The sequence below is a fragment of the Panthera pardus genome, unplaced genomic scaffold, assembly GCF_024362965.1.
Source record: "Panthera pardus isolate Hobbes unplaced genomic scaffold, ASM2436296v1 HiC_scaffold_27, whole genome shotgun sequence".
In the NCBI taxonomy this organism is placed as follows: domain Eukaryota; kingdom Metazoa; phylum Chordata; class Mammalia; order Carnivora; family Felidae; genus Panthera; species Panthera pardus.
This window is the reverse complement of record NW_026526843.1, coordinates 126,377,081-126,665,438: the sequence shown is the minus strand read 5'-3', so window position 1 is coordinate 126,665,438 and position 288,358 is coordinate 126,377,081. Positions and strand designations below refer to the sequence as shown.

Below are 288,358 nucleotides of genomic sequence, written 5' to 3'. Positions count from 1 at the left end.
TGCTAAGTCTCACTCATTCTTAGACATTCAGTTCATATTTGCTTTTTCTAGTCAGCACTTTTATTTGTGTGTGTGTGGTTTGGGGCGGGAAATATCTCTTCTCTTTTGGTGATATCAATACAACTGTTAATGTAATTATTTTTAAGTTGTATTAGGAGTATAGGTCTTGTTTATACAAATTTAAATATATTCTTCCAGAACCCTCCCCAATAGGTATGACCTTTGTGGACTTCTTCTCCCAAACTCTATAGGTGGCCTAGTCAGCTTTGGCTCCCAGGGTAACTTCTAATCCCTTCTATTGGATTGCATTCCAGAATCATGCTTAAGACAGTCCTTCACCCACTGATGAATTCTTTCACCAAAAATTCATTGGGTATCTTTCACATGCAAAGTGCCACCAAAACATTTAACCAAGAGCCTTGATGATACCGAGTATATAAGACTTCTACCTTCTACTTGTGCTGCTTGGTTGCTAATAGGATTCACACTCTTCAAATGTTTAAATGACCTCAATTAAACTAAATGAATGACTGAAAAAATAAGGTTTTAATAGGTTAAACATTAAAATGAAAGTGACATACTCACTTTAGTCTAAAGCGACAGTCTATGGCCCACGCAAAATTCACAGAAGAGAAATCAGAGGGCTAACATGGAATGTCCTTCTTTCCAAAGAATATTTAAGTCTTTGACGGCATAGTGTTTGAACTTTTTTCCCCGTGGTAACATAAGTCTATCAGCTGTTTAAATATATTTTCCAAAAACACTGCCTGTAGACCCAAGCGGGCTGAGTGCTCTGGTAGAATGTTAAACAGGCACTTTGCCTTTAGGCTTTGTATTACGGTTTCTGGGCAACAAATTCTTCCTCTTGATGCAGATTTTGGAAAAAAAACAAAAACATTTTTTTAATGTTTAGCAGAGACGGAGAGAGAGAGAGAGACAGAGAGACAGAGAGAGAGAGAGAGAAACAGAGTTCAAGCTGAGGAGGGGCAGAGAGAGAGAGAGAAAGACACAGAATCTGAAGTAGGCTCCAGGCCCTGAGATGTCACAGAGCCTGGCATGGGGCTCAAGCTCACAAACCACAAGGTCATGACCTGAGCAAAAGACTTACTTATGCTTAACCAACTGAGCCACGCAGTCACCCCTGAGATTTTGTAAAATTCTAATAGCATTCTAATATTTTTCTGCTGACCGTTACTTACATGACACCCTTAGCTCTCAAGTAGTGGGCAATGGGAGAAAATCCCATCCTTTTCCTTTAGTTAAAGAGTTCCTGGCTCCCTTCCCACGTCTTTGAAAAGACATGATGGCAAGTCTGAGGCCCATTCAGACTTTCAGGGTGGCCTAGGCCTGAGTCCCACATATTCTCCAGGAAACTGTAATGGCTTGTACAGCGGCTTCCGGGTAAACATCACGTTTCCCCCAACGAAACCTTCCACCGTAATAAGTCTAATTAAGGCCAACTTCACAGATAGGGGCTTCTAAAGCGGAGTTGTGTAAATTAAGAGGATCCATGCCGCAGGTTACTTGGAAAACATAAGGTTGTAGAAGACATGCTTATGAGAAAAGGCTGCCTCAACCCACTTCTCTCACAGGAGACGGTGACCACCAACAGAGTGACACACCTGCCACCTGTTGGTCACAGGGGAGTGGCTGAATTGCCTTTGGTGGGTGTTTGGTGGGTGTTTGAAGCTCTTTTGCCTGCAGTCTCAAGAGAGAACAACCCAGTGGATCATAAGGACTTTAGATACATAAAGCAAGGGGATCGCCATGGCTGGGTTTGCCTTGGGGGAGATGGGTAAAAGAAGAAAAGGAGAAAAATGAGTTTCAAGACCTCCCAAATTACCTCTTGGAATGATTATTTTTTACAAGAATAAGCAAAAAGAATATATCCTGTGTATTAGACATGGGAATGTATCTAGCACTGACTTAGGTACCAGAGGATGCTATGAGGGCTGGGGGCATTTCTTACATTCTTTCTCCCTCATGGATATCCTTCCAAGGTAATCAGGAGCAAGAGGGATTCCATATGGCATTTGGGCTGGAGATGAAATCGAAAGTGCCAGAATATTTGTTGTTGAGACTGGGAAATAGGGAGCCACATAAGAGTGACAGCACTCCCTGACCAAGGCAGGGAAGGTAGCACAGGCTAATGCTGGCAACTCCTCATCCTCTCCAGTAGTCCCAGCTCAGGTTCCGAGGAAACACCAGGAGGTGACAGTTATCATAATGCCCAGTGACTTGATGTTTCATGGTTCATGAATTACTTTTACCTTTCTCTGTCTGGTAGCCCTGGAGAATGTGCTTGATTGCCTAAGCACCGGGAAGCACAGAGTTCCTGTGGCACAGAAAGGATGTGGGGCAGGTGGCTCCCATCCTCCACATGAGGGATCAAAATATAGAGATTCTAAGTGGCTTGTCACTGGTCACAGGATGAGCTGGGATGAAATCTGAGGTCTTTTGACGGTCCTCCAACATAGTAGTCGACACAATAATAGAATTATCTGCGGGGGAGTAATTTTTATGCTCCAAAAGCTATTATTCACATGACTCAGTGTGCTATCAGAGACTCCACACCCCAACTCAATGCCCTCTGCATATTTCTCTAGGATATATGCTTTTTCTCTGCAAGAATGACACAAGTCTTGTGGAGAATACAAGTTTCCATCCACCTGTCTTTCCTGGCTTTCTCCTCTTCTAAAAGCCTCCCCCCAAACAGGGGAGCAGCAAATAGTGTGTGGGTTGTCTGTGAAGTGTTAAAAGTCCGTCTAGATTCCTGACTTGCCACATTTCTTTAGAAAACTAACTCTACAGGGGCGCCTGGGTGGCGCAGTCGGTTAAGCGTCCGACTTCAGCCAGGTCACGATCTCGCGGTCTGTGAGTTCGAGCCCCGCGTCAGGCTCTGGGCTGATGGCTCGGAGCCTGGAGCCTGTTTCCGATTCTGTGTCCTCCTCTCTCTCTGCCCCTCCCCCGTTCATGCTTTGTCTCTCTCTCTCTCTCTGTCCCAAAAATAAATAAAAAACGTTGAAAAAAAAATTAAAAAAAAAAAAAAAAACTAACTCTACAGGCATGGGCAGCTAGCTGATTCAGTTGGTTGAGCATCTGACTTTGTCTCAGTTCAGGATCAGATCTCAAGGTTCGTGAGTTTGAGTCCTGCATCAGGCCTGTTGCTGTCAGCACAGACCTGCTTTGGATCCTCTACCACTCACTCTCTACACGTCCACAGCTCACACTAGCTCCCTCTTTCTCCCTCTCTCTCCCTCTCAAAAAAAAAATCTAATTCTACAAAACACAGATTTCCTAACTGCTGCTTGAGCAAATGAGTTGACTTATAAAGGAAATATATGCTTTATTTTTAAAATATTAATAAACTCCTCCCCATAGTAGCCCCAAACTGGAGACAACCCAGATATTCATCTACAGAAGAATGGGTACACAAATTGGGTATGGCCAAAAAACGGAATACTATGCAACAATAAAAATGAACAAAGTGATGATGCATTCGACAGCACAGGTGAATCTCACAAACAGTATGCCAAACAAAAGAAAGCTGACAGCGAAGATATGTTACATTCCGTGTGTTTCCATATATGTGAAGTTTAAGAATACGAAAACAGGAGCACTTGGGTGGCTCAGTCCGTTAAGCGTTCAACTTCAGCTCAGCTCATGATATCATGGTTGGTGGGTTGGAGGCCCACACTGGGGTCTGTGCTGACGACTCAGAGCCTGGAACCTGCTTTGGATTCTGTGTCTTCCTCTCTCTCTGACACTCCCCTGCTCACGCTCTGTGTGTGTCTCTCTCAAAAATAAATATACATTAAAAATTTAAAAATAATATGCAAACACATTTATGGTAGAGGAAACTAGATTAGTTGTTTACACATGGGTGGGGGGGAGCAGGCCTACGTGACTATTGACTAGCAAGAGTCAAGAAAAAGGTTTGGGGGACTGGAATATTCTTTTCCTTTAAATGGAAGTTACTGTGGGAAATAGGTAAATCTTCCCTGAGCTGTACATTTAAGGTGAGTATTTTTTACTCTCTGTAAATTACACTGCAGCTAAAGTATGAAACAAAAAGAAATAAAAAATGATAGTGTAAGTTTCCCTGTACTCTCCCTATTTGCTATAAACCTTTCTACCCTTGTGTCTCCTCTCTGCACAGTTCTGGCTCTGGTTCAATTAACATCATGCTTACTGTGCGAGTTTTGATAATTTTGAAACAAAACAGAAAGAGGCCACATATGAGACCTACGTCAATATCTATCCATGCATCCCTGTCCACGGAAGCTTAAGGAAGGTGCATTCCTGTTGGCCCTAACTTTGGCTCCTGTCATGTCACATCTTTCTTCCAATTCAATATGGACCTTCTTATAGTTTTCTGACTTAAGACTCTCATGAAGTACAGTGATTATTTGATGTAGGTCCTCCAAAAATAAATTTCTCTTCTAGAAACACCTCTCCAAAGGGTGTTTCACTGCTCTGGTGCTCTATAGCATCTCTTGGAATGTACCTGCCACTCATAATTCACAGATCCGCACTTGTAGTCATGGAAAAAGAAGGACATTTGTTTGTTTGGTAAATCACCTGTAGGCCCAATGTGGGGCTGGAACTCACAACCCTAGATCAAGAGTCACAGGCTCTGACAGCTGAGCAAGCCAGGCACCCCAAGAATAATTTGACTTATTTCCCTTACAGTTTGGCAGCTACTACTACTCTGTGTCCTTAGAAAGGCTTTTTTTTTTCCCATAGTAGGGAAACTACTGTGCTTTATCTTTTTCCCTGGTCAAGGAGAGCCTTGAGACATCTTGGGGGTCATTTTAGTTTAATCATTTCATCTCATCTGTGAAGAGCTTACATGTCATTCACTGGATGGTCCAACAAAGAAAGTTAAGTCCAGGCCCCTGTTGTTCTGACATAACCCAGCATCTTCACATTTTTACCATGGCCTACTAGTCTCTATGCCGTCGGCTTTTAAAACTGAGTTTATTTCAGTATCACTTTGATTATGAATGAAAACTCACAATATGGGGTAATGGCTCCCCGCCATCATACCTGTCTTTCCATGCCACAGTGATATGACTGTGTGTTTGTGGGAAAACAAACTTGTAAACGTTACTGCTTGTAACTTAGAAATTCAGGGACAGTGTTGCCAAACCACAGGGTGTCATTTCTTTGATAGATTGAACACAACTTTGTTGTTTGTTTGTTTTTTTATAAAATACCTGCTTTTTGTGTCACTTTTTTATGGTAATAAAATATCTATCACAAAGAATTTTTCATTTAACCATTTTGAAGCGTTCTGCAGCATTGGCGACATTCACATTGTTGTGCAACCCTCACAACCATCCATCTCCAGAATTTTTTCATGTTCCAAAACAAACTCAGTACCCATTGAACACTAAGTCCCCTTCCCATCCACTATTGAACTTTCTGTCTTTATGAGTTTGATTAGGTTACTCATAGAAGTAGAACCATAGAGTATTTGTTCTTTTTGTCTGACTTATTTCCCTCGTTATAATGCCCTTGAGGTTCACCCATGTTGTAGCAGGTGTCAGAATGTCCTTCTTGTAGAAGCCTGAATATCATTCCAGATATGGATAGACCGCATTAGTTTATCCATTCATCCACTGACGGGCATCTGCGTTGTTTCCACATAAGCTCTTATGAATAATGTTGCTACGGACATGAGTGGGCAAATATCTATTTGAGTTCCTGCTTTCTCTTCTTTTGGTTATACATATCCAGAAGTGGAAGGGCTGCACCACATGGCAATCCTAAGTTTCAATTTTTGAGGAATCTCTGTACTGTTTTCCACAGTGGCTGTGCTATTTAACATTCCCACCAGCAATGCACACTGTTGACTAAACTTGTAATTTATTTTCTGATATGTTGCTGTCCTTCAAGATTCAGCTTCATTCTTTATGGGACATAAAATATGGGCCACTATTATAATTGACATAGAAATTGTCTATTTTTTTTAAGTTTACTTATTTGTTTTGAGACAGAAAAAATAGAGGCGAGGCAGAGACAGGGAGAGAGAGGGAATCACAAGCAGTCTCTGCACTGCCAGCACAGAGCTCCATGTGGGGCTTGAACTCACAAACTGTGAGATCATGTATGACCTGAGATGAATCCAGAGTCAGACGCTTAAGGGATTGAGCTGTCTAGGCACTTGTATTTTTTATTCTCTTTGGATGTGAATAAATGCCATCTGGTATCAGGAGAGCCATGAATAACTCTGTCAACACCAAGAGCTCTAGAGTCTGGCTTTGCCATTTATGTCTGTGTGACCTAGAGTAAGTTACTCAACCTCTCGGAGCTCAAGCCCCTCGTTTCAAAAATGGGGGTCATAACTCTATATCTATCATTGGGCTGCTATGAGAATTGAAATGTGTTAATGTGAATTATCTGGAATAGGCAATGACCTTTACAAAATGCAAGCTATGTATAATAAACATTTGGTAAGAGGCAGGGTATGTTGGGCTTTCTTCGGAGCCCCAAACTCTACATTAATTGTATCTTTTTTTTTTTTTTTTTTTTACTATAGGTCATTTGTCTCTCCTTGTGGATCTTTGAATGTTGGCTTGACATTTTCCCCTTCCAGGTTAAAATTTCCTGCTGCTACGAAGAATATTTACCATTCTTTAAGCTTCTGCACACTGGAGTCCTTCTACATGGCATATGGGTAATATGTTAACATAAGATACAGGGAGTGTTTAAAATTTGATCATCAGGAAAAACATGTTCTCATTCCACTGGTTCCACACACAGATGCACCCAAACTTCCTTGAACTGGCATACTTTTCTGCATTTGTAACATTCTTCGTCCTGATTCTTCATGCTGTCAAAACTCCTTGGTCTTATGGACCATTCGCTCAGACCTCTATGGGCAAGGAAATATCATTCCTGGAGAGTGAGGTCATCAAACTGGCCGTCAGCTCCAAACTCATCTTTCTAATTTTACTAAAACTGCTGCTTTCATGCAATGAGGAAGTGCATTCCCCAGAAGATTATGGAACAGAGAGGATACAGTGTTGGGGATATCAGGCTTCATAGCAAGGAGATGTAGTTTGGAGGGTCCTAAAACTCTTCTACGTGGGTGGTTGTTTATGTTTCCCACTCACCATTCCACTCTGAGCATTCCTCTCTGTCTCATTCTTTCTGCTAATCAGCAGAGGGAGAAGCCCTAGGAGTATCATTTTCTGATTATCCTTGCCACGAACTCCAAGGATTAAAACTGAAACAGATGCAAACAGGTTGGGCCACAATCTAGATTTTGCTTTGTAAGAGATATTTGCTTCATGCAAAACACACCAAGCTATTTTTAAGTTGTACCCTTAAAAGAAGCCAACGTCTAAAGGGAGAGTTTTAAGCAAGGGATGGATTAAGAAAAAGTAAATAGGCATGAATTTTTTTAAGTAGGCTCTGTGCCCAGTGGAGGAGCCATGTGGGGCTTCATCTCATGACCCTGAGATCAAGACCTAAGCTGGGATCACAAGTCCGACAACTGACTCTGCCACTCAGGCACCCTTAGCCTGATTTGTTGTGTGCAACATGTTACAGATCATCAAGGTTATGTTTATTCTGTTTTCCATTTAAAACTATGCACCATACAGATTATAGAAAATATGAAAATAAGAAGGAAATTCTCTACTTCTGTCAGTTGATCAGGGTTCCTCTTTTTGTGTGCATCCTTCTAAACTTTCAAAAATGTATGCACATATCTATACTTGTAGATATATAAAGAAAGTTGTGTGTTTTCTTTTGACGCAGATTGTCATACCATATGGATTATTTTTCATTTTGCTTTCCCATGGAGGTTTCTTCAGGTCATTTACATGGATTCACTCCTTCTTAGTAATGGTCGTGTAATATTTCACTATAATCCTTGATGTACTATAGTTTAGTTAATGATTCCTCTATTAGCAGACATTTACTTAATTCCAATTTTTCTCCCTGATAAACAGTGCTGGGAAAAAAAAAAACATCTATGTATATTTTTGCAAACTCTTAGCAATAACTTGGCAAAAGTCCTGGAATTGGAGTTGCTAGACAAGAGATATTGAACAGTTTGGTGGTTGAGAGATATGTCACACTGTGTTCCCAGAATGGCATGTAAATTTATACCGTCACCGGGGTCATTTTATCCTTACATAAACATTTAGAACACTAATTGAAAGCGAATACATATATGAGACTATTAAATATGATGCTTAGACCAGAAGGACAAGACATAAATATTGAGCACTTTCGGAACTGTGACTCATTCATTCTGATTCTTTTTTCTCTTTGGTGTGTTCCTGGTTTGATTTCATGATGCCTCTACCCTGTCATCCATCAACTGGAATTGAAGCACCTGTACCTCAAACTGATGGGCCTGTTTTTCAGTTATCTGGCCTGGGCTTTTGGCATCAGTCTAGCCAACAGCAGATCCTGGCGCGTGTGGGAGTTTAACAGCAACATTGTTTCCATTGTGTACATTGGACTTTGGGAAGCTTTCTACTTTCAAAAATGTAGCATCTCTGGTGCAATTCTTGAGTGGCCTATGTATGGCAGGATCAATGGAAGCTGGGTGATTTCAGATGAAATCTGGTATGGGCAGGGCCTGATATTGTTGGCAAATTCTTTGAATTCTGTAGTCCTGATTTTTGGTTCAGTGGCACTTGTGGTCCACTGGATCCATGCCCCATACCCAGATTTCCTTCGATTGTGTTACAACATCTCTGCCTTCTTTCTCATCTGTAGCTGTAGTTGTACTGCAATTACAGCGAGCTGGAATTTTGCTGTGGATTTTTATGGCCAAACCACCCGTGATTTCCCACTTAGTTTTCCCATTGAAAAAGAAATGCTGATAAGGAAATGCTTCTTCTATGTATTCCCACGAGGAATCACAGCTACCTCGCTCTTGCTAATAAGTGCCACAATGTTCTTCTGTGAAACATTTTCCATAAAACAGTGGAGTAAAATGAAACCCGTGACTGTGGTCAGTTGTCTCAAACAAAAGGTCTCAATGAAAGCCCTACTGTTTGGAATGGCTGTCAATAATTCTCTTGAAGAAATGTCCTACACATACATCATATTGTAATCATCTAAAATAAAACAGATTTGGTTTTTAGGGTGTGTCTGAAGCTTTTATTCTCCTTTTCTACTTTTTTCTGCAAACATCTTCCTTTCTTTAAGAATTTCAGTTCCTAAACTGTGTAGGCAAACATGTTGTGTGCATACACTATCAAAAATCAAAAGCAGGAAAAAATACTTGGATTCTGTAAGCACACAGGTGCAAGCATCAATGCATACAACCAACTCTAACTTGAAGCAGAGGTTTTACATACGCTCATACAGAAATATAGTCATGTTAAGAGCCTAGAGATCTTTAAGGCATTATAATTGGTTGGATTAGAACAGGGTTTACCCAAGGGCTCCTGGGTGGCTCAGTCGGTTGAGCGTCCAACTTCGGCTCAGGTCATGATCTTGCGGTCCGTGAGTTCAAGCCCCGTGTCGGGCTCTGTGCTAACAGCTCAGAGCCTGGAGCCTGTTTCAGATTCTGTGTCTCCTTCTCTCTCTGACCCTCCCCCATTCATGCTCTGTCTCTCTGTGTCCCAAAAATAAATAAACTTAAAAAAAAAAAAAAGAACAGGGTTTCTCCAAGTCAGCACAATTGACATTTTGGGCTAGGTTTTATTGGGGGTGGGGGACTATGTTGTACACTGTAGGATGTTTATCAGCCTCTACCCACTAGGTGTGAGGGGTCCTTCCTCCCCACTTCTGTTGAGATAAAAAAAATCTCCAGACATTTCCCAATATCCTCAGGAGCAAAATTGCTCCCCATTGAGAACCTTGGGGTTACAGGTAGCCAAAGACCCTGGCTAAAGAAGGCTATGGCACATTGGGAGGATTTTGAGGAAAGCTATTGAATATAATTGTATTGGCTCAGTGCATGATAACATCCTGGGTCTTTGACTACCCTTAACTCAAGGGTTTGCTGGGGGTGATTTTGTGCCTTCCACCATGGAACATTTGGCAATATCAAAAAATATAATTTTGAAGTATAGAACTCTATAGTAGTCTTAGGTAGCCTACCTAGATAGGGGGTAAATCTAAAGAAATTGCCTGAAACACAGCCTGGAAGATAAAGAAATTGACAACATGGAAGAGCACTTACAAGACCTTGAAAACAGAGTGAGAAGTCTCTGTGTATGTCTCCAGGCATTTTAGTGCAATACACACTATGGAAAAGTTGACATTTGAAGTGACATTGAAATTTTTCCAGAATTAATGAAATAGCTGAATCCTCAGATTGAGAAAGTACACTCAGTCTTGAGTAGGATATATAAAAAGAGATTCACACCTACCCTAGTGAAAATGCAGGGACTTCAGATACAAGGAGAAAGTCTTTTTTTTTTTTTATTTTTTTTTTAATGTTTATTTATTTTTGAGACAGAGACAGAGCATGAACGGGGGAGGGTCAGAGAGAGGAAGACACAGAATCTGAAACAGGCTCCAGGCTCTGAGCTGTCAGCACAGAGCCCGATGCGGGGCTCGAACTCACGGACTGCGAGATCATGACCTGAGCTGAAGTCAGATACTCAACCGACTGAGCCACCCAGACGCCCCCAAAGACATTTTTAGATAAAGAACTTACAAAAGGGGCCATTTGTGAAAAAAGTAATTGAGCCCAGAATGAAGGAGTTGAATCAAGAAGCAATCATAAACAAAGAAATTGGTAAACATATGGGCATATCTAAATTAGAACTTATTGTAATTTTTAAATGTCAATATTATGGAGTTCACAGATGGCATGTAAAACAAAGGAGGAATAATTAGGACATATGCTTTTTAATTGTTTGTTTATTCTGAGTCATTAATTAACTTGAGATTTTAAGTGAGTATATATGAGTATACAAGGACTGGAAAGGAGGAAACAAAATTGTGATTTTTCCAAGGCAACATGGTTATGTAGGAAATCCAAGACTGAATAATCATGATTTCATTTATATGAACTTTCTAAGGTAAGTTAAGATGGCAGAGGAATAGGAGGACCTTAAGCTTGTGTTCACCCTCAAATACAGCTAGGTAAATATCAAATCATCCTGAACACCCAAGAAATCAATTTGGGAACTGAAAGAACAAAACTGCAAGTTGACAAGTAGAAAAATGTCCACCTCATGGAAGATAGGAGCTGTGGAGAGTTGATTTGGGTCAGATAAGAATTGTTGATACTGTGGATGTAGCCCTGCTTACAGAGATTACAAGTTCTTATAAATAGCAAAGCACAAAATCTGAAATTTTAGAAGTCTGCCATCATCAGGGTTGTGCCCAACTAACTTTGCTACTGTGGGGAAGGAGGGCAGAGACCCAGGAGCAGACAGCATGTTCTGATGATTCCTTGTGTCCCACAGGGAGGAAGGGTTCCCATTCTTGCAGTGAATTTGGGAACAGCAGAGAGGCCTCTCTGAAGACAAAAACACTCATGGCTCCAACATGCTGCACTGTTCTTAGGCATAGGAACAGGGACAATGGCTGAGGGTGGCAAGCTTTGGTGCTGGCTTTCTGCTGCACTTTGCCATAAACTCCAAACAACTGTGTGGCTGTGCAATCTCTTTCCTGGGATGAACTGGCAAATGGCAAAAATGTGAGATTCAGTTGCGGTCTTTGGTGTGGGACTCCATAAAATTTGGAATTTAGAAATCTAGCTGACCCCTGAGGTAAAACACAGGGATACTATGTTGCTTGGCAGGCAAATGACTCAGGCACAGAGTGAGGGTAAGGATCTGACGGAAGTCAGGTACACAGGAGGGTGATTGTTTGCTCTTCTGAGAAGGCTCCCTGAAGAGTGGCGGGAGCAAAGTCTCCATTCCAGGGATGAGAGAGCAGGGAGATGCCATTTCCTGCCCCCATCCATCATCAGTGACTGACCTCAGTGAGCTAAACAGTGACAACATGTGGAGACTAAAGCTGCTTACACCAAACCTCACCCCTGTGCACCTCACAGATGCATCTCTACTAAGGCATGAGAATCAGCTCAACACGACCTCTCACCCTGCCCCCACCCAGAACACCAGCACAAAACCCTCACTCACACCAAGTATACTGATCAAGAAGCTGAATCCTGCAAGAGCCTTGAAAGAAAGAGCAGGAAGAAGTAATGACCAGGGATTTAATCAATACAGATATAAGATACCTTTACTAGAATTTGAAACAACAGTCAGTTGTCAACACTCAGTCAGTTGAGTGTCTGATTCTTGATTTTGGATCAGATGATGATCCTAGGGTCATAGGATCAAACCCCATGTTGGCTCCACACTGAGTATTGAGGCTGCTAAAGATTCATTCCCTCTCTTTCTTCCCCTTCCCCCACTTGTGCATGCTCTCTCTCTAAAATCATCATCACCATCATCATCATCATTATCATCATCATCTCAGAAGTTTTAAAAACAAAACAACAAGCATGACGATATCAGCTGGTCTTGAAAAAAGCACAGAAGACACCAGAGAATCCTTGTTGCAGAGATAAAAGAACTAAAGTCGAGTCAGGCTGAAATTTAAACAGCTGTAACTGAGATGCAAACCTGAATGGATGCCATGGCAATGATGATAGATGAAACAGAGGAATGAATCAGTGATACAGACAATAATATTATGGAAAATAATGAAGCTGAAAAGACGAGAGAAAGAAAGTCATTGAATCATTAATGTAGACTTGTGGAATTCTGTGACTCCTTAAAGAAATAACATTCATATCATCAGAGTCCCAGAAGATGAGAAGAGAGCAAAAAGAGGAGAAGGTTTATTTTATCAAATTATAGCCAAAAACTTCCCTGATCTGGGGAAAGACACATATAGAAATCCAAGAAGCACAGAGAACTCTCATTAAATTCAACCAAAGCCAGCCATCACCAAGACATATCAGGGTCAAATTCACAAAATATAGACAAGGAAAGAATCCTGAAAGCAGCAAGGGGGAAAAAAAAATCCTTAACCCACAAAGGAAGACAGATCATATTCACAGCAAATCTGTCTACAGAAATTTGGCTGGCCTTAAATGAGTTGCAGGATATATTCAACTACTAAATGGGAAAAATATGCTCTATTCAAGAATAGAAGGAGAGATAAGAGATAGAGTTTCCCTAACAAAAACTAAAGGAATTTGTGACCACTAAACCAGACGTGCAAGAAATATTAAAGGAGACTCTTTGAGTGAGGAAACAAAGACCAAAATCAACAAAGTCTAGAAAGGATCAAAAAACACCTCCAGAACCACTCATTTTACAGGTAACACAATGGCATTAAAGTCATATCTATAAATAAGCACTCTAACTATAAATGGACTAAATGCTCCAAAAGACATAAAATATCAGAATGGGTTTAAAAACAAGAACTATCCATATTCTGCTTACAAGAGATTCATTTTAGACCTAAACACACCAGCAGATTGTAAATGATGAGATGTAGAACAATCTATAAAGCTAATGCACCTCAAAAGAAATCTAGAGTAGCCATACTTTTAGCAGACAAACTAGATTTTAAAACAAAGACTGTAACAAGAATGGAGAAGGTATTATATCATAATTAAGTGGTCTATCTATCAAGAATATCTAACAATTGTAAATACTTATACCCCCAATTTGAAAGAACCCAAATATATAAATAAATAATCACAAACATAAAGGAACTCACTGATAATAATACAATAATAGTAGGGGACTTTCACAACCCACTTACAGCAATGGGCAGATCATCTAAGGAGAAAATCAAGGAAACAATGGCTTTGACACATGGACCAGATGGACTCAATAGATATGTTCACAATATTTCTTCCTAAAGTAGGAGAGTACAACTGCTTTTCAACTGCACATGGAACATTCTCTAAAATAGATCACAATCACATCAGCCCTCAACAGATACAGAAAGATCAAGATCATATCATGCATATCTTCAGATCATAACACTATGAAACTTAAAATCAACTACAAGAAAATTTTGCAAAGCCCTCAAATACATGGAGGGTAAAGAACATCCTATTAAAGAATGACTGGGTTAATAAGGAAGTTAAAGAAGAAATTAAAACTTACATGGAAGAAAATGAAAATGAAAAAATAACAGTCCAAAGCCTCTGGGATGCAGCAAAGGCAGACTTAAGAAGGAAGTACACTGCAATTCAGGTCTATCTCAAGACACAAGAAAGGTACCAAATACATAACCTAAACTACACTTAAACGAAGTAGAAAAGGAGCCACGAATAAAGCCTAAATCCAGCAGAAGGAAAATAATAAAGATTAGAGTAGAAATAAATGACACAGAAACAAAAAAAAGCAGTAGAACAGATCAATGAAACTAAAAACTGCTTTTTGAAAGAATAAACAAAATTGCTAACCCCCTAGCCAACAAACTCGGCAAATCTGGAAGAAAGGGACAAATTCCTAGAAACATAGAAACTGCCAAAACTGAAACAGGAAGAAATTGAAATTTAAACAGACCCATAACCAGCAAAGAAATTGAATAAGTTAGCAAAAATTCTTGACAAACAAAAGTCCTGGGCCAGATGGCTTCCCAGGGAAATTCTACCAGACATTCAAAGAAGAGTTAATCCTTACTCTTCTCAAATTGTTCCAAAAAATTAGAAATGGAAGGAAAACTTCCAAATTAATTATAAGAGGCCAGCATTACACTGATCCAAAAACAGGGAAAGACACTACAAAAGAAAATTACAGACCAATGTCCATTATGAACATAAATACAAAATCTCAAAATATTAGCAAAAAGAATTTAATGATGCATTAAAATAATTATTTAGCACCAAGTGCAAGAATGGTTCCCTATCTGCAAATCAAACCAGTTATACCACGTGAACAAAAGAAAGGCTAAAAGTCATATAATAATCTCAATAGCTACAAAAAAACATTTGACACATTTCAATATTCATTATAAAAACTCTCATCAAAGTGGCAAACAGAACATACTTCAGCATATCAAAGGCCATATATGAAAAACCCAGCTCACATCATAATTAATAGAAAATTGGGACATTTTCCCTCTACCACCAGGTAGAAAACAAGAATGTCCACTCTTGCCACTTTTCTTCAACATAGTACTCTTACCAAGGAGGCTAACCTGGATGGTGATGGAAACCTGGGCTTCATGGACTTTGAGGACATGACTAACAAGGCCCCAACTTCCTCAGCACCTTCCACATGGAGATCTGAGGACAGCGCTGAAGGCACAGTGACCCAGAAGCTGACCATCGTGTTCTGCTGCCATCTACATAAGAGTGACCTCCAAGCTGCTCAGGAAAGAAGCTGTGGCCTCTGGGGTTACTCCCACCAATATTTCCTTGGACCCTTTCAGAAAAAGACCCTTAACCAGAGAAGAGGGTGTGTGAGGAGCAGGGAACTTCCCAGACCCCAGAGCCTCCACAGGCCTTCCATCTGTCCCCCACTTCCCCTCTCCAGCTCCCCAGACCTCCATCCTCTCCCTGTCAAAAATAGCCCATTGGGAGGGGAAGGCAGAGACCTCATGAGACAGGGGATACACCCATGAGTCCAAGGACTGGGCAGGCATCCTAATTCACCCAGGGGGAAGTAAAAAATGAAGGAGGACAAGGTTTTATGAGCTATGCAGTCTTTCTCCAAAACCCACAACTGGACTGCACTCCAGTCCATCTGGTCCTCTTCTCCCCCAGCTCCCACCATGTGAAACTGTGAGGACAATGGGCCAAGGTCTCTGACTCTGTCCCTAGCTCTGAGTCCTGGGCACCACCCCCATCCTCTTCCCTCTCCAAGACCTGGAATTCTCACTGGTGTGTGCTGTCCACACATTCATGAACTTCTGGTAGTAAAGCACTTTCACGTCCCTGTGGAAAAGAAAGAAAAGGGGAGTGAGGAAAGAGGAGGGAAGAGGAAAAAAGAAAGAACAGAAAATTTACAACCTAAAAATGAAGTAACCAAATCTAAAAATGGAATGAATAACTCAACAGCAAAATGGAATAAGTAACTGGAACAGAGTCACTATAAATATAGAAAAAAAGCAACGGAAATTTCCCATCTGAAAAACAGAAAAACAACAACAGCAGCAAAAACAACAACAAAACAGCCTGAAAAGCAATAAACAGAACATTGTGGAGAAAGAAAAAAAAAGTTGTAATATTTGTGTCATTAAAATTCTGAAAGCAAGGAGAAAGAGAAAAACTAAAATATTTAGAAAAATACTGAGCAAAAGTAGTCAAGTTTGATGAAAGATATAAATGTACATACTTAAAAAGCTCAACAATACTTAAAAGCATAAACTCACAGATATCCATGCCCCTAAAATCACAAACTTCCAGTTTAAATCCAAACTTCCAGTTTCATATCTGACATGTTAGGACTGTGAAAGTTTTGACTCAGACTCTCACATGAAAACAAAACAAAACAAAACAAAACAGGACAACACCTGAACAGGACAAAAATCAATATCTTTTCTTTAGATACCATAAAATTGAGGTATAGGACTAACTTCCATCTCAAATACTGTATATGCATGTTAATATAGAGAATCACAACTGAAATTAATTTATATGGAGAAGAAGCCACTAGAGCAATAAACAACTTGAACACTAACGCCATATTAAAGAATTGTTGGAGGCTCAGGGTGAACTATCTTCAGCGTTAGAAAATCCTGGGGCCTAGACTTTGAGAACTCTAAATCTTTTGGGATTTGTGCCATGAGGAGATCAAACAGATCCTCACAGAGAGGAATAGAGAATAGTCCATTCATGCTTCATACAAGGGGAAGATATATATTGAGAAACTTAAGGAGCACCTGGGTGGCTCATTCAGTTAAGCGTCCGACTTCGGCTGGGTCATGATCTCGCGGTTGGTCAGTTCGAGCCCCGCGTTGGGCCCTGTGCTGACAACTCGGAGCCTGGAGCCTGTTTCGGATTCTGTGTCTCCCTCTCTCTGACCCTCCCCCATTCACGCTCTGTCTCTCTCTGTCTCAAAAATAAATAAACGTTAAAAAAAATTTTTTTTAAGAAACATAAAAGAATGTAAAGAATATATACATATCACAAAATATTTTCTTAGGCCTTCATGAAGTTAAATTAGAATTCAACAAGAGGATAGCAGAGAATAACAGACAATTTCCCAACAACTGGGAAATGCCAAAATATTTGGAGATGAAACAACACACTTGTTAGCAGTACATGCATCCATCAAAGATGTCTTGAGAGAAATTAAAAATTATTGAGAATAAGTTAAAAAAAAACATACTTGGGGGGCGCCTGGGTGGCTTAGTCGGTTGAGTGTCTGACTTCGGTTCAGGTCATGATCTCACAGTTTGTGAGTTCGAGCCCTGCGTCGGGGTCTGTGCTGACAGCTCGGAGCCTGGAGCCTGCAGCCTGCTTCAGATTCTGTGTCTCCTTCTCTCTCTCTGTCCCTCCCCCCACTTGTGTTCTGTCTCTGTCTCTCAAAAATAAATAAATGTAAAAAATAAAAAATAAAAAAAAAAACATACTCGGGAAAAGTTGTGGTATGCAGTAAAAGCAATGCTTAGAAGAAAATTTATGTAGTGAATTAAATATATTGGGTTGAATTGAATTGAACACATATGTTATGAATGAGTAAATATCTAACATCAATATCCTGAATTTCACCTGTGTTAGACAAAAAAGCACATAAAGCTGAAGTAAACAAGAATAAAAATTTAAAAAGACTAAACAAAATTTAAAACAGTAAAACAATTTTTAAAAGTCGATGATATGTAAACCAGTTCTTTAAAAATATAAGTAACATTGACAATTTTCTAGTTAGACAAACTAACAACAAAAAGAGAAACAAAATACCACCATCACAAATAAAAATCGTCATCAATACTGATCTCATAGATATTTGAATAGTAACGTTATATAAACAACTCTACTACCACAAAGCTGAAAACATGAAATCAATCAATTACATGAAAAACGTGGCCTACCAAAACTTACTGAGAGAAAAATACATAATAGAATTAGACCTATACGTAGTTAATAATTAAATCAGTAACTTGTAAACAAAAAAAAGTGCCGAGACCAAATGAGTTCACGGACTTCTGCAAAACAGTTCAAGTAGAAATGATACCAATTCTTCACAAATTCCCAGAAAATAAAAGCAGAGGTAGCAGTTCCTAATTCCTTCTACAACGCGAGCCTTGTTCTAGTACCAAAACCAAACAGAAATTAGAAGGGAAGAAAACTACAGACCAATATTTCTCACAAAGGGAAATGCAAAAAAAAAAAAAAAAAAAACCAAACAAACAAACAAAAAAAACCAAAAAACAAAAAACCAAAAATGCTGAACAAAGAATTTAACAAATTAAATGTAGCAATGTATAAAAAGAAGTACACACCAAGACCAAGTGAAATTTATTCTACTTATGCAGGTTGGTTAAATATTGAAAAATTAACTAATTAATCCATCATAATGACAGCCTACAAAAGAAAAATCATATGATCACATTAACAGATGCAACAAATACATATGAGATATTGATCTAAATAGACAATTAAGAAGCACTGGGATGAGGTGCCTGGGTGGCTCAGTCGGTTGAGCAATGAACTTTGGCTCAGGTCATGATCTTGCGGTTTTAGTTCGATCCCCACGTCAGGCTCTGTGCTGACAGCTCAGAACCTGGAGCCTGCTTCAGATTCTGTGTCTTCCTCTCTCTCTCACTCCTTCCCCACTCATGCTCTGTCTCTCTCTGTCTCAGAAATAAACATTAAAAAATTAAAAAGAAAGAAAAAGAAGCACTGGGTAGCTCAGTCGGTTAAAAGGCCAACTCTGATTTTGACTCAGGTCATGATCTCTTGGTGTGTGAGTTTGAGCCCCACATAGGGCCCTGCCCTAACAGCCCAGAGCCTGTGTGGTATTCTGTGTCCCTCTATCTCTCTGTACCTACCCCACTTGTTCTGTATATCTCTCTCAAAAGAAATAAAAATAAAATTTTAAAAAAGCAGAGGGGCACGTAGGTGGCTCAGTAGGCTAAGCATTGGCTTTGGCTCAGGTGTGTGATTTCAAGACCTGTACTGAGCTCTGTGCTGACAGCTCAGAGCTTGGATCCTGCTTTGGATCCTGTGACTCCCTCTCCTCTGCCCCTCCCCCACTCATGGTATGTCTTTCTCTCTCTCAAAAATAAATAAAAATTTTTTTAAAAAAATTTTTAGATATATAATTAGGGGCACCTGGGTGGCTCAGTCGGTTGAGCGTCCGACTTTGGCTCAGGTCATGATCTCACAGTCTGTGAGTTTGAACCCCACATCAGGCTCTGTGCTGATGGCTCAGAGCCTGGAGCCTGCTTCCAATTCTGTGTCTCCCTCTCTCTCTGCCCCTTCCCTGCTCACGCTCTGTCTCTCTCTGTCTCAAAAATAAATAAAAGCATTAAGAAAAAAATATATATATATTTAATACACTGGATTAATAAATATTAACAATTTTTAAAGAGTTAGAATCTTACAATGTGCATTCCTTAATCATAATGGAATAAAATTAGGTGAAAAAATGCAGAAAGATGTTAAAAAGTTATCTTTAGACCCTTAAAATTAAAACAAAAATTAAAAATGGGTTAAATAGAAAGTTTAAAGAAAATTAGAAGTGATTTTGAGAGAAAATGAAATGAAATCAATATTTGTGCCACGAATTTAAAGTATTGTTTAAAAAGTTTTATTTTTAAGAAGTCACAACACCCAATGTGGGGCTCAAATTTAAATCCCCAACTCTTGATGCCTGAGTCAGCCAGGCATCCCTAAAGTATTGTTTATACAACAATTACAGCATTAAATTCATACATTAGAATAGAAGAAAAATTATAAATTATTTAAAACATCCAGAAACCAGGATTAATAGAGAAAATTAAGGCCAAGTAAGCAAAAGGACCACAAAAAGATCAGAGCAGAAATAAATGAAATTAAAAAGCCCAAACATGTTTCAAAGATAAAGTAAAATTGATAGAAAGGTCAATAAAAATAATAAATTCTATCAAAATATAAGTGTTTACAAGTTATTAGCAGCCAAAATTGAAGAGGGATTATAAATGCCAATAAGGCATTAAAAGGATAGGAAGATGATAATATAAACACTTTACTCAAGAATTTGACTACTTAGATGAGATGGACTAATTTTTTTTTTGAAAATCACATTTTAGCCAGCTTATCTAAGATAAAATACATAATTTTAATAGTCACATAAATATTAAAGAATTTGAATTAGTACTTAAAAATATTTGAAGAAGAGATGTCAGACTCAGATATCAATGTTGAATTCTACCAAATATTTCACGTAACAATAATACCAATTCTATGGAGTCATTTCCAGAAAATAGAAAACTTTTTAACTAATTTTATGATGTGAAAACCAAAGATTGTTTAAAAAAAAAAAAGAGATAAGATAAAAACACCAAAAAACAAAAATCCTGTACATGAATATCCTTCTGGAATATAGACACAAAATCTTTGAAATTTTCAAAGTTTTGAAAATTGAATTAAAAAGTATAAAAATAAAAATAGATTATGACCTGGTATGGTTTACCTTAAGAATACAAGACTATGTTAATATTCAAAACTCATCCAATGTAATCAATTAATAGTCTAATAAAAATAAACGATTATATCAATTGAAGAAAAATTATAAAACTGCAATATCTCTCATGATAAAAACTCTCAGAACACAAGAATAGAAATTATATTCATGTACCTCAAAGGAAACTATCAAAAAAATAAAAAGACAACCTACCAAATGGGAGAAATTATTTTCAAATTATATATCTAGTAAGAGGTTAAGAACTCATTAAGCTCCAGAGCAAAAAGATATATATATATGTATCTATATCTATATCTATATCTATATCTATATCTATATCTATATCTATATCTATATCTATATCTATATCTATCTATCTATCTATCTATCTATCTATCTATCTATCTATCTATCTGATTAAAAAACTGGCAGAGGATGTGAAGAGACATTTTTCTTAAGACATATGGCCAACATGTACATGAAAAGATCTCAACATCATTAATCATCAGAGAAATGCAATACAAAACCACAAAGAGATATCATCTCACACCTGTCAGAATTGCTAGTATCAAAAAAGACTAAAAATAGGGTACTTAGCTGGTTCAGTGGAGCATGTGACTCTTGATTCTCAAGGTCATGAGCTGAAGAACCAACTTGGATGTAGAGATTACTTAAAAAAAAAAGAATAGAAATAACAAGTGTTGTTGAAAATATGGAAAAAGTGAACTTTTGTGCACTGTTGATGGGAATGTAAATTGTTGCAGCCACTATGGAAAATAATATGGAGGCTCCTCAAAAAAATTAATAGTGGAACTATTAGATGAGCCAGTTATCCACTTCTGGATATTTATGTGAAGAAAATTAATCTAGGTATTAAAAAGATACCTGCAGCTATGTACATTATGTATATAATACTATGTATATTGCAGTGCTATTTATAAAAGCAAGATATGGAAATAGCCAAAGTGTCTATAAATGAATAAATGAGTAAATAATTTGTGTAAAGTAAAAGAATATTTATATATATTAATAAATTAGTTAATATAATAAATATAATATTATTGAGCTTCAAAAAAATAAAAATAATGAAAGCTTGCATTTCTGACAACATGAATGGACCTCAATGACTTATTCTAGTGAAATAAGACAGGCAAAGACAAATACTGTATGATCTCTCTTGTATGTGAAATCTACAACAAAAACAAAAACAAAAACAAAAATCCCCCAAGATTCTCATAGATACAGGGATGGGAAAATGAGTGAAAGGGGTCAAAAGGTCAAATAAACAAACAAAAACCTAATATCTACTGTTATTATAATTTTAATGACAGTATTTAAATTTAAATACACACACAACAAAAATATTTAAAAAATTCTCCTTAAGATTATGAGTAAGTCAAAGATGTTCCACTCTCCACCATTATTCAGCATAATACTGGAAGTCCTAGCCAATGCAAAAAACCAAGAAAAGGAAAGACATAGAAATTGATAATACAGAAAAAAAACTATTCGTTTTGTAGATGATGTGATTTTTTTATCTAGAATATCTGAAGGAATCTACCAGAGAATGCCTAGTACTATTAAGTAAATTTAGCAGTGCTGAGCTATGAGTTCAACACATGAAATAATATTTATAATAAAAATGTTCAATAAGAAGCCTCAAATCTTTAAAAAGTGGCAATTATAATGGTGTCAAAAAATATTTTCACAAAATTTTTTACAAGGTATGAAATCTCAAAATGCTAAAAACTTTGAAATATTGATGGAAACAATGAAACATACTCTAAATGAAAGGTGAGACTATTCATGGATTGAAAGCTATAACATAATAAAGATGTAAATTCTCCCCACATCAATGATATGCCAATCACAGCCCCAACAAAAGTTTTATAGATATACATTTGGTGATTTTCACATTTATATGGAAATGCTAAATAACTATTCTAGTAAAAACAATTTTTATTTACAACCACACATGTATAACTGACTTTACCATAAGTGACATTTAATGCAATCACAATGTTATGTAACAATCACCATACCTAATTCTAGAATATTTTCATTACCTCAAAAGGAACTCCATACTTACAAAGCCATTAATTCTTTCATTTCCTCGCTGCAAGCTCCAAGGAACTCATAATCTGCTTTCTGTCTCTATGGAGTTAGCTATTCTGGACATTTCATGTAAATTGAATCATATAATATGTGACCGTTTTTGCCTGGCTTCTTTCACTTAGCGAAATGTTTTCAAAGTTCATCCAAATTTTAGCATGTTTTAGAATTTCATTCCTTGAGGCACGTGGGTGGCTCAGTTAGTTAAGCATCTAATTTAATTTCAGTTCAGGTCATAATCTCACTGTTTATGGGTATAAACCCTGAAAGCTCGGCATTTTATCTTTCTCTCTCTCTCTCTCTCCCTCACTTGCTCTCTCTCTCACTCTCTCAAAAATAAGCGCCTGGGTGGCTCAGTTGGTTAAGTGTCTGACTTCGTCTCAGGTCATGATCTTGCAGTTTGTGAGTTCCAGTCCCACGTCAGGCCCTGTTTTGACAGCTCAGAGCCTGGAGCCTGCTTCTGATTCTGTGTCTCCTTCTCTCTCTGCCCCTCCCCTGTTCACACTCTGTCTCTTAATAATAAATAAACATTAAAAAATTTTTAAAAAATGGGCATTTGTAAAAATTTTTTCATTCCTTTTTAAATGCTGAAATACTTCATTGTATGATATAACATTTATCCTTCCATCAAATGATGGAAATTTAGATTGTTGCTACATTTTGGCTACTGTAAAAAATGCTGCTATAAAAATTTGTATATAATTTTTTGGAAAATGTGTTCTAAATTTTTCAGTGTTTATAACCAAGAATGAAATTGCTGACTCATATGGTATTTCTACATTACCTTATTAAGGAGGCTGGCCAACTAATTTTTTTTTTTAGTTTATTTATTTATTTTGAGGCAAAGAGAGACAGAGGGAGAGAGAGAAGTGAAAGAAAGAGAGAGAGAAGGGGAAGGGCAGAGAGAATGGGAAAGAGAAGAGAGAGAATCCCAAGCAGGCTCCATACTGTCAGTGCAGAGCATACATGGGGACCAAACTCGTGGAACTGTGAGATCATGACCTGACCTGAAATCTAGAGTCTGACACTTAACCAACTGAGCCACTCAGGCACCCCTGGTCAATTAATTTTTAACAAAGATTAAAAGCAATTCAATGAGAAAGGATAGTCTTTTCAACAAATGGTTTCAGAACAACTGAACACCCAAAGGCAAAAGAATGAGTCAGACTAAACTTTACACTTTTTACAATAAGTCCCCAAATGGATCAAAGGTCCATACAAGTTTTTCAAGAATACATATGAGAAAATCTTTGTGATACAGGACCTTAGATATAACACATATAAGAGAATTAAAAAATTTTTTTTCAATGTTTATTTATTTTTGAGAGAGACAAAGACAGAATGCGACTGGGCTTGGGGCAGAGAGAGGGAGACACAGAATCTGAAGCAGGCTCCAGGTTCCAAACTGTCAGCACAGAGCCCAACGCAGGGCTTGAACTCGTAAGTCGCAAGATCATGACCTGAACTGAAGTCGGACAGTCAACTGACTGAGCCATCCAGGCACCCCTAAAAGGGAAAAAATTTTTGATAAATTAGACTTCAGCAAAAAACTTTCCTATGCAAAAGATTTTTCTTTAATTTTAATTTTATTTTATTTTGAGAAAGAAAGAGAGAGAGAAGGTCTGGAGGAGATGAGCAGAAGGAGAGAGAGAGAATATTAAGTATTCTCTATGCTCAATGCAGAGCTTGATGAAGGGCTCAATCCACCAGTCCTGGGATCATGACCTGAGCTGAAATCAAAAGTTGAGGGCTCAACCAACTGAGCCACTCATGTAGCCTGCAAAAGATATTCTTCATGAATGAAAAGATAAGTTAATAGGGTGGGAATAAGATACTTACAAACAACATATGTTGATGAAGGACTTGTATCCAGGGTATATAAAGAACATTTAAATGCAATCTTGCCAAACAGATATTCAACAAATGGTGATTTTAAGATGGCAAATAAACACATAATATTTTCAACAATCATCAGGAAAATATTAAAACTCTATTGACATACCATTAATGGGGCACTTGTTTGACTTGCTCAGTCTGTTAAGTCTGACTCTTGATTTTGGTTCCGATCATAATCTCATGGTCTGTGAGTTTGAGTCCCACATCAGGCTCTGCTCCTGCTTGGGATTCTCTCTCTCCCCTTCTCCTGCTATCACTCTCTCAAAATAAATAATGTTTTCTAAAGATACCACTAGCAAGTGAAGACTAAGTGGGACTAAGTGAAGACTTCAATAGGCAAAGAAGGAAAGTATCATATAAAATTTTAGAAAGCACTCGTTAATGCCTGACATGCTAATTATTCTTTACTTTGAGAATCTCCTTAAATATTTTGCCCTAGTTATCTCACTTTACTTAACACCAGTCCTAGCCCTGACCACTGAATACATTTTTAGAAAGACTGAAAAGCAAAACCAAAAAAAAAAAAAAAAGTAACAATATCAAATGCTGTTAAGACTGCAGAAAAACTGGAATTCTCATAAATTACCAGTGGGATTAAAAAAAATGTCCATTCTGAAAATCACATTTGAAGTTTCTTATATAGTTATCTATACACATATCCTAAGAGATGATAATCTTATACCTGGGTAGTGACCTTAAGTAAGTGAAATTGGGAAACAAAAGCAAAAATGAACTACAGGGACCTCATCAAAATAAAAAGCTTCTGCACAGTGAAGGAAGCAATCAGCAAAACTAAAAGGCAATGGAAAGAATGGGAGAAGATATTTGCAAATGATATATCAGATAAAGGGTTAGTATCCAAAATCTATAAAGAACTTATGAAACTCAACACCCAAAAAAAACAAATAATCCAATGAAGAAATGGGCCAAAGACATGAATAGACACTTCTCCAAAGAAGACATCCAGATGGCCAACTGACACATGAAAAAATGCTCAACATCACCCATCATCAGGGAAATACAAATCAAAACCACAATGAGATACCACCTTAAACCTGTCAGAATGGCTAACATTAACAAGTCAGGCAACAACAGATGTCGGCTAGGATGCAGAGAAAGAGGATCTCTTTTGCATTGTTGGTGGGAATGCAAGCTGGTGCAGTCACTCTGGAAAAGAGTATAGAGGTTCCTCAAAAAACTAAAAATAGAACTACTCTATGACCCAGCAATTGCACTACTAGGCATGTATCCGTGGGATACAGGTGTGCTGTTTCAAAGGGACACATGTACCCCCATGTTTATAGCAGCACTTTCAACAATAGCCAAAGTATGGAAAGAGCCCAAATGTCCATAGATGAATGAATGGATAAAGAAGATGTGGTATATATATATACAATGAAGTATTACTCGGCAATCAAAAAGAATGAAATCTTGCCATTTGCAACTACATGGATGGAACTAGAGGGTATTATGCTAAGTGAAATTAGTCACTCAGAGACAAAAATCATGACTTCACTCATATGAGGACTTTAAGAGACAAAACAGATGAACATAAGGGAAGGGAAACAAAAAGGGAAGGGAGGGGGACAAAACAGAAGAGACTCATAAATATGGAGAACAAAATGAGGGTTACTGGAAGGGTTGTGGGAGGAGGGATGGGCTAAATGGGCAAGGGGCACTAAGGAATCTACTCCTGAAATCATTGTTGCACTATATGCTAACTAATTTGGATGTATATTAAGAAAAAAAGTGAAATTATATGTTTATACACAAAGAGGAATGTTTATAGCAGCTGCAGTCCCAAATGTCAAATGTTATATCAATACAAATGCCCTTTAAGAATGGAAAAACAATCTGTAGTGAATCATACACTAGATATTGTTGTTGTATGTTGAAATCATACTATTCAACATTAAAAAGAAAAAAGTTGGGGTGCCTGGGTGTCTCAGTCGGTTAAGCATGTGACTTTGGCTCAGGTCATGATCTCACAGCTCTTGAGTTCGAGCCCTGCATTGCGCTGTGTTGACAGCTCAGAGCCTGGAGTCTGTTTCTGCTTCTATGTCTCCCTCTCTCTCTGCCCTGAACCCACTCGCATTCTGTCTCTGTCTCTCTCAAAAATAAATAAACATTAATAAAAGAAAAAAAGAAAAGAAAAAACCCACTGTGGTGTATAACAACTTGATGGATTTCAAAGCCACGAATGCTGATTGAAAGAAACCAATCTCCAAAGGTTACATACAATGGATAAATACATTCCATTTATATGACACTCTCAAAAACACAAAGCCATAGTAATTGAGAATGAGTAGTTGTCATGGGTTGTGGGAAACAGTATGGAATTTTGTACTGATGAAACTTTTCTGTATTCTCATTAGGGTAATGGGTACATAAGTTTATTTATGTTAAATTCAAAGAACTGTACACTAGAAAAAATAATAATCTTAAAGTTCAATAATTTTTTATTTATTTAATTTAATTGTTATTTATTTTGAGAAAGAGAAAATGCATTCAAGTTACGGGAGGGGCAGAGAGAGCAAGAATCCCAAGCAGGCACTGCACTGTCAGTAGAGAGCCAGATGTGGGGCCCAAACCCCCAAACAACCATGAGATCATGACCTGAGCCAATGTCAAAACTTGGATACCCAACCAACTGAGACACACAGGTCTCCCATATCTAATAACATTTTAAATTTAAACTCACAAAATGAATGTCTATTCATCAATATAAGAGAGGGGAGGCTTTTTAATTTTTTTTAATGTTTGTATATTTTTGAGAGTGTGAATGAGGAAGGAGCAGAAAGAGAGAGAGACACACAGAATCTGAAACAGGCTCCAGGCTTTGAGCTGTGAGCACAGAGCCATGCAGGCCTCAAACTTGGGATCAGCAAGATCATGACCTGAGCTGAAGTCAGATGCTTAACCAACTAAGTCCCCAACATTGGTTATTTCCTGAGTTGTTCATTTTAGCCATACTTACTGGTGTGAGGTCGCATCTCATTGTGGTTTTAATTTGTATTTCCCTGATGATGAGTGATGTTGAGCATTTTTTCATGTGCTTGGTAGCCATCTGTATTTCTTCTTTGGTAAGGTGTCTATTCATGTCTTTCACTCATTTCTTTACTGGATTGTTTTTGGGGTGTTGAGTTTGATAAGTTCATTATAGATTTTGGATCTATCTTGATCTGATATGTCATTTGCAAATATCTTCTCCCAGTCCATAGGTTGTCTTTTAGTTTTGTTAATTATTTCCTTCATCATACAGAAGCTTTTTATCTTGATAAGACCCAATAGTTCATTTTTTGCTTTTGTTTTCCTTGACTCCGGAGACATGTTGAGTAAGAAGTTGCTGCAACTGAGGTCAGTTGCTTTCTCCTATAGGGTTTTGATGGCTTCCTGTCTTATGTTTAGGTCTTTCATCCATTTTAAGTTCATTTTTGTGTATGGTACAGAAAGTGGTCCAGGTTCATTTTTCTGCATATTTCTGTCCAGTTTTCCCAGCACCATTTGCTGAAGAGACTGTCTTTATTCCATTAGGTATTCTTTCTTGCTTTGTCAAAGATTGGTTGGCCATACATTTGTAAGTCCATTTCTGGGTTCTCTTTTCTGTTCCATTGATCTATGTGTCTGTTTTTGTGCCATACTGTCTTGATGATTACAGCTTTGTAATACAGCTTGAAGTCCTGGATTGTGATGCTTCCAGCTTCAGTTTTCTTTTTCAGGATTGCTTTGGCTATTTGGGGTCTTTTCTGGTTCCATATTAAATCACTTTCTTAATTTCAATAGTATGTCAATATCCAATTCAGAAACTATCTAGATGCTTCTAGAACTATCTAGTTCTTTTAATTATAAGGTAATTTAACATAGGATTGACTTAATAAGTACTAAAAAGTTAAATAGGAGATGATGAGAAAACGAAGAGAGAAGCAACAGAAAATAAATTCTTCCACCACCAGAGAGAGACATTTGGTAATTTTACCAGAACTCAGATTTAAGGATTCATCTGGAGTAAACTGGAACCATAGAAATGTATTCCTGGTAGAACTTTCTAGCATAAATTAAGACCAGAAGTATGGTTAGTATAATAAAAGTTGGAGCCATGAAAAAGATGCTGCAAGAAATCTAATGATAAGATTAGAGATACTAAGTAAACTATAACTGTTATCTTTCCTTTTTTTATTGTCTAATATTCCATCAGTGTTCCCATTACCCAAAACTACTGAGAAGCCAGAAATGAATGGAACCTGGGTAAGTTATTTTATTTTAAAGCCTATATAGTTAGCATACAGTGCTATACTAGTTTCAGGTGTGCAATATACTGATTCAATAATTTTTTTTTTTACTTAAAAAAATTTTTTTAAATGTTTACTTATTTACTTTTGAGAAAGAGGGAGAGCACATGTAGAGGAGGGGCAGAGGGAGAGAAGCAGAATCCAAAGCAAGCTCCAGGCTCCAACCTGTCAGCCCAGAGCCCACTGTAGGGCTCGAACCCAAAAACTGCAGATCGTGACTTGAGGAGAAGTTGGATGCTCAATTGACTGAGCTTCCCAGGCACCCCTGATTCAGCAGTTCTACACTTTATCTAGTGCTCATGATGGTAAGTGTATTCTTAAACTTCTTCAGCTGTTTGACCCATCTCCCACCCACCACCACTTGTGGTAACCACCAGTTTATTCTCTATAATTGTCTATTTGGGGGGTTCTCTTTCTTTTTTTATTTTGTTCATTACTTTTGTTTCTTAAATTCCATATATGAATGAAATCATATGGTATTTGTCTTTCTTTGACTGACTTACTTCATTCAGCATAATACTCTACTTCCGCCGATCTTGCAAATGGCTAAGACTTCACCCTTTTTATGGCTGAATAATATTCCATTGTATATACATACCACATCTTTATCTAGTCATCTATCAGGGAACACTTAGTTTGCTTCCATAATTTGGGTATTGTAAATATTGCTGCAACAAAACATTGGCATCCATATACCTTTTTGAATTAGTGTTTTCATATTATTTGGTTAAATATCTGGTGATATACTTACTGGATCATATAGTAGTTCTATTTTTAATTTTTGAGGAAACTCCATTATATTTTCCACAGTGACAGCTCCAGTTTTCATTCCCGCCAGCAGTGCACAAAGGTTCCTTTTTTCCCATATTTTTGCAAACACATGTTGTGTTTTTTATTTCAGCCACTCCAACAGGTGTGAGGTGATATCTCATCATGGTTTTGGTTTGATTTCTCTGATGATGAGTGATGTTAAGCATCTTTTCATGTGTCTGTTGGCCATCTGTATGTTTTCTTTGGAGAAATGTCTGTTCATGTCTCCTGCCCATTTTTAATTGGTGTCCCCACACCTTCTGCTTGTGCTCTGCCTCTCTGTCTCCCAAAAATAAATAAATTATTTGGTTTTTTGGTGTTGAGTTATACAGGCTCTTCATATAAGGACTGTCATTTGCAAATATTTTTTTCCATTTAGTGGGTTGTGTTTTAGTTTGTTTGTGTTGTGTTGTTGTTGTTGTTGTTTCCTTTCCTGTGAAGAACATTTTATTTTGATGAAGTCTCAATAGCTCATTTTTGCTTTTGCTTCTCTTGCCTCAGGACACATAGGATTTGGGAAATTTTCTCCCATGAACAGAGAAAAGCAAAATAAAGCAAGTGGATGACTTGACAGAAAATTGGCTAGTAGTGAATGAATAAGCAGTACTGTGTTATCATTATACATGTTACTCTTATAGACTAGCAGACTGTATATTTTGGTAGTTCAGAGTAGGTATGCAGTAGCTATAGGACTTCCAAAATTGAAGAGTGAAGGCCTTGGCAAATTCCTTCCCTGTGAAAGCAATAATAAAACTGGCAGTGTTATTAAAACAATTCCATAATTCTAGAAACTAAGCAAAAACATACAAGAAGTTAAGAAATCATATATGAAGGGGCACCTGGGTGGCTCAGTCAGTTGAGCATCTGACTTTGGCTCAGGTCACGATCTTGCACTGAGCTTAGTGCCAACAGCTCAGAGCCTGGAACCTGCTTCCAATTCTGTGTCTCCCCCTCTCTTTGCCCCTCCCTGGATCACGCTGTCTCTCCATCTCTCCCAAAAATAAATAAATATTTAAAAATTATTAAAAATCTTTAAAAATCATATATTAATAAAAATATTTTAACCAAATTAACAACAGTGAGACTATAGAAGTAGATCCATAAACACAGAGAGCAAACTAAGTGTAGTTGCTGGGTAGGGAGGGGTGATAGATGAAAGGAGTAGGGGGTACAGGCTTCCGATCATGGAATGATAAAGTCATAGGGATGAAAGTTAAAGCATAGGAAATATAGTCAGTGGTACTGTAATAGCATATATGCATATAGTGACAGATGGTAGCTACACATATGGTGAGCGTAGCATAACTTGTTGATGCACTGTGTTGCACACCTAAAATTAATGGAACATTGTGTATTAACTACAATTCAATAACAAATTTTTTTAAAAATTCAGAAAAACTAAAATATGTTATTTAAAAATTCAGAAAAACTAAAATATGCCAGTTTTCACACTGGCAACATACTTAACAGAGAAACACTGTAAGATATCCTCCTATCTAGAATGAGATGGAGAGATCTACTGTTTTTTTTTAAGACCTCTGCTTTCACACCTTGTATTCAGCATTATATTGGAGCTTCTAGATGTGCCAAAGAATTAATAAGGAGAAAATAAAAAAAACAAAACAAAAAAACACTTGTATTAGAAGAAGTAAGATGACTTCATACTGCATTTGCAGATGAGGTAATTTTATAAATAAAATCTGGGTGTCTTGATTACACCCGACTTAGGCCCAGGTCATGATCCTGTGCTTCGTGGGTTCAAGCCCCGTGTTGGGCTCTGTGCTGACAGCTCAGAGCCTGGAGCCTGCTTCAGATTCTGTGTCTCCCTCCCTCTCTGTCCCCACACCTTCTGCTTGTGCTCTGCCTCTCTGTCTCCCAAAAATAAATAAATATTTAAAATTTTTTAAATAAATAAATAAGCTAATATAAAACTTCAGAAAGATGTAGGATCGAAATTAAAAACCAATTGCATTTATATAAACTAGCCAAATCCAAATACACATTTAAGAAACGTTTATTTACTATGGCATTAAAAATAGTAAGATATTTAGGATTGACAGAAGTATAAAATTTATTCTCTGAAAAAAAATCATTGAAAGAACTAAAGAAGACTGAAATGACTGGAAAGACATCTCATAACCATAAATTAGAAGACTTAATATTGTTAATATGTTAATACTTTTCAAATCAATGTACAGATTTAACAAAGTCACTACCAGAATGTCAGTTGGTTTTTGGAAAAATTGGCAAGTTGAAACTAACATTCATATAGAGTTGGAAGGGACCCAAAATAGTCAAAACAATTTTAAAACAAAACAAAGATGAAAGACTCACACTTCCAGATTTCAAACTTTACAACAAAGCAGTGGGAATCAGGACAGTGTGTCCTAGCACAAGGATAGAGATATATATCATTGGAATGTAATTCAGAATAGAAGCAAACCCATACATTTATGGCAATAGATTTTTGACAAGAGTGCCGAGGCAGTTCAAAGGGGGAAAAATCCTTTTAAGTGATAGTGCTGGGACATGAGATGATCACATGCAAAAGAATGGAGTTGGAATCCAACTCACATGATATACAAAACTTACCAAAAAATCAGAGAAGAGACTGCATATGTGGGGGCAAAGAGTATATGAGAAACCTCTGTACCTCTACTCATTATTCAATACTGCTCCAAAAAATAGTGTATTAAAAAACATGGATTAGGGTTGCCTGGGTGGCTCAATCAGTTTAGCATCCAACTCTTGATTTTGGTTCATATCATGATCTCACAGTTCATGAGATCAAGCCCCTTTTGGGATTGTCTTTCTGTGTCTCTCTGCCCCTGCCCTGAGAATGTATGTTCTCACTCTCTCACAATAAATAAACTTAAAACAAAACAAAACAAAACAAAAAACAAAACAGAATCATGTGTCAGACCTAAATTTAAGAGCTAAGACTTTGAAAACTTTAGAAGAGAGCAGATGAAGATAGCACATGTTTAATAGAATAGATATAAAGTTTATGACTGGTTTAGGCACTGTATTCCTTACAACGACAACAAAAGAACAGGCAAGACAATATTCTTATATTGACTTTTATCAAAATTAAAAATGTTTGTGTGTGAAAGCACATTTTAAGATAGCAAGACTACCTTTAGCATAGCAGCAAGTATTTGCAAATGACTTATCTGACTAGCGTCAAGAACAAAGAATATGTAGGGGTACCTGGCTGACTCAGCACAGTATGTAATTCTTGATGGTCGGGTCATGAGTGCAAGCCCAACATTGGGCTTACTTTGAAAAAAAAAACTTCAAAAAAGAGAATATATAAAGAATACTAAAACTTTAACAATAAAATAGCCAAACTATGGAGAGAGCCTAAATGTCCATCAACTGATGAATGTATAAAAAAGATGAAATATTAAACACACACACAACAGAATATTACCCTTCCATCAAAAAGAATGAAGTCTTGGGGTGCCTGGGTGACTCAGTTGCTTAAGCGTCCGACTTCAACTCAGGCCATGATCTCACAGTCTGTGAGTTCAAGCCCCATGTCGGTTGATGTGCTGACAGCATGGAGCCTGGAGCCTGCTTCAGATTCTGTATTTCCCTCTCTCTCTGCCCCTCCCCTGCTCATGCTCTCTTTCTGTCTCAAAAATAAATAAAAACATTAAAAAAAATTTTTTTTAATATTAAAAAAAAAGAATGAAGTCTTGCCATTTGCAACGATGTAGACAGAGTTAGAATGTATTATGTTAAGGAAAATAAGTTACACAGAGGAAGAAAAATACTGGAATTTAAGAAACAAAACAGACAAACATATGGGAAAGGTGGTGGTAAAAAAGAAGAGAAGGAGGGGTGCCTGGGTGGCTCAGTCCGACCTTGGCTCAGGTCATGACCTTGCAGTCCGTGAGTTCGAGCCCCACATCGGGCTCTGTGCTGACAGCTCAGAGCCTGGACTGCTTCAAATTCTGTGTCTCCCTCTCTCTCTGCTGCACCCCCACTCATGCTCTGTTTGTCTCTCTCTCTTTCAAAAATAAATAAACATTAAAAAAATAATAAAAAAGAGAAGGAAACAATCCACAAGAGACTCTTAATGACACAACAAACTATGGGTTGATGGAGGGAGGTGGGTAGCAGATGGTCTAGATTGGTAATAATGGGTATTAGGTACTTGCTGGAATGAGCACTGGGTGTTGCATGTAAGTGATGCATTCTACTACTGAAACCAATACTACACTGTATGTTACGTAAAAAAAAAAATTAAGATAAATAAATGTATTTGGTAAAAAGAGAAATAGCCCAATTTTAACCCTTTAATATGAGCATATAATTTGAGTAGACATTTCTCTAAAACATAGATAAGTGACAAAAAAGCAGGTGGAAAATGTTCGATATCATAGTCATTAGAGAAATATGCAAGTCAAAACCACAATGTGATTCCACTTCACATGCAGTAAATACATAGCTATAATAGAAAAAGACAGACCATAACAGTAGTTGTTAGGAATTGTAGACATAAAAACCCTCATACACTGTTAGGAGAAATGTGTAATGCTGCAGCCAGCATGGAAAGTAGATGGATGTTTCCTCAAAATATTATGCTTCCTCAAAAGCAGAGAGTTAACATATGACCCAGCAATTCACTTCCTAGGCATGTGGCCAACAGAAATTAAATCATATGTCCATACAAAACTTGTACATAAATTTTCATAGTAGCATTATTCACTATAGTCCAAAGTCAAAAGAACACAAGTGTCCATCAAATGAAGAAGGAAGGCATATGGCACATCTATATAACTGACTGCTACTTAGTCACTAACAGCAATGAAATATGGTACATGATACAGCATGAATGAACTTGCTAAGGTAATTTGAGCATTATGCAAAGGTGAAAGAAGTCAAATATTCAAGCCCCTATAACATGTGATTCTATTTATATGAAATATTTTTAAAGACAAGACCATATAGAAAGAAAGTAAGTTAGTGGTTACTAGGGCTGGAGAGGGGCAGGAATATATAATGATTGCTAGTGGATATAGATTTCATTTTTGTGATAATGGCAGTATTCTTTAATTAGATAGTGATGATGTTGTGCAACCTGCAAATATACTGAAAACCACTGAAATACATGCATTTAAAGAACGAATTGATATATAATTTCTATGTCAATAAAATATATTAAATGTTTTTTAAATGTCCGGTTTTCAAGACAAATTATGATACATGCAAATAAATGAAATATGTGACCCATAAGAAGTAAAAAAAAAAAAAAAAAAAAAAAAAAAAAAGTCAGTACAAACTGTCTCAGAAGGGATCCAAATATGGGAGATACTGAAGAAGACTTCAAAACCCACTATTGTATGGGGCGCCTAGGTGGCTCGGTTAATTGGGCAACTGACTTCAGCTCAGTCATGATCTCACAGTTCATGGGTTCCAGCCCCTTGTCGGACTCTGTGCTGACAGCTCAGAGCCTGGAGCCTACTTCAGATCTGTGTCTCCCCCTCTCTCTGCCCCTTCCCTGCTCACACTGTGTGTCTGTCTCTCAATAATAAATAAGTGTTAAAAAAATTTAAAAAAACAACAACACACTATTGTAGGTAAATTCAGTCACATAAAGTTAACCGTTTTATTTACTTGTTTTTAATTTTTATTGTTATTTTTTTAACTTTTATTTTTGAGAGTGAGAGTGTGTCTGGGGTGGAAAGTGCAGAGAGAAAGGGGGCAGAGGGGCAGAAAATGAGAGAATCTTAAGCATGGAGCCCATCACCCCGCTCCATTCCACTACCCTGGGATCATGATCTGAGTCAAATTCAAGAGACAGAGGCTTAATCCACCAAACTACCCAGGTGCCCCTTGTGTTATTTATTTTTTTAAGCAAGCTCTACACCCAGCGTGGGAATTGAACTCATGACCTTGATGTCAAGAGATGCATACTGTACTGACTGAGCCATCCTGGCACCCCAAAATTAATCATTTTAAAGTGAACAATGCAGTGACATTTAGTGATATTAACACGGTTGTGCACTCACTATCACGTATACCAAAACATTGTCATCTTCCAGGGAAAGTCTATACCCACTAAGCACTTTCTTTCTACTTTGCCAACACCACATTGGATTGTTTTCATGAATTTGCCTAATTTGTATTCTCCCACATTGTATCTATCAATACAAATCATTTTCATGGCTGAATAGTATTTTAATATATACCTTAATGTTTTAATACATTCACCTGTTAATAGAGTTCAATTGTTTCCACATTTTGACTATAAGTGAATAGTGCTGGTAACTATAAATCTACTTGTTTGAGATCCTCTTTTCAATTCTTTTGGGTATGTAACTACAAAGAATATCTGCTGACTCATATGGTAATTGTATGTTTAGCTTTTTGAGGAACCACTGAACTCTCACACTATTGAACCATTTAAATTCCTACTAGCTATATGAGTTCTGATTTTTCTGTACGTTTACAGCTTTAGTCCATTTTGAGTTAGCTTTTATATGTGGTACATGGTTAAAGTCCAACTGGATCCTTTCCACTGTTTAAGTAGCTTGCCAAAACACTTATTACAGAAAGTGTCCTTTCTCATAAAGTGGTGTTGTTACACTTACCAAAAATCATTTGATCATAAGGGTGCCTGGCTAGCTCAGTGAGTAGAGTGCAGGAATTTTTATTTCCTGGTGGTGAGTTTGAGCCCTGCGTTGGGACACAGAATTTACTTGAATTTACTTAAAAGAAATCATTTGACCATATATATGAGTGTTGATTCTTGGAATGTCTATTCTGTTCCAATGGTCTGCCTACATGTCTGTCTTTAGACTACTATCATGCTTTTTATTTTGTAATTTGTTTTGAAATAGGGAAGGGCAAAGCCTCTAACTTTGCTCTCCTTTTACAATGTATTTTTTACTTAGTATCTTGTGTCTATAAATTAATTTTTTCCTATTTCTGAAAAAAATTATATTGGAATCTAGATGAGAACACATTGAATTTATAGACAGCTTTGAGTGGTACTGACATTTTAATAATTCTTCTGGGGTGCCTGGGTGACTCAGTCAGTTAAGCATCTGACTTAGGCTCAGGTTATGGTCTCACTCCTTGTGAGTTTGAACCCCATGGTGGGTTCTGTACTGACAGCTGAGCCTGTAGTCTGTTTCAGATTCTTTCTCAATCTCTCTGCCCTCCTCTTTTTGCACTCTGTCTCTGACTCTCAAATATAAAATAAAACATAAAAAAAAATTTTTTAAATGTCTTCCAATTCATGAATTCAAAATGTCTTTTTCAAATTTTACACCAATGGTTTTGTAGCTTTCAATATACACGTTTGGTGTTGTTAGTGAAGTTTAAGTATTTTTTTTTTTCTTTTTGTTGCTATTGTGTTTGTTTTTACTGAGAAGTTTTTAATTTTTTAAAAAGTCTTATTTAATGAAGTAATCTATGCCCAACGTGGGGCCTGAAGTCACTACCCGAAGTTTCATGCTCTTCCTAATGAGTCAGCCAGGTATCCCTTGAATTTTTAATTTTAATTCCAGGATAGTCAACACACAGTCTTATATTAGTTTCAAGTGTTTGATGCTATTGTTAATGGACTTATTTTAATTTCCTTTTCAGATTTATTTTTAGTGTATAGAAATACTATTGATTCTTGTGTATTGATTTTGTATGCTGTAACTTGGCTATGTTCATTTATTAATCCTAACGGTATTTTTTGTGGAAACTTTTGAATTTTCTACATATGTCTTCTCCAAACAGAAATAATTTTCTTTCTTTCTCATTTGGGTGACTTTGTTATTATTATTATTACTATTATTATTGTTTTACCAAATTAATCTGGTTAGGACTTCCAGTACTATGTTTACTAGATGTGGCCGAAATGGGTATCTGAGTTTTGTTTCTGATTTTAGGGTTAAAGTTTTAGCTCTTCAATTTTGAATAGGATGTTAGCTGTAGGCTTTTAATACATGGTCTTGTTACGCTTAGGTAGTGTTCTTCTCCTAGTTTGTTAAGGGTGTTTTTCAGTGGTGGCAATGTGTTGAATTTTCTCCAATTAAAATTTGCACCTGTTGAGGTAATTGTGTGACCTTTGTCCTTCATTTGAATAATGTGGTCTATTACTCTTCATGGTTTCCTATATTGAACATTTTTACATCCCAGAGATAAATCTCACTTGGTCATTATGTGTAACTCTTTTATTGTGCTGTTAACTTTGGTTTACAGGTATCAACTGAGGATTTTTGCATCAACATTTGTCAGAGATGTTAGACTCTAGTTCTCTTTTCTTGTTATTATTTTTTTTTTAATTTTTTTTTTTCAACGTTTTTTATTTATTTTTGGGACAGAGAGAGACAGAGCATGAACGGGGGAGGGGCAGAGAGAGAGGGAGACACAGAATCGGAAACAGGCTCCAGGCTCCGAGCCATCAGCCCAGAGCCTGACGCGGGGCTCGAACTCATGGGCCGCGAGATCGTGACCTGGCTGAAGTCGGACGCTTAACCGACTGCGCCACCCAGGCGCCCCACTTTTCTTGTTATTTTATGTTGCTTTAGTAATTTTAATTTAGGCCTGGTAAACTGTTTCAGGGATACTTGGCTGGCTCAGTTGGTGGAACAAGTGACTAAATCTGAGGTTCCTGAGTTTAAGCCCCAGGTTGGATGTAGAGATTATTTAAAAAGGAAAACAAAACTGAGTTCCAGCATATTCCCTAAAGTTAAAATTTTGGGAATAGATTAGGTTTTTGTTCGTTTGTTTTTGTGTTTTAAGATTTTATTTCGATGTATTCTCTACACCCAACATGGGCTTCAAACTCACAATCCCAAGATCATGAGTTACATGTTCTACCTACTGAGCCAACCCAAGAACAGTGTGAGGTTTAAAAACATTTTTTTTTTAATGTTCACTTATTTTTGAGAGAGAGACAGCACAAGCAGGGGAGGGGCAGAGAGAGAGAGAGAGGAGACACAGAATCCAAAGAAGTTTCCAGGATTGAGGTGTCCGCACAGAGCCCGACTCGGGGCTGGAGCCCATGGACTAGGAGATCATGACCTAAGCACAAGTCAGACACTTAACTGACTGTGCCCCCCGGGTGACCCTACAGTTTGAGGTTTGCTGTTAACTCTTTAAATATTTGGTAAAATTCCCCCAGTGAAATCACCTGGTCCTGGGCTTTTCTTTGTTAGAAGTTTCTTAAATTTTTTTATTACACATTCAGTCTGGCCTGCATGTACCCTTAGATGTGAAATGAGCTTGTTGTAGACAGTGAATCATTAGATCCTGTTTCGTATCCATTCAGCTACTACATGTTGTCTAACTGAAAACTTTAAACCATTTACACTTAAGGATTTATGATAGGAAAGGATTTACTATGATCATTTAGGAAATTTTTCCTATGTTTTCTAGCTATTTGGTCTCTCTTTCCTCTTGTTCCGCTTTCTTTTTTTGCTTTATTATGTTTGTTTGTAGTTACACCCTTGATTCAATCTCCTTTCATTATTAATTTTTTAATGTTTATTTATTTTTCATGGACAGATTCATAAACTCACAAAACTGTGAGATCAAGAACGAAGTCAGATGCTTAACTGACTGAACCAGCCAGCTGCCCCCCTTATAAGTATTTTCTTTGTGGCTACGATGAATATTGCATAAAACATCATTAAATGTAATATGTACCAATCTCTTTTAAGCAGAGAACATATTAACTTTATTACGCAAAAGCTCTCTCTACTCCTTTACATCTGTATACTTCCCCCTCCCCCAATGATTGCTGATGCCACAAATGAGATCTTTTTATATTTTATATCCATTAACATTTATATAGCTATTTCTATGCTTTTGATTTTTAAATTCTATGAGAAAATTCAGTATAATACATCAATTCAAAAGGATTCTATATTTGTCTATGTGTTTATCTTCACTAGAATGCTTTCTATTTTCAATATGACTTCATTTTACTAATATTTTGTTTCAACTTGAAATACTTCTTTAGCATTTTTTTTTTTTTTTTTTTTTTTTGGTAGGGAATGTCTAGTGGTGATAAACTCATCTTTCTGTGTTTTGGGAAGTTTTAATTTCTTCTTTTTTTTTTTTTATTTTTATTTATTTTTTTTTTTTTAATTTTTTTTTCAACGTTTTTTATTTATTTTTGGGACAGAGAGAGACAGAGCATGAAGGGGGGAGGGGCAGAGAGAGAGGGAGACACAGAATCGGAAACAGGCTCCAGGCTCCGAGCCATCAGCCCAGAGCCTGACGCGGGGCTCGAACTCACGGACCGCGAGATCGTGACCTGGCTGAAGTCGGACGCTTAACCGACTGCGCCACCCAGGCGCCCCTTAATTTCTTCTTAAATTTGAAGGGCATTGGCACAAGATATAACCTAGTTTGGTGTGGTTTGTTGTTGTTTTTTTCTTTTTCTTTTTTTTCTTTTTTTTTTTTTGCTATTAGCAGTTTTTTTTTTTTTTTAATTTTTTTTTTAACATTTTTATTTATTTTTGAGACAGAGAGAGACAGAGCATGAACGGGGGAGGGGCAGAGAGAGAGGGAGACACAGAATCGGAAGCAGGCTCCAGGCTCTGAGCCATCAGCCCAGAGCCTGACGCGGGGCTCGAACTCACGGACCGCGAGATCGTGACCTGAGCCGAAGTCGGACGCTCAACCGACTGAGCCACCCAGGCGCCCCTATTAGCAGTTTTAACATATTAGCTGGCCTGCAAATTTTCTGAGAAATCCAATAATAATGTTAGAGAGGATCTCTTATATGTAACAAGTAACTTTTCTCTTGCTACTTTCAAGATTCTCTTTTTCTGTTCCTTTTGACCGTTTGCTAATGTATCTCATTGTGGGGTTTGAACTTACTGTAGTTAAGGGTTTATTGAACCTTGTGAACTTATTTCTTTCCTCAGTATGGGGGAGTTCTGACCACTACGTCTTCATATAGGCACTGTTTCTTTCTGTTACTCTTTCTCTTGCTGCGCATAAAAATATTTGGTGTATGTCTGTCATCTGTTATGTGTCTACTATCAGACCAAGTTATTGTTAATGTAAAATCAATGGTTACTGATTTTGTCTGGGCAACTTATCTGTTTAGTGTGATATTAAGATCACCTATTATTACTTTATTAATTTTTCCTTTCAGTTTTGTATTTCCTTTATATATGTAAATTCTCTGATGTTACACCTAACACTTATTTACACTTTTTTTTTTTTTTTAAGTTTAGTCATTTATTTTGAGAAAGAGTAGAGAGCAAGAGCACAGGAATGGCAGAGACAGAGAATCCCAAGCAAGTTCCATGTTGTTAGCGCAGAGCCTACCATGGAGCTGTTTTACAAATTGTGAGATCAAGACCTGAGCTGAAAGCAGGAGTTGAATACTTAACTGTGACTAAACCACCAGGCTTCCCTATTTACAACTGCTTTATTTTCTTGATGAATCTATCCCTCTCCATTATTATTGTGATCATTTTAACTTCAAGTCTGATACAATAGACATACCAGCTCTTTTTCAGTTAAATTTGCATGGAATATCTTTTTCTCTTCCTTTTGCTTTCAACCATTCTTTGCTCTTTAGCTAAAATGGGTCTCTTGCAGGTGGCATATTGTAAGATCTTATCTATTCCCTCCAGAGTATCAATCTTTAAAGAATGGAGAATTTAATCACTTTGGGTTAAAGCAATAATTGATAAATAAGGAATTATTTTTACTAATTTATTATTTCTGGCTCTTTTGATGTTCCTTTGTTGCTTTTTCTCTTATTTTCCTTTGTTGAGTTGATGGTAATACTGAATTCTTTCCTCTTAATCATTGGTGTATCTAATACAGGTTTTGCCTTTAGGTATACCATAGTACTCATAAAATATCTTTGTTATAACATCCTGTTTTGTGCTAATAACTGAGTATCAAAATACAAAACACAAATTCTTGCCCCTCACATTTCAGATATTTATATATCTGATACCACACATATTATATTTTTGATACTTTTTATTTTTTTTTATTTAAACATTTAAAAAATATTTTGAGAGAGAGGGAATGCATGTGAGTTGGACAGGGACAGAGGGAGAAAAGGACAGAATCTTGACTCAGTGGAAATCAAGAGTTGGATGCTTAACTAACAGAGCCACCCAGTGCCCCTAAAACTTTTATTAAAAAAGCAATTAATGTGACATATATTGTTTTAAGTGTACATGATTCAATATTTGTATGCTACATAAATCAACATGTCTAGTTCACAGCCATAATTACATATAGTGACAATTTCTACTCTTACCAACTTTCAAATACACAATAGAATATTATAGTCACTGCTGTACATTCTATCTCCATGATTTAATTCATTTTATAACTGAAAGTATGTAACTTGTGTTCACCTCCACCCATTTTACTCACCCCGAGGCCCTACCTCCAACAACTACCAATCTGTTTCACTAAGTTTTGTTTATTTTTAGGTTCCACATATAAGTGAAATCATACAGCCTTCGTCTTTCTCTGCTTATTTCATTTATCATAATACTTTCAATGTCTATTCACATTACCAAAAATGGCAGAATTCCATTTTTTATGGTTGAATAATATTCCACTGTACACATATACCACACTTTTTTTTTCAAATTTTTATTTTTGAGAAAGAGTGAGTGGGGTATGGGGTAGAGAGACAAAATCCCAAGCCCAACATGGGCTCAAACCCACAAACCATGAGATCATAACCTGAGCTGAAATCAAGAATCAGAAACTTAGCTGAGCCACAAAGGTGCCCACACATGTTCTTTATTCTTTTTTTGATGGACGCTTAACTTGTTTCCATATCTTGGCTATTCTATTTACTGTTGCAATGTACACTGGGGTAGAGATTCTTTTTAAGACAATGATTTCATTTCCTTTAAATGCTGGTTGCAGTATTACTAGGTGATACAATTACTATTTTAAACTTTTTTAGAACGTCCGTTCTGTTTTCCCTAGTGTCTGCACCAATTTATATCCACCAGTGTCCAAGGGTCCCCTTTAATCCACATCCTCAGTAGAATGGTATCTTTGTCTGTTTGATAATAGATATTCTAATAGGTGTTGTGAAGTGGTATCTCATTGCAGTTTTGATATAGATTTACCTCATTAGTAACAATGAGTTATTTGGGAAAATGTCTATTCAGATCCTCGGCCATTTTTAAATCAGATCTTTTCTTTTGAGTTGTATGAATTTTTTATATACATGTTTTGTTTTTTTTTTCAGATAATTTGCAAATATTTCCTCCCATTTAGCACATTGCCTTTTTGTTTGATTGTTTCCTATCCTTAGCAGAGGTTCCCACTGATTATTTTTGGCTTTGTTGATGTTACTTAGCTGTCAGATCTAAAGAATCATCACCAAGACTGTTTTCAGTAAGGAGTTTATCATTTGAGGTCTAATTTTCAAGTCTTTATCCATTTTGAGTTAATTTTTGTGTGAGATAAGGTACAGTTTCCCCATCACCATTTATTGAAAAGACCATCACATGCGGCACCAAGGTGGCTCAGCCAGTAAAGTGTCTGACTCTTGATTTCAGCTGAGGTCATGATCCCAGAGTTGTGGTATCCAGCCCCACATTGGGTTTCATGCTGGATGTAAAGCCTGCTTAAGATTCTCTCTCCTTGGAAGTTAAGATGGCAGAGAAACAGGGGGATTGGAATTTCTCTCCTCCCTCAAACACAGCCCTACTGTGGTCAGAACACTTGGAACACTAAGGTGGAAAGAGACAGCTTGGTGAAACAAAGGTGCGTGTCTGCAAATTGGGAGAGATAAAACGGGCAGCACAGGCTTAGAGGAGAGGGGAACCCTTCCATGGAGAGACAAAAGAAGAGAAGAGAGGCTGTGGAAGTGTGGGACAGTATTTGGACAAGAGAAAAAACTTGTCTGGACCATGGACTGGGGAACAAAGAATACAAAGAAAGCCAGTTTCTACGTTGAAAACGGCCTTAGGAGTGAAGATTATGGAGTTTTCAGACTTGTGTGACTTTCTCACAGGACAGAGCTGACATGGGTTGAGACTGGGGTGGAGGCAGGAGCCACTGAGCACGTAGCAATCTCAAGGGCACACTGGGATAGAACAGTCCTCTCCCTCCAGTACTGCGGGAAGAGTGGGAAATGGAAATATTGCCCCCTCCCCTCCTCAAGGACCAAAGACCCTGCCAGAGGCCCTTTGTCAGCTGGGCAGAGTGGCACTATTTCAGAACCAGGTTTGCACCAAGCGGAATCCTTTAGGACATTGGGTTTTGAATGTCAGCTGAGTGCCTAAGACAGGAGCAGGACAAACCAGCCACCTGTTCTACTCTGTGAGGGCTGCCTGAACAGCCTGGCTTGGGTCACCCAGTCCGGGAGGGGAGGAGACAGCAGGGTGTCTCCATTTTTCCCCCCATCACCAACACACTGGTGCTTCAGGGAAAGTGACAGTGGCCCCCGTGGAGGCGGGACATGCTTACACCAAACCTGACCCTCTGTGCCTGACAACTGCATATGTACGGGAGTAGGACTGACACTGACCAAACCAGACAGTCTCTGCTCCAGACCAGCATGGCCACCGGCCTCAGGCAGCAACAGACAACTGTACTGTGGTTTTGCACTTTCTGATTTGAATTTTTGAATTTTAGTCAATTCTTATTTTACACACACACACACACACACACACACACACACACACACAATTTTTTTTTTTCTTCTTGCTTTTGTTTTTTTAGTCAGGCATTTTTACTCTATTCTTTTTACACCTTTTCCATATCTCTTTCTTCTTTATTTTCCTCTCTGTCTTATGGTTTCTTTGATTCTCTGCCTGATCTTTTTCCCCACCCTGTCATTTCTCTCTTTGTAGAGGATAAGGCTTCTACCACCCCCACCCCCACCCCCACCTTATTCATTTTTTTCCAGGGTTACTTCAGTGAACAAATCAAAGTCCACTTCGTCAAAGGTCCAAACACTCCACCACGACAAGTAAGGAGGAGCTTTGCAGAGGACTGACTAGTGGGATAGAGCAGTCAAATACATAACAACAGAGTGTATGCAACACACTCTGAAAACACTTCCTGAACTGCCAGGCCCTGGACAGTCTATGCCCCTTTTAAATATAGTAGTACTAGCAGGTGCAGAACACATAACAAGTTATTAAAATATGTAAAAGACAGAAAACTGTCAAGAAGACACAGAAAACTACCTTCAAAATCAACGGAAACAGATCAACACCACAACATATTATAATGAAACAGGCAAACTACAAAGATAAAGCGAGAATTCCAAAAGTAGCTAGGGACAAATGAACCTTAACGTACAAGGGTAGACACAGAAGTATAGTAGCAGACCTGTCCACTGAAATTTGGCAGGCCAGAAGGGAATGACAGGAAATATTAAATGTGCTGAAAGGGAAAAATATGCAGCCAACAATCTTTTATCTGGCAAGACTATCATTCAGAATAGAAGGAGACAAAGGCTTTCCCAGCAAACAAAAACTAAAGGTGTTCATCACCACTAAACCAGCCCTGCAAGAGATCCTAAGGGGGACTCTGTGAGTACAGAGCAGCAAAGACTACAAAGGACCAGAGACATCACCACAAGCATGAAACCTACAGATAACACAATGACATTAAATCTCTATCTTTCCATAATCACTCTGTTAATGGACTAAATGCCCCAATCAAGAGACACAGGGTATCAGACTGGATAAAAAAACAAGATTCATCTATCTATATGCTGCCTACAAGAGACTCATTTTCAACTTGAGGACAGCTACAGATTAAAAATAAAGGATTGAGGCGCCTGGGTAGCTCAGTCAGTTAAGTGTCCAACTTCAGCTCAGGTCACGATCTCACAGTCCGTGAGTTCAAGCCCCGCGTCGGGCTCTGGGCTGATAGCTCAGAGCCTGGAGCCTACTTCCGGTTCTGTGTCTCCCTCTCTCTGCCCCTCCCCCGTTCATGCTCTGTCTCTGTCTCAAAATAAATAAACATTAAAAATAAATAAATAAAAGTAAAGGATGGAGATCCATCTATCATGCTACTGGATGTCAGAAGAAAGCTGGAGTAGCCATCCTTATTATCAGACAAACTAGATTTTAAACAAAGACTGTAAGAAGGACATTACATACTGCATGATTAAGGGGTCTATCCAGCGAGAAGGTCTAACAATTGTAAATGTTTATGCGCCCAACATGGAGTGCCCAAATATACACATCAATTAATCACAAATATAAATAAATGTATAGATAACAATACCATGATCTAGGGGACTTTAAAGCCCAATTACAGCAATAGATAGATCACTTAGGCAGAAAATCAGTAAGGATACAATGGCTCTAAATGACACATTGGACCAGATGGACAGAATGGTTATATTCAGACCTTTCGGGACACCTGAATGGCTCACTGGCTAAGTGTCCGACTCTAGACATCAGCTCAGGTCATGATCTCATAGCTGGTGAGTTTGAGCCCCACAACAGGCTCTGTGCTGACAGTGCAGAGCCTGCTTCGGAATCTTTCTCCCTCTATCTCTGCCCCCACTCCCCCTACACTCTGCTTGTTATCTCTCTTTCAAACTAAATAAAACTAAACTCAAAAAAAAAAAAAAACCAAAACCCCAAAAACAAAAACTTTTCATTCTAAAGCAGAATACACATTCTTCTCGAGTACACATGGAACATTCTCCAAAACAGATCACATACTGGGTCACAAAACAGTCCTCAATAAATATAAGAGGACAGAGTTCATACCATGCTTATTTTCAGATCACAATGCTATGAAACTTGAAATCAACCATCAAGAAAAAATTTGGGAAGCCTCCAAATACAAGGTTGTTAAACATCATCCTATCACAAAATGAACGGGTCAACCAGGAAATTAAAGAAGAAATTTAAAAATATATGGAACCAAATGAAAATGAAAATATGACAGTCCAAACCCTTTGGGATGCAGCAAATTTTCTTCTTAGGACTGTCTTTGCTCCATTGCAATCCAGGCTTATCTCAAGAAATAAGAAAATCCCAAATACACCTCAAGAAACTAGAAACACAGCAGTAAAGAAAGCCCAATGTCAGCAAAAGGAGAGATATAATAAAGATGAGAGCAGAAATAAATAATATAAAATCCAGAAAAACAGAACAGATAAATGAAAATCTTAAGAGCTAGTCTTTTTAAAGAATGAATATTGATAAATCCCTAGTCAGAGTTCTCAAAAATTAAAAAAGAGAGGACCCACATAGATAAAAATCATGGATGAAAGAGGACAGATCCCAACCAACACCACAGAAATACAAACAACTATTAGTGAATACTATGAAAAGTTATATGTCAACAAACTGGACAACCTGGAGGAAATGGACAAATTACTAGGCACCCACATGCTACCAGAACTCAAACATGAAGAAATATAAAGTTTGAACAGACCCATAACCAGCAAAGAAATGAAATCAGTTATCAAAACTCTCCCAGCAAATAAGAATCTTGGGTCAAATGGCTTCCAGGGAAATTCTATCAGACTTAAAATTTAAAGCAGAGTTAATACCTATTCTTCTCAATCTGTTCCAAAAAACAGAAATGGAAAGAAAGCTCCTGGACTCATTCTATGAAGCTGGCATCACCTTGGATCCCCAAATCAGACAAAGACCCTGCCAAAAATGAGAATTACAGGCCAATATCCCTGACAAACATGGATGCAAAAATTCTCAACAAGATATTAGCAAATCAAATTCAACAGCATATAAAAAGAACTATCCACCATGATCAAGTGGGATTCATTCCTGGACTGCAGGACTAGTCCAATATTTGCAAATCAAACAGTGTCATACATCACATTGACAGAAGACAGAGTAAGAACCATATGACCCTGTCAATAGATGCAGAAAAAGCATTTAAGAAAATACATCATCACTTCTTGATAAAAATCCTCAAGAAAGTTGGGGATAGAAGGAATGTACTTTAACACCATAGAAGTCATATATGAAGTTATCAAATTCACTTTTCACAGCTGACATGATAGTCTACATGAAAACCCAAAAGACTCCACCAAAAGTCTGCTAGAACTGATACATGAATTCAGCAAAGGCGCAGGACACAAAATCAACGTACAGAAATCAGTTGCATTTCTAAACACCAATAATGAAGCAACAGAAAGAGATATCATGGAACTGATCTCATTTGCATTTGTACCAAGAGGCATAAAGTACTTAGGAATAAACCGAACCAAAGAGATAAAATTCCTGTATGCTGAATACTACAGAAAGCTTATTAAAGAAATTGAAGAAGACACAAAGAAATGGAAAACACATTCCATGCTCATGGATTGGAAGAACAAATATTATTAAAATGTCCATACTACCTAAAACAATCTACAAATCCAATGCAATCCCTATCAAAATAGCACCAACAATTCATGGGGCGCCCGTGGGTCAGTTAGTTAAGTGTCTACTTCAGCTCAGGTCATGGTCTCGTGGTTGATGTGTTCAAGCCCCGCGTCGGGCTCTGTCCTGATAGCTCAGGGCCCGGAGCCTGTTTCAGATTCTGTCTCCTTCTCTCTCTGCCCTTCCCCCACTCGAACTCTATCTCTTTCTCAGAAATAAACACTTAAAATTTAAACAAAAAGCACCAGCATTCTTCACAGAGCTAGAGCAAAGAATCCTAAAATTTGTATGGAACAACAAAAAACCTCAAGGAACCAAAGTAATATTGAAAAAGAAAAACAAATCTGGAGGCATCACAATCCTGGACTTTAGCTTGCACTACAAAGCTGTAATCATCAACACAGTATGGTATTGGCACAAAAACAGACACATGGACCAATGGAATGGAAAATAGAAATGGACCCGAAGTGTATGGCCAGCTAGTCTTTGACAAAGCAGCAAAAAGTACCCAACGGAAAAAGACAAGTCTCTTTAGCAAATGGTGCTCAGAGAATTGGAGCAGAAGAATGAAATTGGACCACTTTCTTACACTGTACACAAAAATAAACTCAACATGAAGGATCTAAATGGATGAAGGACCTAAGTGTGAGAAAAGAAATGATCAAAATCCTAGAGGAGAAAACAGGCAACAACCTCTTTTGACCTCAGTTGCAGCAACTTCTTACTGGACATGTATCTGAAAGTAAGGGAAACGAAAGCAAAAATGAACTAGTGAGACATCATTAAGATAAAAGCCTTCTGCACAAGAAAGGAAACAACCAAACCAAAAGGCAACCAACAGAATGTAAGATATTTGCAAATAATATATTTGATAAAGGGTTAGTATCCAAAATCTTAAAGAACTTTATACCCCAAAACCCTGGGGCTTTATCAATAAAGAACTCAACGGGAGGATCCTGGGAAGATGGCGGTGTAGGAGGACACTGGGCTCACCGTGCGCCCTGCTGATCACTTAGATTCCACCTACACCTGCCTAAATAACCCAGAAAACCACCAGAAGACTAGCAGAACGGAGTCTCCAGAGCCAAGCGCAGACGAGAGGCCCATGGAAGAGGGTAGGAAGGGCAGAGAGGCGGTACGCACTACACGGACTGGCGGGAGGGAGCCGGGGCGGAGGGGCGGCCCGCCGGCCAAGCAGAGCCCCAGAGTCTGGCTTGCAAAAGCGGAGGGGCTGGAAGGAGTGTGTTCCAACAGTAAGCAGGACTTGACATCTGGAAGATTATAAGCTAACAGCTCTGCTCAGAGAATGGGAGGGCTGGAGGACAATGGGAGGGAGAGTTGTTGAGCCCCAGACAACAGAGCTCAGCTTGGCAGGGAACAAAGGCGCTGGCTAGCACCATCTCCCTCGTCCATCCCCCAGCCAAAATCCCAAAGGGAACCAGTTCCTGCCAGGGAATTTGCTTGCACCGCGCAAACACCCAACGCTGTGCTTCTGTGGATCCATCCCTCTGGCGGGTCTGACTCCCTCCCAGTGCCGCATGGCCCCTCCTGAAGCGGATCTCTGAAAGAAAAGCGAGCTGAGCCTGCCTCTCCCACCCCTGTGCACCTTGCTGATCCACCCCAGCTAATACACCAGATCCCCAGCACCACAAGCCTGGCAGTGTGCAAGTAGCCCAGAAGGGCCACACCACCCCACAGTGAATCCCGCACCTAGGAGAGGGGAAGAGAAGGCACACACCAGTCTGACTGTGGCCCCACCCACCAACGCAAGTTATTCAAGACAGCACAGGAGAAGTGCCCCCACAGTCCCACACCACTCCAGGGACTATCCAAAGTGATGAAACGGAAGAATTCCCCTCAGAAAAATGTCCAGGAAATAACAACAGCTAATGAACTGATCAAAAATGATTTAAACAATATAACAGAAAGTGAATTTAGAATAATAGTCATGAAAGTAATCGCTGGGCTTGAAAACAGTATAAAGGACAGCAGAGAATCTCTTGCTACAGAGATCAAGGGACTAAGGAACAGCCAGGAGGAGCTAAAAAATGCTATCAATGAACTGCAAAATAAAATGGAGACAACTACGGCTCGGATTGAAGAGGCAGAGGAGAGAATAGGTGAACTAGAAGATAAAATTATGGAAAAAGAAGCTGAGAAAAAGAGAGATAAAAAAATCCAGGAGTATGAGGGGAAAATTAGAGAACTAAGTGACGCACTAAAGAGAAATAATATACGTATAATTGGTATTCCAGAGGAGGAAGAGAGAGGGAAAGGTGCTGAAGGTGTACTTGAAGAAATAATAGCTGAGAACTTCCCAGATCTGGGGAAGGAAAAAGGCATTGAAATCCAAGAGGCACAGAGAACTCCCTTCAGACGTAACTTGAATAGATCTTCTGCATGACATATCATAGTGAAACTGGCAAAATACAAGGATAAAGAGAAAATTCTGAAAGCAGCTAGAGATAAACGTGCTCTAACATGTAAAGGGAGACCTATAAGACTCGTGACTGATCTCTCTACTGAAATTTGGCAGGCCAGAAAGGAATGGCAGGAAATCTTCAATGTGATGAACAGAAAAAAATATGCAGCCGAGAATCCTTTATCCAGCAAGTCTGTCATTTAGAATAGAAGGAGAGATAAAGGTCTTCCCAAACAAACAAAAACTGAAGGAATTCATCACCACTAAACCAGCCCTTACAAGAGATCCTAAGGGGGATCCTGTGAGACAAAGTACCAGAGACATCGCTAAAAGCAAGAAACCTATGGACATCATAATGACTCTAAACCCATATCTATCAATAACAACACTGAATGTAAATGGACTAAATGCACGAACCAAAAGACATAGGGTATCAGAATGGATAAAAAAACAAGACCCATCTATTTGCTGTCTACAAGAGACTCATTTTAGACCTGAGGACACCTTTAGATTGAAAGTGAGGGGATGGAGAACTATTTATCGTGCCACTGGAAGTCAAAAGAAAGCTGGAGTAGCCATACTTATATCAGACAAACTAGACTTTAAATTAAAGGCTGTAACAAGAGATGAAGAAGGGCATTATATAATCATTACAGGGTCTATCCATCAGGAAGAGCTAACACGTATAAATGTCTATGCGCCAAATACCGGAGCCCCCAAATATATAAAACAATTACTCACAAATATAAGCAACCTTATTGATAAGAATGTGGTAATTGCAGGGGGCTTTAACACTCCACTTACAGAAATGGATAGATCATCTAGACACATGGTCAATAAAGAAACAAGGGCCCTGAATGATATATTGGATCAGATGGACTTGACAGATATATTTAGAACTCTGCATCCCAAAGCAACACTATATACTTTCTTCTCGAGTGCACATGGAACATTCTCCAAGATAGATCACATACTGGGTCACAAAACAGCCCTTCATAAGTATACAAGAATTGAAATCATACCATGCATACTTTCAGACCACAATGCTATGAAGCTTGAAATCAACCACAGGAAAAAGTCTGGAAAACCTCCAAAAGCATGGAGGTTAAAGAACACCCTACTAAAGAATGAATGGGTCAACCAGGCAGTTAGAGAAGAAATTAAAAAATATATGGAAACAAATGAAAATGAAAATACAACAATCCAAACGCTTTGGGATGCAGCGAAGGCAGTCCTGAGAGGAAAATACATTGCAATTCAGGCCTATCTTAAGAAACAAGAAAAATCCCAAATACAAAATCTAACAGCACACCTAAAGGAAATAGAAACAGAACAGCAAAGACAGCCTAAATCCAGCAGAAGAGAAATAATAAAGATCAGAGCAGAAGTAAACAATATAGAATCTAAAAAAACTGTAGAGCAGATCAACGAAACCAAGAGTTGGTTTTTTGAAAAATAAACAAAATTGATAAGCCTCTAGCCAGGCTTCTCAAAAAGAAAAGGGAGATGACCCAAATAGATAAAATCATGAACAAAAATGGAATTATTACAACCAATCCCTCAGAGATACAAGCAATTATCAAGAAATACTATGAAAAATTATATGCCAACAAACTGGACAACCTGGAAGAAATGGACAAATTCCTAAACACCCACACACTTCCAAAACTCAATCAGGAGGAAATAGAAAGCTTGAACAGACCCATAACCAGCAAAGAAATTGAATAAGTCATCAAAAATCTCCCAACAAATAAGCGTCCAGGACCAAATGGCTTCCCTGGGGAGTTCTACCAGAGGTTTAAAGCAGAGATAATACCTATCCTTCTCAAGCTATTCCAAAAAATAGAAAGGGAAGGAAAACTTCCTATGAAGCCAGTATTACTTTGATTCCTAAACCAGACAGAGACCCAGTAAAAAAAGAGAACTACAGGCCAATATCCCTGAAGAATATGGATGCAAAAATTCTCAGTAAGATACTAGCAAATCGAATTCAACAGCATATAAAAACAATTATTCACCACGATCAAGTGGGATTCATTCCTGGGATGCAGGGCTGGTTCAACATTCGCAAATCAATCAGTGTGATACATCACATTAATAAAAGAAAAGATAAGAACCATATGATCCTGTCAATCGATGCATAAAAGGCCTGTGACAAAATTCGGCAACTTTCTTAATAAAAACCCTCGAGAAAGTCGGGATAGAAGGAACATACTTCAACATTATAAAAGCCATTTATGAAAAGCCCACAGCTAACATCATCCTCAATGGGGAAAAACTGAGAGCTTTTTCCCTGAGATTAGGAACATGACAGTGATGTCCACTCTCACTGCTGTTGTTTACCATAGTGTTGGAAGTTCTAGCATCAGCAATCAGACAACAAAAGGAAATCAAAGGCATCAAAATTGGCAAAGATAAAGTTAAGCTTTCACTTTTTGCAAATGACATGATATTATACATGGAAAATCCGACAGACTCCACCAGAAGTCTGCTAGAAATGATACATGAATTCAGCAAAGTTGCAGGATAGAAAATCAATGTACAGAAATCAGTTGCATTCTTATACATCAATAATGAAGCAACAGAAAGACAAATAAAGAAACTGATCCCATTCACAATTGCACCAAGAAGCATAAAATACCTAGGAATAAATCTAACCAAGATGTACAAGATCTGTATGCTGAAAACTATAGAAAGCTTATGAAGGAAATTGAAGAAGATATAAAGAAATGGAAAAACATTCCGTGCTCATGGATTGGAAGAACAAATATTGTCAAAATGTCAATACTACCCAAAGCTATCTACACATTCAATGCAATCCCAACCAAAATGCACTAGCATTCTTCTCAAAACTAGAACAAGCAATCCTAAAATTCATATGGAAACACAAAAGGCCCCAAACAGCCAAAGTAATTTTGAAGAAGAAGACCAAAGCAGGAGGCATCACAATCCCAGACTTTAGCCTCTACTACAAAGCTGTAGTCATCAAGACAGCACGGTACTGGCACAAAAACAGACACGTAGACCAATGGAATAGAATTGAAACCCCAGAACTAGACCCACAAATGTATGGCCAACTAATCTTTGACAAAGCAGGAAAGAACATCCAATGGAAAAAAGACAGTCTCTTTAACAAATGGTGCTGGGAGAACTGGACAGCAACATGCAGAAGGTTGAAACTAGACCACTTTCTCACACCATTCACAAAAATAAACTCAAAATGGATAAAGGACCTGAATGTGAGACAGGAAACCCTCAAAACCCTAGAGGAGAAAGCAGGAAAAGACCTCTTTGACGTCAGCCGTAGCAATTTCTTACTTGACACATCCTCAAAGGCAAGGGAATTAAAAGCAAAAATGAACTACTGGGACCTTATGAAGATAAAAAGCTTCTGCACAGCAAAGGAAACAACCAACAAAACTAAAAGGCAACCAACGGAATGGGAAAAGATATTTACAAATGACATATTGGACAAAGGGCTAGTATCCAAAATCTATAAAGAGCTCACCAAACTCCACACCTGAAAAACAAATAATCCAGTGAAAAAATGGGCAGAAAACATGAATAGACACTTTGCTAAAGAAGACATCCAGATGGCCAACAGGCACATGAAAAGATGCTCAACGTCGCTCCACATCAGGGAAATACAAATCAAAACCACACTCAGATATCACCTCACGCCAGTCAGAGTGGCCAAAATGAACACATCAGGAGACTATAGATGCTGGAGAGGATGTGGAGAAACGGGAACCCTCTTGCACTGTTGGTGGGAATGCAAATTGGTGCAGCCACTCTGGAAAAGTGTGGAGGTTCCTCGAAAAATTAAAAATAGACCTACCCTATGACCCAGCAATAGCACTGCTAGGAATTTACCCAAGAGATACAGGAGTACTGATGCATAGGAGTACTTGTGCCCAATGTTTATAGCAGCATTCTCAACAATAGCCAAATTATGGAAAAAGCCTAAATGTCCATCAAGTGATGAATGGATAAAGAAATTGTGGTTTATATACACAATGGAATACTACGTGGCAATGAGAAAGAATGAAATATGGCCTTTTGTAGCAACATGGATGGAACTGGAGAGTGTGATGCTAGGTGAAATGAGCCATACAGAGAAAGACAGATACCATATGGTTGCACTCTTATGTGGATCCTGAGAAACTTAACAGAAACCCAGAAGAAAAAAAAAAAAGAGGTTAGAGTGGGAGAGAGCCAAGGCATAAGAGACTCTTAAAAACAGAACAAACTGAGGGTTGATGGGGGGTGGGAGATGGGTATTGAGGGCACCTTTTGGGATGAGCACTGGGTGTTGTATGGAAACCAATTTGACAATAAACTTCATATATTGAAAAAATAAATAAAGAACTCAACTCCCCAAAAACAAATAATCCAGTAAAGAAATGAGCAGAAGACATGAATGCACACTTTTGCAAAGATATCCAGATGGCTAACAGGCATATGAAAAAATGCTCAACATCACTCTCAGGGAAATACAAATCAAAACCACATTGAGATATCACCTCATACCAGTCAGAGTGGCTAAAATCAACACGGCAGGAAACAAAAAGTGTTGGTAAGGATGTGCAGGAAAAACCCTCTTGCACTGTTGGTGGGGATGCAACTGGTGCAGCCACTCTGGAAAAGTGTGGAGGTTCCTCAAACAATTGAAAATGGAATTACAACCCAGCAATTGCACTACTAGGAATGTATCAAAAGGATATAGGACTGCTGATTCAACGGGGCACATATATTCCAATGTTTATAGCAGCAGTATCAACAATAGCGAAATTATAGAAAGAGCCCAAATGTCAATTAACTTTTGAATGGATAAAGATATGCTGTGTGTGTGCGTGTGTGTATGATGGACTACTACTTGGCAGTGAAAAAGAAATCTTGTCATTTTCAACAACGTGGATGGAACTGTAGAGTATTATCCTTAGTGAAGTCAGTAAGAGATAGATACCATATGATCTTGTGGTCTGTGTGTTTGAGCCCCATGAGCTGTGGTGACAGCTCAGAGTCTGGAGCCTGCTCCAGATTCTGTCTTCCTCTCTCTGCCCCTCCCCTGCTCGTGTTCTCTCTTCCACTCAAAGATAAACATGGAAAAAAAAAAAAAATTAGACTACCCTTTCCCGGTTGTTATCATTAATCACATATGCATGGGTTTACTTTTGGGCTATGATGTTCCATTGGTTATGCATCTGGTTTTATGCCAATACAGTTTTGATTACTACAGTTTTGTAACATGGTTTCAAATCATGAAGTGTGATGCCTCTACTTTTGTTCTTCTAGATTGCTTTGCCTATATGGGATCCTTTGCTATTTAGTACAAATTTTAGGACTGTTTTCTGTATTTGTTACAAGAAGCCCTTCAAATTTTGATAGAGATTACACTGGATCTATAAATCATTTTGGGATGTAGGGATATTTTAATACTTTTAATTCTTCCAACCCATGAACACAATATTTTCCAGTTTCTCTTTTTCAATTTCTTTCATTAAAGTCTTATATTTTCAGTGTACATACATTCGTGCGTTAAATAGTATTTCAGTGTTAAAAATGCAAATGATATTATTTTCCTAATATCTTGATAGATTGCTGTTAGTGTAAAGACATTCTACTGATTTTTACATATTGATTTTGTATTCTGTGACACTACTAAGTTTGTTTGTATATGTATGTCCGTGTGTGTGTAGGTTACAGTTTTCTACATATTTAAGATTATGCCATCTACAACAGAGATAATTTTTCTTCCTTTCTGATTCTGATGACTTATTTTTCTTGCTTAAATGCTCTTGCTATTACTTCCAATACTGTGTAGAATTAAAAATGAAAAGAGATATCCTCATCTTTTTCCTCATCTTGAGGAAAAGTTCTCATCTTTTCAGTATTGAACATGATGTTGGACCTGTCATTTATAGCTTTATTATATTGAGGCATGGCCCATTAGTCCTCGTTTCTCAAGAGCTTTTATAAGAGAGATGTTGACATTTGGTAAATGTTTATTCTGCATCCAATGAGATAACTTTGTGAGGCCAGCATTATCCTGGATGCCACCAGAAAAAAAAAAATTACAGGCCAATATACATGATGAACATACATAAAAAAAAAATCCATAAAATATGGCAGACCAAATTCAAAAGTATGTTAAAAGAAAGCATTCACTGGGGCGCCTGGGTGGCTCAGTCGGTTGAGCATCCGACTTTGGCTCAGGTCACGATCTCGCATGATCTCGCGTGATCTCGCGTGAGTTCGAGCCCTGCGTTGGGCTCTGGGCTGATGGCTCAGAGCCTGGAGCCTGCTTCCGATTCTGTGTCTCCCTCTCTCTCTGCCCCTGCCCTGTTCATGCTCTGTCTCTGTCTCAAAAATAAATAAACGTTTAAAAAAAAAAAAAAAAAAAAAAAAAGCATTCACTGTGATAACTGGATTTATTCCAGGGATTGCTTCAATACCAACAAATCAGTGTTGGTTTTGATCAGTGTGATGCACCACATTAACAGTGTGATGCACCACATTAACAACATAAAGTATAAAACCATATGATCATTCCAATAGATGCAAAAAAGATAAAGTTCAACATGTATTTATGATAAAAACTCTCAACTATGTGTACATGGAGGAAATGTACCTCCACGTACTAAAGGTCGTATGTCTCAAGCTCACAGCTAACATCATACTCAATGGTGAGTTTTTCTTTAAAGATCAGGAACAAGACAGGTACCAGTATACATACTCATTTGGCACTATCAACACAGAACTGGAGGTCCTAGCCAGAGCAATTAGGCAGGAAATAAAAGGCATCAAATCTGAAAGTAAATTAAACTATTTGTAGATGAAATAAAATTACATATAGAAAACTCTGAAAGTTCCACCAGAAAACTTGTAACTAATAAACGAATTCAATAAATTGGCAGGATACAAAATCAATATAGAGAAATCAGCTGCATTTCTATACACTAATGATAAACTAACACACACAGTAATTAAGTGAATATCATTCACAATTGCATAAAAAATAACCCTAGAAATAAATTTAACCAAGGAGGTGAAAGACCTGTACCATGAAAACTATAAAACAGTGATGAAAGAAACCAGACAGTAAGTGTAAAAGTCTAGAAGAAAATATAGGAAATCTTGGTAATGATTTTTTAATTTGCTAATAAAAACAAAGACAAAAACAAAAATAAACAAGTGAACCACATGAAACTAAAAACCTTTCGCCCAGAAATAGAAGCAATCCAATAAATGAAAATGCAATCTACTTTAGGAGAAAATATTTGCAGATCATATACGATATGGTATTAATATCTAAAGTATATGAAGAAGCCATACAACTCAACAGGAAAAAAACCCAAACCACCTGATTAAAAAATGAGAATTGATAGTAGATATATAAATGGGCAATAGGTACATGAAAAGGTGATCAGAATCACTAATTAGGGGAATGCAAATCAAAATCACAATGACATTTTATCTCCCACATGTTAAAATGGCTAGTAGCAAGACAAAAGACATGATGGTGAAAACCCTTCTGTACTATTGTTAGGAATGTAAATTGGTGGACACACTATGAAAAAGGGTAAATTCCTCAAGCAATTAGAAATAGAATTACCTTATGATTCAGGAATCATACTTGGTTTATACCCAAAGAAAATTAAAATAGGACATTGAGGAGGTATCACCACTGTCATATACATTTCCACATATTCAAGACATGAAACAATCTGATGTCCATCCATGGATAAGTGGACAAAGAAACATGTATCACACTTTATATATACACAGTGAAATAAGTCAAGAGAGAAAGGCAAATATATGTTATCACTTACACAGGAATTTAAAAGGTGGTAAACTCCGAGAAACACAGGCTAGAGTGATGGCTATTTGGGGTAGTAAGAGTGGAAAAATAGGGAAATACGGGTCACAGAGCACAAACTTAGTTATGAGTTAAGTTCTGGGAATAATGTTGAGTATTGTGATTACAATACTACTACTTATTTAGTATTTAAAATAATTGAAATATATCTGAAAGTTGCTAACAGAAAAAAGGTTTTCACTGCAAAGAAGAAATAGTAATTATGTGAAGGGATGGAGTTATTATATAACCCTCCTGTGGTAATCATTTTATCACAAAGGAGTGTATCCCTGAACTTACACAATGTTATGTCAATTACAGCTGGGAAATAACTGTCATGTCAGTAACTCTGCAGGGAAAAGGTAGAATCAGATTATAAACAAATGTCAAAAATCCAAAGAATCTAAACAGTGGGCAAATACACGCTATCTCTAAATGACTTACAGAAATGAACAGTTAGCACATGAAAAGATATTCAACATCGCTCACTAACCACTAAGAAAATGCAAATCAAAATAGTAATAAAGTACCACTCCATATCTATGATAATGGTTATTATGGGACAAAAAACAAACAAACACAAAATCACTTTTGGTAAGGGTGTGAGAAGTTGGAACACTTAGGTATTATTGGGGAGAATGCAAAATGGTACAGCTGCTATGAAAACCAGTTATGACAATTCCTCAATAAGTAAAATACAGAAATAATGTTAAGACTCAGTGATTCTAATACTAGGTATACACCTCCAAGAATTAATAGCAGCAACTTCAACAGGTAATTGCACATCAGTGTTCCCAGCAGTATTATTCATAACATCCGAAACATGGATATTACCCACAGACCATCCAGGGATGAATGAATAAACAAAATACATATAATGGAATATTATTCAACTTTAAAAAGGAGAAAACCCTGGTATAAACTACAACATAAATGAACTTTGAACTTCATTCAAAGTTCAGGGTTTCAGGAGAAAACCCTGGTATAAACTACAACATAAATGAACTTCTAAGTGTACTTACAACATAATGAACTTCTAATTGGTTTTCAGGAGAAAACCCTGGTATAAACTACAACATAAATGAACTTCTAAGTGTAACAAAGGGACAAATCTGGGGCGCCTGGGTGGCTCAATGGATTAAGCATCCAACTTCGGCTCAGGTCACGATCTAGCAGTTCATGGGTTCGAGCACTACATTGGGCTCTCTGCTGACAGCCTGGAGCCTGGACCCTGTTTCAGATTTTGTGTCTCCCTCTCCTGTTGCCCCTCTCCTGCTAGTGCTCTCTCTTGAAAATAAATAAAAAAAATTTTTTAAACAGGACAAATCTTGTATATTCCCACTTAGTAAGGTATCTAACATAGGCAATTTAGGGACAAAGTATAACAGGGAAAAGAGAGAAATGAGTAATTACTGTTTAATGGGTAGCTTCTATGAGATGATGAAAAGGTTCTTGAACAGAGGATAATTCTAAAGCACTGTGAATGTTAATGCCATTAAATTGCACACTTGATTAACATGGTGTATTGTTACGTGTATTTTGCCACAAAAATAATTCATATGCTGTTTTGCATTTATAACATTTTCAAGATGACACAGAAATTGACATTTGTTAGTATTTAAATTCATAAGTAGTTTCTTGGGGTAACTAGGTGGCTGAGCCAATTAAGCATAGGACTTCAGCTCAGGCCATGATCTCATGTTCATTGGTTCAAGTCCTGCGTCGGGGTCTGTGCTGACAGCTCAGAGCCTGGACTCTGCTTGGGACTCTGCTTGTCTCCTTCTCTCTCTGCCCTTCCTCCATTTGTGCTCTCTTGGTCTCTCAAAAATAAATGAATATTAAAAAAATCTTTTTTAATTAAAAAAATAAATTTGTATGTTGTTTCCAAGGTACAGTCATGGAAAAGATATAATATTTACAAAGGGTAGCATCAGGATATTACACTGATCTGATGAAACAATTCTGTACCTTAACTAGGATGGTAGTTGCACAAATATACTTGAATCAAATTCCACAGAATTACAAGCACATACAAGAAATGTGTGCTTGTAAAACTTGTAAAAACTGAATAAGACTAAATTAAAAGAAAAACCCTGAATAAGGTTTGTAGTATTATAGTTAAAAATACTACATCGTGCACTGGAAAATTGCCTTGTTTTACATTATTCTGTAGTTATATGTCCTATTGCATTAAGCTACTTGAAAGCTCATGAACTTTATAAATTCATTCTTCACCTCCTTATAAAAGATCACTTCAAATAAAAGATTATCAAATCTAATGCAACACCACATAAAAAGACAAGACTGGCACCTGGTTGGCTCAGTCAGAACAGCATACAACTCTTGATCTGGTGGTTTTAAGTTGGGGACCCATGCTAGACGTAGAGATCACTAAAACAAATTAAATAAAGTAACTAACTAAATAAATATAAAAAAATAGCCAATATCAAGTCAAATTTATTCCCAAAAGTGAAATTGTTTCATTATTAGGAAATTTATCATATTCCATATTAATCAATCCATGGAAAGAAAGACCATATGGCTAAAAATGCTGGGGGCAGGGGCGGGTACGGGTGTGTGTGTAAGAACTTTGACAAAACTCAACTACCACTCATGACTGAAAACACTACAGAAAACAGAACCCTAGAGCTTTCGTTCCTGTTGAGGAGTTCCTTTATTTCACACAGAAGCTGTTAATGGCAGAATCATAACAGGTGCAGATGATGCTGAGTGTCAGACTGTGCTAAAAATGGCAGAGGGAACACAGCAGAAGTGTCTGGAGGGCCTGCCAAACTGGTGAAATGATTCAGTTTGGATAAGCCTATGAAATTTGGTTGGAAGCCATACCAGAACACAGACTGTGATCCTGTGGTGTGGCACTGGGTCCTATAGGAAAAACTGTATGTTCTGGGAGCCAGGTAAGCACTGTGTTCCATTTCGAGTGGCATGCTATTTAGATGCAATTTACTGTCACTTTTGACCTATGGCAAGGTGAGGTCCTGCTGGGTGCAAGTTATTCAATAATGGTACATTTGCAATGATGGTGCACCTAAGGAGAAACTGTCCTATAGGCCAGAAAGCTTTCAAAAACTCACAAAAATGGGTAGTGGACTATATATGAAATGGGAATTTTCTCTCCTTCTGACATTAGTTTAAAATTTCCCTTGGCAGTTAAAAACAGCTTTTTACCCTGTATTTTGGTTAAACCATCTGAGGTGGCTTCAATTTCCTCACATAGCATTTCAAATTCCTTATTATATCATGGATACCTTTTCTGCATTTTCATTCCAAGTCAGGCTATTTTGACTTTACTCAATAAACTGATTTTGAAGTTGGTGGTATTATTTGCCTTAGCAAAATCTGCATCTGTGAGGGTCTCTCATTTCAGGATTTGGGTATGCCAAGCAGTTGCATTTTCCTCAACTTTTCTTGCCTGATAGGACATTCTCTCTGGATGTTGCACTTCCACTAGTCCTTGCAATTGGAATTTAACTCAGGAACAGCCAATTGGATGAGGTGCAGAAAAATAGGGGTGTGGGAAGGGATGTAGTTACCTCGCTCTCTGACCCACGTCATCCGACCTGAAAATGTGTTCTCATAGGAACTTGAAGTTCCTATGGCTACTTACAATCATAAATACATACTAGCTGAAAACTTACCTCTTTATGGAAATAACAGAAATGTTTGCGTATGATGGGAATGCTGGCCACTGTACTATCAAACACTGTACTAAAGATACCACACAGTCAAACCAGACATTAGAATAAAAATTTAACAGTGAGGGGAAAAGTACAATCACTACTATTTGTGGATCACATGATTGTCTAGAATACTCCAGAAAATCAAATCTAAAATTAATGCAACAAGGGTGCCTGGGTGGCTCAGTCAGTTGAGTTGGACTCTCAGTTTCAGCTCAGGTCATGATCTCACAGTTTTGTGTTTGAGCCCTGCACTGGGCTCTATGCTGGCAGTGCGGAGCCTGCTTGGGGATCTCTCTTTTTCTGCCCCTCCCCTACTTATGTCTCTCTCAAAATAAATAAGCTTACAATTTTTTTTTTTTAAATTAGTGCAAAAGTAATTCAACAAGAGAACACAAAACTAGTATGTTAAAAGCCATATCCAGTATGTAACATAAAGCAACAAGGAAGATAAAACCCTCATTTAAATAGAAAGAAAAAAAAGAGGGGTGCCTGCATGGCTCAGGTAGGGATCTGATTTCAGTTTAGCTCACGATCTCATGGTTTGTGAGTTCAGACACCTCAGGCTCTGTGCTGAAAACTGAAAAGTGTGGAGCCTGCTTCATATTTTGGGTCTCCCTTGCTCTCTCAAAAATAAACACTAAAAAATTTATTAAAAAAAAGAACTGAGTGTAAATTTAATAAGAAAACTGCAGAGCCTGTATAAAGATAATTTTAAAATACCTATTTGTGAAAGACAGATCTAAATAAATGCAAAAATAACCTGGTAAAATAGTAATACTTAAAAGGATGGTGTCTTTTAGATTTTGAAAACACACAAATTAGGAAATGGTATAAGCCGCAGAAAAACTAATCTTTGATTTGTAAAGAATTCAAAAATTATAGAATAAGGGACAAAACCTAGTAGAAAAAGGGGAAATTTCATGACCAGAAAATTCACAATCGGAGACTAAAATACTGACCCTGAGACATATTAAAACATGTTAAAAATGTAACATAAAAATCTAGCTAAAATGAGATATCATTTATTATTTATAAAGTATGACTGCATGTCTTCTGGTGAAGTGATGGGCAAAAGAACTCACTTGCACTGATAGTAGGGATGCAAATTGGCAAAACATTTCTGGAGAAAAAGTTAGCTATGATATGAATATGAATTTGGTAATAATTTGAATCTGGTAGTAATTCCACTACTAAAAGTTATGCTGACATAAAGTTTAAGCCTACAACAATAAGAAAACACATGATGACAAGGTTATAGTTAATGCAGCATTATTTGTATAACTGTGAAATACTGAAAACTCCTTAATGTCCATTTGGACAGTTTAAACAAATTATGGAACTTGGACACAGTGCAGTACTGTGCAGTTAAAAAAATGATATTTAATAACTAACTTGGAATGATCACAACCACATAGTTAAATGAACAAAGTAAGTAGTATGCAACCTTACACGAATTAGGAGGATGAAAGAAAATACACATATGTGTTCATCTGTGCAAAATATAAGAATAACCAAAAAGTAAAGGGATCAGTTAATTTCAGGAAAAGTATGAATCAACAGAGACTGACACTCATTTGTCTAGTAATCACTCTTAGAAGCATAATGTTTCACCTATGTCCCTCCCCCAAATAAAAAATTAAGATATACATTAATTTTTGGGACCAAAAATAGAATGTAAACAATAACCAGTAAATCTAAATATAGATAAATCACATGATGACATTAAATGGATAGAGAAAAAGGGATGATTTAAGTAAAATGGAAAACACTGTAAAGAAACAAAAAACGTACGCTATGGTCTGCTTTTTACAAGGGTACAGGATACAATTTTGTAAATATGTAAATGTATATAGTATGAATGTATAGAATTGAGAACATGTTATAGGTATTTTCAACCAAGTTTTCAGCCAGATTTAAGCTGTTTACTGAGAGGGCCTATAAGAAGTGAAACTCCAGAGGGGCGCCTGGGTGGCTTAGTCAGTTGAGCGTCCGACTTCAGCTCAGGTCATGATCTCATGGTTCATGAGTTCGAGCCCCGCGTCGGGCTCTGTGCTGATGGCTCAGAGCCTGGAGCCTGCTTCGGATTCTGTGTCTCCCTCTCTCTCTGCCCCTCTCCCACTTGTGCTCTGTCTCTCTGTCTCTCAGATATAAATAAATGTAAAAAAAAAAAAAAAAAAAAAAAAGAAGTGAAACCCCAGAAGTAATGAACACCCCTAAGCCCATGCCTTGGTTTCTAAATATCCTTTTAGTTTTTTTTATTAAAAAAAATTTTTTTTAACATTTATTTATTTTTGAAACAGAGAGAGACACAGCATGAGCAGGGGAGGGTCAGAGAGAGAGGGAGACACAGAATCTGAAGCAGGCTCCAGGCTCTGAGCTGTCAGCCCACAGCCCAATGCAGGGCTCGAACTCACGGACTGTGAGATCATGACCTGAGCCAAAGTCGGACGCCCAACCGACTGAGCCACCCAGGCGCCCCAGTTTCTAAATATTCTTTAACAAAACTGTGTGTATGGATGGTTCAGTTGGTTAAGCACACCACTCTTGATTTCAGGTCATGATCTCACAGTTAACGAGATGAAGTTCCAAGTTGGGTTCTATGCTTAGCGCAGATTGGAATTCTTTCTCCCTTCTCCCTGCCCTTCCCCCACCATCTCAAAATAAACTTAAAACACACACAAGAATATGCAGTTCACTGGAGAAATGGCTGATTCAGCAGAGGAGGGGGAAAACAGAATGAAACAGGATCACCTGCTTACTGGAAGTGCTATAACTAAAAGGGAAGAAGGTATGAAGAAAGTAAAGAATGTTGTATGTAAAAAAGAAAGATATGAGGAGGGAAGAAATGAGAAGGAAAGGAGAAGAGGGAGGCCTAAAAAATGTAAGAAAAAGTGATTGTAAGTTTCAGGCGGCTCAATACCAACATTATGTGAGTTGAAATAGATTCTCACTTTTAATGAGATAAATGGTTAGATAGGCCAAAGTTTACCAAATGCAAAACAATATATTTAGCATATTCGATTTTCAAATTTTCTTTTCAATTTACTGAGGTACCATTATTTGATTTTAAGGTGGGCACAACACAGCAGATCTCTTCCTGTTTATTGTTATCTCTGTATTCAGTTGTGGGGCTTGAACTCACAGCCCCAAGATCAAGAGTCACATGCTCTACCAATGGGACAGGTGTCTCATGCTCTACCAATGAGACCAATGTCTAGCCAGGTGACCTAGACATCTATTAATATTTAAAAACAGAAGTATTTCCCCCATCACATCCTTCTTCACTGCATGCATCTTCACATTATTTACCATTGCAATATTTTAACAATTATGGATTCTAATGCAACTTCATCACATTCATTTCCATTCCAGGGGTGAAAAAAATCTAGTAATACAAGGCCTGCCTAAAATAAACAACGTTCTTGTTCCCCATTCTATATAATTTGGTATCCAACTGCGGTACAGGGCTCAGGAAGGAGCTGAATTTTGTCCCAAGAATGCAGTGTGAAAGCCCCTCTTTTGTGGGGGTGGTGCCAGAGAGACTTTGCAGGAAGCTGAACATACACACTCAAATGACCCTCAGACTACATCTCAATAGGACTGTCTGAAATATGATTAAACAGGATCCAGAGCCTGATAATACAACAACAAACATCTAGGATATAACAGAAAATAATTTGCCATATGAAATCCTACACAATCATGAAATGAAGGAAATACTCAACAGATAACACCAAGATTCATCAGACGATGAAAGTATCTGAGATCAAGTTTAAATAAATGATCATACAAATACTTCAGTAAGAAATGACAAATCTCTTGAAACCACAAATAGAAAAATCTCAGCACAGAAGATTCTTTAACAATAAAGAATCCGTGAGTTCGAGCGGATTTATTTAAAGAATAAATTCTTTAACAATAAAGAATCTAAATGTAAAGCACAGAACTCAAAAAAATACATGAATCAAATATAAAACACAATGGACTGGCATGGTAATACATTGCAAAAGACAGAACAATAACTGAATGAACAAGAGCAGATTATCAGAGTACTGCAGCTGAACACAAGTAAACAGGCTGAAAAACTGAACAGAAGAGTCATAAGGGCCAATGGACTTAAAACAAAGAGCTAACATTCTCCAAAGTACCAGAAAAGGGAGTGGGACTGAGAAAACTATCAAAAAAATTATGTCTTACACTTCCTGTATTTGTCAAAGATCTGTATCTACAGCAAAAGAAGCCAAATGAATGAATATCAAATAGGTAAAATCCAAAGTAATCCCCATTAAACATAAACTTCTAAAAACTAAGGACAAAGAAAAAAATGTTGAAAGCAAGCTAGAGACAAAGAAAAGTTATTTATAAGAGCTCAAAGAATTTGAACAATACTGGATTTCTCATCTGAAATCACAGGCTGGAATGAAATGACACAGAATAAACTCAAGTTCTGAAAAACAACAGCAACGTCATCAATCAAGAATTGCACAGCTGGTATAATTCTCCTTCAGAAATTAAGGAGAAATAACATTCTCAGATGGAAGAAAACTCAATATTAGTTGCTAAAAAAGTCCAAGAGAAAGACCAGATCAAGTTCTCTAAGCAAAAAAAGAAATGACAACAAAAGGGTTAAAATTTCAAGCATGGAGGATCACCAAAAACAGGTAAAAATCAGGGTGAATACAGTAAATTCTTTCAGTAATTTCTTAACTGTAACATCATCTAATATGATGCTCACCGAATAGAAAGAAAACAATTATATTTAAAAAGGAAAAAGGATAAGGAAGTAAAGTGTCCACACTTCAAACACTTCCACACTTTCTACTGCCTGTGTTTGTAGACACAGGTAGACAGGGATTAAGTTTCAAATGTATGTTTTGATAACTTAAAGCAATTCCTAAGGAAACTAGTTAAAAGAACATACTAAAATAAACATCATATGGGGGCTCCTGGGTGGCTCAGCCCATTAAGCATCTGACATCGACTAAGGTCACGATCTTGTAGTTTGTTGGGTTCGAGTCCTGCATTGGGCTCTGTGCTGACAGCTCAGAGCCTGGAGCTGCTTAGGATTCTGTGTCTCCCTCTCTCTCTGCCCCTCCCTGGTTCATGGTCTCTGTGTCTCTCAGTAATAAATAAATGTTAAAAAAAACACCCCAAAACACCATTATGTAGATTACTATGGAACCCCAAAATATTTTCAAGTAAGTCATAGAAGAAAATTAAATATGACAAATGAAAAAAAACCTAAAAACCTAATAAAATAGCAATGGCAACCCCTAAAATAACAATACTATATTTATTTAAAAAAAAATTTTTTTTAACGTTTATTTATTTTTGAGACACAGAGAGGCAGAGCATGAACGGGGGAGGGGCAGAGAGAGAGGGAGACACAGAATCGGAAATAGGCTCCAGGCTCTGAGCCATCAGCCCAGAGCCTGACGCGGGGCTCGAACTCACGGACCGCGAGATCGTGACCTGAGCCGAAGTCGGACGCTTAACCGACTGAGCCACCCAGGCGCCCCAACAATACTATCTTTAATGTAAACAGTCTATATACAGACTACTCAAGATCCAGAGACTGGCAAAGTGATTTAAAAGACAACTACACATGGCTTAAATACAATTACTTCAAATTTAAGGACTCAGATCAGATATAACAAAACAAAAAAATTTTTAAGAGGGAGGAGTGACACTAGTACCTGATAAAGCAGGCTTCAGGATGAAGAAAAATTTTAAGAAGCAAAAAGAGATGTTACATAACAATAAAGATCAAATCACTGAGGGAGCCTGAGTGGCTCAGTCGGTTAACCGCCCCCCCCCCCCCTTCCCGACTTCGGCTCAGGTTGTGATCTCAGGGTTCACAGGTTCAACTCCTGTGTCGGGCTCTGTGCTGACAGCTGCTTCAGATTCTGTGTCTCCCTCTCTCTGCACTTACCCACTTCCACTCTCTCAAAAACAAACTTTGAAAAATTCTTAAAAAAAAAAAAAAAAATCAAACCACCATCGTATTTTCCTAATGCATAGGTAGCAAAAGAGAATCGAGAATCTGAAAAGAAAGTAAACAACAGGAAACAACTCAGAAGAGAACAGACAAATCCCAAACTTGAGGTTGAGTATTTTAAAACTTGTGACACAGCAAATGATGATAAAATTATGAGATAGAGATTAGCAGGTGTACAAAAAACTTGGACCCAATTTATAATCAAGTATAAATAAACCCAATGAACGAATTAAAATATATGCAACGGTCCTACTGGAATCAGAATACACAAATTTTTCAACCCCCCCTCCCCCCTCCCCCCCGCCCCCCCCCCCCCGCCCCACCATGAAACATTCAGAAAGAAAAACTACATCTTGCAACTTGTAACACAAACATAAACATATTTAAAAATATTATATACAATGTGCTCTCACCAAAATGGAATCAAGGTAGAAATCATTAGCACAGGAAAACAATAACCAGGAAAATTTCCAAACAAACAGAAATAAACACAATTCTAAATACTCTTTAAGTCAAAGAGGAAAAGTTCATAGGAATTTTCATAAAACTGAACAAAAAAATAAATTACAAACTATAAAATGTGAGATACAACATAGCTAAAGCACTGAAAAAAGAATTTATTGTACTGATTATAGTAAAAGAAGACTTCTAAAACATAAGTTCCTACCTTTACAAAACCAAACACATTAAAGCAAACCCAAAGTAATGCGTAGAATATAGTAACAACAAAGAGAAATCAACAAAATGGGCAAAACAGAAGAAATCAGTAAAACAAAATTCTGGTTCTTCAAAACAAAGAAGGAAATATTGGTAAACATCTAACAAGGCTGACAAGTATGTGCAAAATCACAAACGCTATTCAGAATTAGGATAAGACAGCACTACAGATCCTGTACCAAATAACAGGATAATGAAAAATATGAGAAATTTTCATTACTTGAAAAAAATTCCTCAAAATTTAAAGGAGTGTAAAATGGTAAAATCACTCTAGAAAAAAATGTTTAAACTGTATGTGCAACCTAGCAGCTGTCCTCTTAGCCATTTGTCCCACATAAAATCTCTATCCACCCAAAAGCCTCTCATATACATAAAGAAAATAACGCAAAAAGCCAAAGGGATGTTCTTCAGTGAATGAATGGCTACATAAATTGTGGTATATCCATACCATGACTGCTACTCAGCAATAAAATCAGAAAGCTGATACTTAAAACAATTGAGACATCTCCAGGGATTATACTATGTGTAAAGAAGCCCTTATCGAAAAAAGTGACATCTTTATGGTTCCCTTTAGAAAATTCTTGAAATGGCTACCTTAGAGAGAGAATGTAACGATGCTGCCATGTTCAAGGACAGGTAAAGGCAAGAAATGGCAGTGGGTCTGAATATTAGAAGACAACATGAGAGATCCAAGTGGTGAAAAGCAAAATTCTGTACACTGACTATATCAATGTCCGTATCTTGGCTAAGATACTATACTATAGTTTTGCAGTATGGTGCCTTTGGGGAAAGTGACTAAAATGTATACAAGACCACTGTATTACTTCTTTGCCATTACATGTGAATGTACATTTATGGGAAAATAAATATGGAATTAAGAAACAAAACATACATGGCCGGTCTGCAGACTATCAAATTCAAAGATAGTATAATGAAAAGATTCCTCTAACACAAAGATTTGTAAGCATTTTACAATTCCAACTTTCCTGTTGTGGGACCGAATAAGCACTTAAATCTGTAGTCATTACAGACAGAATTTAAACCTTTATCTTTTCATCCCTTGTCCCCTTACCTGTAGGGTAAAGATAAATGAGTGCCTTCCTCAAAGGATCACTGTGAGAATTAAAATAGTCAAAATAATTAAAATAGAATTAGTGCATGATAGTATGGTATAATTATGTCATACTAAAAATAAACAGGCATGCAGTGCTTACTTCCAAAGCAAAACATTATCTGGGTGTTTCAAATATTGAAACAGAACAATAGTATAAACCGCTCTAGGTCAACAGGTACAAAAATGTTGCTTGAAGATGGTAACCTGGGGGGTGCCTTGCTAGCTCAAATGAAAAGCATGCAAATTTTTATCTCAGGGTCATGAGTTCAAGCCCCATGTGGGTACACAGATAACAAACAAACAAGCAAAAAAAAACTAATAATAAAGAAATAAAATAAATGAAATTAGTAATCTGTCTTGTATAAACTGAACAACAGTAATTTCCTATCTGGGGGGTTTCTGGATGCAACCTGAATCTTACAATCATAATCTTACCCTTACCACGGCAATCCATCTTTACTCCCATTACTTTACTAAAGCTGCTCAGTCTAATGTCACTTGTTGTACTAACACTGTTTTGGTTTATTATCTTTTCAGGATTCGTGACACAGGTTTTTCCAAAAGCTTTTTATGTAACCAACATTACCTCCTTGTCTCAGCTTTCTTCTTTGCTCTACTTTCACTTCCTTGTAATGTCCTTTTCTGGTTTGCTGGCTTTTTAGCGTCCAGCCTGCTTTGAGTATGACTGACATACATATACAGAGGTCCTAATTTTCAATTTATTTCTTTGGATAATGTAGAAGTTAGGATTTTGGTATATAATAGATTAAGCAAGTTAAATTGCATATTCATGGCACAAATGCAAATTGGTAAATTATATGCCACAAAGAAAACCTACTTAAACTATAACAGAAGGATTATGACCAAGTTCACTCTTTCTGGATTAATATCTGGTATTTCATATAATTTGTGGATTAGAGTCTTTTTCTCAATAATATGTGTGCCATGATACAAATTTCTTTAATTGAGAGGAGCATGTGTGGCTCAAATTGGTTAAGTGTCTGACTTCAGCTCAGGTCATGATCTCATAGCCTGTGAGTTTGAGCCCTGCATCGGGCTCTGTGCTGACAGCTCAGAGCCTGGAGCCTGTTTCGGATTCTGTTCCTCCCCCTCTCTCTCTGCACCTTCTGCACTCACACTGTCTCTCTCTCAAACATAAATACACATTTCAAAAGTTAAAAACAAAAAAAAAAGACTGTGAACTCCTGCAAAGTAGAATTCTTAACATATAGTACACATATACATTTATGAAGAAACACAATTAAGTCATTTTCATATCTAGGTCAATTCAACAAATTCAATTTATCTTAATTTGGGCAGTATCTCAAAAAGAGAGGAGATAATGTTTTGTAACTAATACAAAAAAGAAATGGTTATGAAAAATTCACTTATGGTACTAGTACCTTATAATCATTGTTTCCTGATGGTTGATTTTGTAACTCTTGTTTAGAAGGAAAAATGTATGTCTTAGACTCTTATTATTAATGCCTGCTGGATAAGAGCATTTACAAGAGAATCACAAAAATAATAGCAGATAAAATATCTGAGCAGCATGTAGTACTTAATTAAAAAATAACTGTAATTATTTTCCTCTGAAATTATTTACACATGACAAATGCTGTTAAGATTTTAAATCCTGAGGCGGCAACTGGGTGGCTCAACTGGTTAAATGTCAGACTCTTGATTTCAGCTCAGGTCACAATCTCACAGTTTGGTTTGTGAGATGGGGCTCTACACTGACAGTCCAGAACCTGCTTGGCATTCTCCCTCTCCCTTGCTCTCTTTCCCTGCTCACTTGTGCTTTCTCTCTGTTAAAAATAAATAAATAAATAAAAGATTTTAGGGGTGCATCTCACTCGGCTCAGGTTATGATCTCATAGTCATGGGATCGACCTTGTGTTGGGCTCTGTACCTAATGTGGAGCCTGCTTAGGATTCTCTTTCTCTCTGTCTGCTCCACCCTGCTCACACAGGCACATGTGCACACTGTCTCAAATAAAAATAACTTTTAAAAATATTTTAAAACTTGAAAAATTATTACCCAGCTTAATAAAATATTCCAAGTTTTTCTCTGAACTATTTCTAGGAGGCCAGAATACTTGAAAATTGGAAAAAAGGTATTCCATTAATACAATCATCAAGGCATTTCAGCAGGTAAGATTATAAATTCTCTTTAGACATTTGCATAACTTCATTTATACAACTCCACCAAAGCACCCTTGAAAACTCTTAGTATATACTGTGTTAAAAATGAGAACATAAGCCAAATTTTTCAGAAAACAGGAGAAGAAACCAGGTATTACTATAAAATGAGATACTAAGGTTAGTACAAGTCATTTGTTCAGATAAAATAAAAGCCTTTATAGAATTTAACATTTACTAGTGTTACAGAATTTTAACATCTCCCCTCCTTCCTTGTTCAGACATACTCAACAAACAGAAAGCACAGAATTTTGAAGTTACCTAACTTTAAAAAATAATTAATTTAACATATGTGTCCTTTAAAGCAGAAGCCATCCTCCTCATTCTGAATCTCTTTTCTATAACAAAGTGATAAGTAAGATTTAACAAATTTCTATAATGTTCCTTTTAAAACCCCAAATCCTTTTCTTTTCTAATATACATTTTGCCAGCTATTATTGACTTAACTGTAATTTACTAAACCAGACTAAAAGTCTTTTACTTTAAAAATAAGCATATTTTTGTAAGCAATACTTTACAGTAGGCACCTCAAAAACTATCACAGATGTGAAAATTTTTAAATCTGTCTATACAATTATATATTTTTATTTCTATATGTTATACATATGTGTGAATATATATGTATATATAAAATACATATAATCAGATCTGAAAATGAACATAGGCTATGACTTTACACAAAGTCTTTTTTAAAACTCAAACAGTGGAAAACCCTTTAAACATTAAACAATTTTAATAAAAGTTTCTGTACAATGCTAAGTAGTTTTATTTACACATAGAAAATGTAAAAGGAGTAGTGCCTAAAATTACAGAACCCCTTAATATTAATGGCAGGTAAATCTCAGGTAAAATAACAACATTCCATTCACAAATATTTTCAAGCAATAAATATGTATTCATAAATAGTGTAAATCTGTATCAAGATTAGAAACAAAAGTCACAAATCTGAAGTTTACTCCTTAGTCTATGTGCAATCCATCTTTGTGTCTTGGCTATTAGATAGTAAGTCTTTTCTTAAAGTTTTATGTTAGAACCAGAAGTGTAATCACTCTGGCCTCAAACAATAGAGAAAAAAATAAAATGGTAAAAAACAAAAATTCCAAAAAACAAACCCCAAAAACCTTCTCTTCTAATATTTCACATTAAAAAAAAAGTTGATTAAAGATTTGAATTTGTTAACTATCTTACCAAATACTGAGCTAGAACCGTATTTTTCTCTCAGGAAAATTCTCAAAGGGCAAAATAAATGAGAAAACTAAGTTAGCAGTTCAGAAATACAGAAACACAGAAAAAGGTTATCTTCAAGTCAGTAGTCTGACATTGCCAATTCTCGTCAGGTATCATAATACATTTGATTATTAATTATAGTGGGATATAGGCGGTGCTCTCCTATATCCAGATGGTTGATACTCTATTCTTGGAAGGTTGCATAGACATAGCTTTTAGTCAGCAGTCTTATGAAAACAGCTACAAAACCAGTGGTGCAGACCTTTCCTGAAGAGTAGAAAAGGTGTCACTTAATATTCATGGGACAATTATCAGGAGGATGATGACAATGAAGGAGCCTAAAATTAAAAATAAGGTATGTTAATTATTTTGGTATATAATCCTTAATAGTATTCTTAGCCCATGGCTACTAACATACAGCCTGTGTTGTGGAAGTATTACAGGGAAGTATTAGAGGGAGTTAGAAACATCAAAGCCCCAAAAGGTCCAACAGACTGCTCAATGATGTGCTCCTTACTGTCTCCATTAAGGCCAATTTCCTTAGTTCTGAATGATTACCTGACTTTTCTGTGCTTCAAATTTTAGTACAAAAAAACCCCACAAAACTTATGGAATATGTAGGCCAACATTTTAGACTGCTAAAGAAAGAGTATTATGGAAAATAATTTGGAAATTTAACATTTCACTAGTGACTGTCTTACGAACAATTCTCAGGTAGAGTACATATTTCACAACTCATTTTTTTTTTCTCTTCAAGCAATTCTGAGAACAATGCAATTAAAAATACTTGAAACAAAATTTCAGAATTTAGAACAAAGACACTGGAAAAATACCAAAAGCTCATGAATAACTGTTTCCATTCATACTGCCATTCAAATCCAGAAATAAATGATACTGAAATTAGAAAAATGGCAGTTCTATGATACTGAGAATTTGATATCATGTATCTTATATATCATACCATCAAGTCAAGAACCATAAAATATTTCCATGAGTTTAACATTCAAGACAAGCGCTAGGTTTTAAATAAATCAAATGAACTCTGAAAGCACAAGTACATTAAAAAAAAAATACAGATTTCTTTATGGATCATCCCTATAGATTTAAGTAAACTCTCTTTTATCAGTAAAATCAAGTAGCATAAAGACTGTGATAATACTATAAATAAAACAAGAATTTTTAAATGTAATTATTGCGATTATTATTTAAGCCATTCCTTCCACACTCTCAGCACACAATCTGCTTGGGATATTCTATCTTCCTCTGTCTCTGCCCCTTCCTCTGTCTCAAAACAAATAAATCTGTATTTGTACTTAGGCCATTCTTATTGAAAAGAAAAAATAGTAAGGTGTATCAACTGGACATTTATTAGGGGTATCTATTAAGCCAATGGAAAATGTTAATATCTTATTACTTTGGATTTACCAGATAGAAAAAACAAACACTGCTGCTTCAACAACCCAGCTAACTATGTACTCACATGTTGAATTCACTTACTAATGTAAACTGGTCATAGACTTGTATCAGGTCCTCCATTTTGTACTGCTCTAGCACCACAAAATTGTCCAGAGTTCCACTTGTTTTTCGTGCACAGTCTTGGCAATGTACTATGTAAGTCTTTTGAGATTTGCTTTCATTAGTGACAAAAAGGAGATCAAAAACCTCCACCTATTTTATATAAGAGAAAAAGCACCGAATGGAGATTTGTTGAATTTATTGCATCACTTAGTAAAACTATGAAATTCTACTTTACATGAAATTATGGACAGTGATTTTTATAAACATAAGTAGTTAAAATTAAAAGTTTAATTCAAAGATTCATAAAGGTGAGTCTATTTTTATTTTACTCAAAATATCAGTATACAATCAGGTAAAGATAATGATTTTTTTTTTTTTTTTACTTCTCTATGATAGCATTAATAGTATTTTTGTATTTCCCTCCCCTCACAGAATGGTTCTATAACGGTGGTGACTATATTTTACTCATATCTAGACCTTTATAGCAGATTACAAACTAATACTAAGATGAAAGCTAAAAATAAAAGGAGAACACTGAAATATACATAACCAGCTTATTTTTAAGAGGTAGAAACTGACAAGTAAAAAACTGTTCAGTTTTAAGCCTGTATATTAAGGAAAAGAAGTATAGTGTATTCATGAGCATTAACAAACCAGAAGATAATAAGGACATTTTTAATACAGAAACCACAATGAGTTGTAAGACTCCAACAGGATAATGGATAGTAGTGACAACAGTTGTTTTCAAATACTGTAAAGATATATATTTAAGTTTAACACTGAAAGGAATATGGTGGATTATATATAATAACACATTTTGATGAGGTTATACAATAAGAAAATAGCCAAGGGATTTCATCAGTCTATCTCAGAACCACACAAATTCAAGGTTTAATTTGGACTGGGACAACTTCCCAGTCAAGTGGTTCTGTGACTATTGCTTGATTTGAGTGACAAAAACTCATCACCTAAAGTCATATTTGAACTGGTCTTTTAAAATGCCATTTTATAAGGTTTTTAAAATCAATGTCAATAGTAACAATTTAGTGAGCCCAGTTTAAAAATTGAGGTTTTTCAACATGTCATTCCCCATGTGGTCAACTACCTTGTTGATCCAAACACTTTTTTTAAAAAGATTTTTTATTTTTAAGTAATCTGTACACCCAATGTGTGCTTGACCTCACACCCTGAGATCAAAACTTGCTTGCTCTACCAATTGAGCCAGACAGACACTTCCTGTTCTAAACATTTTTAAACTCCTTTTCTTTTTATATTCTTAACACAATACACTAGTTTAAACCCTTGTTAGCCCTGTTTAATTACAATAGCCTCCAAACTAGTATGTTTGCTTTCTGGATGGATGCATTCTCTCCAATTATCAACTACCACTCTCTGAAACACAGATCTTGACTTAGTGCCTTGCTCAAAACCTTTTATTGCTTCAGAATAAACATCAAATTCCTTAAACTGAATTCAAAATGCTCTGTAAACTATACACCATCTCCTTGTACAGACTTTTAGGAATTTTTAAACTCTATTTTCTTGCCTCATTGAATTACTCACTCTTTGTTACATATGTTATTCATTTTCGCATCCCTTTACTGTTCCTAAAACCTAATGATGTTTATAAACTTCCAATTCTAGCCATTTTTTGGCTTGTTCAGATCAAACTCATTCTTTAAGGAAGGACTCAAATGTTATAATATGCCTTTAAGTTCTAAACCCAATTAGAAGAACAATTATTTTCCCTACTGGTTCTCTAATAGTCTATACATTTCCAGCTTCATATTCATCATACTGTCATGTGCATCAGTAACTAGTTGTTTCCAGTCTGTCTTTTCCAAGTGGAAGTAAGCTCCTCCAGAGGAGGTACCACATCTTTATTTTTGCACTTCTTCCAAGCCTTGGCCAGAAGAGGGCATCAACTGTATTATTAGATGAAAAAGGACTTAATACTATATGCCTCTGTGTGTGTGTGTGTGTGTGTGTGCGTGTGTGTGTGTGTTACCTGTATATATATATACACTTGTGTGTATATATACATATGTATATATATATATATTTCTATATATATGTGTAGAAAGAGACGCCATCTGTGTATCTACTACAAACTGTCTCAGTTTAAAATCTGGGATAATTATCAACTGGTAAGAAAGTATTACATGAATGTCTCAGTAGTCAATAATTACAAATTAAAACTTAATTATTACACTAGCAGATAAAATAAAACTTAATAAAATCGCTGAACTAGTCAATTAAAAAAGCATTATATAATAAAACACACAAATCAGTATTTAAAAAAAACACACCAAAGCTAGAGAACCTATACCAAAAAAATGGTCAGTAAGAACAGTTACCTCACAAATGCTACAATAATGTGCTGGTTCATCATTTGTCCGTCCATGCCATATAACCTCTTTTCCTGCAGTAATAAGAGCTTCTCTCAATGTCTGACATTGTTTTAGAATTTTCAGAAGACAATACCTATTGTGGAAAAATTATTTGTTACAATTGAATACTGAATATTTGCAGCATAAAAGATATAGCAATTATAAATGAGTATCTTGGGTCTACGGTTTACTGATACGGTTTTTCTTTTGTCAATTTTTTCACATATAACTGGCCTAACAGCAATACTAATACTAAAGCACTGCCAATTTGAGAATATCTGAAAAAAAAAAATAAAATGATTTCATCTACAAAAGACTCCCCTCTTATTCAAAAACAATGTTCTTAATTTTTGCTGTGGTTTGAGCAAGTGAAGAGAATTTTTGAAGAGGTAAATTTATAATAAAGAGTCAATTCCTTCATCTCTGAAATCAGTATGAATTCCATGCTGAAACTTTTTTGAATACAGTAAGACAAGAAGGCATAGGTCTCTACCTAGACCCTTCAAAAGTATCATTTATATAACTGATTTTTTTATTATTTTTATTAAAAAAAATTTTTTTTTAATGTTTATTTATTTTTGAGACAGAGAGAGACAGAGCATAAATGGGGGAGGGGCAGAGAGAGAGGGAGACACAGAATCGGAAGCAGGCTCCAGGCTCTGAGCCATCAGCCCAGAGCCTGACGCGAGGCTCGAACTCACGAGCCATGAGATCGTGACCTGGCTGAAGTCGGACGCTCAACCGACTGAGCCACCCAGGTGCCCCTATATAACTGATTTTAAAACTCTGAGACCAAAGCAGAAAATTATTATAGATTTACACATTCGAGAACACAAAATTAGTATAAATTGCAGCAGTGAAGGAAAAAGAATGTTACTGGTTCAATTTTAAACCTAAGGTTGTAAAATGCAATCTTTATATTAATAAACTTTTCTTGTAGTTTATATTTCCTTTACACTCATACTTCTAATGCTAGCAATAGAGCAAATCCTCATGAATAATACTGATTTTTCCTCTGCTGTTACTGGTTAGAACTGTCTGCTAACATTGCCACAAATTTAAATGCTTGAAGTTCTCCTTTGAAAGCAGACTTGTACTACATGACCTTTCCACGTATTACATTTCAGTTCTAAAAGTATTCTAAAAAGCGTCACTGGTTCAACAAGAGTGATGTTACCACTCTGTGATGTAACACAGAGGGTATCTGTGAACAACAGTATAATGCCCTGGGATAAGAATCAAACTAACTTGGCAGTTCTTTGATAGACTGTATTGCTAATTGTTAATGACTCAGAATTTAGACTAGTCAATATAATTACATAAGTTATTATTTGAAAGAACGAACATCATGATATTTAAAACTATCTTCCGTAAGTGTTTTACATGCTTCTACTTTCTTTCCCGTAAGAATGGAGGATTCGTGAGAGCAAAGGATTTTGTCTATTTTATTACATTGGTGTTAAGACTGTGCCTGCCATACAGTAAGTGCTTAACAAACACCTGACTGTTAAACAAGTAATTAAGTTTTATAATATGGTAAGAGGCATCAGATTTAATCTCTCTTAATTTTACATTCTGTGCGAGATTAAAAAACTGTACCCAAACTCATACAAATAAACCTCTGGTGAAATGATTTTAAGAATACATAGATGTTAACTGATCAAAAAATATAAAATAAGTATAATAATCTCAAGTGTAAACTTGCATGAAAAATTTCTTGAAGTATATAAAATAGTAATACTTTCACTTTGCCTATAGCAATTCTTCATGTTTAACTTACTGGAAATAAGTTCATGCCTTACTATATTTGTATCTCAAAATAAGAAAAACTTTGCGAGTGTGTGTGTGTGTGTGTGTGTGTGTGTGTGTGTGTGCACTTAAAAGAAGTGCTAGAGGAGGCAAGAAGTAAAAATCCAATTCAGAAAAGAAAATATATGGGAATGTAAACTGGTGCAGCCACTCTGGAAAACGGCATGGAGGTTCCTCAAAAAACTAAAAATAGAACTACCCTACGACCCAGCAATTGCACTACTAGGCATTTATCCAAGGGATACAGGTGTGCTGTTTCAAAGGGACACAGGCACCCCCATGTTTATAGCAGCACTATCAACAATAGCCAAAGTACGGAAAGAGCCCAAATGGCCATCGATGGATGAATGGATAAAGATGATGTGGTACATATATACAATGGAGTATTACTCGGCAATCAAAAAGAATGAAATCTTGCCATTTGCAACTACGTGGATGGAACTGGAGGGTATTATGCTAAGTGAAATGAGTCAATCAGAGAACACAAATATCCTATGACTTCACTCACATGAGGACTTTAAGAGACAAAACAGATGAACGTAAGGGAAGGGAAACAAAAATAATATAAAAACAGGTAGGGGGACGGAAGAGACTCTTAAATATGGAGAACAAACTGAAGGTTACGGGAGGGGGTGTGCGAGGGGGGATGGGCTCAATGGGGAAGGGGCACTAAGGAATCTACTCCTGAAGTCATTGTTGCACCATATGCTAACTAATTTGGATGAAAATTTTAAAAAATTAAAAAAAATGCAAATGCTCTGAAGAAATAAAAAAAAAATATATATATATATAAATCACACTAGATGTAAAGCACTTACTGAGATCTTCTTCCTACCCCTCTCCAATCTGATTTCACCTCTGAACTTTATAAATATGAAAGTACTGCTTCAAAATATTTATTTCACAGGAAAATAATGCCTAAAACTCTGCAAAATATTATCTGCAGATGCAACACTGCTTGTAAACTAAAAAATGCTGCCATGTAGGAAAATAAATTGTTAATAAGAAGTAGCATTAATAAACGCTTCATAGGAGAAAAAACACAGAATTAGATAGTTTACATACATTAAGCCACTTAAGTCTTGTGTACTTAAGCTCAGTGCAAGAAGCTCTACTATTCAACTCTTTTACAATGAGGGAAATGGAATTTAGAACAGCAAAATTTAGCAATAATATTTTCTTCTATCTTCTCTAAACTCTCTTTTCTTCACTTTCTGCCTATTCGTCTATTATTCTCACCTACTTTTCTTCCTTTTTTTTTTTCTTTTATGAAAATAAGATTCTTGGGGCTATGGAATCACACTGTATTTCCTAAAACCCTTACCAGTAGTATTAGGAAATTGGCTTAGTATTATTCTACCCCCCTTTTAAGTATTATTCTATTCCTTCAAAAAGACACTTTCATTTACAAGACTAGTGATTATTTTGGCAACTGGATCACAGTTCTTATTGTATGACTTCATAGGCAGTTTCAAAGTTCCATATAAAACAAAGCAATATACTGCAAAGATATATAGCTTGGTTTGCTAGAAGTGAACATTAGGCATGAGTAGTTCTGCTTCTGCAATCAGGTGCAGAATTACTTGCCCAGATGGTGGAATCTTAAAACTGCTAACTGCTGTCAGTCACATAATGAATAACCAAATAAGGTCACTCCATATTATGTTTTCTCCATTCATCTGAAATTTTTAGTCCTTCTCATTTTCAGAAAGCTTTATATGAACAAAAGAATAAAGGACAGCAATTTATAGGTAGAGAAACTTACGAGTAAAAAATCAGTAAGAATCTTATTTTTAAAAAGCAGCAGCAGGCATAAATAGAAAATAAAGACAAAAAATAATGTTTACAACTTAACAAACTGCTTTTGTTCAGCCTAGATACTGATTTAATCTGAAGAGGACTTTCCAAAGTATTGGATGGCTACAAAATACTGGCTGAAAAAAATGTAGTTTTATTTCTTCCTCAAATTTTAATTTTTTGCTGGGTTTTAATTTTTTTAAGTTTATTTATGTATAAAACTGTGCACCCTTGTGTGAGTGGGAGAGGGACAGAGGGAGAAAAAAATCCCAAGCAGGCTCTGTGCTCTCAATGCAGAGCCCTATACAGGGCTCAATCCCACAACCATGAGATCATGACCTGAGTCAAAATCAAGAGTCAGACACTTAACAGACTGAGACACAGAGGTGCCCTTACCAATGAAGTTTACCTTTTAACAATACAATATAAATGGATAGGAAACGAACAAGTATACTGTGGTCCTTAATGTATAATACTAGAACAGAGACTCCTAAAAAAGGCACACAGGAGTCCGATAAATCATTCATTAAATGTGGCAATCCATTTTACAATGTTCTATCTACTCTGAAAGAACAGGAAAAGAGGGAAAAGATGGAAAATGCTTTCACTGCCCAACCATACTCTAGGAACATGAAAAAAACAACTCAGAAAGTACAGAAGTAACTTTAGTGACTTCTGAAAATTAATCTTATTCCAGAATACAAAGACTCTGTTTCTGTTACTTGTATAAAAGAGTACATCTCAACAGGCAGGATGTAAAGAAGACTTCTAAACTGAAAGAAAAAAGTAAAGAAGATTTCATTTATTTGGATTATTTGTAGATGTATTTGAGGTTTTACAGAGCAGATTTTTTTTTTTTAATTTTTTTTTTCAACATTTTTTATTTATTTTTGGGACAGAGAGAGACAGAGCATGAACAGGGGAGGGGCAGAGAGAGAGGGAGACACAGAATCTGAAACAGGCTCCAGGCTCCGAGCCATCAGCCCAGAGCCCGACGCGGGGCTCGAACTCACGGACCGCGAGATCGTGACCTGGCTGAAGTCGGACGCTTACCGACTGCGCCACCCAGGTGCCCCTACAGAGCAGATTTTAACCATACTAAAAACTATCTGGACACAGATACTTAAGACAGTGAAGACTAGAGATGGCATCTGGACAGTTAGAAAAATGAAGAGAGCATCTGAAGAGGGACATTTCAGAGCATGATTTCACTCATGTTTAAGATGAAATATACTTGAACTATCTGAAAAAGAAAATTGAGAAATAACCTTAAAAAAAATATGGACAATGACTAAGAGTTTTTATTTTTCTGACTTCTAGCTTTTAATTTATGTCTTAAGATTCTGTGTTTCATTAATATAGCCAGCAGCAAATCTGGAGGTATGGCAACAGTGAAGCCTTAATAATACAATTAAGTGAAATTCCAGACAACATTCGTTTTTATCTTCACGTTCTGATAATCTAAATTACCAAAATAAGTTCCCAATGTCAGTGTGGCGATGCATTTTTGAATGGATGAAATTTAAGCTGACTCAGTATTAACTCTTCATGACAATAATCTCAACCTTTTACCCAAATCTTACTAGGTAGTGTGGAAATGAAGAAATATCAAGAGATGCCTTGCCCTTGCCAGCCCATCTTACTGACAAAGTCGTGCAAAACAAAACACAAAAAACATGATACACAGTAGTAACTATGATCACACTAAGATCTTCTGTCACTTATTACTCCCGGGTTGTATATACACTAAAGGCAACAAGGAAATTTTGCATTAACTGACAATTATATGTAAATCAATCAAAAAGCTGAGAAAATTTAAAAGTTTGTTTTATTTTTAATTTTTTAAACATTTATTTATTTTTTTAGGGAGAGACAGAGTGCAAGCAGGGGAGGGACAGAGTGAGAGGGAGTGACAGAATCTGAGGCAGGCTCCAGGCTCTGAGCTGTCAGCACATAACTCGACCAAGGGCTCGAACTCACAAACTGCAAAATCATGAACTGAGCCAAAGTCAGAGGCTTAACCAACTGTGCCACCCAGGTGCCCAAGTCTGTTTTATTTTTAAAAACTACTTTTTATAGTACAAATGTCTGTGAGCTCCCCCAGATTCCTATGTTGAAATTCTAACTCCCAATGGGATGGCATTTGGAGGTGGGTCATCTGGGAGGGGATTATAGGGTCATGAGAATGGAGGTCTTGGGAATGGAATTAGGGCCCTAAAAGTCAACCTCGAAGTGTTCCTTTATAACTTCTACCACATGAGGACACAACAAAAAGATGTGCATTATGAACCAGGAAGCGGGCCCTCACTATTCACTAAATCTGCTGGCATTTATGTTGAACCTCTTCCTTTTCACACTCTCTCTGCAACTATGAGACACAATGTTGTTAATAAGCCATTCAATCTATGGATTTTGTTATACTAGCCTGAAGAGACTAAGATAGAATTTATTCACTCTCTTTTCATATATAGAGCCAGAGGAAATGAGTCAATTATAAGACAAAGGATAAAAGCACAGAGATTATAGCCAGATCGCTTAGATTTAAACCTCAGCTTCTTTTACTGTATGCTTCAGTTTCCTCATTGGTAAAAAGGACATAATGTCCCACATCACTGAAGGACACCCACATCTTAATCCCTGGGACCTGTGCTATGCTACGTTACATGGCAAGGGAATAAAAATTGCACATGGAATTAAGGTTGCTAATCAGCTAATCTTGAGATACAGAGATTATCCTGATTATCTGGCTGTGCTCAATGAAAGCAGCCTTAAAAGTAGAAAACGGAGGCAGAAGAGTTAGTGTTAGAGAGATGCAGCAGGAAAAAGACATAACCAGCAACTGTTAGCTTTAAAGATGTTAGGGGACCCAAAAGCCAAGATATATTGGCAGCCTGAAGAAGGAGCCTAAAAAAAGCTCAAGGGAATAGATTCTCTTCTAGTGCCTCTAAAAAGGGACACAGATCTGCCAAGTCCTTTATTTTAGCCCTGTGAGACCTATTTCAGACTAATTTGTAGCACTTTGTTATGGTAACAATAGAAAACTGATATAATGTATGAAAAGTTTAGAAATTAGTTGCTTAGTAAACAATAAAGAATGTATCATTTTAAACTAATATACTAAATTCTTCAGTTCAATTACTAATACTTAATTGAAGTTTAGTTTGAAATTTCTTTTGCACGAATGCCAAATCAAACCTACTTCATACACTGAAACATGTGTTTAGACTATATGTTTTGATGCTAAAATGCACAAAATTCCCACAAAATCATATATGATATTATTACATTGTTTGTCTTTTAATGAAAAGGAAACAGACTGATAAAGTTTGGTAATTTTCCCTGTGTCCAGACTAGCAAATGGAGGAACCAGGATTAAAGGCAGATTTCACATTAGAGGTTAGACTCCTTACCACAATGCTCTGCTGTCCTCTCTTTAACATTTTCCTGTGTGATTAAATAATCTCCCCCAAAGTACATAAGTTTTAAAAAGGCAAATAATGGGGCACCTGGGTGGCTAAGTCAGTTAAGAGTCCAACTTCTGCTTGGGTCATGAGCTGTCAGTTCAGGAGCTCAAGCCCTGTGCACAGTGCTCTGTGCTGACAGCTCAGAGCCTGGAGCCTGCTTCAGATTCTGTGTCTTCCTTTCTCTCTGCCCCCTCCCATGCTCATGCTCTCTCTCAAAAATAAATAAACATTAAAAGTTTTTTTTAATAAAAAGGCAAATAATAACAATTCATACATATATAAAAACATAATGATCAGCATGGCTAACATTAACAAGTCAGGCAACAACAGATATTGGCAAGACTGCAACAAAGAGGATTTCTTTTGCACTGCTGGTGGGAATATAAACGTGTAAGAGACTCTGGAAAACAATACGGAGGTTCCTCAAAAAATCAAAAAGAGAACTACCCTACGACCCAGCAACTCCACTGTGAGGCATTTATCCAAGGGATACAGGTATGCTGTTTCAACGGGACACATGTACCCCAAGTGTTTATATACCAGCACTATCAACAATAGCAAAAGTATGGAAAGAGCCCAAATGGCCATCGATGGATGAATGGATAAAGAAGATGTGGTATATACATATACAATGGAGTATTACTTCACAATCAAAAAGAATGAAATTTTGCCATTGCAACTACGTGGGTGGAACGGGAGGGTATTATGCTAAGTGAAATTAGTCAGAGGAAGACAAATATATGAGGACTTTAAGAGACAGAACAGATAAACATAAGGGAAGGGAAGCAAAATAACACAAAAACAGGGAGGGGGACAAAACAGAAGAGACTCATAAATATGGAGAACAAACTGAGGGTTACTGGAGTGGTTGTGGGAGGGGGGATGGGCTACACGGGTAAGGGGCTTAAGGAATCTACTTCTGAATCATTGTTGCACTATATGCTAACTAATTTGGATGTAAATCTAAACAAACAAATAATAATTAATAAAAAATAGAAATAAAATTAAAAAATAAAATAAAATAAAATAAAATAAAATAAAATAAAATAAAATAAAATAGAAAACATAATGAAAAACATAATGAAAGTACACAGAACTGCTCAGTCAGTTAAGTGTCTAACTCTTGGTTTTGGCCCAGGTCGTAATCTCCTGGGAGTGTGAGCCCCAGACTGGATTCAGTGCTGACAGTGTGGAGCCTGCTTGGGAACTCTCTCTGTCCCTTCTCTGCTCATGGTCTCTCATCTTTTTCTCTCTCTCAAAACTAATAAACTTTAAAAAAAAAGTACATGTGCAGATAAAAGCAAAATTTTAAAGTGAAATATAAGCATTTCCTCTAATGACAGTCAACTAAATGACAAAATGGTATGTAAAAAATAAAACTTGTGATTTCACTTCTATAATGCTGTTTAAATTTTAGAGAATCACTTTTCATCTATGTACTTGCTTATATGTTGTTCTTTTTAAAATGCTTATTTATTCTGAGAGAGAGAGAGTGCATTAGCAGGGAAAGGGCAGAAACAGAGAGAGAGAGAGAGAGAGAGAGAGAGAGAGAGAGAGAGAGAGAGAGAGGGAGAGAGAGAGAATCCCAACTAGGCTCTGCACTGACAGCTCAGATGTTACAAACCTTGAGATCATGACCTGAGCTGAAATCAAGAGTTGGACACTTAAACTACTGAGGAACACAGCTGCCCCAATTGTTACATTTTTAAATCTATACCTGTGAATCCCTGCTCTAATGTTTTTAAATACAACTATGTTTTACCCCCCCTACCTGTGCTGTCTCTCTCCAACTCCCTACTGGAAAAATACGTGAAACCAGAAATTTGTATAGAATATTTATAAATCTCCAGAGCTTAGGCCAGGTCCTCCATTTAATCAGTACTCAAATACCGATTACATGAAAGCTATACAAATAAGCACTGTTGGCTGGTAAGAATACATTTTCAGAGTAAAAGACTCTGGTTAACATTCTCAATCAGAGTGATCACAGTAAGATGTGCCATTAAACATCAGACTAAGCCCGAAGTAGAATTCTGAAATTATAATAAATGATCAACACTAAAAATGATTATGTTAAATGTATTTTTAAGAAACTTGGAGCACCTAGGTGGCTCAGTAGATTACATGTGGGACTTCTGATTTTGGCTCAGGTCATGCATGATCTCATTGTCCTGGGATCAAGCCCTTCATGCAGCTCCATGCTGAGTGTTAAGCCTGCTTAAGCTTTTCTCTCTCCCACTCCCTGTCCATAACCCTGCATTCTAAATAAACAAACAAATAAATGGACTCCCCAAATCCCAAAACTCCAAGTGAAATAGAGCACAAATATATACATGCACTTAGTTTTTTAAAAAAAATAACGTCTGTGTGGTTGGGTGGGGGGGAGGGGGCGGTTCAGGGACTTGAGGGGGGATGGGTGCCTGAATGGCTCAGGTCATGATCTCAGTTTGTGACTTTGAAGCCTGAGCTGGGTTTGTACTGACAGCTCAGAACCTGGACCCTGCTTCAGATTCTGTGTCTCCCCCTCTCTCTGCCCCTCCCTTGCTCGTGCTCTGTCTCGCTCTCTCTAAAAATGACACGTTAAAAAGAAGTATATGGGGGAAAAAAAAGAAATGGGTGAAAATGGTTTTTCAGTAAGTTAAGCTGGAATACCTCAGTTTGTATGAACAAATTCAACATTGAAAGCTACCAGAACTCAGACCATGCAATTTAAACTGCGACCACAGAAAATGGGAATACGTGTCAAGGAAGTCTCGCTGTCCCCTTATTTGAAATATTGACAGACATATGACAAACTGGAAGGGGTCTAGAAGGATATTAAAGTTAGTAGATATTTTAAAATAATGAACAATAGTGAAGAACAGGAAAGATAATGAACTTTTCTTGATTCCTTTTTCCTTCTTATCTGACAATCCAATCAATGTAAGTCTTTCAGCTTCAGTTTCACAACTGTTTGTAGTGTTATCTCTTCTCTCCACATTCACTGCTACAAATCAGTCTATAATTTAGTACCTGATCATTTATAGGTACACTCATCACCACAACTATTCTGTCACTTACACTGCCTTTTTGTCCATAAACATACCAACTTGTTCTCACTTAAGTCTTTTTGACTTCTTATCTCTTTTTTATTATTCAGTTCCAACCAGAAATCATATTCTTAGAAGTCATTTCAGCAAAAGAAGCATTCTCTCCCTCATAACCAAAAATTAGTTGTCCTATTTTATTTTACTTACATTACTTAACAGTAATTTATTTATCTGATTGAGAATTTGCCTGTCTGGCTCCATTAAATTTTAACCACATGAACTCAGAAAGTCTTTCTTAAATGTATCTATCCTCATTGCCAAAAACACTGTTTGTCATAAAGTTTGTAGTTCTCAAACAGTGATTCCTTTTACATAAATCCTGAAAAGAAAAAAAATCTAAGGCACTGTGAGCAAACAGTTCATTTTGGACGAGTCAGTGTACATCTTCAAGAAATAGATTTAAAGCAGTGACCTTGATAAAAAAGTTACTAAATGAGCACTAAGTGTGGATTTTTAACAGGAATTACTATATTACAAATGAGTTTTGACTAAATGTTCTTTCAGATCTTTCTAATGTAAAATTTTAAACATATATATAAAATGGAATGAGTCACTATATAAAATAGTAGATAGACATGCTACCATGGTCTCATACTTTTGTTTGGATAACTGTCTGGATAATTTATTACAACAAAAATTTCAATATATAGTTCAAATTGTTTATAATAAACCAGCACAGTTTTGAAGACACTGGCCTAATAAGTTTGGAAGACACAATAAATTTTCTCTTCTGTTTAGAATACATATATATAACATATATATCCTAAATGTATATGTATACTTACATATATACATATATATTAGAATGAAAAAGAAACAGCAGCTTGTTTAATCTGTAACATCTCACATTTCTCTGACCAGAATTATTTTTCACTGCTGATAGTGAAGGGAGAGGGAAAGAAAAGCATTTAAACTGCAATTTGGAGAAATACAATTAAGTGACACTATCTAAAAATATGCAGTATAAATACAACTAAAAAATAACTGGAATGGAAATTAGTCTAAAAATTGAGAAGTTACTAAAATATATGTTTTCAAACTGGTATTCTATTAACTCTCTAAGTTGAAAGAAGCTAAAAAAGATGATTTAGACAGAACAATCAGAAAATTTAACTGTTTTAGTTACACTGCTATTTTAAATGCTAATTTCTTGTTGGACATTTATAATATAGAATTCTCACTCCCTTTTGCTACATGCAAACTTCAATATTAAAACTAAAACTGTACTACTGGAAAATTAGTTTGGTGAGAGGGCAAGAAAAAACACAGATCACGAATTTACTGGTGTATATATGCCTTTATTCCTCTCTGTACCAGAATAATGTGTGTATTTGTAATAATGTGTATTTGTAAAGGAAGAACGTATTTTTAACATGTGAATTCTCTTTTGTCATGACTTCCGGACCATTTCATTGTTTGATGTCAACCAACATAATGATTTGGGGAAATAAATATGGATTTTTAACACTCCCAGCACAGTCCCACACCCAACAAAAAGATTTATGGTGATTTTGGAAATACTTACTTAATCATTTCAAAAAGTTTAGGATCTGAGACTTTGATATTCCGTGCCATATTCCAAGAAAGATGCACCATGGGTACTACTGACTTCACACTTTGCAATTTATTCCATTCATATCGTTCCACTGCCAATTTATACTGGCAGGCTAAGGAGAAAGCAAGTATTTGTTGTGGATATGCACTTGTAAACTTGAATATACTATCTATACTAACAAGACTTTTCTTAGGAGATACGATTTTTGAATATTTAGTCAATTATTTTCTAATAGAAAAATAATACCAATTAGAAATAATCCTTTAAAATGTAAAATCTGTTAATTATTAAAATACCTGTAAGTGGACCAACATTCCAGGCAATATTGTTGCACCAACCAACAGCCTGAACCCAATGAACAGTGCCTGCATTTATCCAGACCAAATCTCCAGGTCTTTGAATAAACCTGTAAACAGGCACATTTGCTTCATAAAGATCTTCAAGGTTCGGCCACCAAGAACTCATAAGGAAATTCAAATTATTTCTGGGGGGGAAAAGGAGTAAATAACATATGAATTAAGTTTTTTAATGTCTCATAAAAGTTGGGGAGAGAATTTCCAAATGTTAGAAGATGCTCTTAGTATTTCATTAAAACAGCACTGTAACAAGAACTACATCTTTCAAAACTAAGGGCTTGAAGATATTAAGGGATAATCCTGAAAATAAAGAAACAAAAACAAAAAACAGCAGATGACTCTGTAGATTAATTCAGAGATGTGTACTATATGCTTAACTTCACTTTTCAGAAGTCCAAAAGTTAAAGTTCCAAACTACACTTGAGACAATTTTTAATTTTCTTTTAAGGAAACATCTTTCATTTACCTGTTTTTTGTTTTTTTTTTAAGAGTATGTATTTTGAGAAAGACCACAATCACCACATGAGCAGGGGAGGGACAGAGACAGGGAGGGAGAGAATCCCAAGCAGGCTTCACACGTCAACACACAGAGCCCAACTCAGGGCTTGACCACACGAACCATGAGATCATGACCTGAGCCCAGAAGAGTTGGACACGTAACTAACTGAGACACCCAGCAGCCCCTGATTTATCTTTTCTTAAAGAACTTCTTAGTATCAAGGAATCTCCAAAAAGGAAATTGAGAGGAGGTACTGTAAAAAGCCACTTCAGTTCTTAACCAGAAGCACTGTGGCAAATTTAGCAGTGGTGGAAGAGTTCTGTTTTTCATTTTCACCCAGAAATTGAAGTCCTTTTTTTTTTTTTTTTTTTTTTACAAGAATCACCACCACTGTTACTGCAGCACCAATGCAAAGAGACCAAATTATTAACTTTTTATTTTGAATTCTGATTTTTTTATTACTCTCTGCCATCACAATGTTAAGTATTATAAGGTAACTAAAATATCAGTTCTTACTAATATATACTTTATTTCAATTATTTAATTTTTTCAAGAAGAGAAAATTCACATCATAGAATTGTTCATCACCAAATTTTTCCTTATTTGTTTTCTCTTAACAAGTATGATAAAGGGTGCCTTGGAGTTGTCTCTATGGAACCTATTTCTCTTCCTTTTTACTCCTAAAATGCAAGGCTTTTCTTGAGATAAATCTAGCATATACTGATAAATCAAGGGATAAAAACTGTATGTTTCCTGTAAATTTTGAAATGTTGCCAGAAAAATACAAAGAAGGATGGCAGGGGCGGGGAGACTGGGAAAGGGAGGGAGGAAGGGAGGGAAAAGAAAAAAGAAACAAGCTACAAGTACAGAACAAAACTAATTTTTAGCTAAACACTGCCAAACAGAAAACTGGGAAAAATTATCCATTAAAAAAAAAGGGGGGGGGGGGGAACCCAAAGGTGAATAGATCATGCATTTTTTAAAAAACAATAATTGATTTAAAGATATATGTTAAGTGTAGTCATAAAACAAATGCTAAAAGATTTCAGTATTAGAAGCAATAGACTATGCAAAATAAAATTTTGTGAAAAATTGAAAGGATTAAGTATTATTTCTTCAACTTAAGATGAATTAATCATTTTAACTTGATACTGAAAGTTTGGTTATCACTTGGCTTTTCTATTTTAGACCTAAGTATACATGTGTTATTTGAAAGCAGACAGTGAAACCTGCAAATAGTTCCTACTCAGATTACTAAGAATTTTGGTACTATATGTGTAACAGTTACAATATACCTCCTAATAACTTTAAGAAATAGCAATTAAGGGTGGCTGGGTGGCTCAGTTCATTAAAGCATCTAACTCTGGATTTTGGCTTGGGTCATGATCTCACGGTTTGTTGGACAGAAGTCCACATTGGCCTCTGTGCTGAGAGCTCGGAGTCTGCTTGGGATTCTTTCTGCCCTTCCTTTGCTGCACATGCGCACGCGCGCGCGCGCACACACACACACACACACACACACACACACACACACACACTCTCTCTCTCAAAATAAATAAATAAATGTTAAAAATTAAGAAAAGAGTTATTAAGCACACTGGAGATTTCTCATTAGACCCATTAAGCTACCAGTTTGCTGATAAATAAAAGGTCAGAAAGGAGCATTTTATACCACTTTCCTGATAAACTTTAAAGTTTTAGAAATCTGACCTTTCTTAGATTCTAAGAAAAAATTACAAGAGAATAAAAAGTGATCACACCCTGCCAATAAGAAAACTCTAAAGTACTGTTTAAAACTACCGTGAAATTTTTACTAAATCAAATATACTGACTGAAAACCCTCCAAAATTGGCATATGATAATGTGTACCGATTTAAAAATAATTACATATGTGAGTTATTATAATTTCACTCAATTTTTCATATGTCATAAACACAGCATTTACCAGTATAGTATCATTACCAATTCTGAAAATAGGAGGGAATTCATTTGCTGCTGAACATTTACAATTTTTGGCTCACCATAAAGATACAAAAGCTTGACTTATTACCAAGGTATAAGGACACTTAATTTTAGAATTCATACCATTTCTGACTTAAATTTTAAGTCAAATTTTTCTGTAAAGTACATTTGAAAACAAATGTGCATTCACTCACCAATTTAAAAAAAAAATTTTTTTTTAACGTTTATTTACTTTTGAGACAGAGAGAGACAGAGCATGAACGGGGGAGGGTCAGAGAGAGAGGGAGACACAGAATCCGAAACAGGCTCCAGGCTCTGAGCAGTCAGCACAGAGCCCGACGTGGGGCTCGAACTCACATACCGCGAGATCGTGACCTGAGCCGAAGTCGGAGGCTCAACCAACTGAGCCACCCAGGCACCCCCAACCAATTTTTAAAATTAAGTTAAAAAACAATTACTCCCTATCCTTCGAATTTGAACCTCTTCTTACTGCATAGACTATAATTTCATAGCATCTTGCATTCACTGTTATTTCACATGCATAACAGATTTCAAATAACACCGTTTAAAATCAGGTTTCTAGATAATAATTAGAAATTTAGCATCATACTCTGTCCTTTATAGTAAACACCTTCTCATAATTACTTTAAAAGCAAATTTGTTCAGACACTTACTTTTCACAAAAGTCATTGAGAACACCCCAATAATCTTCAGGAACAACAAACCATTCACAATCACCTGGACCAATATTTATATTAACAGAACAGAAGTTGTTATTCTCTTGGTGACCTGAAAAGGAAAAGGGAAAAAAAAGTCATTATTACACTGTAAATTCAATGGGAGAAATGTGCCTTTAAATAACTGGGTTGTTTCAAGAGTGAAAAGTAAGTGGTTATAAAGCAGTGTATATCACACGATAAGCAATAAATACTACATATGATATTAATACTACTTTCTCCTCCATAAAGAACTCCCAATTCTTACAAAGAGAATAAAAAAATTATTGAAGAGATAGGGTTTTCAAAATTTAACTGGGTCACTTAGCAACGTGCAACACCTCTATAGCTCTCATAAACATACCAATTTCATATTGACATATATTATAAATGTTTCTGTCCACAGGTAGGTAAATATTATTCAGGCATGGAGATTTAAAATCTGAAAATTTGGGACACCATATAAACCAAAAAAAAATTAACAATTTTTTAACAAAAGATGTGTGAACAATCTTAATTTTTCAGAACACGTTTAAAGATCATGTCAGGATATAAACACTCTTATAGCAAGGTACCATATGTATGTCACAACAGGAACAAAATCTGTACCAAACAAAGAGAAATTAAAAAAAAAAATGTTATGTTGAATTATTCTGAGCAAACTAAAACATACTGCACATTTCCTTTAAAATATTTCACACGGAGGGCTCATTCAGTTAAGCATCCGACTTCAGCTCAGGCCATGGTTATCGTGGTTCGTGGGTCTGAACCCCATCTAGGCTGACAGCTTGGAGCCTGGAGCCTGCTTCAGATTCTGTCTCTATCCTCTCTATCCTCCCCTGCTCACACTTTCTCTTGAAAATTAATAAGCGTTAAAAAGAAAAAAAAAAAAAGGGGGGGAATTTGACACAGTTCTACAGGATAATGCTATATAAATAAATAAAAAGTCTGAAGGAGTTATAGGCACATATGACAAAGAGATAATCTATTAAGTTTGGTTCTCTCTCATAGATTTTAAGAGAAAAAAGATACTTCATTTCCTTTAACTTACTTCATTTTCCTACAGAATTTACTTTTATAAAATATCCCAAACTGGATAATTGTCAAATTGAAATGAATCTGAATAGATTCTAATACCATATACACAAGAAAAAAAACAAAAAACAAAAAACGGACCTTCAGATGTGAAACTGCTTAGTATTACAAAGATATTAGTGACAAAAGAGGACCAAGATCCTTGTCTTGTTTCATTAATTACAATTCTCTTTTATCTCTTTCAAATTTATTCCCACTCATGATAAAGTATCACATAAATGAATTTCCAATAATGGGCTGGGAATAAAAATTCCAACCAATGGGTTCCATCTATATCAAAATCTCTGAGGAGATTTTAAAAATACATGGAGATCTAGTCCTCAAAGGAGAGCCTGATTCAGCATTTCTTCCAAAAAAGTTTTTAGCAGATTTCAATGACCAAAGAAACTCGGGACCATAAGTCATTTATAAATAGGTAAGAACCTATTTCTTAAAAAGTTATTTGGGGCACCTGGATGACTCAGTAGGTTAAAAGTCCGACTGTTGACTGAAGCTCAGGCCATGATCCCAAGGTCAAGAGATGGAGCCTGTATGCTTAAGATTCTCTTTCTTCCTCTGCCTTTCCCCCGGTAATGCATGTGTTTTTGTTCTCTAATTAATAAAAATAAAATTAGGGGATGCCAAACTATAGCGCATGGGCCAAACATCTGTTCCTGTGAGTAAAATTTTCATGGAACATATATATGCCATTGGTTTGCATTTTCTCTATGGGTGTTTTCATTCTACAAAATCAGAATTAAACAGCTGTTAACAGAAATCTTACACACTCTCATTAGTTCACACTGCTTCTTGGTAAAGTACTGTATTAAGACAGTTATAACCCAAAACCATTTCAACTGACATATGAGTATGGAGACAGCTTGGTGGGACAAATGTGCGTGTCTGCAAATTGGGAGAGATAAAATGGGTAGCACAGGCTTGGAGGAGAGGGGAACCCTTCCATGGAGAGACAAAAGAAGAGAAGAGAGGCTGTGGAAGTGTGGGACAGTATTTGGACAAGAGAAAAAACTTGTCTGGACCATGGACTGGGGAACAAAGAATACAAAGAAAGCCAGTTTCTACTTTGAAAACGGCCTTAGGGGCGCCTGGGTGGCTCAGTCGGTTTAGCGTCCTACTTCAACTCAGGTCACCATCTCGCGGTCTGTGGGTTCGAGCCCTGCATCGGGCTCTGGGCTGATGGCTCGGAGCCTGGAGCCTGTTTCCGATTCTGTGTCTCCCTCTCTCTCTGCCCCTCCCCCGTTCATGCTCTGTCTCTCTCTGTCTCAAAAATAAATAAACGTTAAAAAAAAAAATTTTTTTAAATAAAAAAAAAAAAAAGAAAACGGCCTTAGGAGTGAAGATTGTGGAGTTTTCAGACTTGTGTGACTTTCTCACAGGACAGAGCTGACATGGGTTGAGACTGGGGTGGAGGCAGCAGCCACTGAGCACGTAGCAATCTCAAGGGCACACTGGGATAGAACAGTCCTCTCCCTCCAGTACTGCAGGAAGAGTGGGAAAAGGAAATATTGCCCCCTCCCCTCCTCAAGGACCAAAGACCCTGCCAGAGGCCCTTTGTCAGCTGGGCAGAGTGGCACTATTTCAGAACCAGGTTTGCACCAAGCGGAATCCTTTAGGACACTGGGTTTTGAATGTCAGCTGAGTGCCTAAGACAGGAGCAGGACAAACCAGCCACCTGTTCTACTCTGTGAGGGCTGCCTGAACAGCCTGGCTTGGGTCACCCAGTCCGGGAGGGGAGGAGACAGCAGGGTGTCTCCATTTTTCCCCCCATCACCAACACACTGGTGCTTCAGGGAAAATGACAGTGGCCCCCGTGGAGGCGGGACATGCTTACACCAAACCTGACCCTCTGTGCCTGACAACTGCATATGTACGGGAGTAGGACTGACACTGACCAAACCAGACAGCCTCTGCTCCAGACCAGCATGGCCACCGGCCTCAGGCAGCAACAGACAACTGTACTGTGGTTTTGCACTTTCTGATTTGAATTTTTGAATTTTAGTCAATTCTTATTTTACACACACACACACATTTTTTTTTTCTTCTTGCTTTTGTTTTTTTAGTCAGGCATTTTTACTCTATTCTTTTTACACCTTTTCCATATCTCTTTCTTCTTTATTTTCCTCTCTGTCTTATGGTTTCTTTGATTCTCTGCCTGATCTTTTTCCCCACCCTGTCATTTCTCTCTTTGTAGGGGATAAGGCTTCTACCACCCCCACTTATTCATTTTTTTTCCAGGGTTACTTCAGTGAAGAAATGAAAGTTAACTTGGTCAAAGGTCCAAAACAATCCACCATGAGTACAGAGATAAAGCAACCACAGAGGTGACAACAGAGTGCATGCAACAGACACATGAAAAGACGCTCAATGTCACTCATCATTAGGGAAATACAAATCAAAACCACACTGGATACCACCTAACACCAATCAGAGTAGCTGAAATTAACAAATGAGGAAACAACGGATGTTGGCAAGGATGTGGAGAAATGGGAACCCTCTTGCACTCTTGGTGGGAACGCAAACTGGTGCAGCCACTTTGGAAAGCAGTGTGGAAGTTCATCAAAGATTTAAAAATAGATCTACCCTATGACCCAGCAATAGAACTGCTAGGAATTTACCCAAGGGATACAGGAGTGCTGATGCATAGGCACACATGCACCCCAATATTTACAGCAGCACTTTCAACAATAACCGTATTATGGAAGGAGCCTAAATGCCCATCAACTGATGAATGGATAAAGAAGATGTGGTTTATATATACAATGGAATACTACTTGGCTATGACAAAGAATCAAATCTTGCCATTTGCAATGATGTGGATGGAACTGGAGGTATTATGTTAAGTGAAATAAGTCAACTAGAGGAAGACAGGTATCATATGTTTTCACTCATATGTGGAATTTGAGAAACTTAACAAAACACCATGGGGGAAGGAAAGGGGAAAAAATAGTTAAAAACCGACAGGGAGGCAAACCATAAGAGACTCTTAAATAAAGAGAACAAACTGAGGTTTGCTGGAAGGGAGGTGAGTGGGAGATCTAGACTGGTGATGATGACCACTGAGGAGGACACTTGTTGGGATGAGAATTGGGTGTTGTGTAAGTGATGAATCCTGGCAATCTACTCCTGAAGCTAAGAGTACACTGTATACACTGTATGTTAGCTAACCTGACAATAAATTATATTGAAATAAATAGACTTAAAAAATAAAAATTAACATATGTATCACATACTTCAACACTACATTAAAAAATGACAAATGTATATCCATCATATTAAAGCAAGGAAAGTGAAGTGCAAGTGGTAATGCAAATGTTTTTCTCCATTTCATAGGATAGCACTGTATTTACTAAAGGATGTTCTTGCTGCACTAAAAAATTACTGTACACTGAAATTATCAAAGTGATCACTACAAATTTATCTATCTCACAGGAAAACAATGGGCAGAATAATTAGAAAATGTAAAAATGCAGTATGTCATAAAACTTTTCATAAATACTTTAAAAAAAAAAAGAAAAAAAAATAGAGAACAAAATCAAAGTCAGTCTCTGGCCAAACAAAAGTGGTGTATAGACAGTTGAGTTACTAAATTGTGTTTCACTACAGCAATTAACTACTTCTAGAGAAAATAAAATGGTTCCAGACTATTAAGACTTTTGTTGAGAACAGCTAACTCAATGAAGATGTTGAAAGCAGTACCAACAGTCAATTTTTTAAAAAGGTAAATAATTTTAGGTAGTTTTTCTTGCCCGTTAACAGGTGAACAGACTTTACTAAATGGCATTTGCTAAGTCGTATTTTAACTAACTGATCTTGATGCATCAACACCAAATGTACTTAAGTACTGAAGGATTAGTTTTTTATAAGTAATCTTTCCAGGACAAACTAGAGTGCGAATATTTTCAAAGAAGTTGAAAAACATTAAATCCTCCAAGAATGGAATCCAATCAGATGTATTTACAAATAATGGTGGAGAAAATGTACAAAGGCAGACAAGCATTTACATGGACATACTAACAAAGTCTGTTAAGACATAAAGTGCTTAGTGTCTATTGTTATTCACTGTGTTATTTACTGGGAGATACTTGATTGTGTGCCACTCTTCAGTCTTAAAGACTGAATGAATATTAGCTATATGAATTTTTCTCGGAAACAGAAGCCAAACACTGTGACCTGCTATGATATGGCAGTAGTGAAGAAATAGTAGTGAAGTCATTATTATAATCTTTAGAGCTGTCAGGGTTGGGCCTCAACACTTTCTGCGTAAGAACCAACCATCAGCTACTGTAAGTGAATAGTGACAGGTCATGAAAAGTTTGTTTAAGTCTTCAAAATGTGTCTTTAAAAAGTCAACCTAAAATTACAAAGGAAAACCTGTATTACAATAAAGTCATTTGCAAAACAGTATTTTTCGAATATGAAGTATTAGCAAGGTGTTTTATACATTTTCTGTGCTTTTAAAACCTGAACAATAGGGGTCCCTGGGTGACTCAGTTAAGCCTCTGGCTTCAACTCAGGTCATGATCTCATATCTCAGTCTGTGGGTTGAGCCCCACGTCGGGCTCTGGGCTGACAGCGTGGAACCTGGAGACTGCTTCGGATTCTATGTTTCCCTCTCTCTCTGCTCCTCCCCTGCTCATGCTGTGTCTCTGGGTCTCTCGAAAATAAATAAACAAATAACTGAACAGAAGCTAACGACGTTTTCAAGTATCAATCAATGCAGTGTAAAAAACATTCCCATCTGCAAAAGTCCACTTACAAATGAGAAGATTCTAGCTGACTTTCAATTAGAAAGGATTAATTCTAATGCAATAAAACATATAAGTAAGATGTCAAGTAAAAGAACCATAACAGAATTCAGTAAATGCCTTACACCCAAGTAAGATACTCAATAAAACATGCTTACACATTGACAACAGTATTTGGCAATACCTATTTTATGTGAAAATATATTATTTTAAGGATGAAATACATAAGATCTAATTACAGCATAGCTTTTATAGATACACACTTGTAGTTCATTCTGATGACAAGGAATGGTAATTTTAAGCCCCTATAAGGTGAAATTTTATTCTCCCATCAGAAGAAAAAAACCTCCTGTACTCATTATATATTTTCACTCTTGTCAAAAAAAAAAAAAATCACAGAAACATTTTTTTCTATTATACGAGTACTTACGAAATATCCTCTATTATACCTCGGGGCTTAGAGCCTAAAATACTACCATCTTAAAGAAGTTTCATGGCTCCTGCATTAGCAAATTTCTGAATTACATTTTAAAAAAAAAAATTTTTTTTTTAAACGTTTTATTTATTTTTGAGACAGGGAGAGACACAGCATGAACGGGGGGAGGGTCAGAGAGAGGGAGACACAGAATCCGAAACAGGCTCCAGGCTCTGAGCTGTCAGCACAGAGCCCGATGTGGGGCTCGAACTCATGGACCATGAGATCATGACCCGAGCCAAAGTCGGCTGCTCAACCGACTGAGCCACCCAGGCGCCCCTGAATTACATTTTTAAACAATGTAACATAATTGTATAGAACAGAAAATATCGGTGCATTATATATTTTAAGTATTTTCAATGAAATTTATATTATATATAGTAAGAATAATAATTGATTATGATATAACTCTTAGTTGTAATTGTAGTGAAAACAATTTGGCAAACTCTGAGCTTGTAACCAATGGGATAAAGACAAAGCCTTTACTGCTTTAAGCTCCTTTACTCACTTAAGTGATTAACTGCCTTCTTCCCCGGATAAATTTTTTGGATTATTCTCGTGTTTACATACTAAATAGATTAAAAAAAAAAACCCACAAAAACAACAACACATAGAAGAAACTACTCTCAGTTCAATAATTACAAATATTTTGAACTATGAGAAATCTTTAAAATATCCTTTGGCTTTATTTAATTATACATGGGAATAAACTGGTTTTATGTGTGTTTCATATTTGACTCTTTTTTAATTATGCAAGATGTATTAGTTCACAAAAATAACCTGGTGTTCGACTCCCTGGAACTTTCATGTATAGCTGAACTGTATTCATGCCCAGCACAGTATGACCAAGGTGGCTTAGAAGGTTTCCTGCTGATACCACACGCACAAAAGCAGGAAGTTTAGTTAGCTCATGTAGCTGCAATTTCCACCTGAAATAAAGTAATAGATCAAAAGTGTCACCTAGTGAGAATTAACCAGATATTTGAAAATACTTGTTCTAATCAGAAACACATTTAAATCTCTAAGTATTATCCTTAAGGTTAGAATTAGTAATGTATAAACTATACCAAAGAAAAGTTTCCAAAATAAGTGACGATTGTTAAAAAATTAAATCATAAAATTTGTAAGTTTAGTAATGAAACAATTTTTATTTTCTAATTTTTAAATTTAACGTTTCAACAGTCCTCAGTAACAAAAATCTAATCGTAAAACTTAGCAAAAATCATTTCAGAATGCTATTATTTTTAACTAAGAGTTATATGCTAGCATAAATAACAAAAAGAATGATGCTAAACAACGAATAAAAGACAAATGTAAAACCAGGGAATTTCCAAACTTGTTATCTTAGCTGTACTTCATAAAAATAGAACTGGTAAACTTACTTTTTGTCATCGGAGAGGTCAATATTGGTTCCAAATTTTATGGTTTTAAAAGGTCCTTTCCTTCTTCTTCCAGAACTTTAAAAAAAAAAATTTTTTTTAAAGAATATTAAATTCCTGAATTTTGGACAGAAATACTGAATGAACACTAAAAGCTACTTACGAATCTGAAGATACGGATTCAGTATCTGAATAATCTTTATGTTGCATTCTTTTTTCATTTTCTTCCTATAGATAAGAAAAACATTCTTAGTACCTATTTCAGGCTAGTATTTCCATTACGTAAGTTAATAAAATATTTTTTCTACATGAGCACCACAGTTTCAAACTAAGCTCCTAGAGGCATACTTCACCAAAAAAATCTTGCATGTCCACACTAAATAAAATGCCAATAGCATGATACTCAACCTCCTCCATCATTTATGAAATTAATACTATAAATGTCAGTCAGGTATTACATAAATAAGAAAAACATATACCAATTCTAATTTTATTGTGGACCATCAGAGGTCTCTTAAAAATAGCAAATGAATTTTATTTTAAGCGATCTCAAGGAAATTTTGGAGAGAACAGAAAAACAAAACAAAAATAATATTAAAAATGTGGCATTTTTTTAGGAAAAAAAAAAAATTCCGGAAGCACATGCTTAGCCCTAAACAACAAGACTTTATTCCCTATTTCAAAAGCAAAAAGTAAAATTTATTTCCCTATGACACTTTTCTGAAATGAAATTTATAGTTGTTTTTAAAGTTGCCACAAATTCTAAGAGATAATGGAAATAACACAAAAAACAAAATTAGGGTACAAGATATTAAACTTTTTTATAAGTGTCAAGGAGCAAAACACATCCCAACGCAGAAATGTGTGTTTTCATACAAGTACAAATATTCTATAGGTATACATGGTAAGAAAAAATAAGATTTACCATTTTTTAAAAGATTTACCATATTATATTATGATTTTGTGTAGACATCCTGACCTAGCCTGTGTGGATTATAGTAGCAAAATAAAGGGCATATATAGAAATTGTTTATAGTCTAATTTTTTGAGACAACACATGTACCTAAACAATAAAACACGGAGCACTAAGAAGGAACTTAAAAGCTGAATAAAGGGGCGCCTGGGTGGCGCAGTCGGTTAAGCGTCCGACTTCAGCCAGGTCACGATCTTGCGGTCTGTGAGTTCGAGCCCCACATCAGGCTCTGGGCTGATGGCTCGGAGCCTGGAGCCTGTTTCCGATTCTGTGTCTCCCTCTCTCTCTGCCCCTCCCCTGTTCATGCTCTGTCTCTCTCTGTCCCAAAAATAAGTAAAAAACGTTGAAAAAAAAAAAAAAAAAAGCTGAATAAAAATTCATGATGCTTTTCGGACAAAGGTTGCTATATAAATCAATACAGAAATGATGGTGAGACAAGTAGAAATGCACACTGAAAAGAATGAAATTGGATCCCTACTTTTTACCATATAAAAAAATTAATCCAGAATAGATCAATGACATAAAATTCTTACTATAAAATTCTAAAAATAAAACCCAAGAGAACTCTGTACAAGCACAAACTGGCCAATGATTTCTTACCTATGTTAACAAAGATAAAGGAATCAAAGTAAGTAATAATTCATCAAAAATAAATCATGTTCTTCAAAGGAGACCATTAAAAAAGTGAAAGATAACCAGTGAACAGGGGAAGTTTCTGCAAATTAAATACTTGTGAAAGTATTTGGATAAGCCTGTAAGAAGTTCAAAAGGAGCCACTCTGTCCTAATAACTTACTAAAAAGGTGAACAAACCTAAAAATCAACTATTGTCAGATGAGAAAATGAAGTGAGGACACTTCCAACCCTGGAGTCAGGTGAATAACAAAAATCTTAACAGCAGAACAGACCTCCACAGATAACAATGCTGTGCCAGTAAAAACTTAATGTAATTGGAAATTTGGCAAACACTCAATGTTGACATGTCTCAGAATTAAAAACTCCAATAAACCGTACTAACCAAAATGGGAGTAGGAGTGAGAAGAGGTGGCGTGCTCCATGCTGTCAACAGCTAAACATTAAGAACAGGACACACTGAAGAGGGTGGGAAGGGTGGGGTGGAGGTAGGATGGAGAGCCAAACAAACACACAGGGTTGTCTATGGGACAGTGGGACACTTTAGTCACAAAGACGAGAGAGGGAGAGTCTACACCTCCATACCAGGCACAGGGAACCCACAGGTGGAACGAGTAGCTCCAGATATTTGGGTTTAAAAAACCAGAGGAGCTTAACACTGGGTGAAGTAACACCTGGAATTTTAAAAGTGAGTGATGGGGCGCCTGGGTGGCTCAGTCGGCTGAGTGTCCGACTTCACCTCAGGTCACGATCTCGCGGTTCGTGAGTTCAAGCCCCGCGTCAGGCTCTGGGCTGATGGCTCAGAGCCTGGAGCCTGCTTCCAATTCTGTGTCTCCCTCTCTCTCTGACCCTCCCCCGTTCATGCTCTGTCTCTCTTTGTCTCAAAAATGAATAAACATTAAAAAAAAAATAAAAAAATAAAAGTAAGTGGGCTGGGCTCTGGGAGAGCTGACACAGTGATGGAAAACTGGGAACCAACCTATCCTTAAAGACAGGACAACAAAAGCTCTTATAGCACAAAAGCAGCAGTTTTAAAAGTTCCTGTGGTATACTAGAGGGAGATCTGTTTACTAATCAGAGAAGTGTGCTGGAGGGGCAGTGATCTTTAGAGGATATCCCCAGTACAGAAGAGAGCTGGAAAGCCTCATTTACCTCCCTCATCCAGGTACACAGACACCTCTGGGAACTAGCACAGTGTGAACAAACACTCCACCTAGCTTGCTAAAGGTGTGACCTGCCCCCAGGGCTTTCTGTGGACATGCATACTTCAACCCTGACAGCCTAAGTAGGAGACTCCTCAGCACTCTCACACCATACAGGTACAAACCTTGCTATTACTGTGTGCCCCGTCCCTGTATTATTTTGTGAACTTGACCTCTGCAGGAATCCATCCCAAGTGGTACCCCAAGCCTGGCAGTGAGCAAAGAGACCCAAATGGCGCCAACACCATCCTAAACGGACTCCTGCCCTAGGGAGAAGGAAAGATAACCAATCACACAGGCCAGTCTTGCTGCCCCAGCAGTGGGCTTGGGGCAGATATCAGGTCTGACTACAAGTCTTGCCTATCAACTAAAGCTTCTTAGGCCACAGCAAAAACAGTGCCCTATAGTTCAGTGGTATTGCATCTCTGGTAGATGCTTGGTCTGACTCAACTCACAGCCAAGGCAGCCCCAGATGAGCCCACCAATAACAAAGGGACTAAAGCCAGCCCACAAGAGGCAAACAGAGCCATTGCAGACACCTGGACTGAAGGCAAATGCAGCTCAGCTACAAGAGTACAGGAGATTCTCCAGGTGCCAGATTCTGGGGAACAGGTGACAGTGCAATGCAGGACACTACAGAACTATTCTGATGAGGACACCACTTTCAAGAGCATGAGATGTAGCTGACGTTCCTAACACAGAGAAACAGACATGGAGAGGCAGACAAAATGAGGACATAGAGAAATATATCCCAAGTGAAAGATGATGACAAATATCACAGCAAGAGAGCTAAACAAAACAAAGATAAGAATTTTTGTCTGATAGAGAATTTAAAGTAATGGTCATAAAGATACTCATTGCATTTGAGAAAAGAGTGGAGGATCTCACTGGGACCTTCAACAAAGAGACAGAAAACATAAAAAGGAACCAATCAATAACTGAATATTAAATATATAACTCAATTACTGAACTTAAAAATATTATGAGACTGAATGAACAGTTGACTGGTGGAAGGAGAGGAACAGATCAGAACTGGAGGACACAGTAATCAGAAGGAATCAAGCTGAACAGGAGAGTGAAAATGAATAATACAAAATGAGAATAGATCAAAGCAACTCAGTGACATCATCAAGCATAAAAACATTAGCATTGTAGGGATCCCCAAGTGACAAGATAGAAAAGGGGACAGAAAATTTATTTGAAGAAACATTAGCTGAAAACTTCCCTAAGTTTCCACCCAGATCCAGGAGGCACTGAAAACTCCCATCAGAATAACCCGAAGAAGTCCAAACCAAGACACACAGAAATGAAAATGCAAAAAGTGATAAAGAAAGAATTTTAGAAGCAACAAGAGAAAAGGAAGCAGTTACATACAAGGGAAACCCCAAAAAGCTACACGGTGATCTCTATAAGCCAGAAGGGAGTGCTGTGATATATTCAAAGTGCTAAAGAAAAAACCTGCAGCCAAAAATACTCTATCCAACAAGGCTGTGATTCAGAACAGAAGCAGAGATGAAGGTTTTCCAGACAAACAAAAGTTAAAGGAATTCATAAACGTTGCCTTAGCAACGTTACACGAAACATTAAAGGGGATTCTTTGAGTGGAAAAGAAAGATCACAGGCAGGAGTAAAAAAAGAAGGAAACACAAAAACAGTAAAATTAAGTATTATCTGTAAAAATCAGTTGAAGAGATTTACAAAATACAAAGATGAAATATATGACACTACATACCTAAATAAAATGTGGAAGAGAGAGGAGTAAAAATTTAAAAATTTTAACATTTATTTATTTTTTAAAGAGTGAGAGAGAGAAAGAGTGCGAATAGGGGAGGGGCAGAGAGAAAGGAATACACAGAATCTGAAGCAGCCTCCAGGCTCTGAGCTGTCAGCACAAAGCCTGACACGGGCTTGAACTCAGAATGGCAACATCATGACCTGAGCTGAAGTTGGATGGTCAACTGACTGAGCCACCTATGTGCCCCAAAATTAGTGCTTTTAGAATGGGTTGAAACTTAAGTCATCATCAAAAAAGAAAAAAAAAACAAAACAGATAAACTCAATTCTCCAAAACCAACTGATGGTTACCCAGAGGGGAGGCTGGCTGGAATAGATGATGGAGGTTAAGAGTACACTTAGCATGAGGAGTACTAACTAATGTACAGAATTGTTAACCCACTATAGTGTACACCCAAACTAATGTAACTTTATGTTTATTACACTGGAATGTGAAAAACCTACTTCTTAGTAACTTTCAAACAGGCAATACAGTATTATTAATCATAATAACCATAACATATAATACACCCTTAGAACTCACTTATGACCTAAAGTTTGTACCTTCTCATCATCTTCACCTATTTTCCCTATCTCTTGATCAATCCTGTTTTTTGTAAGGTTTTCTTTCTTTTCAGATTTCACAGAAGTGGCATCATACACTATTAATGATTTTCTGTCTTACTCCACTTACATAATGCCATAAAGATCCACTCTAGTTTTTGCAAATGGCAGGCTTTCTTTCATAGTTTTAATGTTTTATTTTTGACAGAGAGAGAGTGCAAGCAGGGGAGGGGCTAAGACAGAAAGACACAAGAATCTGAAGCAGGCTACAGGTTCTGAGCTGTCAGCAAAGAGCCCTATGCAGGGCTCAAACTTGTGAACCATGAGATCATGACCTCCACTGAAGTCAGATGTTTAACCAACTGAGCCACCCAGGTGCCCCTTTCCTATTTTATTTTATTTTATTTTATTTTATTTTATTTTATTTTATTGTATTTATTGTATTTATTTTATTTTATTTTATTTTATTTATTTCACATTTTATTTGTATTTTATTTAATTTTAATTTAATTTTTATTTTGTCATTTATTTTTTATTTAATTTTAATTTTATTTTATTATTTTAATTTCTTTTATTATTTCATTTCATCTCATTTATTTCATCTCATTTTTTAATGTTTACTTATTTTTGAGAAAGACAGAGACAGAGCGTGAGTGGTGGAGGAACAGATAGAGAGAGAAGGGAGAGACAAAATCTGAAGCAGGCTCAAGGCTCTAAGCTGTCAGCACAGAGCCCAATGTAGCGTTCAAACATGGGAATGGTGAGATCATGACCTGAGCCGAGGTCGGATGCTTAACTGACTGAGCCACCTAGGCGCCCCTCCTTTTTAAAATTTTAAATGCCTGAATAATATTCCATCTCTCTTTGTCTCTCTCTCGCTCACACACACACACACACACACACACACACACACACACACACAATCTTTATCTGTTCATTTGTGATAGACACTTAGGTTGTTTCCTTGTCTTGGTTATTATATAAGCTGTAACAAACAAGTGAGTATAGATACCTTTTCCCAAGACTGGTTTCACTTTCTTCAAATATAAACCGAGAAATGGAATTACTAGATCATATAGTAGACCTATTTTTAATATTTTGAGGAAACTCAATAGAGTTTTCATAGTGGCTACACCAGTTTTTCCCAACAACAGTGCACAAGGCTTCACATTATCCCATATCCAACTTATCTTTTTGATAAAAGTCATTCTATTGCCTATTAAAGTGATACATCACTGTGGTTTTGATTGGAATATCCTTAAAGATTTATAATGTTGAGCCTCATTTTCCTGTTTCTATCTACTCTATTGTTTTTCTTTAAAGTTTTTATTTAAATTCTGGTTGTTTTTGTTGTTGTTGTTTTTGTTTTTTTAACTTACAGTGTATCATCAGTTTCAGGAGTAAAATTTGGTGATTCATCACTTACATCTAACACTCAGTGTGAGCCTCTTTTCAAATGCCTGTTAGCTAATTCAATGTCTTTGAAAAAAATGTCTTTTGGAATATTTTGTTCATTTTGTATTTAAAATAGTTTTTAAATTTTTATTTATTTTTGAGAGAAAGAATGCACATGAGCAGGGGAGGGGCAGACAGAGTTGGGGATAGAGGATCTGAAGCAGGCTCTGCACCAGTAGCAGAGAGCCCAATGTGGAGCTTGACTCAGGAACTATGAAATCATGACCTGAGCCAAAGTTGGATGCTGAAGTGACTGAGCCAACCAGGAACCCCTATTTTGTTCATTTTAAACTGGATTGTTTCTTTTTCTCATGAGTGAACAGCTTCTCTCTATATTTCACATACTATTGAATGTAAGATTTGCAAACATTTTTTCTCATTCAGAAGGCTGCCTTTTGACTCTGTTGATGGTTCCCTTATATGCTTTCTTAGAAGCTTCTTAGGGGCACCTGGGTGGCTCAGCTGTTAAAAATCCAGCTCCTCCCTTCAACTTGAACTCCACATCAAACTATGCGCTAGCAGCACAGCGTCTGCTTAGAATTCGCTCTCCCTCTTTCTGTGCCCCTCCCCTGCTGGCACACTTTAAGTAAATAAACTTAAAAAGAAAAAAAAAAGAAGAAGCACCCTTTTAGTTTGATGTGGTTCCACCTGTTTACTTTTGCTTAATTTTGCAATAAATCCTTGCCAAGACTGATGTCAAGGAGCTTTCTCCTATGTTTTCTAAGAGCAGTTTTATGGTTTCCAATTTTACATTCAGCTCTTTAGTCCATTCAGTTATTTTTATGTATGGTGTAAGACACATCTAATAATTTACTTATCCCTAACTGATATAATAATCATTTATTCCAAATAATAACAGCAATAAGTTGTTTGATTATATGTGTGCATGTTTGTAACTATATATATATATTATATACAGACATATATATATGTGTATACCTGCTTATGTGTAAATGAAATGAGTAATAACAAGATTCAAAAAGCAAGAACGAACAATCAGGAATAATGTGGAGTTAATAAAGCACATGACTACTCCTGCAGCAATACAGTGTTATTTGGAAGTGGACCTGGATCAGCTGTTAGTGTATAGGGCAAATCTAGAGTAACCACTAAAATACAATCTCAAAAAGACTTATAACTGATAGTATAAGAAACAAGATAAAAAGGAATGCTATAAGATGATCAGTAACAAACAGTAACTACAACTAATAAAAAGAAGTAACAAAATAGTAGATATAACCAACTACATTAAGACTCACTTTGAATGCAAATGAAACCTGGAGATTATCAGAGTAAAAATTTAAGACCCAGATACATGTGGTCTATAAAAAAAAAACAAACCACACACAATATACATAAAAATACATACACCTTCAAAAATAAATGGATGGAGAAAGATATACCATGCTAACACTAGTCAAAAGAAAGCAGAAGAAGTTAATACTAATTTCCGACAGGTCACACAATAGAACAAGAGAGCGATCTCTCTCAAAAATAAACATTAAAAAAATACTATGGATAACTATATGTTCACAAATTTTATAACCTGGAAGAGATGAACCAATAACAACAGAAGAGATAACCTGAATGAACCAGTAACTATTAAACAAATTGCATCAATAATTAGTAACTCTGTAACAGAAAACACCACCATGCCCAGATGAATTTACTGTTGAGTTTCACCAAATATTTAGGAAAATTATGCTAATGAGCTACAATCTGATCCAGAAAACAGAAGCAGAGGGAACATTCTGTAACTATATTATGAGGTCAACAGAATGATTACCCTAATACCAAAAAACATCACCAAGACACTATAAAAAACCCCACAAGAAAAGAAAACTTCAGACCAATGTGTCTCACAAACACATGCAAAAATCCTCACAAAATGTTAGCGAGTTGAATCCAACTATGTATAAAAAAATAATTTTACACTATGGCCAAGTGGGATTTATCCCAAGTATGCAAAGCTGATTTAAGACTAGAAAATCAATTGCTGTAATGCATCATATTAAAGGACTGAAAAAGAAAAATCACATGATCATAACAAGTGATGCAGAAAAGCAAACTCAAACATTCATGCATGATAAAATTACTCTCAGTGAACCTGGAATACTTAGGAACTTGCTCCACATAAGATACCTACAAAAAAAACTATACCAAACATGATAATGTACAGGTGAGAAACCCAAAGCATTCCCCAAGCCCAGGAACAAGGCAAGGCTGGTTCCATCAAATGATAGTTTGATTTTTTTCTTTCACCTTCAGTAGGTGAATAAATAAATGAACTGTGGTATGTCTAGAAAATTGAATGTTATTCAGAAATCAACAAGATACAACAAGACATACAGAAAACTTAAATGTGAAATGTGAAAAGGCTACTTTTGTATTCCAACCATACGACATTTTGGAAAAAGGGAAAACTAGAGACATAAAACATCAATGGTTTCCTGGGGCTGGTGGAAGGAAGTTATAAACAGGCAAAGGACATATAATTTTCATTAAAAAAATAATTTTGGGATTCTGGGGTGGCTCAGGTCATGATCTCATGGTTCATGAGTTCAAGCCCCATGTCGGGCTCTGTGCAGACAGCTCAGAGCCTGGAGTCTGCTTCGAATTGTGTGTCTGCACCTCCCCTGTTCACATTTTGTCTCTCTCTCTCTCTCTCAAAAATAAACATTTAAAAAAATAAAAATAAATAAAAATTTATTTAAAAGTAACAATTTTTGAAAATAAAAAATTTTTAATGTTTAGTTTTGAGAGACAGAGAAAGACAGAGCACGAGCAGGTGAGGGAGACACTGAATCTGAAGTAAGGCTCCAGGTTCCAGGCTGTCAGCCCAGAGCCCGATGTGGGGCTGAAACTCACAAACCATGAGATCATGACCTGAGCTGAAGTAGGATGCTTAACTGAATGAGCCACCCAGGCACTCTATGAACACAGAATTTTTAGGGAAATGAAATTCTCTGTATGATACTATAGTGGCAGATACTTATAACTGATATATTTGTCCAAACCCACAGAAAGTACAAGAGCGATCCCTTAAGGTAAACTACAAACACTAGGTGATAATGATGTGTTAATTGCAGACTCACTGATTGTAACAAATATACCATTCTCGAATGTGATGTGATAATGGGGGGAGAGAAGAGGGATATATCTGTACCAATTAAAAAAGAATTTTTTTTTTTTTACATTTATTTATTTTTTGAGAGACAGAGCACAAGTGGGGGAGGAGCAGAGAGAGAGGGAGACACAGCATCCAAAGCAAGTTCCAGGCTCTGAGCTGTCAGCACAGAGCCTGACAGAGGGCTCGAACTCATGAACTGTGAGATCATGACCTGAACTGAAGTCAGATGCTTAACCGAATGAGCTACCCAGGTTCCCCTCTGTACCGTCCAATTTTGTTGTGTCCCTAAAACTTTAAATATAAGACCTATTTTATAACTGAAATTTATATAAAAACTTATAAATAAATAAAACTAATTAAAAAATAAGAACATTTTATATTCAATACCAAAGACAACAGTCCAACTTAACAATGCACAAAGAAACTTGATACACATCTAAAGAAGGTATATGTGAAGACAATTTTATACTAGTTTCAGGTATACAATATAATGTGCAAAAATAACTCCACACCCTATGCAATGCCCATCACAACTATAGATATTATCCTTCAAATTCATAGTTTAAATTAAAAGAGAAATGTGAAAAACAAACTTAATTCAAAGAAGCGTTTGAGAAATGCATTTAGTGATCTGAACACCAATTTATTTATTTTTTGAAAGAATCCACAAAATTCTATCTTAATAACTGCTAGAGGATTCCACTGCTGACTCCCTTTCTAGTAGGCCTATTAGCAACCATTCTTTGTTATGTTTTTTAAACTTCTCATATATTTTGAGACCTTATAGATTTCTACTTCTGCAGTTTAAAGACTACAAATGAATGCTCATACTGGCAGCACATATATTAAAACTGGATCGATATAGAGAAGATCAGCGTGGCCCCTGCAAAAGGATGACACACAAATTCATGAAGCATTCCATATTTTTAGATATTTAAAAATTTGGCCACGATGATCCATGATCAAGGTGATCTAACAGTACAGAAGCCAATGTGCAAAGCTCAGAAGTACATTGATCAGTTATGTAAGCTGCTTACTATCAGAAAAAAATCTTGTAAGAAGATCCGTATCCTGGTGCTTTTTAATGTTTATTTTTGAAAGACAGACAAGAGTGTGATCTGGCAAGGGGTAGAGAGGGAGACACAGAATCCGAAGGAGGCTTCAGCCTCTGAGCTATCAGCACAGAGCATGATGCGGCGCTCGAACTCATGAACTGTAAGATCATGACCTGAGCCAAAGTCAGATGCTTAACTGACTGAGCCACCCAGGTGCCCCTAAAAGTTTACGTTATTATTTGCTAATGTCATCCACAACAGTTCATCTGTACACGTACTAAACCATCTCGTTCACTTTTTTAAGAGGTTAATTAACATTACTATGTTTTCTGGGGTCCCTCTCCCCAGAGAGGGACCTGTTTGTACACAAAGGGAGATTAGAGAAAACATGCTTTTGGAAAGCAAATAGGAATGGTTTCAAATGATTTAAACTTTTCATTGCTGTCCACATGTCGTTCTACATTCCTGGTGAATGATGAATGTTGCTGTCAAAATGCTGCCCCTTACCCATAAGGGTTGCTGGGCATTTGATGGCAGGAAGATTTTAAAAGCTAGACCAAAGTTGTTTTAGAATTTAGTTCTGTGAACCTGGTGATAAAGCAAAGAAAAGGTTCATTTTTGTAAAAATACTAGTTTGGAATAGTGATGTTAGACTTATCCCAATTTAAGAATATGAAATTAATCCCCAAGGATAGTTTTAGACCAAAAAAAAAAAAGTTTCAAAAGATTGCTGACTTATAATACAAATGTTGTCTACTTCCCTTTTCCACACAGGTCCAGAGCAATTAAAGAGAATGTAATTTCTGCAGGCTCTCAAATAAATGTTGTATTAAGCCAACTTCAGTTCATCCTTTAATGAATTAGAAGACTGGGTTACCCTCGATACATTTATATTCATTTCTTCCACTCCCCTTAATGTTTCTTAATCTCCTTTTACCAAAGATAAGTGAATAGTAGGGAACAAGGGTCCAAATGGTTAAGTTTCTTTGTACCCTTGCACTCCTAATACAAATAAACATGTTTTTAAAAACCAAAAAAGAAACATATAAAAATAAACACTACAAATGACACAGAGTATTAATGCTTCCTCTAGTGCCTTTCATATAAACCAAATGAAAACACCTTTTCATTGAAATGAGTATGAGAGCCATCCAATGAGTTTTCTTAATTAAAACTCATTTCCACAAGTATTAAGGAGACTTACTTTATCATTCTAATTAGAAATATTTTGGGGGCGACTATGTGGGTCAGTTAAGTGCTGGACTTTTGACGTCGGCTCAGGTCATGATCTCAGGGTTTTGAGTTAGATGCCAGTGGTACTGGGCAAGGAACCTGCTTAAGACTCTCCCCAACTCCACTCCCTCCCTCTGCTCATGCTGATGTGCTTTCTCAAAAAAACAATCTTTCAAAAATGGGGGATAGGAGACAGTCATTTTGTTTTTCTATTAACAAAATATATCTTATCAACTCCACCTCTGCTAAGTTGTTAACAGTTCAGTAACTTCTAAGTTGCGGCATTTATAAATCATAATTATACAAACTAACCAGGTTGTTTTAAGAGTAATGTGCATTTAGCAAAATAATCTCCAGGAAATAAATACTCACTCTCAATGATTCTTGGAAGGAGGAGGCTTGGTATTGTGCATACTTTGCAATTGTAGTATGAGATCTATTACTTTCACAACGCCAGATTTTCTTGGTTCCAGTAGGATCCCAGTTTTCATCTGCCGGTTGCAACAACTGTGTTCTCACTTCCACAGTATGCTCATTGTTAGCTTCTACCAAAGTTTTGGTAGAGAAAAGTCCAAGATCTTCATAAAGAAATAACTAGTGTTAATAAATAAAACTGCATTTAATACACTAAACATTTAAAGGTACCTAGAAAAAGTTTTATGGAACTCCAATTTCCTAAAGATTGCTCAAGCCATTAGGTGCCAGATTTGCACAGCAACTCCTTGAAACATTAGATACAAAACATCATGACTAGCAGATGGAGTGCTTACAAAAAGGATACAATTTTACCTACATTTTATAGCTTAAAAAGTATTCTATTATCTAACCTTAATAACTAATGTATAGTAACACCAAATTAAAAACTAAGTAAAAATCCATTCTAAGTGGGCCAATGTTGGTATCATCTATTAAAGATGTGCTAGAGACAGAAAAAGAGAAGAATCCTAAACTGAAGCTCAGAGGAAAATAAAGTTTCTGCCAGTGTTTTAAAATACTAAAATGTTGGGTTGGGTGCGTGGCTCTATAGGTTAAATGTCTGGCTTCAATTCCAGTCATGATCTCGCAGTTCGTGGGTTTGAGCCTGTGTCAGGTTCTGTGCTGACAGCTCAGAGCCTGGAGTCTGCTTCAGATTTTGTGTCTCCCCCACCCCTCTCTCTCTCTCAGACCCTCCCCCACTTATGCTGTTTCTTTTTCTCTCTCAAAAAAAAAACTTTAAAAAAAATACTAAAAATAGTAAAAGGATGTTCAAACTTTCTTTTTTTAATCTTACCTAATTTAAGAGCTCCAGCAAGGCCACGTATTACTGTAACAGGGTTTTTGGGATTTGTACAAAACTGATGTAATGGAGGAAAGAAAGCATCACGCTTGTTTTCCAACTGCAAAATTAAAATGTTTTGTTAGATCTCATAAATAATGATTAAGTATTACACTGCAAATTTGTACTCACTTTTGCATCAGTCATTTTTACATCTGATATATATTAACTGTTAATACCGTCTTGCTCACATTGCAGTACTTTACCATTAGTTTTTTTCAGGAAATTATTAGGAGTTAGTAACTCCTAATTTTCCTAATAACTCCCAAATTTCTTTTAAAAAACACATTTTAATTTGATACAGTTTGAATATTATCAGTATTACACTATTCCAGCACATTACTCTAAAATTGATATTGATGATATTTAAGTATTTTAATAGTTAAATAATCTAAGTGTACTTTTCAAGTGTACTTCCAACTTCTTGTTTGAAAGATGTGGAATAAGTGAAACTTAAATCTCAACATCAAAGCATTTTAAAAACTAAAAGCAAAATTAGAAAATTTTTCAATAAGACCTCAAAAAGATAAATATTCACTTTGCTTTTTATTCCCTCAGTTTAGTTTGAAAGGTTTATTTTCATGTTTATCTCACAACTGCCCTTCACAATAAGATATGCATACATGGTAGTTGATATAGGATTAATATAACATTTGTAAAAGAAAAGGACAAATTTCTAAAATGATTTTAGAAATAAATAAATAAGTAAATAAATAAATAAATATTTATTTCTATTATTTAGAAATAATAGATCGCTATTATCTACATATTATCTATAAAATTATTCTTAATTCTTGTTCTTCAATATTCAGGTCAAAACATCTTTTGCGTATGTCTTAGGAAATATAGTAAGGATGGTAACAAACTCTGGGGGAAGTGAATTAGAAATTATTGTGATAGGGGCGCCTGGGTGGCTCAGTCGGTTAAGCGTCCGACTTCAGCTCAGGTCACGATCTCGCGGTCCGTGGGTTCGAGCCCCGCATCGGGCTCTGGGCTGATGGCTCAGAGCCTGGAGCATGCTTCCGATTCTGTGTCTCCCTCTCTCTCTGCCCCTCCCCCGTTCATGCTCTGTCTCTCTCTGTCTCAAAAATAAATAAACGTTAAAAAAAAAAAAATTAAAAAAAAAATTATTGTGATATACATTAAGTTCTACAGCAAATGCTGAAATTTATGAAATGCAAAAAAGGCACTTTAGCTTCAAAGTGAAATTTAAAAATATCTACTGTACTTATATTTACTTTAACCTTTATAATAACATGCTCTTACTGCTTTTATATTTGCAACCACTTTTTATGAAGATAGAAAAATTTTTCTAATTGAAGCAAAAATTCAAATGAATTTCAAGGTTAATAAAAGTAGCAGGTGGTAGAATGTACATTTAGAACAATGTTAACAAAAAAAGGACACAAAACAATTTTCTTTTGCTACTCTCATATAATCCTAGTCCATCTGTGAGATATGTACATGTAAATATTAGCTTCAACAAATCTTTTGGAATAAACCAGTGTGTCAATACCCTTTTCCACAAAGGACAGGCTGTAAATATTTTTGGTTTTAATGGACTACATATTGTTTTGGAACTACTTAAGTCTGTCAATCTAATGACAAACTTAAAAGCAATCAGAGACCACAAAAATAAAAGGCATGGCTGTGTAGCCATCTGTTTACAAAAATAGGTGGTGGACAATATTTAAACTGAGAAATGTTACTGAGAAATGTTATCATCCTCTGGTATAAAAATTATGTTTTTTCAGAATCATCAACTTGTGAGAAAAAAGTTAATTTTCCCCAAAAGGGCATGTGCATGGCTTAATAATATATCTTCAAAAGAGAGGTAAGTTCAGACACTTGATATACTTCTATTTTGTCAGTGAGACTCACATAAATACTAGGTGTGGGTGGATTCAACTTGTCTTTTGGCAAGGGAGGATATGGTGAAGTTGGTGGTCTTGGAGGCGGACATTTATCCAACAAAATATGACTATTAGACAATCCATTTTTACCTAGATTCCTGGAAAATAAAAAGTAAAAAAAAAAATCAGGCATACGTTAATTTTGAAATAGAAAGCAAAAAAAGGAAACTGAAATTAAGTTTTAAGTATATAACATTTACAAAAATAAAATCATGCTAAGTTACTGGTATCCATTCAATAAAATAAAGAATTGTTAATTGTGGCAGACAATTCACTTTGATTTCTTGTATATTTAAGAAAAACTGAAGAAAATATACTATATAACCACAAAACATGAATTATTGACAAAACTTTTCTCCTAATTTTCCTATTTATTTTCTGGTTTGAACAATACAATGTTTTTAATATGTTTCACCCTGAGATATACTTAATAGTAATTTGTGGATTTTTTGGTTTTTATTTTTAAGTTAAATTTTAATAGTTAATATACAGTGCAATACCGGTTTCAGGAGTAGAATTCAGTGATTCATCACTTATACAACAACATCCAGTGGTCATCACAACAATGTTAACAGTAATTTGAACCACCACCAACAAAAAAGGATTAGATAACAATTTCATAGTAAGATTTGTTTCTTTTCTCAAATGTCTTATTTCCAGAATAACTTTTGACAACTTTGAAATCTACAAGACATTTATTTTGTTTTCAAAATGGATTTTTTGTGTATTCAGGAAGATACCACTTTACTATAAACTTATACTTTATTACAATAATTTTTATAGTGGTATGTATAGTTGCAAACTACAAATTGTTACTATGTAGGAAAATTAATCTCAAATGCAAACTTTTTTTTTTAACATAAGAACACTGGAGAAGTATTTCTCAATCTTTAAAACTTAAAAAAAAAAACACTCAGAAAACTGTGAAAAAAAGTCTTTGAAATCAGATTGTCCTATTCAATTATTAAATTAAAAAATAAGCAACACATATATAAGGGAAAAGCTCTTAAAAATACCAAAATTTCAAAGTCTGTGAAAACTATTTCAGAGAATAAAATATATATCAATAACTGTGTTAACTTCAGAACAAAGTAGGTTTTTAAAATTTAAGTTCATGTAATAAAACAAACTGAAAGCAAATTACCATTTATTAATTAGCTTTATTTTAGCTAAAGAAAAGAATAACTTTCAGTTCTTTAGGCTAAGGAGAAATAGAGCTTCAAGTGCAATACCTCCCAACTTTTCAGATGCTATTATTAAATATCCTTGAGGATATAAAGCCTATTTTTTTTTCACTATAACAAAAAGCTTTTGGGGTGCCAGGGTGACTCAGCACAGCATGCAACTCTTTTATCTATGGGTCATGATCTTTATCAAGTCCCATAATGGGCATGGAGTCTACTTAAAATAAGAAAATAAAATACAACAAAGAACTTCTGAAAGTTAGGAAACAGGTTTAAAATTACTGAGTTCTTTTATTTATTTATTTTTTAAAAAATTTAGTGTTTATTTTTGAGAGAGAGAGAGAGACAGATTCAGTGCAATGGGGGAGGGACAGAGAGGGGAGAGAGAATCCAAAGCAGGCTCCAGGCTCTGAACTGTCAGCACAGAGCCTGATGCAGGGCTCAAACTCATGAGTTGTAAGATCATGACCTGAGCCAAAGTCGGACATTTAAACCAACTGAGCCACCCGGGTGCCCTGACTTCTTTTTTCTAAATAAAAGAATGTGCAAACATATATTAAACTAAACTTTTATTACACTTAACTACTGATTAAGGTTAAATGTTAAAACAATAGGTCCAAGTATCTGTTTACAAAACACAATGGCCCATTATGTTTACCTTAAACCCATTTAAGGTTTTAAAAATACAGAATTGAGTCTAATTTATAAACTTCACAGAATATTTTTCTTTTTTTCCAAGTTTACTTATTTTGAGAGGGGGTACACACACGTGCACATTGGAGGGGAAGAGACAGACAGAGGGAAAGGGTGAGAATCCCAAGTTTGCCCCAGCTGTCAGATCAGAGCCCGACCATGGGACTCAATCTCACAAATCATGAGATCATGATTGAGCCAAAATCAAGAAGCACACACTTAACTGACTAAGCTACCCAAGCACCCCAGAATATTTGTTTACAAGTAAAAAAATTCTGTTTGAAGCTGATAAAGGAAAAATTCAAGCATCTTCATTAGGCCAATGCATTAAAACTCAATAGCATCTCGCATACATGAGAGTCAAAACTAATTCAATCACTTGATATCTAAAATTATAAAATTAAAACTCTTGGGGGCATATGGGTAGCTCAGTTAGTTAGGCATTGACTCGATTTTGATTCAGGCTATGATCTATTTGTAGTGAGATCATGCCTTGCATTGAAGCTGCTTAGGATTTTCTCTCTGCTCTATTCCCCACTCTTGCACTCTCTCTCAAAAAATAAAAATAAAAATTAAAAAATTAAATTAAAACTCTTAAAAAGAGGCAATTACTATAAGTGCAACCAAGATGAACCAAACAATAGTAATTTCAAAGTAACTATGACTCTAAAACTTTATGAAGAACAGACATGTGAGAAAACGCAGAACAAGTAATATAATGAAATCACATTACTAATTGCTTAATATAGTTCTGCCTATAATCATCAAGTCAGAAACTACAGTTTACCTCACAGAACAAATACATGTTTGTAGTAAGAAAGGAACCACAAGTTCTCTCTGCTAAAATACATAATACTGGGGTGCCTAGGTGGCTCAGTCGATTAATTGTCTGACTTCTGATCTCAGCTCAAGTCTTGTGTCTCAGGGTCCTGAGTTTAGACCCTCAAGTTGGTCTCCACACTGGGCTTATAGCCTACTTGAAAAACAAAACCAGGGGTGCCTGGGTGGCTTAGTCAGTTAAGGGTGCAACTTCGGCTCAGGTCATGATCTCATGGTTTGTGGGTTTGAACCCCACATTGGGCTCTGTGCCAGCCTAGAGCCTGCTTCACATTCTGTGTTTCCCTTTCTCTCTACTCCTCCACCACTCATGCTCTGTCTCTCTCTCTTTCAAAATTAAACATTAAAAAAAATTAACAAACAAAACACCCAAAATACAGTATCAACCTCAGGGAAAAAAGTATAGAGATGTAGACAATAAAAATGTAGAATTTTCTAAATAATAATTTAGAAAAATATATAATTCTTCAGAGGAAACTTTACTATAAAAACCCAACATGTTAAAGAAAAGAAATTGGGGGAAAAAAGAGTAGATGTAGGAAAGATTAAGAGTTTATTTCATTTTGAAAGATTCTTCTTAAATGTAGTTAACTTCCTATTAGGGAAATTTTTACTAAGTAAAAAATATTTTTAAGACACCTTATTTAAATTTACTTTCAAACATTATCATTTAGAACAAAAAGTGAACGGTATTCTACAGATGAAATCATATACAATTTAAGTTTCTTTCCTCCAGAAGTTTCTTAACCAGGTAAAGACTCTCTCACACTGATGGTTACTTTGCAGTAATATGAATTCAGAGTCCTGTGCAGAAAACATCAATATTACTTAACAGAACTGGTCAAAGACCGTTATCACTTGCCAACATGGCTCTATCTGAAAGCCTCAGAATACTAACCCTCATACTTAACCTCAACTTTTCAGAACCTGTTCGGTTATTCTCTTTCCTCTGTCCTATTCTTTGTTTTTCCCCTCTGTTCTCTGAAGGAAGTAGGGGGTGGTGGTGGCTAATATACCTTCAATAATAAATTAATAGCTACATTAACTGAAAAAAACATGAAATCACAGGTTCCTAGTGGTATTTTAAATAAAGATACCTTCAACTTTATTATTATTATTTTGAAGATTTTGTTTTTAAAGTAATCTCCATAACCAGTGGGGTGGGGGGAGCCTGGAACTCACAACCCTGAGATCAAGAGTCACATGCTCTTCCAACTAAGCTACCCAGGTGCACCAATACTTGTGACTTCAAAAAATAAAACTACACATCTGGGGTAAGGCAAAAGTCCTTTTAGTACTTTCCAAGTCAAAATTGAATCTCAAAAAAATATTTTACTGAGAAGTGAATGTTTCCATACATTTCAAAAAATGAGATGAAGATTACAATCTACTAAAAATATGGAAAATACCAATTATACTTAATTATAACTTTACACAAAATATTAATTCTTTACATTAGTCCCATTACTTCACACTAGGTGGCTGCAAGCACAAGTTACATATGAATTTTAAAATGTGCTTTAATGTAGAACTTTCTTAGTGACCCACAATTAATGGCTGACTTGCTATCTATTAAATAAGCGACTCAACATCTGAAGAAATTTTATTTATTTATTTATTTATTTATTTTTAATTTTTAATGTTGATTTATTGTGGAGAGTGAAAAAGAGAGACAGAGCGTGAGTGGGGGAGGAACAGAGAGAAAGAGGGAGACACAGAATCTGAAGCAGGCTCCAGGCTTTGAGCTGTCAGCACAGAGCCGACGCGGGGCTTGAACTCACAGACTACGAGATCATGACCTGAGCCGAAGTCAGACACTTAACTGACTGAGCCACCCAAACGCTCCTGAAGAAATTTTAGACAAAGAATACCTAAAAACTGCCAGTTTCAGGGTCATTACCTGGAATTATTTTCACCTTTTAAACTGTAGTAAACAAAACAGTCAAGGTAGTTCAAAAATTTTTACTTTCTATATTACTTAATTTTAACCTCAATTAGAAAAAAACTAAAATCCAATTATCAGTATTCAAATTTCAAATGTTATGTACTAAGTTTACTGCAGCCCTTTAACTGAGTTCATCTAAGTTTTACATTGCTTCTTTTAAGGGATATCCATGAGTAAATGCAAGAAAGGAAACTGATAATCTATTATTTCATTTAGGATTTGATTTCATTGTGTTTAGTACTAACAGAATAAAAACACTGAATTAAAAACTTGATGTCAGGTTTTTGAGGTGCTACAACTGCTATAAAACTGACTGTGGTGGGGCGCCTGGGTGGCTTGGTCGGTTAAGCGTCCGACTTCGGCTCAGGTCACGATCTCACAGTCCGTGAGTTCGAGCCCCGCATCGGGCTCTGTGCTGACAGCTCAGAGCCTGGAGCGTGTTTCAGATTCTGTGTCTCCCTCTCTCTCTGCTCCTCCCCTGTTCATGCTCGGTCTCTCTCTGTCTCAAAAATAAATTAAAAAAACGTTTAAAAAAAAATTAAAACTGACTGTGGTGGTAGGTGCACATATCTGGGAGTATACTAAAATCCAATAAAATATATTTTAAATGAGCAAACTATAAGGCATGTGAATCATATCTCAATAAGACTTTTTTATAAAGGTAAAATTAAGACACATAGGAGGGGGAAATCTATATAGTTTCACAAAGAAAGTCTTCCTTATTCTTGATTTTTTTTCTTTTTTTTTTTGGAGGGGAAAGGCACTGCACCATTAAGAAATTTCTCAGAATAGCAGAATATGGCTGCCCTCAACAGAGTGACTGACAGTCTGTTATATTTTCAAATTCCTCCTATACACTTTACAATCCCTTCATAGTCAGAAAAAATTGTTACTAAAAAGAAATCACAGTTATAGTTTTCTAGTCTTTTTTTTTTTTTTTTCTGTTTTCTATCAAGTATGACTTAAACTCATTCTCAGGTCTCAATTCCCAGAATAAGGTTAATCATGGAAAAATAGAGAACTCTAATAACCAGAAGACACTTTTAGATAAGAAACATGCCTCTCATATAAGGGAGGTATAAGAAAATGCTTTTCACATTGGATACACTTATAAGGTATGACCATAACACCAACACATAACAAAGAACCTTAGGAAACGAGTATTTTACATAAGTGACTGTATCACTTTTTACATAGTTGTTTCTTTGTTACATAATTGCTATTACTTATAAAATCAAAATATTATTTCAGTTTTCTGATGTCAACAGTAGTCAACCATTCTCATTTTGTGACAAATTTTCCCATACTAACCTGCATGCCTTCAGAACTTCTGAGGAACTGGAATATATGGACACAGACATTGATGGTATAACATGAGGACCAGGTTTTTGGCTAATTATAGGCAGGTCTGTTTTTACAGAGCTCTGTGAGTTCTCTAGCCCTTCTCCATTAAGTGTATTTGACCTGTGAGGACTGTTAAGGCTGGGAACAATGTGTGTAGTTGTCTGTTCAATGGATTTTGGAGAAGGAGTTGCAGTAGAAATGACTGAAGAGGGTGACGAGGCAACAGAATTATTATTCTTTGTATCAACAGTGGGGTGAAAATTATTAACTTTGTCACAGGCTCCAGTCCCCTCACTGTCACTGGCTTTTCCAATCAACAAGGCAGACATCTGAGGATTATCTGAAATTTGTACATTTGGTGATAGGGAATCTCCATTGTTAGGATTGCAAACAGGTTCTGCCATCAACTGCTGAACATGATTAGAAAGTCCTTTGACACCAGCACAGCCATTAGGTGTGTCTCCAAATTGCCTGCTTGTTTCAGGCACCAAAGATCGATTTCCTGAAGGTTTGCTCTCTTTGGTAAAGGTAATGCCTTGTTGTCCACCTGAGGTAGCAATATGAGAGGAGAGGTGATTGAGAGCAGCTCCCTGTGTTACTGAATTGCTAGGCAGAGTTTGATGTCCAGTCTGTTTCTGAATAGCAGTGCTAGCTGCCTGGAGATACTGGGCAGGCCCAGTGTGAAAAGGAGGTTGTTCATCATGAGATCCTGCCAAATGTGAACTCTGACCTTTGTGAAGCCCCTTGAAAAACAGAAAAGAAATTACCAAAATTTGTTTAAATCTATTATGCAAACTGAGAATATGAATGCAGAATAATAGGATTATAAATGTTTAAAGAGCCACCAAAAACAATGTGCAATATACTTTAACTCAAACCCTAAAAATTGTTTTAAAAAGTTCCTAAAATCCACTGATTAAATGTAGCTAATATTCTTAGCAAAAATTATGTAACGAGGCTGCATAATTTTACTCTGTTCATTAGTGTGCAACAATATTTCTTCACATAAGGCTTTAAGAATTTTTAGAGTTCAATTCTGATAGACACATTTTCACGTTAAGAGAAACATATCTGTAAATTTATTACACACAGCCATTGCCAAGTCATAACACAGACTAAATAACACAAGTCATTTATCTAAAAAGTATTATAAATTTCATACAGGAAGTATACTTACACAACCATTAAAATTACCAGTGACCCTATAACATAAATTTAGCAGGTATCCTTCATCAAAAATGCAAAACTATTAATCGATGAAAATATTTCAAGGTATTACTTACATGGAATTCTATGCTCTTAACCACACCCCTCACAGCCCAAGAGGACATTTTAAGCGCAGTGTCCCCACTAATTAAGAATTGAAGACATTTTTCTCCCAAATTGACATCAAAAGAATATAGGGATAATGTTAAAGCATTTTTATAGAATAATTTATTGAAATAAAAACAAGTTTTAAATCAAACAGAAATTACTTAATGGAATTAAAATACTATAAGCGATGAATTAAATTAATATTACCTGAAATTTCTCTTTAGTATTGTAAACTGCTCTAAAAAGAACTCATTTACCAACAGTAATTTAGCAACACTGATTAAAGTAATAAGTAATATATAACTTCTTTAGAATTACAAATATAATTATACATTGACATATTGTTAATACAAAACTCTACATGTAGTTAAAAACCTCAAAACCCTAGAGAAAATCTTACAGTAGCTTCTTTCTGAGTTGGTAATTAATTCAATGTAGTGACAAGGCAAAAGTCTTCTGTTTTCATATGAAATGGAATTAAGTTGTATATACATAAAAGTCAATTTTAATTAATTAAAATCTGTCAGCATGCTGTTGACATTAAGTTTTGCTGTCTAAGATACCCTAAAAACAATGTTTTATATAAGAAATATTTATATTTAATCTACCTTAATACTGGAAATGTTAAAAATGACACAAATTAAGAGTAAAAAAGAACAATTCAGTATTAAATAATTAAGCAAAAGAACAATCGTGGAGTAATTCAGATAAAATCCTTGTTATACAAAATCAGTTTTCATAAAACAAAAGTAGCAAATATTGTTATTAAAAAAATTTTTTTAATGTTTATTTTTGAAAGAGAGAGAGACAATGTGAGTAAGGGAGGGGCAGAGACAGAGGGATACACAGAATCTGAAGCAGGCTTCAGTTCTGAGCTGTCACCACAGAACCTGACCGGGCCTCAAACGCAAAACCTATGAGATCATGACCTCAGCCACACACCCCCAAATATTGTAGTCTAATAGAATCAACATTCAAAATATTCCAAAGTAGGCAAATAAAAACTTCATTCACCGTAGTCAAAACTGACCCAGAGACATTAAAAATTAGTACTTTTATTACTTCTCTAGCTATGAATCAGAGTATTTTGAATTTATTAATTCCTTCAAAGGAAATCCATGGTATAGTGAAAATAAAGAAGGACTGGAGAACTGACTGCAACTTTCACTGTATTCCTCAACCGAACCCAATAAATAGACAGCTGATAGAAGCCTGAACGACTGTGAACACATGTTGGCCATAATACATTAGTTGACCATTAACCTTTTATGTACAAAGGAAAAACTCTTAGAAAACCAAGTTAAAAATTAAAACTAGAGGTTAAAGACAAGATAATGGCTGCAAACAAACAAAATTCAGAGACTTATCAATGAGCAACTTACTAAGGTAAAAAACAAATTCAGAAAAAACATTAAACACAGTAATTACAATACAGACTTTAAGTGAGTAATGTCCAATATAAGAAACTGCTGACCATAAAGATACAGACCACCAAAATCCATACTTAAAAATGTCAAGGCCAAACACTGTATTAATGAAAAACTTTAGGTGACAAATCCAAGGTCAGAAAACCCTAACTAAAACACAAAAAAACTGCACCTAAAACATCATAAAAAACAAGAGACATTAATTTCTTTGATGTTTATTTTCCTAAATATGTCTCCCATGGCAAGGGGAACAAAAGCACAAATGAACCACAGGGACTTCATTAAAATAAAAAGCATCTGCCAGTGAATGAAACCATCAACAAAACAAACAACCTATCAAATGGGAGAAGATATCTATAAATGATATATCCATTAAGTGCTCAGTATCCAAAATCTATAAAGAAGTCAATACCGGGTCACCTGGGTGGCTCAGTCGGTTAAGTGGCCAACATTGGCTCAGGTCATGATCTTGCTGTCTGTGAGTGTGAGCACCGCATCAGGCTCTGTGCTGACAGGTCAGAGTCTGGAGCCTGCTTTGGGTTCTATGTAACCCCCTTTCTCTGCCCCTCCCCCACTTGTGCTCTGTCTTGCTCGGCCTCTCAAAAATAAATAAATGTTATAAAAAAAAAAAAAAAAAAAAAAAGAAGTCAATACCAAAAACCTGAAGAGTCCAATTAAAAAATAGAGGACCTGAATAGATATTTCTCCAAAGACAGAGATGGCCAAAGACGCAAGAAAAGATGCAACATCTTTTGAGATGATGATCATTCATCATTAGAGAAATGCAAATGAAAACTACAATGAGATACTACCTTAAACCTGTTCACAATGACTAAAATCAAAAAATTACAAAATTACTAAGTGTTGAAGAAGACATACAGAAAAAGGAACTTTGCAGACTACTGGTAGGAATGTAAATTGGTACAAATGCTATGGAAAATGGTATGAAGGTTCTAAAAATTAAAATGGAAATTAAAAAATTAAAAATAGAAATATGTGATTCAACACTTCCAGTACTGGATGCTTACCCACAGAATACAAAACTTCTAATTCAAAAAAATATATGCAATTCTATGTTTATTACTTATACAATAGCCAAATTAGGAAAGCAACCCAAAGGGCCAGTATATAGATGAATAATGAAAATGTGATTTAAAAATACACAATGAAAAACTGCTACTAAGTCGCAAAAAGACGAAATCTTGTCATTGGTGATAACATGAATGGACCCAAAGAATATGATGTTAAATGAAATAACTGAGAGAAAGGCAAATACTTCATGGTTTCACATATATGTGGAAAAATAAAAGCAAAATAAATGAACAAATAAACAGAAACAGACTCAAATACAGAGAATAAATTGGTAGTTACCAGAGGGGAGGGTTGTAGGAAGACATGCAAAATAAATGAACAGGATTAAGAGGTACAAACTTCAGTTATAAAATATATTACAGGAAGAAAAGCACAGCACAGGAAATATAGTAAAGAACATCATGGGGGCACCTGAGTGGCTCAGTCAGTTAAAGCATCGAATTCGGCTCAGGTCATGATCTCACCATTCACGAGTCTGAGCCCAATATTGGGCTCTGTGCTGACACACGAGCACTCTAACACAGGGCTCAAACTCATGAACCATGAAATCATGACCTGAGCCAAAGTCGGACACTTAACCAACTGAGCCATCCAAGTGACCCAAAAAAGTCTCTTTAGTAAATGGTGTTGGGAAAACTGGACATCAATATGCAGAAGAATGAAAGTGGACCACTTTCTTACACCACTTACAAAAATAAATTCAAAATGGTTGAAAAACGTAAATGGGAGCAGGAAACCATCAAAATCCTACAGGAGAAAATAGGAAGAAACCACTCTGACCTCAGCCACAGTAACTTCTTACTCCACATGTCTCTGGAGGCAAGGGAAACAAAAGCAAAAATGAACTCTTGGACCTCATCAAGATAGAAAGCTTCTGCACACCAAAGGAAACAACTAAACTAAAACACAATGATGGAATGTGAGAATATATCTGCAAATGACGTATCAGATAAAGAGTTAGTATCCAAAATCTGAAAAGAATAAACCAAATTCAACACACACACACAAAAATAACCCAGTGAAGAAAAGGGCAAAAGACACGAGTAGACATTTTTCCAAAGAAGAGATACACATGGCAAACTGACAAATGAAAAGATGCTCAACATCTCTCATCATCAGGGAAACACTAACCTAAACCACAATGAGATACCACCTTAAACCTGTCAGAATGGCTAGAATTAACAAATCAGGCAACAACAGTTGGTAGTGAGAATATAGTTAAAGGGGAACTCTTTTGCACTGTTGGTGGGAATGTAAACTGGTGCAACCACTCTGGAAAACAGTGTGGAGGTTCCTCAAAAAAACTGAAAATAGAACTACCCTATAAACCAGCAACTACACCACTAGGAATTTATCCAAAGGATACAAAAATGCTGATTTGAAGCAGCATATGTACCCCCAAGTTTTACAGTGGTGCCATCAACATTAGCCAAATCATGGGAAGATCCCAAATGTCCATCAACTGATGACTGGATAGAAAAGATGTGGTACATATATAGAATGGAATACTATCTGGCGAGGAAAAAGACCAAAATCTTGCCGGTTTCAACAACGTGGATGGAACTGGAGGGTATTATGCTAAACAAAATAAATTAGAGAAAGACATAAATCATACGTTTTCACTCACACATGGAAGTTGAGAAATTCAATAGATGAACATAGGAAAGGGAAGGAAAAATACGATAAAACCAGAGAGGGAGGCAAACCATAAGAATCTTACATACAGAAAACAAACTGAGGGTTGTTGTAGAGGGAGGCAGGGTATGGAGGAGTTTAGATTAAATAAGTGATGGACATCAAGGAAGCACTTTTCCAGATGAACACTGGGTGTCATAAATCACTGGGTTCTTCTCCTGAAGTCAAGACTACACTGTATGTTAAAACTTGAATATTGATAAAGAAAAACAAATTTTTAAAAAGTGTTAGATGTGCTGCCAACTAAGCCAGCCATGTGCCCCTCATACTTTGATATTTTAAGATGTCAATTCTTACAAACTTCATCTACAGATTCAAAGCATCCAAATAAAATTCCCAGCAGTATTTTTATGAAAGCTGACAGAGTGATTCAGAAGTTTATACTGAAAAACAAAACATCCAAAAGAGCCGACACAATATTGCAGGAAAGAACTGCATTACTTGATTTCTGGATTTAGTATCACGCTACATTAATCAAAGCATCAAGGAATAAACAAACGGATTAAGAAAACATATTATAGGGCTGAGAAACAGATTCACATAAATCAATCAACAGCTATTTGATAAAAGAGCAAAAGCATTACTGTAATGGAGCAGAGTACCTCTTTTCAATTAATGGTGCTGGAACAACTAAACATCCACATTAAGAAAAAAAATGAACCTTGACAAAGATCTTACACCCTCCATACAACAAAACTGAAAGTGGGTCACTGACCTAAATGTACAATGTGAAAATATGAAACTATGATTAACATAGGGGAAAATCTAGATACCTCAGCCATGGAGAAGATTTGTCAAATATAAGTTGTAAGGCATGATCATGAAAGAATTGGTATGCTGGACTTTCATTAAAATTAAAAACTTATGCTCTGGGAAAGACACTGTCAGAGAATGGGAAGAGAAGCAGAAATTGGGAGAAATTTGTTAAGAGTCACATGTGATTAAGGACCATTAAACAGTATACAGAAGGGAAAAATGCTTAAAACCCAACATAAGAAAATAGTCGAATTAAAAACTGGTCAAAAGATCTGAATACATACCTCACAAAGCTAATACACAGATGGCATGAAATGATGCTCCAGAATGCCTTAGAGAATTATAAAACTAAAACAATGAGATACCACCATATCCCTATTCGAGTTACTGACGTCCAAACTACTAAGACCATAAAAGCAATTGTACTCCTAAAATCTGTATGTTGAAAGTTAATACATAATATGATGGTATCCGGATATGGGACATTTTAGAAATGATCGGGTCATCCTTCAAGTGAGGAATTGGTGCCTTTATAAGAAGGACCCAAGAGAGTTCCCTTATTTCTCCTGCCATTTGATGACAGTAGAAGAAAGGTGATTATGAGCCAAAAGAGGGCCTTCAACAGATACCAAACCTACCAGTACCCCGATCATGAATTTCTAGCCTCCAGAACTGTGAGAAAGAAATTTCTGTTATTTAAAAACTATCCACTGTATGGTACTTTGTTTATACTCCCCAAACTTAGAACCCTTTTACCATCAAATGACAAGAAAAGTTGGAATAAAAAGTCTTAGTCATTGCAGGTGGGAATGCAAAATGGTATGCTTTATAAGATGCTTTATAAGCTCATTTGTTAAGTTTTACATAAAACTAAACACTGTTATCAGCAATCATGCTCTTTTCACACAAAGATGCTGAAAAGTTTATGTCCACAGAACTGCACGTATATGTTTATAGGTAGCTTTATTCATAATTGCAAAAATTTACAAATAACCAAGAAGTCCTTCAGTAAACAAAAGGAAAACTAAACTGTAGTTAATTAAAACTATGGAATATGATTCAGTGATGAAAAAGAAAATGGTTATCATGTCAAGGAAAAGACATGGAAGAACCTAAAATGCAAACTAGCAAATGAAAGAAACCATTCTAAAAGGGTAACATACTATACTGATTTCAGCTATGTGACCCATGGAAAAGGCAACAATATAAAAACTATAAAAATACATGTTATTGAGGGACAAGCGACTCGATATCAGCTTGGGTAATGATTTCACAGTCATGAGACTGAGACCCAGACAGCAAGCTTGGACGTTTCTGTCTCCCACTCTCTCTCTGCCCCTCTCCTGCTAGTGCTCTCTCAAAATAAACAAACTTAAAAAAGATAGTTTACTGGCATAGTTTCAGGGATGTGAAGGAAGAATAAATAGATGGAAGTACAGGGTATGTTTAGGACAGTGAAATCTATTTTGTATGATACTATAAAGGTGAACATGTATTATTACCATTTTGTCAGTACTGTATAAAGTATGACACCAAGAAAAAATGTAAATTATGTGCTTAAAGTTAATAATAGTGTATTAATAATATAACTTATCAGAGGAACCTGGGTGGCTTAGTCGAGAAAATGTCTGACTTTGGATCAGGTCATGATCTCACGGTATGTGGGTTTGAGCGCTATGTCGGGCTCTGTGCTGACAGCTCAGAGTCTGGAGCCTGCTTCAGATTCTGTTTCCATCTCTCTGCCCCGCCCCCACTCACATGCCCTCTCTCTCTCTCTCTCAAAAATAAATACACATTAAATAAAAATAATACCTTATTTGTAATTATCACACCACACTATTACAAGACATAAATTTTTTATACTTTCTGCTCCATTTTCCATAAACCTAGAAGTGCTCTACAATACAGTCTTTCTTTTTTTTTCAGTTTACTGATTTTGAGAGATAAAGTGCACATGTGCAAATAGGTTGGGGGCAGAGAGAGAAGAAAAGAGAGAATCCCAAACAGGAGGCAGGGCTTGAATTCACAAACCATGAGATCATGACCTAAGCCAAAATCAAGAGCCAGATGCTTAATCGCCTGAGTCACCCAGTCGCCCCTACCTACCATATAGTCTTTCAATTGATACATTTCTAAAATACTTAAAATTCTCATATACTTATGATTAAAATTAATTTTTATAGACAAAAACTCATTAAATTTTATCTCTCTTCTCAAAATATACTTAAGTCAAAGAAAAATTATTTAAGAGCAAACAAAGCAGCTAATCTTTTACCTGAGTGGAGTCAGACAGCTGTTTTCTCCATGGCTCTTCTGTGCTGGTCAGGTTTGTGCAGGTATGAGGTAGTATGAGTGTGTTTTGCTGCAGGTAAGGCACATTTCCATTACTTCCACTTCCTGTTACATAATTATTGCCTACCAAAATATTGTCTGTACTCCCTAGTGATTTTGATGTGCCAAAAGGAGCACAGCCTCCAGCAAATGGTCCATTGGACAAAGGCTTTTCAAAACAAGCAGAGCGAACTTCAGGCTGAGAGACACTAGATTGTCTAGGCAGAGTAGAATGTGGTTGCTGGCTACAGATAAAGTTTGTAGGCAGTGATGAGTTAGCTATTGGCCCATTAGGAATTCCAGTAGTTTGTCCTGTCTGTCCCATCTTCAAAAACAAAAAAGAAAACTTGCTTGTGTGACTTTGAAAATGTGTAATCAATACATCCCTAATATTATTATAATATTTACTATCTCTATGTTAACAAACATATATTTTAAATTTGAAACATGGGTAAAGCAAAAATCTTTTCATTATATACTTAAAGAAAATTCTTAGTGTTATAAAGGAAAAGAAAGCACTTTAAAGTTATGATTAGTCAGTCATTTATAGGCCTTGTTTTATATCATGAATATCACGAAATTTCAAATTTCTACTCTATTCCATTTATGCCAAATCCCTGAAATCAAGGAATCCTTAAAACATCTCCACCTCAATATGGCTACTTTAATTCTAAAATAATGAAAATAAGCCCAGAGAACACAACTGAAAGAATATGCAAAAAAAAAAAAAAAAAAAGTATAATATGAATGGTTTTGTTCTACATTAAATCATAGCTATTAAGAAATCAAAAGGCACCCACTGGTGGTATTTAAGGATCACATACATAAATGCTATTGGATTCATGTAGAAAATAGAAATCAGAATTAATATACTCTCAAATGACATTGTAGTCAAGACAAATATTTAACACGAAGATAAATATTAGGATAAAAATAATATACATACTTGTATTAAGACAAACTGATTTTCCAACTGTTCCAGCATCAGTTTCTGTGCTGCATTTAAATTATCTCTATTTGCCCGCAGCTGTTCCAAGTGCTAAAAAAATAAAAAGAATACACAGTTAAACTTAAGAAATAAGAGCCAATCAGACAACCTGTCAATGAAAAGACTGCAAACTCAGAACCTTTGTTTAGTCAAATATGGTGATTTCTAAGCTCAAGTAATCAATTCTAAAATGCAATCTTTCCAGAAATCTAAGAAAAGACGGTTAAAAACAAAAATTCACCAGAAGGTTATTTTTATGTTTTAAAATAAATACAGTAAAAGGAGAGAAAATTAGAATCTTCATGGAGAAAACTAGTTAAAATAACAAAAATGTGGTATAACAAAAGTCAAAAGTGCTTATAAGCAACACTGTAACAAATGGACATGACCTGAAAAGTCCAACAATGGGAATATGGTTAAAGAATGGGTGGCCTCCATGCAGTTTTAAAACATGATTTTATACCCATAAAAAAACAAAAATAAGAAAGTGACACATAAGCATGAAAAGGTTTTGAAGATCCATATGTAAAAGAAACAAACACCAAGATTCTGAATATTTATACACGGCACTGTACCTACATTAAAAAAATTTTTTTAAATGTTTTATTTATTTTTGAGAGAGAGAGAGAGAGAGATTGAGAGAAAGAGAAAGAGAGAGAGAGAGAGAGAGACAGCAAGCACGAGTAGGGGAGGAGCAGAGAGAGATGGAGACACAAATCTGAAGCAGGCTCCAGGCTCTGAGCTGTCAGCACAGAGCCTGATACAGCTGGAACCTATGAACCACGAGATCATGACCTGAGCCAAAGTTGGATATTTAACTGACTGAGCCACCACCCAGGAGCCCCTACCTACATTTGTTTAAAAAAAAGTAAGGAATCTATGAGACAAATATATATTCTTCTACATGTACAACATATCTCTATATCCTTTGCATCAAAAAATGCAAAGGAAGCAACTAACATCGGTTATTTGCAGAAAAAGAAAATTAACTGGCTACAGTAAGGAACCAGAATAAGCCTTTAACCTGTATACCCTGTATCTTTCAATAACTCTTGTATTTCAAACACATGAACGTATTACTTCTTAAAGAAAAATGTTAAAATGAAGTATAATCCGTTACTCCAGAAAATGTGAGCTCATTATACTTATGTACTAATTCATTTGGTTTACTGTCATTCAATTTTAAGAATGAATGCCTAAGAAAACTTACTACTACCTCTTGCTTTAAAATAGGGGAGAAAATCTGTCAAAAGAAAATTTTAACCCACAACTACAGGGTCAATTAATCTAGACAAAGGACAGTCTCTTCAACAGATAGTGTTGGGGAAACTGGGAGAGCAACATGCAAAAGATTTCTGTCTGGACCACTTTCTTAGACCATATGCAAAAATAAACTGAAAATGGATGAAAGACTTAAGTGTAACATTGGAAACCATAACAATCTTACAAGACGGCACACAATAACCCTTTGACATCAACTGTAGGAACTTCTTAATATACGTATCTTGTAAGGCCAGATGAAAGCAGAAATCAACCATTGCAACCTCAGAATAAAAAGCTTCTGCACAAAACTAAATGGCAACCTACAAAATGGGAGAAGGTATTTGCAAATGACATATGCAATAAAAGACTAGGTCCAAAATATATAAAGAATTTATGTAACTCCACACCCCCCAAAACTATTAATCCAATTAAAAATGGGCTGAAGCCATGAACAGACATTTCTTCAAAGAAGACATCCAGATGGCCAACAGACACATAAAAAGATGATCATCATTCATCATCAGGAAAATGCAAATCAAAACTACACCTCACACCTTGAGAGACTGACTAAAGCCAACAACACAAGGAAACAAGTTCGGGGGAGGATGTGGACAAAAAGAAACCTTTCTCCACTACTGGAATGCAAACTGGTGCAGCCACTCTGAACAGTACGGAGGTTCCTCAAAAACCTAACAATAGAACTACCCAATGTGTTAGCAACTGCATTCGATCATATATACAATGGAATATTACTCAGTCATCAAAAAGAATGAACTCTTGCTATTTGCCAAGACATGGATGGAGCTACAGATTATAATGCCAAGTGAAATAAACTCAGTCAGAGAAAGGCAAATACCATATGATTTCACTCACAAGTGGAATTTACGAAACAAAACAAATGAGCAAAGGGGAAAAAGACACAGAGACAAATTAAGAAACAGACTCTTAATTATACAGAAAAAGCGGTTACCAGTGGGCAGGCAGGGAGGGATGTGTTAAATAGATGACAGAGATTAAGAAGTATAGTTGTGATGAACACAGACTATTGTATGGAACTGCTAAATTACCACATTGTATACCTGAAACTATTACTATATGGTATGTTAACTGATTGGAATAAAAAAAAAATTTTCATACCTGTAATTTCTGTGGTGTCAAATACAATGAATGAACTTGCTGTGGTACTGGAGTATGTGAAACAGTTCTATTCCAGTTCTCAGAACTATTCTGAGGAAAATTTATTTTGTAAAATTAAAGAATATTTGGTTACATTCAAACACTAGCAGTTATGAAAACTAATACACAAAGGACTAAGAACTGGAGCATTTACAAACACATAGGACTTATCTATTTCAATTATTTAAAAAATAACTTAAAAAGCACAATCGATTTGGAAGTTTACAAATTTGAAATATACATTTATTCTTCAATTCCAGAACATAAGAGGTCCCTTATCTAAATATGTCAAACAGCTAACAGCCTGTTCATGGTACACAACATTCAACTTACTTCAGTGTAAGCAGAAGGTGGTAACATTAAGTGTCATAAAACCAATGAACAGAATAAAACTATTGAAGTTATCCCTAACTTCTATATTTAAATGATGGTTACAAATCTGGGTTAGGAATTACTGCTTGGATAATACTAAAACAAGTGAAAAACTTTTCATTCCCTGATGTAGATAGTTGAAAATACATGAAGGGCAAAATTTCAGAAGACACAGATCTTCCTTTTTGATTGGGATTTTCCATTTCTCTATATGTATATATACCTTTGTTGGACTAGATGTTCTTTTCTTCTTGGCAGGGCTGGATGAGCCATCTACTTGGCTGGAAGTAATCATATGTACTGGCAAGGACTGCTGTGAAAGTGGTATTTGACTGAGGCCTAATACAGGTTCAGTATTTGGATGATGACCTTTGTAAGCCTAAGATCACAGAAGTAAGACAAGAGTATGGTTCCATATAGTCTTAATTCATTCCTTCAAAATATAAAAAATTTACAAGCTGCATACTTTTTAAAGCTATGTGGACATCATGGACTGCAATTAATGAAAATCAAAACTGAATGAATCATTAATGGAGGAATGTGTACCTTCTTTTGAAGAACTTTTTTTTTTTTTTTAATACAGCACTGTATAATAGTCCCTTAAAAAAACCCTTTGAAATTAATGAGAACATATTTTTAATTTAACCAATTTTAAATTGGTAACCCAAGTTCTTTCCCATATCGGAGGTAATCTCTACACCCAATTTGGGCCTTCACCTCATGATCCCAAGAGTCACATGCTCTTCTGACTGAGCCAGACTGGCACCCCAAAGTAAGTTTTATCTTGATCTAAAATCCCTCACAATTAAATTAGAAGGCTATGTAAAAAAAAAAAAAAAAAAAAGTCAATCCTGCACTGAGTAATATAAGTTTGATCACTGCAGATTGGAAAGAACCCTTAAAGCTGGGCACCTACAGAAGATAACCCAACTTCTCACCTGCTGTGCTGTGTTCATGGCACCCTGCCTGGAGGTAAGCTCTGCGGGTATTGGTAGGCTCCACGCCTCCTCAATACTAGGAAGTAATTTAGTTTTATTCTGTAGACTACCTTGTGGAAGGTTACACAACTGAGCCTAGGAAAAATTATGTAAAAAGCAAATTTAACACAGGCCTACTTGAGTTAGAGCAAGTCCACTAAATCCTCCTCAATGTTACAGATATTTATTTTTTAATAGATTCTAAATTTGGGGATTTAAGTATATATGCTAAATATAAAGAGGGCAACTAGAATACACGTGTGTTGAGTCAGAACAAAGCTAATTTGTTTTTCAAAAATTTCACAGATCTCATGAAATTTCAAACAAGAGTGGAAAACAATGGTTGTGTTCTTTTCACTAAATGCTGTAACTTAAAAATGTAGATAACAGAAAAATCATGCAAATTAATGTGTACTAACTAAATATGCAAAAAATCACTGCAAATACTGTATCTCTTACTTCAAATGAAAAGTAAAATATCACAAAATGTTAACAATTATGGGAAAAAGTTAGACATGAAAACAAAAAACAGACATACTTTCTAGCCACCCTCCTCATGCCAATTATCATATGGAAAGGCGTTTTAAAGAAAGCTCCTTCAAATTTTTACCTGTAAAAATTTAATTCTTCCCGCAAGTGTAGAGGTATTATTACAACTTTTGCTTCTAGTTGCATTTAAGTAGCATTTAATGGCATCCTGAGGTTGGTTGCAGGATTCATAGAGAGTACCTAGGTCCATCCAAGCTGCTGCATGCCCATGATCCAATTGTACGGCACAAATATAGGCCTGTAGAGCATCCATAGGTTGATTTTGCTGCTGATAGAGCACGCTAAAAAGAGAAAGAAAAAGTTGTCTGAAACAGAATATAATACCAATACTCAGTATATTACATGTGTTTCAAAGAAGTCATGTATCTATTAAAATACTACTAATTTTATATACAGAAGTCTTACCCTATTGAACACCATGTGTCTGCACTGGCTTCTGATTTATCAATAGATTGCCTGTAAGATATAAAGGCATCCTGAACTTTCCCAATACTTGAGTAACACCTGAAAGGGAGGAAAAAATTGTATGTATTTGGGTACGGGTATACAGAGAGAAGCACATATATACATATATGTAAACTATTCCATTAATACTTAACTGTACTCATTTGCCAAAATGACATCCACAGAAAGGAAATAAACCCAAAGAGCTAACATGTATATGTACGTGTGCATTTGAATTTACAGATACAAATATATAGTAATTTGTATTACTATATAGTAAATTGCTATATAGTAATTTGTAATACAAATATGTAGTAAATTGCTATTAAATGAGCTTTCTTATATTCTTATAAGTGGTAACACATTACATTAATGAACAGCATTGAAATCATACAACCCAAATTTGCTCAATGCCATAATCTGTAGTTGAGCACAGAGGTATTTCTATATGTATCCATAGTTTGTATTCATGTTTCCTTCAGGACAAGAATAACTCTAAAAAACAAAAAAAACCCCTACATGTTCATAATTTCAGGGGTGCATCTAAACTTTCCTTTATAAATGTACAACAGAAACACCATTCCTTAATTCATGAAAAGTTCAACTGAAATATAGTTATTATCAAACGGAGTATGAAAAACATCAAAAAAAGATCTTAAACAACTAATTTAATAGGTATTTTTAATAATTTACATTTAAATCCTCTGTTTTAAAAATCTGTAATTTTGAGATATTAAGAGCAAAGGCAGTATATGGACTTTGTGTTAGCTGCTGGGAAAGGAAAACTCAACGCATTACAGAAATCACAACAAAAAAGAGAGAGAGAGAAGAAAAAAAGCAATCATCAACAAGTACTTTTATTTTAAAATTTGTTTTCTTCAGAGGCTGGAGTATGTGTTTTCAGTGTGTGTTTCCATGAAACAATTTGTTTAATTTTACTTGCCACTGGATAATACAAAATAGCAAAAAAAAAAAATGTTCTAATATCTTTAATTGTACATTCACTCTAAATTGAGAACTACCATTCCTGATCGAAACTGTGTTAATCCACGTAATCTTAATGGCTGGGAACCACAGATTACAGTAGAAAAGATGACAGATGACATTTCATATAAGAAAAAAAATTACTCTGTGTTCAGATGAAAAATTAAAACACAACTGTGATCAACCTGAATTTGTCCTTTTAAAAAAGGCAAGTGTCATGCCAAAATCACTTCATAGAAATATTAATTTTCTAATAATGTTTAAACCAAAAAATTAAAGACTGCAATGAAAATAAATTTGAAACAGAAAACCATGAGTCTAGGACACACACCTGAGCCAGAATTATACTTAAAATAATGAAAACTGTATAAAAGAGTAACATGAAATGATTGATATATCAAAGACTCAGTGATTTCACACCAGGTACTAAAGGAGATATAACTGTTTCTAAAACTTATTCAGTTTAATACAAAGGGTAAATTCATGCAAAAAAGAATAAAGTACTAGTTTGAGAAAGGATAAATGACCTTTTTTAAAAGATGGTGATTTAGAGGTTTAGTGAATATCTTTGTAATGTTCAGTAAACACAAGTGGATACGAAACAAGTTCAGAACTCTTATAGTCAGAAATCTTCATTTGGATTTCATCCATATGAAAGAGAAGTTTAAGAACACTGGGTGCACATAAGCAGCTGGAAGAAATAAACTTGAAGAATGACTAAAATGTGGTGCGAGAAACAGAAGAAACACCAGTAAAAGAGGCAGAAAAGCAATTTCAGGGAATGCATAAACCAGTGTTGGACAGAAAATTAAAAAGAGCAGTAATTGCAAACAGGTAATGTTAATAGTAGTAGAAAAGTTTTTTGGTTTTTGTTTTTTTTTTTTTAACAAAACTGAATTTCAGATTATCAGATGCCTAAATGCCAGGAGAAATCAGAAGTATTTTCTGAAACCTGCATTCTTCATATTGGATTTTTAAAAGTCAAAAAACAAAGACAATGTGCCAAAGAACCAATGTCTGGATGCCATCACCAAGAACTTTTCCCCTAATACAATTTGTTTAGGTTCCTTTAAGGTAGGCTGACATTAACAAGTAGTACCAAGTAAATGCACTGTTTCTGTGATGCTAATCAGCCCTAAGGAAAATGAGTCTCTAAAAAATGAGTCCAGCAACTCTAGACTTATTTTCTCCATGTGTAAATTGAGAGGATAAATGAAGTTGGCTGCCTAATCATCTGAACTCTTAAGTTAACAGTTCTGTTACTATGGGAGATTACTAACAAAATCATTAACCAGGGTGAATAAAATTGAATTAACTTATTTCCATCTCACTTTATATACACATTCCAAACAACAAGCAACACAGCCTCGAATACAGAGGTAACAAATAAAAATCTCCCAAAATACTAGTGTCATCAACTCCCCATGAATTTTAACTAACAATGAGATCCTCACTCAGAGCTTTCATAAATTTTAAAATATAAATTTTGAAAAACTTAACTTTCTGTAGCAATAAAGTCAACTAAAAATAATACATTGGAAAATAGTAGCTGAGAGCAAAAGAAGCAAATTTACAGAAAAAATTCAACAGACTAAAAATAATTACAGTCTAAAATGATAATCCTGAACCCCAAAAAAGGTTAATATCTTCTGAGAATTCGAAAAAGTATTCTGTACATTCACATAATCTTATCCAAAAAAGGTAAAAACAAAGCACATGCTGTGGTGCCTGGGTGGCTCAGGCAGTTAAGCATCCAACTTTGGCTCAGGTCATGATGTCAAGCCCCGCATCGGGTTCTATGCTGACAGCTCAGAGCCTGGAGTGTGCTATGTCTCCCTCTCGCTCTCTGTCCCTCCCCTGCTCACGCTCTTTTTCTCTCTCATAAATAAATAAATGTTAAAATAACTTTTAATAAAAACTAAAAAAAATAAAGCCCCTGCCAAATATTTCAAAGGTAACTATGGATAAAGCCCTATGTGGAATACTGCTCTCAAAGAGATGGAAAAGTATGTCATTATTTAAACGGTATTTTGACATATTTCATTATATCCTCTTAACATATTAACTGTGATTAAAAAATAATTCTTTATGTTAAAAAGATCAACATAAGGGCTCACAATGGCTCAGATGATTAAGTGTCCAACTCTTGATTTCGGCTCTGATCATGATTTTACATTTCATGGCATCAAGGCCCACAGTGGGCTCTGCATTAAAAGCCTGGAGCCTGCTTGGCATTCTCTCTCTCCCTCTATCTCTGCCTGTCCCCCACTCAATTATGCACATATTCTCTCAGTCTCCAAATAAACATTAAAAAAAAAAAAAGAAACAGTAACTTTTTTAAAAACAGGTATACAAAGCGGTGTCTCGTAGCTCAGTTGGTTAAGCATCCAACTGTGGTTCGGGTCATGATCTTGAGGTTTGTCAGTTCAAGCCCTGCATCCAGCTCTGTGCTAAAAGCTCAGAGCCTGGAGGCAGACGGCTTCAGATTCTGTCTCCTTCTTTCTCTGCCCCTCCCCCACTCAAGCTCTGTCTCCCTTTCTAAATAAATGTTAAATAAAACTAAAAATACAAAATAAAAAGATATACATAGTGCATGTTATGCTGCAATTTTATTTTGTATCAAAAAAGTAGTAAGAATATAATACAGAAAACAATTTTAGAAGTCAATGTTTATAGTAATAAGCCTCTTTTACAGACACTATTAAGATATTCACTGTGCAAAGTAATAATTGTTAGCTCCAAATCCATATGTATGTTAGTTTACTTATTCCATTTATTACATACCCAGTTTTTTCAACGCACAACACTAGAAAACACAGACAGAAAAGATACAGATTCTTTCGGAGAACTCCTAGTGGACAAGAGGGACTAAGCTTGGACATAAAATTCTATCTTGCAAACAATTCAAACTAGACTCTTTTATAACCCTTAGGGATATTAGAAAAAAAGTATTTTAAAAAAGGGACTTATCCATTAATTGTTATACATGATCTATACAGATAATCAAATATTAAAGAAAAAAACTAACCTAATAATAATCTCACTCAGACATAAATATACTTCACAAAAGTTGTAAAAATTTTATGTTTTGAGGGATGCCTGTGTAGCTCAGTAGGTTAAGTGTCTAATTCTTGATTTCAGCTCAGGTCATGATCTCAGTTTGTGAGTTTGAGCCCAGCAATGGGCTCTGCACTGACAGTGCAGAGTCTGCTTGGGATTCACTCTCTTCCCCCTCTCCCTGCCCCAATCCTGCTCATGCTCTCAAAATCAACAAACAAATAAATAAGTCAAAAAATTTTTTGATTATATATTTAAAAATAATACATTATATAAAAACTAAAGTTAACATAAAAATGAAATTTGAATTAGACTTCATGACAAAGTTCCTCAAAATAAAGTACTCCTTGTGAAAAAAGAATCAGGTCAAATTTATAATTAAAGCAAAATACGACAATTAAATTAAGTTTATAAATTTGAGAAAAGGAACCTGACAGACCTAATGTAATACTTTCATTCATGTGAAATAAATTGAGACCTCAAACTATTCTGATAACTTTTTTATAGGTCATCAGTGAGAATAAAATTAAACCCTATTAAATACATTAAAAAGTAGTGAAACAACAAAAGGAACACAATTTAAATACTGAATTAAAAAATAATACTAGTGATTAATACCTGATGTCTCTTGAAAATCCTTCAAAACTTCAAAAACCAGCAATAATGCAAGTACCATGAAGATAAGGTAAAAAATAAAAACTGTGATAAGTGAAATAAAAATTTCTTACTAAAAGCACTAAATTTAGATTTTACCTCTCAAGACTCTACTATAATGTATTTATAATAAAAAGTCACTGAGCACATATTGCATAGTTTAACATTTAAGATTATAAATTAACTCTAGGCATCAGAACCCAAGTGTCCGGTCTCACCTCCCAAGAAAATACCAAGACTGGCCAGAATTAGGATCTGCCTCCAAAGACTTTTGGAGATACTGAATAGCATAGCTTTCCTTGGTGGCTTTGTCTCCCAGCAGATCCACATTATGATGCATCCATCCTATAATTAAAAGATTATAAGCATTTACCCATGATTCAACTATTCTTCCAGTTTTTAGTGTATCATGAACACAAATAAAATATCTTTTTTGTATATCCATTCATCCTGGATGAGACTTCTCCCAAATTTCAAACTATAAGGGACGTAGCTACAGGTTAAAAAAACCAAAACCAAAACCAAACCAAACAAAAAAGCAATCAAAGCTACCAAGCCTCCTTAGGAACTGAGAGATATTTAAATGATTTTGGGCACTGCACTGAAACTTATTAGATTAGGAATATGGACTTTTCTAAATTTAATTCAAAATCAAAATCCAATTTATAATAAAAATATATGAAGATCATTAATTTACTTTTCCTTTGAAGGGTAAAACAATCCAGTAAGCCAATTTTTATTTTTAAGGAATAAATAAAAGCTTATCAAAGATAAAACTGTTAAATAAATTTTAACAACCTTACCAACACTCGTTATTGTCATTAACATCCTAAATATAACAATGTTTGACCAAGAACAAAAACAACAAACTAAAACCCTCCAAGGCTGTAGACATTGAAAACAAAATGAAAACGGGGTTCAAAGAGCATTAAGAACAGTTATAGACTGCTTGATGAATAAACAGGTGTAGAACTACAGTTACAGAGACAATGGAAAAACTGGAACATAATAAGATATGTTAAACATTTAAGTTGACAGAAATAAGCATTTCAGTTTTAGTCAATTCAAGTGTATAAAATGAACTTTGCAAAAATATCACCTAGGTAAAACTATGTTTAAGTGCTTCTGACACAAATAAAATAATGACAGTATGAAGGTATACATATTGTCAATAAACTGATTATAATTTGGAATCACTTGCTCCAAACCAAACAAACAGTAAAAACAAATACAAACTCCACCCCAAATATCAAATACAGACATGACAGATAACTAACAATACAAACCATTAGGGAATATACCTTTCTATCCTCTATAAAATAACATTAACTTATATTACCTTTGAACACTAGATTTTATTAAAAACATAAGATTATAAGAAATGCTGGGGAAAATATAGAATCTGTAATTTTTATGTGAGATATTTCCATTAATTCATACTATGAAAGAGCTTGTGAAAGCAGGCTCAAAAACCACTCACTAGCTGTGTGCAAGATGTCAATATAATTAACTTTATAATGTGCTAATAATAATAAGCACATGGAAGTACTCCCAATTTTTTTCAAAAAATCAAGTACAAGAGAACTTAAAAGGACTAGCTGCACTGAAGTATTCTATTTAGTTGGACTGAGATGGATCATGTTAGATTCTGGGTTTCAATATATCAATTCTGGACATAAGAAAAAAAGGAATACAGTTATGCAGAAACATTTACAAAATAAAGTATGTATTTATTTTAAATAAAATCACATAATAATGAACATCATCATTAATCTTTATATATAATTCTAAATATAAAGGGACTGCTAGGCCAAAGGGTGCCAATTGCTGCCACCAACCAACCCAAAATTTGGAATTACTGCAATCTATAATAGATTTATAAACAAATTTATAAATAATAAATCTATTACAATAGATTTATAAATAAATGTATAAATAAATTTTTATATACCTAACTGTTGTAAAACAATTGCTTTTACTTGTGCTGGTAGGTTTTCTGTCTGCAACAATTGTTCATAGGCTTCCTTTGCAGAATGGTATTTCCTCTAAAGTAGAAAACAAGATGTTGAGAAGAATAAAATGATAAATCTTTAATAAACAAAAATAAGGATTTTAATAAGGAATTGATGACATGATTTAATTAACTATTCAAGTAATGAAAGAATATGAACACTAAAATGCATGCTGTAAAGAATTAGTGCATGAAGATTTAGATAATATAAAGTTTCTATAATGAAAAAATAACTGAATGTAAAAAAGCTCTAATTTATTAATGGAGTATTTCTTTAACCCTGGACAGCTATGTTGTAAAATAACTAACAGCTAATAAAAGTAATCTTGAACATTACAGAGTGTCAACAAAATATGTTTTAAAAAATCTGCTATATTTCAAAAGGTACAAATAGAATAAATTCAACCTTGTATATAACAAAACAACATTCACAAAGCTTTAAGAGTATTCTACTAGCAAATGTATTATTAGATGGAAAGAATTTCAAAGATACAGACAACTTAGGAGGCAAAAACATTAAGTGCTACTATCTTTTACAAAGTCTAAGAGAAAAAGTTAACATTTTAATCTTACAGTATTGTTTCTTATAGGAAATACTCTTAAAATTTCTTATTAAGATATGTTTTAAAAAACATAATTATTTCCCACAGTTTTGATCTAAACAAAGTTCATGATATTCAAGGTACACCCAAATTCCTAAATGAGTCCACGGTCCACAGTTGTCCCTCAAAAAATACTAGTCAGACTAAATTATTAATGCCTCCAAACAACAAAATAACTTTTTAAGAAGACAAAACTTCCAAGCATTATCTTTTTAATGTACTTGAAAAAGCAATTACTTAAGTCATTTTTTATGTATAACAACAGGATGAAAATGTCATTTCAAGGTTATTTGTATTTAAATGAGCAGCACAACATGAATAATTCAAATAAATGTATACACTGTAACTAGTAAATTTGAGTTTTTTCTCTAACTAAAGGTAACCAAAACCTCAGGAGAGAAAAAAAACCCTCAGTTTTTATTTCTGTCATATATGCACATACAGATACATAAGCACACCAAATTTAAAAATACACACCACAAAGATGTCCATACATACATACAAAGATACATACTTCCTCAAGCATACACACAAATTCAGCAAAGTTAGATAGAAAATTAATAATCAAATTGTATTTTATGCACTAGTAAAACACAGCAAAGATGAATTCTAGAAAATTTAACTTAAAACAGCACTAAATAGAAAAAATATATTTAGAATAAATTTACCAACAGTGTAAAAGACTTGTATAAAACACCACATTGGTGTCAATGCACTATCTATAAAGAGGTCAATAGTTGTTTCCCTATCTTAGTATACCCTATTGTAGAGCTCTACTCCTAACTGTTAAAGGAATCTTCATCCTGTTTTTCACAGCATCTGCAACATTTTTGACTTCTGATGAAGAGTACCAGGGTTCCAATTTCTCTACATCCTTGGCGACACTTTCTATCTTTTGTTTCCTGATAACAGCTGTCTAGAGAGGTTTAAGTGATACCTTACTGTGGTTCTGATTTAAATTTCCCTCAGGATTTGTGACATTAAGCATTGTTTTATAAACCTGCTGGCCATTTACATGTCTTCCTCAGAGCAATTTCTCTTCAAACCCTTAAGCCATTTTGAAATTGAGTTATAGATTTTTTGCTGTTGAGTTAAAGGAGTTCTTTATATATTTGCAAGATTAATCCCTTATTAGATTAGATTAATGAATGGTTTGCAAATATTTTCTTCCATTATGTAGGCTGTCTTTTCACTGTGTGGGTTGTTTCTTTTGCTGTTTAGAAGCTTTTAACTCGATGTGGTCCTAACCGTTGATTCTGGGGGGGTGGGGGGTGGGGGGGGTGGTTTCCTGTGCTTTTGGTGTCATATGCATGAAATCACTGGCAAGACCAGTATCGCTATTCCTTTATTCTTTAAATGTTCTACAAATTTAACTCTTCCATTTAAGTCTTTAATCCCCCTTTTGTTGACTTCTGTGTAAAGGATATGGGTTCAATTCCATTCTTCTACATACGGATATTCAGTTTTCCTAACACCAACTGTTGAAGACTCCTCTCTTTGTTGTGTATTCTGGGCACTCATTAAACACCCATTGACCATATCCACATAGATTTATCTCTAAGCTCTCTATCCCATTCCAACAGTCTAACTATGTTTGTCTTTACACTGATACACATTGTTTTCAGTAATTTAGCTTGTTATCTGATCAGGAACTGTGATACTTCAGCTCTACTCTTCTTTCTGAAGAATGGGCTTTTTGTGATCTTTAGAAGTTCCACTAGAATTAGAAAGTCATTCTTCTGAGGCACCTGCGTGGCTCAGTCGATTAAGTGTCCAACGTCGGCTCATGTCATGATCTCATGGTTGTGAGTCTAAGCCCCTCATCAGGCTCTGCACTGACTGTGGAGCCTGCTTAAGATTTTCTCTCTCCCTCTCTCTCTGCCCCTCCCTTGGTTGTGCTTTCCTACCCAAAAATAAATAAACACTTAAAAATTAATTTAAAAAAAGAATCATTCTTTCTATACCTGTAAAAAAAATTCTATTGGGATTTTTACAAAAATTGCAAGGAATCAGTAGGCCAATCTGGAATTTCTAATTAAAAAACCCACCAGAATTCTCTGGGGCGCCTGGGTGGCTTAGCCAGTTGAGCAGCCGACTTCAGCTCAGGTCATGATCTTGCAGTCTGTGAGTTCGAGCCCTGCGTTGGGCTCTGTGCTGACAGCTCAGAGCCTGGAGCCTGTTTCAGATTCTGTGTCTCACTCTCTCTGACCCTCCCCCATTCATGCTCTATCTCCCTCTGTCTCAAAAATAAATAAAGGTTCAAAAAATAAAAAACAAAAACACCAGAAGGGACTGAGAATATATGCAGAGAAACCGGACTTTATTTACAAAATTAAGGGGCTCCTGGATGACTCAATTAAGCATCTGACTTCAGCTCAGGTCATGATCTCATGGCTCCCCAGTTTGAGCCCTGTATCAGGCTCTGTGCTCACAGATCGGAGCCTGGAGCCTGCTTTGGATTCTGTGTCTCCCTCTCCTTCAAACCCACCCTGCTCATGCCTGCTGTCTCTCTCTCTCCTCTCTCTCTCTCAAAAATAAATAATAAAACATTAAAAATTTTTTTAAAAGACCAAAACTTTTGTACATGAAAAGACACTATTGAAGACAATTAAAATCCACAGAAGAAACTGAAAACACAAAGAATGGGAAAAAATATTTGCAAATGATATCTCATAGTTAATATTCAGTAGACATAAAAAAAACTCCTAACAAGTCAATAACAATATCAAACAACCCACTGACAAATGATCAGAGGACCTGAATAAATATTTCACCAACAAGGTATGCACATGTCCAATAAGCACATGGAAAAAAAAAAAAAAAACCCATCAAAACCACTAGTTAACAGGGAAATGCACATCAGTATCATAATAAAATGCAATTTCACAACCATTATGAAGGGCAAAAATATAGAAAATAACCAGCGTTGGCAAGATGTGGAGAAATGTGAACCCTGTGTGTTGTATGTTTTGTGTGTAGACAATGGTGCAGTCACCGTGGCTCCTCAAAAAGATTAAACATAAATTTACCATAAGACCCAGCAATTCTTATAGGTATATACATCTGAACACTGAAAACAGGGTCTCATATATTTGTACACAAATCTTTATAGCAGCTTTACTATTCACAATTGCTACTAGATAGAAATAACCTAAATGTCCACCCAAAGAAGAATGAAAACAAAATATATTATTCAGTCATAAATAGTAATGAAGTTCTGATACATGCTACAACATGGATGAATCTTGAGGGTAATGATAACTGAAACAAGTAAAACACAAAAGGACAAATACTGCATGACTCTATTTATAGAAGGTATCTAGAATCCATATTCAAAGATATAAAGGTAGAATAAAGGGTCAAGGAATAAACTTAAAAGGAATACATGAGGAGCTCTACGAGCAGGAGACGAATTTAAAAATTCAGTACTTTTAAACAAAATTCAAAACTGTTTCACAATATTCTGTACCTTTTCATGATAAAAACCATTTAAAAAATTAGGAATATAAGGGAACTACTTTAAAACTGATAAAGGGTAGCAGCACTCTCAAAAATAGCCAAATTATGGAAAGAGCCTAAATGTCCATCAACTCATGAATGGATAAAGAAATTGTGGTTTATATACACAATGGAGTATTACGTGGCAATGAGAAAGAATGAAATATGGCCCTTTGTAGCAACGTGGATGGAACTGGAGAGTGTGATGCTAAGTGAAATAAGCCATACAGAGAAAGACAGGTACCATATGTTTTCACTCTTATGTGGATCCTGACAAAACTTAACAGAAACTCATGGGGGAGGGGAAGGAAAAAAAAAAAAAGGAGGTTAGAGTGGGAGAGAGCCAAAGCATAAGAGACTCTTAAAAACTGAGAACAAACTGAGTGTTGATGGGGGGTGGGAGGGAGGGGAGGGGAGGTGATGGGCACTGAAGAGGGCATCTTTTGGGATGAGCACTGGGTGTTGTATGGAAACCAATTTGACAATAAATTTCATATACTGAAAAAAGTAAAAATAAAAAATAAAACTGATAAAGGGCATTTATGAGAAGCCAAAGTGATTATAGCAACTTCATTAATATTGGCAACTATGATGTCCTTCACAGGGTGAATGTACAAGTAACTGTAATACATCCACACAATGAAATATTACTCATTGCTAAATATAAATGAGTTATCCAGTCATGAAATCATGAAGAAAAGTTAAATGCACATTACTCAAGGAAAGAAGCCAACTGGAAAGGAAACACTATGAAATACTACAGTTACATAATTAAAATTATGGAATAGAAACACATGCCAATTACTATAAATGGGTCAAGAAAAAAACAATATTATCTTTATTTGGAGATTTGACAGAGTATGCATTTAAGAACTTTAAAAACTACTAAAAAATTCAGTGAGTGTGCCTACAAGACCAATAACCACTTAAAAATACAAAAAGAAAAGGACTAGACGACAATGCCATTATAAATACATTTAACAAAATGGGCATTGGAGGTCAGCACTGTCTCCATTCTGCCTTTCTTTTGATTTTCATGTTTCAAACTTATAGTTTATCAGTGCTTCCAGTTGCTGACATCTAACTGGAATATGGCTACACACACTCACCCACACAAACTTAAATATACTCTATTGTGAAAGAGCTCAAAAGTCATCAGATGAATAAAGAAGATGTGAAGATGTGTGTATTGTGTGTGTGTATATATTGTATATATATATACATACAAATATATATATATTGTATATATATACATACATATATGTGTGTGCATATATATTACACACACACACACACACACACACACACACACACACACACAATGGAGTATTACTCAGCAATCAAAAAGAATAAAAGCTTGCCATTTGAAACAACATGGATGGAACTAGAGGATATTATGCTAAACAAAAGTAATCACTGAGAAAGTCAGGTATACGACTTCACTCATGTGAAACTGAAGACACAAAACAGATGAACATAAGGAAAGGGAAGCAAAAATAATATAAAAATAGGAAGAGGGACAAAACATAAGAGACTCTTAAATAGAGAGGACAAACAGGGTTGCTGGAGGGGCTATAAGGGGCATTAAGGAAGACCCTTGACAGGATGAGCACTGAGTGTTATACATAGGGGATGAATCACTGGAATTGACTCCTGAAAACATTGCATTATATGCTAACTGATTTGGATGTAAATTAAAAATTAAATTAAAATACATATACATGTACACACACACACACACACACACACACACCATTCTCTTATGTTTATTCTCCCTATGTTTATTCAAGCATATTTCAAATAGGTCCTGCTCAGAGAAGCCTTAACTAATCATAGTACACAATTTAGTAAAAGATATAGTCTAATTTTAAAAGATTCAAATGGTAAAATTCTGTAACTTTACTGATTACTCAGGATTAAAATTCATGTGTTTCATCTTTGAAAACTGCAATGAAATAAATATAACTTTAATATCCTAATATGCACGAATGATTATAAGAGACTTTCCATATATCAAAGGATTAAAAAATGTGTTTTCAAAAGCCAATGCACGGGGTGGCTCAGTTGGTTGAGAGTCCAGCTTCACCCTAGGTCATGATCTTGTCATTCCTGAGTTCGAGCCCCATGTCACACTCCATGCTGACAGCTCAGAGCCTGGAGCCTGCTTCAGATTCTATGTCTCCCTGTCTCTCTCTCTCTCTGCCCCTCCCCTACTCATTCTCTCTCCATCTTTCTCAAAAATAAACATTAAAAAGAAAACCTAAGCCAATGAAGAAAAACTATTTACACCAAAGGTTCAGTTGAGAAGTAAACATTTTCATCTATGACACTCATATATGATGGCTGCCTATTCTCAACATACATCTTACCAAACAAAAGAAATTTGAGATTAGCAGTATATTCTACCTCTGAAGGTGATTCAACTCTGGTTCAGTAAATATTGAAACTTGCGGTATGTGTGTGTGGTGGGGTCAGGAAGAGGTAGAGTACGAGATACAGAGACCTGATGCTAATTTTCTTAAAATCCCTTATACCATGATTGTTACTCCACAAGCTGGGTAAAAATATCTTAAAGTATCTTACTACATCCATTTTATAATATGAATAATCAAAGATGCCAGCAGCTTTCCTGTTTTGAGAATAATTCTGCATAATCCCTGTCTTCATTCCATTATTTTATACTTGGCCTAAAAACAAAAGGAAAGACTTTTACACAATTTTACTCTATGAAGTGTTTTATTTTCTCCTTCCTGAAAAGCTATTATATGTGCACTGTATCTCACAACTGAAATGCAATCACTATTATTCCACTGCTCATATTCTGGATATAGTCTGTATTTTTTCAGGCTCCTCTCAACGTCCTGATATTCTACCACAGACTGTAAATTTGTATGTTCTCCAACCACCAAACAAAATCTGACACACACAAAATATTCTAAAATTAGACTGAAACAGATTAAAATACCCACCTTGAAGTAATGGTAATAACATCAGTGTGACTATAGGGTGTATTACAAATAATAAGACCTTTAAAAGGTATTTCAATATTATAGAAAAACAGAGGAAACTATTCTAAGAAAATAGTTACAATTATCCACAAGTATTTTGAAAAGTAAATTAGATATTAATATCAGAATGGCATTCTTAAGTATAGTCATTTCACAGCATGCAAATGATTGAAGTTTAGACGCAAATCATATTAAAGGACAGTTTCTAGTATACAGCAAGCAGAGTGTTTGGGGAAATTTATTAAATTATAGTGAGTTGAAGGTAGTAACAAACACTATACACATATTGAATACAAACCTCAAATACCTTCATTTCTCTTGTATTATTTTTTCACTGAGCAAAATTGCAAACACAGGTAATGAGTATAAATACATATATATAAAATATATGCAGGAGTATATACTCAGAACTCGACTAACATTTCATTTAAAGCATGGTTTATAGAATTCACTTCACTTAAAGCATGAAGAAGATTGTTATTAGATCTGGTTCCTTTTTTAAATATAGTACGTTAAAGCACTTACCTGGATTTCATACAAGTGGGCAATATGAAATTGAACTACAAAGGATCATGGAAAAGAATTAATTATAATACAGTTGATTTCAGGTAATAAACAAAAATATAGAAAATTATCAAATACAAGGAAACGCTAAAACTAAAGATTAGAAATCTGATTTAGATTATCTTTTGTGTTTACTTTAACAACACGCAAATTAATCTGCTAAAAATCATAAGAATGTCAAGAAAATATTAGTCATTATTAAAACTCCAGAAAAACTTTTACATTATGAACATGAAAATTCAACAATAAATACTACATGAAGCTCAAATCAATAGTATGTAAATTTAAGATTTTAAATGTATATATCATCCATGCAATATTCTCAAATTTTTACCTTAAAAACAGTCATTTAATTAAGACATGTTTTCCAAAATATACAAGTTACTCTTTAACAGAAAATCTCATTAACAATTTTTCCTTTTAAGTATTGGTCAGGGCAATATTAGCAAAATAGGAGGAAAATATTAAAAATAGGGGAAATGAGTTTTCAGTTTTTCAGAATTAGGTAGTTTTTATTTAAAGAAGAAAAAAAAGTCGAATCATCTAAAAAGCAAGGTTAGAAAATAAAAATAGCTGAAAAATCAAAAAAGGTAGAACACCATTTTTGCTTCCCTTTATTAGAGTTCTTCCAGTTGCCTAATTCCCACTCACCAGAGCATTAAATAACTTAGTGAGGGTCATGAATCAATAAAACAAAACTATAAAAATTACATACAAAATTTAGATTTTTGTATTCATGGTTTTTATTTTTCTGATGGAAAATGTCTTTTTTTGTTGTTGTTTAGATTCTAAGCAGGATAGTCTTTCAAAGTTATATACAAAATATTTATGTATGTGAATTTTAAGAAAAGTCTCACAGATGACATTTGCCTTAGGAAAAAAAGTACTAAGACATCTCTTTTTCTCTCCTTTCCTTCTGCTTCCCTTCCTTTTCTCTCATGGAATAGGAAAAAGGTAAAATTCTTTCTAGGAAGCATTAAAAAATTAAAAATTCTTAAAGTTGGCTTTAAAGATTGTTTCAGTTAGTTTTGAAGGTATGGAAAATTCTCAGTTAATAAGTCCCCAGCTATCTAGTACTGGAGAACATTCCATGAGAGATAATTAAAATCAAACAACATTTTGGTACAAAGTTACTGGTCTACATGTGAGGTTACATATTACATCTTAATCACCATCCAGGTAGAATAAAAACATCTTCCTAGAGAAGATAAAAATACTATTGCCAAGATAACAACAGAACAAAATAAAGAAAAAAATCTAATGACAATAACAAACAATATTTATTTTATAAGTTATATTATTCTGTAAAGAGATCTTTTGTTTTATAGATTTACCTTATAGGCTAAGGCATTTCACAGGGGAAGATATTTTATAAGCTAAAATCTTTATTTTATATGTTCAGAGATTTTTTTTCCTCTTTGATGACCTTTCCTAAGGTAGCTCTCCTTACAATGCCATGTCCAGTTACCACTAATCACATCGCACTGCATGATTGGAGGGAACCAGGATTAAGAGTAAAAAATAAGGTAAAGACATGGAAAATCTGTTTCTCAATTTCCCAATCTTCATTCTATCTAATAAAAGGTAAGGGAAGAAAAGTTCAAGCTAACTTGTACCCTACCTAATACCATCTAAACTTTTCCCAGATTTTAGTCTCAGATCCTCACAACTGCACAAGGTATAACATTATCCTCTACAACATATTTCATTCTTAAATGTACTTTGAAGGAGGAACATAAACAAAAATTGCAAATGCTCCTGGCATTTCTCAATTATACAGACTAAAATTTGGACAAGTGTCAAATGGTCTTGAAATTTAAACTCAAATTTTTGGAATACCAGAAGAACTATATCTCAAAGAACAATCATATATGAAACTTCTGTATCCCCTAATTCTTTTTGAAATACTAATTGTACACATCCATTCACTATTTCTAAAACCAATATGTAGTATATACCCATTCAAAGAAACTATACATTTCTGATTTAAAATAGAATATTTGTTTTCTTTTTTAACTTTCCTTTGAAAACTTAAGACATTCCCAATTTTACAGGCACAAGTAACAGTGTCAAATAGTCATGGCCTGTGGAGTATTCAAACCCACAAAAATATTAAAAGGAAGAGAAATCATTTTTCCATTTAAATAATGCAAGACCACTACTAATGATCCCTAGCACAACACCAGCAATCACCATATAACACTATTTGTTCAACAAGAACCACCTACCTAAATCACCTGTCTCAATGTCTTTGACACAGGCTTGTGCTCCTCCATTTTATTCTCAGTAACCCACAAAAACAAAAATATAGATTTGAAAAAGTATTTAGGGTCATAATTTGAAAGTTCCTATGAATATCAGATTCCTAAAAAAGACAAAAGAACTACTGTACTTACAAATACTTACTTTCAACACTGGACAAAGTACAGGGATTACAGTCAATCAAAGCTAACTGAAAATGCTGTGAGAGGAAGGCAAAAAATATTAATGGACTATACTTAGAATTGCATAATATCAATTTTTATAGTTTGGGCATTTTAAGGTTTTTTAACATATAGTAATTAGAAGATGTTACAAACCTAAAACATAACAGCCAACCAAAAAGAAAAAATTACTGTCATTCAAAACCTGTTATGAAAAGGAAAGTGTTATCAAGTTATTTATTCCCAACAGATATTTAAAAATGAAAAATGTGGGGGCGCCTGGGTGGCGCAGTCGGTTAAGCATCCGACTTCAGCCAGGTCACGATCTCGCGGTCCGTGAGTTCGAGCCCCGCGTCAGGCTCTGGGCTGATGGCTCTGAGCCTGGAGCCTGTTTCCGATTCTGTGTCTCCCTCTCTCTCTGCCCCTCCCCCGTTCATGCTCTGTCTCTCTCTGTCCCAAAAATAAAAAATAAAAAACGTTGAAAAAAAAAAAATTAAAAAAAAAAAAAAAATGAAAAATGTGTCGGCAAAAAAAGAACTTGGTCTACATATTCTGTGTCAGTCTTTATTAGATGAAAAAAAAAACTATTTCAGTATTCAAGTAAAAAAAACTGTTACAGACATGCTTAAATAAAAATGTGGGTTTTTTTTTTTTTTTAATGTTTTATTCATTTTTGAAAGAGACAGCAGGGAAAGGGGCAGACAGGGAGACTAAGGAATCTGAAGTGGGCTCTATGCAGTTACAGCAGCAAGCCCTCTGTGGAGCTCAAACTCAAGAGCTGTGAGATCATGACCTGAGCAGAATTCAGACGTTTAACCTTCTGAGCCACCCAGGTGTTCCTACATATAAAACATGTTTTTCAATTCATTATATAAAAATCTGAAAACTATTAACAACATAAAAGATTTTAAAATATTACTTCAAAACAAAACTTGAGGGCACCTGCGTGGCTCAGTCAGTTAAGTATTCAACTCTTGATTTCAGCTCATGTCACACTCTCATGGTAATAAAACCATGCCCTGTACGTCGAGCTCTGCTCTGAGTGTGAAGCCAGCTTGAGATTCTCTTTCTGCCCCACCTACCCTCTCTCTTAAAAAGAAAAAAACTAATTAAAAAAACATAAAAATGAAACAAAATTTAGAAATCAGAAAATTCTGAGAATTATCTTGAAAAACAAAATACATCTGCCTTTATATCTGTATTTCAACAAATTATAAGAGTAACACAACATACATTGAACAACCCATGTTGAAATTAATCTGTGAATTATATTACTAACCTTTTAAACAACATGTAAATTGTGTGTAAATATGTATAATCATTCATTATACATTAAAAATGTAACATGACATACAGCTCTATTTCTCATTATATCAAGTAAGGGTAACACATAATGTAAATACAATTGTAACTCTATTGTAGACACATTTGTAAGTTGGGCTAGGTACAGATCTAATATATACTGTTATTAGATCTATAAAATAATCTTATTAAAACATTAGTTTACTAATATTAGCTAACACTCTATAACACAATAATGTATAAATGATATATGGTATATAATAGTATTAGATATCATATACAAATCATTCATCTATATGCAAATACTAAATACACAGGTAACATTAAACATGACAAAATTAATTATTACTAAAACACTAAGTAATATAAGACACTTAATACTTATTGCTATAAACATCACATATACAAACTACTTAATAGAAAATAGTAAAACACTTGAATTTTTTGAAGTTAAAAGAAAAACAGACCCCATTTTGACCATCCTAGCAACTATTACCACAAACGTACATTCATTTTTCACAACGTTCATTAATTTTTCAACATTAAAATAAACAGCTAAATAATCAATTAAAATAATCAGCCATTAAATAACCTAAGGACAAGTTATTTTTAAAAATCAACTATAAAAATGCCATTCATACTTAAAATGCATGTATCTAAAATTATGAGACATACTGATTACTTCAAGTTTCAAATGCCAAGCTGTACATGCAGTTCAAACTATTATCTTCTGTGTGAAAAAATATTTAGCAAGTTTTAAGAACTACACTTCTATGTAGAATCAATGTGGAATCATTGGAATTCTTCAACCAGCCCCATTTATGCATAAAAACAATATTTGCTATCTGATAGTGTAACCAAATAATACATAGCATCAATGATAGAAACACTATGGTATTATAGGCCTATTAGGCTTCTAAACGGTATGTAGACAAACCTTTCCACAAATAGCGCTTGGTAAATGGGCTATCTACATAAAGAAAAAAGAAGTTGAACCCTATCTTCTACCATACACAAAAATTAACATGAAATACATTAGAGATGTTAATTTAACAACTATAAAAATGTTAGAAGATATATAGAAAAACAGTGGATATGGTAATTTCTCAACTATCACATCAAAAGCATAGACAACAATAGAAAAAAATAAATTGGCCTTCTTGAAAATTAAAGAACTTCTATGCTTGAAAAGACAGTGAAAAGAAAACCCACAGAAAGGGAGACACTATCTGCAAATCATAGATCTGATAAGTGATTAATATCCATATTTTATTTTAAAAAACCCAAAAACTACTCAACAAGAAAACAAAGGACCCAATTTAAAAATAAGCCAAAAATTTGAGTAGACATTACTATAAAGATAAACAAATGGTCAATAAACACAAGATGCTTGACATTAGTCATTACAGATGTGCAAAATCAGTTATCCTTATCAAAATAACACCAGCATTCTTCAGAGCTAAGACAATCCTAAAATTTGTATGGAACTACAAAACACCACAAAAAGCCAAAGCAATGTTGAAAAAGAAAATCAAAGCTGGAGGCATCACAATCCCACACCTTCACCTGTATTACTAAAGCTATAATGATCAAGACAGTATGACACTGGCACAAAAACAGACACACAGATCAACGGAATAGAACAGAGAACCCAAAAAGGACCCACAAATATATGGCCAACTAATCTTTGACAAAACATAAAGAGTACCAGGGAGAAAAAGGGTTCTTTAAATCTTTCCTTTAAAAAAAAACACAAAACCTTTTTTAAATGTTTATTTATGAGAGGGGAGAGAGAGGGAAGAAGGGAGGGAGGAAGGGAGAGAGAAACAAGGTACAAGCAGGAGAGGGGCAGAGAGAGAGAAAGAGAAAGAGAGAGAATCCTTAGCAGGCTCCAGGCCTGTCAGCACAGACTCCTATGCAGAGCTCAAACTCACGAACTATGCAATCATGACCTGAGTCGAAGTCGGACACTTAACCAACTGAGCCACCCAGGTGCCCCAAAAAGACAGTCTCTTAAGCAAAAGATGCTAAGAGAAATGGACAGGATCATGTGGAAGAATGAAAGTAGACCACATTCACAAAAATAAATTCAAAATGGTTCGAGGACCCAATTTGGGGGGTGGGAGGCAGGGGGCAGGAAACCATCAAAATCCTACAGGAATAAACAGGAAGCAACTACTCTGACCTCAGCCATGGTAACTTCTTACTCCACATGTCTCCAGAGGCAAGGGAAACAAAAGCAAAAATGAACTACTGGAACCTCATCAAAATAAAAAGCTTCTGCACAGCAAAGGAACAACCAACCAAATTGAAAGGCAACAAGAGAATGGGAGAAGACACTTGCAAATAACATATCAGATAAAGGGTTAATACCCAAAATCTATCTATAAAGAACTTCCCAAACTCAACACACACAAAATATAATACAATGCAGAAATGGGCAAAAGATATGAACAAGCACTTTTCCAAAGAAGACATCAAGATGGCTAACAGACACATGAAAAGATGCTTAACGTCATTCATTACCAAGGAAACAGAAATCAAAACCACAATGAGGTATTACCTCAAACCCGTCAGAATGGTTACAATGAACAACTCAGGCAACAATACATGTTGGCAAAGATGCAGAGAAACAGGAATCCTTTTTGCAGTTGGTGGGAATGCAAAATGGTGCAGTCCCTCTGGAAAACTGTATGGAGGTTCCTCAAAAAATAATAAATAGAACTGCCCTATGGCCCAGAAATTGCACTATTAGGTATTTATCCAAAGGATACAGCTGTACTGTTCCAAAGGGGCACATGCACCCCAGTGTTTATAGCAGTGCTACCAACAATAGCCAAAGTATGGAAATATCCCAAATGTCTACCAACTGATTAACAGATGAAGAACATGTGGTGTGTGTATATATACACAAAGGAATATTACTCAGCAATTAAAAAAAAAAACTGAAATCTTGCCATTTGCAACAACGTGAATGGAACTGGAGGGTATTTTGGTAAGCGAAATAAGTCAGTCAGAGAAAGAGAAGTATCACATGATTTCACTCATACGTGGAATTTAAGACACAAAACAGATGAACACAAGGGAAGGGAAGCAAAAATAATGTAAAACAGAGAGGGAGATAAACCATAAAAGGCCCTTAAATACAGACAACAAATTGAGGGTTACTGGAGGGGTGCTGGGTGGGCAGATGGACTAAATGAGCAAGGGACATTAAGGAGGACACTTGTTGGTTAGATAAGCACTAGGTGTTAAATGTAAGTGATGAATCACTGAATTCATTTCCTGAAATCATTATCACACTCTATGTTAACTAACTTGGATTTAAATTTACAAAATAATAATAAATAAAAGTTAATAAAATTTAAATTACAAAAAAGAGGAGGAGGAGGAGAAACCAGCATCTGGGGGAAAAAGTAATGAGCAGATATAGTTTAATGGGTGCAGAATTTTCTACGGTATGCTGAAAACCTTGGATAACACACAGATAAGAGTTATATATATAACATCATAAATATAAATGCTACACACTTAAATTTCTAAAATAATCAATATTATGTATAATTTATCACAATAAAAAGGAATACTTAAATAATTCAAGACAATACTTGAAAAAAATTAGGCTAGCCTATAAGGTACTGCATTTCATACATTTAAAGGCTTAAAATGGCATAAATTATTAACATGAATATGGCCCTTAAGTAACAAAAACTTTGTTCAATGAACAAACTCTGAGAATCAATAATGCATAAAACTATGCAGATACTCGAGATATTTTATCAATATCCTATTTTGGTTGTGATATACTGCATACTACAGTCAGGCAAGATGTCACCCTGAAGGAAACTCTGATGGCATATATGAACACACTGTACTCTTTCTTACATGTACATTTACTATAATCAGAAAATAAAAAGTAAATAATAATAACCAAAATGGGGGCAAAGGGAGGGGGGTAGTTTACTCAAGAAATATCCAACAGCTGTACAGTTTAAGTTGCTTTTATTTTCCAATTATGCAAAGCTGACTGTGTGTCCTTAATGTGATACCAGAGCAAGGCTTATTTAATAAATTGTTTCTTCTACAGAGAAAGACCAGCGTAACACTCACACATCATTCAGAAGCCTTACACTCACACATCATTCAGAAGTCTTATCATGAATTACAATGTAATGTGATAAAATAGATCTTTCCTAAATGACTCATCAAACAACTCATCTTAAAAGAAATAATTTTCAAGATGACAGTACTTCAGTACTATTATCACAGTAAAACCCCCAAATTAAAGAGATGTGTATAACCTAAGTCATGCTACATTTAATCTGTGAGTATTCCATATCCTATGATGAAACTGGTTTTGCAGAAGGAAAAATCTTGAAAGCAGCAGAAAAATTACTGCTTTAGTGTGCCAAACCCAAGAAAACATAAAATAATAAACACTTTCAAACAACATAAACCTTGCAAACCTTTACACAATAAGCAAAGGCAACAAAGCCACAACAAGTAGGACTATATCAAACTAAAAAGCTTCTGCACAGCGCAGGAAACCATCAGCAAAATTAAATGGCAATATACTAAAAAGAAAATGTCTACAGATCACTATCTGACAAGAGGTTAACTTCCAAAATACAAACGAACTCATTAAACTCAAAAGGGAAAGGGAGAGGGAGAGGGAGGGGGGAGGGGGGGGAGAAGGGAGGGGGAGGAAGGAGGGGAGGGGGAGGGGGAGGAGTGGAGAGGAAAAACCCCCATAAATAGTCTGATTAAAAATGGGGAGAGGTAGCACAAAAACAGACACTCAGATCAATGGAACAGAATAAAGAACTCAGAAATGGCCAACTGATCTTTCACAAATATATGGTCAACTAATCTTTGACAAAGCAGGAAAGAACATCCAATGGAATAAAGACAGTCTCTTCAGCAAGTGGTGCTGGGAAAACTGAACAGCGACATGCAGAAGAATGAACCTGGACCACTTTCTTACACCATACACAAAAATAAACTCAAAATTGATGAAAGACCGAAACATAACACAGGAAGCCATAAAAATCCTAGAGGAGAAAGCAGGCAAAAACCTCTTTGATCCTGCCCACAACAACTTCTTACTCAATTACGTCTTCAGAGCCAAGGTAAACAAAAGCAAAAATGAACTATTGGGACCTCATCAAAATAAAAAGCTTCTGTCCAGCGAAGGAAACAATCAGCAAAACTAAAAGGTGACAGAATGGGAGACGATTATGTGCAAATGACATATCAGATACAGGGTTAGTATCCAAAATCTATAAAGAACTTCTCAAACTCAACACCCAAAAAGCAAATAATCCAGTGAAGAAATGGGCAAAAGACATGAATAGACACTTCACCAAAGAAGACATCCAGATGGCCAACCGACACATGAAAAAATGCTCAACATCTCTCATCATCAGGGAAATACAAATCAAAACCACAATGGATATGACCTCACACCTGTCAGAATGGCTAATATGAACAACTCATGCAACAACAGATTATGGCAATGATGCAGAGAAAGAGGATCTCTTTTGCATTGTTGGTGGGAATGCAAACTAGAGCAACCACTCTGGAAAACAGAACGGAGGTTCCTCAAAAAACTAAAAATAGAACTATCTTACGACCCAGGAATTGCACCACTAGGTATTTATCCAAGGGATACAGGTATGCTGTTTCGAAGGGGCACATGCACCCCAATGTTTATAGTAGCACTACCCACAATAGCCAAAGTATGGAAAGAGCCCAAATGTCCATCGATGGATAAATGGATAAAGAAGATGTGGTGTATATATAGACAATGGAGTATTCCTTGGCAATCAAAAAGAATAACATCTTGCCATTTGCAACTACGTGGATGGAACCAGAGGGTATTCCGCTAAGCGAAATTAGCCAGAAAAAACAAATATCATATGACTTCACTCATATGAGGTCTTTAAGACACAGAACAGATGAACAGAAGGGAAGGGAAGCAAAAATAATATAAAAACAGGGAGGGGGACAAAAACATAAGAGAGTCTTAAATATGCAGAACAGAGGGTTACTGGAGGGGTTGTGGGAGCGGGTATAGGCTAAATGGGTAAGGGGCATTAAGGAATCTACCCCTGAAATCATTGTTGCACTGTATGCTAACTAATTAGGATGCAAATTTTAAAAAATAAAACTAAAATTAATTTTTTAAAAATGGGCAGAGGATCTGAAGTGACAGCTTTTTACGGAAGACCTATACCTTTATTCAGGTGAATGAAAAGATGTGCAACTTCACTCACCGTTGCAAAACAAAACTATAATGAGATACCACCTGACACCAGTCACAATGGCTAGTATCAAAAATAACAAGAAATAACAAGTATTGAGAAAGATGTGGAGAAAATAGAACCCTCCTACACTCTTGGTAGTATTTTGTGAAATACAACATAGAAAGGAAATACTGTATGATCTCACGCATATGTAGAATATGAAAATTTCAAGAGGTGCCTGGGTGGTTCAGTCGGTTGGGCAGCCGACTCTGGTTTCGGCTTGGATTATGATCCCGTGTTTCATGGGTTCCACCCCTGCATCACGCTCTGCACGGTCGTGGTGCAGAGCCTGCCTGGGATTCTATCTCTCCCTCTCTCTCTGCCTCTCCTCTGCTTGTGTGCAAAGAAGTAAATAAACAAACAAACAAATATTTTTTACGGTGAGAATTTAAAAATTAAAAACCAACTGGAAAAAGTCTTTCTCTTTAATAAGTGGGTGCTGGGAACTTTCACCACTTTCTTATCCCACACACTATAAACTCAAAATGAATTAAAGACTTATATGTGAGATATCAAACCATAAAAACCCTAGAAGAGACCACAGGAAGTGGCAATAACCTCTTAGACACTGACCATAGCAACATTTTTCTTGGTATGTCTCCAGCAAGAGAAATAAAAGCAAAATTAAACTATTGGGACTACATCAAAATCAGAAGGCTTTTGCACAGCAAAAGAAACGATCCACCAAACTAAAAGGCAACCTACTGAATGGGAAAAGATATTTGCAAATGACATATCAGACAAATGGTTATGCTCCAAATTCTAGAAAGAACTTGTATACAACTCAACACTCCCAAAAATGATCCAATGAAAAAATGGACAAAAGACATGAACCGACATTTCTCCAAAGACAACACCCAGATTAGCAAACAGGCACATCATGCTCAACATCACTCATTACAGGTAAAATACAAATCAAAATTACAATGAGATACCACCTCACCCCTGTTGGAATGGCTAAAATCAACAACAGGAAACAATAAGTATTGGTGAGGATGTGGTGAAGAGTAATCCTCATGCACTGTTGGTAGGAATACAAACTGGTTCCATTACCACAGAAAACAGTATGGAGGATCCTAAGAAAGTTAAAAGTACATCTACTCTATGATCCAGCAATCAATCAGTATACTGGGTATTCACCCAAAGAATACAAAACACTAGGGCACCTGAGTGGCTCAGTCATTTAAACATCCAACTCTTGATTCCAGCTCAAGTCATGATCTCATGGTTTATGAGTTTATGAATTCAAGCTTGCCACTGTCTCACATAGCTGCCTGCGAGTTTCTGTCTCACTTTCTCACCCTCTCCCCTGCTCATGTTTGCTCTCACTCTCAGAAATAAATAAACATTAAAAAAAAGAATTCAGAACACTAATTCAAAGGAGTATGTGCCCCTATGTTTATAGCAGCATTATTTATAACAGCCAAATTATGGAAGCAGCCCAAATATCCATCGACTGAGGAATGGATAAAGAAGTGGTAGACAGACAGATAGATAAGACATTAGATTAGATTAGATAGATAGATAGATAGATAGATAGATAGATAGATAGATAGATAGATAGATAGACAGACAGATAGATAGATAGATAGATAGATAGATAGATAGATAGGTGGGTGGGTGGGTGGGTGGGGGTGTGTGGGCAGACGGACAGACGGACGGACAGAGATAAAGAGATCTCAATGGAATACACCAGCCATAAAAAAGAAGGGAATCTTGGGGTGCCTGGTGGCTTAGTCGGTTGAGCCTTTGACTTTGACTTGGGTCATGAATTCAAGGTTCATGGTTTCTGGTCCCGCACTGGGCTCTGTGCTGACAACTTGGAGCCTGGAGCCTGCTTTGGATTCTGTGTCTCCCTCGTTCTCTGCCCTTCCCCAACTCATGAAGCGCGCGTGCGCGTGCGTGTGTCTCAAAAATAAACATTAAAAAAAGATTTTTTTTTTAATGCATGGAGCCAAAGTGTACTACGCCACGTGAAATGAAGTCAGAGGACACAAATACCAAATGATTTTGCTCGTATGTGGAATTTAAGGAAAAAACAAACAAAAAAACAAGGGAAGGGGGGACTGATAGAAAAGAGACAGACAAACCAAGAAACAAACTCCTAACTCTAGAGAACAAACACAGTTAGGGGGATAGCAGATGGGTGAAGAGGTGAGAGGATTAAGGATTTTACTTGTTGTGATAAACACTGGGTAATGTGTAGAATTGTTGTATCACTATACTGTATACCTGAAACTAACAAAACACTGTATGTTAACTATATTGGAATTAAAATACAACTTAATTTTAAAAATTAACAAAAATAAGTCAAACACAAACATCTCCTAGCTACAGAGAACAAATTGGTGATTGCCAGAGGTGAAGGGGGTGGGGGGTAAGTAAAATGAGTGAAGTTGGTCAAAAGGTACTAACTTCCAGTAGGTAAAGTAACTAAGTCCTGACATACAGCATATAGCACAGCAAAAGTAGTAAACCATGCTGTAATTTGTATTTAAAGTTGCCTTAAAAAGTAGAACTTGGGGCGCCTGGGGGACTGAGTCAGTTAAGTATCTGACTTTATTCAACTAAAGTTGTGATCTGGTAGTTTGGGAGTTCAAGTCCCACATCAGGCTCCATTCTGACAGCTCAGAGCCTGGAGCTGCTTTTGATTCTGTGTCTCCCTCTCTCTGCTCCACCCCACTTATGCTTTGTTCTTCTCTCTCTCTCAGAAAAAAAACATTAAAAAAAATTTTTTTATTGTTATGACAGCTTTCAAAATTTAATAATGAAACTGACGAGCATATTTTATATCTGTAAAATATTTTCAACAAACCTCATCAATTTTAAATTCTATTACCATCAAAAAATATTCATAAGGAATTTATGATCATTTCTTCACTGAAAGATAATTTAATTACAGGGTGGATGGAGAGTTTGAGCCCCCATTGGGCTATGTGCTGACAGCTCAGAGCCTGGAGCCTGCTTCAGATTCTGTCTCCCTCTCTCTCTGCTCTTCCCACTCACATTCTACCTATCTCTCTGAAAAGTAAATAAACATTAAAAAAAAACTGGAGCACCTGGGTGGCTCAGTCAGTTAAGCATCTGACTTCAGCTCAGGTTGTGATCTGCAGGTTGGTGGGTTCAAGCCTTGCGTTGGGCTCTGTACTAACAGCTCACAGCCTGAAGCCTGTTTCGGATTCAGTGTCTGCCCCTCCCATGCTCACCCTCTGTCTCTCTCTGTCTCTCAATAATAAATAAACGTTAAAAAAAAAAAAAGATAATTTAATTATAGCTTTACAGAGTAAGCAATAATAGTTTGTTTATTATTTACAATAATAATTGGAAACTGCTACTAAGAAAGCATCTGGAAAAAAACCAACATCATTTGCTTTATAAAAGTTGAATGCTTTACAATATCTTCATTTCAATCCACCACTTTGTCAAGACTAGTTTCTACTATAAAATGTTTGACTAAACATTATATACTGTAAGTAGTACTGTGAATTATAACTGCTAAACAAAAGTTATGTGGGTAAAAAGAGGGGTATATATTAGTTGCCTCAGTATGAACCTACAAATTTTATTTTTAATTTTCAATGTTCAATTTTTTCCATTATATGTATTAAAATGTAACTCTGCCACTGAATTTAAGAAGTTGGGCTTATACTGGGGCACCTGAATGGCTCAGTCAGCTGAGCATCTGACTCTTGGTTTGGGTTCAGGTAATGATCTTGCAGCTTCATGGCTTTAATCCTCCTATCAGGGTCTGTGGGCTGGTGCCAGCCTACTCCAGATTCTCTCTCTCCCTGTGCCTTTCTCCCACTTGTACAGTCTCTGTCCCTCTCAAAATACATAAATAAACAAACTTTAAAAAATAATAATAATAAAATCTTTTGCAAAAAATTGGGCTTGGAGAACCTGGGTGCCTCAGTCCGTTAAGTATCTGACTTCAGCCCTGTCATTATCTCGGGGTTCGTGAGTTTGGGCCCCACAAGTGGCTCTGTGTTGACAGCTTGGTCCCTGAAGCCTGCTTCGGATTCTGTGTGTCTCTCTCTGCCCCTTCCCTTCTCACACTGCCTCTCTGTCTCTTAAAAGTAAATACAACATCGAAACACGTTTTCAAAAGTTGGGCTTATACTCTGTAAATTTAAATTTTTCATTTTATTTTTTTTCTAGGAATTTATGTCTATTTTATGTTGTAATACAAGGAAGGAGAGACAGACCACTAACTGAAGCATGAAAAAAACTAGTACTGGAAGCCATCTAATCAGTGTAAGTCAAAAAAAAAAAGAGAGAGAATAAGTTTTCTTATATTCAATGTTCTTTCCACCTCTTATGTAATCTGTAATTGATATATGTATGTAGTATGTTGTCCATAGTGGGCCAAAGTATCTTGTCAATGAAGATAAGATAAACAGTCATTCAAAGAAACAGAACTTGGCTTTTCTCAACAATAACACAGTAAAGGCCCAGAGAGTAAATATTTTCTATTTTGTAGGATATGCAGTCTCTGACATACCTCTGACACTGTAACCCAAAAGCACCCAAAAATAATTTGTAAACTAACAAGTGCAGCTGTAAAACCATTGTAGAATAAAAAGTAATTTACCAACCCCTATCTTAAATTATCCCAGAATAATGCTCTAAAACTCCTGGCATATGATATGCCCAGTGAACAATGCAAAATGAATTACTAAAAGATATACTGTGAAAGTACTGGTATACTAGATAAAACAGTAAAATAAAACCCATGAATACACTCTTCTGTCTTGGCTGCAACTAGTAATGCTAAATGATGTGTTAATGCTCATGTTTATTACTCCTTTTATATTTGCCTCTTAAGTCAGTATTTCTTATTTTCAACTAGCAAATTATAAGGAGACAATACGTTTATAAGTATGCCAGGAAAAGATCCCAAAGTACATACACAAATACACACAAACATACAATCCTATAAAAATCCAACAGCTCTGCTATTAGTATATATTTAAGGAAATTAGCATTATACACATAAGCAAAGTATCAGGGGAGAACCCTATATAATTCCATGAAATTAAGATGGTTTCTGAAAAACATGAATCCTGTACCAATATTCTTATACTGTACTCATTTCAAAGAATCCATTTTAACAGTTTAATAGTAAATAGAAGTTACTAGTATTATAAAAATGTATTTGTCAAAATGTCTTTTATTGAAGCAATGATTATGCTTTAAACATATTGTTATAGAGTACATCAGTATCACTTAAATTAAGAAGTAATGAAGTAAAATCTTACTATCACCCAAGTAAGGAAACAACAAAATGTACCCAGGAAACTATATAAGAAAGGAAAAGTGAAAACAACAAAATCTGAAGTGATGTTATTATTCTGGAGTAGAATAGTTCATATACAGGTTTAGCCCACAAATGGAGTACGTTTTTTTTTTCTTCAATATATGAAGTTTATTGTCAAATTGGTTTCCATACAACACCCAGTGCTCATCCCAAAAGGTGCCCTCCTCAATACCCATCACCCACCCTCCTCTCCCTCCCACCCCCCATCAACCCTCAGTTTGTTCTCAGTTTTTAACAGTCTCTTATGCTTTGGCTCTCTCCCACTCTAACCTCTTTTTTTTTTCCCCCCCTTCCCCTCCCCCATGGGTTCCTGTTAAGTTTCTCAGGATCCACATAAGAGTGAACACATATGGTATCTGTCTTTCTCTGTATGGCTTATTGCACTTTGCATAAAACTCTCCAGTTCCATCCATGTTGCTACAAAGGGCCATATTTCATTCTTTCTCATTGCCACGTAGTACTCCATTGTGTATATAAACCACAATTTGTCCATTCATCAGTTGATGGACGTTTAGGCTCTTTCCATAATTTGGCTATCGTTGAGAGTGCTGCTATAAACATTGGGCTACAAGTGCCCCTATGCATCAGTACTCCTGTATCCCTTGGGTAAATTCCCAGCAGAGAACTGCCATTTCTAACACTCACTGAGCACATTAAAATTCTGTTTGTCATTTAATTTAATAATAAGACCATATAACTGAAAATAGTGTAAATATCACTTTTTTGAGGATAGATGAAATTCTATGAATGGAAAATGGAACTGGAATTCAGAATGGCTACACATAGTATCTCCCAATTAGAAGGTATCTTATGGTTGGTGGGTTTGACCATGAGCCCTGCTTCAGGCTCTGTGCTGACAGCATGGAGACTGCTTAGGATTCTCTCTCTCCCTTTTCTGCCCCTCCCCACACTTGCACTCCCTCTGTCAAAATAAATAAATCTTAACACCTTAAATCACCTTAGCAAGATGAAGATATTTTGAGGCAGTGTCAAGTTTTAAAATGAAACTTACTCCCTCAATGGCTCTTTACACTACACTAAAAGTGAATCACTCCGCTTCAGAGACACATCTGGCTATTTTCAGGAAGAGAAATGAAAAAAGAAGGGCTGATAATGTATGGATGTGCAGAAAAAAAGTATAGGAATCTTTCATAACTTAGGAAAAAGGAGCACCTGGCTGGCTCAGTTGGTTGAGCATCTGACTTTGGCTCTGGTCATGATCTCAAGGTTTATAGGTTCAAGCCCCATGTTGGGCTCTGTGCTGACAGTTAGAGCCCGGAGCCTGCTTTGGATTCTGTGTCTCCCTCTCTCTCTCACCCTCCCCCGCCTCAAAAATAAATAAACATGAAGTAACTTTTTAAACAACTTAGTAACTAGAACATGCAAAATATACCATGTCTCTCATGGAGTTAAGGGGAAAAAACAAGGTAGGTTCAGAAAGACCTGAAATGTATGTGACTTAAACTTGGCTTTGTTCTCTAAGAGCAACACCCATTCTACATTACCTCTTGGACAATCAGATCTTCCTCAATAATGGATCTACCAGTAATTCCATCCCTTCCGACAGAAAATCACCCAACCTACATCTGACAAGTGAGAAACAAGGGCAAGTCCCTTGCAGATTTTTAAAAAGTTATTTCAAGGGGCAACTGGGTGCCTTACTTGGTTGAGCGTCTGACTTTTGATTTTGGCTGAGGTCATGGTCTCATGTTTGCTGAGATAAAGCCCTGCATTGGCTCTGCACTGACAGTACAGAGTCTGCTTACGATTCTCTCTCCACCCCCCACCCCCCTCTATTCTCTCTATGCCCCTCCCTTGCTCATGCTCTATCTCTCTCTCTCAAAAATAAACAAACATTTAAAAGTAAATAAGTAAAAAGTTATTTCAATATTTCTAAGTCTTCAAGATACTAAGAAGAAGCTACATTCTATTCTGCCACATCATAGGAAGATGAGAATGATGATGATACCTTTGCCAAGCACCTACTGTGGGTCTGGATTACAGTAAGTCACAAACTAATGAATATAAACAGAATGAGAAAGAAGGTACTTCTTTCACATATGGTAACTATGCTATACGAAAGATGGAAAAAGCAACAGATAAGAAAAAATATGAATCTTCATGACATATCTAAAACAACTAAATCAATTAATCTTGAAGCCTGGAATTCCTAGGACAAGAGCTATTGCATTTTTACTGTTATCTGAACCAACCTGAGTTAAGATTTAAGTGTCTACACTAATACACTGCACCAGGAAATACCATGGTATAGTACAGAGGTTTTTATACCTGGCAAGACTAATTACTACAGTCCAACCTAGGAATGAGTCATAGTTTCATTCATGTAATTTTTTTAAACATTTTTATTTTTGAGAGACAGAGACAGAGCACAAGCAGGGGAGGGGCAGAGAGAGAGGGAGACACAGAATCTGAAGCAGGGTCCAGGCTCTGAGCTGTCAATACAGAGCCTGGCATGGGGCTCAAACCCACAAATTTTGAGATCATGACCTGAGCTGAAATCAGATGCTCAACTGACTGAGCCACCCAGATGGCCCCTAGTTTCATTCATTTTAAATGCTAAGTAATTATATCACAATATATGATAATTTCTCATCCTGCAGCACCTGGGTGACTCAGTGGTTAAGCATCTGACCCTTGGTTTTAGCTCAAGTCATGATCTTGTAGTTCATGAGTTCAAGCCTCATGTCAGACTCTGCACTGACAGCATGGAGCCTGCTTGGGATTCTGCCTCCCTGCTCTCTCTTCCCCACCCCTGGTTGCGCTCGCGCTCTCTCTCTCTCTCTCTTTCTCTCTCTCTCTTTCAAACAGACAGGCATATTTCTATTAACAGAGAACTTAAAAAGCAAATGCTGGGATCAAATAAAAATCAAATGACCTAAAAACTAACAGAAAGATAAGTGTCAAAAACATCCCAATATCCTATTTTATTTATTTATTTTTTTTATTGTTTATTTTTTTGAGAAAGAGAGAGAAGAGGAAAGGGCAGAGAGAGAAGGAGAAACAAAATCCCAAGCAGGCTCCAGGCTCTGAGCTGCCAGTACAGAGCCCAATGCAGGGCTTGAACTCAAGAAAGGTGGACATCATGACCTGAGCAGAAGTCTGATGTCTAACCAACTAAGCTACCCAGGAGACCCTATCCTTTCCATACAAACGAGATTAGCCTCACAAAGCTGTCAGAAGTAAAAGAAAGCAGTGCACAGAAAAAGCTACATGTATGTACGTAAGATATTTTTATTAAAATCAAAATCATCTGAAGGTTTGGAACTTTCTACCTAAGCCTAAGGAGTACAAATATATAGAAGACTGTTTTTCTTATGTATCAGTTAAGTAAATCACTTTCACTTAGCTAGTGAATATTTAATTCTGTTCTGCCTAAATAAAGGATATTGTAAACACTTCCAAATCAGTACCTGCAGCTTAGCATCCACAGACTTTACTAATACTAACCACTGTATAATTATTCAGTTAATCTTTTCTCCACTAATTGTATATACACATTCCATATTTAAGAGAAAAAATGTTTTGCTGTTTTTCTTTTGCCCTTCAGTGTTTCCACAGAATACCCATCAAACAAAAACAAAAAAAAAACTAAAAACAAAACTCAACAAAAAACCTGCAGTAGGATAACATATGTTCCTAGAAAATTATACCAGATTTAATTTACTTCCTGATATAAGACTTATTAGCATCTCTGATGGGTTAATATATATTGTGGATGTCAGGAAGGGTTAAAATCTGCAAGGTGTCATAGCTATACTTACTTTACATTTCAGTTCCACTAAAGTCCCACAGTATACAGTTTGATAAATGATATGCTAAACAGTAAACTGATAAATCTGATTCCATTCTCTACACAAGCTGCATTTAACCTTGGACTTACTCCTTAGCTACACTTCTTTCTGTGGCCTCTATGTAATCTAAATTCTTTACTCTATCTGCAATGGTTTTAATGTGCTTGACTGAATACTTGTGCAGTAAGTATCATTCTTTTATAAACCCATAAAATTCAGGGACAATTACATTCAATACTTTGTTTAAGGCAGTGCATGAATACACAGCACAGGAAGAGATTAACTCAGCAGGTCTCAGTTGTCCAAACCCTGCACATTTAAAGAAATGTCTGGCCCTTGACCAACTCCTGAGGATGATCTCTACATCGTTGGAATATTCTGCCTTACAAGTGTGCCTTTCTATACCCAGAACTTTGAGTCATCTATATAGTTTATGCTTACATTATTTGTGCTGGGGGCCTGAGGCTACAGTGTATCAGTCTGATATCAAAGGGGCTACTGATGACTAGGTAACTAAGGTTGGCTAGGTATGCTCTCCGTCTCACCAATATCAACCCCCAATATTATACACATTCCATGGACAGGGGAAAAAACCCTGGAAAGGCTTGGGTGAACATCCCTGGTTGACAATACTATGTGTGTGTGATCACACATCATTGAAATGAATTAAGTGCTATTCATATGACTGCAATGAGAGAGTATAAACAGGGCTCTTGTCTCTCCTGGACTCTACCTCCTGTGCTTTTTCCTTTGACAATTTTAATCTGTGCTCTTTCACTGTAATAAACTATGACCATAAATAAAACTGCTTTCTAAGTTCAGTGACCTTCAGCAAATCACTGACAATTAAGGGTGGTTTAGAGAACCCCCTATCACACATAGTTTTTAAATAACATTTATTTACCATTTCCATGCTAATGAGTTCAGAGCAAGTCCTACTATAAAGTCACACACACATTCTTTTGTAGGCAAGATATTCCACAATAGATCTATGTCAGGAAAAAAGCAAACATTCAAAATGGTCATAAATTGACAAAACCTAGTGCTTTTCCCCAGAAACTTGAATTCTTTCACAGAGCAATACTTTTGTCATACAAAGAAACTCCAGTCCCATTAATAACCTCAGAAGACATAAAATGACAGAACACAGAAACTGAAAAATGAAAGGATAAATCATATTTCCATTAGAATTAAAATATTTAACAATGTATTATTTTTTCACAGTAATATTTACACTCACCAACAAGCAGTCCATAAGTTTTAACAGAGAAGAATGTATTACAAAATTTTGCCTATGCCATGTGTCGTGCTACTATAAGTGAGCAGACTTCTCATCAGTCACATATGAATTCAAGACTAGCCAATGATTAGATTACTGGCACTTCATCAATAACTGCTCTTCATCTTTATGGCCAGTGCTTTACATGCTCAAATATAATAAAAGCCTTCATTGTTTCTGAATCACACACTTCAAACACTTTTTAAAGACAAAATAAAAACAAACCAATAAAATAAAATTTAAAGAACCAAAAATTCATCTTGCAAATCTTAGCATCAAGTCTACTTTGTACCCTGAAATTCAACCTTTTTTTTTAAACCTTTTAATTTATATCCTAAATTAGTTCTTTTTTTATAGTGGTCATATAAATTCCAACATTTCTGAACACTTAAAACTTAGCAACACACACAAAGAATAGTGTCTGTCTAGGAAAAACCCAAGCTACCTACCTTTAAACTAGATTCATAGTCTGTGTTCACTTTGAACATAAGCCCAAGTCGCAAATGAATTTCCTTGGCTCGACAAAAGCTGGGATCAACATAAAGCACCTCTTGAAATGCTTTAATTGCCCTGAAATAAAGACAAAAGAATCTAAACTTTTAGTATTTATATGTATTTTCCTTGGCACTTCAGGAAACATTCCTATTACACAATTCTGACAGAAATTACAACTTTCTGAAAATCTTATGAACATTTTTAGATTAGAAAAAGATATGGAAACGCAATTGTTTCCATATTCACCTTCACAGATCATTCAACAGTAAAGGTTTAATAACATTTTCAGTGACAATAACCGCTTTTTAAATTTTTCTGAAGCATCTCAGACAGGGACAATAGGAAAGGTTTTAAAAGGCCAAGAGGGTAAGAATGTTAATCCTCATTCTATACTGCTCCAGAAAGATCTACATTTAGAAACTTCACTTGCCTATCACATTTTTGTTTAGATTCTACCTGTAATCTATTAGTATAATGTAATATATATAGGGCTGGTATTTATTTCTTCCAGATGGAATTCCTACAGTACAGTCTTTTCTGTAAACTATCTTACCTCAATAGGAATGCAGTACCTAATCTACTTCCACCTTCATCTATCACTTTATCTTTGTCTAATTCTATATCTTCTTAATTATTTGCTCTTTTTAAAAATTCTTGATTACTAGTAGAGAAAATCCAATTACGCTGGATAAATTTTGAATATTTTTTAGTATTTGAACTATGTAAATTATTACTTCCTCAAAAATGAGTAATACATGAGACCCCCCCCCCAAAAAAAAAAAAAAGTCCACTGACCACTGACTGAATAGTGTAGGGTTAGGGGCAACCCCCAGAGCAACAAGAAAATCCAGCTGTAACTTTTTACCCCCCAAAACCTTAATTATTAATAGCATACTGTTGCCTGGAATCCTTATCGAAACCATAAAAATTCAATTAACACGTATTTTGTATATGTATTATAAAATACATTCTTATAATAAAGTACAGAAAACAAAATGTTAAGAAAATCATAAGGTAGAGAAAATACACCTAGAAGCAACAAAATATATCATGTAAAGACCACCTGTGCAGTTCAAACTTGTTTGTTCAAGTATCAACTGTACTGTATTCTCTAAACTCCACAAGGGTCACTATTTAGAATCTTACGTGTTTCCAAAGTCAATTTCCTCTTACCAAAAAAACATACAGATACCACGTATACCATAAATAAGGACAAAGGAACACACTATGTCTTTAGTAAGTCATTTTGGTTATGTTCCTACTTCTAAAGTTGTGTAGTTTTATATGCGTTTATTACAAAATTTACTGCAAAATTTACTGCAGAGCATTTTAAAAGGTAAGGGTTTTTTGGAAAACATATAGACATCACTTTAAGATAAATAATCAAAATTTACATTCATCTCGCAGAACTAAACAATGCCATTAACAAATTAAAGCAGTATTTTCCACCTGTACTAATTTATCTCTTCTGATTTCATGTTCTTATCTTCAATTTAAGGGGATCCACAAGTTATCATAGCTATGTGGAAATATTTTTCATACACACATTCACACACACGTAAGTGGAAACATGGTTTAAATCAACTTACCAGTGAAATGCATTGTAGTAGAAGTAAACCAAACCAAGGCCGTATAAAAAGGCAGCATTCTGTTAAAAAAAATTTTTTCATTGTAAAAGTTTTTACAGCTGTTTCCTACTTATTAGAAATCTGGTACATTATGTTTTTATGTTCTGAAAATTCTACCATACATTACATAATACACTTAAAAGAAAACAATGAGGTCATTCAGTAAAATGCAATTCAGAAAAGCCAAACTACTTCAAGTATTTTCAATTTTGAGGCACCTAGGTGGCTCAGTCACCTCAACATCTGACTTCGGCTAAGGTCATGATCTTATGGTTCATGAGTTTAGGACCCTATCAAACTCTGTGGTGACAGCGCAGAGCCTGCTTGGAATCCTCTGCCCACCCCACCCCCCACCCCCATTCTCCTCCTCCACTGCTCACTCTCTTTCTCTCTAAAAGAAAGAAACATTTAAAAGAAGAAAACAGGTATTTTCACCTTCTTTTTAATGAAGCCCAAAATGAAAACATGAAACTTACATTCTTAAAACTTATGTGAAATCACACAAAAGAACAAAGCAGGAGGTGTAACACTTCCTGCTACAAACTACAGCATATAAAACCAGTATGGTATTGGCATAAAAATGGAACTATAGGCCAAGAGAACAGAATAGAGAGCAGAAAATTAATCCCCCACATTTACAATCAACTATTTCTCAATCAGGGAGCCATGATCATCTGAACATCTGATGACAAAAGGACTGTGTCTTCAAAAAATGGAGTTGAAAAAAATGGATAAATATATGCAGAACTATGAAACTGGACCTCTTTCTTACAGTACTCCCCCAAATTAATATGAAATCAATTGAAGACTTAAACATTATACCCAATACATAATACCCTAAAACTCCTGGAATAAAATTTGGAAAAGCAGCTCCTTGACAGTGGTTTTGACAAAGATTTCTTGGGTTGACATGAAAAGCACACACAACACAAGTAAAAATCAATAAGTAGGACATTAAATGTAAAATCTTCTGAACAGAATAATTAAAAACATGAAAAGAATGGGAGGTAATTTCTGCAAACCACGTATCTTGTAAGGAGTTAACAACAAAAAAGAATCTAATTAAAAATGGGCACAGGAAGTAAACATTTTTCCAAAGAAGAAATTTAAATGGCCAAGACATAAACAGATGCTCAACATCTAATCATCAAGGAGGTACAATTCAGTAACACAACAACATACCACCTTTACACCTCTTTGAATGGCTATCATGAAAACGTCAAGAGATAACGAATGTTCACAAGGATGTAAAAAAAGGAAACCTAGTACACTGCTGATGGAAATATAAATTGGTTCAACAATTATGGAAAATAGAGAGGTTGTTTACAAAAATTAGAAAGAGATCTACCATATGATCAAGCAATTCCACCAGTGTGTATTTATCCAAAGAAAATGAAAATAGGGTATTGAAAGGACATATACATACTCCTGTGTTCAGTGCACATTATTCACAAGAGCCAAGATATAAAGAAACAACCTAAGGTACCATCAACAGATGAATAGATAAGTAAGATGTTACACACACACACACACACACACACACACACACACACACACACACACACACACACACACAGCGCAATACTATTCAGCCATAAGAAAGTACTTCTTCCCATTTGTAACAATGTAAGTGGTAAGTAAAAACAACCAGAAAAACAGAAAACCAGTAAAAACTGTCAGAAAAAACCCCAGCACTGCATGGTATCAATAACATGTGGTATCAAAAAAGCCAAACTTGGGGCGCCTGGGTGGCTCAGTCGGTTAAGCGTCCGACTTCGGCTCAGGTCATGATCTTGCGGTCCGTGAGTTCGAGCCCCACATTGGGCTCTGTGTGGACAGTTGGGAGCCTGCTTGGGATTCTCTCTCTCTCTCTCTCTCTCTCTCTCTCTCTCTCTCTCTCTCTCTCTGTCCCTCTCCGACTCATACTCTATCTCTCTCTCTCAGAAGTAAACATTTAAAAAAATTTTTAAAAAGGAATTATTCCAACTACCAAGAAGAAATAATAAAATAATACAAATTAAAATAATACATATATAAAAAATATAATACAATATATACATACATAAAATATACAATACATATATAAAAAATAATACAAGTACAAAATAATACAAAGTGAGATACTATTGCTACAATGGCAATCATATTACAGTATGTATATATGAAATTAACATGTACATCTTAAATTTACAATGTTACAGATCAAATATTTCAACAATAAAAATAAATTTAAAAATGACCAGTATGTACTTGAAAAGATGTTCATATCATTACCCTTCACAGCAATGAAAACCGAAATCACAGCAAGATATCTCCACCTACCTAAGATGGCAAAAATAAAAAAGACAATAACGAGTACTGACAAGGTTATGGAGAAACTAGTACTGTCAGAGATAATCATGGGTCAATGCAAAAGGACACCATAAAGACTTACAGGGATCTCTTGTTGTCAGTTTTACATCTGTTTTGAAGATTAGGTATAATTTTCTACAAAATATATAATTTATGAAATTCTCTCTCTGTATAATTCAGAAACAAGTGAGGTTCAGAGGATTTATAATTTGTCAAAGTGTCTGTCACAAACCCTAGTTTCATGTGATCATCAATAATAACTCTATATAATGTGTCTGTGTTAAAGAAAAAAAGATGTGGCTGAACGTTACCAACATGATGACAGAGATGGCCGATTCCCTCCTCCCAGGGTTGGACCAAATATACAGCAACACGTGGATTAATTCCCTAAGTGAAATTCAAAACTTAGCTGAGTGACTCCTACATATCAGGCAGTTGGTAAAATACCCTCATCAAAACAGGCAGGAAGACCAAGACAGTCTTATACCATAAACCCCACAATTACCCTCCTAATTCTGCCTTTAACAATCACAAGTCTTCTCCAACTTCAGTCTTCTCCATGAGGAACAAAGTGTTTGGACCACAAACTTATGCGCCCAACTTTTAAGACTGCCACCTAAAATCACCAAGGTCTGGAATTTGACACTCATGAGTCCCTCAGGACCATCGCCAAAAAAAGGAAGGAAGGAGAGGGAGGGAGGAGAGGGAAGGGAGGGAAGGGAGGGAAGGGAGGGAGGAGAGGGAAGGGAGGGAGGGAGGAGAGGGGAGGGAGGGAGGGAGGGAGGGAGAGGAAGGGAGGGAGAGGGAGGGAGGGAGGGAGGGAGGGAGGGAGGGAGGGAGGGAGGGAGGGAGAAGGAGGGAGGGGAGGGGAGGGGAGGGGAGGGGAGGGGAGGGGAGGGGAGGGGAGGGGAGGGGAGGGGAGGGGAGGGGAGGGGAGGGGAGGGGAGGGAGGGGAGGGAAGAAGAAAGAAGCAGTTGTTAAATAGGCTGTGAGTATTTCCAGACCTACTTTTAAAAGATAGAAGGAGAAAGACAAAGACAACAATAGGAAATGTATAATGTCTCCAAGGAAAGGAACAGAAATTATGTGTTTGTAATTAGACATGCTACAGCCAGATCAGGAAAAACTGGCTCAGCATCCAAATTCAGCTCACCGTATTTTTACGTGGCACTGCAGACCTAAAATAGGGTTTACATTTTTACGAGTTTACTTACAGAAGAAAAGTAAGTGACAGAAACCAAATATAGCCAATAAAACCTAAAATTTACAGCCAAGTCCATTAAAATAAATTTGTGAACCTCCAAAGTTAACAATTTTTGAACTTCTGTTCTTTAAAATATATGAAGGGGCGCCTGGGTGGCTCAGTCGGTTCAGCGTCCGACTTCAGCTCAGGTCACGATCTCGCGGTCCGTGAGTTCGAGCCCCGAGTCGGGCTCTGGGCTGATGGCTCAGAGCCTGGAGCCTGTTTCCGATTCTGTGTCTCCCTCTCTCTCTGCCCCTTCCCCGTTCATGCTCTGTCTCTCTCTGTCCCCAAAATAAATAAACGTTAAAAAAAAAATTTTTTTTTAAATATATGTAATGATAAAAAGTAAACTGCTAAAATTTGCAATAAAATTTTAAAAATAGTTCAAAATTAAGAACTAAAGATTTACCTCAGAATAAGGCTTGTACATTTCACTGCAGAGGGTTAAATAATGTCACATTAAGGATCCTCACAGAAGCAGAACCAACAGGGAGAGGGAGTAGAGGGAGTGTGTATGTACATCTGTGTGTGTGGTTTATTATAAGGATCTGACTGAATGCAGGTTGACAAATACAAAGATCTGAGTAGTCAAAGTTAGAAACAGGAAAGTTGATGTTTTAATTTAAGTAAAAATGCAGGAAGCTATGGATGTCCCAGTTCAAAGACTTATTCACAGGATGGTCAACTTTTCTATAGTAGATAGGGCTTGAACTGACAGAGACCCATCTACACTAAGGAGGCTAATCAGCTTTAGCCAGTATATTCATGTGTTAATCTAATCCCAAAAAACTTCAAAGGCATATCCAGAATGTTTGAATAAACACTTGGACCCAATCAAACAGGGCCACCAGATAAAATTAACCAAAACGAGTCCACAGGCACACATACACCATACATATATCCTTAAATCATATGTAATCTCTAAGAAAAGAAAGAAAAAATAAAAAACACAAGTGTCTAATTCTGAAGCCTAACATGATACAATAATTGTGCATACAACCAAAATCAGGGAAGCTCCTTCTCCAGAAGGGGACGAAAAACTCTCAGCAATACAATCACTTCTTGATATCCTGTAGTTGAAACACTATGATACAATAGTAGTAAGCAGTACATTACATCATCAGAGAATATGAAAAGGAAGAAAAAAATACATGCTTTACACACACTTGACAAAGTCCTCAGTGCTGTAGTCATGGCCATACCTGGTATTTGTAACCACCTTCTTCCATTAATCATTCGGTAGTCCCTTTGCAACCAGAAAAGTGCTTCAACTCGTCATCTTTCTTTAACTACTAGGGTTATACCAACCATTCTTGAAAGGTCTGGGCCATTACTATTCCACCCTTGCCTATGTTTTTGCAGTTTTCCATTGACCTTATATCATAAGGCATAGTAATTTTAAGAGATGCTGTAAGGGATACACTGTACTGCACACTCTTTCTTACATGCAGGAGTAAATTTCCCCCTGCATATCAAGATGAATCACCACAACAGAAAAGAAACACCTTTTCTTGCCTGTTAATTCAAATTGAGGAATAAGGAGTCCAAATAGCCAGGCAGCAGTCTCAACTTTCAGTTTTATAGGAACTAGGAACATGCCTCCTTTTGGCACTAACACTTATTTGCCACCAGACCATAAGGTCATAGAGAAGGGAAACCAAAATTTTGAAGGTAATACTTAACTGGTGCCAAGATAACATCATCAGGGTGCAACATAGGTGATACCAGACTTCCCCCTCATGAGAAGAGCAACTTGCAAGTATCCATAAAGAAGATGAAAACCCAAGAATATAGGGGTAAAGATTAAAGCACATTCTTGAACCACAGAGACTGAGAAGGATGCATTAGAAGCTCAGAAGGCACAATTACACTACTAGGCATTTATCCACGGGATACAGGTGTGCTGTTTCAAAGGGGCACATGCATCCCAATGTTTATAGAAGCACTATCAACAATAGCCAAAGTATGGAAAAAGCCTAAATATCCACGGATGGATGAATAAAGAAGATATACATATATATACGTGTATATATACACATACATATGTATACACATATACATGTATATGTATGTATACATACATGTATGTATACATACATGTATATGTAGATACACACAATGCATGGAGTATTACTTGGCAATCAAAAAGAATGAAAGCTTGACATTTGCAACTATGTGGATGGAACTAGAGGGTATTACACTAAGCGAAATTAGTCAGTCAGAGAAAGACAAATATCTATGACTTCACTCATGAGGACTTTAAGACACAGAACAGATGAAACTAAGGGAAGGAAAAATAATAGAAAAACGAGGGCAGGGGAGGAGAGGGGAGGGGAGGGGAGGGGAGGCTGAGCCAACTGAGTTGGCTGAGTGGCTGAGTTGGTTCAGTTTGGCTGACAGCTCAAAGCCTGGAGCCTGCTTCAGATTCTGTGTCTCCTCTCTCTCTCTGCCCCTCCGCTGCTCATGCTGTCTCTCTCTCTCTTAAAAGTGAATAAATGTTTAAAAAAAGAATTTTTTAGAAAAATTACCAGTTAGAAGAGCAAAAAAAAAAAAAAAAGGGTGAAAAGGAGTTATGAAACACCATCAAAAGGAAAACATAAAAGCATTTTGTAAACCCAGGTACAAAAGAGAAAAACAAAGAGAAAGAAAATATATTTAAAGCAATAAATGCTGAAAAGCGGATATATATGGAGACATGAACATCCAGACTAATGAGGTACAAAAGAACCCAAGAGATTCAACCTAAAAGGGCCAGCCACATCAACACACATTATAATTAAAATTAAGTTGTCAAAAACAAAAGAGAATTTTGAAAACACTGAGGGAGAAGTGACATTTCACATACAAGGGAACACCAATAAAACTACAAGGAGATGCGTCATCAGAAACTTTCCAGGGCAGAAGAGGATATATTTAAAATACTAAAAAAAATGTCAACCAAGAATGCTATACTAAACAAAGCCATCTTTCAGAATGAAGAAGATAAAATGCTTTTCCCCAACAAAAACTAAGAAACTTCATCATCACTATACCTGCCTTACCAGAAATCCCAAAGTGAGTTTTTCAAGAGGAAATAAAAAGATGCTAATTAATACCATCATAAAAATGTATGAATGTACATGTAAAATTCACTGGGTAAATGTAAATATACACTCAAATTCAGACTCTCTTAATATTGTAACAGTAATATATAATTCATTTACAAGTCTAATACAAGTCTAATTTAAAAAACATTAAGTGTTAAAAAAAGTGCAATAGTTTATTATTGCATAAAGAATTTAAGAATATCTTAACTGTAACATCAACATGTGAATGGGAAAGAAAAAGATGAAAAGTTTGTATGCAAAGTTATCAGATAAAACAATGTTATAAATAAAAGATATTTTATGTAAGCTTCCTGGTAAATACAAAGGAAAAACTTGTAGTAGTGATATAAAAGACTACTATAAAAAGTCAAAGCATGTCAGCACCAAGTAATCTAATCACATAAAGAAAACACCAAGATATAAAAAGGAACAAAGGCTTTACATTACATCGAGAACACTAAAATGGTATTTATAAATCCTTACCTATCGATAATTAAACAGAAACTGATACAATAAACATAGAATGCCTGAATACATTAAAAAAAAAAAATCCAGTGATATGCTGCTGCCTAAGATACACAGGAGAGTGAAGGAAGAGAAAAAGATTATCTGTAAGGTAACCAAAAGAAGGCAGTAAGAGCTACATTTGTATCAGACAAAAAAAAGATTTCAAGGTAAAGATGGCCAAAAAAGGTCAAAGGTCACTAGTAACTGTGCACGCGCACACACCCACACACACACACACACACATGTCACTATATCACAATAATTGCAAGTTACTTATGTATCCACCACCAGAACACCTGAACATATAAAGCAGATCACCTCAGAATTAAAAGCAGAAATAAACACTAGTGCCTGGCTGGCCCAGTCTCAGGATTATGGGTTTGAGCCCCATGGTGGGTGTAGAGATTACCTCAAAAATAAAAGTTTAAAAATTATAAGAAATTAAAGTAGAAATAAATACCAAACAATAAAAGTTGTGACTTTAATACCCTACTCTGGACAACAGATGGATCACCCAGAGAATTAAAAGGGACACAGCAAATTAGAACAATAACAGACAACACATGAACCTCACAGACATATATGAAATATTTCATCCAACATGGTCAGAATATACATTCTATTCAAGCACACATGGAACATCTTCTGGGATAAATCACATGTTAGCACATAAAACAAGTCTCAAATTTAAGAACAGGTGAAGTCTTATCTTCTCAGACTACAATGAAAGGTATGAACTCAGTAAAAGAGGATCAACAGGAAAATTCACGAACATAGGGACATCAAACACACTCCTGAAGAACCAATGAATCAAAGAAATTAAAAGGGAAATTAAAAATTGCTTGAGCCAAATGAAAATCAACACACAAATATATAAAGTTATGTGACAGAGCAAAAGTAGTTCCAAGACAGAACTTTATGGCAAACAAATTTCAGTTGTATTGTTTAGCAACCATCTGAAAAAGAAAAGCCCACTGGAAATTGATAAGGAAAGCAAAGGCAAAAGACATGTAGCTGAATTTAAATATCCCAACAGCTTGCAGCCCACTGATAGACACCTGAAACATGCAGAGTGTGACCCTCCCTAGGAACTCATGCCTCAGTGCCTTAATGATGTTTTATTAAAGACTACAAGTAGTATCTTCACAGCAGCTAGCTCCTCAAAGTCCTGAACACTTTCCTTCCAAATTCCTTAGAGATTTAGGCTACCCTTAACCTCCATTAATTTAATAGTATATAATCAGCTATTCCTCACAATCCCAGTGCAGCACTTTCTGCCCACAGTGTAGCAGGATTCTTAGTCTTGACACAGAGGCTTTCCTTTCCAGGAAGCAACTTTATTCATAGCAGCACTGCTCAGTTGGGTTCATACCCGAAGAATTGAGCCCTGAATGCCACATGGCATAGTTTTTTTTATACATTTTCTATTTCCTTGTCTCCCCTATATGGTAACACACAAACATGCAGTCTGATTAAGTGGTCCCACGTTACAGGGTCTGAGGGATGCTGTCCCATACACATATGGCCAGGTTGTCTTGAGGTTATTTTTTTTTCCTCCCTTTACAGAGTGGACCCTACCATATCCCCCTCTTTGATGCTCAGACCCCTCTACTTTTGGGTTAAAGAGCATCATCTTGGTTTAGAGGTTTACATTTCCAAAACATCATTACATGAGTGGCCATCTTTCCTTCAACCATGGCCTCAATGAGACTGGAGACAGACTATACAACCAGGAAAGCTAAGCAGGGTAAGAGGAAGCACCCTCCCAAAATTAGGAGGATAATTCCCATGAGGGTTTTGGATCCCCCCCCCCCCCTCCAACCCCCAAGTTAAAAACCATCTTCCAAATTCTCCCTGGGGTTCCAACCATTCCAGGTCTGGAGGGGGACATGAGCAATTCTTCTTCAATCTGTGATCTCCTCTATGACTTTTCCCTCATCAACTACCTGTAGGCACCAGAGGCTCTGTTTAAATTTTCCACAAACACCTCCCTCAGAAACAAGCAAGTTATCTAAAGCCAAGTGATTTTGACAGAGGGCACTGAGTATTTTGGTTCGCTGCTCAGCAAGAACTAATGGCAGTTTCCTTGGTTATAATTTCTACAACTGCTTGCAGTCTGATTGTGCGGTTTAGCACATAAAACGGAGTGCGGTAGCCCCAGGACCTGTCCTCTGCACAGGTGACAGGACCATAATATTAGATTATACACTTGGGAGGCCCCTCATCTTTACAATTGCCAATTCACAAGGCATACCACTTCCTTTAAGTCTCCCTATCTCTGTACATTTGAACTCCCAGATGTTCCCCCCTAGCAAGACGGAGCAAGAAAAATAGATGGACAGATAGCGCCCAGCACACATGATCCTGACATGTATAGGCTGTTTCCCCACATATCCAGTATAGTCCAAATGGGGCCTGTCATTTAATGGCTGCGTCTATGTTGTCCCAGGCCTGTCAGAGATGAGAGAAGTCAGACAAGGGGTAGTGTCTCACTGGAGGTGACCCGGGGACACCCACCATTGAGTTTTCCAGGTAGTTGAATTATAAAACCTTTGGCCCAGGCAAGCTAAGTTTCCAACAGGGATGGTGAACCTTTTTCCCCACCAGGCCAGACAGTTCTTCCCAATGATTGAGGTTTTGAGGAGCCAAATCCTGGTAATGGAACTGGGGTATTTTGTTCCATTATAAAGCTTGCAGGAATCTAATTTCCAGGCCTCCCATGGTCACTGATCCCCGATGCTGGTTCCCCCACATACATAGCATGAAGACACTTTAGTGTCTAGGGTATAGTCTCTGCCAGGACTAGAAACAAGTTCCTTGCTGGGACTGAAATGGGAGGGGGCTACCTCTTATTTCTTTGTAGAAGGAGTGGAAGAACTTGATGGGCCGTGATTGAAGCAGTGGTACTGACTCTTGAAATACAGCACAGTCCCTGGGTAATGGAAAATAACGTTAGGAATTCCCTGAGCCCGCACTGATGGGTTAACAAGGCATAAAGAATTACAAAGCCACAGGATGCTCACACCCAAGTTTGGGTAAACAAGATTAGGTAAACAAGGCAGGGCAAAGGCCCCACTATAGAGAAGGTGGAGCAGAGGCTCCAGTATAGAGAGGGTAGGGCAAAGGTCCCAATACAAAGGTATATGAAATAAATAAGATTAGGTATGCAGGGCAGATACAGCCCCCTGCCCGCCCCCCCCCCCCCAATTTAGTACTAGAGCAGAAAGCTGCTTTCACAGGAAAAAAGGACCAAATTAGGTAAACAGGTAAATAGGGCTACAGACTGCAGCAGGGTAAAGGGAGCTGATAAGCAAAAGAAAGATGCCTTGTTGACCCTGCAGTTACGTGCACTGTTTTTCTCCTCCCCTAGACCAGTTTAGGTAAACAGAGGTGGTGACTCACATCTGCTGTAAACAACCTTCCACCTGGATGCCCGGGCGCCAGGATTTTGTTTTGTGTTAACGAAACCCCCAACCCTGCATACCTTCAAGATCCCCTTTCCCTCACATTCGTGAGTTAATGTTCACAGTTTAATTGTCTCTTTGTGCACGTCCATCACCATGTTTATAAGCCCTCTGATCCCAATAAAAACAGAGCAAGGACCCTTAATGGGGGCTCTTGTCTTCTCCTGGACATCAGCCATCTCTCATATTTAAATCCTGCACCCCATTTTCTTGCTAGACAAAAAAGGACTCTACACCCCGAGTCTACAACAGATGGTGACCCTGATGTGACAGAAGAAAAAGAAAAGGGGACTACAGGCCAACATGGCCAGGGAGCCCATGTGGCCAGGAGGCAGTGGGACACAAGGAACGCAAGATGCTGCAGAACAATTAAGGAGCTCCAAGAAAAAAGAAAAGAAAAAAATGCACTGGGTACAGTCTCTTCCTGATGAGGTAAGGGATAAAGCGAAACCATATTAGGATTCCCTGCCAAGGAACTTTTTGAGAGATCTATCATGGGAAAACTCCCTAGCCCCTGAACAAAAGCGCTATATGTGAATTCTTCAGTCCCTAGGAGAGACAGCAGGGGCCACTCTAAATTATAAGACACTCCTTAGATTATTGCCTGTCCAACAAAATTGCCCTTGGTTCCCAGAACAAGGAATTTATGGACTTGACGAGTGGGAATGAGGAGGGAAAACACTGAAGGTCAGGCATTCTGAAGGGGCTAATGTCCCCCCTGCAGTAATCCGCATCTGGTCCATCATCTGCACTGCCCTTCCCTCCTTGAGCTTGAACACTCCAGGTGCTTTTGGATCCCGGTCTGTGCCTTGCAAGGGATAAAGTATGGTCTCTGTTGGGTGAGCTCTGCCTCGACTTCAGTTCCACAACCACAGGTGGTATGTTTCAGACCTTCAGCCCACACTCCTGGGATCTTAGAGGGAAGCTCAGGCACCGGTTGTGGTTCCTCCTTGAGACTGCAGAGACGCCACTCTTCCCCTTGAGGAATCGTCAGTCACAATCTTTGCTTCTGGTTTCTGTAGGGTCAGAGCAGCCTGTCCGTGAGAGTGGAAAGTTATCTGGGACTGCAGCCTTCCCAACAGGTCACAGCCCATTAGAGCCACAGGGCAGTCGGGGAGGTACAGGAATTCATGGATGACTTCATGGCCAACTAAACTGCATCGTTGAGGCAACAGGAAGGGACGGTGTGTCCAACTGCCTGAGGCCCCCACAATGGTGGCTTGTCTCTGTGAGAGGGGTCCACAGGTTGGGTCACTACTGAGTGTCTGCTCCAGTAGCCACCAAAAAGTCAATGGGTTCGCCAACCCCCCCTCCCCATTCACTCAGACCATGGGCTCCTGGGGGCCTAACAAAATATAGCCTGTCTGTCCCAGTCCTCTTCATAGTCCTTGTTGGTGGCTAGCCCCACAAAGTCATCTTCGGGGGCCCCATGAGGCCCTGGAGCCAGTTAATACCAGCCCTGGACCACATGGTCTCTTTCTTTCTGCTTGAGACCTTGCTGACAATCGTCTGGTTGCTGGGGGCATTCACTTTTCCACTGGCCCTCCTGATGGGAGTAAGCACACTGATTCCACCCTAATTTTGATCCAGGGCTACACCTTCCTCCCCAGCGGTCCCCTTTCTAGCCTTGAACCTTTCCTTGTAGGGCACCTTTCCCGGAACATTCTGACTGCTCCACTATGGCAGCAGCTAACAAGCCTGACTGTTTTCCCATCTGTTGGCATTCTTCCTTCCGTTGTCACCTGGTCATGGTTAACCAACACCTGGGTTGCTACTTCTAGCAACGCACTGGCATTCAGGCCAGTGAAACCCTCTAGGTTTTGCAGCTTAGGTGGAATGTCCCCGAGCCCGAGCTACAAAAGCTGCATTAACCATCCGCTGCTTAGCGGACGCTTCTGCATCAAAGGAATGAAATGCCTCACATAGTCTCTCCTAAAACTGGCTTGGGCATTCCTCAGGTCCTTGTAGCACTTCTGATGTTTTACTCATATTTATGACGCTTTCTCCATGCCATTTAGAAGCGCTTCTTGATACTATTCAGTCCTTGCAAACCCTCCCTCTGTACCTGTAGCATCTGGCTCCCATTTGGGGTCCTCCCCAGGGAAGTGAATCCAAGCATAGGCCTGGGGGTCTAGTGTCCCAGCTGGGGCATTCCCCTCTAACCATTTTAAGGCTGCCAGGTAATTCAACGATGCTTCTCTGTTTTGAAGAGGTCAGAAGAGGTTGGTAGAAGTCATCCAGGTAGGTCTGTAGCTTTGAATTATGGACCATCACAGCCTGGGGTTTCTCCATATAGGAGGGGGTACGGTGTTTCCAGTTTAGGAGGTCCATAATGGTAAAGGGTTGGAACACAAAAACATGCTGGCCTCCTTGGATCTGGTCTTCCTGGTTTCCCTCAGTGGCATCTGTAGGGCTCCCTGGTGTGGCTGCAGGGAGGGACCGCCTCTGCTGGTCTGATTCTCTAGTCAGTCACCTTCTAGGAGGTATATGTGGGGTTCAGACTGGCAGTCCAGGTAAGTGAGTCACATTACGGAGGCCAGTGGTGCTAGGGGTAGTGAGGTCTTGAGACTAAGGGCAGACTCTGATTGGGTTCGGCAGCTAGAGTGACTGAAGGCACAGGTGGCAGTGAGGGGTCCAGTGGGACATATGGTGGTGGGGTTTCTTCAGGTTCTCCCGACAGTATGGGCTTTTTAATTTCTGGCCAGTATTTGGAGGAAGCGGTGATGCAAGCTATCCTAACTTTAAAGCTCTTTTCAATACAGAGTTTCAGCCAAGGAGGCTAGGATAGGACCAGGTCTTGCCAACAGTAATGTAAGGAAATTGGTCTGGGTGGCCTGGGTCCCCCGCGATGACCCTGAATATTCAGCTAACTACTTCCTTATCAAGTGAGCCCACAGAGAGCCAGCCCACCCCAACTGATAGCCAATCAATTTCACAGAATGTCCAGAGCTTTCTGGGTGCTGATTTCACACCATAATTTCCTGAATATCTCTTTCTGAAATTTCTCAACATACACCCTAGGGGTGTTAGTTTACTCTGCTCTCCACCCATTTCTTCCTCCTAACAGACAACTTTCATGCACACAAGGGGAAAAAAGAGGAAGTTGGGGGACTAGTTTGGAGAGGATACACACTCGCTTTTGTCAATTTCTGGCCACTCTCCCCTTGGAGATATTTCAAATTAGCATTGGCATGTTCAGTTTCAATCCCTGACTGGGATCAGACTCCAAGGAAGTCTGATGTTGCCTTTGGATGTATGAGGTCTCCACAAAACCATGGATCAGGAGTCAACACTGGTTTCGGCCGCTGGTCAGGCTGGAACCTTTCCGTTGTCTGTCTCATTCACACACACTCACACAACTCCAGCCCACCACCCTATATTCAGCGCCTTAGAGTCGCAGCTTTGTTCCAAGTCCCTTGTGGAATTACTAGGGCAACTCTGGGAAGTGATCAGACTCCCCTTCTGCCTCTTAGAGCCAGGTCTTTCAAAACAAACCTGGGTTCTTACCAGTCTGGCGGGTAGCACTCCTTAAGCTTGTTCCTGGGCCTCACTAATTCTCACCTTCCTGCGCACAGAGATAGGTTTATCTTCTCCAGAACAAGGAGTCCTCTGGAAACAGGCGAGGTAGCTTCTCTAGGCACTCAGATGTTTGTACCCAGTGGCAAAGGAGGTGGAAACACACTGACTCAACTGAACTCCAGCTCCCAAGCAACGTAACGGGATTCTTGCACAGAGAGTCGTGACACTGAGGCTTTTCTTTCCAGGAAGGAACTTTATTCATACCAGCAAAGCTCAGTTGGGTTTGTGCACACAGAACTGAGCCCACAGTTTTTTATACATATTCTACTGCTTTGTTTCTCATATATGGTAACATGCAAACGTGGTCTCATTGGGTGTTCGCATGTTACAGGGTCATGAGGAATGGTGTCACATACACATGTAACCATGTTGCCCTGAGATCTTTTTTGGGTTTTGTTTTGTTTTTTTCCTCCTTATGGAGGTGATCCTACCACAAAAGCTCCTGTCCTCATGCTTTAATAAAACCATCTTTTTGCACGAAAGATGTCTCATGAATTCATTCTTAGCCATTTGCTCATGGAACACTTCAGGGATAGTATCAAGAATAATAAAGTTAGTAATGAATTTTAAATCTATCAATGACAAACATACACACTGATAATATAAGATTTTGAGTAAAGGAATTGAATAAGACACAAATAAATGTAAAGATACCCATTTTCGTAAATAGGAGAATTAAATTTTGTTATTAATGTCGATATTACCCACATCCAACTATATAGTCACTGAAATCTCTATCAAGATTTCAATGTCAACTTTTATAGAAACAGACAAAGAAAAAAGATTTTAAATTGGCATGAAACCACAAGAGATCCCCAAGTAGCCAAAGAAATGCAAAGAATAACAAAAGTTTGAAATATCACCCTTTCTGATACAAATCAAAACAGAATGGTTACTGGAATAAAAAAACAAGGCACAAAGACCAAGAGAATAAAATTAACAACCCAGTAATAAACCCATGTATACAGACTACCAGTATCTGACAAGGGAACTATTAACACTCATGAGAGAAGAAGGTTCTTCAATGAATGGCCCTGAGAAAAGTGGATTATTTACATAAAAAAAAAAAAACAATGAAACAAAGAAAAATATCTTAATAACATTTGCAAAGTAAACTCAGAAATGGACTGATAACAAACACCATAAAACTCCTAGATGAAAACACAAGGAAGAAGTTCCCTGACACTGGTATGTTTCTTGGCAATAGTATTTTGGATATGACAACTAAAACACAAGCAAATCAGAAGTGAATGTGATTATCGGGGCGCCTGGGTAGCTCAGTCAGTTAAGCGTCTGACTTCAGCTCAGGTCATGATCTCACGGTTTGTGGGTTCAAATCCCGTGTTGGGCTCTGTGCTGACAGCTCAGAGCCTGGGGCCTGTTTCAGATTCTGGGTCTCCCTCTCTCTCTGCCCCTCCCCTGCTTATATTCTGTGTCTGTCTCTCAAAAATAAATAAATGTTTAAAAAAAATTTTTTAATGTGATTACATGAAACTAGTAAGTTTCTGCACAGCAAAAGAAATGATCAACAAAATGAAAACAATTCATGGTAAACAGTGTTAAGGATCCTCAAAAAACTGAAATAAATGGGGTGCCTGAGTGACACATTGGTTAATCATCCAACTTCAGCTCAGGTCACGATCTCATGAACTCTACACTCACAGTCCAAAGCCGGCTTGGAATTCTCTCCCCCACTCCGCTCTCTCAGACCCTCCCCTGCTCATTCTCATTCTCTCTTAAAAATAAACAAATAAACATTTAGAAAACCTTTTTAAAATTGGAGATACAACTACCACCTGATCCCTCAATTTCACTTCTAGGTGTATACCCAAAGAAAACAAAATCACTATCTGAGGAAATATCTACCATCTAAGTGTTTATTACAGCATTATTTATTATTTTTATTAGCCAACACATGGGAAAAAACCCGAAGTATCCATGCATGGATGAACAGATACATAAAATGTGAGAAGAACCGAGAGACACACAGACACAATGTGGTATTATTAGGGAGGGAGGGAAGAAGAAAGGAAAAAAGGAAGAAAACACTGCCATCTGTTAACAACAGATAGACCTTGAGGGCATTATGCTTACTGAAAGTCAGAGAAAACATACTGCATAATCTTATTTATACGTGGAATTTTTTCAAGTTTTTATTCAAATTGCAGTTAACATACACAGTATTAGTTTCAGGTATACAACATGAGGAAGTCAACAGTTCCATACAACACCCAGTGCTCATCCTAAATGTACATCTTAGTCCCCATCATCTATTTCAGCCATTCCCCACCCAACCATCTGTTCTGTAGAGTTAAAAGTCTGTTTCTTGGTTTGCCCCCCTCTCTCTTTTTTCCCTTTAGTTTCTTAGATGGCCAAGAGACACATGAAAAGATGCTCAACATCATTCATTATCAGGGAAATACAACCCCAAACTGCAATGAAATATCTCACAACTGTAGAATTAACATGAAATATTCACCTTCAAAATTAACAACATGAGAAATAACAGGTGTTGGCATGCATGTGAAGAAAAGGAAACCATTATGCACTTTTGGTAGGAATGCAAACTGTGCAGCCATTCTGGAAAATAGTGTGCAGGTTCCTCAAAAAGTTAAAAATAGAACTACCCTACTACATAGCAATTGTTCTACTAGATATTTACCCAAAGGATACAAAAATGCTGATTTCAAAAGGATTCAGGCAACCCTGTCTTTACAGCAGCACTATCTACAATTGCAAACACCCCAAGCGCTCATCAACTGATGGACAGGAAAGAAGTTGTGTGTGAAATATTACTCAGCCATAGCAAAGGATGAAATCTTCCATTTGCAACAACATGAATGGAGCTAAAGTATATTACACTAAGTGAAAAATAAGTCTGTTAGACAAAGACAAATACCATATGATTTTTTACTCACGTGGAATTAAGAAACAAATGAGCATATGTGGAATTTTAAAAACCAACCTCATAGAACCAAAGACCAGACTTGAGATGGAGAAGTAAATGGGTGAAGTCAAAAGGTACAAAATTCCAATAATAGTATAAATAAATGCTGAAGATATAGTATGATGACCAGAATTAATACTGTACTGTGTATTCGAAAACTACTAAGAAATCAAATGTTAAAAATTCTCATTAAAATAAATTCTTGCTGCATCAATGAATTGTAGCTATATGATGAATCTTAACTACATTTTTAATCACTTACATATATATAGTGAACATAAATAATCACTAAATTTGAATGTATCAAAACGTTACGCTGTCTGTATAACCTTAAACTTACACAATTTAATATATCAAGTAAATCACAATCAAACTGGAAAAATAATAGTGAATAGTGCCATTCTCATTTCCACCCACTGGCTGACTGACCCACAATCCTTGATTATCAGAAACAATACCATATAATAGGCAGTTATTCAGTATGAACACAGACTTCTGAAGAACCCTCTTCAGCTTTGCTAGAGGGTACTGACTAGCTGGGGATGTTGATGAGTCTTTAGAGATCATTTCCACCAAAACATCAAGCCTGCCATTTCAGGATAGTGGGTAACGTGGTAAGACCAGTGAATTCCATGATCATGGCCCACTGCTGTAGGATCTGAAATAATGCTGTGTGGAACACAATGATGTTTAATATGGTATTCTCTAAGTCCACAGATGACAGTTTTGACAGAAGCATTTTACCAGGGAAGGCAAATCCACATATGGAGTATCTACTGTAATAACAAAATGTTGTCCCTTTCATGGTGGAAACCCTCCACTGTAATAAACTTAATGGGTAGCTTGTTGATTTCCATGGAAATACTGCCATATGGGGGGCTCATTATTGGCCTCTGCTTCTCACATATTGAGTACTCAGTGGTAGCCACACCCAGAACAGTAGTGGTTAAGTAGAATATATTTTGCTAAGATCATGCAGAGAGAAGGGGCTGATTGGTATTCACATAACCAGTCATTCTATCCACTTGATTATTTAAAAAAAAATTTTTTTTTTTAACGTTTATTTATTTTTGAGACAGAGAGACAGAGCATGAACAGGGGAGGGGCAGAGAGAGAGGGAGACACAGAATTGGAAGCAGGCTCCAGGCTCTGAGCCATCAGCCCAGAGCCCGACGCGGGGCTCAAACTCACGGACCGCGAGACTGTGACCTGAGCCGAAGTCGGACGCTTAACCGACTGAGTCACCCAGGAGCCCCTATCCACTTGATTATTAAAACACTCCTTGGCTGGTGTCACTCTTTGGTATTCACATGGAACAGAGATATCTTCACAATTGAGATGCATGGGCGGCTCAGTAGGTTAAGCATCCAACTTCAGCTCAGGTCATGATCTCACAGTCTATGAGTTCGAGTCCGACAGCCTACTTCAAATTCTGTCTCCCCCTCTCTGTCCCTTCTCTGCTTGTGCATGCCTGGTGTCTCGCTCTCAAAAATAAATAAACTTTAAAAAAAAAATTAAAAAAATAAATGCCCTCCTATTTATTTCTCAAAGTACAAATACTTCTTCCACAAATTTCCTTGTAAACGAATTTTCCAATGGTGTTCCTTCTAAGTCCCTCACATTCCAGCTAAACCACTGGACAAAGCCAATTATTTAGTATATAATTACACATCTGGCTATTACTCTCTCCAAAGAAAGTGAACAAGTAGGTGCGGTGCTCAAAGCTCTACTCACTAGAGCTACTGGTGCAAGCATTCCAGTAATCCATTAAGTTCAAAGAAATAGGCCAACATCCTCCTTAACTTAAGGAGATTACAGTTAAGTACATGCCACAGAAATAACTAAGATGTTACAGATCTGGCACAGAAATAACAAACTTTCCTTACCAGATTAAGTCTCATCAGAACTTTAGGTGTGGCCATTTTAAATCAGTCTTTCACATACAGTTATCATTTGATTTGGATTCTGAAAGTGTGTACAATAAACTATAGGCAGGGATGTTTAACAGCATTGCAGGAATAATTCTGAAATTGTACCTCAAGCTCTGAGTAAGAATTTCTAAAAATAAGGGAAGCTAACAGAGTCATAAACCTGCGAACTCAAGTAAAATCAGAACAAGCAGCTTTGAATGAACTGCTGAGATCATTATAACTCTGGGTGAATTTGTCTGAAACATGGTTTCTTCAATGTTTGTAACCAGTAACTTAAGGAACTTTTCCTCTTAAACTATATATAACTCATAGCAATCTCGTAAGTATTCCTTGGTAAACAAAAACAATTATTTTTCCTCCATACCTGATCTTCTACAATTTGAAAACTATTATTAAGTATCCTTATCTTTATGGGAAAAATTATTTGCATAAATTCAGAAAGAACCTCTTCTTGTAAAAAACATGATTGGAAACACTGGATATAATACAAAATATTTGACTGGGATGTCACATTTGAAAATAAGGTTCATTAAATAACATATGATCTGAGAATGGCGGGACTTTAAGGAACATTTAACACGCCAATGCTCATAAAGCCCGCTTTGGCAAAAGTGGCCTGAACCTAAGTGTCCCCACTTTGGCGCTGAGGTTAAGGAAGCTCTTCCTGGCAAGCCCAGGAACCTCAGGATACTTTCAAGAACCCTAGAAAAAGGAATTCAACCAAATCTATATAATGCAGCAAAACGTCAGGTGACAAATTCTTGGCTGTACTTTCTAGCCTTGAGAGGCTTTTAAAAACCTAATCTGAGAGGCACCTGGGTGGCTTGCTCAGTCGGTTGAGCGTCCAACTCTTGATTTTGGCTCAGGTCACGATCCTAGGGTGAGAGAGCCATGTCAAGCTCCCTCAGCTTTCTCTCTCCCTCCCTCCCTCTGCCCTTCTTCCCACTCACAGGGGAAATTCATTTATTTTTAAATAAAAATTTAAAAAAATTTTTAAGGGTATATAGTGGAGATTTTATAATCCAAAGAACAGAAAAAAAAATCAACAAACAAAACAAGAAGAGCTTCAGAGATAGATGGCAGGCCATTAAATGCACCAACACATGTGTAATGAGAATGCTAAAAGAAAAAAGAAGGGCAAAGAAAAATATTCAATAATAAATGGCTGGGAAATGTCCAAGTTTCAGGGCAAACTTTAATTTACACAACAATAAACTAACTTAAAGTAGGAAAAAGGAAGAAAGAGTCACAGACACATTAAAATGAAAAATGTCAAAAAACAAAGACAGGTAGATCTTGAAAGCAACAACAGAAAAAGAATCACTTAGCCGTACCCACCCCCCCCCCACCCCGCCCCAAAAAACTAGTTAGACTGACAGAGGATTCTCCTCAGATACGGTGATAACATTCAAATTGCTCAAAGAGGGTATCCAGGTTGGTCAGTCAGTTAAGTGTCTGACTTCAGATCAGGTCATGATCTCATGGCTCATAGGTTTGACAGCTCAGAACCTGGAGCCACCTTTGGATTCTGTCTCTCCTTTCTCTCTGCCCCTCACTCACTCACACTCAATGTCTCTCTCTCAAAAATAAGTATTAAAAAAACTTTTTTTAATTAAAAGAAATTTCCTCAAAGAAAAGTCACCCAAAAATCTTCTTTCCTTTCAACAATGGCAAAGGTCTTTCAACAATGAAGGACAAATAATAATGGCAAATTTAAAAAAAGAGAGAATTCACTGCAAACACACCCACCTCACGACAATTCTAACAAACCTCTTCAGACTTAGAGCAAGAGCCTAAGTGAGTAATTTTAAAGTTCCCCACACACAAACCCCTCCACACAAAAACAATCACAAAAAGGATCAAAATTACCTTTTTGGTAATAAAATGCAATTATGGAACACAGCATACTTTACATCTCTTTTCTTCTCCTATCTGAGTTAAAAAACAACGTTTACACAATCTCAAGAAAACTGTATTGTTGGTTTAATATATATCACAATGTAACTTGTTATTAATTACAAAATAAATGGGGTAGTGGGAACAAAGCTGTATTGGGCTAAAGCCATGGCTCCAGATGGGATGGGGCTAAACGGGCAAGGGCCATTAAGGAGAACACTTGTTGGGAGAGCACTGGATGTTATACGTGGGTGATGAATCACTGAATTCTATCCATGAACACTATATGATAACCAAGTTCAACATAAATTTTTAAAAATGAATAAATTTTTTAGAAAGTGAAATTACAAAAACAATTCCATTCATAATAAAAACAGTCTACTAACTGCTGTCTCTGAGACAAAATTTAGATTCAACAATAAAAGTACATTTAAAAATACAATGCAAGGGCGCCTGGGTGGCTCAGTCGGTTAAGTGGCCGACTTCGGCTCAGGTCATGATCTCTCGGTCCGTGAGTTCAAGCCCCGCGTCGGGCTCTGTGCTGACAGCTCAGAGTCTGGAGCCTGTTTCAGATTCTGTGTCTCCCTCTCTCTGACCCTCCCCTGTTCATGCTCTGTATCTCACTGTCTCAAAAATAAATAAAATGTTAAAAAAATAAAATTAAAAAAATAAAAAAAAATACAATGCAAAGAACGATAATGAAAAGAAAGAAAAGGTCAACAGAATCAAACTGAAAGTCTAGAAGTAAACTCATATATCTAAGGCCAAGAGGGGCGCCTGGGTGGCTCAGTCGGTTAAGCATCCAGCTTCGGCTCAGGTTATGATCTCATGGTCCGTGGGTTCGAACCCCGCGTCGGGCTCTGTGTTGACAGCTCAGAGCCTGGAGCCTGTTTCAGATTCTGTGTCTCCCTCTTTCTCTGACCCTCCCCTGTTCATGCTCTCTCTCTCTCTGTCTCAAAAATAAATGTTTAAAAAAAAAAAAAAAATTAAGGCCAAGAGACTGTGTAAATGGTGTCAAGACCATGCAAATGATGGAAAAATTTTCTTCTGAACAAACAGTACGGGGGAAAATAAATATCCACATGCAAAGGAATATAGTTGGAACTTGTCTGCACACCACATACAAAAATTAACTTAAAAGGATGAAGAACATGAAAGTAAAAGTTACAACTATAAAACTCTTAAAAGAGAAAAACAGGGATAAATTTTTATGGCTATGTCTGATAGAGAATTTAAATTAATGGTTATAAGATACTCACTGAACAGAACAAAAGAGTGGAGAGTGTAAGTGAGACATTTAACAAAGACATTAAAAAGCACAAATCATAAAGAATGAAATAAATGAAATTTAAAATACACTAGGTGAAATAAGTAGACCAGAGGAAAAAGAAAAATGAATTAATAACTGAAGGATACAGTAATAAACAGTAATCAAACTGAAAAGGTGAGAGAAAAAAATTATGTAAAATGAAAATAGACTTTGGGAAGTCAACGACACCTTCAAGTGTAGTAACACTCACATTATAGGGATCCTACAAAGATAACAGAGAGAAAAAGTGACCGAAAACTCATCTGAGAAATAATAGCTGGAAACTTCCCGAATCTGGTGAAGGAAACAGAAATCTTGATTCAGAAGGCAGAGAGAATGTGCCACAAAATCAATCCAATTAGGATACGTCAACACACATAGTAATTAAAGTGGCAAAAGCAGTGATAAAGTATGAATTTTAAACCAGCAAGAACAAAGAAACCAGATACTACAAGGGAAGCACCATTAAGGCTATCAGGTTATTTTTCAGCAAAACCGCAGGTGAGAAAAAAGTGGCATGATATAGTCAAACTGCCAAAAAGGAAAAAATCTGTAGTCAACCAGGCTATTATTCAGAATATAAAGATAAAGAGTTTCCCAGACAAAAATTAAAGGAATTCATCATCACTAAACGAGCCCTATAAGAAATGTTAAGGGGGAGCAATGCCTGGGTGGCTCAGTCGGTTAAGCATCCAACTCAAGGTTTCAGCTCAGGTCATGATCTTGTGGTTCACAAGATCAAGTCCCACATCAGGCTCCAGACTGACAACTTGGATCCTGCCTGGGATTCTCTCTCTGCCCCTCTCCTGTTGATGCTCCTCTCTCTCTCTCTCTCTCTCTTCCTGCCTCTCTCTCTCTCTCTCTCTCTCCCTCCCTCCCTCTCTCTTTCCCCCTCCCTCAAATAAATAGACATTAAAAAAAAAAAAAAAAAAAAGAATGGGGTCAAGTTTTAGCCATGAACAAACTGCCCAACTATATGCAGAAGACATTATATACAAGGCTGACGGTAACATGAAATCAAAAACCAGTAAATGACATGCAAAATATATATTAAAAAAAAAAAAAGGCATCCAAGTACATCACTAAAGAAAACCAATAATGAAAGAGAAGGGAGAAAGGGAAGAAAGGAACACAGAAGAACCACAAAACCAACCACAAAACAGTAACAAAATGGTAATATACACCTATGAATAATCACTTAAAATTTGTTTTAGCTTCACTTATTTAGAGAGAAAGAGCGCACGAGTGACAGTATGGCAGAGAGAGAGAAGGAAAGAGAGAATCCCAAGCACGCTCCATGCTACCAATGCACAGAGCCTGAAGTAGGGTTTGATCTCAACCTCAGGATCGCAACCTCAGCCAAAACCAAGAGCTGGGACACCCAACCCAATGAGCCACCCAGACACCCCTATAATAACTTTAAATATAAAGGCTTAAGCATTCCAAGCAAAAGGGATAGGTTGACAGGGTGGATAAAAAACAAAACCTATCTATATAGTCAAGAGACTTATTTCAGACCTAAAAACAAGCAGACTGAAAGTTAAGAGATGGAGAAGCACTTATCACACAAATGGATGTGAAAAGAAAGATGGGGTAGCATTACTTGCATAGGACAAAAGAGATCTTACAACAAAGACTGTAATAAGAGACAAAGGACACTATTAATAAACAGAACCAACAAAAAGGTAAACAATTATAAATACTTATGCACCCAACATGAAAGCACCCAAATACATAAAACAGTTATTAACAAAATAAAGGAAGTAACTAAAAGTAAGACAATAATAGTAGGGGACGTAAAACCCTACGTACATCAATAGACAGACCATCCAAACATATAATCAACAAGAAAGCAATGACGTTTAAATGACACACTGGACCAGACGGTCTTAACAGACATTCAAAACAACCCATCCTAAAATAGCAGAACACATGATCTTTTCAAGTGCACATGGGAGATTCTCCAGAAGACATCACCTAATATTAGGCCACAAAGTAAGTTTCAATAAATTCAAAACTATCAAAGTCATACCATGCAACTTCTCTGACCATAATTAAGCTAGAAATCAACCACAGGAAAAATTCTGAAGAAAGCACAAATACACAGTTAATAATAAGCTACTAAAAACAATGAATGGGTGAACACAGAAATTAGGAGGAAATCAAACACATGAGACAAATGAAAATGAAAGTAACGTCCAAAACCTCTGAGATGAAGCAAAACTGTTCTGAGAGGGGAGTTTGTATCAATACAGGCCTATTTCAGGAACCAAAAAAAAAATCTCAAGAAAACAACCTAACCCTATACCTAAAGAAGCTAGGAAAAACAAAAAATAAAAAACAAAAACAAAAAACAAGGAAAACCGAAAACCAGAAAGAAGGAATAAAAATGAGAGCAAAAATAAATGCTATAAAAACTCAAAAAAAAATCCATTAGAAAGTATCAATGAAATCAGGAGTTGGTTCCTTGAAAATACCAACAAAATTGATAAACCAAGGCCACCTAGGTGGTTCACTCAGTTAAACATCCAACTCTTGATTTCAGCTCAGGTCATGCATGGTCTTACGGCTTCTGAGATCAAGCTCCACATTGGGCTGTGAGCTGGGCATGAAGCCTGCTTAAGATTCTCTCACTCTCCCTCTGAGTCTGCCTCTCCCCCATCAAAATAAAGATTAAAATAGTAAAAATTTTTCGAATTGATAAACGAGATTCTCCCCAAAAAGACAGCGTGCAAATAAACAAAATCAAAAATCAAAGAGGATAAATAACAACCAACACCACAGAAATACAACGGGCTAGAGAACACTATGAAAAGTTACATGCCAACAAATTAAACAACCCAAAAGAAATGGATAAATTCCTAGAAATATATAACCTCCCAAAACTAAAGCAGGAAGAAACAGAAAATTTGAAAAGACTGATTACCAGCAATAAAATTGAATCTAAAATCAAAACACCCCCTCCCCCAAATATTAGAGGACTACAAAGCTTCACAGGTAGAGTCTACCAAACATATAAAGAAGAGTTAATACTGGGTACTGGGGTGGCTCAGTTGGTTATTAAAAATGAAAAAAAGAAGAGCTGATATCTATTATTCTCAAATATTCCAAGAAATAGAAGAGGGGGGAAAAACCTGAATTTATTCTGAGACCAGTGTTACCAGAAAAAGATAAAGACTATCAAAAAAAGAAAACTACAGGTGAGTGTCTTTGATGAACATGGATGCAAAAATCCACAACAAAGTATCAACAAATGGAATACAAAACTACATTAAAAAAAAAAAAATTTGATGCTATCAATTGAGATTTATTCCCAAAATTTAAGAGTGGTTAAATATTCACAAATCAATGTGATGTATCATCAATCAAATCAATGAGAAAGGATAAAAACCATATAATCATTTCAATAAAGACAGAAAAAATATTTGACAAAGTACATTTATTCATGATTAAAAAAAAAACCACCACCTTTGTTGTGTTTAAACAACTTTACCTCAACATAGTAAAGGCCACATACGAAAAACCCACAGGAAAATCTGAGCGCTTTTCCCTTAAGCTCGGGAATAAGAAAGATATCCATTCTCAGCACCATTAGTCAACACAGTATTGGAAGTCCTAGTCACAGGAATCAGACAACTAAAAGGAACGAAAGGCATCCAAATCACTAAGGAAGAGATAAAACTCACTATTTGCACATGACACGATCTATATATACAGACACCCCTGGAGTGTGTCAGTGGCTCAGCTGGTTAAGTCAGTCAAGGATCTGACTCCTGGTTTTGGCTCAGGTCATGATCTCCCAGTTCTTGAGTTTCAAGCCCCACATCAGGCTCTGGCCTAGTGGCACAGAGCCTGCTTGGGATTCTCTCGCTCTCTCTCTCTCTCTACTGCCTTCCCCTCACACGCATGCTCACTCTCTCTCCCAAAATAAATAACCTGTAAGAAAAAAGAAGCCCCTAAAGACTCCACAAAAAAAACTACTAAAACTCAAATGAATTCATGAAAGCACAGGATACAATATCAAGGAACAGAAATCTGTTGCATTTCTATTAACTAATAATGAAGCAGCAGAAAGAGAAATTAAGTAAATAATTTCATTTACAATTCCACACAAAATAATAAAATACTTAAGATAAACTTAACCAAAGAAGTGAAAATGTACTCTCAAAATTATACAACTACTGATCAAAGAAACTGAAGATGACACAAACAAATGGAAAGATATTCCATATTCATGGGATTGGAAGAACAAATGTTAAAATGTCCACACTACCCAGATTTAATGCAATCCCTATCAAAATACCAACAGCATTTTTCCCAAAACTAAAACAAACAATCCTAAAGTTTTTATGGAACCACAAAAGACTGATGAACATCCAAAGCAATCTGCAGTTACCACAATTTCAGATTTCAAGTTATACTACACGATGTAGTAACCAAAACAGTAGGGAATGGTCACAAAAATATACACAAAGATCAATGAACATGACAGAAAGCCCAGAAACAAATCTGTGATAAGATGGTCAATTAATCCTCAACAAAGGGAGCAAGAATCAGCAATGGGAAAAAGGCAGTCAACAACAAATGGTGTGTTTGCACCATGTGCAAAAGAATACAACTAAATCACTTTCTTAGTGCAAAAGAATAAAATTGAATCACTTTCTTATACCATACACAAAAATAAACTCAAAATGCATTAAGGGCTTAAACGTTAGACCTGAAAACATAAAAATCCTGAGAAAGAGCACAGGCAGGAATTTCTCTTACATTGGCTGTTAACAATACTCTTCTAATTACGTCTCCTAAAATACAAGAAATAAAAGCAAAAATAAACTACTGGGACTACATGAATATAAAAGGCTTCTGCACAATGAAGGAAACAATCAACAAAAATAAACCTGCTGAATTTGAGAAGATATTCGCAAATAACACATGTGATAAAGGGTTAGTATCCAACATATATATAGAACTTCTACAACTCAACACCAAAAAACCCACAAATAATCCAGTTTAAAAGTGAGCTGAAGACATGAACACTACTTCAAAAAAGACAAATGGCCAACAATCCATGAAAGGATGCTCAAGATCACTCATCATTAGGGAAATGTAATTCAAAACCACAATGAGACACTAACACCTACAGAAAGGCTCAAATCAAAAACTCAACAAAAAGCAAGCTTTGGCAAAGATGTGGAGAAAAAAGAACCTTTGTGCACTGCTACTGGGATGCAAATTGCTGCAATCCCTATGGAACACAGTATGTAGTTTCCTCAAAAACATTAAAATTAGGGGCCACTGGGTGGCTCAGTTGGTTTAGCATCCAACTCTTGATCTTGGCTCAGGTCATGATAACACATTCATGGGATCGAATCCTGTATTGGGCTGTGTTGAGCATGGAACCTGCTTGGGATTCTCTCTCCCTCTTGTCCCAACTTTGATCATGCTCTCTATCAATATAAATAAATAAACTCTAAAAAAATAAAAATAAAAAATACAACTACTCTGTGATCCAGTATTTGCACTAATTGGTATTTGCCTAAAGAATACAAAAATACTAATTCAAAGGATATATGTACCTAAATATTTTTTCCAGAATGGTCTACAATAGCCAATTATGGAAACAGCCCAAGTGTCTGCAGCTGGATAAATGGATAAAGAAGATGTATGTATATGTATACAATGGAGTATCATTCAGTCATTAAAAATAAAAAAAATATTGCCACTTGCAACAACATGGATGAATCTAGAGATTGTAACATTAAGCAACTTAAGTCAGACAAAGACAAATATCGTATTGTTTCACTCATATGTGATTTAAGAAACAAAACAAATGCACAAAGCACAGAAAAAAAGGAACAAAAAAGAGAATCTTCACTATCGAGAAAGACCTGATGTTTACCAGAGGACAGGTGGTTGGAGAGGGGGTGAAACAGGTGAAAAGATTAACAGCACACTCATCCTGATGAGTGCTGAGGAAAGTTCAGAATTGTGAATCGCTATACTATACACATGAAACTAATGTTAACACTGTATGTTAAGTATACAGTAATTAAAATTTAAAAAAAAATTAAATACTAGCTATACAAGCTACAGCAGGGATGAACTTTGAAAACATTTTGTTAAGTGAAAAAGCCAGACCAAAAACTAGGCAAATATGTAACAACAAAATAATAGTTCCTTAGGGAAAGGTTTAAGGGGATTAGGGGAGAGTATACAGGGTTTCATTTTCATATGATGAAAATATTCCAAAATTGAATGTGGTGATGGTTATTCAACTGTGCTGATTAAAAATCACTTGGGGGTTACCTGGGTGGCTCAGTCTGTTAAGCATCTGACTCTTGATTACAGCTCAGGACAGGATCTCACAGTTCTTTAAGTTTGAGCCCTGCGTCTCCCTCTCTCCCTCTACCCCTCCCCTTTCAAATTAAATTAACTTTAAAAAATTTAAAAACAGAAAATAAACAAACAAACCACCTGGTAGCCGGCTCAGTTGGAAGGACATGCAACTCATATCTATGGGGTTTTCAGTCTGAATCCCATGTTGGGGGTAGAAATTACTTAACGATAAAGTTAAAAAAAAACAAAACACTGAAATTTAAACCTCTGAATGGATGTAGTCTATAGTAGACTAAATTGTATTTTTATAGGTGTCAACAAAATTTTTTAAAACAAAATTTAAAAAATTTATTAGAATATTTATGGATTAAGTAAATTCTAGTTTTTTTCACTGTTTCTTTCCACTCCACTTTCATTTAAATTAAGGACTCAAGGGGCGCCTGGGTGGCTCAGTCGGTTGGGCGTCCGACTTCGGCTCAGGTCACGATCTCGAGGTCCATGAGTTCGAGCCCTGCGTCGGGCTCTGGGCTGATGGCTCAGAGACTGGAGCCTGCTTCCGATTCTGTGTCTCCCTCTCTCTCTGCCCCTCCCCCGTGCATGCTCTGTCTCTCTCTGTCTCAAAAATAAATAAAGGTTAAAAATTTTTTTTTTTTAAATTAGGGACTCAAACATGGATTTGGGGTAACCTAAACAATTTCCCATTCATGCACACAATGCTATCTATAACTAATCCTCATGGCACTTATGCCTAAAAACTGATTATGATTATGGCTTATATCCTATTATAAGACAAATTTGTTTTGTGGTGTAAAATAACAGTCATTGTTGAAAAGCAATCTATATAAGCTACCTGTAACATACTTGAAAAGTATCCATGCTGTAAAAAAGATTGATCTGCTAGTTTATCTTTTCTTAAACTGATTTAACACAATGGATAATTTATCTTTATATATAATTCTTCATTTAAGTAGGGATTCTTAAATAAACAGTTTTAATTCTCCCCAGAATTCCAATCACAGCAAAAACATAAAAATGAGGCATGGTACCCTTAGCATACAGCCTAACAACCATCTTCAAAAAAACCATCATTCACCCTTCATTCATTTCCAGCTTTGAACTTTAAAGGAACAGCACTTTTTTTCTTCAACAAGATAGTTCAACATAAAATAGCTGAGAGAAAGTTAGATCTTTTCCTGTCTCCATGTACTATTTTGTGTAATATGAACCAAAAGAAGAAAACAAAATTGACATTCAAATGTGTACTAACCTTCCAGTAGTCAGTCTGTAAACTGTAGTATTTCTGATATGCAGATAATGCTGCAAAACAGAAAATAATTATTGGCAAATTTTTTATGTCCCATTTGAAAATCCACAACAAAGATTTCAAAACTTTAATAAGCTGCCCATCAAGCCCATGTCTCAGTGAACTGTGCTATAAATACCAAACAATTTACGGGTGCCTAGGTGGCTCAGTTGGTTAAGCTTCGGACTTCAACTCAAAGCATCATCTCAAGGCTAGGTGGGTTCCAGCCCCACATCAGGCTCTGTGCTGACAGCTCAGACAGGCCTGGAGCCTATTTCAGGTTCTATCTCTGTCTCTCACTTTCCCTGCCCTGCTCACATACACACACTCTCTCAAACATAAGTAAACATTAAAAAAATTTTCTTTTAAACAACCAAACAACTGTTTACAGACTACCAACTACCATGAAAGTAATGGAAATAAATGACCTACAGAAGATCAAGTATATAAAAACTATTACCAAATTTCATTCTTGCACTAAAACAAATGGTCAAGTCTTGGTAATTAATTCAATCAATTTGGATTCCCTCGTGGACCAAATATCCTGGGAATTTTCTAAGGCTACCATATACTATATAGTGAATTTTCTAATTTTTTCTCAAAATGAGAATCACTTCCCAGAAAATTACAATGACATGCATACATACTTCCCTTTATACAATCAACACTACCTTTGACTACTAGCTTCAATTTTACTTCAAAATAGTTATTCCCATGCTCCCTAATCCCCCTAAGGGTACAAAAGGAATGGAATCACATAAAGTGGGTCCTCTCAAACTTTAAGAAAAAGGCACAGTAAGGTATGGCTGTTTGGGTGGCTCAGTTGGTTAAGCATCTGGCCTCGGCTCAGGTCATGATCATGTGTCTGCTGAGTTCAAGCCCCACGTTGGGCTCTATGCAGACAGCCCAGACCCTGGAACCTGCCTCAGATTCTGTGTGTGTCTCTCTCTGCCCCTCCCCTACTCCCATTCTGTCTCTCTCTCTCAAAAATAAATAAACACTGGGGCGCCTGCGTGGCCCAGGCAATTATGCACCTGACTTCAGCTAAGGTCATGACCTCGTGTTCCGTGAGTTCAATCCTGGGGTGGGGTTCTGTGCTAACATCTCAGAGCCTGGAGCCTGCTTCCGATTCTGTGTCTCCCAGTCTCTCTGCCCCTCCCTGCTCATGCTCTGTCTCTCTCACTCTGAAAAATGAATAAATGTTTTTAAAATTTTTTTGATAAACATTAAAAATAAAGTTTTATAAAAACACACAGTAATGTAAAAAAGTGAAAGAGTAAACAGTCACTTTAACATATTAGAATTGTGGCAATTAAAAAAATTTAAGATGAAAACAGGAACCTCCAGCATAATTCCAATGGAATCAGATTATCTTTTAATGTATTCATTCAAGTATCCCAGGGAGAACATTTACAATAAAATATAGTTAGGAATGAACATTGCCCTGAAAGTCAAAATAAAATGAAAATATCAGCAGTAAACCTGAGGAGCGCATTGTACATACTATGTAACATGCTGAGGATTTTCATTATCTTGAACAATCAATCACTGTAATGAATTTCAGACATCACAACAGAACTGTAAACATTAGCTAATATCCTTTCATGCAATTCACTACACACTTAGAGGAAAAAAAAAATCTTAACAAGGAAAACTTTTTCAAACATCATAAAATGAAAATAATCCGAATTTTTAAACAACCAAACTTATGACTAGAAACACTACTGTATATGTAAGAATCATCTCCTGTAATACAATACGTTCTAAGTCTAAGATATAACTAAATGACTACAGGAGTTCTTTTTAAAACAAAAATCTAAAGAAGAAAAACTAGTAACACAAGAAGTCACAAATTACCATGGGAGACACTGTCCAGAGGCAACCACCCCAGTAAAGCAATGTCAGGGGAGGAAAATCTTAACCACAAGTGACAATTTTCTAGAGGCTAAAAGTCAAAAGCCTGAGATTTTAAAAAATTCAGGGCACTTAGGCCTAGGAGACTCCCAAAATATTGTGAAGCTCACTTTTAAGGTCCCAGATTTCCACAACATATCAGAAAAACCTCAACTTTTGGGCAAACAAAGGGAAAAAGGAATGCTCTGAAATATCTCAGAGTACCAAGGTCTTCTTAAAGAAGTTTGCCTTCAGGTGAAAATGGTTATCCAGCAGGTAACCTACAAACTATCAGAGCCTAGCTGTTCAAGAAAGTAAAAGAAATACCCGACTCCAGCCTATTCTAGTCCTTCTTAATGTAAGTGAGGAAAAAGAACTGAAAAATGCCTTCACTTTCCAACCTGAAGTCTTAATAAGAGACTTTTGCTCCCCTGCCAGTTTACCACATTACTAACGGCCTATTTATAGCAGCTCTTTTAATTGATACCCCACATCAACACATTAAGAAAAAATTATGAGACATACCACAAGCAAAAAGACATAATTTAAAGAAACAGAACAGCAATGGAACCAGACATAGCAGGTAAACTGAATTTCTCTGACAGAATTTAAAACTACAATATGCTAAAGATAGTGTATCAACAGAGCAGCATGCAAGAACAAATACGCAATGGAAGCAGAGAAATAAAAATCACAACTAAGGATCAAGAAGAAATGTCAAACTTCAAAAAGTTATTATTAGGGGACTGAATACAGTTGTGGAAAGAATATCTGAGATGCAGAATGTAACAGCAGAATCCTCAAAAACCAAAAGGCAGGGAATATCGCTGGAGGGAAAAGAAAATAAAACAAAAAAAGAATATAATTTCAAAGGACTTTGGACAAAACGTAAAACAGAGAGAAAAGAGCAGAGGAATTATTTGGAACAATAATGACAGAGACTTTCTCCCAAGATTAAAGTCAGACAATAAATCTCACACCCAGGAAGCTCAGAGAATACCAAGCAAGAAAAACATCCAAAGCAAAAAATAAAAACTCAGGCATATCATTTTGAAACAACAGAAACTAAAATTGAGAGAGAGAGACACAAAGACAGCACTCTTGAGTGTGAGAAAGTGAGGGACAGGCAGAGGGAAAGAAAGAATCCTAAGGAGCCTCCACACAAGGCACAAAGCTCAATGTGGGGCTTAACCCCACAACCCTGAGATCATGACCTAAGCCAAAATTAAGAGTTCTACATTCAACAGACTGAGCCACCGTTAAATGATTTTTAGAAAACAATCTAGAAAGAAACTAGAGGAAACGAAGATGAAAAATGATATCAATTATTCAACCTCTCAGAAACCATGTAAGGAAGAAGATGAGAACAGTATGTTTAAACTGTTGGGGGGGCGGGTGGGAGGGGTACGATACAATTTTGTACACTGCACAATTATCATTCAAAGAAAAGGAGAGGGGCGCGTGGGTAATTTAGTGGGCTAAGCAACCAAGTCATGTTTTCACCTCAGGTCATGATCTCACAGTTTGTGAGTTTAAGGTTCTGCAGAGCCTGCTTTGGATTCTCTCTCTCTCTCTCTCTCTCTCTCTCTCTCTCTCACTGCTCCCCCCACCATATCTTACATGTGCGTGCACTCTCTACCTCAAAAATAAACCTATAACAAGTGAAAGCAAAATACTTTCTCAAAGAAGCAAATATTGAAACTGATGGCAGAGGAGCTGCCTGACCAAAAAAAAAAATGTTAAAAGAAGAAAATAAAAAGGTCAGTAACTCCAAACCACGTGAAGAAAGCACAAGTAAATATGAGTAAATATAAAATCTTTTATTTTTCTTATTAACTAACTGATCTAAAAGATAACCATTCAAAATAACATCAACCTGTGGTTTTTTTTTCAATGTTTATTTAATTTTGAAAGAAAGAGTGTGTGAGTGGAGGAGGGGCAGAGAGAGAGGGAGACACAGAATCCAAAGCAGGCTCCAGGTGCTGAGCTGTCAACACAGAATGCAATGTGGGGTTCGAACCCATGGACCATGAGATCATGACCTAAGCTGAAGTCAGATGCTTAACAGACTGAGCCACCCAGGCACGCCCCCGCCCATGTTTTTTAATTAAACACATTTTGTAGATCTTACATATACACGTCTTCCTCAACTTACAGAGTTTATCCAAAATTCCCACTGTAATTTGGAAATATCATAAATTGGGGAGCCTGGGTGGCTCAGTCGGTTGAGCATCCGACTTCGGCTCAGGTCATAATCTCGCAGTCTGTGAGTTCGAGCCCTGCGTTGGGCTCTGTGCTGACAGCTCAGAGCCTGGAGCCTGCTTCCGATTCTGTGTCTCCCCCTCTCTCTGCCCCTACCCCGCTTATGCTCTGTCTCTCTGTCAAAAATAAAATTTTTAAAAAAGTTATGAAAATATCATAAATTGAAAATCCATTTAACACACCGAACCTGCCTCCATCCATCATAGCTCAGCCTAGCCTACCTTAACTATGCTCAGAACCCTTACACTGTGGTAGGGTCCCCTCTGTACGAAGAGAAAGGAAAAAAGCTTCAAGGCAATCTGGTTATACATGTACATGACAACATCCCTCACAATCTTATAACATGAAACCACTTAATCAGAATACATGTTTGTATGTTATCATATACGGGAGACAAAGAAGTGGAAAATATATAAAACACTACACCACATGGTGTTTGAGGCCCAGTTCTTCTGGTATGAACCCAACTGAGCCGTGCCAGCAGGAATAAAAAGTTGCTTTCTGGAAGGAAAAGCCTCAGTGTCACAACTCTGTGCGAGAATCCTGAAACATTACTTGGGGGCTCGTCTGGCATTCAGAGACAGTGCGTTTCCACCTCCTTTGCCACCAGGGTACAAACTTCGGGACGCCCGGAGATGAAACCTTGCCTGGCACCAGTGGACTGCTGGGTCTGCAGGAAACTAGCCCTCCCTGTGCATCGGGGCGAGGGCTTCATGTGCACAAACAGAACCCGAGGCCCAGAAGCAGCTCAGGAAGCACTGCCCAACAGACTGGTAAGAATTCAGGTTCGCGTTCTGGCAGACCTGCCCTAAGAGGCAGAGGGGGAGCCTGATCACCTCCCAGAGTTGCCCTAGTAGTTCCACAAGGCCTGAGGAATGACACTGCAACTCTAAGATACTGGGCAATGAATTGGGAGTTGCTGGCTGACTGTGTGTGGGGACTTGTGTCTCATTCGTTTCCTGGGTCACTATGATAATTAGAACTAACTGTCTCTGGTTATTCTACCTCAGAATGGGAACTTTAAGAAATAATTCCCAACTTGCTGCTGAAACTTCTTTTCCTTTAGGAAAATTCCCAGTCTTCTGCAGATTGACATGGACTGTCTAATTCCACAAGTGGAAAACCAAAACAAAACAAAACACAAAACAAAACAAAACCTGGAGTCAGTTCTTCTGTCTGAGCTGAGACGATTTAAAACGGAATTCTTTCTCTGCCTTCTGCTGGTAGCGGTCCTCTTTTGCCTTTTCCCTCCCCCACCTCTTTGCAGCACCACCTGGGGGGTGGTCTGAATAATTGGCTCCCCAATGCCTCAGGCACCATCAACTCCACCTCCCACCCTAGAGGTCATGGAGCAAAGCCCACCCACTTAGATTTTCCCATTCATGCCCCAGGTGGAAATGGATTAATTTTAAAATGGACTCAGATGGAACATACTAGTATTTAAATGGATGTAAATTTGCTGGTTTCAAATAGACAAATCTTTAGAGTTATCATCATTAAACATATAAGACTTTTTTCCACCTAAGGTTTCTAAAGATTTTACCAAGAGCTTTCTAAATAAGCTCATTATCTGTGTTGCAATTTTTCAGCAAAAAGGTGACTTAAAATGATGGTTAATTTTGTCTGTCTCAAAGTTTTCATGGCTAATTGTTAAGATAGTTTTCAAAGTCACTGGCAACCTAAAACATTAAAGTTTTGCTTGCATGATAAATTGAGATTGAATTCATTCGATATCCAATGAGGTAAGGGGCTAATGCACTAATTAATTACAAGATGTAGGTTTGTGCTTCTGACTTGTGGCAGAGAAACTAAGGACATTTGGATCTGTGGGAAAACATGCTTTATGCTTAATGAATTCATAAGTTTGCCTTCTAAAAAAAATCTGATGTAACATAAGAGTTCACAAGTGGTTACTACTTAGTTTTCACTGAAGACTAAGGTTCCTAAGAGTTAAAATTCTGCTAACGGTAGTTAAAACTGATAAAAATAGGAAAATCAACTATGTAGAAAAGTAGGAGATATGAAAGAAACATATAAGAAAGGAAAATATATTTTTGTTGAAGGTAAAAATAAAATGTCCTAAATGAGACTGATTATTTGGAGAGAAATGGCTTGGGAAAAAATCTAAGTGCAAAGAAAAGTTGTAGAAGGTTCATAAAGGGAAATCTTTAAAAAGAAATTTTATGTGTGGTCAGGACAGACTAAGGTTAAAATAAATGGATTTTAAAAGTATACTGTGTTAAGATTAAAATTTCTCCTCCTCTGATCCAAAGGCTGGGAAAATGATAATACTCTTGCTGCCAGCCTCCAAATCCTCTACATTTGTGTTGTTCTGTTCAGCAGAGGAATGGATGCCTCTGCCATGTGAGGGCTGGAATAGGAACATGAGAGCCATTTTACTGAACTTAGCCCACTGTATGCCAAAAATGGATATCCACAGAGGTGAAACATAATTTATGTGGGCATAGTTCCGAAAGGCAGGAAGACAGACCTTGACTTTGGCTCTTTAACTCCCTCTTTCAGTGGGCAATGATCAACATGTAAGTTACTGCTGGCCCAAAATAAAACTAACGCGTGCTACGACAACCAGGAAACCAGGAAAGTCTTGCTTGGTCACAGTCCATACCCCTAAGGTCTTGCAGGCAGGAAATGGGACGGGTAAGAAAAAACAGGAAAGACCAGGTTAGGAGGTAGGGTCAAACCTGAGTAAGAATGACTACTCTCACTCAGCACCTCCCAAGACTGACAGGGCTTTTGGCTGCCGGTGGCACATCCAGTCAAAAACGCGGGGTCAGTAAATGATGTTTCTCCTGGCCAGCTTTAGGAAACTGAGACAAGGAACACCTTTCCTCCTTTTCCATAGATATTCCTTTGGAATGCATTGTGATTTTTTTTTTTTTTTTTTTTTTTTTTTTGCACAAAGGTTTGGCCCCAATACAAACTGTCCTCAGAGAGGACAACCAAAATAAGCCATGCCCCTTATGTAGATACAATCACTGGAGATCTGAATGCCCTTGGGGACCTCTATGTGTGAGGGCTCAGATAACCAATGTCCCTGGAAAGGATTAACCAGGCTGGGGCTCTTCATAGTAGTTCCCCTAAAGTAACAGAAATCCAGAGCCTCAGGTAACTCTAAATATAGAAGGAAAACTGGCTGATTTCCTTAACACCAGAGCTACCTTTTCTGTCCTCCTTTCCACTCCAGGCCAACTATCCAAACGCAGCATGATGATTACTGGCATCCCTGGGAAACTTCTATGTAAATTTTTCTCTCAGCCCCTGAGATGTATATGGGGAAATCTAATTTTTTCTCATTCCTTCCTGATAATGCCAGAGAGCCTTACTCCCTCACTAGAAAGGGATATCATAACTAAATTAGAGACTATGGTGCTACTAATCCCTGGACAGATAAACAATTAGGTGAGTTTTGGGGAATTATTAGATACTGTAAGTACCAGGTTTCAAGAAAATAGTTTGCCTGTTATATCAATTAATTAAAGGAAACTCAATCCCATCTACTTTCTCAAGAAAATAAACTGGGGTATGACTCCTAGACACGTCTCCAGCCCTTGGAATGGTTACAAACAAAGCAGGGCAATTACTATCACCAAGACCACAGACCTTAAAAACATCATTAAAATACAGTATAAGGCCTTTCACTGAGGGAGGGACAAAATTTATCATATGGCCAAAAGGATGTTTACTGAAGAAAAAAAATCTGTCAATGACAGTTCTGCAAGTAGTATCAGCCTGTGGAGTATGTCTTAAAAGCAATCCTTTCAACCACAAACTTGCCCTCACAGGCAATCAAGACTGGAAGCTATCCAGAAAAGACTGATAATTAAGTTTCACTCATACACCAAGGTCAAAGGAATTCCAGCATCTCTTGGTATGGGTTAACACTTTCACTAATTGGGTAAAGGTTTTCCCCTACAGGACAGAAAAGGCACAGAAATAGTAATAAAAATTCTGCTTTATAAAATAATATCCAGGTATGGGTTACCTAAAAACTTACAAAGTAACACTGGTAAATGGCTGCTTTGACTCTTTCTCTAGTAGAACTCCTGGCTCTTGCAAAAGTTTTACATCTCAAAATAAACTGTCTCCTTATACTCAGCAAAACTCTAAATAATACCTCACAAACATTAGATGCTTTAAAACTTTTTTTAAATTAAGTTAGGGCCAAACTCTTGAAAAAAGAGCCACCATTGATTACTTCCTGCTCCTGCTTCTCCATAACCTGGGTTATGAGAGAGATTCCCTGATATATGGTTACAGACTCAGGGTCTCTCCTAGAATTGTTTGACAGGTTTGGAAACTGCAGACATTATCTTAAGATGCCATCTTAGTGGTCAGTGTAATCTTTCCTTTGTGTTTTTCTCTCTGTGTCTGCTAATGTTTATGCCGCCTCATGCCTGCGAGCCTTCCTGTAAAACCATGCTGGTGGGCCACTTGACCAACCCTTGAGTAGACTAACTGCTATACCCTTTCACCACCCCTTATCAGCTTGAAGAAGCCAGAACGGTCATCGTCCCTGTTCCCTAACAGCACTTACAGGCCCTATTTCCAGGGAAGAAATAAATAAGGAAAGGGTTGACATTAGGCAGGGAGAAATAAGAGACCTTCAGGGAGGCCGGCTGCAGCTAAAGTGGGAAGCTAAAGAAGCAGATGGGGTTCTCCCCTTAGGAAATCCTTTACGGGCACGCTCCCCCAATTATCAAGGGCATAAGGGAGGATCTAAATGAGACAGACCCTAAGGCAACACATGGGGGCCCTTAGCTTTACCCTAACCACCTTACACCTCTGGGTCAGGGAGCTGACCATAGACACTCACCCTTTTAAACCAGGGGATGCAATATGGATAAAAAAGTAAAATGTCCAACCCCTAAAGGCCCTCTAGAGAGGCCCATTCACTGTCATTTTGTCCACCCCTACTGCAGTAAAGGTAGCTAAAGTGGTTCCCTGGATTCACTAAAGCAGAGTAAAGCCAGCACCTTCAAACTGGGAGTGCCTTCCTGATCCATCAACACCGTGTAAGCTGACCATACTGAAGCAATCTGCAACTCCAGAGCCTCTGGGAGATTGCAGCCCTGCTTTAGTAACTCTGGAAGCTGACTAATCTACTCACGGCAGAAGCCTGAGGAATTAAGGAATTAACGGTCCAGTAAGACAGAAGACTGTCCTTATTCTCTGTTTCCTTACTGTGATGCACTGTTGTGACTTGTTTCTATTACTGTGATTCTTGCTCTACTCTTTGCTATAGGATTGGCCAAAGCCGCCCTAGCCAGCTTGACATGTGGTGAGAGGTTTCTGTTAACACTCACTTTCCTTTTGTGGATACGATACTTGGTTGGTACCAACATGGGGAAGTGGCCATAAGAGACTAGAAAATTAGTCCCACAAACCTTGTAATAAAATATCCAATCCTATTACTGGGGTTTGGCTCCTCTAAAGCTCAATTATTGGGAAAAACTGTTTTGCCTGATGGGGAAAAAGTTCATTGTTGTCTCTGTTAAAAACTTAACATGCCTAAGCCACAGATTTTATAACCCAACTGTCTGAAAAACTGACTGGTGGTGGACCCCAGATCATCTTGATCCAGATCCCCACCACTGTCTAACTTCTTTCATCTCCGAGAGGCCTGATACAATGTCAGTGTAGCCATCAAATGGCAGGCCCCAAGTGCAACGTACTAGGTATGTGGACAAACAGCCTCTATATTATCTCCCTCAGTCTGGTCAGGGTCATATGTGCTGGAAACTATTTGTCCATCTTTCTTCCTGCTCCTACTTGCCAGAGGGAAACATTTGGGAGTCCAAGTATATGGGGAGAGGGAGACTCAAAGAAAGCAGTGTGCCTTACAAATTGGCAACTAAAAAGATGATAAATGGCCTCTGGAGCTTATAATCCAGTAATATGGACCTGTCACCTGGGCAGAGGATGGGTCCTGGGTCCCATTTACATGTTCACCCACATAATCAGACTGCAAGCAGTTGTACAAATTACAATCAGTGAAAGTGCCAGAGTTCTTAGCTTACTAGCCAAGCAGCAAACCTTAGATTACCTGCTTGTTTCTGAGGGAAGATTTTGTGAAAAGTTTAACCTAAGCAACTGCTGCCTACAGATAGATGATGAGAGAAAGTCATCGAGGAGATCACATATCAAATGAAAAGGATTGCTCATGTCCCCATCCAAACCTGGAATGGTTAAAACCCCAGGGAGTTATTTGGAGGATGATTTTCAACTTTCAGAGGATTCAAAACTCTCATAAAAATTATTCTCCTAATTCTGGGAGGGTGCTTAATCCTGCGTTGCTTTTAGCTCCACTGGTTGTACAGTCTGTCTCCAGCCTCATTGAGGCCATAATTTAAAAGGACAGCCACTCATGTAATAATGTTATAAAAATATAAACATCTAAACCAAGATGATGCTCTCTGACCTAAAATAGAGGGGTCCAAGCATCAAAGGAGGGAATGTGATAGGGTCCTCTCCCCAAGGAGATAACAAAAAACCTGAAGGCAACCTAGTTAGTTATACGTGTATATGACAATATCCCTCATGACCTTGTAACATGAGACCGCTTAATCATTTTGCATGTTACCATACATAGGAGACAAAGAAGTGGAAAATATATTTAAAAAACGACACCACGTGGTGTTCCAGGCTCAGTTGTTCAGATGTAAATGCAAACCCAACGGAGTAGTGCTGGCACAAATAAAGTTGCTTTGTGGAAAGAAAAGCCTTCAAGTCACAACTCTCTGTGCAAGAATCCTACTACAATATTAGCCTAATGTTGGCAAAAATCATCTAACACAATTTATGATAAAGTGATGAATCCTCGTACAATTTACTGAATACTGTAATGAAAAACAAATGGTTGTAATGGTTGTATGGGTGAAGAATGGTTGTCAGTGTACTGGCTGTTTACCCTGATGAACCCAGGGCTAATTAGAATATTCATCTCGTTGTGTTCACCAGGGACTCACTAAAAAGCTACAAACAAGCAACAATAATCCTGTTTTCTAGCCATTCTCAGCAAGTTATACTTGCCACCGGAATCTAAGGTTGGATGCCAGAAATCACAAGCAAGCGCCATGACCCACTTTATCAACCAGTTTCATCCTGTTCAGACGCCTGCTAACCCCCTCCAGATGACAATGGGATCATTACCATCTAATTATATTAATAAAGGGCTGCCAGGTGACTCAGTCAGTTATGCTACCCACTCTTCATCTCAGGTCAGGTCTGGATCTCAGTGAGTTCAAGTTATAATTTCAAGTCCTTGCACTGGGCTCCCGGCTGGGAGTGAGGCCTACTTAAAAAAATAAAGTAAATAATAATAATAATAACCACTACCACCACCACCACCTACTTAAAATAATAATAACATTAACATTAAAACTACATCTACCAGCATCATGACAGATCCAACTGCATCCACTTAAGGGAAGAAAAGAGGTCAGATTCTGATTCTGAGAAGCTCCCCACCTCCAAAACCTGCTTTCACCAATAAGTCCTAGGTCACCTTGCTTACCAGCCCATTAATTACCCTAAGCCAAAACCACAACCATGAGACCTTATCAAGAAGGTGCCTTTAGGGGCTCCTGGGTGGCTCAGTCAGTTAAGTGTCCGACTTCGGCTCAGGTCATGATCTCGCGGTCTGTGAGTTCAAGCCCCTCGTCAGACTCTGTGCTGACCGCTCAGAGCCTGGAGCCTGTTTCAGATTCTGTGTCTCCCTCTCTCTCTGACCCTCCCCCTTTCACGCTCTCTCTCGGTCTCAAAAATAAATAAACGTTAAAAAGAAAAAAATTTAAAAAAAAAGAAGAAGGTGCCTTTAGACCATGATCTCCTTTTCTGCATCCTCTGGCCACTGAATAAATTACTTACTTGCCATCAAATGTTTTGGTTATTTGGCAATTGGTATTAACTAAGGAAAAAAATTATCATTTGGTAAAAACTGCAGCTGCTTAGTAGTAGAAGAAAGTATCTTACTGATGAGAATAAAAGCAAACGAAATGGAGATTTGAAAATGTCCTTGTGGCACCTGGGTGGCTCAGTCAAATATCTGACTTTTGGTTTGGACACAGGTCATGATCTCATGGTTCATGGGTTCAAGCCCATGTGGGGCTCTGCCCTGGCAGTGTAGAGCCTACTTGGGATTCTCTCTCTCCACACACCACCCCCCACCACAACCACTCTGTCCCTCCCCAACTCACAACTGTCTTTGTTTTTCTCAAAATAAATAAAACTAAATGTTCGTTTTAAAAATTTTAATGTTTATTTATTTTTGAGAGAGAAAGAGACAGAGTGTGAGCAGGGGAGGGGCAGAGAGAGAAGGAGACACAGAATCGAAAGCAGGCTGCAGACTCTTGAGCTGTCAGCACAGAGCCCAACGGAGGGCCGGAACCCACGGACCACAAGATCATGACCTGAGCTGAAGTCAGACACTCAACTGGCTGAGCCACCCACACACCCCTTAAACATTCCTTTAAAAAAAAATTTTTTTTAACATTTATTCATTTTTACGGGTGAGAGAGACACAGCATGACAGGGGGAGGGGCAGAAAGTGTAGGAGACACAGAAGTAGAAGCAGGCTGTGCTGACAGAGCCTGACTGGGGGCTCGAACCCATGCCAGGAGATCAAATACTTAACCACCTGAGCCACCCAGGCACATCAAAAACTAAATATTCTTAAAACTTACAGCCCACTGACAAAAAATTGAGATAGGGAGAGTATGACACTCCTCAAGGCACTCACAAAAGCCTTACTGTTAATACTTGACTAGAGGCAAAAAGCAACCTTTTTTTCTGGGACCTCCAGGATACTGTAATTCTATTTTTTAACACAGGAAAATCCTTCTGGAAATTTCCTTTATCTCTACCCCACCCAACTTAAAAGTATATATAATCAGTCATTCCTTACAATCCCATTGCAGCTCTTTCTGCCCAGTAGTCCTGTCTACATGCTTTAATAAAAATAACTTTCTGCACTGAAAACATCTCAAAAGTTCTTTCTTGACCAGCCCCATATCACATCATAAAACACATTATCATTAGCCTAGGAAAAGAGCCAAATTCAAAATTCAAATATAACTTCTACTGAATGCCAATTTTTCCCTACAGTACAAAGTCAAAAATTCTTAAATCACCCCAGTGTAAACTGGGTACACAGTGTAAATACTGCCTGTATATGACATGAAATGAATGGCATCAATGACACAAGGGACAGAAGAACTAGGATTACTTTACCAATGTAACATTCTCATACCACAATGTAGCATTATTTGGAAGTTGACATGGATACCTTATATATCTATGTTGATTAAGCTAGGGCAGGCATTTCAAAAAACTTTTTACAGGGACACCAGGGTGGCTCAGTCGGTTAAGTGTTAAGTGTCTGACTTTAGCTCAGGTCATGATCTCAGTTTGTGGGGTGAGCCCCGCCATCAGGCTCTGTCCTGACAGCTTAGACCCTGGAGGCTGTTTCAGATTCTGTGTCTCCCTCTCTCTGCCCCTTCCTGCTCGCACTCTCACTCTCTCTCAAAAATAAGTGTTTATTAAAAAAAAATTTACAAAGTGCTAAGAAAGTAGAAGAAATGGAACCCTTCATAATCACAAAGGTAGAAAAGACTGGATGACAAAAATAGGAACAAAGAATAAAGACAAAACGGTAACAAATACTGCAGCTATTAATCTGTACTACTCTGAACATTAATGGTCTAAATGCACAAAAGGAGCACCTGGGTGGCTTAGTCTGTTAAGTGTGTGACTTCGGCTTAGTTCTCACAGTTCGTGAGTTTGGGCACCACATGAGGCTGTGTGCTAACAGCTCAGAGCTTGGCACCTGCTAGGCATTCCGGGTCTCTGTCTCTACCCCTCCCTTCCCCCGCCCCCCCCCCCCCGGGTTTTCTTGTCTTCTTGCTCTCTCTCTCAAAAAACAAACATTTGAAAACAGAATTTAAAAAAGTAAATAAATGCACAAATTAAGAAAGACTGTAAGAATGAATCAAAAATCTACAACTAGCTACATATAATAAACTAGAAACCTTCTATAAACGTAAAGATATCTTGGGGCGCCTGGGTGGCTCAATCAGTTGAGTGTCCAACTTCAGCTCAGATCATGATCTCACGGTCTGTGAGTTTGAGCCTCATGTTGGGCTCTGTGCTGTCAGTTCGGAGCCTGGAGCCTGCTTCGGATTCTGTGTCTCCCTCTCTGCCCCTCCCCCACTCACGTTCTGTCTCTATCAAAAAATGAATAAACGTTAAATTTTTTTTTTTAATAAAAGAAATATATATAAAGATATCTAAGGTAAAAAAGTAAATGGGTGAAAAAAACATACCATGATCACCAATCAAAAGAAAGCAGTAGTTATATTACTTTCAGATAAAGCAGATTTCAAAACTAAGAAAGTCACATAAAATATACTACATAATTGTAAAAGGGTCAGTCTTCCAAGAATACATAATGATCCTTAACAAGCATTTACCTAACAGGACTGCATTAAACCATAAGAGACAAAAAATAATTTGCAAAGAGAAATACATGAATCCACCAATCAACACGGGGAGACTTCAAACCCTGTATCCCTAATTGGACATATCCAGCAGAAAGAAAATCATCAAGGGCACAGTTAAACTCAGCAACACATCAATCAACTGGATATTGATGTGAGAAACAAAGGCAAATAAAAAGTTAAATGTCCTTACTTCTACAGCCGATTGCTAAGTCCCTCAAACAGGCAGCTCAGATGCCCCAATGACACTTGGCTCAGGGTAAAAGGCAATTAATCATAGCCCAAACCCCACAGGATCCTAGAAGTCTAACTTTTTAACATATAAAAATTTCTTTGAAAACTTCTGTATCTCTAATCCCCAAATACATGTTGGCAATCATCCTCCAAGCATACAACTCCACAGAACGACTTCTGAGGGGTATCATGACTGAGGTTTTATTATACAGTACTAAATGACTTTTTCCTGGGGGCCCCTGGATGGCTCAATAAGTTGAACATCTAACTGTTGATTTTGACTCAAGTCATGATCCCAGGGTTGTAAAATCAAGCCTGTGTCAGGCTCTGCACTGCTTAAGATTCTCTTCTCCCTGTGGCCCTCTCTCCCACTCATGCACTAATTATCTCTTAAAAATTTTTTTTTTTATATTTTTAACTTAACTTAAAATAAATAAATATAGAGGCGCCTGGGTGGCTCAGTCGGTTAAGCGTCCGACTTCAGCTCAGGTCACGATCTCGCGGTCCGTGAGTTCGAGCCCCGCGTCAGGCTCTGGGCTGATAGCTCAGAGCCTGGAGCCTGTTTCAGATTCTGTGTCTCCCTCTCTCTCTGACCCTCCCCCGTTCATGCTCTGTCTCCCTCTGTCTCAAAAATAAATAAACATACATACATACATAAATAAATAAATAAATAAATAAATAACCTTTTCCTAACAATAGGTCGCCCCATCAAGGTCCTGGAAACCTTGGAAACTTACACTATCCCTACCCCACTCCCAACTTGAAGGTGTATAATCAATCACACCTCACAAAACCAGTGCAGCTCTTTCTGTCCATGGGTCCTGTCCCCATACTTTAATAAAACCACCTTTCTGCATCAAAGACTTCCCAAGAATTCTTTCCTGGCCATCCACTCCAAACACTTACATTTCCTTACCAGGTATCACAGATTACCTATAGACTACTCCATTTAAAAACAGAAGAATACACATTCTTCTCAAGCTCACACTGCAATTTCACCAAGACAGACCACATTCTGGAAAAGAAAGCACAACAACCATAGAAGAATGGAAATTAAACAATGTCTGTTCCTCAGACCACAAAGAAATTAACCAAAAATTCAACAACATAAATATAGCTGAAAAAGAACAAAATACATGGGGGATTAAACAACACACTTCTAAATAATACATGGGTCCAAGAAGAAACTTCTTGAGATTTCTGAAGAGAAGTTAAAAATTATTCGGAGGGCACCTGGGTGGCTCAGTGGATTACATGTCCAGCTCTCTGATTTTGGCTCAGGTCATGATCTCAGAGTACACGGGTTTGAGCCCTGCATCAGGCTCTACACAGTGTGGAATCTGCTTGGGATTCTCTCTCTCCCTCTGTCTGAGTCTCCCCTATTTGTTCACTTCTTTATCTCAAATAAAAAAGCATTAAAAACAAATTTAGGGGCACCTGGGTAAGTCAGTCAGTTAAGCATTTGACTCCTGGTTTTGGCTCAAGTCATAATCTCACAGTTCCTGAGTTCAAGTCCCGTGCTGGGTTCTGTGCTAACAGCTCAGAGCCTGACCCTGCTTTAGATTCTGACTTCCTTTCTCTGTCACCTTCCCCACCTTCTCTCGCTCTCTCTTTCTCAAATAAACATTAAAAAAGGAAGGAAGGGAAGGAGGGAGGGAGGGAGGGAGGGAGGGAGGGAGGGAGGGAGGGAGGGAGGGAGGGAGGAAGAAAGAAAGAGAGACACACCACTACAGATTAAATGTACTTAAAATGATGAAAAACAAATACTATGAATGACTCTATAAACACAAATTTGACAATCTAGAGGAAATGCATAAATTCTTTGAGACACAATTTACCCAAATTCATACAAGAAAAAATATAAGACAATCTGAACAGGCAGGCCTTAAGATCATCAATTTTATGTATCAACTTGATGGAACTCAAAATGGCCAGAGAACAAGGAAAATATTATTAGGTGTGTCTATGATGTACATCTATTAAGGGCATGTCTATGATGGCATTTCTGGAAGAGATTAATATTAGATTAAGCAGATTAGGGAAAGAGATGTAGCCTCACCAATGAGGGCACACAAACTATCCAATCCTTACAGGGCCTGAATAGGACCAAAAGACAAAAGAAGGGCAAATTCCCTCTTGTATTGTGATGCGATGTTTACTTTTTCCTGCCCTCAGATTTTATAATTCCTAGTTATTGGGCCTTCAGTCTCTAACATACATCAGAGGCCCCCAGATTCACAGGCCTTTGGAACTGGACTGTATTATACTACCCCCTTTACTGTCTCTCCAGCTCATAGATGGCATTTTGTGGGCCTTCATAACTACATGAGTCAATTTTTACATTAAATCTCCTTGTATATGATTTGGAGAACAAAGGCAAAAAAACTGTAGAAAAAATTAAATCTCCTTAGAACGTGTAGCCTATTGGCAAGTCCTTGAGACAACAGTCAGGAACTCAACTGCCTCAATGTTAGTATCTTACTCAGGGTTAGGGTGCCTGGGGAGTTAGTCAGTTAAGCTCAGGTCATGATCTCACAGTTCACGAGTTTGAGACCTGTATCAGGCTGTGTGCAGACAGTCTAGAGCTTGGAGTCTACTTTGGATTCTGTCTCCGTCTCCATCTCCGTCTCCGTCTCCCTCTTCCTCTCTCTCTGCCCCTCCCCGACTCGTGCTCGTTCTCAAAAAAAAAAAAAAACATTGAAATAAAATTAAAAAAAAAAAAAACTTTGCTCAGAGCAAACAGCAACTTTAGGTTGACATTATATTAGTCCTACCTCTAGGATCCTGTAAGTCCCCTCTAACATATAAAAATTCCTTTGGAAACTTCATTTATTTCTACCTACCCAAGATAAACATTAGCAATCATCATCCAAGCATATGGCCCACTGATACATATCTAATACATCATGACTATGGTTTTACTAGACAGTAGTAGATGACCTTATCCTAACACCAGCTAGCCCCTCAAGGGCCTGGAAACCCACCTTACAAATTCTTAGAAACTTAGGGTATCTCTAAAGTGTATCATCTCTATACTGATCAACTCGAAAGTGTATTGTATTAGTCACTATTCACAACCCCAGTGCGGCTCTACCTGCCCAGGGATCCTGTCACCAAGCTTTAATAAAACCACCTTTTTTGCACCAAAAAGTTGTCCTCTAATGTAATAAGAAAAAAAGGTGAAAGACATACAGATTGAAAGGGAAGAAATAAGTTATTTCTTCACAGATGACATGTTTATGAAGAAAATCAAAGACAACTGATTAAAAAGGAAAAAAAAAAGAACCCTCCTGAAACCACGAAATTATAGTAAGGTTGCAGGTACAAAACTCCCAAGGACTGGGAAAAAATATTTGCAAGAAATACATTTGATAAAAGGACTGTTGTCAAAAATATACAAAAAAGCTCTTAAACTCAACATAAGAAAACATCATTAAAGATGGGCAAAAGACCTTAACAGACCCCACCAAAGAAGATACACAGATAAGGGCACCTGACTGGCTCAGTCAGAAGAGCATGTGCAACTCTTGATCTCAGGATTTTGATTGGAGCCCCACGTGACAAAGATTATACATGTATATACATATACACAAAGAAGATAAGGAGATGGCAAGTAGTCCTGAAAAGCTGCTTCATATCATGTGCCCTCAGGGAAATAAATGCAAATTAAAACTAAACACCTAGGGGGCACCTGGGTGGTTCAGTGGGTTAAACATCAAACTTCAGCTCAGGTCACAATCCTCACTGTCCCTTAGTTCAAGCCTGGCTTCACGCTCTGCTGGCAGCTGGGAAACTGGAGAATTCTTCGGATTCTGTGTCTCCTCTGCCCCTCCCCCACTTGTGCTCTGTCTCTTAAAAATAAACAGCAAAAAAAATTTTTTTAATTAAAAAAAAAACCAACACACCAAATATAAAGGCCAAAATCCAACATGCTAACAGGAATGAATGTTGATGGGGAGGTGGAGCAACACGAACTCTCATTCATTCATGGTGGTAGTGCAAAATGATACAGCCACATTGGGAGATAGTTTGGCAATTACTTAAAAAACTGAAACATACTCTTACCACATGATTCAGCAATCATGCTCATTGGTATTTACCCAAAGCAGATGAAAACTTTATGCCCACATAAAAAAGCACAAGTGTTTATAGTACCTTTATTCTTAACTGCCAAAACATGGAAACAACCACAATGTCCATTAGGTAAGTGAGGGAACAAACTGTGGCATATCCAGACAATGGAACGTTTTTCCAAAGAAGAGGGGAGGAAAAAAGATGGGATGGGACAGGACAGGACAGGACAGGACGGGAAGGGAAGAAGAAAAAGCTATCCAAGCCATGAAAAGACAAGCAGGAAGCTGAAAGAGACCAACAAAAAGCCACACTTTGAATCATTCCAACTGTATCAGATTCTGAAAAAGACACAACAAAGGAAGTAAAGACAAGTGGTTCCTTGTCATTAGGGGGAGAAGGATGAATGGGTAAAACACAGATAATTTAATGCAGTGAAAATATTCTGGTATACAATGCGTGTCCAAACCCAGAGAAAGTACTACACCATAAGTGACCCATAGGTAAGGGCATTTGGTGATTATGGATGTGCCAATGTTGTTTGTTTTTTGTTTTTTTTTTTTTAATTGTAACAAGTATTACAATTCTGGTGGTTGATAAATGGGAAAGACTGTGCAAGTGTGGGGACAGTGGGTTTAATATCTAGCTCCCCCTCAATTTTGCTGTGAACCTAAATGTGAACTTCTACATTAATAATGTCTTAATTTATAGAGCTTGGGTGGCTCAGTGAGTTAAGTCTCCAACTTCAGCTCCAGTTATGATCTTGCGGCTAGTGAGTTCAAGTCCTGCATCAGGCTCTCCGCTATCACCATGGAACCTGCTCCAGATGTGTCAGCACAGAGCCCAGTTCAGATCCTGTGGAGCCCAGTTTGGATCTCTGTCTCTCTCTCTCTTGCTGCACCTTGCCTGCTCTCACGAGCATACGTTCTCTTTGTGAAAAATAAATAAACATTAAAAATTATTTTTGAAATTAGTATGTCTTAATTTTAAAAAAAGAAAAAGGGGCACCTGGATGACTCAGTCAGTTAAGCCTCAGACTCTTGATTTCGGCTCAGGTCATGATCTCATGGTTTACCAGTTTGCGTCAGGCTCTACGCTGACAGCACAGAGCCTACTTGGGATTCTCTCCATCCCTCTCTTCTCTTGCCCCTTCCCTGCTCTCTCGCTCTCTCTCAAAATAAATATATAAATAAACATTTTTAAAATTTTTTTTAATTAAAAAAAAAAAAGGAAGACTGTGGATAGAGACTTCAAAAAGGCAACTTAAAGAGTTTATTCAGGGGGTGCATAGGTGGCTCAATCGGTTAAGTGCCCAACTTCAGCTCAGGTCGTGATCTCATGGTTCCTGGATTCGAGCCCTACATCTGGCTCTGTGCTGACAGCTTGGACCCTGGAACCTACTTCATAATCTGTGTCTCCCTCTCTCTCTGCCCTTTCCCCACTCACGCTCTATCTCTCTCTGAAAAATGAATAAATGTTAAAAAAAATTTTTTTTAGGGGCACCTGGGTAGCTCAGTCGGTTAAGCATCTGACTTCAGCTCAGGTCACGATCTCACTGTTCCCAGGTTCGAGCCCTGCATCGGGCTCTGTGGTGACAGCTCAGAGGCTGGAGCCTGCTTTGGCTTCTGTGTCTCCCCCCCTCTCTGCCCCTCCCCCGCTCATGCTCCGTCTCTCTGTCTCAAAAATAAACATTAAAAAAATTTTTTTTAATTTTTTTAAAGAGTTTGTTGAAATACCCTTTCCCTAAGAACCAGCCATATCTGATAAAAATTATTTCAAAACAACCATTTAAAGTCTCTGGAAAGTGTCCTATGGACACTGAAAACATTAAGTAGTACTTAACATAAGTAAATCAACTAAAAATAGTTAAAATCAGTAACACTTTATACTTAAAGCTCACTTCATTCCCATCTTCCCCCAGCTTGCCAGGTCAGAACACTGTACACATCGCAGGTATATCAAAAACAGGGTTGCCTCTTGCCAAGCTCTTACTTTAGAGCTTAAGTAACTCTCTCCAAGAAGAAACAACTGATAATATTTGTCTTGTCCTTCAGCAGTGTGTTGCAGAAGCTATGTCCCAAGCAAGTGCAAAAAAGAGCTTTACAAAAGCTCTTATTTTGCTTTACAAAATAGAGCAGATGGAAGCTCCAATGCGGATGCAACAACCTGAAAATATAACAGACAGAATGATCCCAACTGGAATGATCCAACTAGAATCACAGATTCCATGTCAGGAGAAGCAAATGGAGAAGATCCAAAGACCCTGTCCAGGACGTGCTCCTAAAGAAGAGGCAACATACCAAGAGAAGGCAGCCACTATTCCATGCTCCAACTCTGGGAAGGTCATGCAGAGATTCTATCCCACAGAACACAAAACTGTAGTTTTCCCTAAGTGACTGAATTTATATGGAAAAGAGAAAGGAGAAATTAAAGATTAACATCACTGTTGAAAGCAATGGAGATTTTAACATTAAATAATTAAGAGGAGGCTTGTAGCTCCCAGACAGGAAAAATCTGAACTACAGAGTAGCCAGAACTGTAAAAGACAACTAGGAAAAAGGCACAAAAGAATACCTAAGAAAAGAACACTCCTGGAAGTTTATCATCAAATGTACATGTGCAAAGGTAGTGTAGGAGAGGGTTGTGAATTTAATATAATCCAACTTGAGCAATTCATGAGTAAGGCCATTGTTCAAAAGAAAAAATTCAATCATTAGCAAGTAGTGGGTAATAACTCTTTTCATGGAATAGAGGCAGACTAGCTACAAACTTAAAAGCAACAGTCAAACCTATAATCAAGACAACACTGTTAAAACCAAGGTTGTGTATATGACAAAGGCTGAACCCTCTGAGAAGCAATATGAGAAGCTACACAGTGTAAGAAATATAGACTTCATAGAAATAGTCTGATCTTTAATAAAAATCAAACAACAAAAAGCTCCAGGGAGAGAATGGACAGGGTGGGGTGGGAAGACACAGGAGAGTAATCACAGTTGGTATAAAATACAACTAAAATGCACAGATTTCAAAAGGGAAAAAAGACATGGAAATAAATGGGAAACTATGGCTCACAATAAGGGAGAACAACAACAACAACAACAACAACAACAACAACAAAAACTACCACTGTATTCAAGTAACCAAAGGACTTCAAAAGATAGCAATACATTAAAAAAAAAAAGGGAGGGGAAACACTGATAGAATGACAAAGAAATTATGAACACAATGTCTCATCGTTAGATTAATCATGCAAAAAGATAAAAATTTTGAAAAAAAGACATGCAAATTCTGGCATTAAAGAATATCTGGAAAAAGTTTCAACAATAGACATAAGCTGGCAATGGGAAAAAAAAAGATGAGTGAACATTAAGGCAATATAATTATGCCAGCAAAAGGACAGAGAGGGGGTAAAAAAAAGAAATATAAGTGAAGTCTAAGAAAAACATGGCACACCAGCATACACATAAGTATGATATAATGACATTAGAAGGAAAGACACAAAAGAACAAAAACCTGAAAAAATGACACTACAGTGAGTCCATGGACTCTTTTTATGTTATATATTCCAGATTTCAGACTGAAGAACCAAGAAACCAGGAACAGCAAAAACTAAAAAACTACTCTTCTTAACTAAAGATCAAAGAAAGAAGGCATTCCAGCAAGGCTTTAGACTACAACTGCTCAACTGCAGTGAAAGAGTTGCTTCAGATCACCACACCAAAAAGCAAAGGGAAACCACACTTTCACCAAATAAGAATATACCAGGATGCTATTCGGACTGATTTCAAAGAAAGCCAAAGAAATTTCTATACTGCTGGCTGTCAAGGATAGCCTGCTTGTGGTGTCAGATGAAAGAAGCCTAAACTTCACATTCTTATAGCAGACACAAGGTGCCCTCTCCCATTCCCTCAATACTTGGGTGGACTAAAAGCATCCTAGTGGAAAGTCTGGCCTTTCATCACTGTGCAACGGTAATGAGACGGGAAAAACACCATGCAGGAAGACGAAAATCCCATTTTAGTTCTAACATAACTAAAAAACTCCATAGCAGTCAGGTGCCAATGAAGATTTGGTGAAGTATCATGTCTTTTATCTTAATCTAGAATTAAAAAGTTGATTATTCCTTGCCATGCCAGATGTCACAAAAGGCCAACTAAAATAGAACAATAATAAGATTCAAGGTCAAACAATGTAACACAAAACCATTTATGATTAAATTAAAAATCACTTATCAAGAGCCAGAAAAAGATCAATCTGTATGAAAAAAAAACAACACAGGAAACACCAAGTTGAGTCAGATTTTAGGATGAACTGATAAAGAATTTAAGCCACAATTTTCAAAACACTTCCAAAAACACTTCCAAGCATGCTTGAAAAAAAATCAAAACTAAAATATCTCAGCAAATAGAAGATACAAAGGAGAAGCAATGTACATTTGAGAAATATTAAATGCAACAATAAAAAGCTCATCTAATACCAATACAAATACAGTGAAGAACCGCCAAACTAAAGAAATTATACAACCATATATAAAAATATGTAAAAAATATATTAAAAATGTATTTTAAAAATATGTTAAAGACATAAAAAGGAACAGACCCTCAGGAATTTAAGCATTAGCAACAAGAGGTAAAAACATTTTCTCATTATAGCCTGACATAAACAGTTAAGAGCTGAAAAGCCTTCAAATATAATTTCTTAAATCTGACCAGAGACATAATGAAGAAACTGGCCAAACACAAAACAGGATACATTACACCATAAACTTAAAGAACCAAAAGAAAAAGATGATCCTGAAACCTTCCAGAAAAAAAACTGATACATTATGTTTAAAAAAAATTTGTTTTCAAATGACAGCCTATTTCCTATTTGAAATTATGAGGAATAGAAAACACATAAAACATTCAAGTAGTGAAAAACAGTTAACCCAGAATCCTATTCAGAACAAAAATATGCACCAATAAGAAATAAAAACTTTTGAAAATGAAATAAAAACTAAGAGAATTTTTGTGAACAAATTTACCCCACAATGATAAACTAAAAAAAGTTCCCTGACATGGAAATCAAGAAGAAACACAGGAAGAATAGAATAAGCAAAATAAAAAGTATTTGCCACTTGAATTTTCTAAATACATTTAAGAAACTCAGTAATGAGCTTCATCAAATCAGTGAATCACAATGAACAAAGTAAAAACCAGTTACCAACTAAGATACAGAGAAAACTTGGGGACGTAAAATACAGTACTCCTGGTATTATCCTACCTTAGTGTGTTTTTAAAAAACTAAACGTGACACTACAATACAGTAAGCAACTAAATTCACAGGCATTTTCCCAGGATTTTTATTCATTTTTTTAAACATTTATTTATGTATGTATTTATTCATTTATTACTTTTTTTTTAATGTTTATTTAGTTTTGAGAGAGACAGTGTGAGTTGGGAGGGGCAGAGAGAGAGGGAGACACAGACTTTGAAGCAGGCTCCAGGCTCTGAGGTGTCAGCACAGAGCCCAACACAGGGCTCAAACTCACGAACCATGAGACCATGACCTGAGCCAAAGTCAGAGGCTTATTATTGACCCACTGAGCTATCTAGGCACCCCTTAACATTTATTTATTTTTGATAGAGAGCACGTGGGAACACACATGCTGGGTGGTAGGGACAAAGACAGAATCCCAAAGGATTCTGTATTGTCGGCACAGAGCTCGACTGGGAGATCATGAACTGAGCCAAAATCGGAGTCAGATGCTCAACCAACTGAACCACCCAGGTGTCCCCAGAATCTTTATTCCTAATAGCCAACCAATGGACTTATCCCCAATGTACATTAACAATAAATGGTTAAACAAATTGTGATACAGCCACAGAAATAGAATACCAATCTGTAGTAAATAAGAATTATCAATAAATATTATCAATACACAATAAACTATCAATTATTAACATAATATATCGATACACTTGAATGAATCCCTACAGAATTTTGCTCAGTAAAAAGGCAATTAACTTTTTCCATAGGGACTCTAAGTTCAGTGGGGCTCAGCATCTGACTTCAGCTCAGGTCATAATCTCACGGTTCATGAGCTTATGCCCCACTATGGAATAGCACCAGCCCTGCTCCAGATAAAACATCAGCTCCACTCCAAGTGACCTTGACCTACACTCTGGGTGTGCCCCGTTTGTCTCTCTCTCTTTCTCTCTGCCTTTCCTGGGATTCTCTCTCTCTTTCTGCCTTTCACTCACTTGCACCCTCTCTCTCTGTGAAGGGAAAAAAAAAAAAAAAAAAAACATTTTTGAGAGAGAGACAGAGCATTAAACAGGGAGGGGCAAAGAAAGAGGGAGACAACAGAATCTGAAGCAGGCTCCAGGTTCTGAGCTGTCAGCACAGACCAGACGCAGGGCTCAAACTCACAAACCACAAGAGCATGACCTGAGCTGAAGTCCAACGCTTAATCGACTGAGACACTCGGGAGCCCAGGGGAAAAAAAAAAATTTATGTAACTTATGATTCCATTAAAACTTTTTTTAATGTTAGGGTGGCTCAGTGGCTTAGGACTCTCTCTCTCTCTGCCCCTCCCCTGATCGCGCGCGCGCTCTCTCTCTCGCGCGCGCGCGCGCGCGCACACACACTCTCTCTCTCTCTCTCTCAAAATAAATAAAACGTTTTAAAAAAGAATGTTCTTAATGTCAAATTATAAATTAGATAATAGATTAGTGTTTGTCAGGATTCAGGGAGGGAGCTCTGGCAAAGAAATTAATATGCCTATAAAAAGGCAACAGAAGAAACACAGCGATGGAAATCTGTGTATTCACCCTGTCACCACCAATACTCTAGTTGTGATATTATACCTTTTCAGTTAATACAGAAAAAGCCTGCTAAATTTTAGTACAAAATATTATAGTATTTTTGCCTGTTTGTTATCCTATTTCCCCCCGTTTTGCAAGTGTCATGGGTATATGATGTCATTTCATCCTTAGTATGGTTATCTGACATAAGGAAGATCAACAAAACCCGTTTTCTCAAATAAATGAAGGCAATGTATTGACCTGATGATTTCCAGAAAGACTGCCATTAAAAGCTGACATTTACTTTCATAATCTCTTGGGCTAGAGTGTTCTAAGCAGTATGTACAAACCATTTAAAGATACATACAACCCACTGCTCAATTCTTTAATTATAAGAACTTTTGAAGAAATACTACTTATAGCAGCAAATCCAGACTAAAGCACACATCTTCAGGGCCAAACATACACTAAGAAAAGACCTATAAGAATCCTGAGCTTGCAACTCTGGTTGATCTCTGGTCATCTGCAAATAGGATACGAAGGCAAAAAAAGAACTGCAGATAACCTGGCTTATTGCTGAAAGAGTACACCATTTCAGACGAAATCAAAGAAGCAGTTTTTTTTTTCTTTTTGGCTCCAATGTATTTGAGGAAATCACTATGACATCACTGCTAACTACTAAAACAAAGACTTCAGTGACCATACATGCTAAGAAATATAAAACACAATCTTTGTAAATAGTTTGGGAAATCACTAACTCATTAAAACACAGCCTTCAACAATCAAACAACAGCAAACCTGTGGGAAGAGTGAATCTAATTTCTAGAACTACCACATTATAATATTCAAAATGACCAGTTTTCAACAAAAAAATTCGAAGTATACAAAAAATCCAGAAGGAAAGGAAGGGAAAAGTGGGATCAGGAACAGCTAAAGGATTCCATGCATAAAAACTAAAGATAAAGAGAATAATATAAGAACAAACAAAATATCCATGAGTCATTTAAAAAATATTAAATAGAAATTCCACAGCTGAAAGGTGTAGCAGTTAAAATGAAAAATACTCTGGAGAGGTTCATACCAGATTTTAGCATATGGAAGATAAAAAATCAGCAAACTTGGGGCACCTGGGTGTCTCAGTCAGTTAAGCATCCAACTCTCGGGTCATGGTCTCACAGGTTTTTAGTTCAAACCCCACATCAAGCTCTGCAGTGGCAGTGTAAAGCCTGCTTGAGATTTTCCCTCTCCCTCTCTCTCTGCCCCTCCCCTGCTCGTGCTCTCTCTTTCTCTCTCAAAATAAATAAGCCTTTTTTAAAAAATCAGCAAACTGAAAGATAAAACAACCTAAATTATCCAGTCTGAGGAGTATGATGAAAATCTAATGAGGGGGAAAAAAAAGGAAAGACCTAAGGCATCTGTGCATTGCAAGTAAATGTTAACATACCCTTTATAGAAGCTCCAAAAGCAGATGAGACAAAGAGACAGGAATACTATCTGAAGAAATAATGACTGAAAAATATGAGTCTACATATACAAAAGGGTCAATAAACTCAATACAGGAAATACACTGTTATCAAACTGCTGAAAGACAAAAATCTTGAAAGCAGTAATATAGAGACAACTAATCTCACACAACTGATCTCTGATAAACATTACAGCCTATTTTCATCACCAGGCAGGTGATAGTGGGATGACATATTTACAAAATGTGGACATAAACATGTTTGCATACTGCCATAAAAATATTACATGCAGAAAAATTATTTTTCAAAAAAGGAAGAAATTAAGATATTCTCAGGTAAAAGCTAAGGGAATTAACAACTAGTACACCTGCCCACAAGAAATGCTAAAGAATCTCCACACAGATTAATTAAAGATCACCAGAAAGATAGGAGCACATGAGTGGCTCAGTTGGTTGAGCATCCAACTTCAGCCCAGATCATGATCTTGCAGTTCATGAGTTCAAGCCCTGAGTCGGGCTCTGTGCTGACAACTCAGAGCCTGGAGCCTACTTCAGATTCTGTATCCCTCTCTTTCTATACCTCTCCCCCATTCACATTCTGTCTGTCTGTCTGTCTGTCTCTCTCAAAAATAAACATTAAAAAACAAGAAGTACATAGACGCAAAAAGATATTCCAACACCAAGAACAATATGACTAACCTAATAGCCACACAAAATAGACTAACTCAAAATCTAAAAAAAGGGATGAAGGATCAATTTATCAAGAAGATAACACAATGATAAAGGCATAAATATGAAAAAAGAGCCCCAAATAAAGGAAAACAATATGGACCAAAATTGAAGGAAGAAACAAATAACCTATAATTGCAGCTGGAAACAATTATTCTTTCAGTAATAAAGCTCATCTAGACAGAAGGTCCATAAGAAACTAGATGACATAAACAACACTTATAAACCATGCACACTTAAGACATACAGGACACTCTACCCAACCACAACAGATTACATATTCTTTTCAGGGGTACATGGAACATAGGACAAACGGAGGTCAAGCAACAAAACAGGTCTCAAAATACCTTGAAGCCAAAAAAGTAACTTTGCAGCCACAACAGAATATAGAAAAATCAGTAAGAATGACAACTGGAACATTCCCAAACATGTGTTAAGGAATATAATCTTCAACAAGCATGAATCAAAGAAGAAATCATAAGGAAATCAGAAACTACTTCTGAGTTGAACAGAATAAAAATCACAACATACCAAAACTTACATGATGTAGCAAAGTCATGGAAATTTATAGCTATAAACACAATATAAAGTATGTGGGAATGCAAGCTGGTGCAGCCACTCTGGAAAACAGTATGGAGGTTCCTCAAAAAACTAAAAATAGAACTACCCTACGACCCGCATTTATCCATGGGATACAGGTGTGCTGTTTCGAAGGGATACATGCACCCCCACGTTCACAGTAGCACTATCAACAACAGCCAAAGTATGGAAAGAGCCCAAATGTCCATCAATGGATGAATGGATAAAGACAATAGAGTATGACTCGGCAATCAAAAAGAATGAAATCTTGCCATCTGCAACAACGTGGATGGAACAAGAGGGTATTATGCTAAGTGAAATCAGTCAGTCAGAGAAAGACAAATATCATATGACTTCACTCATATGAGGACTTTAAGAGACAAAACAGATGAACATAAGGGAAGGGAAACAAAAAGAATATAAAAACAGGGAGGGGACAAAACAGAAGAGACTCATAAAGATGGAGAACAAACTGAGGGTTGCTGGAGGGGTTGTGGGAAGGGGGATGAGCTAAATGGGTAAGGGGCACTAAGGAAGCTACTCCTGAAATCACTGTTGCATTATTTGCTAACTAATTTGGATATAAATTAAAAAAAATTTTTTTTTAAATAAAGAAAAAAAAAGGAAGTATGATCTCAAATCAGTAACCTACAACCACACAAATCCATGGAATTAGAAATGAGCAAAGTAAATTCAAGCAAACCAAAAAGATATAAGGTGACAAATGAAGATAAGTAGAGAATAAAACAAATAAATGTAACCAGAGGTTTCGCTCCTTGAAAAGATCAACGTAACTGATAAACCTTCCAGTCAAACAGACAAAAAAAAGAGAGACAGACAGAAAAGACACAAATAATTAATAATGGAGACACTGACAACAACCTTACAAAATAAAAAGTATTAAAAGAGAATATTATTAAAATCGTAGAACAGCAAATTAGACATCCTAGATGAAAATGACAGGGGCACCTGGGTGGCCAGTTGGTTAAGCGTTCAACTTTGGCTCAGGTCACTATCTCATGGTTTAGGGGTTCAATCCCCGCACTAAGCTCTGTGATGTCAACTCAGAGCCTGCTTCAGATCCTCTGTCTCCCTGTCTCTGCCCTTACAGGCATACATACGCTTTTTCTCTCTCTCAAAAATATATATTAAAAAAAAAAAAAAAAAAAAAACCCTGAAAACACACCAATTACCTAACCTTACTCAAAAACAAATACAAAGTCTCAGTGGACTTATATAACATATAACATATGAAGTGAGTGAATGAGCAATCAAATTCTCCCTGGGAAGACCTATCCAGGCCTAGGTGGCTTTACTGGTGAATTCTACCAAACATTTAAAGAAGAATTAACACTAACCTTTCTCAAACTCTTCCAAAAAATAAAAGAAAAAAGAATACTTCTGAGCTCATTCTATGAGACCATCATTAATAAGACCAAAGCCAAATAAAGGCATTAATAGAAAATTACACAAAAATATGCCTTATGAATACAGATGAACAATCCACAACAAGATACTAACAACCTATAATATGAGAATATACGTAAGAAGATTATACACCATCAAGAAATGACTTTTATCCCAGTAATACAGGGTGGTTCAAAAGAAAATCAATGTAAAAAACACATCAACAGAATAAAGAAAAAAACGATCATCAAATCTCCCAAAGAACAGCACAGAACATTTAAACACCCTTCCATGAAATTAAAAAAACCTCTCAGAAAACTCAGAAGAAACTTGCATTAATATGATAAAAACCACATATGGAAAACCCAACAACTAGCATCATAATGGTGAAATCTAAAAGCTTTCCCCACCCCAAAATGTCAGAAACCAAACAAGGAAAGCATCTTTCATCACTACTACTGAGCATCACTGTAAATCCAACCAGAGCAAACAGACAAGAAAAAGAAATCGAAGGCATCCAAACTGCTAATAAAGTAAAACAATTTCTATTCATAGATGACAACCTCAAAATATACACAAAAGAGGTGCTAGAACTAATAAAATATACAAAGGTTTAGGTTATATTATCAACAGAAAACAGCAGTTGTCCCAAACACCCTACAATAAACAGAAAAAGATTAAAACCACAATTCCATGTGGAATACAATCTAAAAAAAATACTTAATAATAAATTTAAATTAAGGAGGTGAGAGATTTGCAACTCTACCCATTTCCACATGCAAAAAAATAAGGCTAGTCCCTTGCCTCAGACCATATGCTAAGTATAAGTCAAAGAGAATCAATAACATCAATGTAGTAAATAACAAAAATCTTAGAGGCAAACACAAGAGTAAATCTTCATGACCTTAAATATGCCCATTGATTACTTAGATATGGAACTAAAAGCATGAGTAGCAAAAGAAAAAAATAGACAACCTTCATTTCAATTAAATTATAAACTATACAGGGTTCCTGGATGGCTCAGTCGGTTAGCATCTGACTGTGGCTCAGGTCATGATCTCATGGCTCGTGGGTTCAAGCCCCACGTCAGGCTCTGTGCTGACAGCCCAGAGCTTGTTTCAGATCCTGTCTTCCTCTCTCTCTGCCCCTCCCCAAACTTGCTGGCACACATGTGTTCTCTCTCTCTCAAAAATCAACATTAAAAGATTAAACAAAAAAGTTCTACAACAAAGCAGACAATCATGAAAGTGACAAGACAACAAGCAAAATGGGAGAAAATATCTGCAAATCATATACTGTGGGCCCTATTTTCTGTCTCTTCCTGCCCTACATATTAAATGCCACTCTCTTCCTGCATTACATGCTTTAAATACTTCCCTAGCCTTTAGTCAGTCTGAAGGACCCCTTCCTTTGTGCTGTCTCTCGGGTTCAAGCATAAGCCCTGGTAAAAGTCTTGCCTGGGGGGTACCTTGGTGGTTCAGTCAAGTGAGCATCCCTACTCTTATTTTGGCTCAGGTCATGATCCCAGGGTCATGTAATCAATCTCTGCATCTCTCTCTCTCCCCCTCTCTGTTCTGCTCTCACTCTTTCTCTCTCTAAAAAAATAAAATAATAAAACAAAGCAAGGCAGAGACAATGAATGTTCATAACCTGAAAATAACCTGGGCTGAAGTCATCTATTTTCTGATTTTAAATAAGTTCAAAAGGAAGAAAATATCAGGATAATAAACTGGTCAAATAGATAACTAAAATATTGCGCTAAATAATATAATTTCTAGGTCAACACTTCTCATAGTCCAAGATGAAGGAGCCTCAGTTAACTATTTCAGTTGGAAATGTTAATCCTCAGGCCTTATCTCAGACTCATCATTTGTTTAACACAATCTTTTTTTTTTTTAATGTAAATGTTATTTATTTTTTTACAGAATTTGAGAGAGAATGGAAGAGAGAATAGGGATGGGACAGAGAGAGGGAGACAGAGGATCTGAAGCAGACTCTGTGCTGACAATAGAGAACTCATGGTTCATGGCTCAAACCCATGAACCATGAAGACCATAACCTGAGCAGAAGTCCAATACTTAACCAAGTGAGCCACCCAGCAACCCATTTAACACAATCTTTAGATTTCTGGTGCACTCTGAAATTTGAAGATCATTGTTACAGGGGCTTACATGTGAAGTTACTACAAATGGGAACTATAATTCTAGTAAGAATTATCCTAAATTAAAAGAGGTCCCATGGAGCCATGTAGTTAAATTTAACAGACACTGGCTTAACCCACATTATGTCCATCAGTACCTTTAATAAACTAAGATGTACTATATTTCTTTTAAGTTCATTGTCTTTAGGGAAATAGAGAGTATACAATAATTTATTAAATAATTACAAAATTCCAATCATACCTGACAATGAGAACCTTTTTTTTTACCAAGAGATATTACATTCACAGAAACTGGAAAAAAGTGATATTGTTGTATACACGATACACTGGCTTTATATAAAGCCCAGCCTAATTCCAATACTTTATAAAAATGTGTAAGGTATCAATTTACACAATTTCTTTCTGTTACCATTATATTCAAAACCAGGTGAGTTAAATTTTAACACATCTATTAAACTAATATGTAACCTGGTTTCATGAAATTCCTCTTTGGAACACAAATACTAAGTGATTAGCAATTAGGAGAAACAAGACCTCTATATGAATATACAATAAACTCAAATAAAAATCCTAAAATCAAAGCTACAAAAGTAAATGCTCCAAGAGAATTTCTGTCTGAATAAGATGGCAGAGACTCTATTTTCCCTGTTCCTCCCTAACAAATGAAACTATAAACTTTAAACGTAACAAAATAAGGCAATCAAAAGAAAATTAAGAAAAAAATGAAATTGGAACACACAATATTAGGCATTTCAGACTCCAGAGTATTTCAGACTCCAGGTCTGAAAGAAAAACATAGCTTCAGTAAGAGACCCCTATTAGGCCCCACGAAACAAAATAAAGTCAACAATGAAGCAGAAAGCAAAGACAGGATTCTTTGTCCCACTGGATCAAATGGGAGAGCCTCAGGCAAAGCAAGTGAGCCTAGCACCATGGACAAGGGCAACGGATGGCGAGCCTTGAAGACAAGAGTGGCTAAGGGAAACTCTCTCCTTTCCCAGGCTTATAACACCTCAACACCAAGAGGCCTACTCAATGTACAAGGACAAGAGCCCCAAACTCAAGTTCTCTCACAGAAAGACTTTTCATGCTCTACTGTCCCATCCAAAGACAACAGCAGCAGATGGTCAGGACCAGTGACCTAGTCTAGGATTAAAGACCTCTTTGTTACTGAGCGGAGCCTGCTTCAGATCCCATCCCCTTGTCTCTTTCTCCCCCTCCCCTATTTGCTTGTATGTGTGCTCTGTGACTCTCAAAAATAAACATTCAAAAAAAAAAAAAAAATCTACAAAAACAAATAGCATCACAATGCCTCTGAAATTTAAGTTGTTACTAACACAATAAAAAAACCACCCATCAAAAATCCAGGAAAATCACAATTTAAATTACAAAGAACCATCTACAGATGCTAAAAGAAAATGAATTGGAAATTTAAATTACATAAGGACTTTCAAGCAATCCTCATGTTTATATAAGTAAGTAATCAACATACCCAAAATGAAGTGACTTAATCTAAGTCCAACATCACTAAACCTATTCTTAATTATAGTTTTGACTCTTACCAAAAGGAAATCTTAAACCATTTACTCAGGACACACCATATCAGGACACCCTGACAGATCCATACACAGGCCTTAAATACTAGCCCCCACCTCATATAACACCAATGCCCAGACCATACAGAGATGCCAAACTAACAAGCAGAAGTTCCTGATGATTTCCCCAACAGTCATTGTGACAATCTTTCTACCTCCCAAGGCCTTCCTCTTGGTGTGCTCCCTTAAAAAGAGACCCCATGGGACCTGCTCCATTCCTTTAGGTTTGAATTAACCAACATGACCTTAGTCTAGGAACTCCAAAGGACTACACACGTGGGCCCTAATAAAAGCATTTGCCCAGGTCCTACCTGTCTTCTCTGCCTAATCCTTGCCTTGATCTTTCCTGTGTGACTGCTTGAGGCATGATATGTACTTCCCACCAAGACACGTGAGTAAAGAATTTCTCCATTCAATTCTTGTAGCAGTCTTTTGTGAAGAAACTCAGTTCATCATCCAGCACCCTGTACTCTACCTGTCACAAATGGTAATTCAGCAAAGTCATAACATACATACCTTGAATAAATCACCCTAAATCAGTGATGTCCCAAACTGTGATTCATGAAATGTATTAGGAGAAAGCTATACAGAAGTTTTTAAGGGTATTACAGAAAGAAGCTGGGTATGATTTTTTTAACTGTAACTTAAAACTCTAATCCTTTTCATTTATACTTAAATAAAGCTATATGATTTACTTTATCTCTCAATGCAATAAAGATACAAGATCACTTGATGCATATGCAAAAAGTTACTATCTTTGAGAGAAACACATACATCTTTCCTTTTTCAGTTTGTTTATTTTTTTAAGTTTATTTATTTTGAGAGGGCAAGTGTCCCAGAGGAGGAGACACTGAGAGGAAGAAAGAGAATACCAAGCAGACTCCACACTGTCAATGCAGACACAGGCTTGATCTCACTAACCATGAGATCATAACCTGAGCTAAAATCAAGAGTTGGATACTTAACCAAATGCGCCACCCAAGTGCTTCTTTTTATTTATTTAATTTTTTATACCCAATGTAGGGACTGAATTCACAATCCCAAGATCCAGAGTCACATGCTGTGCACACTTGAGCCAGCCAGTGGACACAAGAAACACATAATTCTTTCCAATGCTCATAAGTTACTACCAGTATTCTGCTGTCGTTTAAGGTCAAAAAAATAAATGAGGATTATAATGAAAAAATCTATATGCTATATAAATTTCCTATTAATCTCTACCTTAAAGAACAGATTAACAAATGGAGACACAAAAAATATACCAACTTTAAGATATACAGTTAATTCTCATTATTCACCAATTCTGTTTTTACAAAATTCATCTATTCACTACAATGTAATCTAATAAACAATACCTGTGGCACTTTCATCATACTCATTCACAGACCTGTACAGAATGAGGAAAATCTGAATGCCTGAAACCCATGTTCTCAGCTAGGGCTGAAAATGTAACATTACCTTTAGTTCTCATATTATAAATGCTCTTTTCATAGTGTACTTAGTATTACCTGTTTTTCCATTTTCTGCCTTTCTGTGCTTTTTGTTAGTGATTGTGTGGTTTCAAATGCCCTTCAAGCATTAATAAGGGCTGTCTAGAGCTCCTAAGTACAAGAAGACTATTATAAGCCTTTCAGAGAACATAGATTTATTAGTAAGCATCATTTAAGGATTAAGTTATTCATTACCCTGGTGACTAGAAATTCAATGTCAATAAACCCATATATATACGTACAAAAAGTATATATATTAAAAAAACACAACATGCCTTTAAAAAGAAAGAGACACGTAAAACAAAATTACATAGCTAATGAAAATGTGGCGGCCAGAGGCTAACAAGAACTTGTTAAAAAGAAAACAAATTCACCCACCCAAAAAAAGGAAGGAAGGGAGGAAGAAAGAAAAAAAAAACAAAAACACCACAAGCCCAAAATGGCATCACTTAGCTTAAGGCCCCAAGAAAGCAAACCAAGACTTAATACCTACTCTAACTGCAGTTTCAACTCCCAACCCAACCCAGAAGTGACTGTAAGGAATGCTCTGGTCAGCATCCTCATATGGGCCCTGTCCACCTCATAAAACCTTTCCATCCCTAAATAAAGGTAAGCTCACCTGAAATAATCTTCTGCTGTTTATGACTTCCATATCCTGCTTTTAAAAACGTTTTCCTATCTCCCTGTGGAGCTACCTTGCTCAACTGAATGCTGTCCAATTCATGACTCCTTGCTTCATCTTCAAATTTACTTGAGTCAATTTTGCTTTTTAACAGATTTAGTGGTAGTGTCAGGATCCAAAGTAACCTTCTGACAACATGTGGGAAGAAAAACAAACATGAGTTCACAGTCTTTCTCCCCATTTCCAGAGGTTACTGTTAAGTCCCTCTCAGTTTAAATTCTGCTCTTTTTGCATTTGGGCTACCAATCTAATTGGACTACCAATCTAACTGGCATTAACAGGTCAATCTAGATGACAGGAGGCTCAAACAGAACACCTTAAGTCCTTGGTTCAGTCAGCAACTGAAATCCCTTCCCCAGCTCCAGTACACAGTATACATTAATAAAGTCTGCTAGTTTAGTCCACACCTGATATTGCTGGTGATATGTAAAACCTCTCAGTCAGTCTATAGTGACCTTTTTTGGTTATTGCTTCAAACTGCTGAGGTGCACATTTGTTTGACTTGTTTTCTGTAAATAAACCCTTATCCAATGGGACTGTTAAAATCCAAAGAGTTCAACATTCCATCTTACCACATACTTGCTTTTTGTTGGTTTAACGCTTATGTATTTTTGAGAGACAGACAGAGCATGAGTGAGGGAGGGGAAGAGGAGACACAGAATCTGAAGCAGGGTCCAAGCTCTGATCTGTCAGCACAGAGCCTGATGTGGGCCTCCAACTCAAGAACGGTGAGATCATGACCTGAGTCAAAATCAGAAGCTTAGCGGACTGAGCAACCCAGGCACGCCCCATAATCACTTATTATATAAAAGAAAAACTATGACTCCAGAAGGTTTACAAATCTACAAACTTGTTTTATGTCCTGATGAACATGACTTGGTGACCATCAGTTTGGGCACTCCAAAAGAAGGCTGGACAGATGTGAACTACACTCCTTTTGTGGCTAGACATAAATGTGTATCAACTCTATTTGCAGCTTATGTCCTACTAAACTGCTGCCAGCCCTCAGGAGAATTATACCCTAGAAACTCACTGTCATTATGGAAAACATTCCAATGAAATAAGATCAATTTAAAAAGTATACCTGTGGGCCACCTGGCTAGCTCAGCTGGTATACCATGTGACTCTTGATCTTGGGGTTATAAATTTGAGCCCTACGATGGGTATAGAGACTACTTAAAATAAATAAATAAAAGGGGAAAAAAAGCGCACTTCAAACCACGGGTTCCCAAATTAAACAGAATGGGATACCTACTTTAACTGGCTAAGAGAAGCTTCTAAAAAGTTTCAAAGTGCCAAGACAGTCTCATTAGAAGATTCACTGCAAAAGGGTAATAAAAAATTAAAACCATAAGATGTATATAAAAACAAAGACTGTAAAACTGAGTAAAATCCTACTGGTCCCCTCTTTCCTCCTCTATGTATTCATTCTACTAATCATCTGCACTGCTTTTCCACTCTGAATAGACTACACACCATTAAAAACAATCCACCAAGTTACTAGCCTTATAGATACTACCGTATCAACTAGATGGCCAAACTCAGAGTTAACAAAACTAAAGCATTTTCTAATAAACAACTATTTTATCCCCTTAAACAACCTCGTGGAAACTCTGGTAGGTGCTAGAGCCAAATCAGCTCTTCCAAATCTCTGTCTATAGTGTCTGGTCAAGAGAGGAAAATAATAATTTCATGTTGTCCCTTCCTTTCCAAATTCTGACCCAATGGCTATTGATCCTTTCTATCCTAGGATAACTACTGACTTCTTGCTTGTGTAACCAGGGTTCACTTTATGCCTACCTGGCATGAGACCGTTGGTTCTATCCTGCTGCCTTCCCCTACCCAGCTCTTTAGGAAACTCTCAGGAAGGTGGATCCTATCCACTTTCTTCAGGAATTTGTCACAGACCCAACAGAGGTTATTCAGTACTACCAGGAATATTTCAAGTTAGAACTATGTACCCAGAAGGAAAGAAAAAACTTTAGAAAAATGTGGATTATTTTGAATAATTTAGAAAAATTATAAAATTTAGAAAAATATGGACAACTAATGATGTCATTTAAGTTACAAACTGAAGTTACACTCTGAAGTTATAGGTTATACTCTGCATGTACTCTGAAGAATGTAAGTTATACTCTGAAGAATCAAAAGCAACTGTCCTTATTTTACAATTCTTTTATAAAACAAGAGTCAGCTCTAGAGACAATTCACAATGTAATACTCCTTTTGCCAATTCCTAAATTGCCCTTGTTTAGCTCAAAAGACTTGTAAACTACTGGTCTTAAGAAAACAAAGTTCTAGGGGCACCTGGGTGGCTCAGTCAGTTAAGGATCTGACTCTTGCTTTCAGCTCAGGTCACTATCTCACAGTTCATGAGTTCAAGCCCTATCTCAGGCTCCACACTGCTGACAGGGCAGAGGCTACTTGGGATTCTCTCTCTTCATCTCTCCCGCCCCAACAACTTGCACTTATGCGCTCTCAAAATAAATAAACAAAAAAGAAACCAAAGTTCAACTTCAAAGAACTTATATTCTTTTTTCCTTGAAGTTATTTATCTTACCATTTCTCTGAAATGTAAAAAGAGCCAACAATCACTTGAGATTAAAAATGGGGGGAAAAAAGAGATCTTTTTTAAAAAACATTTTTTAATACTTATTTTTATTTCTAATGTTTTTTTATGTTTATTTATTTTTGAGAGAGACAGAGACAGCGCGAGCAGGGGAGAAGCAGAGAGAGGGGGAGACACAGAATCCGAAGCAGGCTCTAGGCTCTGAGCTGTCAGCACAGAGCCCAAGGCGGGGCCTGAACTGACAAACTGTGAGACCATGACCTGAGCTGAAATCGGCCACTTAAGTGACTGAGCCACCCAGGCATCCTAACATTTATTTATTTTTAGAAAGACACAGAAAGAGGCAGAGGATCTGAAGCAGGCTCAGCACTGTGAGCACAGACCCCAAAATAGGATCATGACAAGTCATGATGTGAAATCAAGTGTTGGCCGCTCAACCGAGTCACCCAAGCACCCCAAGAAAGAGACCTTTTTAAAATAAACACTGCTAAAAGGACTCTAGTACCCAAACGTCAGCACAGCCTCCAGAGGATTAATTCCAGGGACAAAAACAAATCTTAAAAAATCTTCTCCACAAGTATTACCTGTAAGATCCTTGCATCTATTTGTGTGTCCATATGTAAAAACACGTATGTTGTAAATGTGAGATATGTTTCTATCTCCATTTGGTATAGCTTAATTTGCTTTATAAAAGACCTCTATTTAGGTGGTTTGAAGACAGCCCCCTGTAGGGACTGGTCATTATAACACTCTCGAAAGATAGAAACTAACCAAGATGTTTTTCAAGTTCACACAATTTAGATATACTCTATATAAAAGATAGTTTAGGGACCCTTGGGTGGCACAGTCAGTTAAGCGTCTAACTTTGGCTCATGTCATGATCTCATGATACATGAGTCTGAGTCCCACATCGGGCTCTGTGTGCATTTAATGAGAATTCAAATTATCAATACATACTGGTGAGACCCTTGGAACACCTGCAGCTGGAACTTCTTTCAACTTCCACTTAGTATGGATTATCAGTTTATTATTGTTAGGTTATATGTGTTTTCCAGATGAGCTGAAGTTTTCCCCTGCTGCAAGGCTGTTGTTCCCAACAGTGACAAAGAAACTGTGACAAACTGTGCAAAACTGTTTTTCACTTGGGGCACACCTAATCAAAGCATCCACCTCATTGTACAGACTATTCCAAGTCTAAAAGAAAACCTTGCAAACTTCTTGGAATTTTACGGTACGCAACCTTCTGGTGACCCTTTGGCCATGCTAGTATGAGTAGCTACTTTAAGTGTCTGACGTGAACCTCAAATGAAAGCCTTCCTGGATCCCAGTTCAAAGGATCAGATTTGTCACAGTTTAGAGTCTCGCGATTAGATATTTTGAGCCCCATAATAAAGGGGACCTCATAAAGTATTCTTGACAACTGACAGAAACTGCTACAAAATTAAAAGGTACTAAGCCATCTCACAGATAAAGAAAGCTCTACCTGATACCTGGTCCTAGATAGAAACAATCTTCAAATCAACAAGGAAGAAAAACAGAACAGGCATCAAGGTAGAATTCTGTCCAAGATGACAAATCAAGACTTCACACTTTAACTAACATGAAACCCTTTCTCTTTTTTTTTTCCTTTTTAAATCTAACACTGTCCTGAAAAGACAAGACTCTCTTTTGCATCTCCCAGGCCACTGCTAAGGGAGTTAACCTCTAGAACTTAGAACAACCTTTTATTTCAGGCAAGGGGAAAATCTGTGTCCCAACTTCTCACAAGCAAAGTAAGACCTCTCATTATTCAACTCCTCTGAATTTCCATCATTGGGTTAAAAAAGGACCTACTGAGGGACACCTGGGTAGCTTAGTCAATTAAGCAAGTGACTTGGGCTCAGGTCATGATCTCATGGTTCATAAGTTGGAGCTCCACATCGGGCTCTGTATGGACAGCTCAGAGCCTGCAGCCTGCTTCAGATTCTTGTCTCCTCCCACTCTCTCTGCCCCTCCCCAGCTCTCACTCTCTCAAAAATAAGTATTTAAAAAAAAAATTTTTTTTAACAGGGGGCAGCACACTAAAAGAAAAACCACAGGCCCAAAATGGCATCACTTAGGTTAAGGCCCCGAGAAAGTAAACCAAAACTTAGTACCTAATCTAACTGCAGTTTCAATCCACCCCACCCCAAATGCACCCCAATGGAAATGCAGTCTTAACACATTAGGCATATTGTGGTCAGCACCTGTATTAAGTAATCCCTCACATGGGATCCCTCACATCTAATGAGACACAGTTCCCTTCCCCCTAAGAGAAAAAGATCTTGCCTAAAATATCCTTTTTTGTTTATGACTTCCTTGTCTTGCCTTTCCCTTTCTGTAGGCCTTTGGAATTTCCCTTTACTTGCAAGATGGCATGCTGCCCAATTAATGAATCATTTACTATTTAATAAAGCCAATTAGATCTTCAAATTCACTCTGCTGAATTGTTTTTTTAAAACCTTAATCCTAAAAAAAGAAAAACGAAAAAAAAACAAACTTAATCCTGTATTTCCCACTGAATAGCAAAGGCTCGGTACTGCCTAAGTCACGGTTTCCTGTTATTTACAACTATCGTTAAAAAAAAAAAAACAAGAAATCTACTGTATAGAATATTTAAGAAATTAAGATTATGGAGAAAATTAAGATTTAAGAAATTAAGATTATGGAGAAAAAACTTAAATGTATTCTAAGTGTAGGTAAGAATTACTTACTGGAATGAAATTCATTTCCAATAGCAAAATTTTTGTGTAGCATTCATAAAGCTCCTATACTACACAGTAGGAAAAAGGAAAAAGTCCAGGGAAGCACATGAATCTATTAATTTAAAACATTTCAGGGTGTTTACCATGTCAGGTTCTGTAGTGACAGCTCAGGAGCCTGAAGCCTGCTTTGGATTCTGCCTCACTCTGCCCTTCCCCTGCCCTCTCTCTCTCTTCTCTCTCTCTCCGTCGCACACACACAAATAAAAACATGGAGTGTCTTAGTGTTTCAGTCAGTTAAGCGTCTGACTTCTACTCAGATCATGATCTTGCAGTTTGTGGGTTTGAGCCCCACTTCAGATTCTATCCCTCTCTCTCTCTCTCTCTCTAGCCCTACCCTGCCCATGCTCTGTCTCTGTCACTCTCAAAAATAAACTTTTAAAAAAATTAAAAGAAAAATAATGAATAAATAAAAACATTTAAAAAAAGAAAAAAGCATTTCTAAATAACAAAGTCCACTGAGATTATAAATGCTACGTGTCTCATATAGTACATTATACTGTCTCATACCAAAAAAGCATTTCATTGGTAAAAACACCGACTTTATTATTTCTGAGAGCAGAATATGCCACCTTAAAAAATGACTCTTGGGCATAATGATTCTGTTCACTGATGATATGTACAAACAGGAAATACAAAAAAGCTTCAAAAACATACTGGAAGTTATTATTACTCTTTTATAAGGAAAATTTACATTTATAAAGGAATCCCTATTTGTAAATGTCAACTGATCAGTACTAGGAAGAGAATAATTTAAATCACAAGAAATTTTCCTGAAGGCATTTTCAAAAAGGCACTAAGTATATATGCATATGAAAAATTTTTCTTATTTAAAGGGTTTTTCCTGGTCAATTTCTCTAAACAGCCTCCTCCCCACCCAGTATTTTAATTTTGTCTTTTGTTGTGCTTAAATTGGTGGTTTAGGGCATATCAAACAGTAACTCACTTTTACTAGGTATCTTCTGCATGTATATATAAAACATACAAATCAATAAACTTGTTTGTCTTTCACTTATTAATCTTTCATTATGGGAAGGGAAGGGTGCCACCTCAGTCAAGAACTCAGGATAGAAGGAAAACCCTTTTTCATCCAGAAGGAAAACTATTTTTCTTTCCCTATACTTAAAAAAAAATGTGGATGGGGCGCCTGGGTGGCGCAGTCGGTTAAGCGTCCGACTTCAGCCAGGTCACGATCTCGCGGTCCGTGAGTTCGAGCCCCGCGTCAGGCTCTGGGCTGATGGCTCGGAGCCTGGAGCCTGTTTCCGATTCTGTGTCTCCCTCTCTCTCTGCCCCTCCCCCGTTCATGCTCTGTCTCTCTCTGTCCCAAAAAAAAAAAAAAAACGTTGGAAAAAAAAAAAGAAAGAAAAAAAAAAGTGGATGTCTCAGTCAGTTGAACAACACCATGGGCTCACGTCATGATCTCACTTTCCTGAGTTCAAACCCTGCAGTGGGCTTGCTGCTGTGAGCACAGAGCACACAGTCCTCCTCTCTCTGCCCTCCCCCTCCACTTGCACTCTCTCAAAAATAAATAAACTTAAAAAAAAAAAGAAGAAGAAAAGAAAAAGGAAGGATTTGTGACACAAAACAAAAACAAAAAATGTGGTACACAATAGACTGCTGCCAAAACACCAAAACTCTAGTCCTAAAACAATGTGTTATGTTTCTACTAAACACATTTGCTGAAAATCTTAACATACCCACCCAACTCAACCAAGATATTTACTATCAAAAGTTTAATATATTCTTGTTTATAGGATGAATTTTCTTTGATGTGGAGATTGTCTGCTAGAGAGGAAAATCATTTTTTGAGTGATTTTAACCTACTAAATGCATTTGCAGATCTAGGAAAAGCATGAACTTTAAAAGACTACCTCAAGTTATTTATCTCCACTTCTGCATGAGAAAAAAATACTCTAGTTTTATGAATAACGTTCTTCAAGACTCGAACTTACACTTTATTATCTGTATTAAATTACAACATGACAAAGATTGGATTTAATTAAGTGTATTCAAGCTAAAATGTAAAGTTTTAAAGAATATCAAGAACAAAAAGGAAAAATAGTATTTGTATTTGCAGAATAATAAAATCTGTTTTTTCCTGCCCTGTTCCCCAGAGCTCCTAAACACTCTTGAGTTTCCTGAGTCTAAGTAGGAGGAGCTTTTGTTATTTGTAAGCGCCTGTTTTGACAGAGACTCTTAAATACGGAGAACAAACAGAGTGTTAGTGGAGGAGTTGCAGGATGGGGGATGGGCTAAACAGGTGAGGGATGTTAAGGAATCTACTCCAGATACCACTGTTATACTATATGCTAACTAACTTGGATGTAAATTTAAAAAATAAATTAAATGGGGTGCCTGGGTGGCTCAGTCGGTTGAACGTCTGACTTCAGTTCAGGTCATGATCTCACGGTTCATGAGTTCGAGCCCTGCATCAGGCTCTGTGCTGACAGTTCACAGCCTGGAGCCTGCTTCAGATTCTGTGTCTCCTTCTCTCTCTGCCCCTCCCCTGCTCACGCTTAGTTTCACTCTGTTTCTCAAAACTAAATAAACGTAAAAAAATAAAAATGAAATAATTTTTTTTAATAAATTAAATAAAGATAGTGTTTACCTGTCTTTGCAGGGGGGAAAATTTGTTTTGAGTTCATGGGGGTAAATATACCCCCATTCGTCAGGGAAAGAAGCTCCTGAGCACAGGACACTTACATACCTTGCTCTATAATATTCCTCTTCGTTTAGCTGTTCACCTGTACCCTTTATCATATCCTTTATAATAAACTAACAAATGTTCCCCTGAGCTTTGTGAACCACTCTACAAAATTATCAAACGATCTGGCTGATCAGCACTGCAGTAACATTTATGACTTGCAACTGGATTCTCACACGGGCTGTCATGTGGGACCAAACCTTTTACCTGTGGGATCGACACTCTCTCCAGGTATATAGTATTAAAATGGAGTTAAACTTGTAAGACACTTCCGAAAATTGGAGAATTGCTTTGGTGGTGATGGAAAACTCTCCAGACTTATTCTTTCCAAAATGTCCACATTTGTACTTATAGACAAAGATACCATACTAGATATTATCTGTCTACTGGTAAAATTTTAAAGAACAAAGATTTTCACAAGAACAAGCAAAATAACCGTATACATTGTAAACTGTTACTGAGTTTCATGGGATGATCAAACTTATTAAATATTTACATGAAATTATATTAGAAGTTCACATTTTCATTTACTCTACCTTCTTTTTCATTGCTTAATGTGTCTAAAAGAAATTAAAAAACAGTTGTAAGTGCCCATAACAAAAAGTAAAAACAATTTGTATGTGGTGCATACGTACATCAAGGAGAATTTTTAATAAATAGACAAAAACATTACCTTTTGGATAATCTTCCAATAAGAGGTTGAAGTGACCTAACTGACAAAAGAAATCAGACTCCACTTTTCCTTCAGCTTTTAAGATTAAAGATTCGTAGCAGCGAACAGCCTACAAAGGAAAAATATAAGTATTAAGAGAAAGGCAAATTCCTAACTGCAACCTGAGACAATGCATATATATTACAAAATTTACACAAGAGATCAAAGCAATAATCAATATGTCATTTTTACCACAGACTTATGATTCAATTCCTGAGAAGAAATAGCTTTTTAAATATTTATTAATGGAGCCATCACTTATGATCTTTTTTTCCTTATAAATAAGGAATAAGGGGCGCGTGGGTGGCTCAGTTGGTTGACGATCCGACCTCAACTCAGGTCATGATCTCACAGCTTGAGCGCATCGCACTCTCTGCTGACAGCTCGGGCTCTGCTGACAGTTCGGAGCCTGGAGCCTGCTGCAGATTCTGTGTCTCCCTCTCTCTCTGCCCCGAACCCACTCACATTCTATCAAAAATAAACAAACATTAAAAAAAAAATTTTTTTTGTAAAGGGAGAATAAGACTTGCCAAATTAGATTAACAGAAGTTCCTTAATGACTTTATATGACCTGCAAATCTAAGAAATTATTTTGGTCTTTATTAACACAAAACGACTACTCTCAAACAGGCACAGGCAAAAAGGACTATTGACTTTTTCAGTACCCAGTAATCAGATTTTTTAATATCTGAATAGTAGCAAGTCCAAATTGAGATGTACTATAATTATAAACCACGTAACACATTTCACAAGCCTATGCATACAAAAAAAAGTACAAAATATTTACTAATAGGGGAGTCTGAGTGGCTCAATTAAATATCTGACTCTTATTTTGTCTCAGGTCATATCTCACAATTTATGAGATCAAGCCCCCAAGTCCACACTGGGTGTGGAGCCTGCTTGGGATTCTCTCTCTCCCTCTTCCGCTGCCCCACCCCTGCATGTGCATGCTCGCTCTCTCGCTCTCAAAAAGAAAAAAAAAATTTTTAATCAACTAAACTGAATGAAAACTAAAATATTTGCTAATATGTTAACCATTAAAATAAAATTTTGGATATATTTGATTAAATAAATGTATTATTAACATTAACTTCATTGGTTTCTTTTCACTGTTTTTATTTTAACTGTTTCACTAGTTTCAATTACTATAAATTTAAACTTACACATGACATGAAAAATTCATACATCACTACAGATTTCTGCTGGGCAGAATTGTTCAACAGTAGCTGTCATCTGGATTAATCAACCATTGTTTTTGCAAAGAAACTTAGGACAGCACTGAGACTACCATACACTATATTTCGATTGTTTTCTCCTAATCCTGATATATTTCAAACATACTAATCCTAACCTTAACTCAATACACACAGATACACTCCTGTTGTACTATTTTTAGAAAAAAAAATCAAATCTTTCTGAACTTTTTTAGAGAAATTTTTTAGAAACTTTTTAGAGGAAAAAAAATCAAATCTTTCTGAACTTAACAAGTTTACAGAAGAAATTAGGAAGATTTTTGTACTAAAACATATGAAAGAACAGTATTATTGATTTCCTCCACAATTATCAGTAACCACAAGAAACCACAGAACCTGAACTTCTTCCTGTCTTGAATCTTATCAACAATTGAAAACCTGATATAAAAATTTTAATTTGGGGGTGCCTGGGTGGCTGGACAGTTAAGCATCCAACTTTGGCTCAGGTCACGATCTCGCAGTTCCAGTTCAAGTCCAGCATTGGGCTCTGCACTGATGATAGTTCAGAGCCTGGAACCTGTTTCATAGTCTATGTCTCCCTCTCTCTCTATACATCCCCACTTGCTCTCTCGCTCTCTCTCAAATAAATAAAAACATTAATTTTAATTTGAAAATAACTCTTGTACTGCTTAGCACACAAGAACTTAACAGTTTCTTTACTTTGCCCTCAGGAAAAAAGACATCTCTCCTTCAAAATTTTTCAATCTTCCCAATAAAATTCCAAATTAAGTCCCTCATAATACATGGTGCATTTAGAGTAACCATAAGAAAGAAATACGTATAATTGGTGTATACTCTGGGTACATTTCCAGGAATAATCCTGGGTATGGTGCCTCTGAAAAGTACCTAAGGTCAAATACTCCCACAAAACAAAATAGAGTAATTTCTCAGTATCATCAAAAACACACCTAATATATATTTTTTAAAGCAGGTCCAGGGTTCGGGGTGCCTGGGTAGCTCAGTTGGTTAAGCCTCTGACTTCAGTTCAGGTTATGATCTCACAGTTCGCAGGTTCAAGTCCCATGTCAGACATCCCATTTGATGTGCTGACATTTCAGAATCTGGAGCCTGCTTCGGATTCTGTGTCTCTCACTTTCTCTTCTCCCCCACTCACATTCTGTCTCTCTCCCCAAAATAAATAAAACATAAAAAAAAAAAAAAAAAGCAGGTCCAGAGTTAAGGCTCTATGGTGGTGATTCCTTTACTATTCTTACAGGTTTTCTGCATGTCTGAAATTACACTACAATCAGCTATTCACTGTCCGTAGTTTCCATTACCTGTGGTCAACTGCACTCTGCAAGTAGATGACCCCAATTAAAAGGTCAAGAGTAGTCTAATGTCACAATATGTACATCATTCACCTTACTTCATCTCATCACATAGGCATTTAATTATCATCTCCTATCATCACAATAGTGAGTACATACAACATATTTTGAGAACAAATTCACGTAATTTTTATTTCAATACATCATTACAGTTGTTTTAGTTTATTGTTATTGTTAATAATCTCTTACCGGGTCTGACTTATATATTAAACTTTATCTTAGGTGTGTATGTATAGGAAAAAATATGGCAATATATAGGATCTGGTACTATGCACAGTTTCAGGCTTCCACTGGAAATCTTGGAATGGATCTCCCTTGGATGAAGTGACACTACCATAAAACAAAATAAAATATAAACAAAGTGGGTGAAATATACAAACTGACAATATTGAATGACTCAAATTTTGGTTGGAAGACTGTCTTTTTGTGCTGGAACAGAAGACAGAGGGAAAGAAGTATGAGAACTAGTAAAAGTCATGGCTGAATAAAAAAACTATTAGGCTACAGTACGATAATTTTGGTCTTCATGTTAATAAAACAATCAATTTGGCATTTTAAAGGTAACAGGCTTTTAAATCCCAAATTCATTACTTATTTTTATAACTTATATAATATTCAGAAATTTCTCATCCTTAATTTTCTTTAACCTTTTATATCTTACTTAGATATTGAAGTTCTGGACAACTGGGGTCAAGAGTCAAGTAAGATTCAAAATGTTTTTTATGACTTAAACAAGGAGATGGTAACATACCAGATACATCTTCCTGTCAGTATAGTTTCATACACTGCCAAGTCCATTAGAGCAAATCTTTATTCTGGGAAATTGTTGATATCTAAAATTAACAGTATTACTGATTTTCTCAGAAGAGATATTAAGTAAGATCTAGAATTTTAAATACATCTGCCAGTTCACTCAGGCTTACGTACCAAATTCTTAACTCTCTTCATTAAGCCCACTAAAAATGTATTGGTGATCAAAAATGATGTTGCAAAATCAAATGTCAAATAAGATAAAAGTAAACAAAGAAGGTAGAAAGAAGACAGTTTCCAGGTACACTACAAGTCAACATTGCAAATGAAACTCAAAATTGTTTAAACCATTGTATCTTTGATATTCGATAACTGAACTTCATTTAAAGCAATGTAAGTAACTGGGAATACATCCTGCTGCACATAACACAGTAAGGGAAAAAGAACATTTTATTTTTTAAGAGTATTACTTAGAATCAAAAGGCTAATGAAAAATACAAATAGACAAAATGTGACAAAATGTGTACAAAACAAATTTAACCAAATTTCTATAAAGAAAAAAAAAAAGGCTTGGGTGAAGTGGATTACTTTTACATTCCATGTTTTTGTTTAGCCTTAAGTATGCACTTTATAGCAGTGGTTACCAAAGGAAAAGAGAGTGGAGTGGAGTGGAGGGTTCTGTTCCTCTTCCAGGAGCATCTGTCAAAACACAGAGATAATCTGACAACCATCTGACAAGGTATAGAAAGGTCGGCTCCCTACAACAGATCTATCCATCCCATCATAACTACCATTAGTTGGGCACCTGGGTGGCTTAGTCAGTTTTAAGTATCCCATTTCCGCTCAGGTCATGATCTCAAGGTTCATGAGAGCTAGAGCCCCACATCACCGTGGAGCCCACTTTAGATTGTGTCTCTATCCCTCTATCTCAAAATAAGTAAAACTTAAAAAAAAAAAAAAAAAAAAAAAAAAAAAGGTCATTGATGCCAAGGCTTAGAAAGTTTGCCCTAGGAGGCACCAGAATGGTCTAGTCAGGTTAAGCCTGTAACTCTTGATTTTGGCTCAGGTCTTGATCTCACGTTAGATCAAGCCCCACAACAGGCTCTGCATTGGCAGTGTGGAGCCTGCTTAAGATTCTCTCTCTGTCTCTCAAAAATAAATACATACTTTTTAAATCCAAAAAAAGAAAAAAAAAAAGTGAAAATCTGCTTCAAAGGCATGGCTTTACACACATTTCAAAGAAAAAATACTAAAATGACATAAAAGAAATGTTTAAAAGTTTCTAGGGTTTCTATGCTTACTTTGTTTTTCTATAATTATCTAGTGTTCCCAAATTAAACTGTTTTGTTATAAAGTATCATTGAGCACCTGGGTGGCCCAGTAGGTTAAGCCTCTGACTTCAGCTCAGGTCATGATCTCACAGTTCATGAGTTCAAGCCCTGTGTTGGGCTCTGTGCTAACAGCTCAGAGCCTGGATCCTGCATCAGATTCTGTGTCTCCATACCCCCTACCCTCCCCCACTCACACTCTGTCTTTCTCTCTCAAAAATAAACATTTAAAAATAAAGTTAAATTAAAACTAGTAATATTAAAGTATCTGGAAACCCTCAAATAATCCTAGTTTTAAATGTCACATTTATAGATAACACTGGATCAAAAAAGAAATCAAAAGGCCAGTATTTTGAATCAAACAAAAATGAAACCGCAGCACAATGAGGAATGAGGGAATGAGTTCAAACAAATCATTAGAAAAAGTCTAGTCTCTTTCAATAAATGGTTCTGGAACTAAAGATCCACATCAAAAAGAAGAAATTTCACATCCACTTAACTATACGCAAAAATCAAAAAAATACATCACATACCATTCGTAAGAAAACACAGGAGACGATGTCTTTTACCTTTATTTCAATAAAGCCTCCCTAATAAACCAAGAAAGGCAAAATCCACAGAAGAAAAAAGATTAAGGTGAATTTCCTGAATACAGAATTTCTGCTCTTCAAAACACACTATTGAGGAGAATGAAGACATAAACTAGAAAGATGTTTTATAAGTTATTTGTTAGATAAAAAATTCATATCAGAATATATATTTTTTGTTTTAAAACTCAAAATTCAGGGGCGCCCGGGTGGCTCAGTCAGTTGAGCGTCTGACTTCGGCTCAGGTCATGATCTCATGGATGGTGAGTTCAAGCAATACGTAGGACTCTGCTAACAGCTCAGAGCCTGGAGCCTGCTTCAGATTCTGTGTCTCCCCTTCTCTCTGCCCCTCCCTCGCTCACTCTCTCTCAAAAATAAATAAACATTACAAAAATTTTTAAAAAGAACTCAAAACTCAGAAACGATTTTTTTTATTTTTAATGTTTTTATTTTTGAGAGAGCAAGAGAGAGACAGAGCACGAGCGGGGGAGGGACAGAGAGACAGACAGACACAGAATCCAAAGCAGGCTCCAGGATCTGAGCTGTCAGTCAGCAGAGCCCGACTCGGGCTCGAATCAAGAGACCACGAGATCATGACCCAACTGAGCCACCCAGGTGCCCCTGAGAAAAACAAATTTTTAAATAGGAAAAAACTAGAACAGGTACGTCAAAGAACGTATATAGAGAAGCAAAAAAGCACATGCAAAGATGTTTACATTTTTTTTCAAACATTAATTACTGATGAACAGAGGCAAAAAAGTTAAAACCTGAAAACAAGAACAAAAAGGATAAACCTTAAAATAAGTGGCAGGAGAGAAAAGAAAATGAAGCAGTGTATTTTGTTTAATTCCCTTTATATAAGTTTCTAGAAATGCAAAATAAACTTCAGAGACATAAAGTAATCAGTGGATGCATAAAGATGGGGGAAGTAGGGCTGTAGCAGAGATAAAAATAACAAGTTCAAAATGGCGCAAGAAGCTGATGGCTATATCCAGTGTGTTGCTTTTGAATGTAGTTTCACAAATATATACATATCAAACTGCATTATTTCAAACACCTATCATTTTTTATATATTAACTGTACATAATCTGTTGGGGGGATAGCAAGTAAATGTGCAAAAGACAGTCAAGTATAATTATAAATCATATCATAATCATAAATGAAGCTGAAGTACTATTAAAAAGTCAAAAAGCTCTTTAAAAAGTGGGTGCCAGGGTGGTCCATTCAGCGGAACATCTGACTCTTGATTTCACCTCAGGTCATGATCTCAGGGTCACGGGAGCCCATCAGGCTCCAAGCTAAATGTGGAGACTGCTTGAGATTCTCTCTCTCTCCCACTGTCCCTCTCCAGCAACTAGAAAGCACAAAGCTCTGCCCCTCCCCCACCCACAAAAAAAGTCAGTTTATTTATTTATTTGGAGGGGGAGGAGGGAGAGTGTCCCAAGTAGTCTCCTAACTGCCAGTGACCTATGTGGGGCTTAGTCTCACGACTGAGATCGTGACCCGAACTGAAACCAAAAATCTGACACTTAACTGACTGAGCCACCCAGGAATGCCCAAGAGATCTCTTTTTTTTTTTTTTTTTTTTTTAATTTTTTTTTTTTTTTTTTTTTAATTTTAACGTTTATTTATTTTTGAGACAGAGAGAGACAGAGCATGAACGGGGGGGGTCAGAGAGAGGGAGACACAGAATCTGAAACAGGCTCCAGGCTCTGAGCTGTCAGCACAGAGCCCGACGCGGGGCTCAAACTCACTGACCGCGAGATCATGACCTGAGCTGAGGTCAGCCGCCCAACCGACTGAGCCACCCAGGCGCCCCACCAAGAGATCTCTTTAAGGGGCACACTGGTGGTGCAATAGGTTAAGCGCACAGTCTTGATCTCCACTCAGATCATGATCTCAGTCTGTGGGTTCCAAACCCTGCATCAGGCCCTTCACTGCCAACAGGGAGCCTGCTTGGGATTCTGGCTCTCCTCTCTGCTCCTTCCGCAAGTTTGTACTGTCTCTATCTCTCAAAATAAGTCAACTTAAAAAAAAAAAATTTTACGGTACTTCTTTAAAAAATCTTTAAAAAGAGACTTTGACCGCCTCCTCCTCCCTCTCCATTTCTAAACCACTGCGTGAATTCAAACCAAAATGTCTTCTCCAATATGACAATTAACTTGTAATAAGTCTCCACTGTACCATGTCCAATGCTAAGTACCTTACATAAATATTCTTCCAGAGGCCCTTAGGTGGCTCAATCGGTTGAGCCTCTGACTTCAGGTCAGGTCATGTTCTCGCAGTTGGTGAGTTCAAGCTCCACATCACGCTGTCAGCCTGTCAGTGCAGACCCCACTTCAGATTGTCTATCCCTCTCTTTCTCCCCTTCTCCCGCACTCTCTTCCCAAAATAAGTACACATTTAAAAATACATATATTCTTCCCTATCACAAATGCAATGTGCTGAAAAAGGACTTTAATTTAGGGTAATATTTAAGAGGATAATGAACACCCTTTATATTAAATAAATGGAAGAGGAGAAAACGCTGAAAGAGAAAGAAAAGAGGAGAAGGAGGAGGTCAAGGGGAAGAGTAAAAAAATGAAATGAACTAGAAAAGCTGCTAAAGCTCCAACAGTAGAACTCAACTACAAAAAAGGGGTGATTTCAGGAGGGTAGTAAAAACCCTGGCTTGTGTAAGACAGAGGTGCCAAATGCGGTGACAATAAATGGGGGAAATTCATAACTTTGCTAGCCTGAGTTTACAGCCCCAGTTTGTGCTGGGGCCTAGAAATTTAAAGAGAGATCCTGAAAATCTGGAAAAAAACCCAACAGTCAAAATAAGTTCTCCACACTAACCCAGATGATTAATAAATCACACATGTAAAGGAGATACCCAACACAGCCTTATATAAAAGCCAAAAGAGGAGCGCCTGGGTGGCAGAGTCAGTTCAGGTCATGATCTCGCAGTTTATGGGTTTGAGCCCCGCGTCTAGCTCTGTGCTGACAGCTGGAAGCCTGGAGCCTGCTTCAGATTCTGTGTGTGTCTCTCTCTCTGCCCCTCCCCCACCCACACTTGGTCTCTCTCAAAACGATACAACTATTAAAAAAAAAATTTTTTTTAAGCCAAAAGAGATTTAAAAACTTCAATTTTAATGTATTCTGCAAGCCATCTATAATTAGCTAGCACAGGATAGAACCTTTTCTCAGTATGACACAAGTGAACAAAATTTCTGCCCAAGTTAATAGCTAAACTCTAAAGACAGTACGACAGCCCCCTACAGAGCTAGAACCAGATTTTCTAAACTTTTGTTTTAAATACTGAGCATTCACAAATTAGACAGTTCCAGTTTAAATCCAGCACCCCCCCTGCCGCCAAGCTGCTATAATACAGATCTGAAAGTCTTGAAGAAAAATTACTAGACCCACAAGGAAATAGTGAAATGTAACCCATAATCATCACAAGGAAAAAATAAAACTCAACAGAAATGGATCACAAATGAATCTACCCATTGAACTGACTTCAAGGCAGCATATTACAAATATATTGGAAGAATTAAAGAAAATTATATTCAAAGAAATAAAGAAAAATGTGTTCAAATTAATAAACATGTCTAGAAACACAATACAAACCAAAAACCAAAAAGAAAGCAATAAACAATATCAGAGCTAAAAATCTCATTAATTACAATGAAAAAATTAAAGCTGAACGGAAGATACATCCAAATAAACAGCCCTGGATATTTTAGCAGTAATACTATGAAACAGATTACATTAAAAAAATGGTACAACAGTAATATTCTCATTATGCTTTACCTCTACTCTTTACGCTAACATAAACAAAGCCTAAACATTTTCCAAACTGCAGCAAGTCATTGTTGAAAATTTCTGCAGAAAGACTTGATTAATATCTTAAACCTATATTACAAATCTAAGTTAAAACACTTTACCTCAAGATTAAATCTCAGCACTGGTTAAATGCAACTTATTCAAGTATATGAAAGCTCCAAAACTCTAAGCAACCACTAGCTATTTCAGCTTACTTTTTTTAATTACTAAAAGTCGTATGTATTACTAATTTATTTTTCATCTGAAACTCTCAACACTATATGACGTATGTCAATGCTATAAAAATTCTTAACATTATAGAATTTTAAAAGTGTACTATTACAACCATTCTAATCTTTGTAATAACATTTACATGATCTTTTTTTTTTTTCTTTTCTGTCCTGGAATCCAGTGCCTGACTACATGATCTTTTTTTAAGTTTATTTATTTATTGGGGGATGGAGGCATAGAAAGAGAAAGTGCTGTGCTGTCAGCACTGACCCTGACATAGGGCTCAATCGTATGACCCAGGGATCATGACCAGAGATTCATAACTTGAGCCAAAATTAAGTCAGACACTTATCCAACTGAGCCTCCCAGGTGCCCCCTTTTTTTTACATCAGAGACTAAGAGTAACTAACCTTTTGGAAGAAAGCACCCTCAAAATACAAGAAAGTCAAGGGGAAAAAAACACTAATTCAAACAAAGGTTTGGGGGGCACTGGCCTGGCTCAGTTGGTAGAGCATGGATGGAACTCTTCATCTTAAAGTCCTGAGTTCCAAACCTATGGTGGGAGCAGAGTTTACTTAACAAAATAAAAATAAACAATTAATATAAATTTAATTAATAAGTAATAAAAACAAAATAAACACAGGGTTTGAAGATATATGGGGTCAAACTTTTCAAGTAAACATTTTGCTGGTATACTGAGACCAACAAAGAAGCAATCAAGATCAAGAACTACATGAGAAAATAACATGCTACTTAGGGCCCTTGACTGGCTCAGTCAGTGAACATGTGATCTTTTTTTTAAAAAAATGTTTTAATGTTTATTTTTTGAGAGAGAGAGCACAAGTACACAAGCAGATGAGGGGGAGGGGGGGGAGGGGGGGAGGGAGGGGGAGGGAGGGAGGGAGAGAGAGAGAGAGAGAGAATGAATGAATGAATCTGAATGAATCTGAAGCAGGCTCCAGGTTCTGGGCTGTCAGCAGGGCTTGAACTCGTGAACCACAAGATCCTGACCTGAGTCGAAGTCAGACACTTACTTAACCCACTGAGCCACCTAGGCGCCCTGGAACAGGTGCCTTTTGATCTCTGTGTTATGAGTTCAAGCCCCACCCATACTGGCTATAGAGATTACTTAAAATCTTAAAGAAAATTTTTTTAAAAAACTAAACAAAAAAACCACACTACTCAGTATTTAAAGGGAACAAATTTCTTTTTTTTTTCTTTTAAAATTTTTTTTTTTAACGTTTATTTATTTTTGAGATAGAGAGAGACAGAGCATGAACAGGGGAGGGGCAGAGAGAGAGGAAGACACAGAATCTGAAACAGGCTCCGGGGCTCTGAGCAGTCAGCACAGAGCCCGACGCAGGGCTCGAACTCACGGGCCTCGAGATCATGACCTGAGCCGAAGTCGGACGCTTAACCGACCAAGCCACCCAGGCACCCCGGAACAAATTTCTTTTTTAAGTGTATTTACTTTGAAAGAGAGAAGTAAAATGTGATGTAATTAAAGTTGAGAAAGACACACTTGCACAAAAATTAAGTAAATTCTTTAAAATTTTTTTTAGGGGCGCCTGGGTGGCTCAGTCAGTTAAGCACCTGACTTCAGCTCAGGTCACGATCTTGCAGTTCGTGGGTTAGAGCCCCGCATTTGGCTCTGAGAGCCTGGAGCCTGCTTTGGATTATTCTGTGTCTCCCTCTCTCTCTGCCCCTCCCCTGCTCATGCTCTCTCAAAAATGAATAAACATTTAAAAAATGTTTAAAAAATAAATAAATAATTTTTTTAAAAACTTTTAATTATTTTTTGAGAGACAGAGGTAGAGCGTGAGTGGAGGAGGGATATATATATATATATTGAGAGAGAGAGAGAGAGAGAGAGAGAGAGAGAGAGAGAGAGAGAGTGTGTGTCAGAATCCAAAGCAGGCTCCAGCCTCTGAACTGTCAGCATGGCTGACAGTTGTAGGGCTCAAACTCACAAGCTGTAAGATCATGTAAGATCATGACCTGAGCTGAAGGCAGGCATTTAACCAACTGAGCCACTCAGATGCCCCAAAATGTCAATTCTTTAAAATTTAACTCCAGTGTCTGAAGAGTTGAGTCTAAAATGAGTATTTATCTGACTGTGGAATTAGATAAAGTTCTCAAGTATTTTCAGACATGCACACAGAATTACTCATATTACTTAGGTTTTACTTCTTCATTATAACCAAGGTAATAGGTTTACCCCTCCTTTTTAAAATTATTATAAGGAGGGGCGCCTGGGTGGCTCAGTCGGTTAGGCGTCCGATTTCGGCTCAGGTCATGATCTCACGGGCCGTGGGTTCGAGCCCCGCGTCGGGCTCTGTGCTGACAGCTCAGAGCCTGGAGCCTGTTTCAGATTCTGTGTCTCCCTCTCTCTGTGACCCTCCCCCGTTCATGCTCTGTCTCTCTCTGTCTCAAAAATAATAAACGTTTAAAAAAAAAAAAATTAAAATTATTATAAGGAAAGATAACTGCATCAACCCCAAGTTAAATGTCTGTCACTACAATATAAAATATTACCTTCCCTGGAGCGCCTGAGAGGCACAGTCTGCTAACCCTCTGACTTCAGCTCAGGTGAGGATCTCGACGTTCATGAGTTCCAGCCTGGCTCAAAGCACAGAGCCCACTTTTAGGATCCTCTGTTGTCCTCTCTCTGTGCCCCTTCCCCGCTTACACACACACACACACACGCACACGCACACGCACACACGTTCTCTCTCTCTCAAATATAAACAAACATTTAAAATATATTACCTTCCTGGGGCACCTGGGTGGCTCAGTTGGTTGAGCACCCAACTTCGGCTCAGGTCATGATCTCGTGATTCGTGGGCTCGAGCTCCGCATCAGGCTCTGTGCTGACAGCTCAGAGCCTGGAGTCTGCTTCCAATTCTGTGTCTCCCTCTCTCTCTCTCTACCCCTCCTCTATTCACACTCTGTGTGTGTCTCTCTCTCTCAAAAATAAACATTAAAAAAAATTTAATATACTACCTCCCTTAAAATTAAAAAAAACTTTTAACCTGTTGGAAATACTTTGTACAATAAACTAGTGAAATGTTTAAAAGATTAAGTTAGTAACAGTCATCACTGATTACATTCTATCAAAGTGATATCATGACTGATATTTTTAATGAAGCCAATTACTACACACATGATGAATGGACTGCACTTAACTGAAAAAAAATTATTACATTTCAGCTCCTGGTTATTAGTTGTCATCAAAACAAACATAAAAGTGAGATTCGGAGTTACAAACCTTGTTTATGCTAATTAAAAGTAGAAATAAAAACATGGCAAAAAAAATTTTAAATAAAATGTATTTAATACTTTCTTCTCAATTGCAGCATAAACTAAGTCAAATTCATAGCTGCTAACTACACGCAGAAAATAACATCTCTAACGGAAGCTATTTGTTGCACACATACCAACTTTCATGGTGACACCTGGCACCAAACATTTTCACCAGATTTTGCTCAGGAGATGGAAAATGACAGAGACGGAGACTCTGTGGCCTTTGTGCAAGTTTAAATGACAGTTACTACACGTGCTACAGGTGGATAAGCACACTAGAAGCTTATGAAAGCAATGTGAAATCTGAAAACGATACAAGAATCCTACTTTTAAGTAATAAGAACTCTTAACAAAGCTCCGTCAAACTACACGTCGACAGCTATGCCTACGAGTCGCTTTAATTTCTCTTTATGTCTTCCCTTTCTCAAAGCTCTCCCCAGTATTTCTCCTCCCACTATTTCCCGCCATCTTGGCCGACCCGAGCAGCCATTAACTAAAAGCCAACAACTTTTCTCACAAATAAAGAGGGAATCCTACCTGGTTCCTATCACATATAGGAACCAAGATTCCAGAAAAATTCCAGAATTATAAAATCACATTCACAGTTGGATATTTCTGTAGCAGTTACATCCAAACAAGCAAATAACTTCAGGTCAAACACAATCGATATTTATGGATTCAAATAATCCCCAATGCAAACTCTTCACTGCTGTAAAGTACCTTCAAACTACCCCTTTAGAGGCCCGATATATAAGAAAGCCTACCTAAAGTGTGTAGTAAAAATCAGACATCACAATACAACCAAGAGAAAAAATATGTAAGTCTGAAACGTTTAGAACTGCATACAACGATGATCTTATGATGCTAAGATTCAGAAACGTCCTAACCAAACACCCGGAAATAAACGTCGAGCCTGTCCCCAAAGCGCCGCTGTCTCGGCTCCTCAAGCTACAAAATAACATTTCGTAAGGGTGCAAGTAAGGTCTCCCAAATGAGGAAAGTGCAAAAAACTGTTTTTGCTTCGCGGTCACAGTGGGTGCTGACTGGTCTTGGAAGGCCGCGGGAGAAGCAAGCAAGGTTTGGACACCGCCGCGGTTACCTACCTTGCCCAAGAGGGTCTTAGTCCTGGCGCCATTTTCGTGGAGCCTCACGAACCCAAAGAGACGGCTGCAGGAAGAGATATACGCAGCTCGTTAACGATGCGGAAAAGCCACTGCCCCGTCCCTTCCCCAGCCCAAGGCAGCCTGCAGAACACCTAGATAACCACCCCGCCGACACTGGAGGCAAACTCCATTCGGACCTCCCCAGGAGAGCGACGCCAGCAGTCCCGGAACCAGCTGGAAGAATGACGGCCGTCGTACCTGTCCAATCCGCCGAGTGCCTCCCTCTCTTCGGCTGTCAAGCTACAGGACCCCTCCTTGCTCTCGCCGCTCTCTTTTCCCGCCGCCATTTTCTTTTCCTCATCACCGAAAGCAGTGGCGGCGGTAGCGAGCGATACTCCGCAGGATTTCATTAGAACACAACAAATTTAAAGTCCAACGCCGAAACCCACAAGTCCACCAACCTCTAGTCCAGAGCTCGAAAAGATGTGCGGCGTGAAAACAGCACTTTATCGCCGTTGCCTCCCCTACCTCGGATGACGGCGATGAAAAAATCCCAAGGTGGTGGCAGAAACAGCACGGGCTGCGGGGCTCGGCTACTGGATCACATCGCGGAGTAGGCGGGGACAGCAGAAGAGGCGGAAGCTCGCAGCACTAGGAGGATTTCCTAGAATCACAAACTTCGCCAGCACCAGCACAAAGTTGTTGTAATTGTGTCACAGGGCGAACCCCAAGTCTCCGTGACGCCCTTCTCCCCCCACCCCGCCCCGAGCCGGGCGCAGCCAATTGATGTGACCCATTGGTGTCACATGACCTTTGTTGTCGCACGTCAGTTGTGGCTCCACTGAACTTGCTACCTGCCTGAGCTCCGCCCACAAGGCGGTCCCTGACCAGGCGTTGGGAGGAGCGTCATTTCCAACAGGTTATTGGTTGATGGTCACGTCTGTCGGAGAAACCGTATTCACTAGACGGAGAGAACTCTTCAGTACTAGTTGAGTGAAGTCTGGTAGGGTAGGGGAGGGCCTGTATCCTGCCAGTCTGGAGTAAAGATGACCAATGTAGGGAGCATAGGTTGAAATCACGCAGGTCCGCTGGTTGATGCGAAGTTTGCTGGAAGATGGATGGACCTCCTCTATCTGCTCTGCAACTCAGGACTATGTGGATGTGGACTCTTCAAGGATCTGGGAAGGGACGCGTTATTGTAAGTAACGCATGGCTTCTTCCGTCAGAGGAGACACTTTTGGCACTTCTGGAAATAATGGCGTACGGACGGATACTGCCTGTGCACTCTTACTCTTTTTCTGTCAACCACCTGTTAAGAGAAGAGGTAAAGTTTGCCAAAGCCTCAGCACATACCGGCTTGGAGTGAATGCAGAGTCGTTACTAGGGTGTCCTTTCCTGAATACAGCTAACTACGATGTTGTTTTGATGACAATTTTGTACATCGTGTGTTTATCATTTCACTTGGTGTCTAAGGAAGACGTCAAACTGTTTAGCTAAAATGCAAGGTGTCGGTAGTGTTAATCGTAAAAATGAAAGTCAGTAGGAGGTCATTGCAATCCAGGACATGTAACTTATGACAATACCATAGCCAAATCCAACAAAGAACATTATTTTACAAAAAAGGAACAAATTTGGAAGGGTTTTATTTTATTTTCATTTTATTAACTTTTTATTTATTTTTGGGTGAGTGTGCAAAAAGGTGATTTTAATAAAGCTCTGGGACAGGACCTGTGGGCAGAAAATAGGTGCCAGGAATGGTTGTTTTAAATGACAGACTTCAGGGTGATGACAGTTTTTCATTGTAGGGATTGTCAGTTTCTCCTAGAAGATATAATATATGTATATATATTTCCTGTTTGGGCCTACGATTGATAATTTGTCTCTTATTATAATTCTTTTGGAGTCTGGAATTAACAATTATGCCTCTAATTGAGTTGGGTGGTAAGGCTCTTCCTTCTAACCCCAACACTGTATTAGTTAGGTTTTCTTTTGTCTGCTACCCTCATCTCACAAGGGATACTAATGGGACCTACTTATAAAGAAGCCTGAATGAAGGAATAGTTAAGAGCATCACAGTTTGGAGTGCCTGGGTGGCTCAGTCAGTTGAGCCACCGACTTCATCTCTGGTCATGATCTCACGGTTTGTGAGTTCAAGCCCCACCTCAGGCTCTGTGCTGACAGCTGAGATCCTGAAGCCTGCTTCAGATTCTGAGTCTCCCGCTCTCTCTGCCCCTCCCCCACTCATGTTCTGTCTCTGTCTCAGAAATAAATAAACATTAAGAAAAAAAATTTTTAAAAAGCATCACAGTTTGAACAATACAATAACCTTAGAAAATAAAAGATAACCACTTTCTTATTCTGACCTCTCTGTTGTAAATAAATAAATAAATACTATAATTCGGAGAGAAACAGACCTCTGTTAACTCTTTTCTAAAAACAAATTTCAGGGGAGACTGGCTGACTCCGTTGGTTAAGCATTGGACTTTGGCTGGAGTCCTGAGTTTGTGAGCTTGAGCCCAGGTTAACAGCTCACGGTTAGCACAGAAGCTGGAACCTGCTTCAGATTCTGTCTGTCTGTCTGTCCCTCGCCCGCTTGTGTGAATTCTGAGCTGACAGATGCGTGGAGATAAAAGCTATCTCTGTGGAACTTACTCTAAGAAAACAACCTGAAGACAGCGGATTTTCACAGTTAATCATAGAGAGGAGGCCACATGAAAAATGGTAAGAAGGGAGAGATATAGTCAGGAAAAGGGAAATTTCATAATAAATTTCCTGTAACACATTTGCAAACTATACCTCCAGTTGTTAATGGTAAAAAATAGTAAGTTTTAATAGGCATCTAAAGAAATATAGTTTTATATATTTCAGGGAAATAAATTTCTAACTGAAATAGGTAAGATGTATTTAAACTTTGAGTTATTTAAAAACAAAGACAATTTAGGGGCGCCTGGGTGGTTCAGTCAGTTAAGCAACCAGCTTCAATTCAGATCCTGATCTCACAGTTTGTGGGTTCAAGTCCCATGCCTGGCTCTGTGCCGACACCTTAGAGCTTGGAGCCTCCTTCAGATTCTGTGTCTCCCTCTCCCCGACTCATGTTTTCTCTCTCTCTCTCTCTCTCTCTCTCTCCCTCTCTCTCTCTCTGTCAAAAATAAATAAACGTACCAAAAAATTTAAAACAGACAATTCAGAAATAGCTGACTGGATAAATTCTAACAGTATGGGAGAAACTATAGAATTCCAGGTAACTTTTGCACATAGACACGTATTTTCATTATTATTTTTTTAATGTTTATTTTTGAGAGAGAGAGAGAGCACGAGCAGGGGAGGGACAAAGAGAGACAGAGACACAGAATCTGAAGCAGCTCCAGGCTCTGAGCTGTCAGCACAGAGCCCAACGCATGGCTTGAAGCCACAGAATGTGAGATCATGACCTGAGCCTAAGTAGGACGCTCAACCCACTGAGCCACTCAGGCACCCTGTATTTTCATTATTTTTTGAGAGTAGTTGCTAAACTAACTCTAGTTTTATAAATTACAGTCTATGTTTAATTCCTCACTCTGAAACATTTGTGTTCTTATCCTATTCTAGGTAAATGTTTACAGGAGACTAAGCATTTTCAATAGCAGTATTTATTTATACATTTATTTTATTTATACATTAACTGTAATAAGTGATGATCCTCAAGAATAAGGATTTTTGACACATATTTAGTACTAATAATTAGTACACACTTTTGTAGAAGCAAAAGTACAGATCCTGTAGAATCTGTATAAGTCACACTGTAGTAAAATAATGATTTATCTAGCATGAAAAATAAAATTTTTCCTGGCAAGCCTAATTTTTAGAATTTTTCCCTGCTGTTACTGGTGTCATAAAGACTATGTAATTGAGGGGCACTGGGTGGCTCAGTTGGTTGAGTGACTAACTTGATTTCAGCTTAGGCGGTCATCCAGGGTTGTTGATCTCAGCATGGAGCCTGCTTGGGATTCTCTCTCTCGTTCTCTTTCTCTATTTCTCTCTCACTCTAAGAAAAGATTATGTAATTGAGGGGTGCCTGGGTGGCTTAGTCAGTTAAGTCACCAACTCTTGATCTCGGCTCAGGTCACAATTCATGGATCAAGTCCTGCATTAAGCTCTTGGAACCTGTTTGGGATTCTTTCTCTCTCTGCCCCTCTACCCCTGTGAAAACAAATAAACCTAAAAAACATTTTTGCTTTTATAATCTAGAATCTATTGAGGTGTGGGCATATGGACAATAATTTGCTTCATCTTCATAGGACACCTCAGTGACTCAGTCAATTGAGCATCCAACTCTTCATTTCTGCTCAGGTTATGATCCCAGGGTCACGGGAGTAGCCTTGCATCAAGCTCTGCACTGAGAATGGAGCATGTTTGGGATCTCTCTCCCCCTCTGCCCCTCTTCTCCACTTTCTCCCTCTCAAAAAAAAAAATTTAATTAATAATAATTATTAATTAAAAAATTCTGCTTCATCATTATATTTTGACTTCTTGTAGTTAGAAAAGTAGTCCCTTATGGGTTGCCATGTGTTACTGGAGTTATAGCATGATCCCATCTCTTTCCATGTTTAATCAAATTCATTGAAGTATTGGCCACATTTCCTACTATAATACCTCTCTCTCAAAAAAAAAAAAAATCTTTAATATATAGAGTAGTTACATAAGTAATACTAAATGAATTACTGTTTTTTTCAGTTTTTGTTTTTTATTTTTCCTCTGTCTGACAAGTACTCTTTCTTTTCTCTGATGACATGTCTCCTAGACTTCCCTTATCCTTCAGTCTTGTCACTGTTTTTAATGTTTAGATAGTTTGCTTTTGGGGCGCCTGGGTGGCTCAGTCAGTTAAGGGTCCGACTTCAGCTCAGGTCATGATTTCGCGGTCCATGAGTTCGAGCCCCGCATCGGGCTCTGTGCTTGACAGCTCAGAGCCTGGAGCCTGTTTCAGATTCTGTGTCTCCCTCTCTCTGACCCTTCCCCGTTCATACTCTGTCTCTCTCTGTCTCAAAAATAAATAAACATTAAAAAAAAAATTTAGATAGTTTGCTTTTATGGAAAGGAGACTACTTCTAATCCCAGCCCTTGAAAAAGTCCACACACAAACTAATTGACCAAATTCTGGTGCTAACAATCTGTTCTACAAAAATGGTTCTGACCAGCCAGAAAATGGCTTCCTATGCTTAGCTTTATGGTACTGAAATGACATTTTGTAGTAATCGACACTCTAAGGCATCATTTATTACTCCTGGGCAGATTGAAGTCTTTCCACCCATTTAGGAGCTGAATTTAGTATAATAACTAAATAAATCAGCCTGCAAGAGTGAGACTATGATAGGCTTTCCAGAACCAAAAGAGCAAGAGTAAAGAACAGGTAGAAAAGCATCTGCAAAAATAGGCATTGTAACTACCATTTCATTGAAGACACAACAAAGCACCATGGAATTAGCCTAGTTCCTAGCAGTAAAATAAGGGTATCAATGACAAAGATGTAATAATTGAAAAAAATATATTTTTCATAGGCACGTGGGTGCCTCGGTCAGTTAAGCATCCAACCCTTCATTTCATCTCACGTCATGATCTGACAGTTTCATGAGTTTGAGCCCTGCACTGGGCCCTGCACTGATAGCATGGAAACTGCTTGGGAATTCTCTCTCTCCCTTCATCCCCCATTTGTGTGCTCTGTCTCTCTCAAAATAAATAAACTTTAAAAAGTAAAAAAGAAAAGGAAAGAAATTTTTCCAAATATTTACTGTTTCATTCCATAATTTACCAAACATTTATTAAAGATCTCATATAGGGGTGCCTGTCTGGCTCAGTGAGTAGTGCATGGGACTCTTGACCTCAGGGTCATGAGTTCAAGCTCCAAATGGACCCGACTTAAAAATAAATAAAACATTGTATATTCCACTGTGCTCCAAAGTGATCCTTACTTGGACAGTTGTAGAAGTAAATTACTCAATACAAAGATTGCTGTGAGATTTACCCAAATTTCTACAGAAATCAGAGAAGAGATATTTGTATCAGCCTGAAGGAACCAAGAAAGGCAGGACTAGATATAGCTCTTACAGAAGAGTGTATCCATTGGCAGGAGCTGTGCACGAGGACGTGTGTTGAAGGCAGAGGGGCTTACATACCTGTAAAAACACAGAAGCCAGAGAATGTAGGAATTCTTGTAAATTCAAGAATTTACACAAGAATTTACATACAGCTGTCACCAAGAGAAAGAAACTTTAGAGTGGAAGATTAGGCAAGACCATGAAAAGTCTAGTATTGTATAGTAAAGAATTATACCAGAGGTCGTAGTGAAATATCAAAGGCTCTCAACTACCATTTTATTACCATAAAGTCAGTTTTAGTCAGAAAAATAAACTGGTTTATTTTTGGTTATTATTCCTTTTTTTAAACAGAGGTTTCCTTTCACTGAGCTCAGAACTGGTGAATATTGACAAACTGGCTAACATACTGTTCATTACTGAAACACTACTAAAGCAGCCCTTAGTTCTTCCATTTTGCTTTCCTCTTGAAATGGTTTATAAAGGATTTAGCAAAGAATGGAGATCTGTTAATGTTGTAGTCAACTGTAGTAGAGCAAAAAGTCTCATATTTACTACTTATTGGGGTGCCTGCTGGCTGAGTCAATTAAGCATGGAACTCTTGATCTCGGAGTTGTGAGGTCAAGCCCAACATTGGGTATAGAGATTACTTTAAAAATAAAAAAATAAAACAAAATCTCTTAATATATCTACATATTTTCTAGCTATAATCTTGCCATATTATCTGTTGCCAAAGATTTAAAATATTACTGCGTTTTGATTTGTTAAGCTAACTAGTTGTCCAGTTAATACAAAAATCATATTCACAAATTTGAGTGGGGTAAGCCATAGCTGATAGTGCTGTTGTTTCATCCCACAGTAAATTAAAAGCTTTTGTTATAAATAGCCAACAATGGGTAGCTCAATAATTTATAAACTAAGTTCACCAAAAGAAGTCTCTCTTTTTTAACCAAATTGAATGACATTTATTTTATATGACTTTATAACTTCCTCTTTGTGTATGGGATAAAGAACAAATGATCACATATTTGTCTGTATATAGATCCAGCTCCTGTACTAAAGTTGTCTAAGTACTGGGTAATAGAAAAATAAGACTATATGGAAAGTCAAGAGACATGAACAACACTGCAAAACATATCAATAATCTGAGAACTTAAGAATTAGCAATTACCCAGTCTTATGATTAATTGTGTTCTCTGGAGCCCTGGTCTCCTCAGTCATACTTCAGAGGGATTTTAGAGAGATCAGTGCAGAGTGGCAGAGGGATGTAAGAAACACTCCACAAAATATCTAACTTAAAAATAAGATTTTTCTGTTTAGGAAGAGTTTGAAAATCACATCCTATGTATATAGAAAATGAACAAACAGGTCATGACTAGCCCAAAGTCATCTGGCCAACAAATAGAAAAACTTGGGCTAACATTGTAGGAGTTAAGGATACTGACCCACACACGTTAAAAAACACACTAGAACTTTTATCTCCCCTGAAAACTTAACTAAGGATAGACTGCTGCTAACCAGAAGCCTTACCAATAACATAAATGGTTGATTAACACACACCTTGTGTTTATGCAATTTTACTGTAAGAACATAGTGTATAAGAAGTGTTACTAAGAGAGATGCCTGGGTGACTCAGTCAGTTAAGCATCCAACTACAGCTCAGGTCATGATCTCATGGTTCATGAGTTCAAGCCCTGCATCAAGGTCTGTGCTGACAGCTTAGAGCCTGGAGCCTGCTTTAGATTCTGTGTCTCCCTCTGTCTCTGCCCCTACTCTGCGCACATTCTCCCCCTCTCTCAAAAATAAACATTAAAAAAAAAAAAAAAAACCACCTACCATGTGTAAGAGGACTTCTGCAGTTTAAACCTGTGTGGTTCAGGGATCAGCTGTACATGGACACCTGGGAGACTCAGTTGGTTAAGCATGTGACTTCAGCTTGGGTTATGATCTCAGAGTTTATGGATTCAGAGCCCCGCGTCCAGCTCTGTCCGCGACAGCTCAAAGCCTGGAGCCTGCTTCAGATTCTGTGTTTCCCTCTCTCTCTCTGCTCCTCCCCTGCTCATGCTCTGTCTCTCTGTGTCTCTCAAAATGTTAAAAAAAAATTTAAAAAGCATCAGAGAAACACTTTGCCTCAAAACAATAGAAATACTGCACTTGTAATATTTAATTTCACTCAAAATAATGTTGGGGCAAGTGTCAGTAAATAATGAAAGTGATGCTGGGGCTCCTGGGTGGCTGAGTCAATTGAGTATCTGACTTCAGCTCAGGTCATGATCTCATGTTCATGGGTTTGAGCTTCATATTGGGCTCTTCAATGACAGCGTGAAGCCTCCTTGGGATTCTTTCTCCCTCCTTCTCTTTGCCCTTCTGACTCATTCTCTCTGTCTGTGTCTCTGTATCTGTCTCTCTCAAAATAAATAAAACTTAAAAAAAAAAACAATGAAAAGTAATGCTAAACATATTTAAAACCACATCACAGACTGCCAACATAGAGCATGGGAGAGGAAGGACAGCTCAAAAATTGAGTTTTATTTTAATGAAAAGGCAAGATCTTTAGCATATATTTTTAGTAGGAAAAAATGAGAGGAAAGACAGAGAGACATGAGATAGGAAGATATAAGGAAACTTATGGCATTAGTTTCAGGTGGGAAAATGGCTCTTCCATAATAAGTGGGTGTGTTTGTTTGTTTGTTTGTTTGTTTGTTTGTTTCCATAATAATTTGTACCTATGTTTAAGTGTGAGAAGGGAAGCTGGCAAGAGTAGACAAAGGTGCCCAACCAAATGTCAGAGGCTGGATACTCCTTTTGCATGCTTTTGCCTTCTGTAATCTTGCTTGCCTCTTGCATCAGCCAACTGCCCATAGAGCACAACCAATAGTGCCCCCCGGTCCAAACCAATAGAATGTTTCCAAGTACCCAGAAACTAGCCAGGCATAAAAGAAGGCCAGCACTAGGACTTGGGGCTCAGCTTTTGGAGGTGACACCACAGGGCCAGCACCATTGTGACAAACAGTTTTTTCTGATTACTCAAGTGCGTGTCGCTTGTCTCCTCCCAGGAGCCAAGTATTTGCTGTAACATTTTTGGTGTGTTGGCCAGGCAGCTGTCAGTTGCACTGGCCCTTTGAGCTGGTCAGAGGCCAGAGGAGAGGCCACTAATCACAGCCCCCTGTGACAGAAAGGAAAGCATGCCACCAGTGATTTCACTTGACCCCAACCATCAGTGGGCCCAACAAAAGTCAGCCACCACTGCACTTGAGTAGACTCCAAGGGGAACAGAAAAGACCTGTCTCAGGACATTAGAACATTAAGTGTCCCCGGTGACTTGAGACCAAGTTGAGGCCTGCCTCTAGGTGGAAGGGGAGCTTGATCACCTCTGCAGTGACATAGTCGCCAGATAAGGAGGTCGTGGGTGGAAGTCTGCAGTCTGTCTGAATGTGTGTGTGAGTGCCCATGCTCCACAGTTTTGGCTACAGAGCCTGAGTGGGTCTTCCCCTGTGATTCCATGATAACCGCATACAGCTCAAGGCAGAATCAGGTCCACAGAGGTCTGATCCTAGTCAGGGGTTTAGACTGACCTGCCAATGCTAAGAGGCATCTAAATCCCCATGAGGGGAGCGGCCAAGAAGACAAAGTGACCTCTTCCCTCATGTTTGTCCTGCAACACCGCACATTGGGAAGGATCTGTTTAGGATAACAGGATGGGAGGAAATTCTTCAAAACCAGCTGTTTAGGAGTGTATTTTAAAAAGGGATTTTCAGATGACCATGAGTTTGAATTCACCCCTGGGAAATTACACCCTCTGTGAATCAGAATGGCCTACAATTTGGTGTAGGCTGGCCCTGAGGGCACCCTAGATGTCCCACAGTCTGAGCTGTTTATAAAGTAGTTACTGAAGACCCGGCCACCTAGGTCAATTCTCATAAATTGATCAGTGGCTGGAAATAGCCCAAGTCAAGCCTCCTTCGGTCTGGTTCTGTGTTAATAGTAAGGGGCAATATAGGTTCTTAGTGGCTCATGCCAAGAAGAAGACCTCCCAGCAGAAAAAACTGCCTCTGTCCTCCAAGAAAATTCAGAAGAAGTCCTTCCATTTCCACTACCATATGCCTCTGGCGCCCCATCAACTGAGGGAGGGGAACCTCACCTGCCTGACAGTCCACCCCTGTCAGTCTCGCCTGTGCCACCAGCCAATCTGCCCCAACCAGGGGCACCTGAACAGGTAGGAAGGTGCCTTAGGTCTGCAGCTCAAGATCCAAGGCCTCCAACGTCAATACAGATGCCATTGTGAGAGTCTAGTGGTCCCCAGAGAATAGGCCCCAATGGGACCCTACAAGAGGGTGGATTGGTTTTCTACAACCAAATGGTCCCCACCTCTGACCTCCTTAACTGGTAACAACACATGCTGCCCTATTCTGAGAAGCCACAGGTGATGATAGATCTACTAAAATCCATAATCCAGACTCACCTCCCTGCCTGGGTCAACTGTGAGCAGCTTCTACTTAGCATTTTCAACATGGAAGAGCACTGACGAATTGTCACTGAAGCCAGAAAAATAGCTCCAGACACCAGATGGGAATATAGCACCAGATGGGAATCTAGACTTTGAGACTTGAATGCAGGAGGCTATGCCTGAAGAGGAACCCCATTGAGATGCCAACACAGAGGTAGGAAGGGTCAGATTAGGAAGATGACTACTCACCTTCTTCCAAGGGATAAAAGCAGGGGCCAAAAAGACCACCAACATAGCAGAGTTATCTGAGGTCCTACAAAAGCCAGAAGAGAGTCCAGCTGACTTTTGTGAAAGATTATGTGAAGCCTTCAGAGTTTGCACTCCATTCGACCCAGAAGCTCCTGAAAATCGCTGCATGTTCCATGCTGCCTTTGTGGGACACGCTGAAAGTGACATTTGACAGACGCTCCAAAAATTGGAAGGATTTGCTGGAAAAAAACACCACTGGATTTTGGAAATTGCCAACAACGTTTTTGTAAACTGGGATCAGGCTGCCAGAAAGGAGGTAGACTGAAGAATGATAGAAAAGGCAGCTTTCCTGGCCGCTGCCTTGGAGCAAGGCAGAAGGGTCCTCACGGAAACCACAAGGGATGCAAGAACAAAGAAGTGCGCCACTGGGATGAGATCAATGGGCCTCCCACAAAGAATTTGGACACTGGAAAAATGAATGACCCAACCACCAAAAAAGGGAAACCAAAAACCTCCACTCCACCCAGCCGCTACCAACCAGAGTCACCCGAGGCTGACTTGATTAGACTGGCATGAGTGGACTCTGATTAGAAAGACGGGGCTTTATCCAAGTAGGCCCCCATGAGCCCATGGTCAAAATGAAGGTGGGGGCCAAACAATAGACTTCATGGTTAACACTGAGACCAAACACTGTGTGGTGACACACAAGGTGACACCTGTGTTGGCTCAAGAAATCACCATCATAGGAACCACTGGGATGCAAACCTGAAGGCCATTTTCTGGTACCTGACATGCCAGCTGGGGGTCACCAAGTAGTTCATAAATTCCTGTTTCTTACCTGACTGCCCAGTGTCACTGTTACATAGAGAACTCCTAGCCAAGGTGGGCACAGCAATAGCCTTCACTTCAGTTGGGCAGATGCAATTGCACCTAAATGAAAAGGCCCAACCCATGATTTGTCCCTGATGATTCCATCAGGACAGAGGAATGGAGATAATATACTTCTCCTCCTGATGAACCAACTTTGGCCCCCAAACTAGAAGCTAAATTCCCTTCAGTTTGGGCTGAAGGAAATCCCCTGGTCTGGCAAAATAAAAAACAAAAACAAAAACAAAAAAACACCCCCAATATTAATTTACCTAAAGCCCGGATCCCAACTTGTCACAATACTCCAATATATGGTACTATACAGGAGGCATACCTGGGGATCCAGACTCACTTGGACAGGCTACTCAAATGGAGACTTCTAAAGTAATTCTAGTCCCTTTGGAATACTCCTCTGCTGCCCATGAAAAAGCCTGGGACAAATGATTACTGCCCTGTGCAGGACCTATGACCCATTAATGAAGCAGTCATTATGCTGCATTCAGCACTGCTTAACCCATACACTACTGGGACTCATACCCTCAGAAGCAGTATGGTTCACATGTCTAGATTTAAAGGACGCCTCCTTCAGTCTCCAGCTAATGCTAATAGTCAACCACTATTTGCCTTTGAATGGGAAAACCCTATCACAAGGGCAAAGGAACAGTTCACTTGGACTAGACACCTTCAAGGATTCAAAAATTCATCTTTAGGGAAAAATGTTTGCCTTGGGTAATTTTGGGTATAGTGGGACTCTAGCATCTGGCATAGCGAGCTATCTGAGACAGGACCTAGGGTGTGTCCTCCTCCAATATGTGGATGATATCATGCTAGCCAATCCCACGAGGACCCAATGCTGAGAGGGAACGAGGGCCTTATTCAGGCAACTAGCAGAGGCAGGATACCGGGTGTCAAAGAAGAAGGCACAGATTTGCCAATAGGAAGTTCCAACAGAAAGTTAAATATTTGGGCTTCAAAATTACCCAAGGCAAATGGATGCTGGGAGTCTAAAGGAAACAGGCAGTCTGTGCCATTCTGGTTCCCACTACCCACCGGCAGATCGGAGAGTTCCTGGGAGTAGCAGAATTCTGTCGAATAGGATCCCAGGGTTCTCAGAGTTGTCCAGATCTCTATATAAGGCATTAATGGGGGAAGAAGGGGCACTCCTTTTCTGGGGCCCTAATGAAGAAAAGGCATTCGAAACTATAAAAACAAAACTCACGGAGGCACCTGCCTTGGGACTCCCAGACGTATCATGAGATTTCAGTTTATTCATGCATGAAAACTATGTTGGGGCTCTGGGAGTTCTCACCCAGGAATTTGGATGTTGGCAAAGACCAGTGGCATACCTTTCAAAGGAGATTGGTTCAGTTGCAGCAGGATGACCACCCTGTGTGAGGGCACTAGCAGCCACCACACTTTTTTTTTTTTTTTTATGTTTATTTTTGAGAGAGAGAGATAGAGACAGAACATGAGCAGGGAAGGGGCAGAGAGAGAGGGAGACAAAATTCAAAGTAGGCTCCAGGCTCTAAGCTCTCAGTACAGAGCCTGACATGGGGCTCGAACGCATGAACTGTGAGATCATGACCTGAGCTGATACCGGATGTTCAATCGATTGAGCCACCACATTTTTAATCAAGGAAGGAGACAAATTCATGTTGGGGCAAAACCTAAATGTTAAGTTTCCCCATTCTGTTATTACCTTGATGGATGTCAGAGGGCAACACTATCACATGCTCGGATTCTACAATATCAGAGACTGCCATGTGAGAACCCACAAACAAGATTGAAAACTGTAAAAACTCTAAACCCTGCCAATTTCTTACCCACAGCATTGGGACTCCAAGAGTATGATTGTTTAGAAGTACTTAATGAAGTCTATTCTAGCTGACCCAACTTATGAGACAGGCCCTTACAAAATCCTGACCTTATCCTGTACACCCATAGCAGCAGCTTAATGAACAAAGGCAAAAGATATGCCGGTTATGCAGTAGTCCCTGATTTTAGGGTCACAGAAGCAAAGGCCATTCCACAAGGATGGTCAGCCCAAAGAGCAGAACTGTGGGCCCTAATAAGAGCACTAGAACTCAGGAAAGACAAACTGGCCAACATATACACTGACTCATGCTATGCCTTTGCCACTCTACATGTACATGGGACTCTATACAAGGAGAGAGGACTTGTGACCACAGAAGGAAGAGAAATAAAAAATTGGGAAGAAATCCTAAAACTATTTAGGGTAGTCTGGGAACCGAGGGAGGTAGCAGTCACCCACTGCAAGGGACACCAAAGAGCAAAGGACTCCGTGTTGGAAGGTAACCAACAAGCTGAAACTGCAGCTAAACAAGCAGCAGGAAAACAAACAACACCCTCAGAAATCCCGCTGGCCCTGGAACTGCCAACTTCCCCAAAGTACACAATCCAAAAAACAAAATGGGCACAATAGGAAAAAGGAAGACAGACAAAAGAAGGATGATGGGTACTTCTAGACCAAAGAGTCTATATACCAGAGCAGCTAGCCCACCAGGTGGTTCTCCAACAGCCTGAGCTCACCCACCTAGGAAGAACCACCCTTGAAAAAATTATTAAGCTGTTACTAGTAATTGTTCAACTCTCATCCCTCTGTGCGTTGGTCTTTCAACACTGCCTCCTCTGTGCGCAAAGTAATGCAAACAAGGATCCACTGGGCCCATGGGAATCCAATGCTGTGGTCAGGCCCCTTCGAAGATTTATTCTGGTTTACCAGAATAACCCGGTAACCATAGACTCAGACAATGGCCCAACTTCCATGGCCAAGGTGGTACAACAAATAGGCAAAGCCCTAGGTATCCAATGGAACTTACATGCAACCTACCAGACCCAGAGTCCAGGGAAAGTGGAACTTATGAACCAGGACCTTAAATCAGCCATGGTAAAACTATGTCAGGAAACTAACTTGTCCTGGCCAGATATACTACCCCTAGCTCTTCTCCAAATATGCTGTATACCCCGGGGAAAAACAGGATTCTCCCCGTTAGAGATCCCATATGGAAGACCCCCTCCACTAGTCAAATTCAAGGGGAACCTGACAGAGCTAAGGAATTTAGAAATACAAAAACAACTACAGGGGCTAGGGGAAACTGTATTTGAGACACATAGATGGGTGACAGACAAGATACCTATTCCCCTGGGAATAACTGTACACCCCCACAAATCTGGGGATCAGGATTGGATACAAGATTAGAAAAAGGAACTGTTTAAACCTACCTGGAAGGGACCTTATTTAGAATGCTAACTATGCCCACAGCCCTCACAGTTGCAGGACTAACTGCCTGGATCCACCATTCTCTAGTAAAGGCCTGACCCTTAAGAAGATAGCAGACAATAAACCACCTGCAGCTAACACCTGAGAAATCTCTGTAATCAGAAGCTTGAGAAAAATAAATCACCAAGCACTCTCTCAGATTTCATTGTTATCCCCTACCTCTATACTCTTTGCTATAGGGCTGGACCTGATCCCTGTCAAAATGGGAGGACTATGTCTCTTCCTAAATGAAGAATGTTGCTTCTCTGTCAACCAATCAGGAATAATCTGAGATATGGTCCAGCAGTTAAAGGAGCGAATCAACAAATGAAGCAGGAACTAGCAGACTCATGGAACTCTTGGAGGAACGTATGGAATTGGGCATCCTGGCTCCTCTCTATAGCTGGTCCTCTCCTAATGCTTTTCATACCTCGCCTGTTTGGTCCTTGTATTCTTAATATGCTAACAGGTTTATTTCCTCTTTTCTAGAAGCTATAAAATTCCATATGGTATTCCAGTTGGACCATTCTAGCTGTCACTACTCTCCTTTGAATGACTAAGAACGCTAGCTGTCTCACCTCTCACTTCAACATCCCTGTCCAGCAGGAAGAAGCCAGAATGGTTTTTCCCCTCCCTCCAATGGCAGCAAAGGGTTCTCTAGCTCCCACAAACTGATTTTCTCTGTCTGCTACAGCAGCTTGAGAATCAAGACAGGGGAATGAGAAGAAAAGCTAGTAAAAACAAAATAAAAGGGGTCAGCCACATGCTCAAGGCTGGATACTCTCCTTGTGTACTTCTGGCTACTGTAGTCTGCCTCCACCAACTATCTGTGTAGCACCACTGATAACGGACCGCTCCCATTTTTCTTTTGTCTCTCAAACCTCTACAGTTCCAGCCATAAAAGGAAGCTCAGCCTTTGGAAGTGACCCGCTGGGCCAACACCAGTACACAATAAATAGTCTTTTCTGATTCCCCGAGTGCATGTGGCTTATGTCTTCCTGGGCACCAAGTATTTGCTGTAACATGTCTATATGAAGATTTTTAACTATGTATTAAATTTCTTACTGGATTTTGAACTATTTGGTAACATTTCTTCTTATATGAGATTTGGAGATTTGTTCTATTAAGAAATTTATCTGTTCTGGGGGCACCTGGGTGGTTCAGTTGGTTGAGTGTCTCACTCTCGATTTCAGCTTAGGTCATGATCTCCCAGTTTGTCGGTTTGAGCCCTGAATAAGCTCTGAAATGACAGCAGAGAACTGTCTCCCCATCTCTGCCCCTCCACAACACCCATGTTCATCCCTGTGTCAAAAATAATAAAATTAAAAAAATTTTTTTTCTAATTTATTCATTCTGGGGCACGTGAGTTGTTCAGTCAGTTAAGCGACTGACTTCAGCTGAGGTCATGATCTCATGGTTCATCTCTTTGAGCCCCACTTTGGGCTGTGCGCTGATAGTAAGGTGCCAGCTTCAGATTCTCTCTCTCTCCTCTCGCTCTGTCCCTCCCTCTGGTCACTCATTCTCTCTTTTGAAGTAAAAAGCTCAAAAAAAATTTACCAGTTCCTTCCAAGTTTATAGCACACTGATTTATAAGTTTCACACACCGTTGTTTTTATTGAAATAATTGTCTTTTGAAAATATTTATGGATGAAGAAAAATATCCTAAATACTTATCCATGTAGTTATCATTTCATGCTGGTCATGCACTGTATAGATAAATATTTCCATCTGCTATCATTTTCATCTTGTTTGAAAAAGTTTCTTTAAAATATATATAAGTCAAGGCACCTGGGTGGCTCAGCTGGTTAAGTGTCTGACTCTTGATTTCAGCTCAGGTCAGGATTTTAGGATTTGTGGGATTGAGCCATGAGTCAGCTCTGCACTGATAGCATAGAGCCTACATGGGATTCTCTCTCTCTCTCCCTCTCTCTCTGTCCCTACCCCACACTCTCTTTCTCTCAAAATATATAAATATTAAAAAAAAAAAAAATCTAGGGGTGGCTGGGTGGCTCCGTCAAAGCATCTGACTTCAGCTCAGGTCATGATCTCAGGGCTTGTGAGTTCAAGCTGGGCATTGGGCTGACTGCTTTTTGGATCCTCTGTCTCCCTCTTTCTATGCCTCCCCCACTAGTTCTCTCTCAAAAATAAACATTAAAATAAATAAATAAATAAATAAATAAATAAATAAATAAATAAATAAATAAAATACATTTAAAAAGTTTAAGTAAAATAAAAATTAAAATCTGTGTAAGTCTGGTGGTAATGATTTCTTTTGGCTTTTACATGAATAAAGCATCAATTTTTCTATATTTTTTGAAAGATTTTTTACAGAACATAGAATTCTGGGTTGGTGTTTTTTAATCAGTATTTTATTATTTTTCTTAAGTTTATTTAAGTAATCTGTAAACACAATGTGGGGCTTGAACTCAGGATTTGAGATTAAGAGCTACATGATCTTCCTGCTGAGCCAGCCTGGTTTTCCATTCCTCAGTACTTTAAGGATGTTATATCACTGTTATTTCATTCATTATATATGTTAAGCAACCCGGGGATGCCTGGTTGGCGCAGTTGGTAGAACAGGCAGCTCTTGATCTCAGAGTTGTGAGTTTGAGTCCTACCATGGGTGTAGGGATTATTTTTAAATTAAACAAAAGAAAAAATACTACCTTTGTTCCTGAGTATAAGAGATGGGTCTATTTTCTCTGGCTATTTAATCAAGACTTGTGAACAATTTAATTTGGATATGCATTGTAATTTTGTTCATATTTCTGGTGCTCGGAAAATTTGAGATTCTTGAATTTCTGTGTTTGTACTCTCAAGAATCTCAAATTTTCTTCTTTAACGTTATCATACACCAAAAACTTGTAACTATATGAGGTGATGAATTTAACTAACTTTGTTATAGTAATAATTTTGCAATATATATATTAAATCATCATGTTGTATACCTAATATGTCAATAACTTGTCAATAGAACTGGAAAAAATAAAAATAATAGAAATAAGAACGTGGGGAAAGCAAATCTGGAAATTTATTTTGTCTATATTCTATTTTTTTTCTTTTTTTTTAAGGTTTATTTAGTTGGGAGGGCAGGGAGGGATAGAGAACCTCAAGCAAGACCTGTGCTGCTAGTGCAGAGCCCAATGTGGGGCTCAATCCCATGAACTGTGAGATTGTGACCCGAGCCAAGATCCAAAGTTTGCCGTTTAAATGACCGAGCCACTTAGCGGACCCATTCTAATTTTTTCTATTCTCTCTTCTTCTGAAACATAATTTTGTGTATTTTAAAGTACTTGACACTTTGCTCATTTTTTTCTCTCTATTTAAACTTTGATCATTTCTATTATTACACTTTCATTTTGCACCACTAGTTCTTTTATGTCTCTAATTGACATTTCAGCCTCTAATCTCTAAACATATTAAATACACTTGTAATAATGTTTTCCTGTCCTTGTTGGGCATTTCCAACACTATCAGTTTTGAGTGTATTTTCATGGGCTTAAATTTCTTTTTTTTTTTTTTATGTTTATTTTTAAGAGAGAGAGATAGAGACAGAGCACAAGTCGGGTGGAAGTGCAGAGAGGGAGACACAGAAAGTGAAGTAGGTTCCATGTTCCCAGGTGTCAGCACAGAGCCCAGTGTGGGGCTCAAATTCATGAGCTGTGAGATCATGACCTAAGCGAAAGTCGGATGCCCAACCGACTGAGCCACCTAGCTGCCCCATTCATTGACTTTACATTTCTGATTATTATATTAGTTTCATCCATTCTGGCATTCAATTAAGTCACTTGGATACAGGCTGATGCCTTTGGATCCAGTCTCTCTTACACCACCTCGAATAGAAGTAGAAGCCAAAATTATTAAGATTAATCATTAAGTATCTTAATCCCTTGCCTGTCCTATCCTACCTTTAAAAAAAGTTTGAGCCTTTTTTTTTTTTTTTTTTTTTTTAAGTAATCTCTGTCCCCATGATGGGGACAGAACTCAAACTTGGAGATCAAAAGTCACATGGTCTACTGACTGAGCCAGCCAGGTGCCCCTTTCTTCTTTTATTGTTGAAATAGTCTCATACATATAAATAAAATGATGCCACAGTGCATTTATTGCTTGTGTCTCTTGCCTTTCCTTGGCATCCAGTATCCTCATAGAAAGCTTTTACCAATGCTGGTGGCAGCCACTGAGAGTTCTTCCTTTCTGAAGTACAGAATAGATACATGACTTTTGATCTTTGTTTGAACTGGTAGAACCTAGAATTCTTACTTGGTCTCTTGACAAGAAGTTCTTCTTTTTCATGAAAATATTTGCTTTTTATTTTTATTTTTTTCTTTTCATTCTTTGGTATTTCTTCCATAGTAGATGAAAGAGGGAGAAAACAGATATGAGCAGGGGAAGGGCAGAGTGAAAGCCAGTGAGACAGAGAGAGAATCTCCAAGCCTAGTGAGGAGCCTGACAGGGATCATGACCTGAGCTGAAATCAAAACTTGGGTTCTCAAATTATAGAGTCAGCCAGGTGCCCCCATAATAGGTGAATCTTTATTGTTCTAGTCCAAGTTCCCAATCTGTTGGGGTATCTCCTACTCCATGGTCTACAGTTCTTTTATTCATTCCTTCTACAGTTCTTTTCTCTTGAATAGTCTGTCCTCTAGTTCTTATATTCTCGGATACAGTAGTCCTAGTCTGTGCCCATTTGCTCCTTCACTTACTATGCTTAACTGACTGAGCCCCCCAGGTGTCCCCTCCTTCACTTTCTATGAGTGCTCTCCTCAAGGCCTGGGAAAAATCCTGAGATCAATCCCTGCCATTCACCTGGCTCCCAGTGCCAGTTGCAGCCTGAGCTATTCCATCCTTTTATTTCTTTTGGAGATGATAAATGCAAATGGCTAAGACCTACATTCAACAATTCTTTTAACAATGATGAGTCATGCTAACTAGATATACTTGGTGCTAGAGATACACCAAGAAAAAAGAAGGAAAAATTCCTGCCCTTAGTATGCATACAGTTTCTTGGACTGTGGTTCAATCATTTGTTAATCAAAGCTGAGAAATTCTCAGCTCTTATCACTTGAGGTATTACTTTTACTATATTTCCTTTCTAAAAATTCTGGAAATAATTTATATTTTGTAGACACTTTTGAATCTGTTATTCCTTCTGTGTGTGTGTGTGTGTGTGTGTGTGTTCTTTTTTTTTTTTTTTTTTTTTTTTTTTTTTTGAGACAGAGAAAGAGATGGTGCAAGTGAGTAAGAGGCGAAGAGTGAGCGAGCAAGAGTAAAACAGAGCTTATGCTCTCCAGGGGCTTGAGGTCACCCAGGCAGACTCAAGATCAATCAAACCATGAGACCAGGACCTGAGCCAAAGTCAGATTCTTAATAATGACTGAGCCACCCAGGGACCCCTGTGTGTGTTCTTTTCTTAACTTTCCATATTTTAGTTCTCTGTTCTTCATCAAAGTTATTTTTTCCAACCTATTTTCTCTGAAGCTACATTTAACTTGCTATTAAATCTATTCACTGATTTATTAAGTCTAGTTCTTATGACTTTTAGGTCTATGTCTATCTTTCCCATATATATAGACTTCCTTTAATGTTTAATATTTCTGTTGAAATACTCAGTCTTGTGTAACTCAATGTGCATAGCCAAAAATAGTTAAAACCTATATTTGAATCCCATATTTGAAGCTCCCAGGGTCCATTTCTATTTTGTGGTGGTTGATACACCTCTTTAGTTCATCTTACCTTTTTTGTTTGCATTATTTTTGTTTTTTGCTTTTAAACATTTTAATGTTTAGAACAGTTTTAGGTTCACAAGAATATTAAGCCTCCTCCATTACCAAAATACCTCAGCCAACTATAAGCAACATTTGTCACAATTCCTAAAATTGCATTGACACATCATTATCACCCAAAGTCCCTAATTTTACAGTAGGGTTCATTTTGGGCATCCTACATTTATTGACATGTGAAGAGTGTATCAAGCATAATAGTAACATACAGAACAACTGCACTGCTCAAAAAGTGAAACAACTATTTTTCCACTCTCCAACCCGTGACAACACTAATCTTTTTACTATCGCCATACTTTTATCTTTTTCCAGAATATCACATAGTTGACATCATATAGCATGTAGTTTTTTAGGTTTACTTTTTTTTGTTGTTGTAAGTACAGTATGTGATTTTATCAGAGCGCCTGACTGTCTCAGTTGGTAAGAGGATGTGACTCTTGATCACATGGTTGTGAGTTTAAGTTCCATGTTGGGTCTATACCCAACTTTAAAAAAAATTCCTTTGGGGCGCCTGGGTGGCTCAGTCGGTTGAGCAGCCGACTTCGGCTCAGGTCATGATCTTGCGGTCCGTGGGTTCGAGCCCCACGTCAGGCTCTGTGCTGACAGCTCAGAGCCTGGAGCCTGTTTCGGATTCTGTGTCTCCCTCTTTCTGACCCTCCCCCGTTCATGCTCTGTCTCTCTGTCTCAAAAATAAATAAATGTTAAAAAAAATTTTTTTTTTTAAATTCCTTCATGGCTTCATAGCTCATTCTTTTTTAGTCCTTTATCATATTCCATTGTCTGAATTATCTATGTATCCATTCACCTACTGAAAGACATCTTGTTTGCTCCTAAATTTTAGCAATTATAAATAAAATGACTGGAAACCTTTGTATACAGGTCTTGTGTGGATATAATTATTGAACTCCTTTGGGTAAATATCAAGGAGTGTAATTGCTGGATGTTTAGTTTTGTCAGAAACCACTGAATGGTCTTCCAAAGCAGCTGTAACATCCATTCCTACCAGCAGTGAATGAGAATTTCTGTTGTTCCATATCATTGCCAACATTTGGTGTTGTCACTGTTCCAAATCCTGGCAATTATAACAGTCGTTTCCTGGTATCTATCTCACTGTTATTTTAGTTTGCATGTGCATAATGTCATATGACGTGAAGCATAGTTTCATATGTTTATTTGCCATCTGTGTATCCTCTTTAGTGGTTTGTCAAGGTCTTTGGCTCACTTTTTTATTGGATTTTTTGTTTTTATGTTAAATTTTATAATCTCTTCATATATTTTAGGTATTAATTCTTTATCAGATGTATCTTTTGCACATATCTTCATCCATTTAGTAGTTGCCTTTTGTTAATGTTTTCCTTTGCAGTGCAAAATCTTTTTAGTTTGATTTAATCCCATTAGGGATATACAAGTAAGGTATTGAATGAATTACCTGTTTATTTGCCTTACACACAAGTTGTAGGGTGAAAACTCAAAGTAACACTGATCAATTATATCTCATGATACAGAAGAGAGAATTCTATCATATATTGTAATATTCTACTATTCTTCTGTTATAGAATTTTATATTCTATAATATTATTTCTAGAATATGTATACCCATAGGAAGTTTTTTTTTTTTTTTTTTAATGATTATTTATTTTTGAGAGAAAGAGCATGAGCAGGGAAGGGGCAGAGAGAGAGGGAGACATAAAATCTGAAGCAGGCTCCAGGGTCTGAGCTGTCAGCGCAGAACCTGACATGGGACTTGAACTCACAAATTGTGAGATCATGACCTGAGCCGAGATTGGATGCCTCACCAACAGAGCCTCCCAGATCAATAAATTTTTAAAAAATTTTTGAAAAATGTTTTTTTAAAAAAATTTTTTTAAAAGGTTTATTCAGTTTTCAGAGACAGAGAGAGACAAAGTGTAAGTGGGGGAGGAACAGAGAGAGAGGGAGACAGAGAATCTGAAACAGGGTGCAGGCTTGAGCGTCAGCACAGAGCAGAGCCCAATGCAGGGCTTGAACTCACAAACCGCAAGATCATGACCTGAGCTGAAGACAAGACGCTTAACCAACAGAGCCACCCAGGCATCCCTTAAATATTTATTTTTGAGAGAGAGAGAGAGACAGAGACACAGTGCAAGCAGGGTAGGGACAGAGAGAGAGGAAGACACAGAATCTGAAGCAGGCTCCAGGCTCTGAGCTGTCAGCACAGAGCCTGAAGTGGGGCTCGAACTCACAACCTGTGACATCATGACCTGAACTGAGGTTGGATGACTAACTGACTGAGCCACCCAGGCTCCCCTCATTAATTTTTTTTTTAACGTTTATTTATTTTTGAGAGACAAAGAGAAACAGAGCATCAGTGTGGGAAGGGCAGAGGGAGAAGGAGACACAGAATTCAAAGCAGGCTCCAGTCTGTGAGCTGTCAGCACACAGTCTGATGTGTGCCTGGGACTCATGAGCCAGTTAGATCATGACCTAAACCAAAGTTGGACACTTAACCAACTGAGCCACCCAGGAGCGCCAATATACCCACAGAAGGTTTTATATGTAACTTCCCGATTCCTGATGCTAGTCCTAAGAGTGTCTGTCTTCACACATAGCTATAAAACAATTTTTTTAATGTTTCTTTTTGAGAGAGAGAGAGAGAGAGAGAGAACAAACAACTGAGGAGCAGAGAGAGAAAGAGACACAGAATCTGAAGTAGGCTTCAGTCTCTGCCAACTGAATGAGACACTCAGGTGTCCCCACACATGGTTATTAAAGAACCCAACTCAAGAACTGCCAAAACTCAATGCACCTGGGTAGCTCAGTTAATTGAGTGTCTGACTTTTGATTTTGGCTCGGTCAAGATCTCATGGTTTATGAGTTCAAGCCCTGCTGTGGGCTCTGCACAGACAGCACGGAGCCTGCTTCAGATTCTCTTTCTCCCTCTCTGCCCCTTTTCACCCCTCTCAAAAATTAGTAAATAAATGTTTAAAAAATATATTAAAAACAAAAACTACCAAAATTCAGTTGTCTTTTTTTTTTTTAACATATTTAGTTTTGTTTGTTTTTTTTAGCACTTTATTTTTTATATATTTTTTATTTTAGAGGGAGAGAGAGAGCATGAAGTGGGGAAGAGGGAGACAAAGAGAGAATCCCAAGCAGGCTCCACACTCAGTGCAGAGGCTAAGGATGTAAGGTTCCATCCCATGACCCTGGGATCATGACCTGAGTTGAAACCAAAAGTGGGATGCTCAGCCAACTGAATCACCCATATGCAACTGATTTTTTAAAATTATCTGTTTGTATTTTTATTTAAAAATATGTATTTATTTTTTTAAATTATCTCTTTGTATTTTTATTACAAATAATTTGATATTAAATAAGGTCTGCCCCTAAAGTGGGCATGACCCCAAGATCAAGAGTTACATGCTCTACTGACTGAGCCAGCCAGTCACCCCAGTTGTTTGTCATTTTGGTGTAGATTTAAAATAGCTTCAGGGTACCCAGCAGGATCAGTCAAAAGAGTCTGTGACTCTTGATCTTAGGCTTGTAAGTTTGAGCCCCATGTTGGATGTAGAGATTACTAAAATAAACAACAAAAAAGTAGCTTCTGGTTTATTTTATCCTATTTATTTTAGTGAACTCTATACCCAACAGGGACCTTGAACTTATAATCCTGAGATCGATTGTTATATTTTCTAACAAGTGAGCCAGCAAGGCACCACTACTTTCTGGTTTAAAGGTGATGAAGAGGGGTGCCTGGATGGCTCAGTCGGTTGAGCATCCGACTTTGGCTCAGGTCATGATCTTGTGGTCTGTGAGTTTGAGCCCTGCGTTGGGCTCTCTGCTGACAGCTCAGAGCCTGAAGCCTGCTTTGGATTCTGTGTCTCCCTCTCTTCCTGCCCCTCCCCCGCTCATGCTCTGTCTCTCTCTCTCTCTATCTGTCAAAAATAAACATTAAAAAAAAATTTTTTTTAAGTGATGAAGAAAACCTCACAGTATGTTACCTCACAGAAGTTATGTCTAAATTGACCAAATGATAGAAGTTGTATAGCATGAGAAGCATCTCTTTTTTTTTACTTTTATATTTAAAGCCACACGAAGAAGCCATCTGTAGGATTATGATCTGCCTTAGTCTAATACAGTTGGGTATTTTTTGTCTGTTAGACTATTTACACTCCTCACAAACCTGCTTTTTATAGTATACTTCACTGCCGTCATCACGTTGACCAGGCAGAGAATCTAGGAGGTTTTAAGAGACCCATTCTTCTCTACATATCTTCATTCATGCATGAAGTTCATCCATGGTTCATGTTATGAAACTACATATTAAGGGAACATAAGTTCCCTTAATATATGTGTCATAGACTCTAAGTTTATGTGTCATAAACTCTATGTTTATGTGTCATAGACTCTAAGTTTAAAGTTCTCTCTTGTCTAACAAAAGAGCAGGATGCAGGATGAAAAGGAAGAGATGGCTAATGTCTGGGAAAAGACAAGAGCCCTGTGTCAGGGTCCTTCCCTGTATTTATTAAGATCAGAAGGCTTATAAATGTGATGGGCATGCACAAAGAGACAATGAATCGATGAACATTAACTTGGGGATGTGAGGGAAAGAGAGGTTTTGAAGATATATGGTGTTTGGGGTTTGGATCAATATAAAACAAAATCCTGGTGCCAGGCAGAGGGGCAGATGGTTGTTAAAAGTCAAACATGAAGCACGCTGGGTCTGTACATCTTAGCTAGCCTAGGGGGTGAGACAGATGGGGGAATAATCTTAGGGTTAACAAGCCACCTTTTCTTTTGTTAATCAGCTCTGTTCTGGGCTGCTTCACCTGCAGCACAGCAGTCCATAGTCTAATTCACCGATTTACCTGACCTGGCCCTGTCCTCCTGTGAAAGCAGCTTTTTTGGCTTTTGTGCTAAATTGGGGGGCATTTTTGCCCTGCATGCCTGATCTCGCTTACCTCACATACCTTTGTTTTCAGAGCCTTTGTGCCTGTTCCAATTTTGGGCCTTTGCCTTCCCCCTCTCTATTCTGGGGTCTTGCCCCTCCCTCTCTATTCTGGGGGCCCTGGCCCCTCTCAATTCTTGGTACGTTTGCACCTCCTATTCCTGAGTGCCAATCTTGTTTACCCAAACTCGGTGTGAGCATCCTGTGGCTTTGTATTTCTTTATGCCTTGTTAACCCATTGGTGTAAGGCCAGGAGGATTCCTAAACTTATTCCCCACATAGATGGGAGAAATTAGAATCCTAAATCACATTCAGACTACAACAGGTATGAGTTCTCTCAAACAGAGAGCCTAACTTTTTAATTTGGAAAATCTCAAATTATTTCTTTAGACTGCTTAGTTTAGATATACAGTACTTTGTCAAACTCACAGATTTAAAGCTGTCAACACAGAGCCCAATGTGGGGCTCAAACTCAGGAACCATGAGATCATGACCTGAGCCAAATTCAGATGCTTAACCAACTGAGCCACCCAGGTGCCCCTAAAGATTTTATTTTTAAGTAGTCTTTACACCCAACATGAGGCTCAAACCCAGAATCCAGAGATTGATGGTCTCATGCTTCACTAAGACATCTATCAGGTAGGTATTTTCATCAACGAGAGTAGGTACTTTCAACAACACCCCTGCTTCTCACCTCTGAAGAACTCAGAGGAGCTAGTGATTGGATTATAAAAACTTTTGAACAATGATACTCAGAGAGCTTACTGCTGGATGAACACGTCAAGGTGTAGCAGGGCACCAAAAATGTATGGAAGATCTTTGTCATCCTTCCTTCTCTATACTTACCCTATGCTTCTCTTCCACTTGGATGTTCCTTTGTAAACTTTATAAATAATTGGTAATAGGAAATTCCTTCTGGGGCACCTGGGTGGCTCAGTCAGTTAAGTGTCTAACTTTGGCTCAGCTCATGATTGTGCATTTGAGTCCTGTGTTGGGCTCTGTGCTGACAGCTCAGAGCCTAGATCATGCTTTGGATTATGTATCCCTCTCTGCACTCCCCCTCTTGCACTATGTAAAAAATAAACATTTAAAAAAAAAAGGAAAGTCCTTTCCTGGGTTTGTTATTCTAGCAAATTATCAAACATATGGTGGAGAGTGGGGGCTGGGGAACCCCCAAATTTGTGGTTGTTTTTTAAAAATGTTCAATGTTTATTCATTTTTGAGAGATGAAGAGAGACAGAGCATGAATGGGGGAGGGGCACAGAGAGAGAGAGGGAGACACAGAATCCAAAGCAGGCTCCAGGCTCTGAGCTGTCAGCACAGTGACCAATGTGGGGCTCGAACCTACAAACTGCAAGATCATGACCTGAGCCAAAGTCCGATGATCAACCAACTGAGCCATCCAGGTGTTTTGTAATTTGTAATTTTGTAATTAGGCAAAAATATGTGTAGCCTGAACTCCTTATTTTCGACTGACATATAAAGTGGGAGTCATGGAGCACCCAGCTGGCTCAGTGCATAGAACATGTGACTCTTGATGTCAGGACCGTGAAATCAAGTCCTACACTTGGCCTAAAGCTTACTTTAATTTTTTTTTTTAATCCTTATGTTTTTATTTTTTATTTTTTTAATTAAAAATTTTTTTTTTAATTTAATATTTTTATCTATTTTTGGAAGAGAGAGAGAGACAGAGCATGAGTTGGGGAGGGGCAGGGAGAGAGGGAGACACAGAATCCAAAGCAGGCTCCAGGCTCTGAGCTGTCAGCACAGAGCCTGGCACAAGACTCAAACCCACAACCTCTGAGATTTTGACCTGAGCAGAAGTTGGATGCCTAACCAATGGAGTCATTC

The 288,358-nt window shown here is 37.3% G+C and overlaps 2 protein-coding genes and 1 non-coding gene across 9 annotated transcripts; 2 read left to right on the top strand and 1 right to left on the bottom strand.

Moving 5' to 3' along the window:
• Positions 1 to 8,325: 8,325 nt before the first annotated feature.
• Positions 8,326 to 9,042, top strand: LOC128773757 (uncharacterized). The gene is given in 2 exon segments (XM_053891316.1): positions 8,326 to 8,978; positions 8,981 to 9,042. Coding segments are annotated over 2 exon segments (672 nt in total). The 5' UTR covers positions 8,326 to 8,368.
• Positions 9,043 to 68,534: 59,492 nt separating this feature from the next.
• LOC128773888 (lysine-specific demethylase 6A-like) lies at positions 68,535 to 261,626 on the bottom strand. 7 transcript variants are annotated; one of them, XM_053891928.1, is made up of 30 exons: positions 261,148 to 261,626; positions 260,890 to 260,953; positions 247,160 to 247,268; positions 202,534 to 202,583; positions 172,578 to 172,636; positions 170,943 to 171,063; positions 152,462 to 152,516; positions 150,017 to 150,051; positions 142,324 to 142,417; positions 140,591 to 140,717; positions 135,639 to 135,737; positions 135,295 to 135,514; positions 134,646 to 134,780; positions 133,931 to 134,086; positions 133,297 to 133,386; positions 130,855 to 130,947; positions 129,853 to 130,233; positions 121,261 to 122,036; positions 115,259 to 115,388; positions 113,333 to 113,438; positions 112,435 to 112,640; positions 100,209 to 100,273; positions 100,049 to 100,123; positions 99,447 to 99,595; positions 92,310 to 92,424; positions 89,115 to 89,302; positions 88,789 to 88,930; positions 77,072 to 77,198; positions 74,677 to 74,864; positions 68,535 to 73,534 (listed from the first exon to the last, which is right to left on the bottom strand). In XM_053891928.1, exons 1-30 carry the CDS (start codon positions 261,297 to 261,299, stop codon positions 73,483 to 73,485), a joined length of 4,359 nt encoding a protein of 1,452 aa, XP_053747903.1. In that variant the 5' UTR covers positions 261,300 to 261,626; the 3' UTR covers positions 68,535 to 73,482. The 7 variants fall into 7 exon arrangements, with proteins under 7 accessions (XP_053747903.1, XP_053747904.1, XP_053747907.1 ...); XM_053891929.1 differs by having other exon boundaries at positions 74,694 to 74,864; XM_053891932.1 differs by having other exon boundaries at positions 129,853 to 129,939.
• On the top strand, positions 110,596 to 110,702 carry LOC128773944 (U6 spliceosomal RNA). Its single transcript, XR_008418437.1, has one exon. It is a non-coding gene; the product is annotated as a U6 spliceosomal RNA (small nuclear RNA).
• Positions 261,627 to 288,358: the final 26,732 nt, after the last annotated feature.

Coding starts and splice junctions, on each gene's coding strand:
- LOC128773888 (XM_053891928.1), bottom strand. CDS start 261,299: ATGAAATCCTGCGGAGTATCGCTCGCTACCGCCGCCACTGCTTTCGGT. Junction 135,515..135,638: donor GACACATGGTGTTCAATAGG/GTAAGACTTCTG, acceptor TTCTCTTTTTAG/CGTGCTCTATCAGCAGCAAA. Junction 134,087..134,645: donor CCATGAACACAGCACAGCAG/GTGAGAAGTTGG, acceptor CTGTGATCTTAG/GCTTACAAAGGTCATCATCC.